At 38.3% G+C, this 246,707-nt stretch overlaps 7 protein-coding genes and 1 pseudogene across 12 annotated transcripts; 5 read left to right on the top strand and 3 right to left on the bottom strand.

Moving 5' to 3' along the window:
- Positions 1 to 23,450: 23,450 nt before the first annotated feature.
- On the bottom strand, positions 23,451 to 34,122 carry LOC122726645 (olfactory receptor 10R2-like). The gene is given in 3 exon segments (XM_043964487.1): positions 23,451 to 24,422; positions 34,046 to 34,078; positions 34,081 to 34,122. Coding segments are annotated over 3 exon segments (1,023 nt in total). The 5' UTR covers positions 34,099 to 34,122.
- Positions 34,123 to 64,227: 30,105 nt separating this feature from the next.
- On the bottom strand, positions 64,228 to 77,298 carry CD5L (CD5 molecule like). The gene is made up of 6 exons (XM_044004898.1): positions 77,184 to 77,298; positions 76,367 to 76,393; positions 73,627 to 73,941; positions 71,093 to 71,419; positions 66,200 to 66,520; positions 64,228 to 64,635 (listed from the first exon to the last, which is right to left on the bottom strand). Exons 1-6 carry the CDS (start codon positions 77,206 to 77,208, stop codon positions 64,628 to 64,630), a joined length of 1,023 nt encoding a protein of 340 aa, XP_043860833.1. The 5' UTR covers positions 77,209 to 77,298; the 3' UTR covers positions 64,228 to 64,627.
- Positions 77,299 to 89,885: 12,587 nt separating this feature from the next.
- LOC122754742 (bax inhibitor 1-like) lies at positions 89,886 to 90,825 on the top strand. Its single transcript, XM_044003211.1, is given in 2 exon segments — positions 89,886 to 90,449; positions 90,451 to 90,825. Coding segments are annotated over 2 exon segments (930 nt in total). The 5' UTR covers positions 89,886 to 89,894.
- A 41-nt stretch (positions 90,826 to 90,866) lies between these two features.
- Positions 90,867 to 92,480, top strand: LOC122754743 (annotated as a pseudogene).
- Positions 92,481 to 96,069: 3,589 nt separating this feature from the next.
- Positions 96,070 to 133,960, top strand: FCRL2 (Fc receptor like 2). Its single transcript, XM_044004628.1, has 13 exons — positions 96,070 to 96,159; positions 97,180 to 97,200; positions 113,569 to 113,808; positions 114,555 to 114,809; positions 115,005 to 115,289; positions 116,311 to 116,598; positions 118,106 to 118,384; positions 118,562 to 118,672; positions 126,880 to 126,907; positions 127,672 to 127,754; positions 129,322 to 129,390; positions 133,237 to 133,268; positions 133,353 to 133,960. The coding sequence occupies exons 1-13, from the start codon at positions 96,129 to 96,131 to the stop codon at positions 133,476 to 133,478; spliced, it is 1,848 nt and encodes a 615-aa protein (XP_043860563.1). The 5' UTR covers positions 96,070 to 96,128; the 3' UTR covers positions 133,479 to 133,960.
- A 4,016-nt stretch (positions 133,961 to 137,976) lies between these two features.
- LOC122755791 (Fc receptor-like protein 2) lies at positions 137,977 to 178,392 on the top strand. Of its 6 annotated transcripts, XM_044004625.1 has the most exons (13): positions 137,977 to 138,296; positions 150,723 to 150,743; positions 152,109 to 152,354; positions 152,857 to 153,117; positions 153,371 to 153,655; positions 155,915 to 156,202; positions 166,384 to 166,662; positions 167,017 to 167,130; positions 171,719 to 171,746; positions 172,851 to 172,933; positions 174,531 to 174,593; positions 177,666 to 177,697; positions 177,780 to 178,392. In XM_044004625.1, the coding sequence occupies exons 1-13, from the start codon at positions 138,266 to 138,268 to the stop codon at positions 177,903 to 177,905; spliced, it is 1,857 nt and encodes a 618-aa protein (XP_043860560.1). In that variant the 5' UTR covers positions 137,977 to 138,265; the 3' UTR covers positions 177,906 to 178,392. The 6 variants fall into 6 exon arrangements, 4 of the variants coding, with proteins under 4 accessions (XP_043860560.1, XP_043860559.1, XP_043860561.1 ...); XM_044004624.1 differs by lacking the exons at positions 137,977 to 138,296; positions 150,723 to 150,743 and having other exon boundaries at positions 151,760 to 152,354; XM_044004626.1 differs by lacking the exons at positions 137,977 to 138,296; positions 150,723 to 150,743 and having other exon boundaries at positions 151,760 to 152,354; positions 172,851 to 172,927.
- Positions 178,393 to 192,934: 14,542 nt separating this feature from the next.
- Positions 192,935 to 194,095, top strand: LOC122754744 (G/T mismatch-specific thymine DNA glycosylase-like). Its single transcript, XM_044003212.1, has one exon. The coding sequence runs from the start codon at positions 192,950 to 192,952 to the stop codon at positions 194,093 to 194,095; it is 1,146 nt and encodes a 381-aa protein (XP_043859147.1). The 5' UTR covers positions 192,935 to 192,949.
- Positions 194,096 to 209,804: 15,709 nt separating this feature from the next.
- Positions 209,805 to 242,018, bottom strand: LOC122754745 (Fc receptor-like protein 4). Its single transcript, XM_044003213.1, has 12 exons — positions 241,991 to 242,018; positions 232,007 to 232,027; positions 227,331 to 227,576; positions 225,459 to 225,713; positions 224,895 to 225,179; positions 223,584 to 223,871; positions 222,405 to 222,515; positions 212,633 to 212,660; positions 211,628 to 211,716; positions 210,887 to 210,955; positions 210,498 to 210,529; positions 209,805 to 210,415 (listed from the first exon to the last, which is right to left on the bottom strand). Exons 1-12 carry the CDS (start codon positions 242,016 to 242,018, stop codon positions 210,287 to 210,289), a joined length of 1,581 nt encoding a protein of 526 aa, XP_043859148.1. The 3' UTR covers positions 209,805 to 210,286.
- Between the last annotated feature and the right edge of the window lie 4,689 nt (positions 242,019 to 246,707).

A 246,707-nucleotide genomic window follows, 5' to 3' on the forward strand; every position in this document is an offset into this window, starting at 1 on the left:
TGGTCATGGCTCCCCCCTTCCCCAGATTCTACAGGTAACTCAAGCAAGGTAAAAAAAAAAAAATCACTGGACTAAGATATGCTGGGGCCAGCTTGTCCCGGCTCAAAAGAGACAATTGTTAAATTTTCAATGTGATCATTTCAACCTTGGAAATCTGCAAATACTACAAAGCAGGGGTTTATTTATTGTTTTTTTAATTATCTACACTAAAGAAATTGATGGAGAAATGCTTAATAATTCAGATTAAAATTAAAAGTGTATCTTGCAAACACCCCTACTTCCAAAGCTATTTGGTATACATTTACAAGCATACCCACAGAACCAAGAGATATGGATTCTAGTCCTGGTTCTGTTGTGAGCCAGCTGTGTGACTTTCAAGTCTCTTCATCTCTTTAGCATTGTTTCCTCATTTGTTAATTGGGCTCATTGCTTTTCTTCTTGTTTTTACCTTTCTTTATCTCCCCTGAACTTAGCATAGTACCTGACATATACTAGGTAGTTAATAAATGCTAGCTGATCGACTGACTTCCAGCTCTAGTATTGTGTGACTATGATTCCAGGTACTGGGAGGGCTACCCAGCTCTGTTCAGCTCTGTGAGGTTGGGTCAAATGGATTCTTTGACTCACAGTAGCAGCTGCTAGGGATCAGGGTTGAACTCAGTGCCTCCATCTTATTTTTCCCTTCTTTCTGTTCAATTTCAGTCTAGTTCACAGAATCATAGGTCACATTACCTCACAGTTAGTAGGGGCTTCCGAGATTATCTAGTCACATCCATCTCTGAGCAAGAATTCTTCCTATGATTGACAACCTCTTTCCTTGAGGATATCTAGTGCAGGGGAATCTACCATATCCTCAGCCATCACATTCTGCTTTGGCAAGGCTCTGATTGTTAAGAAATTCTATCTTATATTGATTTGAAATCTGTCTCTCTCTGTGACTCTACTTCATGACTGAAGACTCTTTGGTCTCAAGTGGATCAAAAAATAATTTCCAAATGTCAGCACCCTGAATGCTCCTTGATGTGTTGAAACCTCTCATGGTATCCATTTCTTATAAAAAGATGGTAATACAGATCACACCATACCAAACATTTCCTCTTTGTGATTCTACTATTTGTTATTGTCCTCTTATTACAACAGAGGGGAGAGGAAGTGACAGCGAATGATGGAGAAATTTGGTCAGAGTTCTTTGGCCTTGACCCTCATGTTCCTTATTGTAATTTATGTATAGAGTCCACTAGGCTTTCTGGGGTGTCTGCCCCTTGAAAAGGTCACCATGGTCCCAGGGTTTGGTTCTTGGGTCTAGATCATTTTACCTATTCTCTCAAGGAAAATTAGGCTCTAAGAGTTATGTTACTATTTACCAAACTCATAAGAATAACAACATTTAAAATGACCATAGTTTTATAAAGAAATATCCTAGGCTAAATATGGGGATAGCCCTCAAAGCTGAATCCTGGAGCTACCTGGTGTTTCCTGTATTTATTAATAGGCTCACACCCTAGAATTTTTGGAGAGACAGGCCCTTTCTCTCTACTACTGGAACCAGTCCCACCATTGCCTCTTCAATAGCCTAATTTCTCCAGCTCTCCAGGCCTATATGCGATCTTTGCTGATAAGATAGAGATATGTTGACTAGCCCACATAGGTAGGTGGATTTATAAATGACTGAGTAAGCCAAAGAGCCATAACTAATGTATTAGCACCAACTTGGAGGGAGGACTCTAATGGTATGTCCTTGGAATCTGTCTCTCTCTCTCTTTAAATTCATTATATAAAAAACCCCATATATTATATATAATAATTTAATAAAATATGTATTATATTAGAAACAATATTGGATTAAAACTAAAAATAGATCAATGGAATGGGTTAGACAGTAGAGCACTAGAACCGCAGTGGTGTAATGTTCAACAACAACAAAAAAAGATCACTTGGGCAGCTAGGTGGTGCAGTGGATAAAGCACTGGACCTGGATTCGGCAGGACCTGAGTTCAAATCTGGACTCAAACACATGACACTTACTAGTTTTGTGACCCTGGGAAAGTCACTTAACCCTCATTGCCCTGGAAAAAAAAGATCAGAAGATACTAGAGAAATTATTTCTTCTTTGATAACTATTGCTATTTTGAATATAGATTACAATTTGGTGAAATTGTAAATAGACCAACATTTCACTCCATGAATAATAATAAATTTCAAATGTGTCAACATGCTAATTATAAAAACAAACAAATAAAAAGACATGGATTTTCTGCATCTCACAATTTTGAAGAAGGGATAAATTGTTCAGTTGTAACTGGGAAATTAATTTCTTTTTTCTTTTTTTAGAGAAAGGGGGAAGGGAACAAGCATCATTTTTAATGTTGTCTACAGTTATTTTATTTTTTCTCAATAGTATTTTATTTTTTTCCAAATTGCATGCAAAGATAGTTTTCAACATTCATTTTGTGAATTCTAAATTTTTATCCCTCCCTCCCTTCACACCCCTCTCCCCTAGAAAGCAAGCAATCCAATATAGGTTATACATGTACAATCATGTTAAATATATTTCCACATTAGTCATGTTGTGAAAGAAGAATCAGAAAAAAAGGGGAAATTCAAAAGATAGAAAAAAATAACAAAAATGAAAATAGTATGCCTCAATCTGCATTGAGATTCCACAGTTCTTTCTTTAGATGTGGAGAACATTTTCCATCATGAGTCTTTTGGTATTGGATCATTGTATTGCTGAGAAGAGCTAAGTCTATCATAGTTGATCATTGTACAATTTTGCTGTTGCTATATATGTTCTCCTGGTTCTGTTCACTTCACTTAGTATCAGTTCGTGTAAGTCTTTCCAGGTTTTTCTGAAATCTGCCTGCTCATCATTTCTTACAGTACAATATAATACTCCATTACATTCATATGCCATAACTTAGTCAGTCATCACGCAATTGATGGGGCATCTCTCAATTTCCAATTCTTTGCCACTACAAAGAGAGTTGCTATAAATATTTTTGTATATGTGGATCCTTCTCTTTTTATGATTCTTTTGGGATAACTGGGAAATTTCTTCAAGGTAAAATAGATTTATTTGTTTTAAATTTAGGATTGTTTTCCCATTTAAAAAAATCAATGCAACATAAGAATTCATCTGGAATAAGAAGGATAAAAACAAACTGGGAGGATTTTTTTTTGCATCAGACACCTCCAGTAAAAATTTGATATCCAATATATATTAATATAAAAGTATATGAATTAAAGCCAGTTCCATAATAAATAGTCAAAAGATATGATCAGTTCTCCAAAGAAGAAATATAAATTATTAACTTACTTTAATGCTTTGAAAAGATCTGTAATTTGAGGTTTCATAAAAATACCTACTACCCTCTGCTGATATATATATAAAACCCTTTCATGCTAAAGTGCTAGCATATGCTTAATAACCTGCTCACTGAAAAAAAATGTTCTTATTAAATATATTTTAATTTAATTTGCATTATTAACACATTCTCCATTACTTAAGTACATTCAATCAACAAAATAATAAAGTTTCCTGATTGGTACTATTTGCTGATTTCCAAAGTATACATGTTCACACAAAAATTTTACAATTGACTCTTACCAGTCACTGTAAACTGGCTTCAATATGCCTCTGCTTCATGTTCTCTCATTATGTGAGACCCTTGTTTACGTCCTCTTACGTATGCCTCATGGTGGATCCACTCAATATATTGCAGGCTTTTTCTACTATCTTGACATGGTGTGCATATCGATGGTGCATATGGCTTTATTCCTTGCTCTGAATTCATTGCCATCCTATATTGTTTTTCCAGACAACATTTTTGTGACAACTTTTCCATTTCTTCTCTTGCACAATTCTTGTCTAAGACATCTTCAGTGCCATTGCACTTGAAAAATCTAAAAAGGATCAGAGGCCTGACAGCTAGACAGAGTTTAGAGGCTATCAAATGGAGTATTTTGTGGTTCTCAGTAGTTTGGAGACCAATGGAATGTTACACTACTCTAAGCACTGACATTGAGAATTTGTCATTGAAGACTGAGAAGGGTAGAGGTTTGGAACTTGCTGGGAACCCTAACTAGGACACTTATGTTAATAGCACTGGGTTGAGTGACAGACAAATTATCTTATATCAAATGAGATAGTAATAGTGTAATGATTGGAATAACGCCACCTGCTGGAGACTTACTGTAGAAGAGTTCCACCCATGAAGTGAAGGTCTTTGAGGGCAAGACCAGGAGTCTTTTCTTTGGTGTCAGGAAGTGACGCGGGCTAGTGGGAGGAGGAAGGAAGAGACTGGCGCTCGCTCTCAGGCTCTTGCCTTTGGACTCTGGTGGAGAGCGGGGCTAGAAATGCGCTCTCCCTTTAATAGATAGGAATCTAGGCCTTTCTCTCTCTCTTTACCAAATTCTTATTCTCCTTAATAAATGCTTAAAAGTCTAACTCTTGCTAAAGCTTATAATTTATTGGCGACCACTCATTAGATATTTTAGACAGACTAGCTAGAATTTTAGCCCTTAACAGATGGCTGACCACAAAGAGGAAAGCTAAACCTCAGTCTTCTGATCTTCTGGTTGGGTAAGAAATTTCCCCTACCCTCTCCCTTTAACTGCTAAATACTGGCGTACTGGCTGCGTTTTCCCTTTAAATTTTTTCAAATGGACCTTTTAAACTCCCTAATTACCCTATTTTAAATTTTAGTCTGTTTAACCAGACAAATGGGAGATAAGATCATGTTAATGCTTTGTTTTTGTGGATTTTCTATTTTTCTTTTTATTTTTGTTAAAAGAGCCAGCAACTTACTCACACAAGGAAATATCTCTCCCTCTCCCAGCCATGCTTTTACAGAGAACCCTTGCACTCCTGTATTTTTTTCAAATTCTAATGCTGAGAGATTCTCTAATTTTGCATGCCTAGAGGCAATGACCCAACCTCTGGAAGTTTTTTATCCGGTAGGAGTGGGGGTAGGGCCTGAGTTCAAAATCAAGTCTGATTCAAATTGCACTGGTCCCTTCCCTCCTCTCCAGACCCCACCCTCTACTCCTCCCATGGCCAAGCCCATTGCTTCCCCTGCCTGGGAAGTCCAGAGATCTGATGCACATGCTCAACTTTCTCTAACTACATTTGCAGCTTCAGGCTCAGCCCTTCCCTAGCCTGGCTGTGCTTCTGAGACAACCTTAGAAAACCCTTTAAATTCCAGATATGCATGTTTTGTTCATAATTTTGCTAACCTGCTTTTGTCTTTAATTAGTAATCTTATAAAGCATTTGTATGGTGAAAAGACTGACAGACAATATAGAGGGGTTAAAGAAGAAAAACTTAAGCTGAATAAGAATGACAATCATCAACATAGTTCAGGACTCCACTTCTTTTGCCATGGAAGTGTATATATTGTACAGAAATGTAGAAGTAAGCAGCAAGGTATTGATATGAGTATTGGGGATTTTAGATATTGGAATCAAAAGTGTTCTGAATTTACTCAGAGTATTAATGTCAGTTCAGAGGTTACATAGGATTTCTATGCTATCATATATACATTTTGAAATTAATGGTATGGGTTTATTTTCATAGAGATTTTCATGCTTTTGAGATTGTATCTTATACTTAGTTTCTAAAACAAGGAGAATATTTGTAAAAGCTTTTTATAGTCATGTGATCAAGTTTATATTTTATAAGACTCTTATTAATATTAAGTTCATATTCATTTAGATTTCCCTAGTTTGAATTTCATTGTCTTTTATTATTCCACGTGTATTTTCTTCTATTCATTCATCTAATTTTGAAACATGGTTTTGATTTCATAATACAATGTTAATTCTAGGAGTATTGTGCTCCCATTTTCTGAGTTGTTTGTTTTTGTTATTTTTTCTCAACTGATTATTTGATCAAATTCTTTAAAGCATTTCCCTGGCAAATTGGTTGCCATGACAAGTGTAAATTGATTCCAGAAGTATTATTTTTGATAAGCATATTCCAAAAAAAAAAAGAGGGGAACGTTTGTAAAAGTTTTCTTTGAGATTCTGTTGTGCTTTAACTTGTATTTAAATATGTTCTGATTTTTCACAAAAGTAATTGTATACTAAGTTAGAAAAAGGGGTATTATTTGAAATTGTTGCATAATTATATATTATATTCTGAGTCAAGATGTATTCACATTTTTTGCAATCATTTATTATCCTCAATTTTAAATCCATATGAGACTTGGATTATGGGAACTTATCATTTAAGACATTAATTGCCTTTATTTTGAGTTATCAGATGCCAGTTGGCCAAGATGCCATCCAATCACAAGAGGAATACATGCAAGAGCAGACACTGAACTGTCACATGAGGGGAGACATGCATGAAGTCAAGGTATGGCCGAGGGAACGGCTTTTGACAAATGTTGAGGTTGGATTCTCTTGGTTTAATATTTTATTCTCTTTTTCCCCACAATATTGTACAGATGGCTGGAAGTATTCATCCCACCCATCTCACTTCTACACCTGGCTTCTATGCTCCCTCCTATATGCCTGATGCCATGGACATCTCAATCCCATGCATCTGATTAAGTCTGACTCAGTTTCCTCCAATATGTTCGGTGGCATGGACATATATTCCATCCACCTATTTTAAGCCTGGCATACTGCATGGGCAGTACATATTGCTCAAGTGTGGGAATGCTCATATCCCATCATTTCTCTGTTCTTTTATGGTAACCCCCATAATTATCTCAGGTGTCATGATAAATACAGTGTTGAATTTGGCCTTGACACCTGTTACCAATTATATTAGATTTTTTAATTTCTCATAATGGCATGAGGATAATTAGGCAGATGATGCAAAAAGTGATGAAACAAAGATAAAAATTATTTTTAAAAATTAATATCGCAGCAATTGTCTTCTCAATTACCCTCCATAAGACTATAGTAATATTATAATTTTAAAGAATGTTTCCATTTTTGTTTTATTATATGTTTCATGTGTAACAACCAAGATTCTGAATTCCCTTAGACATGTTTTTGAGAACTTTCATTGTTTGATTTGATTATTGACAAAGCTATTTTAAAGTTGTGTTAAGCTCAATTTTGTAGGAAGTTTTCCTGGCTGATTACCAGTATCTACACATCAACCCCTGAAAAGATTTCCATTCCATGACTACACCTAGAGGACATCTAAGAAAAGACTTTCAGAGACTTTAAATGAACAGTTTGGTTTTTTGTTGTTGTTGTTGTTGTTTTCTTTTTGTCTTTCTGTTATAATATACACCATCTGTAACATGTACTCTCTGCAGAGGCCCTCCCTTTGCAAGACCAATGTCAAAGCGTCGGTTCATGAGGACAAAAAATCGCCCCTCTGGACAAAACTTTCCTCTCTCCCTTTTCTATATTGTTATTAACCTATTGTTAGTTAGCACAGGTTATTATATTCTGTTATTTTTGACTGTTTCATCAAGGAAACGTACTGTTTCTTGAGGAAACAAAGCAGGGACTGTAACGATTGGAATAATGCCACCTGCTGGAGACTTACTGTAGAAGAGTTCCACCCATGAAGTGAAGGTCTTTGAGGGCAAGACCAGGAGTCTTTTTTTTGGTGTCAGGAAGTGACGCGGGCTAGTGGGAGGAGGAAGGAAGAGACTGGCGCTCGCTCTCAGGCTCTTGCCTTTGGACTCTGGTGGAGAGCGGGGCTAGAAATGCGCTCTCCCTTTAATAGATAGGAATCTAGGCCTTTCTCTCTCTCTTTACCAAATTCTTATTCTCCTTAATAAATGCTTAAAAGTCTAACTCTTGCTAAAGCTTATAATTTATTGGCGACCACTCATTAGATATTTTAGACAGACTAGCTAGAATTTTAGCCCTTAACAATAGTAAAGTGCTTAGCACAGAGCCTACCACATAGCACTATATACATGGTAATAATGAGAATAATTATCACTACAATAACAATTATGGCCATCCACCAACTTTTGGCTAAACAAACACTAAAACAAAACAAGTGAAAAATAAACCAGTGTTGAAAATTAAATATAGTTTTTATTTGCCTATCTCCTACAAAAATTAATAAACAGATCAGAGTTTTTAATTTCTCCTATAATTTGTTTCCATACCTGTCTGCCTACTAAAAAAAAAACAAATCAGAGAAGATGTCTAAAAATCAGATCAGAGACAGACAGAAAAAAACAAACCATAGTACCATCTTATTTGTCCCAAGAAGAAAGAAACATGATCAGTGGAGACCTCCTCCTAAGAAGGGAGCTCAGAGACTCCCCCTTTTTGAGGGTATATAAGGTTTTTTTCATTCACTGGTTAGAGGGTGTTGTCAGTTTCTTTAACATGATACAAATCAACCCAAAAGCAAATACTTTAACAAGAATGGATGTAATGCAAAGCAATTTTAACAATTTCAGTTATAACAACTATGGAGGAAATATAGAAGCACCATGATAAGATTACAGGATTCCAAAAAGGAGTTTGGCAAGGATGAGGACACCTAAATGGCCCCATAAGATAGGGACTTACTATCCTGAGGAAAGAAGTCACCAGGTAGGAACTTTTATATTATAGCTATCTGGGTTCAGTTTGGAGTTCAGTTGAAGGACATTTTGCTCCTATTAACCCATGGTTTCATAAAAAATACTTTTGGATAATAAGGCATTTCCATCAATCCAGGGGATCCATATATTCATATTAACACCAGAGACATGGAATGCAGAAGAGACATTTCAGTGAATGCTAAAGTCAATATGCTGTTATAATATAAAACCTCATAGGTCTATTGGTAAGACTAACTTTAGTGAGGGTTGGGAGGGTGAATCTCTCTAAATCACTCCTCCTTTTTATCTGGCATAATTTATTTCATGTATTTTTTAACTTGTTTCAACTGAGAATAAAACAAGGAGAGAGAACAACTTTACAAGCTGTATATTTTTAGACAATTAAAATAGACAATTATATAGCATATTAGTTCTTTTTTTTTTTTTTGGTGAGGCAATTGGGGTTAAGTGACTTGCCCAGGATCACACAGCTAGTCTCAAGAGTCTGAGGCTGGATTTGAACTCAGGTACTCCTGAATGTAGGGCCGGTGCCCTATGCATTGTACCACCTAGCTGCCCCAGCATATTAGTTCTTAAAAGAAAATCTATTTGACTTACAGGGAGAAAGAGGCAACAAGACAATAATTATCAAAGACTTCAATCTATGCCTTTCAGAACTAGATAAATCTGACAGAAGGATAATCAAGAAATAAGCTAAGGACTTAAATAAAATTATTAGAAAGTTGAATATCCTTATTTCATGCAATAGTATTGACAATCTGCCTCTCTCTCTTCACTGCCCTCAATAAGCAATACAGAAACACTTAAGTAAAGGGGAAGGTGGAGTGACATAATTAGCTGATGAAAAGGTTGTCAAAACAGGGAATATAGAAAGGTTTCTACAAGGTGAGTTGAGGAGCCCCAGGAATTCCAATCTTCTGAATGCTCATATCTGAGTCACCTTCTGGTAATTATTAAATGGGAGTCATAAGAAGTATACATATTTCTCTCCTTTAAATGATACTTTTACAAAAATTAACCTTTTAGGGTATAAAAATCTCATAAATAACTGCAGAAAAGCAATTTGAAACAATATTTTTTATTTTTTTTATATAACCTTTATTTCCTGTTATATTCCTCCCTTACCAAGAGAGCCATGCCTTATAAAAAGAAAAAAAATGTATTTCTTTCAAACTAACCAGCATATTGAAATTATAACATTATATTCAGGGTTTTATACCTGTAGTCCCCTACCTCTGCAAAGAAGGGAAGATGTGATTTTTGTACCTTTTCTCTGGGGCCAATTTTAGTCATCACAATTTTCAGCATTCTGTTTTGATTATTTATTGTTCTTTTGACTTATTTTGTTGTAATAATTTGCTATTGTTTTCCTGATTCTTGTTACTTCATTTTTAATCATCTATATATCTTCCCAGGCTTCTCCATATTCATAATTTATTATAGCATAGTGATATTTTATTACATATAGTCACCATGACCTGTTTAGCCATTCCCTAGTCACTGGGGAGCTAGATGCCACAGTGAACAGAATGCCAGGCTTGGAGTCAGGAAGACTCATCCCTCTGAGTTCAAATCTAACTTCAGACACTTACTAGCTGTGTGACCCTAAGCAAGTCAGTTTGCCTTAATTTTCTCCCCTGTAAAATGAGATGGAGATGGAAATGGCAAACCACTCCAGTATCTTTGCCAAGAGAACCCTAAATGGGGTCACAAAGTGTCAACTGAATAACTGAACAACAACAAAAATCGCTAGTATCCACCTCATTTCCAGTTCTTTGCTACTAAAAAAAAGTAATACTGCAAATATACTGAAATATATGAAGACCTTTCTCATTGATCATTGACTTCCTTTGATACTGTGTTGCTAGTCCTTGGTCTATATTCCCAAAAGGTCAAAGACAGGACGAAAAGACATACATAAAATATATTTACAGCAGAATATTTTGTTGATGTTGTAACAAAGAGTACTTGTCAGTTGGATAGCAGCTGAACACATTGTGGCACATGAATGTAATAGAATATTATTGTCCCATAAGAAATGAGACATGAAAAAGTCAGAGAAACCTGGGAATACGTTTATGATAATACAGAGTGAAATGAACATAATAATCAGGAAAACAATTTATTTAATAACTACCATTATATAAGAGAAATTAACTTTGATAGGCTAAAGAATTCTGATATACTGGTGCTAAACATTATTTCAGAGTGCTGAGGATGCAGGATATCACTCAGTTATTAGCTAAGAGGTGATGGACTAGAGATATCTAACTGAGCACACATTTTTAGATATGGCCATTGTATAGAATGTTTTGTTTGACTATACTTATATTTTACAATGGAAGAATTCCGGAGGTAGGGAAGCTTAAGAGATAGGGTGAGAAAATCAAAAGAAAGGAACATCAGTAAAACTTTAAAAATAAGTACACAAAATGAAGAAAAGTTCATAAGGAAGCACAAACAGGGAAGTTTTGTTCTAATTATATTAAATAGAATATACTTAAAAACTGTACATAACAGAAGTTCCCAGTTTCATTTTAAATCCTTTTTGTTCTTTTTATAATGACACATTCATGTTTATTGATGATTACATGCATAATTTTCTTAAAAACTGAAAAGGGGAAAAGTTGTTGCTAGAAGGCCTACTGCTTCATCATAAAAGTCAAACTAGGTCTTAAAGGTTCCTTCTAGATTCCCCCAGTAACTTTGGGAACATCCTTAATTTCATGCAATAGTATTGACAATCTGCCTCTCTTTCTTCACTGCCCTCAATAACCAATACAGAAACACTTAGGTAAAGGGGAAGGTGGAATGACATAATTAGCTGATGAAAAAGTTGTCAAAAAAGGGAAAATAGATTGGTTTCTGCAGGGTGAGTTGAGAAGCCCCAGGAATCCCAATCTTCTGAATGTTCACATCTGAGTCTCCTAGATCCCATAGTCTAGTAACCATATAAACTCAAGGAGACTTCTCTTCTTGTTGATGGTGCAACCGCAGCAAACTATGGTTCTCATTTTGTGGTTTTACAAAGTCACCTAGTAGAAGTGAAAGCAAAAAAATTATTATGTAAACCTTGTTCTCCAAAGCAGTAACTGCAGGTTTCTCAGGAAAGGTAGTTCTTTAACATTTATACAAGACTACATTATCTTCATATTCCTTCACTTGAGGCCCTGAACCAGTGCAAAGGCAAATGATCATAAGAGATCTAGGTCAATGTGTATATTGGATGGGAAAGGAAGAGAATGAGAAAAGAGATTTTAAAAAAGAAAAATGGGGGCAGCTAGGTGGCACAATGTATAGAGCACCAGCCCTGGATTGAGGAGGACCTGAGTTCAAATATGGACTCAGACATTTAACACTTATTAGCTGTGTGACCCTGAGCAAGTCACTTAACCTTAAGTGACCTGCCCCCAAAAAATTAGAAAAAGAAGGGAAAATTTTATTACTCATACACATAGTAAGCATTGAGTTGAATAATACACAATTTAATTCTGCATAGAAAGAATCAAGTAGAAAGGAAAACATTAATTTGTCCATTTCCTTTTTGGAAAAAAAAATACCTTGTTGTATGCCAGTTGAGGAGGTCATGAAATCAATCAATCAATCCAAAAGCATTGTAAATTTTGCACTATGTGTTAGGTACTTACTACTGTGGTAGAAACTTAGGGTACAAAAATGAAAAAGAAACAACTGTTCTTGCTATCAGGAAACTTAAAATCTGCTTGGAAAATGACATACACAAATAAGGGAAAAACAAAATGATGGGGGTGTGTATGTGTGTGTGTGGGGGGAACTAAGAGCACCTGGGGTGGATGAAGAAAGGCTTGGTGTTGGAGGTAACATTTGATTTGAGCTTTGAAGGAAGTTAGTGATTCTAAGATGGGGAAGAATTCATTTTGGGCATAGATGTCGCCTTGTGAAAAGACCAACAAAGGCAGGATGATAGAATTTTGTGTGGGAAATAGCAAGCAAGTCAATTTGTCTAGAGTCTAGCTTTTGTCTAGAGTCTGTGAATGAGAGTAACGAGAGTGATGTTAGTGAGTTCAGTATAGGATGTCATGCATTTGAGATACCTAAGGGAATGGGGCTTGACAGAAATGGGAGCTGGATATGTAGATTGAGGAGTAAGCTGCATAGACATGCTATCTGAATCTTGGGAGTTGATGAGATCACCTAAAAGAGACAATGTAGAGAAGAAGACCCAGACAGAGCCATAAGATACACTCAGATCCATCTGGATATAAATAATGAGTCAACAAAGGAGAAGAAGTGGTTGCTTGACAGGTAGAAGGAAAAGCAAGAGACATCAATGTAATGACAAAAACTCATAGAGGAGAGATTATTCAGGAAGAAAGGTTGGTCAACATTGCAATGCTATTCAAGGACAATGTCATTAGATTTGACAATTAAGTGAGGTCTTAACTTTTAGAGAAGTTTTAGTTAAGTGATGAGATCAGAAGCTAAATTACAAGAAGTAGAGAAGTATAGCAATGCAATTTCTTCTCTGCCTCCCACCCACCCACCCAACACAGGAGTTTTGACTTATAAATAGGATTAGTAAATATAGAAGTCTTCTGCTGAGAGGCCATGAGAAGTGGTGGTGTAGAAGAACAACAGAGTTGTAAGTTAGCACCTTTTCCTGTTCTTTGTGCAGCATCAGGTCTCTAAGTTCTGAATGGAAGAATTTTTTTTGCACTAATTTACAACAGCAGGTGCAAGTTCAGGGCCTAAGCTGGAACACTGCATGTAACATTCTCCTGGTTAAAGTTCATCCCCAGGTTTCATGTACTGTCTATCTATACAGAACTGAACTGGGGGAAATGATTCATTATGATTTCCCTTGGATTTCGCAATCAGAACTGATTCTGGTGCCTTTTCTAAGCCTAACTGCTTCCTCCTACTTGATGTTTTAAAATTCAGTTATTTCAAAATTATTTTTAATTTACCCATTTTCCAGATTACTTGTTTTTTTAAAAAAATATCAGATATCTGATCCAATAAACATTTAATAAGGACTTACTATGTGCCAGGCACCGTGTTAGGTACTGGTGATACAATTTATAAAAAGAGAGACAGACAAGGAGCTTACAAAATAAAGGGGGAGATAGCACACAAAAGGACACAGGAAAGCAGGAGTGACACTAGAGGCTACCTGTTGCAGGGACATCTTGTTCTTTGGAGCTGAAACCAAACTGAGCAGAATATGAGAAGCAGGGTGAGCTGAGAGTCCAATTTCTGTCCTCTTTAAAAGAAAGCATTGAGCAAAGTTTGGTACTCAGAGCTCCATCCCACCAATCAGAAGGGAGAGCTGCCTAAGGGAGGTGGTATCTATCAAGGCTTTAGTTAGCAGCTTGATAGTGAGTTTAGAACTGATGAGGTTATTCTGGGAGGGGCTTCTTGTTCCATGGAGTTGAAACCAGGCAGGGCAGCAAATACAAAGTGGTCCTCTCTTAAATTTTCTTCTCTTTTTTTCAGTCTTTTGAATCTTGGCAGCTGAATGGATCAATGGATAGATCATTTGACCTAGAATCAGAACAGAAAGAATTCCCTGGTCACCCCCAGGAAGAGAGGAACAAGATGAGAGCTCCCAGGACCACTAGATCCAAAATCCAGAGCTTTCAGATCAGTGAAAAAATAAAACAAGCACCTGAGAAGTAATTTAATATCAAGGAACCATAATAAGAATTACTGTAGATTTAACAGTTGTTATTTAGAATAAAAGGAGGTGGGGGCAGATAGGTGGCACAGTGGGTAAAGCACTGTCCCTGGATTCAGGAGGACCTGAGTTCAAAACCGGGCTCAGACACTTGACACTTACTAGCTGTGTGACCCTGAGCAAGTCACTTAACCCTCATTGCCCTGCAAAACAAAACAAAACAAAATAGAATAAAAGGAGGAGTATTGAGGAATACAATATTCTCAAAGATAAGAGATGATGTTTTAGAAGCAAGGAGAAGTTCTTTGGCAAAACATTTCTATCTCTAAATACTTTCACTGACAGCTAGAAAAGAAGAATAAAAGAATTAGGAATTACATTTACAAGAGAAATTTCAACAAGATCAAATGACAAATCCTCAACTAAGTAATAGAGGAAAACTAATGAAAATTAGGAGAGATTAAAATTTTGAAAGCAAAGGACTACCAAATTAACAAACCTATAAGATTAAAAAACCTGATCAAATAGTTAGGTAATCTAATAAGAAAACCAAAATGTCTGTAAAAAACCAAAAACAAAAACAAAACAAGAACTCACTACAATTGAAAAGGAAATAAAGTAAATTGTCACAAAACATTTTACCCAAATTATATATTAACCAAACTAATAATATAGAAAAAATAGATGAATACATACAAAAATAAAATATCCAGATTAACAAAAAAATAGACTATTAAAATAACCAAGTATCAGAAAAGTAAATTGAACAAATTATAAATAGCCTTCTAAAGAATAAAAACTTTAGTACCAAACACATTAACAAGTGAATTATATAAAACATCCAAGTAACAGTTAATTTAAATACTACATAAACTATTTTTAATAATATAAAAAGAAGGTATCCTTCCAGTCTCTTTCTATGATACAAATCTGGCCTTGATAACTAAACCAAAGAGGCAAAGTCAAGAAAGAAAATTGCAGATCAATATTCCCAGAGAACAGTGATGTAAAAAACAAATTTAAATAAAATTTAAGCCAGTAGGTTACAATAAAATACTAAAAGGATTATACACTGTGATCAGATTCGGTTTATACAAGGAATGCAGAGTTGGTTCAATAAAAGGAAGACTATAATATAATGTATTATGTTAATATGTGATTATAACAAATAAGACCAATATAATTATATCAATAAGTGCTGAAAATATTGTTGACAAAACCTAATACTTGTTTCTATTAAAAACTCAAAAAATCATAGGAATAAATATAATTTTCACTAATATAGTAAATATTTTCTATCTAAATCTAAGAGAAAACATTTTATGTAAAGGAGAAAAGGTTGAAGCCCTTCTTAATAAGATCAAGGGTGAATAAGAGATGTTCATTATTATCACTGTTATTTAATATAGTGTTAAAATGCTAACTATGGCAATAAAGCAAGAAAAGAAATTAAGGAAATACACATAGAAAAAAAAGAAACAAAATTATTGCTTTTAGCAAATGATATAATGGTATACTTAGAAAACCATAGATAATCAACCAGAAAATAACTGAAACAATTAATAACTTCAAAGCAAAAAATAAAACAAATCCATATACATCATCCACATGCCTGTATGTTAATAATATTTTTTTTTGTCTTTTTTGGGGGGCGGGGGGCAGGGCAATGAGGGTTAAGTGACTTGCCCAGGATCACACAGCTAGTGTCAAGTGTCTGAGGCTGGATTTGAACTCAGGTCCTCCTGAATCCAAGGCCAGTGTTTTATCCACTGCGCCACCTAACTGCCCCTGTATGTTAATAATAAAACCCATCAAGAAGAATTAAGAAGAGAAATTCCATTTAAAACAATTACAAAAGTTATTACATATTTTTGGAGTTTATCTATGAAGATTCTCCTAGGAAATATGTGATTCCAAATATTAAACACTCTTTACAGAAATACAAACAAATAATTGGAGAATAACTATTTGCTCATGGGTAAAGCAAGCCAATGTCATGAAAATGACAAAGCCACCTAAAATAATAAGCTTTGTTTAATACTGTACCAATAAAACTACCAAAGTAATATTTTATGGATTTAGAAAAAAATAACAAAATTCATCTGGAGAAATGAAAGGTCAAGAATCTTAGGGATGATAATAAAAAAGTGGAAAGGAAGGGGGTCTTTCAGTACCAGGTTTTAAACTATACTACAAAGCAGTTATCATTAAAATTATTTGGTACTGCTTAAAAAAAGGAGAGATCAATCAGTAGAACAGATTACATGCCCGACATATAAAAGCAAACAAACGCAGTATCTAATAAATCCAAAGACCACAACTATTTGGGCAAGCACTTACTATCTGACACAAGCTTTTTGGAAAACCTGGAAAAAGTCTGGCATAAACTAGGTTTAGGCCAAAATACTGTATTATATTCAATATTATATACAATATGTCCATTTGGATAAAGGATCTACATATAAAAAGTCACATTATAAACAAATTCTAGAAGCAAGAGAAATTTACCTTTTGAATCTAATAGAAGTGTCCATCACTAAATATGCTTTAGAAAAGTCAGATAAATTAAAATTAATATTTTGAAATATATAATTTTTTAAAGTTTTTGCACAAATTGAATATAATTAAAATGGGAAGGAAAACAGTTGATTGGGGAAAAACCTTTGCAGCAAGTTTCTATGATAAAGTTCTCAGCTATATAAGGAACCAATTCAAATTTATAAGAACAAGAGCCATCCCCAATAGAAAAATGGTCAAAGGATATGACCAAGCAGTTTTTAAAGGAAGAAGTACAACTTAACAACAATGATATAAAAATGCTCCAAATCATTTATAATTAGAGAAATATCCATTAAAGCATACCTCACACTCTCAGACAGGCAAAGATGACAAGAAAGAAAAATGACAAATACTAGAGGGGCTAGAGAAAATGTATACCAATGGTGGGGTTGGGAATTGTTCTAAGCCATTTTCAAAAGCAATTTTGAGCAATGTTTCAAAAGTTACTAAACTGTGCATGCTCTTTGACCCAGCATGCTCTTTGATCCACTACTAGGCCTATCCCTACAAGAAATCAAAGAAAGAGGGAAAGGACATATATGTATAAAAAATTTAAAGCAGCTCTTTTCTTGGTTACTGGAAGCTATGGAGGTATCTTTCTATTGGGGAATGGCTAGACAAATTGTGGTATATGAATGTAATGGAATATTATTGTGCCATAGTAAGTTATGAAATGGATAATTTCAGATAGAACTAGGATGAAGTGATACAGAGGTGTGTGAGCAGAAAAAGGAGTAATGTATACAATGAAAATCACATTATAAAGAAAAACATCAGAACTATAACATCTCAATTAAAAAATCATGAGTTTAAAAGAATGAAGATGAAGCATATCACTTACCTACTGTCAGAGAGGCAACGAACTCAAAATGCAGAAAGAAAAGTAAGTTTTTAGACATGGTAAAGGATTTGTTTTTGCTCTAGAAAACATAGCACATAAAACATAAGAATAAATGAACCTTTTTGTAATATAGTAATATCTGTCTAAGGGTCAGCTAAGTAGCACAGTGGATAGCATGTTGGACCTGAAATCAGGAAGAGTCATCTTCCCGAGTTCAAATTTGGCTTCATACACTTACTAGCTGTGTGACACTGGGCAAATCACTTAACCCTGTTTGCCTCAGTTCCTCATTTGCAAAATGAACTGGAGAAGGAAATGGCCAACCACTCAGTATCTTTGCCAAGAAAATCCTAAATGGGGTCATAAAGAGTCAGGCACAACTGAACAGGTAAAACAACATCTGTCTAAAACCAAAAGACATCCAGGATTTCATTGTCATCAATATTATCTGACATAATGTTAGAAACGCTAGCTCTAACAATAAGAAAAGAAAATGGAGGAATTTGCATAGGCAAAGAGGAATGATAGTTACCATTTTTTTTTTTTTTGCAGGGCAATGGGGGTTAAGTGAGTTGCCCAGGGTCACACAGCTAGTAAGTGTTAAGTGTCTGAGGCTAGATTTGAACTCAGGTACTCCTGAATCCAGGGCCGGTGCTTTATCCACTGCGCTACCTAGCCGCCCCCTGATAGTTATCACTTTTTGCAGATGATATAATGGTTTACCTATAGAATCCTGGTCACCTAGAATTAGTTGAAATATCAAATAATTTTAGCAAAGTGTCAGCATATAAAATACATCTACACAGTTCATTGGAATTTCTATTTCCAACAAAACCTACCAAGAAAAAATAGAAAGATAAATTCCATTTAAAGTCACTACAGAATGTATATAGTACTTGGTAGTCTCCCTCCTCCAAAACCACAAAGGACTATAGGGATACAGTAATAGAATATCATTTAACAAAGTAAAGATAAGCTCAATTTGGAGAAATATTAAGTACCCATGAGTACTTTGAGCCAACATACAAAAATTGTAGTACTACCTAAATTAACTTCTTAACTGTGAAAACTACCGAAGAATTATTTTAAAGTCATAAATAATAATATTGAATTTCTTTTGGAGGAATAAAAAGTCAATTATTCTCAAGGGAAATAATGTAACAAAAAATGGAAAGGGGCCCAGCAGTCCCACTTCTCAAAAATATGGTACAAAGAACAATAATCATAGAATTGATATGGCATTCGTTAGAGAGTTCTATATGTGGAACATGGGCAGCTAGTTGGCACAGTGGCTAGTGCCAGGTCTGAAGTCAGGAAGACTCATCTTCTTGAGTTCAAATCTGGCCTTAGTTTCTTCCTAACTGTATGACTTTGTCACTTAACCCTGTTTGCCTCAGTTTCCTCATCTGTCAAATGAGCCAGAGAAGGAGATGGCAAACCACTCCAGGATCTTTGCCAATAAAACACCAAATGGGGTCACGAAAAGTCAGACATGACTGAAAAGGCTGAACAACATTTTCTATGGAAAATATTAGGTACCTTATATACAGAAGCAAACAAATCTAGTGACCCTTTTTTGATAAACATAGACACCCCTCTCCCATGCCCTAGCTACTGGTATAAGCACCCTTTAATCCACAAACATTTTAAGGAAAACTAGAAATCTGTGTAAGAAAAATTAGTTTTATTTTTGTGTTGAATATAGGCATGTATATATATGTTTGTACACATATATGTAATGTATGTATATGGTTCTTGTAAAAATTAATATGTATTTAAATTTTTTATTATAATTAATGTGACATATTATGTTTATAGTATCTCTAATATTGAACTAGTTTTGTATTCCTAGAAAAAAATCCAACCTGGCTATAGTATATAAGCTTTGTGATGGTTTGCTATAGTCTCTTTAAAAATATTTTATTTAAGATATTTGTGTCCACACTCATTAATGACAGTCCATATTTTTATTTCTCTGTTTTGACATTCACTGGCCTAAATATTAATATCATATTATTATTACAGATGGAATTTCTTAAGATCACTTTTCCCCATTTTTGCAAAGACTTTATATAATATTGGAATTAATTATTCTTTCAATTTTTGATATAATTTGCTTATAAATACAATTGATCCCAAAGGTTTTTTTTTCCTCTTCCCAACCCCACCCCTCCTATTTGGTAACTCATTTGTGAGTTGTTTAATTTCCTTTTCAGAGACTTGGTTATTTAAATTCCCTCTCTATTCTATTAATCTGTGCAGTATATATTTTTGTAAATATTCATTCATTTCATCTAAGTTGTTAGTTTTATTGACATGGAAGGGCAAAATAATTTCTAATATTTTCCTTGTTTCTTCATTACTTGCTAATTTTTTATGTCTATGATGCTAGCAATTTGGGTTTTGTTCGTTTAATCTGGATCTAGTCATATTTGTTAATTCAAGAAGGTATTTTTTGCTTTTACTTTTATTAGTATCTCTGATTTTTAGAATTTACGTTTGGCTTTTTAAATTTCTTAATTTTCTCATTTTTGTTCATTTTATAATTTGCCTAAAGATTTTGGTTGCATATCAAAAATATTAGAATGTTCTCATTGTTGTCATCTCTAAAAAAATTGCATCTTGTTTCCATTATTTATTGTTTGATTTACCAGTTCTTTAGAATTTAGTTATTTAATCTCTGGTAATTTTAATTATTTCTTCCATGGATCTTTATTGAATATAATTGTTTTGCATTGCCATCAGTAAAAGATGTTTAAAATTTTTGTTTTTCTGCCTTAACACATAACAACTTTTTGTAAAAGTGTCATTAATAGTTAATAAGTATATATATTCTTTTATTTCCATTCACTAATCACTATGGATCTACTAAATCTAATGTTTTTATAAATCTATTTCCTTATTGTGTTGAAATTATTTCTGCATCAAATTCTGTGTATGTGCGTCTCTGTGTGTGTGTGTGTGTGTGAGATATATCTTTGCTTTCCCAACCCCTTCCACTTGTGCATCCTAATAAGTTCCCCCACCCTTTATTTACTTTTCTTCCTTAGTTTATACTTTTTTTCTGCCTCTCTTTTACTTCTTTTCCTAAGATCATCAAAACATATCAAAACCACTCCTAGGTTCTCTGTCTTATTTAACTGCATCTATAATAACTAATAATATTATGGTTTGGGGCACACTTGTATCATTTCTCTCATTAGGACATAAACACTTTATGTTTATTTAGTCCAAAGGGGCAGGTAAGTGACACAGTGAATATTGTTGTTTATTCTTCCTTCTTGAAGAGGACCATGTCATCAGGATGATGTCATGACTTTCACTGAATTGGATGTTAAGTGAGGAAGGGCTATGTAAGGTCACCAACCTCACTTTCTCCTCCAGAGCCATCTGTGACCTGTGGCAAGATATGCATCAGGATGATTAGAGATGGCCCCAGATGTTTTAAGGAATTTGGAGTTTAAGCAACTCATTCAGGGTCACACAGCTAGTAAGTTTCTGAGGTGAAATTTGAGGTCCTCCTGACTCCAGTGCTTTATCTACTGCACCATCTAGCTGCCCCCACAGTGAATAGAGCATTCATTCTAGAGGTATGAAGACCTGAATTCAAATCCAGTCTCAGACACTATGTGATCCTGGGCAAACCACTTTGCCTCTTTCTACTTCAGTTTCCTTAATTGTAACATGGGGATAATAATAGCACTTACCTCCTGTGATTGTTAGGAGAATCAAATGAGATATTTGTAAAGTGCTTATCACAGTTCTTGGCACATAGTAGATGATTAATAAATTCTTGTTTCCTTCCTTCCTTCCTTCCTTCCTTCCTTCCTTCCTTCCTTCCTTCCTTCCTTCCTTCCTTCCTTCCTTCCTTCCTTCCTTCCTTCCTTCCTTCCTTCCTCCCTCCCTTTTCCTATATTTTTCTCTAGGTGTTTTCAAGGATCCAAGTACCATTTCAACTGCATGGTGCTTATGGACAACAAGCTGTCTTCTTGAACTTTCTGGGATCCACACCCAGATTTGGTGAAACAACTGAACATTTGCCTTCTGAGTCAAGACATAGTAGACAGTAGTTAATCCTGACCCTTGGAAACTAGGTAGAAGGATCTGAAAATTAAAAGTGAGGTCAGTTCTGGTCTGAGCCTGGAGATAAAAATCTGAGAACTCAAGAAGCCAGTCTGGGATAAGAGTTACAAAACAGTTGGCCTAACTTTGTTCTGATGCCAGGGTTTGAATACCTGCTTCCAATGTATGATTAGAAGTACTGGGGGCAGCTAGATGGTACAGTGGATAAAGCACTGGCCCTGGAGTCAGGAGTACCTGAGTTCAAATCCGGCCTTAGACACTTAACACTTACTAGCTGTGTGACCCTGGGCAAGTCACTTAACCCCAATTGCCTCACTAAAAAAAAAAAAAAAAAAAAAAAGTACTGGTCCACACTTGTTTCACAATTCTAATGAATAAATAACTTCTTCATTTCTAGTTCTTTGCTATTACATAAAGGTAGATAGATATTGGACTTCCAATCTTTAACTGTGGCTAATATGCCTAGTAGTGGGATCTCTGGGTCAAAATGTGTGGATACTTAAGTAACTTTTTTTAACTGCAATTCTAAATTGTCTTCCAGAATAGTTGGATCAATTCTCAACTTTACTAACAATCCTTTGTTGTGCCTACCTTTTCACAGCTCTTCTAGCACTGCTTGCATCTTTTGTTGTCTTTGCCAATTTACTGGGTATGAGATCAACCTTCCAAATTATTTTTCTTTTCAGATATTTAAACATTTTTAGTTATTTAAAATGAAATTTTCTTTCCTTTTCTATTTGATATACAGAGATACTGTTCATTTTTGTGGGCTTATATTTAGTCTTGCTATTTTCCTGAAATTTCTTCAATGATTATTTAAAGCTTTCTTAGTAATCCATCTGTCTTTCATCTTAGGTTAATGCCTTTAATCTCTATTCTAGTCTTATCACTGATTCCTCTAGCTGTTAATTCTCTTTCCCTTCTCTTCAAGTATCTTACACATATGCGTCTGTTTACATGTATAATCCTAAGAAAATTTAAGCTCTGCAAAGATCGAATCTATGTGTTTTGCTTGTTTGTTAGTTTTGTCTTTGAATATCCAGTGCCTAGCATAATGTTTTATTGCCACTTAATAAATGTGATAACTTGAATTTGATTATATTGACTGGCAGGGGAAAACTGGAAGAGTGTATGTTTGTGTGTCTATGTGTGTTTGTGAGAGGAAATATCCACTCCTAGGGTGTCTGGTGTCTTATAGCAGTAGTTGGTAAAATTCCTAAATATGTAGGGTCAGTTTTCTAGTAAGGGTTAAGCCTATGATGAGAATGGCTTTTAAAGATATTTCCAGCTATATTTCTAAAAAAAGTCTGCCTTGAGCCTGCACTTCACTGAAATAAGGATATGTTACATGGAAGAGCTAAAATATATCAGTTCTTAAAGGACCATGCTAGGGGGTACCTAGGTGGTGCAGTGGATAAAGCAGTGGCCCTGGATTCAGGAGGACCTGAGTTCAAATCCGACCTCACACACTTGACCCTTACTACCTGTGTGACCCTGGGCAAGTTACTTAACCCTCATTGCCCTGAAAAAATAAAAGACCATGCTAAATCTCTCTGAACCTAGGAGAGGATTAAATGGTTGAACACAATTCTTTCCATAGTAGTTCTGATAGTTTGTGGTGAACTTTTCCCTACTACTTGATCCTCACTGCCATAGGTAGTCAGGAAAAAAATTTCTACACAAGTTTGAGAAGCATCAAGACCAGATAATAACACATGACATAGCTATGACTATACCTGAAGCTTTTGAATGTTTGTATGTGTTTCTATAATATCTAAATTATAGGTTTTTTAGGACAAAATTCTCCCCAGCTGATCACCTTCCTAATGGCCATCTGGACATCCTTGTTCCTGAGACTATAAACCAAAGGATTCAATAAGGGAGTTATAATGGTGTAAGTCACTGTTACCAACCGATCCTTGCTAGATGTGTACCTGGATGAGGGCCTTAAGTAGACAAAAGATGCACATCCATAGTGGACTATAACCACTGTGAGGTGGGAGGCACAGGTAGAAAAGGCCTTCTTTTTTCCTTCAGTTGATGGGATCCTCAGGATAGTTCTGACAATGAAGCCATAGGTAATACAGATGAATGTCAAGGGGACCATGAGTATTACAACTCCACCAATAAATATGATCACCTCATTAATATAGGGATCCCCGCAGGCTAGGTGAATGACAGGTGCAATGTCACAGAAGTAGTGATTGACCCTGTTGGAGTTGCAGAAGGGTAGGCTGAAGACCAAAAATGTACCCACCATTGAAATCAGAAAGCCACTCACTCCGCAAGTGGTTGCCATCAATTTGCATAACCACCAGCTCATGAGAACTGGGTAGCGCAGAGGGTAACAGATGGCAGTGAAGCGGTCATAACCCATCACACCCAACAACAGGCAGTTTGTGATTGCAAAGCCAAGAAAGAAGAACATTTGGGTGGCACAACTGATGAATGATATAGTCCTGAGCACAGACAGGAGGTTGAGGAGCATCTTGGGTAGTATGACAAAGGTGTAGCAGGTCTCAGAGACAGAAAGGATACCCAAAAAGAAGTACATAGGGGTGTGGAGGCTGTGAGCCAGGCAGACTGTGGTGATAATGGTGATGTTTCCACCCAGGATGACCAGATAGAGGCAGAGAATGACAGCAAAGAGCACAAACTGCATTTCTTGAAGTTCAGAAAAACCCAGCAAAAGGAATTCAGTGACCATGGTGAGGTTCTCTAAAGGAAGCTGATTCCAGGGAATGACCTAGAGTAAAAAAGGAGGGGGGGGGAGTCTCAATTCTGTGTACCGAGGAAGCTGGGGTTCATTCCTTCATCCTGAATGCCCTAGGTAATTATTTCCACCCTAGATTTCTTCAATAAATATTTTGTTAGAAGATGAAAAAGGAGGGAGGATTAAAGGAGAGTTGCTCGGAGGTAAGGGTAACAAGGACTATATTTATAATAGAAATTATGTTGGATTACTTGAGTCAGAAGGATGCTGCTAAACTTGTGGAGCTTATTCAGAAGAAATTGGCCACCATCCTGAGAAAGCTTGATTCATGCCACAAGAACATCAATTGAAGCAACCAAGGATGTTTTATCATGAAAAGAGGATACTTATTTATTATCTAGCATTTGAGGAGCAAGTATATGTCTGGAGTCTTAGAGAATGACTAGTCTATGCTCTTACAACCCACAGGAATATGTTCTCTAGTATTTCTAACAGACAGCTATCTAATCTTTTAACATTTCCAGGGATCATCAGCATTTCCCTATCTCCTCTAACCCACAAGGTAGCTCATTTAATTTTTATGCAGCTCTAAGTTTTAGGAAATTCATTCTTAACTATTCCAAAAAATCTTCCCATAACTTCCAACTATCGGTAATAGCTATCTCTGTGTGTGTTCTGTTGATTTTTCTACCTTTTTTACTTTTGTCAAATGCTTTGGCATCTGATGTCCAAATCAAGCCCTTAAATCTCCTTCATATAAGCACATCTGCCATTTTCCTTGGCACACCATAGACTTAGGAAGATATTCTCATCTATTGCCTGCACGTTAGTATTCCAGAGCATAGGAAAACAGAGCCAACTGCAACTTGGAGATTTCAGTACATTTTCCTTCCTCCAATCACTGATGGAAATATTCATTTCCAACCATCCCAGCATGAATCCTTGGGGAACCTCACTTAACTACTGTTTACTATTTTCAGTTAAGCTAGCTCCCCATCCTCAACTAAACACTCCTCCCATTTCCTTTGGAGTTACTTGTTATTATCTTTGACATAGAATTTTGTCTCAAAAGTTCAAATAAATAATATTCATGAGCTCTCCCTAGAAATATGCTTACAAACTTCTAAGAACAATAATAGATTTTTAAGGTTTTTTTTCGGCTAGGTGGTACTTCACCTGGAATCAGAAGTCCTGAGGAAAAATTTAGCCTCAGACTCTAAATAGCTGTGTGACCCTGGGTATGTCACTTCAATTCTGTTTGCCTCAGTTTCCTCGACAAAAAATGGAAACCATGATAGCATCTATCCACATGATTGTAGTGAACATCAAATGAGATATTTTTAGAGCACTTAACACAGTGCCTGACATGTAGTAAGTGTTTAATAAGTGCTTGCTCCCTTTTCTTTACACGTAGCAACCATGTTGACTTCCCCCAACAAATTATGCCTCAGTATACAATGATCATATGTTTATCAATTCCTATTTCCCAAGATCTCCACTGAATTTTTATCGTGGATGAGGGCAAGGAGAATTCATAGAAGGATTGGTAGCAGCAGGTTACTTCTTTTAGCCAGTGCTTTCTGTTTTACCCCTACTTCATATTGCTACCATCTTGTCCAGGGTATTTCTCTGCATCTACCCTATAGTTGAGGTCTGGGATATTCTGTTGACTGCTCTGATTTCAAAAGGAATTTAGGAATTCTAAGAAGACAACAAAATTAAAGAACTCAAATGAATTAGGCTCTGCATAATCAGAGCTAAAATAAAAACAAAACCAAGAAAAATTACAAAAAGAAAGAAAATTGTGCTCAATGTCACACAGGTAGTAAGTGGCACAACTGGAATCAAACCCTATGACCTCTGACTCCAAATCCAGCAACCTTTCCACTTTATCATGCCAGCATCAAATTATTGAGGTTCAGGAAAATGTAAAATAGAAAAGAATTGAATTATTATCTTTCAATTATTTAGGAAGATTTCTCAGAATGTTGTAAAAATGAAACAACAATTATGCATCTTTCACTTAACTGCCAAAACTATTTTTCTTAAAGTATAGGCATGCCCATGTCAATTTACTTAGAATAAAATCCACAGTTCTCTATTGCCTCCAAGGTTAAACACAATAACCTCAACTTGGCATTTAAAGCCCTCCACAACCTGGCCCCTTCCTACCATTCCAGTGTCAGGTATTATTCCCCTTCATGCATCTATGACCAGCTACAGTGGCCTCTTTGTTGTTCTTTATTTTATTTAATTTTTTTTCTGCTGGGCAATGAGGGTTAAGTGACTTGGCCAGGGTCACACAGCTAGTAAGTGTCAAGTGTCTGAGTTCAGATTTAAACTCAGGTCTTCCTGAATCCAGAGCCGGTGCTTTATCCACTGTGCCACCTAGCTGCCCCCTTTGTTGTTCTTTAGACAAAACACTGCCTCTAGCTCTCTAGCAAGGTTAGAATACTCTCCTTCCTCATGGTTCGAATGTACTCCTTCCTTACCTGTGCCTAATTTTTCCTGACTTTCTTTTTCCCCCTTGACTTTCTTAGAGTCAGCTCAAACCCCTCCTTCTGCAGGTGGCCTCCTGTCTGCTAGTGCCTTCCCCTTTGAGAATCCCTTTCATCTACCACATATATATCTTGTTTTGCATGCTGTCTGCACCATTAGAATGTAAGCTCCTTGAAGGCAAGGACTACTTTGTTTTGTTTTCCTTTTACCTTCTTTGCATCCCCAGCACTTAGCATTGAGACTGATACATAGTAAACACTTAATAAGTGCTTGTTGACTGAAAAACAAATACAACCCACAAAACTCTAATCACTGAACTTCAAAGAAACTTAAAATTCAATTCACTGCAGTACATCACCAAACTTCAGAACTACAACAAAATATAATGAGAAAGAAAATCCTTGAAGCCACCAGAAATAATATGTATACATATATATACACATGCAGTGTGTATACATAAATGCATACATCTTATATAATATTCATAACTTATATATATTATTTATCTATACTATATATCTAATCTATCCATCTATAGATTAGATATAATATATAGATTTTATTTATGTACTACATATATGCACATAGACATATACACAAAGTATCTTATATATAAACTGTATTATATAAAAGTTATCAAATGTCTATATTATATATCTAATATATCTCTATATCTCTACATAGATTCTAGAAATATAGAGAGAAATCTTATTTAATTATGAGAGAAAGCTCAAATTTCAATAGTTTTTTTTCTGAAAAATAGAAATAACTAATGATGGTATAATGTGAAATATATAAAAATTTAAAATGTGGGTCCCCTAAGCCCCCCTATCTCTTAACCTTCCCCATTTCTGTCAAGGCCACCAAACTTCTAATTATTCAGGTTTGCAACCATGGATCTATTGCTCTTCTACACTCTTCATTCTCTCTCATTCCACATAGCCAACCATTTGCCAAGTTTTGTTAGTTGTACTCCACAGCATCTCTCCTAGTCTTCCTTTTCTCTACACTCACAGTCATCAGTGTAGTTTAGACCATCATCATATCTCATCTGGACCATTATTTTAATAACCTCTTAATTGGTCTTCCTTCCTCAAGTATTTCCATGGCCTATCTATTTTTTCCATAGTTTTCCAATTGATAATCTCTGAGCATGTGCTCCTTTGCTCACAAAGCCTCAGTTTTCCATTGCTTCAATAATAAAATACATACTCCTGTTTGGCAGTTAAAGCCCTTCACAATCTATTTCAAGCATATCTTCTTAGATTGATATCACATTATTCCCCCTTATGAATTGTACACACCAAATGTATGTAGGAAATTAGTATTTGATTAAACAAAGATTATAAAAATTTCAGAGAAAATAATAAAAATGCTTTTAAAATCTACACAAACATTTTACCAAAAAAGGGTTTAGAGCCACAACTCATAATATATGCTATAATAAATTCTAATTACATTAACAATATGATTATAAACTAAATTACTAAAATGGAATAAAATAATAGTTTTATCTTAATTATAGGGACTTTGAAAAGATTTTATCTATTAAGTATAGCAAAAAAGTTTAGTGGAAAAATAAATGGATTTAATATGTGTAAAAAAAGATATACAGCAAAATAAATATAACCAATTATAAAGAAACATATTAGATAATTATTATAATAAAGCTTTCTGATAAAAATTGACAGCTTGAATCTATATAAAAGTGATAGAGTTTTTAAAAGTAATTTCTCATAGGATAAATGGTCAAAAAATATGAACATGTAATTTTTAAAAGTGGGAAGACAAATTTCAGTCATTTTAAATTGTTTAAATTGTCTTAAAATCATAAATGTGAATTAAAGCAACTTTGAAACACTATCTTAAACACATCAAATTTGCCAAACAAAATTTTAAAATGGCACACATGAAAGTTGGTGGGGCTATGGGGAAAAAGGAAGTTTATCATATCACATATCATAACATTAGAGAGATGAGTATGAATCCATGATTCTATTGGTGTAGGGAAGAGTTCAGTAAAGAAATCTCCCTCTAGCAATGCAGGCTAGAATGTTCTCTTCAATTCATAATATTAGGAAGTACTCTAAAATACTGAGAGACTAAATTATTTGTCTGTGGTCATGCAACCAGTTATGTGTCAAAGACAGGACTTGAACCAGGTTTTTGTGACTTCAGGACACTCAATCCCTGTAGCACAATAGGATTGTAAAAAAAGGTAATTCTTTGGTGGACAATACAACTGTATGATAAGTTATAAAATTTATCAACCCCCTGCATCCAATGATCCTATTAATAGGATTATATCCTAAGGATGTTAGTTAATAATAAGATCTGGGTTTGCTATTGCTGTTGTTTTTGATGGTGGTGGAAATGGTGCTCCTGCTGGTGTTAATGGTGGTATATGAACACTCCCTTTCCTCTTGCAGATCAAAATTCCCCTCTAGTTTAGAAAGTAATTTCAAAAGTTGCTATAGTTAAAATATCTTCATTCTATGGGCAGCCTTTTGTTTAGAAAGGTTAGTCCTCAGATAATAAACATACAATTCATCACTTAACTTGTACTTGAAACAGCTCTAACCACAGACTTTCCCAGAGATTGTGAAACTTCCAAAAATACAGGGTCACCTCCTGGCTACAATGAGGTAAAAGAAGCATATTTCATTTGAAGTGGTTAGGAAAGGAGGTTTTTAATAGAGGTAGAAAATTCTAATCCGTCCAAATATAAATAGATAGATAGATAGATAGATGCTTTATTTTAATAATTATAAACTATCAATAGTTGGCATATTAAATGACTGGACAATAGTTGAAAAATTGGCATATCAATGTAATAGACTATTATAGTACCATTAAAATGACAAACGTTTTAGGTCAATATGTTAAGATTTATGTACCTGAACTATTGCAATAGCCTGCTGCATCTGTTTGCCTCAGATTTTTCCCAACTCCAATCTATCTTCTATTCAACCTAAAGAAATTATTTTCCTAAAGTGCAAATCCAACCATCTCATTCCTCCTATTTAATAAATTCCAGTGACTCCCTATTGACTCCAGGAACAAATACAAAACACTCTGTTTGGCCTTCAAAATTCTTCCTAACCTGGCCCTCTCCTACCTTTTCAGTCTACTTATACACCCCCCCCCTCCAAATACTCTTTGATAACGATGCCTCTAGACTCTTGGCTGTATCACAGATAAGACACTCTTTTTGCTCTGGGCACTTTCTCTGACTGTCTCCCATGCTTTGAATGCATCCTCTCCTCAACTCCTCCTACCAAGTTCCCTGGCTTCTTTTAAGTCTCAACTAAAATCTCATCGTTTACAGTAAATCTTTTCAAACCCTTCTTAATTCTCGTGCTTTCCTTCTATTGTTTCCGATTTATCCTCTATATAGTTTGCGCGCTCTCTCTCTCTCTATTTGTTTGCATGTTGTCTCTTCTATTAGTAGCAAGCTTCTTGAAGGCAGAGGGTGTCTTTTGCCTCTTTTCACATAGTTTCTGACACATAATAACTGTGTACTGATCAATTGATTCTCTAATAGCTTATTTATTGTTGGCTTTCAGTTCCCTTAAAAGTTGTTTTAAAAACAAAAGTCCTTTCTGCTCTCTAAGTTTTTCCTGCTGTTCTGGGTCAACTTTCAGCAAAGTTTTAGAGCAGCAATCTTTATTTTTGGTCCCCACATCATCTTTTGATGCCCTTATTCTCTTATACTCTATAGTACCATCTTACCATTGTTCAGTAGTGGATTTCCAGGAGTTTTCTGAAATCCTACAATGTTAGAATTGAATGAGATCTTAGAGGCAATTCTAGACCAATCCTTGCCTAAACCATACATTTCTTCTATTGCATTCCCAGAATGCAAACTCTATATGCACACTTTCTTTTTCTTTTTCTTTTTTTTTAGTGAGGCAATTGGGGTTAAGTGACTTGCCCAGGGTCACACAGCTAGTAAGTGTTAAGTGTCTGAGGTCGGATTTGAACTCAGGTACTCCTGACTCCAGGGCCAGTGCTCTATCCACTGCACCACCTAGCTGCCCCTATATGCACACTTTCAGTGACAAGAAGCTCAGTAACTCATAAAGCAGAACAATCCATGTTTAGATAGTTCTCATTGTTAGGAAATTCTTCCTTATATTGAGTTAAATTACATCTACAACTTCTACCCCTTAGTTTAAATTGTACCTTTTAGGATCAAGCTGTGAGAGTGTAAATTCTCTTCCCTATAACAGCCCTTAAAATATTTAAATACATTTATAAACCACTCAAACCTACCCCCAACACTCTTCTCTAGGATACATATCCTCAGTTCCTTTCATTCAATGCATAGAATAAAAGAGTCTCATAACTGGGTTGGACCAGAAACTGACCAAGAATCCCCACGATAACATACTGCAAATCTAAATAACCTACTTGTACTTAAAGGCTTCCAGTGAGGGGGCAACTCATTACCTCTGAGGAAGCTTATGATACAATCCTAATTGTTGGGAAAGTGCATTTTAAATTACATCAAGACTAAATCTGCCACTTTACAACTTTCATCATTTCTCCTAGTTTTATCTTCTAGAACCAATCAAGGCAATAACCTGTCTTCTACCTTATAGCTTTGCTAATTCTTGCAAAATATTATTTTAGCATGTTGGATTTAACTCATTATGCATCTTAATCTGTTGTCTCCATAATGCTGCCCTTTAATGTCTGACAATTTTTCTCTTTGTGGAATATGCTCTTTCCTTATATCTACCCTTATGAAAATGCCACTGTTTTTCAAGACCCAATTCTATTGCTTCCTCTTACACAAGGCCATTGTTCAACTCCATATCAGAGAGGGCATGATCTCTTCCTCCTCCAAACTCCTAAAATATTTTGTTTGCACCTTTTTTATAGCATTTACTGCTTAGTGCTTCATATTGCATATAATCTCTCACACTAGATTTTAAGTAGTGTTTATGTCTTCTCTATTTCTGTAGCTCCAATGGATAGCACTCAGCAATATTGTTGAATGAATGAATGGATGTTTGTATTTTGAAAAGAAGATCCCTGAACAGGTCAATACCTTGGCAAAAGTATAGAATGAAATGTTATAATTTCAGGCATAATGGCATCTGGGCTTATGGTATTTAGGGGGAGTAGGGTCCTTTCTAGGACTACTCAAAACACAGTCTCTAATTTATATATTTTCTGGACTTCCTGTTCTCCATTGAGTTATCTTCTTTTTCCACCTTTTCTCAGCAATATTTTTTTTCATATTTTGTCAATTGCACACACAGGGCTTTTCCCTCTTAATCTGGTCTTCTGGTGCTTAACACAAAGAATAGGACTAAACTCTTGTAGAGTATTCCATTTTCCCAGAGTTATGGTTTTATTAGCATGAGAAATTTCCAGTTAGAAAAGTCCCTCTACCAACATAGATCAACAGCTGTTTTGCCATTTCTTGTGTTGGGGAGTTGCCTGGCAGCACTGAGAAGTTAATTGACTTGTCCCTAGTCAAATATCCAGTTTGTATCAGTGATGAGACTTGAATTCATATCTTCCTGACTCAGAGGCTAGTCCTCTATGCATTTTGCAATGCTGCCTCAGTTGATCTGAATAAATAATGCCATTCTCTTTTAATTGACATCTATATTTTTCCAAGTTCTCCTCTTGGACTTATTGAGAGACAATCTGATATAGTAGAATAGGAACTGGAGTAAATAGATTTGGGTTTGAGTACCCACCCTGCCATTATTAACTGTGGAACCAGTTTCCTCATATGTAAAATATGAGTGATGATGTTCACAATATTGTACCAAATTGTATTAAACAAAGGGATAGGGACTGAAGCTATGATTTCATTGAAACACAGATGTCCTAAATGAAAAAGCTGTAATATGGATCAGCACCTTTTCTGTAACATATATTTTTGAAAAGTTGCCTAGAGTGTTGAGAGATTAAGTGACTTGGCCAAAGGTGCCCAGACAGGTAGTGTCAGGGGCAAGACTTCATCCCAAGCCTTCCAGAGACAGAGTTCATCTCTTCATCCACTATGCTATGAATTACTCTCAATAAAAGAAACATTCTAGAAATAAAACATTATTATTCTAGGTTTTTCCTTTTCTTACCAACACACAAAACAGTCCCACTGGGATGATTACTATAAGTTGGCCCACAAGAATGAATTCCTTTACCAGATTCTATTCATTTATCAGGACTAAGAGTAGCATGTTTCTTTTCCTTGTGGGACCCAGAACTGATTATTTTAAGCAACAGTCAGCTATTAAATGAAGATGTAGTTGAAAGAAAGCTGAATCTGGAGCAATCAGACAAATTTGAATCCTAAGTCCAATTCTTATGAGCTGTGTGACTTTGAACAAATCTCTTAACCATTCTCTACCTCAGTTTCCCCATTTACAATATAAGTAGGTTACACTAGGTGATCTCTACGGCATCCTCCATCTTTCCACTTTATCTACTCCTTACCATGTTTGGTATGCAGGGTGATGATGCCAATTTAAATGGAGAGAACCTAAGACCCTCTCTCCTTGTCTTTCTAAGTTATAAAGCACTTTGTATATAGCATGGCACATAGTAAGTGCTTAAAATTGCTTGTTTCTTTGCTTCCTTCCTTTATTTCTTCTTCCTTCCATCCTTTTTTCTTTCCTTTTATGACCAATTCCATGCATAGGAGATATCTTTTCAAGTAGATTGTAAACTGTCTAGGAATAGGGAAGAGGTCTTCCATTTCTTTTGTTTCTCTCACCATTACCCCCAATACTGGATAATAAGAACGCCCCACACAGATATAGTACTTGACAAATTTTTCAAAGCACTTTCAAATCCATTAACTGGTTGGATTCTTGTAACAGCCCTACTGCATTTACAGCACTAGTGTTATTTCTCCCAATGTATAGGTGAGGAAATTGAAGTCCTAAAAGTCTCTTGTCTAAGTCATTACCCAAGCTTCAGCAGAACCAGTTTCCCAGTTCTATGCTCTTTCCACTTCCATCCCAACATGGGACCAGAGCTATTAATTGAGTAAGCATGGACCCACTATGTTCTGTGCCCAAAGAGGGTAAATCCATGCTGCTGCTGGCTGAATGACCAAATGACTGACTGAGAGGCAGGTTGGTGCAATCCAGTACTACCATGATTTTTCTCAGCCCACTGGGCTGCCTTACCTCATCAGTGATCTGGTTCTTCATCTCTGACATTGAGTCTGTGGTAGATTCATTCCCAGACTTAGACAGGAAAGTGGGATCCAAGAACAACAAAGCTTTCTAGATTGAAACAGTCATGTTATAAATTCATTTCACTATTATTTTCCTGGACTTTGTGCTTTTTTCAATTACACATTAGACCTCTGAGGCCACTTTCCTTTGGCATTAAGGAGTGGCAATGGGTAGAGAATTACAGGGGAAAATGCATTTCACAGAAGAAGCTTAAATAAGCCATTGCTATTCACACCAACCTGGGGAGTGTTACTAAAAGAGGAATGTTTTGAAAAGATGTTTGAAAGATTGGGGAGGTAGCATGGCATAGGAAATAGAGGACTTGCTATGGAATTATGAATGCCAAGTACCAACTAGCCAGTATGAATGTCAACTAGGTGAACAAGTTGCTTCATCTCTGTGACCCAAGGGAATTGTCTAATATTTGAACTTACAGATTGTTGTCATTTTGCTTCAATAGAGAAGGTTTCCACACTGAGATTTCCCCAAACTCATGTCAGCAACACAGTCAGATTTAAGATTTGAAGAATAGGGAGAGATAATCTTTGACTTGAGGGCAATGCTAGTGTGTGAAGGGTTTGGGGGGAAAGTTTCTGGAGAGAGGAGATTGAGTAAGAAGAGGATAATGAGGCATTTTGTATGAGAGGTAGATGGGACAGGTAAGGTAGAGAGATAAAGTTCTCTTCAATAGAAACAATTTCAAGGGACTCATAAAGCTAGGGGTAATTAAAGCTGGATTGGAAGCTATTCCTATTGGCCATAAAAACCTCCCTGTGACTAGTTCAGCATCATCAGTTCTGTTCTCCTTTCAAGCTGCTTCCTTATTGTCCCTCTCACTAAACCTTGTCCCCATTATCTTTCTTTCCATAAGCCTCCCACTTTCCATTAGCAGCTTGGTTCTCTCTCTTCAAAACCTCTCCCCACCATCTATTTAACTTATTGCCATCCTTCAGGCACTGGCTCGGGGAAGAGTTGGGCCACCCATGAAATGAATAAAACACCTTTAAGTCATGAAACTAATTTTTCTATTTATTAATGATTGGCAAGTCCCAGTGTGAGTTGGGACTCAAAGCAAGTTGAGTCTCTCATATCCTTAACAAACCAACACCTTCAACTTCATTCTCAGAGAAAGAACTCCAAGACTTCTAGGTCAGCATGTCTCAGGACCCCACAAATGTGAATACTTGGTTGCAATGACTCTTGGGTATGTCTCCCTTTCTGCTCCAGATCACACTCAGATGAGACTCTCCAGACTATCCCCATTCTCCAGCTCTACCCTCATGTCATATTCAGAAATCCTATAGCTGAAGGAAAGAGTCCCAGCTTTTTCTAGCTATTACCTTGTTCTACTGTTCTCACCTCACTCCCTTGCATAATGTTGCTCCCCAACCAGCCTCCTCTCCAAGGACATTCCTCAAAACAGTGTCCCAAGGAGCATCATCAATGTTGTCTTCTTTTGTCTTTTTTGTCAACAGTGATTCCCACACCCTGATCAGTAATTGTGTCACCATAACTCTGGGGAGCCATTACTACCCAAGTCCTCCCTTTCCTTAATTAGTGACCAGGATTCAGTGGGGACAACTAAGGGTAGAGTAAGAAATGCCAAAGCTCTGTGGTCAAATTGGGAAAAGAAGACAATTAGTTGGAGAATTTCTTGGCTTCCTCTCATCAGTTTCTTTTGTTCTCACAAGGGAACTGGCTATTACTGAGTACCATGGGTAAAGACAAGTCTGTGTCAATTCCCTCTATGAGATTTTCCTTTCTCCTGGTTCTTACTTTTTCAAATTATGAGATCCTGACCTACCTGAGTAGTCCTCATCTCCATTTCTATACTTCCCCTTAGAGTGGTAGCTGAGCATAGTTAGGGCACTAAAATTGGAATCAGAATGACCTAGGATCTCATCCCACCTCCAGCACTAATTAGCTGGGTGACCCTCAGCAAGTCATTTAACCTCTCTGTGCCTTCATTTCCTTATCTGTAAAATTAGGAGGCTGGATTCTTCCTCCTCCAAATATATGTCCTACTATTTTGTTTTCTTTTTTTTGGGTTGTTTTTTGGGAGGTGAGGCAATTGGGGTTAAGTGACTTGCCCAGGGTCACACAGATAGTGTGTATCAAGTGTCTGAGGCTGGATTTGAACTCAGGTCTTCCTGACTCCAGGGCTGGTGCTCTATCCACTGCGCCACCTAGCTACCCCTGTCCTATTATTTTCAGAATTGGCTAGAACCAGCAGAATAGAGCCTGCAGAGATAACAATAATGAATAAATGAGCAGCAGAGAGAAGTGGGGCATGTCTAAGATCAGTTTGCAAAGTGATACCAAAAATTGTCATTCAGGTTTTTTTTTTTTCCAGTTTCAGGGAGTTAACATATCTCTATGTTGAAGGTGGGGAAGGGAGGGAGAAATCTATAGGAAATTAGTTAGATAGGTGGCAGCAGGCAGATTTCCAAAGGGGGCTCAGACATCTCTCCCAACTAATTGGTCTCCACAATCTCAACCTCAGCTCATTTCAGAAAAGCTGCAGTGATGGGCAGGACAGGTAGGGGTGCTACATAAAGGAGGCCATTTGAGGCCCAAAGATACATTCATGAAAGAAAGCTTGAATGACCTTCAAGGGAAGACTCTCTTCAGGAAGGGAGAGGGTAAGTATTGTGGGCCCTAATGATTTGGGCTAGAAAGGTACAGGTTCACTAACTCTGCACAAGTAGAACCAGGTGGTCTGTGCAGTCAGTCAGGGCACCAAAGTGTAAGGGAATATTACTAGCTTTGCAGTCAGAAAGCCTCAGACTCCAAAAAAAGCCTCAGAGTCCAAACTTTGACACTAACTAGCTTGCTTGATCCTAGGTTAGTCACTTGAACTTCCCTTGGCCTCCAATTTCTCATCCAAAAAATGGTGATAACGATACACAATCTCTTAAGGTTGTTGTGGTGAGAGCAATGGAGGTATATTTTGTCTTATCATTGCACAAATGTGACTTATTATGAGCATTATTCTTTTTTAAATTATAAAGTATTTTATTATTTTCCAGTTACATGTAAAGATAGTTTTCCACATTTGTTTTTATAAGATTTCTAATTTCAAATTTTTCTCCCTCCTTCCTTCCCCTCTCTCCCTCCCTCCCCAAGACAGCAAGTAATCTGATATAGGTTATATATGTACAATAACATTAAACATATTTCTGCATTAGTCATGTTATAAGAGAAGAATCAGAGCAAAAAGGAAAAACCTCAAAAAAGAAAAACAGCACCAAAAGCAAAAGAAATAGTATGGTTCAATCTGCATCCAGATTCCACAGTTCTTTTTTTTCTGGATTTGGAGAGCATTTTCCATCATGAGTCCTTTGGAACTATCTTGGACCATTGTATTGCTGAGAAGAATCAAGTCTATCACAGTTGATCAACACATAATGTTGATGATACTGTGTACAATGTTCTCCTGGTTCTGCTCATCTCACTCATCATCAGTTCAAGCAAGTCCTTCCAGGTTTCTCTGAAACCCACATGCTCATCATTTCTTACAGCATAATAGAATTCCATTACATTCATATACCACAACTTGTTCAGCCATTTCCCAATTGATGGGCAGCCCCTCAATTTCCAATTCCTTGCCACCACAAAAAGAGCAACTATAAATATTTGTGTACATGTGGGTCCTTTTCCCTTTTTTATGATCTCTTTGGGAAAAAGACCCAATAGTGGTATTGCTGGGTCAAAGGGTATGCACAGCTTTATAGCCCTTTGGGCATAATTCCAAATTGCTCTCCAGAATGGTTGTATCAATTCACAGCTATGAGCGTTATTCTTATCAACAGTGACATTTTTTTCTGTATTGGTATCCTGGGTTTTTACTTCCTATATCCCTGATAGGAAACCAAGGTATCAAATCCCCATGCAGGTTCTGTCATGTGGTGTGTTCGTGGTTTACTTTTATTGTCAGATCCCAGGACAATATCCAGGTGCCTTGTGGCAACCCTGATGCCACAGCCAAGCCCTCCTCCCCAAGTGACCACTGATTCACCTTCTTCACCTAGAATCTCAGAGTTGGAAGGTACTTTATAAGCCAAATAATCCAACCAATGCCTTAACAAGAGTTCTCTCTATAACATGCCTGAAATACATTCATCTAACATGTACTCACAAAGACCTATGGGGTATGGAGGAGGAGAGGGAGAAGAACCACTACCTCCCAAGATAAAAATCCATTCTACTTTTTGGCAACTCTGTTAGGAAGACTTGGCTACTCCTCCCCACTCCCTTAAGGCAACTGTTTTTTATCTTTGTAGTATGATACCTCAAATTTGGGCAGCTAGGTGGCATAGTGGATAGAACACTGGGCCTGGAGTCAGGAATATTCACCTTCATCTTCCTAAGTTCAAATCTGGCTTCAGATACTTACTAGCTATGGGACCCTGGGAAAATCATATAACTCTGTTTGCCTCAGTTTCCTCATCTGTAAAATGAGCTGAAGAAGGAAATGGCAAACCACTCCAGTATCTTTGCTGAGAAAACCCCAAATGGGGTCACAAAAAGTCAGACACATCCTCAGTTTCTCCAACCAGTGTTGATATGACATGATTTCAAAGCCTTCTGTCATTCAGGTTGCTCTTTCAATGTCCTTCCTAAAATATGGTATCCAGAACTGAACACATCTGCTGTAGTCTAATTGGGTAAAGATAAATGCCCAGCCTAGTGCTGGGCAATATGTCTTTCTTAATATGTCCAGATAGTACATGAGATGTTTTTGGGCTGCTGCATAATATGATTGACTCATGCGGAAGTTATAGGCAAGTAAAATGCATATATGTGCATGTATATATAAACATTCACATATGCACACATGTGTAATAGATAGGATATATTGTATAGATACACACATGTATATATTGTATCTGTATATGTATGCCATAGAAATATACACATATAATCTATGCATATTTTTATATGTGATACATATTGAACTTTGTGACATGTGGATTTATTTAGTACATGTGTTTTTATGTATACTGTGTTTAATAATTTTTCTAGACTAACTACTATCTAGCTACTTTCCTCACATCTTAGATTTCTGAAGATTTTTTTTATACTAAGTAGAAAATTTTTTATGTATATAAAGTTTCAAAGTCTTTAATTCAGTTCATCAATGCAACATGTAAAAATTTTTCTGGCTTATTGTATTTACACTTCCTCGGCTTTGTGTAAGCTGTAAATTTGATGAATATGCCATATATCTATCAAAATCACTGATAAAGGGGCAGCTAGGTGGCACAGTGGATAGAGCATTGGCCCTGGATTCATGAGGACCTGATTTCAAATCCAGCCTCAGACACTTGACACTAGCTGTGTGACCCTGGGCAAGTCACTTAACCCTCATTGCCCTGCCCCCCAAAAAAATCACTGATAAAAATGTTAAAAGCACCAAGGAAAATATTCTAGGGGAATTCTCTAGAGTCCTTCCAAGTTATCATCAATGCATTAGCAACTACTCTTCGGGTACAATCATTTGATAAATTTCTAGTTCTGTATTATTATCCAGCCCACATCTTTTCATCTTCTTCACAAACATAACATGACACTTTGTCAAATGATTTCTTAAACTATGTTAATTTAGCTCTGATATATTGTAGCCCATGAGTCTAATAATTTTTACAAAATTTAGTTCTGGCATAAATTCAAACATCTTGAATTTTAAGCATAAATATACAATGTGCTTCTAGGGGGAAATCAATATATTTCGGTAGCTTATTTGATAATATATATATATATTTTTAATTTTGCGGGGCAATGAGGGTTAAATGACTTGCCCAGGGTCACACAACTAGTAAGTGTCAAGTGTCTGAGGCCATATTTTTTCCATGACTTTGATAACTTTCCCTCCAACAGATGCTTTTAAAATAAACTGATCCCTCAATACCTTTATAATTATGTCACATCAACATAGATCTCCTATATGGTGTATGTGTGTGTATATATACACACACATCATATATAATATATTGTATATATTATGAAGCATATTATAGTATGATATCATAACAGCATAATATATGTATATCTCTGTGTATTATATATGTGTGTATATATATACACACATATATATGTATATATATATATACACACACATATATATATGTATATATATGTATATATACACACACATATATATGTATATCTCTGTGTATTATATATGTGTGTGTATATATATATATACACACACACACACACACACACACACAATCCAGTCAAAATGTCTTTCTTATCTATATTCTCTTTAATGTTATTTATGTCTTCTTTAAGAACATTTGGGGCTATAATGCTAGAGTACAAGTGTAGTAGCTCTAAAATCCTTGATGGTGAAAAGACCTAAAATAAATCTCTTTTTAGGGCTAATCTACATTATTATAATTTTCACACCACCTTCTTAGGTCCCAATACCTAAGAAAACAACAAATACAGCCCTTATTTGTAGTGTTTCTTAACTTATGAGGTGTAAATTCTTGCACTGAATATTTAACAGTTGGTATTCAGGGGCCAGTTGGAGCTGATTCCAGCACACTCCTGCTGTAAGCCATATAATATCACCAGACAATTATTGGTGTTAAATAAATGGACCATTATTTCAAGCAGAAATTCAGTCATCCTTAAAAGAACTTTGTAATTTTCCAATGGCAATACAATCTGCTGTCCTGGTCCTAGTCAATTTGGGCTCCAGTTAATTGAATATCTAGTTTCTATACTAGAGAAATATACTGATGGAGAAGTACTATGAGTAGTTCAACTAACTACATTCCATCATTGGGAAAATAAGCCCACTTTATTCACTTGTTTTATCTTGTGTAGATGATTATTGCAAATTATTTTGAATGGTTGTGTATCTCATTTAGGAGGCTCTTCAGTGTTCCAAGGTCCATGCAACCAGCATGCTGTGAGCCACAAATGGGAACACTTGGAGTACCTCATCAGTTATAGGGAAACCTTCAACTTGGTCTCAGCTGTTTCCCCTTGAAGGCAGTGATCAACATATTTTAGTTAGCACACATTGTTTTGTTTTATATCCCCCCTTGATGTTAAGGAATCATTGAATCAAGAAATCATTGAATCAAGGAATCGTTGAATAAGTCAATCTTTATAGTTATAGCTTTCAAAGGAATGTTATCATTTTGATGTGTATGACAGAAACCTTATTGGTAGAAAGGCTTTCTTTCTCTTGACATTTTACTCTACTAAATCAAAAGTCTTTTAATAACCCAACACTTTAAGTACAATGATATGTTGCACTCTATAGTTTTCAGTCAATTGTGTGATAGTAAAAATAGAGTCTACTATGGAATATTGCTTATAAAATCTCTTTTCCCTATTAATATAATTATGAAGTATGATCATACATTTTTAATACATGAAAAAGTAGGCACATGGGTGAGTGGTTATTGATATGCATTTATATGTATTTTTCTAACTAATATACATAAGTATATTTATGCATATGTATCATATATGGGCATATGTAGTCTGCATTTGAAGTGACAAAATAATTTTATTTGGGGCAGATACTGTTAAAATTAAACATTAAATTAAAATAGTATTCAGTTTTTAAAATATTAAATTAACAAGCCTATGTTAAGAGCCTATTTTAGGGGACAGCTAGGTGGCACAGTGGATAAAGCACCAGGCCTGGATTCAGGAGGGCCTGAGTTCAAATCTGGCCTCAGACACTTGACAGTTACTAGCTGTGTAACCCTGAGCAAGTCACTTAACCCCAATTGCCTTGCCCAGAAAAGAAAAAAAGAGCCTATTTTATGCCAGGTATTGTGCTAAGCACCTTACAAATATTTTTTTTTTTTTGGTGAGGCAATTGGGGTTAAGTGACTTGCCCAAGGTCACACAGCTAGTAAGTGTTAAGTGTCTGAGGCCGGATTTGAACTCCGGTACTCCTGACTCCAGGGCCGGTGCTTTATCCACTGCACCACCTAGCTGCCCCTGCACCTTACAAATATTATCTCATTTTATCCTCAAAACAACCCTGGGAACTAGGTGCTGCTATTGTCATCATCTTATGGATAAGAAAATGGAAGCAAAGGTTAACTGACTTTCCAAGAGTCACACAACTGGTAAAAGCCCAAGACCAGATTTGAACTCAAGTCTTCCTGACTCCAGGTCCAGTATTGTGTCCACTGTACCATCTAGCTGTCTCTAGTTATCTTAGTTAATAAAAATTCAGCATCCTTAATTTGATATTAATGTAACACATTTTCTTGTTTTCCTCTGTCTTTTCCAATCCCCTTATGACTGATAAAATGAGTATCCCAGTAAATAACTTGATGATTCTTACTTATATTCTTATTTTAGACAAAATTTTTCACATTTTAAAAAATGTTGGTATTGCTCTTTATCAATGTCATCTAAGTATGAATCTGCCTCCTCTTCTAAGTAACTTTCATTTTTCTCGTAGTCAGGTTGAAAATACTCTGTGTAAAGTCACTCCTGATACTTCTTTTTCATAATCTAGATTAGCTATAGTTAAAGGAATACCATTATATGCATGAAATATTGGTTTGGTTTATTCGTTAAAATAGTTGCGATCATTTTCAGATGTTGTTTCTCTACAAGTTGAGGTCATATAAAATCTATCCCAGTTACTTGATTGAAGTTCTAATAGTTTTTAGAAAGTATCTTTCAATTGCAGTCTGCATCTGGCATAATTATTAATTCCTGAATCAGTTCTTTAGCATTGTGATGAGCAGAAACAGGCACGATGGGGAACACTTGAAGGATTGTTCCTCCTCCACCACAGCTCGAATTGCCCTTTCCCCATCTGATGTTGAGTGTCCCTAAACCTCTGGATGCCAACCCTCCTTCCACTCTTTTCTATTTCCCAAATAACCACCAGTCATATTCTGCTAAGACCCTTGGGCCCACTAATACCTTTGCAATAGTCAACAGTCATGGACAAAACCTCTCTCTCTGCTTCAATGAACAGGAAACTACCAACTATAATCCTTACAATAAGGTAATAGACATCTAGGCCTTACCATCTACCCTGCTGATTTTCCTTTTTGATCCACCTCCAAGTTTTTCCATTTGCCCTGCATCTAAAACCTCCTATATTTGAACTCCTTGAAGCTGAATCCTAGAGAACATGTATTGTTTTGCTGTTCTATTTGTATCCCTTACCATGAGATCAGTGTTAGACATATAACAAGTGCTAAATTTGTCTTTCCATCTCACCGCTGTTTTTTCTTTTTCTTTCTGAACATCTTCCAAAACTGAACTTGTCAACTTCAATAATCTTCCCACCCTTTCCTTGACATCTTTGGAGATTTTGTAGCACCGATCAAAGTTTTCTGTTTAATTATGGGAAAATTATGTGCATATGTGTGTGTGGGAGGGATGGAATTCAATTATTTCTCAGAGACTAAAGAATCTCTCCTTTTGTTTTATATGTGAAGAGGAGGGTAAAGAATGGGAAAGGGATGATAAATTGAAATAATAGGTATTGATAAAGGGTCAGGGGGCAGCTAGGTGGTACAGTGGATTTCAGGAGGACCTGAGTTCAAATCCAGCCTCAGGTACCTGACACTTATTAGCTGTGTGACCCTGGACAAGTCACTTAACCTTTATTGCCCTGCAAAAAAAAAAAAGATAAAGGGTCAGAAGGTTATAGTAAGAGCTATGACTGTACTCAATTTGAATGAAATAGTGAAAAAGAAAAAAAAGATATGAGACAGTAGTTAGAGAAAGTAATTACTAAGTTCTGTATCTGAAAAGTGGTACAATCCTGAGAGATGGTAAGGTATAAAATATTACCATGCTGGTGTGGAGTAGAAGTGGGGTGGGGAAGGAAGTCACCAACATTAAGGAAGTTTAGGAATTTTATAGATTGGATGTCAGAGAACTTGTCATCTGAACACAAGTCATGATGATAGTGTCAAGGGATGAGTTGAAAAATAAAATAAGATAGGTACTTAAGTCAATGAAAAAGTTGGGAGAATTTCTTGTAAGCTGGTAGATCATATTACAAACAATAGCTACACGTGATACAAGAGGATTGCAGTGATCTTTAAAGAGGAAAGGTTATTGGGTAATGGTGGTAGAATAATGGTAAGTGGTGCTTGGGAACAAGGAGTAAGTTCACCTTTCTCTGTAGTCCAGTGAGCTGGCTGTAGTGAGAGGACTAGCAACACTGATGATGCTTGCAAGGTGTGTTATGTCTTTGGGGAAGGAAAAAGGTACAAATTCTAAAGTTCTTTGAAAAGATTGAGGATGTAAGTGAATTTGTTGATAATAGAATAGGAGTTTCAGGGGCAGCTAGGTGGTGCAGTGGATAGAGCACCAGCCCTGGAGTCAGGAGGACCTGAGTTCAAATCAGTCTTCCTTGACACTTACTAGCTGTGTGACCCTGGGCAAGTCGCTTAACTCCAATTGCCTCACCAAAAAAAAAAAAAAAAAAAAAAAAAAAAGAATAGGAGTTTCAAAGAGTTATTATGTTATTGACTAGGTAATGGGTGAACCTTGTTGAAGTCAGAATGAGGAAATATAGGCATCATTAGAATATGAGTCAGGGTTTGGAATTAGGGAATATGGGAATATAACCTGCTATTAAGAATATAAAATGCAAACCCAGAAAGCATCCTATCTGGTATGTCATGTGGTGATTCTGGGTGTCTAAGAGATAAAATCAGATTTCCTGGTGAGATTATTAATTATGCAAATTCAATTACTAAAGCATCTGAAGGAGTCTATCTTATCATTACAAAACAAAGACAAATAAGAAATTTTTAAAAATTCAATAGGTGGGGGCAGCTAGGTGGCACAGTGGATAAAGTACTGGCCCTGGATTCAGGAGGACCTGAGTTCAAATCCAGCCTCAGACACTTGACACTTACTAGCTGTGTGACCCTGGGCAAGTCACTTAACCCTCAGAGCCCTTCCCCACAAAAATTCAATAGGCAAGTACAGGATTTGAAATCCCTAGCTGTTAGTTGAGCCCATGTCTGTTATCTTTTTGTTGTTGTTGTTTAGTTGTTTCCAGTTGAGTCCAATTTTTCATGACCCCTTTTAGGGTTTTCTTGGCAAAGACACTGGAGCAGCTTGTCATTTATTTCTATAGTTTATTTTTATAGATAACAAAACTGAAGCAAACACAGTTAAGTGACTTGCCCAGGGTCACACAGCAAGTTAAGTGTCTGAGGCCAGATCTGAACTCAGGTCTTCCTGATTCCAGGTCTAGCACTCTATCCATTGTGCTACCTAGCTGCTTGTTTGGTATCTTAAAGAAGAATATTCCACTTTTTTCACAGTGTAGGAGTGGGAGAGTTAATTGTAGGCCTAACTTCCTGGAGATGGATCCAGTTTGTCTTAAACACTTTTCCACATTGCTTCAGTTCTTTGGACACCTTTCCAACTCTGCCAGAGAGCTCCATCCAGAAGTTGTGTTCTGACTAACTGAAGACTTTCTATTCTATCCAGATGCCCTAACTAGGTTCTACTCAAATTTCAGGTTGCTAATGTGCTAATAGAAGGAGTTATGTTATCCCAGGTCCTCAAACTTCAGTGAAGTAGGAATCAAAGAAGAATAGAATGTAAATCTGAAAGGGATGTTATAACATTTTTTAAAATGATGAGAGGAACTTAGGAATATTTGATTCCAATCCTTTTACCTTATAAACAAAATAACTGTGGCCCAGGAAGGTGTTGTTCATTCTTTGTTCTGTGGGGACCAATTCTTAATTGGGGAGTGTTAGCTAAGTGGCTCGCCGCAATATTGGGGCAAGGAAGGAGACAGACAGCCTCCCTCAAAACAGAGCAGGATTTATTTAATGAGAACGAACTTAAAAAAACAAAACAAAACACAAATAGGATCAGTAGGATCAAGGGAAAGGAAATAAAATGGGGAAAGGGAAATTATACAACCTGAACACCACCACCACCCAGGAATCAGCTGAGAACACACAGAAGCATCCGGTCGCCTTCCAGCTTCAAGCTAGAATGGCAAAAAAGCCTCCCTTCTTCCCAGCAGAATCCAGGCTGACCACACACAGTCTCCAGCCAATTGGCTGGCTTCTCTGACAGTCATATGACTGCCCTCACTGGGCTTCCAATCATTATAATTTTGCCAGGCCCATGTAGACGTTGGCAAGTGGTGATGACGTGAGGTGCCAGCCCCATGGTGACAGCTACAACCAGTGGGTGGAGCACCATGCTGTTTGCAGAGCCCCAGAGGCCAGTGCACACACCAAGGTTATTTTTTAAATTCTAGCCAAAAGATAGGGTCATAAAAACCTCAAATAACAATTAATTCTTTATAGTTCTCAAAAAAGACCAATGACATCATGAGGGTGATGTGTTGACTTGCAAGTTACATTTAAATCAGATAGAGCTCTGCAAAGTCATCAGCCTCACTCTCCCCTCCAGAGTCATCTGAGTCCAGTGGCAAGATATACAGGATTGACAATGACCCCAGATACATTGGGAGACCTTGGCTTTTTTAAACTAAGGTCTTTCCCAGGTCCCAGTTTGTCTGAGGCAACACCCATTTTGTAGATAAAGGCTAGGTAAAGATTGAGGCAAACGATGGTCTAGTTTGCTTTACAAAAGAATCAATCTGGGAGGGGAAGACCCTCAGAGAGGTAAATGACTTACATAGGGTTACAAGGCTAGGAAGTGACAGGGTACTCTCCCCATTGCACCATGATGCCTTTCAGTGAGAGTCAAGTCAAATACACAAATACAAATTAACAAATGCTTATTGAGTACCTAATATACATCTAGCATATTCTCCTCTAGAATAGGTGGATTGACAATTGAATCCATTTCACTTCAAATTTCCCCCAGGGCATTTAGAAATGAGTAGTTGAGGAAAACTGAATTTTCCCAGCCCTTAGGTTGATTACAACTCCAAGTCTATTGTGATTTTGGAAATCAGGATCCAAGAAGACAAGTGTGATGGCATTAATATCACCCAGTATGGTAGCATGTATGAAGTGTTTTGGGTCAGTCTTGATCCAGGCACAGGAAGGGCACATAACCTTAACAGTCTTCAAGATCCCCTGTTTGGGAAAAACAACATTAAGAACAAGATCAGTCACTGGCAAAGACTGGAGTCAAATCGAAGTGTTCATCACTGTACAATTAAAGATAGGAATAAGGTAAAACATCAGGCATCAGACCGATGTGCTAGCACTGAACACAGGAACATATGCTGTTTGGCAACTCCATTGCCTATATCTATTTCTGGGTCTTAGTTCATTGGTGGAGAGGAGGAATGAGGAAGTAGAAGCCCTGAGAGGCAGTATCACTTCCAGTCCCAAGGACGCTGAGGAACAATATTGTTTCTGGTCCCAAATTATGAGACACCATATGGAGCAGTACCAATTACAATCTCAAGGGATCAGGGGCTCTTACTAAGTAAGGACCAGAGTGCAAATCAAGACAGCAGTGTCCACCCCTCTTCTCTAATAACCACCCTGAAAGTATGAAAAACTCACAATTCCCCAGAACTAGCTCTCTGAAAACAGCAGTGAAAAAAAGTCTGAACCTTGAGACAATGTCCCTCCCCACCATGCCAGAAACAGAGTCCAATATCAACATAAAGTTCCAAATCAAGAAATAGGGTAGAAAAATGGGCAAACAACAAAGAAGAACCTGACCATAAAAACCCACTACGATGACAGAAAGGTCAAGACACAAACTCAGAGGAAAACAATGAAGTCAAAACAGCTTCTAGAAAAGTCTTAAAGAAAAGATAGGAATCGGCCCAATAAAAATTCCTAGTAGAACTAAAAAGTTATCTTAAAAAGAGAAGTAGAGGGAAAATTAGGTAAAGAAATTAAAGCAAAGGAAGAAAATTATGAAAAGACAATTAACAGCCTGGTGAAAGAGGCACAAAAGTACTGAAGAAAAGAACACCTTAAAAAAAAACACAATTGGCCAAATGGAAAAGGAAGTACAAAAATTCACTGATAAAAATAACTTCTTAAAAAACAAAATTGGTTAAATAGGAAAACAGGTACAAAAGCTCAATGAAGAATTAGACAAATGGAAGTTAATGACTCCATGAGATATTAAGAAATAATAATACAAAATTTAAAAAGAAAAAAGAAGAAAATGTGAAATATCTCATAGAAATAACAACTCACCTGGAAAATATATCAAGTAAAGATAATTTAAGAATTTTTGGATTATCTGAAAGCCATTATCAAAGAAAGAGCCTAGACATCATATTTCAAGAAATTATCAAGGAAAACTGCCCTGATATGCTACAACCAGAGGGTAAAATAGAAATTGAAAAAATTCACCAATCACAACCTGAAACAGAGCCCCAAATGAAAAATCCAAGGAATATTATAGCCAAATTCCAGAGTTCCCTGGTCAAAGAGAAAATACTTCCAGCAGCTATTAAAAAAAAACATTCAAATACCATAGAGCCATAGTCAGGATCACATAAAAGCTAGCAGCTGCCATATTAAAGGAGAGACCTTGGAATATGATATTCTGGAAGGTAAAAGAGCTGATTACAACCAAGAATACCCAGGAAAACTGAGAATAATACCTCAAGGGGGAAGATGGATATTTAATGAAATAGAGAACTTTCAAGCATTCCCTATGAAAAGACCAGAGCTAAATAGAAAATTTGATGTTCAAATATGATACTCAAGAGGATAAAAAAGTTAAACATGAAAGACAAATAATAAGGGACTGAATAAGGTTGAACTGTTTACTTTTCTATATGGGAAGATGATACATGTATCTTCAAAGAACTTTACCATTTGGGGAGCATTTAGAAGAATTATACATAAAAAGAAGATGTGAGAGTGAGTTGCTTGTGTTAGGATGGTTTTTAAAAATGGATAAGTAAAAAAAGAGAATGCCCTGGGAAAAGGGGGAAAGGAGAGGAAGAATGGGGAAAATTATCTTACATAAAAGAGTCATGTGAGGAAGAGCTTTTATAGTGGGAGGGAAAATGGTAATGGGGTGGACAACACTCGAACATATATACATCCATATGTGTGTACATACATACATACATACATACATACATACACACATACACAATTGATAATAGAACTCTAACTTACTGAATAGAGAAGTAGGAGGGGAAGGAGATAAGAGAAAAGGGGGGTATAAAAGGGAGGGCAAATAAAATGACAGGGGAGAGAAACAAAATAGACTTTAGAGGAGGGAGAGGATAAAAAGAGAAAGAGAAGGACAAACAGAAGAAAACAGGATGGAGGGAAATATATAGTAATTGTAACTGAGAATGTGAATGGGATGAAATCACCCATAAAATGAAAGTACATAACAGAATAGATTAGAAACCAGAATCCATCAGGAGTACCTGAATTAAAATCCGGCCTCAGACACTTGACACTTACTTGCTGTGTGACCCTGGGCAAGTCACTTAACCCTCATCCCTCCCCCCCCAAAAAAAACCCCTCAGATTCCAAGAGATACACTTGAAACAGAGAAACATACACAGAGTTAAAATAAAGAGCTGGAGCAGAATCTATCATGCTTCATACAAAGTTAAAAAAAAGTCAGGGGTTGCAATTATGATCTCAGACAAAACAAAAGTAAAAATCAATTAAAAGGGATAAGCAGAGAAACTACATCTTGCTAAAAACCATAGACAACAAAGTAATATCAATACTATGTACATACATACATACACATATGCACCAAATGACATAGTGTATTGTTAAGAATAATGTTAGGATTTGCTCCTACAAAATGATACTCCAACACCAGGTAAAGAAAATTAGATTTAATGAACATTATAGTACAGGAAAAGAGATATTAGTTTTTCAGCAGTAATAAAGTAAGCAGCCTAACAAGGTAACTATTAAAGCAAAAGCGACCAATATGTAAATATTTAGAGGGAAATACATCACCAAACTGGGGAAGCACCAACTCCTGGGTCGATTGACTGGGGGTCCCAGTGCAGCCTCCCAGAGTCCCAATTAGGAATATCCCAGGCAGAGTGTCCTCTCCATGGGTGAGACTCCAAAGAGGTGGGGGCTTTACTTTGACTTATATAGGACTTTAAACAAAAGTGGCTTGAAGCCACCAATAGCAACTTGTATGATGAGCTAATTTTATGACTGACACCAAGTGAGTTTGTGAAGGATCACTGCTGGAGAAGGTGGAATAAACTTTAGTTGCTCAGGACATACTCCTAGGGGGGAGCCAACCCCCCAGGACTACCCTTGGAATTGTTTATAGTCCCTAGGAATGGCTAGTTCCTGGGAACCTTAGGCAGTTAATCAGTGAGATATGCCTAGAAGGGACCTGGCCAAGATCCCAGCAGGGTATCCTCCTTCACGTTTCCACTCTTGGTCAAAACAGGGGCAACTTTCCATGTTAAGCTATAGCTAGAGTTCACAGAAAACATCTGGGAGTTCATAGAGGGGACAAACACAGGCTTGTGAGCTAGGCCTATGCCTGGATGATCTTCTAATATTCATTTACCTTTTACATAGTATCAGGAAATGAGCAGTAAAACTATTAGTGAAAGACTTCAAATTTCCCCTCAGAACAAGATAAATCTATCCATAAAATAAATAAGAAAGAAGTCAATGAGATAGAGTCTCAGAAAAGTTAGATATGATGGCCCTCTGGAGGAAAACTAAATGGGAATAAAAGGGAGTATATCTTTTTCTCTGCTGTATATGGCACCTTCACAAGAATTGACCATGTATTACAACATAAAAACCTCACAACCAAATGCAGAAAAACAGAAATATTAAATGCACTTTTTCAGATTATAATGCAATAAAAATTACAAGTTAATTTGAAACTAAATAATCTACTCCTAAAGAATGAGTGAGACAAAGAACAAATATTATAAACAATAAATAATTTCATTAAAAATAGGGAGTCAACACTCTGAAATTTGTGGGATGCAACCAAAGTGGTATTTTATATTTCCAAAATATACATCAGTAAAAGAGAGAAAGAACAGATCAATGAATTGGATATGCAACTAAAAAAGCAATTTTAAAATCCCATTAAACACCAACCAACATGAAAATTCTGAAAATCAAAGGAGAAATTAATAAATTGAAAGTAACAAAAGTGAACTAATAAATAAAACTAGCAACTGGTTTTATAAAAAAAAACAAAAAAAAGAAGTCATTGATTAATTTATTTTTTAAAAAAGAAAGAAAACAAAATTACTAGTGTCAAAAATGAAAAAGGTGAAAGTTCCAACAATGAAGATGAAATTAATGAAATTTTAGGAGTCATTTTGCCCACTTATGTACCAATAAAATTTACAATCAAAGTGAAATGAATGAATATTTACAAAAATATAAAATTTCCAGGTTAATAGGAGAGGAACTAAAATACTTAAATAACTCTATCTTAAAAAAGAAATTGAACAAGCCATCAATGAACTCTCTAAGAAAGAATCCCCAGGACCAGATAGATTTGCAAGTAAATTCTACCAAACATTTAAGGAACAATTAATTCCAATACTACACAAACTGTTTGAAAAAAGCAGGAAAAAAAGGAGTCCTATTAAATTGCTCTTATTACATAAATATGGTTTTGACACCTAAACCAGGAGAACAAAAAGAAAGGAAATCATAGCCCAATTTCTCTGATGTATATCAATACAAAAAAACCCCAACAAAATATTAGAAAGAAGATTATAGCAGCATATCACAAAGATCACATACTATAATGAGGCAGGATTTGTATCACAAATGAAGGGCTGGTTCAGTATTAGGAAAACTATCAGCATAATTGATATCAATAACAAAAACAACAAAACTCATATGATGATTATATCAATAAGTGAAGAAAAAGCTTTTTGACAAAATACAATATGTAATAAAAACACTTAAAAAGCATAGGGATCAATGGAACCTTTCTTTAAATGATAAATAGTATCCATCTAAGACCAAGAGCAAGCATTATCTATAACAGGAATAAACTTGAAGGCTTCCCAGTAAAATCAAGAGTGAATAAAAGGGATCCATTATCACCATTATTCTTCAATATTGTACTAGAAATGCAAACTATAGCAATAAGAAAAAAATAACTTGAAAGAATAAAACTAAACAATGAGGAAGAAAAACTACCACTCTTTGTAGATCATATGATGGTATACTTAAAGAACTCTAGAGAATCAACTAAAGAACTAGTGGGACCAATTAGTAATTTCAGTAAAGTTGCAGGACATAAAATTAACCCACATAAATCATCAGCATTTCCATATGCTATTAACAAAAGCAAGCAGGAATAGATTTAAACATTTAAAACATTTAAACATTTAAAACAACTGCAAGCAATATAAAATACAGTGAAGTCTACTTTCTAAGGCAAACCCAGGGATTTTATGAATATAGTTACAAAACACTTTTCACACAAATAAAGACACATCTAAACAAATGAAGAAATATTAATTGTTCATGGGTAGGCTGAGCCAATATAATAAAAATAACAATTCTATTTAATTTATTTATTCATTGTCATAGCAATTAAACAACCAAAGAATTATTTTATAGAGCTAGAAAAAGAGTTACAAAGGCCAAAGTTACAAAGAACAAAAAGTCAAGAATCTCAACAGAATATATATATACATATCATTAAGGAAAGCAACCTAGCAATTTCAGATTTCAAACTATATTCCAAAGAGGTAATCATCAAAATAATTTGATACTGGCTAAGAAATGGAATGGTTGGAGGGAAGCTAGGTGGTACAATGGATAAAGCACTGGGCTTGGATTCAGGAGGACCTGAGTCCAAATCCAGCCTCAGACATTTGACACTAGCTATGTGACCCTGGGCAAGTCACTTAACCCTCATTGCCCTGCAAAAAAAGAAAGAAAGAAAGAAATAGAGTAGCGTATCAGTGGAATAGATTATGTACACAATAAACAGTAGTGTATTTGGACTGTACCAGGGTGTTCAGGGAGAACTAGAACCTCTGGAACTGAGGTTTGCTGAGTCGTTTTCAGGGCTGTTCATTCTCCTTTGTGCCCTCCTTTTACCCAACTGTGACTCCAAGAAGCTGTTACATATACAGTGACCACACCCCAGGAAAACTGTCTCAGTGGACAGGTTGAACTTGTTTGACCCATAACTGACAAACCTGTCTGTGAGTTAAGGGAATGTCTACCACAAGCACATGAAAACTTTTGTTTTTGTTCCAATGGCCATGAAGGTGGCTAAAGAAGGCATTGTGGAGTGCTTAGAGATTGGTTAGACATCAAAGATGCCAAGGTTATCCACTGTATCCTGAGCCATTGCCATTCATTTTGATTTTTTTTTTTTTTGCCACTGGACTTTGAGGACTCTGTAAGAGAGAGTAAGGCTGATGACTTTGTGCAACTCTGCCTCACTTAAATTCAATTCACATGCAAATCAACACATCATTCTCTTTTAAAACAAAGAATGAAAAACAGCATGTAAATGACCATAGTAATGTAGCATTTAATAAACCCCAAAGATCCAACATTTGAAAAAAAATTCTGGGAAAACTGGAAAGTAGCTTGGCAGAAACAAAGCACAGATCAACATCTCACACCATAAACCAGGATGTGGTCAAAATAGATAAATGATTTATGGATAAAGGGCGATATCTTAAGTAAATTAGGGGCACATGGAAAAATTTAACTGTCAGATCTGTTGTTGGGGGGGGTTGTCCTTCATTCTCAAAGAGGACCATGATATCAGGGTGATGTTATAACTTGCAGTGAATTGGATTTAAGTTAGGGAGGGCTGTGCAAAGTCACTAACCTCACTCTTTTCTCCAGAGCCATCTGGGTTCAGTGGCAAGATATATATCAGGATGACTGGAGATGGTCCTCAGATGTTTAAGGCAATGGTGGTTACGTGACTTGCCCAGGGTCATACAGCTAGTAAGTGTCTGAGGCAAGATTCGAACAGCATGGCTAATATAGAAATATGCTTTGCATGGCTTCATATATATAATCAATACCAAATTGTTTGACTTCTAAATGGGGTAGGAACAGAAAGGAGGGAGAGAATTTGGAACTCAAAAATTTTAAAATTTATATGTGATTGGAAAGTATTTAATAAAATAAATAAAAATAATTTTAGAAAAATTTTGTTAGAATAAGAAAAGGGGAAGCCCCCAAATCCTGCTAAAGCTGTGAAAAGTCCCCCCTCCCTTGAAAATGCTGAGAAAACGAGTTGTTCTTTGTAGAACTAATCAAGCATATCTCCTGCACAACTCCACAGATTTGAAGGCTTAGAACATGTGTCTGGCTGAGTCAGTACACTTGGCCCATGCTCTATGTCCATATATAACTCCTTATATAACTTGTCTATTCAAATAAATTCACTCATTTATTCAGTGGAACTTGCAGTCCATAATCAAGTGAAGTGTTTCACTTCTGTTTTCTAGGTTTCTGTTTTCTATGAGAGAGGCTTATGCAAATGAAGGAACAGAAAGAAGATGAGTTCTAGAAAAGAAGAGAAACAAAAGGAATTATGAAGGTAATTTAGAATCATGAAGGTGATTTAGAATCATGAGGGTTTTGTAATTATGAAAAGGGCCAATTAACAACTTGGGTAAAAATTCAATGGGAAAATGAAAAATAGAAGGACTCAAGCAGAAGGAGAAGGATTCAGTTATTATGGAAAACAGAGCAAATGTTGCAGTGACTTGTAATGAGTGTGTGACATTTGTCTTTCTGACACATCTAACAATGGCTATCTAAGTTCCAAGTATAAGCTTATTTCTTTCCTAGAGGAGGGTTGAGAAAAACAACTCTCCATACTCTAGTTTACCAAGGACAATGAAGTATGTTCCTTACTGCCCCCTTCAAATAAATGGAAGGATTTCAATGGAAAACCAAAAACAGATCTAAAGTGTCAGAAGGTAAATTTGACCCTTGTTAGGAGGTTTGAGAATAGAAGAAGGTAGTACAGGTAAGGCTGGGTAGGAAAAAAAGGATGAATATAGATGTGGAGCTAAACAATGAATTGGACTTATTTCCTAAAGAGGAGAAATGTCATGCTCTGGGAATCAGGCAACTGCTTGTCCTCTAAGGAATGATTAAGTGGAGCTACAGAAGCTACTTGGTGGGAGATCATCCAGTAAGGGTCAGAGGAAGAACCATAGGGTAGGACTAGTTAGTAACCTCACTCACTACTTAGGGGGACCAAAACAACTATTCATCCAGCTGAAGTAGCAGGGGTGACCCTCAGGTTAACTTGCTAAGAGTACTTCCCATGGAGCTGAGCATGAACCAGATCTCTTGTTGAAGCACACAATCTTACTGGTAAATAACAGGGAACTCCTGATTAGTCCCCATTGATTGGGACTTGATCAAAGATAATTAGTGACAGAGTCAAGGGAGACTAATTCTTGTTGACCCCACTCTGTGTTCTATAAGAATGATGAAGAGTGAGTCTACCTTACTCTTTAGGTGAGGAGGTGGAAGTTCTTCACCCTTCCTCATTCTTTCTTGAACTTCTGGGTGGGGTAGGGAATTTTCTCCATGGATTACAAAGTTTTGAGTAAGAAATGGATGACCATAGAACAGTATATTAGGTTCCCTCACTGTTATTTGCTGAAGATAAAGGGAAAAGATGGTAGTGGAAAACTAAATAGCTAAGAAGCTTTGGATTCTGATAATGGAATTTGGAATTCAGGACCTATTCATAAAATACAGGGAAGCCAGATGGCTGACCAGACATGGAGTGAAGGCAAGAAATGATGGTAAGGACATGTTTTCTGAGTGTTTTACAAATCTTATCAAAAGTTTTAAAGAAGGGAGGAAGAGGAGAGAAAAGACCCACCTAGGTATACCCACAACACTAAATATCATTGAGAATAGCTACAATGAAGAAAGAAAATGCCATGTGAGTATAGGTTAGAAGAACTGGGCATATGTGTGTGTGTGTATGTGTATATATATATATATATATATATATATACACACACATACATACACATACATATACACATGCATACATACATACATACATACATGGGAGAAGGGAAAACTCAGACTTTGGTTTGCTATTGCTTTTCTATCAGTTTGTATCATTGTAGTCATGGTTTTGCTAACTTTATCAGTTTATATATTTTCCCATATTTCTCTAAATTGTTCAAGTAATAAGTTTCTTATGACATAGTAATAGTCCATTTCATTAATGTATCACAATTATCCCAGTTGATGAGCATCATCATTGTTTCTAGATATTTGATATTACAAAAAGTGTGCTATAAATATTTTGTATAAGTGGGACCACCCCTAGCTTTGACTCCCTTGGAGTATATGCCTGGGTGTGGGATTTGTAGGTCAGATATTGACATTTATCTCCCTTTCTTAGAATAATTCAAAAATCCTTTCCAGAATAATTTGTTGTTTCCCCATAGCATATTAGTGTTCCTATCTTTCTGTTGTTGTTCAGTCATGACTGACTCTTCATGACTTCATGGAATATATTGTACATGGGGGTTTCTTGGCAAAGATACTGGAATGGTTTGCCATTTCTTTCTCCAGTGGATTAAGGCAAATAGATTTTAAGTGGTTTGCCCAAGGTCACACCACTATTAAGTGTCTGAGGCCAGATTTGAACTCAGGTCTTCCTGACTCTCAGCCCAGTGCTCTATCCACTGAGCCATCAGCTGCCTCATATCTTCCTGCAATCCCTCAAACATTGGCTACTCTCATTATAGCATCCTCTCTGGAATTACTTCAATAACTCATACTTCCATTGGTATACCAGGGATCCAAAAAGCAGCTGATTACCTTAGAAATCTAGTGGTAACCACAAGGGCCTGAGATTTCTAGTACTGATGGTAAACTCCCCATGAATTATGAATTAGTCAGCCTTAATTAGAGTTTAGAATAAGGATATTTACTAAGGTGGTATAGCAATTAGTACTAAGAATAATCCCTTAGACCTTGGGACTGAGCCTCCCACTGGATAATTCTAGGGCAATTTAGGGCTATCAGCTTCTAGCAGGGGGCTTCCAGAGTGGCCAGGACATTCCCTTTATATGTGTATGTACATATATACAAATGTATATATAGTTAGACAGAGAAAAGTTGGACATTAAAAAGCCAGTTGTATCTGGAAAAAAAAGAATAATACCTTAAAAGTCTGGAACATACTCTCCAACAAATATACAAAGGGCACATAGGGAAAGAAGGTTTAATTTTAGTGAATACATGTATCAAACCATACCTCCTGTTTTTTTTCTCCCTTCATGTAGTTCTCATGAAGTTCCCTTTCATTGTAGCACTCTACTAGACTCCCATTTAATTGTAGCTCTCTACCAGACTGCCCTTTCTCAGCTGTTTAATTTATTTTCAGTGTGCCTCACAGGTTCTGATACAAGGTATAAGGAGGTTTAAATTCTAGCTATACCATCTAAAATCTAATGAGTGGTCACCAATAAATTATAAGCTTTAGCAAGAATATTTAACTATTTAAGTATTTATTAAAGAGCATTAGGATCAGAGAGAAAGGTAAAAATCTAACTATTTCTAAGAGACTCCATCATCTGACCCACCATGGCAAGGTCAGGAACCAAAAGAGACAGAACCCCTCTGCCAGCATCCGCTTCCTACTTCGTGTCCCCCTCCCAGAAATGGGAGGCTCCTCAAGTTGATTGGCTGGTAGCCTTTATGGACAATACCCGTGAGCAAATGTCACTTCCTGACGCCAAGGACCTTGACTTCATGGCTTGCCCTCAGAGGCCTTCTCCTCATGGCAGAGGTTTTCTACAGTAAGTCTCTTGCAGGTGGCATCATTCCAATCGTTACAAAGGGATACAGAAATTACTGTCAGCCACTAATGCTCCAGAGGCACTGCTTTCATTGTGGATGAGAAGTCCAAATCTTCTAATCTTTCAAAGTTCACAAATCATCCTCTGGTCAATAGAGAATAAAGGAATAAGTACTTATATATTATATACCATGTACTAGGTACTGTGCTAAATGCTTTAAAAATATATTATCTAATTCCCCAATTGGGAAATGGTCAAAGGATATGAACAGGTACTTTTCAGACAAAGAAATCAAAACCTTGTATAGTCATATAAAAAACATTCTAAATCATTATTGATCAGAAAAATGTAAATTATAACAACTCTGAAGTATCACCTCACACCTATCAGAGTGGCTACTGTGTAAAAAAAGTAAAATGTTGGATGTTGGAGGGGATATGGGAAAACAGGATGCTAATCCACTGTTGGTGGAGTTGTGAACTGATCCAGTTTGGAGGGCAATTTAGAATTATATCCAAAGGGCTATAAAATTGTCCATACCCTTTGATCTGTCAATAACACTGCTAGGTTTATATCCCAAAATATTCCCCCAAAAGAGAAAAGGACCTATTTGTACAAAAATATTTCTAGCAGCAATTTTTGTGATGGCTAAGAATTAGAAATCAAAGGGATGCCCATGAATTAGGGAATGGCTAAACAAGATATATGATTGCAATGGAATATTATTGTGCTATAAGAAATGACAAGAAGGATGATTTCAGAAAAACCTGGAAAGACTTACATCAACTGACATATAGTGAAGTGAACAGAACCAGGAGAATGTGGTACACAGCAACAGCAATATTGTTTGATGAAGAACTATGAATGACTTAGCTATTCTCAGCAATACAGTGATCCAAGAGAATCCCAAAAGAATGATAAAGTGTTCTATCTGCCTCCAGAGAAAGAACTGATATTGACTGAACACACACTGAAGCATCCTGTTTTTTACTTTCCTTCTTTCCTTTTATTAAAGTCTTCTTATACAAAATGACAAATATTTAAATATTTTACATAACTGCACATGTATAACCTATATCTGATTGTTTACTGCCTCAGGGAGAGAAGGGGGGATAGAATTTAAAACTCAAAATTTTAAATAAAAATATTAATTTAGAAAAATTAAAATATATTATCTCATTTGAGTCTCCTTCCCCAAAGGCAATTCCTTTAACCTACCTGGCTTCTGGAATATCCTGTTGCAATTTTCATTTCTGAATCTTCAATCCTGTCTTATTAGAATATGCTTCTTTTAATGAATATAAATGTTTCTTGTATATTATCATCTGATTTTATCTGATAATCAAAATATCCCATGTATTCAAAATTGATTAAAGAATTGTTCATACTGAGTTTATACTTTTGATTGGTTTATTCATTAGAGAAGTTTGGGCCTTTTGAGTTTAATTGGGGTAGAGTGAAGCAATTAGATTATCTTTTGTCATTTTTTTGTCAATGAAGTGAAACATCAGAGTGTATATATATATATATATGTATATGTGTCAGTGTCTGTGTATGTGTGTGTATGTGTATATGCATATATGCATTTTTCTTAATAGTGCTTTGGAGCTATCATTCATATAACTTCAGAGTTTGAAATTTTTTTTGGACTGTTTATTCATATCACTTGATCCTTTAATCATTAAGGAATGGCTCTTGGTCTTACTTTTATGAGTTTTTTTCTATATCTTGAGAATGAGATCCTTTTCAGATACATTTTCCCCCCAAGTGTTTCTCTTCTTATCCTATTTACAACAATTTGGTTTGTGCAACAGCTTTTCAATTCCATGTAATCATAATTATCATATCATCTATCCCTTGTTTGGTCAAGACTTCTCTGTTAACCACAGCTGTGAAAGGCACCTGATCTGATTCTTTTCTATTTTATTTTTTTCTGTATCTAAAGGTGCAACCTTTAGTATTAAGTTGCCAGACCTATTTTGAGCTTATTGTGGTACATGGTGTAAAACATTGGTCTAAACCTTAATCTTGCCATATTGCTTGCAAATTTTCCTGTCAATTCTTGTCATATAAGGAGTTCTTTTCCAAGTGATGTTGTTATTTCATTATTGATTTTTTTTAGTTTTGTTTATCAGTTCTATGTTTTTGTTTTCTAATTTCTCCTCTAATTTTTAAGATTTTTTTTCTTTTTTGTGGATTTTCTAATTTTTTATTGGCATGTTCTTTTCACTAATCTTCCTTTTTCTATTTTATTGATATATATTCTTAGTGATAGTGTTTACTTTTTGGCTTAATATAAAATGTAAGAGAAATCAACCTAAAAGCTTGTCTTCTTAGAAACTGGTAAAGTTTTAAAAAAAAATAGGTTTCTAGGGGGCAGCTAGGTGGTGCAGTGGATAAAGCACTAGCCCGGGATTCAGGAGAACCTGAGTTCAAATCCAACCTCAGACACTTGGCACTTACTAGCTGTGTGACCCTGGGAAAGTCACTTAACCCCCATTGTCCCACCAAAAAAAAATAGGTTTCTTATGAAGTCTTGTATTAATAGAAATTTACATTCTTCTTATGAAATGTTTCAAAGCTAGGATATATTTTGCATTAAATAAAGTACTTCCCCTTCAGGATGTGAACAAAAGTAAAAGAGAACAAACACAGGCAGAATCTTTGAGAGAGAAGCCCTCAGAGAGAAGTACTTGGGAAGAAACAGATTTCTCTGTGGACCTGAGAAGACACAGTACCTCAGATAAAAGCACTGCGAAGACCCAAGAGAAAGCAGTTCCCCAGAGTGAAAAGTACTTACTAAAGTCAAAGATAGTTGAAGTGTCTTGTTTCCCAAAAGCTAACTTACATGTGACTATTATGAAGTTGAAAACTGGGAAATCCTGACAACTAGAGCCTTCCAATCACATATAAATATATGTATAAAATATATACATATATAATATTGAAGTGGGGTATAGGGTGTTCAGAGAAGACTAATACTCTGGTGTGATGGCAGCTTTCCAACTTTGGTGTTCACCTGATTCACCCAACTCTGACCTGTGGTTCCAAGAAGTTGTAGCATGCACAGAAGTCATACCCTGGTAAGCTATTTTGGCTGATGGGCTAAACCAGGTTGTGGGTAAATGAAGAGTCTTCAACCTGTCAGTAAATAAGGGGGGATCTCTATCCCAAGCAAGTGAAGACTTCCCCTGGTGGAATGGGAGGATGGGAACAATTTGTTCCAACAGTCATAAAGGTTTTGCAAGCAGATTCTGTGGAGTGGTTAGCACTTGGTCAGACATCAAAGATGCCATGGTTATCCACTGTATCCTGAGCCATCACCAGTCATCTTGACTTTTGTCTTGCCACTGGACTTCAATGATACTGGAAGAGAGAGTGAGACCTATGACTTTAAGCAACTCTGCTTCATTTAACTCTAATTTACACATTATTTTAAAAAATCACCTATGCCATTTTGCCATCAAGATTAAAATGAAGGGAGAGTTGGTGCATGACTTTTTATTTGAGGACAGTTGTGCACTCAGTGAAGATTCTGAGACCAAGATGCAACAAAGTATGGATCAATTCTCTGCCACTTATGCTAATTTTAACCTGAAAACACCACGAAAAGAGAGGTTCACCAGCCAGCACCACACCATCCATATGTGGAACCTTCAATTACAACAAAAAGAGAAATTTTGAATACTATGAATTAGTTCACTTACCTTGGCAGTATTTTTTCCAGGGATGTACAAATAGGTGATGAGTTTGATGCACACATTGCCAGAGCTAGCTCAGTGTTTGTGAGTCTTTGAAGGAAGGTGTGGAAGAGAAGAGGTATTAGATTGCCAAGCAAACTGAAGGTCTACAGAATATTTGTACTGACATCATTGTTGTATGCCTGTGAAACGTAGACAGTATGCCAATGCCATGCCAGGAAACTCAATCACTTCCATTTGAATTGTCTTAGGAAGATTCTAAAGATCATCTGGCAAGATAAGGCAATGGACAGTGAAGTCCTTTCTCAAGCTGAACTGCAAAGTATTAAAATTCTACTTAAGAGAGAACAACTCCAAAGGGCTGAGCATATTATTCAAATGTCAAATGTTTATCTAAAAGACTATTTTACACAGAACTCACACAAGTCAAGCACTCACACAGAGGTTAGGAGAAGTGATACACGGACACTCTCTTAAGGTCTCTCTGAAGAACTTTGGAATTATTATGAGACATGAAAGACCCTGGCATAGGATCATTCAGCATGGAGTACCCACATTAAAGAAGGCTTTGTGCACTATGAGCAATACAGCATTGCAATAGCTTAAAAGAAATGTGAGATGTAAGACATCTCCACTCTAAATGTTCATATGGATTATTTGTGCCCAACTTGCAGTAGAGCCTTTAGACCTTAATTGACCTGATCAGCCATAGTCAGACACTACACCTTGACCCCAACATAGTAATCTCGTTTTTGTCCTCTTCAAGAAAGACAACTAACCATTGAGGTGGTATTTCCTTATGTCCTACTTCTATTAAGATGTTTCATTAACTTTTTGGTTGATTTTTTTTTTGGCCTTACATTACTAAAATCCAAGGAATTCCTAGAATTACAAGCAATTCCACTAGAGTTACAAGTCCATAGAGAGAGAAGCCATCTAAAAGGTTTTCCCTACTGCACTGGGACAATCAATGTACATTTAAGGTATCTCCTCAAATATCTCAAAATGTAGATATAGAAATGGGGTAACAGATGAAACCCTCTCTCTCCACTTTTGAAAGTGCTATAAAGTTCAAAGTGAGGTTGAGAAGTGAGGAAGACCATTAGTAATATCACAGCCCACATGATAAGATAAGATTTTCCCTAATGTATAAAAGAGTTCAGGAGATCTTTGGGCTTCTACTTTATCTGTGAACTTTCATGCCAGTTACACATATACACAAAGACTTTTTTTTTCTTTTCCAGAGAGATAGCTCTTAAACATTTACTAGCACTCCATTGTTTGCAGGCATCAGAGGACAGAAAGTGTATTAATTTCTAGGCATTCTCTGGAATTTGGCATTGGTTTGTGGACATATATCATTTCTTGAACCTGCCACAAAGTCTTGTCGTGCAGGACAACAAAACTTCTTAGATGCCTGCCTAAGAGCCTTGGTCACCACAGTCAAATAAGGATGTTCATAAAGAGCTCTGTAGACCTTAAGCACTGAATAAACAAGAGTTATTATCATTACATCATTATATTACCCTGTGGCACCAACCCAGTAAGCCTTAGGATGTGGTCAATAAAGGCTATTTGTGGGATTCAGGTGTGGTTGTTTAAACTAACCTCTTCTAACATGACTCTAATCCGGGTATCCCCAAAGACATTCTTTACTGACCCACTCTATACTGGGCCCTGTTGTCAGCTTCTTTCTCAGACAATAGCATCTACCTCCCAGGGGTTTTGAGAAGATAAAAAGAGATAATATTTGTAAAGTGGTTTTTAAACATGAAAGAGTTATATAAATACTAGCAATGTTTGTTATTCTTTAAAAGGGAAGAGCTATCCATAGTTCAAGGCCTCACATCCTCTGGTTTCTCTCTGTTCCTCTTCTTACTTATCTCTCCAATTGTCCAATGTATTTTTTCAGAGTGGATGTATTTATTTCGAATCCATCTCATCCACCTCTACACCAGGGGTTATCACCTTTGTTGTGTGTCATGGACCCCTCTGGCAATCTCTGGAAATCTATGGATTTCTCAGGATACCTTTAAATGCATAAAATAAAATGTATAGGTTACAAAGGAAACCAATTTCATTGAAATGCAATTATCAAACTATATTTTTTAAGTTTGCAGAGGGGGGCAGCTAGGTGGTGCAGTGGATAGAGCACTGGTCCTGGAGTCAGGAGTACCTGAGTTCAAATCTGGCCTCAGACACTTAATACTTACTAGCTGTGTGACCCTGGGCAAGTCACTTAACCCCAAATGCCTCACTAAAAAAGAAAAAAAAAGTTTGCAGAGGGGGCAGCTAGGTGGCGCAGTGGATAAAGCACTGGCCCTGGATTCAGGAGTACCTGAGTTCAAATGTGGCCTCAGACACTTGACACTTACTAGCTGTGTGACCCTGGGCAAGTCACTTAATCCTCATTGCTCTGTGCAAAAAAAAAGGGGGGGGGGTTCAAAAGTTACATAGAAATTGGGGGATGATCTTTCATTATAGCTGTGACACCATTTTTCTGGGTGAATGAGCCAGTCCTGGAGCTCAGGAGATGATGTGTACCCTCAGCAAATATTCCACACCAATCCAGGGCCTTGCTTTCTACCTAAGAGCCCAGGGGAAGCAACAGGCCCTAATGTGAGGAGTTCTGAAGTTCTGAGTTGAGCCAAACATTTTTAAAATGCTTCTAAGGAAATATTGTCTATAATCTACGTGAAAGAGATGAAGACCCAGTTTCCTTTGATTCTTTTATTAATTCACATGCAAGGTCTTGTTCTGACAACTCAGTAGGGAAATATACCAGTGAGGCAGAACTGGGGGATCCCAGGTGGGCTGAAAAGAGAGAAGGAAAGTTAGAGAGGTCTTCAGTGAGAGGAGGAGACTAGAAACATCGGGAACAGCTCCCAGGCAGGTTTGTCCTTCCTCTGACCTGGTACATTATATGAGACTGGAGGAAGGAATGAAAGGGTTGATCCTGGAGTAGCCAATTCTAAGGCCCAGGCTGAAAGACTCCTTGGTAGGAGAAGCAGATAAAGCCTTCTGGTCCATCAGAAGCCATGGGAGCGATGGAATCCACGAGGTACGGCAGGAGACATTTCAGGGATTGTGTCAGTCTCTAGGCTCCAAAGAAGGGTCCTGCTATTTTTCTGTAAAGAAGACAAGACAATGAGGGAGGGAGCTGTGAGGAAAGGGAGTGGGGGAAAGTCAGTTTGATGTGGTGAAAAGAGCACTACATTAGGAGGCAGAGGGCATGGGTTCCAGTCTCATATGACCTAATCTTTCTGAGACTTTCTCATCCATAAAAATGGAGGGAAGTATGTGTTGGGGGAGAGGGAAACTAGTTGAATTCTAAGTTCCATTTTAGCTCAAAATCCAATGAATCCGGGAGCAGCTAGGTGGAGCAGTGGATAAAGCACCGGCCCTGGATTCAGGAGGACCTGAGTTCAAATCCGAGCTCAGACACTTGACACTTATTGGCTGTGTGACCCTGGGCAAATCACTAAATCCTCATTGCTCCGCAAAAAAAAAAAAAAAAAAAAAAAAAAAAAAAAATCCAATGAATCCTTAGCAATTGCTCTCTGGTAGTCTAAAAAGGACCAGGTCATAGTAGTATAGGAAAAAGGAAGCAACCCCAAAGTCACTATTCACTGTTCTCACTATGTCTACACCATATCAAATACAGGTAGTATAGAGCCTGGAGGATCCACTTACTTGTTCCTGAAATGATTATATGACTTGGACTTTTACAACTTGTACAACTGGGACAGTTCACTTATTCTTTCTGAGCCTCAATTTTCTCGTTTGTAATATGAAGGTAATAACACTGTCACCATTCACCTCACAGCTAAGTGCGAGGAAAGCAATTTGTAGAGCTTTAAAGGACTATAGATCTAGAAATGATTATTATTGATATCCTAGCATTGGCATTTCTGGCTCCCAGAATTGGGTATATGATTCAGAGGTCCTGAGCACCTACCAGTCCCCTGACCTGGTCCTCAGAATAAGGACTATCAGGGGGCAGAGAGTGTTTCCTGATTGCCTCTTTCCCACCCTTATACCTTCTAACCCCTCTGCTTGCAATTCTAGAGAGGCAGGGGATTGGGACAGCTGGATGTTCTCACACAGAGCCTTTCTTCAAACCATCCAGTAACCAGTGGAGGCTTTGGAGGTTGTGGTTTGGGGGGGGGGGAGTTTCTATTTCATTGCCCAGGGAATTTCCATTCTACAGAAATGGGAACTAGGTTTTTTCTAATATGATCCAAGCAGCTTCCCCAGATGTAGCCCATGAAACTCCAGGGAGTGGGAGTGGCGTTGTAGCCCAGTCTCAAGATCTCGGTTGGGATTTATTAGGAAAAGAAAGCAAAGGGCAGTAGAAAAAATAGTACTAGACAAAGAAAGAGGTAGATGGGTTCTAGTCTTAGCTCTGTAATTCCTCTCTCTGTGCCTCAGTTTTTCAACTGTAAAAAGAAGGGAGTGTACCAGACAGACTGTGTTGATTTTGTGACTGTCCTTTCCACCCCCCTCTCCAACCCCAGACACTATCGGGGTTCAATTACAACTACCAGTCTGATAACAAAAGGATGATGTGTTCAAGGAGTTGAGCATTCTGGGGGTGAGGTCAAACTGAGCTTAAGAGGATGATATTGACTCCTACTGTTAGTTAGAATCACCCCTATACCCCACCCTAGGACCCTTTGTCCTCAAGCATACCAAAACAGACCACAGACACATCCTCCTTGTGGGTGCAGTCGTGGTAGCCCCAGAAGCGGTGTTGACATTGTTCCAAGGATATCTCCTTCCCCTTACAGCGGACATCATCCAACCAGATGGGGCCTTTCCCATGGCCGAAACTCTTCCTGGCTTGTGGCTTCTGGGAGAGGGCCTTACCACAGTTCATCTCCTGGCAAACCACCTGATCTTCCTTTTCCCCCCAGCCATCGTTGCAAACAGATCCCCAAATGCCTTTGTGGCGCACCTCCAGGTGACCTGAACAATTGCTTTCTCCATTCACCAATCTCAAGGCAAAGGGTTCTGGGGGAGAAGAGAGACACGAACAAGCAGTGGGTGCTGTAATCCGAAGGGCCTGGAGACATATCTGTGCCCATTTTTCTTTCCCCTACTAAATTCTACTTTTCCTTAATACCATTAGGCTTCAATAAAAATAGGATTCTAGGACTTACAATGGAAAGTGACCTCAGACACCATCCAGGCCATGAAAATATCTGATATTTGTGGGTGAATTCCTATTCATGACCTCATTTGGTCCTCACAGTCCTGTGGAGCAGCCACAAGTCAGAGACAGAATTGATAGCTGGAAGGAATAGAAGCAATCATCTTGTTTTTACTCCCACATTTTATGGGTGAGGAAACTGAGGCCCCAGAAGTTTAAGATATGTGCCCCAAATGACTCAGATAGTAATAGAACCAAGATTCAAAATCTGGTCCTCTGTGGCCAAACAAGGAGCTGTTTGTTCTTTAAGACACACAGTCTTTCAAGTAATTCCTATCCCTATTTTATGGAGTCTCAAAGAGAAAAAATAAGAGGATACTGTTGTGGGTAAACAATTGGCTTTATAGTTGAATCTAGGATCTGCTCCTTGCATATGATCTTGGACAAGTAACAACCCCTCTGGGGGCAACTAGGAAACAAGACCTCTTAGGGAAACTAGGTAACATACTGGATAGAACACAGTCTACAGTCAAGAATATCTGAGTTCAAATCTGACCTTAGGCCCTTACTAGCTACATGTAAATGACTAAATCTCTGTCTGCCTCAGTTTTCTCACCTGTGAAATGGGAATAATAATAGAATCTATCTTCAGAATTGTGGTAAGAATTAAATGACATATCTTTAAAGCACTTAGCACAGTGCCTGGCACATAGTAGGTGCTTAGTAAATTTTTCTTCCCTTCTTCATTCCCTCCCAGTGTCACAAAGCTAGTTGGTTTTTGAAACTATGCTCGATGTACTATACCACAGCTAGCTGGTTGCTGTGAGGATCAGATTTGTAAAACACTTGGCACCAAGTAGGTGCTTGATAAATTTTCCTTCTTTCCCTCTAGACATAAGCTTCCTAATGAATTAAATGAAAAAATTGACTAAAATCAGAGTTTCTCAAAGTGTGTACCGGAGACCACACAACCCCTTTCAGAGGGTCTACAAGGTCAACTAAGATGCTTTAATTTCTATTGTGATAATTATCAATAGACATAAGCCCTATTTTTAAAAATGAGATTAGGGGAGGAGAGTGTCCTTAATAATTATTAAGAGTATAAAGGCATCCTCAGACCAAAAAGACTAAGAACCGCTGGCCCAGATTGCCTCTTCCAGTCTGAATTTATTGAAACTCTGATGAAGTAGTTAGCCAGAGAATGTTGACATCTCACACTAAAGGAAACTTAACCCTGGGGAAATATAATGATTTGCCCAAGGTCCTAAGGAATAAGTGAAAGAAAGCCAAGTAGACCAACCAAATTGTTCTGGTACCTACCAGAATGTTCTTTCTATAGCACTAGTCTTCCTCTCATTCCCCAAAGTCCCACAAACAGATTCTTGACTCACCCATACTCAGTTTAGTTCAAGGCACTGGAAAGATATTCAAAGGAGAATCACTGAGTGCTTAACTGGTGTGGGGAACTTCTTTTCTATCTAACTCATAGAATATTCCCAGAACTCAGGAAGGGGCTAGGTAGGGAATGGAGAATTCACACTTCTACTGTGACTGAACTCTAGGTATCCTTTTCTATTCACTCTCCATTGTGTTTCTTTCCCATTCCACCTTCTCTCCAGACTTCCCCCACACTGACACGCACAAACTCCAATTTGGTATAATAAGATATTTCTGTCTAAGATAAAAGTTTTCCCATGATGCCTCACTTAGAGGGAAAGTTTAATTAGTAATGAAAACAATCATGTTTTTGTTGTTGTTGTTCAGTCCTGTCTGACTCTTCATGAATCCATTCGGGGTTTTCTTCACAAAGATACTAGAGTGGTTTGCCATTTTCTTCTCCAGTTTATTTTATATATAAGGAAACTGAGGAAAACAGGGTTAAGTGACTTGCCCAGGGCCACACAGCTAGTAAGTGTCTGAGGCCAAATTTGAACTTAGGGAGATGTGTCTTCTTGACTTTAGGCCCAGCACTCTAATTCACCTTGCTTCCAAATAGAATGAGCTGACCTCATCACTGAAGTTCTCCAAGGAGAGGTAAGGGGTCATCTTGCTGAAGATGTTGAAGATGGGATTTCTGTTTCAGTAGGGTTTAGACTAGATGACCTCTGAAATCCTTCTCAGTTCTAGAATTCTGATTCTTGACTCCAGGGCCAGCACTCTATCCATTGCTCTACCTAGCTGCCCACTCAAATTTTAGCTCTCATGAAATTCTGGGCTAAAGTCCTACACTGTGGTGCTGTCATAGAGATTATCTTAAACCAGCAGATCATCTGAAGGCATTTGATATCTGTCCTTGGGAAACACCAGATAGTAGATGTAATGCCCTACTTCTGTTTTTTGTTGTTCTTCAGTCATTTCAGTTGTATCTGACTCTTCATGACTCCATTTGGGATTTTCTTGCAAAGATAATAGAGTAGTTTGCCATTTCCTTCCCCAGTTCATTTTACAGATGAGGAAACTGATGCAAACAGGGTTAAGAAGTTTGCTCAGTGTCACACAGATAGTATCTGAGGCCAGATTTGAACTCATAAAGATACGTTTTTCTGATCCCCAGAGTAGGGCTCTATCCACTGCACCACTTAGCTACCCCCTAAGTTCTGTTTTACCAAGGTTAATATGAAAAAGTCTCATTATACAGCCCCTGGCTAGATCAGGGAGTCAACCCATCTAGGGGTAAATTGTGCACCACAAGGTGATAAACAGTAATGGATAGCAGACCACCTGACTGCATGAATCTAGGGATGTATGGCCTGAAGAAAAGAAGACTCAGTGGGGACAGGATAGCAGTCTTTAATCATTTTAAAGACTGTCATATGAAAGAAGAATCAGACTTGTTTTTCTTGGTCCCTATGGGCAGAACTAGCAAGGGCTAGAAGTTACAAAGAGGCAATTTTAGGCTTAATGTAAGGAAATTTTTCCTAATAATTAGAGCTGTCCCAGAGCATGATGGACTGTCTGAAGAGGAAATGGTTTCCAACTTATGGGAAGTATTCAAGCAGAGATGGAATGATCACGTGTTGGCTTTTTGGGCATCTTGTATGTTGTTGAAGTGTGGAGTCAACAGGATGGGTGCCATGAGATCTTTAAAAAGATTTTGGTTATTCTGTCACCTAGTCTCTTTTCCTTGCCAACTCTACTAGAATACCATCCTCCAATTTATATGCTCTAGAAAACCATCTCTAATTCAGCTATAGTCAGGTCTTGATTATTGCAAATAATGAGTCCTCTGAAGTGGTCACATGTATTTGAATTAATGCCATTTGAAGTTATAATTATGTAAAATATGATGGTTGGTCCTAGCCCAGTGGAGATGTACAGTGGGTATTTCTATAATGCAACTACTTCAGAGGATTCATTATTTTTACTAATTGGGGCCAGACTGTAGCTAGAAATTATATCCCCCCCCCACTTCAGATTTTACCCAGCACTTTCTACTGCTCTTAGGTGATTATTATTCATTATGTTTTATTTCAATTATAGGTATGTGTCTTATTTCCCCAAATTGATTGCAATCTCATAAACCCCATGTCTGATTTCTCCTTAGCCAACCATAGAGCTTTGAAGACAGGAAACTTTGATAACGGTTCATTACATTGAATTGAACTCTTATTCTCTTTCCTGACACAAGCCTCATCATGGCTTTATATGGTTTAAACAAATGGTTCCCTTCCTTGAATAAATAAAAAAGAGCTAACATTTATATAGTGATTTAAGTTTTGTGACCCTCATAATAACCTTGTGAAGTAATAATAATGACAATATAATTGCTAGCATTTTATAGCACCTTAAGGCATACTCTAGGGGTATGGGAACCATTAAAAAGAAAATAATGAAAACCTCAGAGTCAAGTGACTCTCTTCAGAATTCAACAAAGACAGGTTCTTCATTTTTTGTGTGTCATAGACTCCTTTGATATTCTGGGGAAATCTAGCAACCCTTTCTCTGAATAATGATTTTAAATGTATAAACTAAAATACATAAGGATAACAAAAAATCACCTCAAAATATAATTATCAAAACAGTAAACAAACAAACATAAGACAAGTTCACAGATTCCATCTTAAGAACTCCTGGGCTGGGAGAAAAGGCCCCCTGACTCCTTGCAAATATTTCCTTAAAAAGACTAAAGAAACTTTCTGACTAGCTGGGAAAAATTGGTCTCTTATGAATGATTTGTTACAAAGATACTTAAACTTGATGTCTCAAACAGATAATTCAGTTGACTATAGGTAAATATGTAACAAGTTTGGACTTTCATGCCATTAAGAAGCTATTATGAACTGATACCCCTTCTCACTTGTTCCTTCTAAGGGCAAACTGTTCCATTCTTGATAAAGGAGAATCAAGTGTCCATCCTCCTAAGTTTTCCAATACATACTGGATTAACTGAATTAGCTCTAAACAGAGTTAGACCCTAGGATCCCAAGCAATACCTTCACATTGGACCCAGGTGTCATCCTTATGGGTACAGTTGTTCTTCTGTACTGGTGCAACTGGACAGTCCTTCAAGGATGCTTCTGACCCTTGGCATTCCATTCGACCTGGCCAGATGTCCCCTGTGCCCTGTTGATTCTTGTTACAAGAACCCTTGGTCAGAATGGCTCTTCCACAGCCCAGCTCCCGACACAGCACCTTAGCATCCCGGAGGGTCCAGCCTTCATTGCATACAGTACCCCACTTGTCAGCATATTTCACCTCCACTCGGCCAATGCAGTGATGAGGGCCATCAACCAGTCGGAAATCCTCTAAATTTATAGGTTCTTAAAAAAATAAGAGAGTGAAAATAACCTAAGATATCAGGTTTACAATCTTGGGTCTGCTTTTTAGCAACAATTTACATATTTGTTTTGACTTTTCACAATATTTTTATATCTATTATTTCACTAGCTTCTCCCAACAGTCCTATAAGGTAGGTCTAGGTAATATTACCCTCATTTTGCAGATGGGAAAAATGAAGTGAAGGGTTGTCAGGTCCTGAACACTGTTGACCGTCTAAGGATTTAAAAACAGTGGGTTTAAATGATAAAAACAAAAGTGGTAGAATCACTTGGCTACATCATTGGATGAAGAACTTAAAGTGATCATAGAATTCATTTAGTCCAGTCTCTTCATTTTACAGAAGGGAAGATTAAGGACAAGAGACTATAAGTGAATGATCTGTGGTCACAAAGATCATAGGATCATAGTTTTTAAGGCTGGATTGGACTTTAGATATCTGGTCCGACCCCACTACTTTATAGCTAAGGATTTTTCACTAGAGAATTCAAGTGACTGGTCCAAGGTTACACAGAGAGAAACTAGTAGAAAGCATTTAAATCCAAGACCTCTAGCTCCAAAAAACATTCTTCCCACTACACTATGATCCTGAGGCTTTTTTGCACTCAAACAGACTAACCTCTCAACTTTGCACAAGATGCTCACTTTATAACGGCCTCATCTGTGAGAGATTCACCTCTGTCGAGCCATATGGTACTAGCCTGAATTTCCTTCTCTTTATTCCCAGCCTCTGTTGAATTTGTACTCAGTTTGCATGCCTACTTCTTCATCTCCTGACTTCGTCCCCCTTCTTCAGTTGAATGCCTTCTATCTTGAATTTGAGGGTCTGCAATTTTCATATTCTGCATGTATTCTCTTAGCTTGAAGCTGCTTTATGTGGAAAGGAGGCAGCATGGGCTGCTCCAAGGCGAGCCATAGTCATCTTCTGTCACCCTCTGAAACTCAGAGATAACCTAGTCCATTTCTCTCACTTAGGGAATGAGCCCAAGAGAGGGGAAATAACTTGTCTGAAATCTCATAGGTAGTAAGTGGCAGCCTTGGAATTGGTGGGACTTAAAAATGCCTATTTGTCTACACACACACACACACACACACACACACACACACACAATCTTGGGCTGAGTGGGTGGTTTAATTAACGAAAGCTTCCTCTGGATGGTGGGTATTGAATGGGGTATTATGGGTGTGGGGACAGCTAGGTGGCACAGTGGACAGAGTGTCTAGCTTGGAGTAAAGAAGACTCATCTTCCTGAGTTCAAATCTGGCCACAGTCACTTACTAGCTGTGTGGTCTTGGGCAAGTCACTTAATCCTGTTTGCTTCAGTTTCCTTATCTATAAAATGAGCTGGAGAAAAAAAATGCAAAGCCATTGCCAATATCTTTGCAAGAAAACTCCCAAAATAAGATTACAAAGAGTCAGACAGGACTGAAATGACTGAACAAAAATGGCTGTAGGAGAGTCATAGGTTGGGTTGTAAGAATGGGAAGAGTGGAGAGAATGAGCTGGATTAAAGTTCAGAGGGTGATTCTTCTGTGGGGCATTTTATAGGATTCTAGGATGGAGATCTAGAAGGGAACTCAGTCATCATCACAACCCAATTATTTTTCCAACAAGGAAAAAGTCTCAGTCACACAGTGTACTTTGGAAAAAGTAGAAAATGGATAACAAAAACATAAGAAAACATAAAAGGGGTCAAACCTGGACAGATTGCATGTTTTAAAAAGTCAGGAGTCAGGGTAGCTAGGTGGCTCAGTGGATCGAGCACCGGCCCTGGAGTCAGTAGTAGCTAAGTTCAAATCTGGCCTCAGACACTTAACACTTACTAGCTGTGTGACCCTGGGTAAGTCACTTAACCCCAATTGTCTCACTAAAAAAAAAAAAAAAGTCAGGAGTCAGGAGACTTACTTTCACATTGCAACTCTGATACTCATAAGTTGTATGCTCCTGGACAAGTCTTTTATTCTGTCTGAGACTCTCTTTCCTCAGCTGTAAACTGAAGGTAATAACTTGTACTACTATTTTATAGGACTGATCTGAGGAAAGCACTTTGTAAATCTTAAAGGCACCATTAAAATTATAATAATTTTAACAATAACAACAACTGTTGTTATTATTATTGTTATTATTATTATTATATACTTATTCAGCCCAGGGTCATCCCAAGCCCTCAGCTGACCATTAATAACTCACCTTCACAGATTGCCCCTGCATCTTCATCATGATCATCACATTCTACAATATCTTCTTCACATTCTGCCAGAGTATCTTCGGTCCCTTTGCACATCAGATTCCAGATGAGCTGGTCTTTCTGGGCTTTTGGTGAATAAAGTCTGCCTGCACGTGCTTCCACAGCTGGTCCACATTGCAGCTCCTGGCACACTAGATCCACTGTTTTTATCTCCCAATGGTCATCACACACTGTGCCCCATCGCTCATTCTTCCATAACTCCACCCGGCCATTACAACGGCCATTGCCTCCTACTAGGCGCACACCCTGAGGGAGGTCTACAAATAACCAGATCATTAGGGGAGAATGAAAGACCTTGAAAATGATCCCACAGGGAAGATTTGGGGAGGTACTCAGCCAGAACCATAGCTAGGAATTTTATCCCTGGGTCAAGCTGACAAACAATGGCACAATTGGTATAAAAGACCCCTTTCATTTGAGGGAGAAATAGAAAACCACTCTGCAGGGGGAGGGGAAAAAAAAAAACTCAAGACAAATCAAAGCCAGTGTTTGGGAGACTTCCTACCCATAAGGAAACAGGCCTTTGGTGGCTTCTTCTTTAAACTAATCATTTTTGACAACCAGGTGCTACGGTCAGTTATGTTTTCATACTTAGCACCCAAGTGACTGATTATTTCTGGGGTGGAGTTTTAAGCTTCATAACAAATAAATATATGCCAACCCCCATCTCCTCATAATTGTCACATTGGTGATAAAAGGGACCTTAGAGATCATTTAGAGTAACTCTTTCAGAGTTAACAAAGCAGAAAACTGAAACCCCTGAGCAAGAAGTCACAGAGGAAGGGTTATCTAACTCCTACTGAAATTGAGGTTGACCTGAGGTCAGCACCAAACAGTTAGACTTGCAGACTTTAAGAGGGGGGGGTGGGGCAGCTAGGTGGCGCAGTGGATAAGTCACCACCCCTGGATTCAGGAGGACCTGAGTTCAAATCCAGCCTCAGACACTTGATACTTACTAGCTGTGTGACCCTGGGCAAGTCACTTAACCCTAATTGCCTCACCAAAAAAAAAAAGAGGATTAAGGAGACTATCTTGTCCAGTGCCCTCACTGTCAAGGGAGGGAACAGAGGAATGGAGTTAGTGTTAGAGCTAGGTGGCCTAGTTATTGAAATTTGACCTCCCTTGGAGAATCTATCTCTTTCCTTCTCTGGCTCTCATTCCCTGAGGCTCCAGTTCTTCCAGAAGAGAGGCACCGGCTCCCATAACTCAGAAAGAGCAGCTGAGCCAGAAAGGGTTCCCCTTGGTTTTGAGGTTCCTGGGATGGGGGGAGGCAGATGCACACCCAGGAAGCCACAACTCTCCAGCAGAGGTTGAAGGACTAGTGCCCTCCTCTGCCTTTCCCTTTGTGATGTGTCTTTCTTCCAGGACAGACATCACTGAGGGTCTCAGCCCAGAACTCTTCAACCTGGAGAAACATCTCCCTTTCCCTGAAACAGCACAGTCTCTGTCTCTCACACTCCTAAACTGCCTTCTCACTCCACGGAATGATGCACCTTACTTTCAACCCAGGTTTCTTGCTCAATCCCTGCAGGAATATCTGAGAATATAGGGAAGGAAAAACTTGGAAAGAAAAGTCAGTAAACTCGGGGAGGCAGGAAGAATTGACCTTCCAGCAAGGGCTGAAATGCTGTCTCCCTTCATCTATCTTTCCACACCTGAAATTCCACCCAATCCTAAGTGAGGGTGGGGAAGTTTCCTAGTGTGCCTAAGGCAGTGTCTGAATACCTGCTCCCATCATTGTGGGATGGAGCAGCTTTGCTTATCAGATCTATTTCCTTCTATATTCACTTGCCTCTGTAGCCAAATTGGGCTCCAAGATTCTCTGGTTAACCCCTCATATTCCCTTCTCCCCCTCTCCTTTTGAGAAGGAGAGAAGAGGTGGAGTGACTTTTAATTACCAGAACTAAAGCCCAGATCTCTCTTACCTCCTAGACTTTCCACTACCTCAGCTACGTCCTCAGTGCTCCTTGGGAATCTTTTTTCTTCATTTGTAGGAGGTTGCCCATCATTTTACCCACACGGACTATCTCAATCCTTTTATTTCACTCTCCTCAAGCCCCACAATCCACTCATAATTGCTGTGGCCTGGGGCTGACCTAGGATTCTAGGAAGGAAGGACTGAGTGACCCAGGGACTTGGGGTACAGAAGTGTGCTGGCTGGCAAAAGGATGTAATCTGGGTTAAGAGTCAGAGTCTCAGAGAAGTCCCAGGGCTGGAGCAGGGTTGAGAAATCACCTAATTCAATCCTCTCATTTTACTGAAATGAAAACTGAGACCTAGAGAGAAGGAGGAAGTCATTTGCCAAATATCACCCAGTGAGCTAGTAGAAAAGTCTCATATGAGGGCTAAAATGCATCAGTGATAAGTAATGAGGGCCAGAGAATACATAACCTAACCTGAATCTAGGAATTCATCAGTTTCAGGTGAAAGAATCCTGGAAAGAAGCAAAAGGGGAAGAGCTGTGTTTGGTGGAAGGACTATTAGGAGAAATCACTCTCTCCCTTCCTTCTTCTTGGGGATAAAAATAGAAAATTATTGGGCAGAGATTCTCTTCTCTGGGGGTTGTCCTTGGGCTGTGATATCTCAAATGTCTCTCCAGAGCTTAGGAAACTTCAAAACTTCTTCTCCTCTAGTTGGGGGATCAATTTTTCAGTGGTTCCAAGGTTAAATAAAAACTCTTACCTGAGAAGCCAAGTACGGGGCCTATGGCTGGGGAAGGAAAGAAAGGAAAAAGATGAGTCAATCAAGAAGCATTCATGAACCATACTATAGAGCCCACACTAACCTATGTATGCTGAGGAGATCCAAAGAACCCAAGACAGGAGCCCTTGCCCTCCAGTCACTTATAGACCTGTTAGGGGGCAAGGTGTGTGCACAAAAACTAATGTCTGATGTAAATGAGTGATAGTGGACAAGCTATTTTATAGCTCCTCAGAGTGCTTAGGGAAAGCTTCATAGAAGAGTTGCATCTATTCTATGTCTTGAAGGATTCAGATAGACCAAAAGGAATGAGGTGGGAAAGGGAATTACAGGAAGCAAAGACAAAACCATGAAAAAGGAAATTAGCTAAGGTGATAAAAAGAAGGTGCACATTTTTGATTTCTTTGTTCTCCTTCTTCCTGTATCTCAATCAATCACCCAATAAACATTTATTAAGTGCATACTATGTTCCAGGCATTTTGTTAAGTGCTTCAGACCACATCTTTGTGCTATGAATAGAGAAGAGTCATGGGTAAATTCCTTTAGGATAAAAAAAATGGCACAAACACAAGTTAGGCAAGACTCTTAAACAAGATAGGAAAAGGTCTGGTGGTCATATTACATATTCATATTCAAGGTAAATATGAGCCAGGAGGTTAAAAAGGTTAAGAGGAGAGAAGTTTAGAGCTTTCTATATGAGCAGTCTCCCATCTATACAATGTGGCCAAGAGCGAACACCCTTAAACGTTGTCTGTGAGAACCTTGGAGCCAAAGGCAGGAAGGAACAAAGAGCACTCACCTAGTATCAAGAAGAGTAGAGCCATGGTTTAGGTGGTGTGAGTAAGACCTAGGGTCAGAATAAGGGCAGAAGGAGACCTGGAGGCAAGCTGCTTGTAGTCAGCTTTGGCTGAGAGTGGGCAATAAAGTACTGTAACCCGGTCCTGGGCTGAACTATATCAGATGATCAGGGGATCAATGGGTGGAGCTGCATGGAGCCAAGGCTTGCTGAGTCCAGCATATATCAGGAGGAAGGAAAAACATGGGGGCTGGTGCACAGAATACAAATGAGAATAGCTTGCCACTTGGACTTCTTTCCTTTCATCTTTCTATTTAGATTCTTCCCCTGAAAAGCAGTGTTGCAACACTTCACAGGATCTCTGCTAGAATCTAGGAGGATATTCCCATGAAGGATACAAATCATAGCCCATCCATGCTTTTGCATCATGCATGATTATTGGCCATTCCCTCCCATCAATTTACCACAAGGATTTCTCAACATGGTGGGAGTCTTCTCTTGATGTATCAAAGATACTAATGGAGCACACAGGTTCTCCCTGAGTCATCTCCATCTTCCTCTTGCTATGTTACCTACCCGTCTTCTTTTGCACCCACATATCTCTTCAATGACAATGTTTATAGAATTTCTTCCACTTAATTCCTTGTTTGTAATGAGTTACCTAACATTTGTCCACGTCCACTCTACACCAGTCCAATATCTTTCAGATGGAACTCAACTTCAATTTTTCAAACGATGCAGTGTTGCATGACTTAAAGACATAAAGCATCATCAGAAGAACATTGATATTTTTTTAAATGGGCCTTTGGTTTAGACCATTAAAATAGTTTTGCATTTTTCCAAAAGCAATTAGCCTGCTCTCTTTCTCTTTAGTTCCAGGTCCAACTTACTGTCCAGTTGCAGTGTCTAACCAAGATAAAAATAGAGATTGACAATCTCTCAACATTGTCCATCTAACTGAATAACATGGTTTGGACAGAGGTTAGTTTTTACTTACTTGTTTTATTTTCCTGGGTGGATAACTTTTTGCAATGATTATGGATCTCAACCAGGATGGTTTTCTAAGCTCTGGGGCTTGAGGCAACCAGCACAATATCATCTATGAAGAGGAACATTTACAGACTTCACCACTGAAGGGATCCTTTCCCTTCAAATGCAGACTTTCCACTGGATCTCCTCCATGATAATGGCAAATACCTTAGGCAGTTATTTTGTTTTATCTTTCAGGGACCCATAGAATTTTAATATACTAATGGAGATATTTTGTTGAATGAGAACCTTTAAGGTGACATTTTACTGTACAGAAATTCAATGATTTGTCCAGGATCACTCAAATAGTAAGTTTATGAAACTCACATTTTCCTGACTCTGAACCCAGTGTTCTACCCAGACTCCTTTTTATGGAAACTGAAGTACATCAGTGAAACTTTTGTAAAAAAAAAAAACTGTGATAATTGACACTGATATAATTTCCTTCATCTATTTCCCCTTTGGGGGCATTAATAAGTCATTTAATTAGGCTGCTTTAGTTACATGCCATATATTACAATTTTATTCTTTCAGCATTATGTTCATTTTTATCTTAGCTTTAACAAATCAGTGGTCTGACTATGTATCCAGACAACTGATTCAGGATTATTTCCCACATCAGTAATGAATTTTGTCCTATACTTTAAAATAGCATCAGCACGATTTTTACAATTGTTTGGTTCTTTCCAGGTTTACTAGCTTCTGATACTTTTTGCAAAAGAAAGTTTTCATGGTATATTGGTATAAGATGCTTCTTGATGTTTAAAAGAATGTTGCCTCTTTTATTTCCTGCCCTTGAGTAATATTTTGCTGGGACCACCTTTTCATGGAAGCCATCACATGTTGATTTCATTTGGAGGATTTTATGGATTTTTGTTTTAGAATTTCTCCAACCTCTTTATATAACAGAGATTTTTTTTTGCAAATGCCTAATATGAACACTGTTATATTAAACAATCCCTTCCTTTAGTCAAATCTTTGAAGTTTGATAAGATTTTCCAGAACTTAATCTATCATAGCCACTGGCATAACTTTGGGGACCTCAAGGTCACTGGCATGCTAAGAGGTAGAATGTAGGGCTTCAGGAGAGGAAGTATAGAGTAGCTGCTTGCTGATCATTGTTAAATGAAGGGATGACTGAATCAGTGAATAAATTAAAAACATGAAAACCAATTGAGGTGGCAGCTAGGTGGTGCAATGGATAAAGTACCAGCCCTGGATTCAGGAGAACCTGAGTTCAAATGTGACCCTGGGCAAGTCACTTAAACCTCATTGCCCTACCAAAAAAAAAATGAGTATCATTTTTATTAGAAGAAGGAATACAAAGATTTGTACACTAACTAGCAAGACTTCATGGAGCTTATTGTTTATCAAGGGAGATGGACACATACTGAAAAACTTACAGTAATTTTCATTCTAGGCATAAATTTATAGGGAAAGGAGGCCAGTAAGAGTACAAAGGATAGAACTTGTGGCTGAAAGAATCATAAATGGAAGACTTCATGGATGAAGTAACTATCATAGTAAATAAGGACTTCAATAAAGATGAAATATTTACATTCTAATAGGGGGGTATGATACTAGTATTTCATCAGAATTCTAATATTAGGGATCATAAAGTGAGTCTAATGAGATATGTGGTGTTTAAAATTACATGGGGTTGCCCTATAATTGTCCCAAATTTGGGGCAAAATTGGCTTGTGTTCTAATATATTGCTACTTAGAAATTAGAGGCTACTGCACCAGTTTGGGGGCATTAAACATTTATTAAAGCATATTAAATATTGGTAAAGATAGAGAATGTGGTTCAGAAAGTTAAGAAGGATACATAGTAGGGAGTGAGGGTGGACTGCATCTGCTTCCTCCAAGTTCCAAAACCAAGAGAGCATGTGAGATCCCATAAGCTTCCTGCAGTCAGGAGGAAAGGTGGCCCTTAGACACTACTTAAAGCTAATTGTCTAGCATCATTCAAATCTATTGGTTCACTGGACTTGAGGGTGGTCCATGAGCAGTACTCACTGATGTCAGAGCCCAGAGGACAAATCCTCTGGCAGGAAAAGCTTTCAGGTAGGTGTGGTTTTGAATAAAGTAACTCCATAGGTAGTTAGCAAGGGCATTCTACATTTCCCTTGTAATGCTCTTGACTCTGGGCTGGCCTTAAGAAAGGTCAGGTAAGGCTCTCTGGGTTAGGCCCTCAAGCAGGGGCCTTTGGGAGTCCCAAAACCTCATTATTTTCTCAGAGATAGAAGGCTTGAAAATGAGTTTTAATGTTTTGATGATCTGAAGATAAGAAAGGAAAGATAGAGGAAAAGGAATACACTAGGAAGGGGAGAGAGAGAAGGGTGAGAGTAATCATCTCACATAATTGGGGAACTGTTGGGTATGGTATGCTGCCAACTATGCCTATTGTTGGGTATGGGCAGGGGCAAAGATGTATACCTTCCCCATGCCCCCAAGATAATAACTCAATACCAAAGAAAGCCATTGGCAGCTCCAGGGTTCAAAAGATGGAATTTATTTAAAAGAGACTTACTTGCAGGGGGTCAGTATCCTGAATAGTCAGTGGACAATATGTGAATCCCCATCTAGCTCTCTCCCCCCAACCTTTGCTGATATTTATACATGTAGTTTTATATATACATATACTTGGCAGAAAGCCTTCTTTGTCTGTGCAAGCATGAATCAGAGGAATAGAGGGGTGTGTGCCTGAAATTGGTTGGCCAAAATGTTGTATGATTTCCCCATACTTGGCTAGGATACACTGAATGGTTTTTTGAGGTGGGGGGGGGGCGGGGTTGGTGAGGGAATTGGGGTTAAGTGACTTGCCCAGTGTCACACAGCTAATAAGTGTCAAGTGTCTGAGGCCGGCTTTGAACTCAGGTCCTCCTGAATCCAGGGCCGGTGCTCTATCCACTGAGCCACCTAGCTGCCCCTACACAGAATGGTTTTGCATGGGAAAAGAAGCAAACAAGCTTGTGTTGTGCTCACAGATTAGGGGGTTAAGTAATGGTCACCTATCCAAGTATTTTAGGCTTGCCATCCCACACTCCACCTATACTTCCCATATTAATAAGAAACTCTCCAAAATTGTCAAGGACAGGCTAATGATCTGGTAGTGTACCTAAAAGATGTGTATGCACATATACTTACCCTTATGTAACAGGATGAATGGGAGGCTAGATTTTTCCTTGTGAGACCTGACTATACAGCTAAAGCCATGGTACCCTACAGGGACTCATGTAGACATTATTCAAACAAGGATGAAAAGGTTTGAGGAATGACAAACCTCATTTTAATCAAGTCAAAGGAAGAATATGAACATGTTTGGGTACAAAATATTGACAGACAGATAGATAAATAGATAGATGTAGATAGACAGGAAGATGGATCTAGGAATCATTAATAAGGACATTATAACTGAACCAAGTCTTCACTGTCCTAACCAAGCCCCTTTATGCTGACCTAAACCTACACCATGCACTGTGGAAATATAGGCAAAAATGTTGGCCACTACCTAGTGAAAGTGGGAGCTCTGGGAAAAATCAGGCTCACATCCCCAGTGATGTGCTTAGAAAGAACAGCCGTCTTGTGGGGATGAGGATTGAGACGATTTATTGGGAAAGGGATAGAGAAAATAATAATAATTGATGAAAATGATAAAAATTAAACTTTATTAATAAAATTAAACTTTTAAAAATATGTCACACATGCATTTTGGGAGAGCCACCAGCACAACCCAGAATGAATGCCAAAGAATTTGGGTAGATAAGTGCAATTTTCATACAGAGGAAGATTTCTATTCTATAGAGTGTGAACTTGATTTTGACTCCTACCAAAATTCTAAGTGGATTTGAAACTCATTTTCCTTTTTTGTCATATTAGTCAATCCTTCAACATTTATTTAACAAGTCATTATTAAGCCTTATTTAGGCAGAGAACTGTTCTGGGTACAAAACTATAAAAAAAATAAGATTATCTCCAAAGAAGAAATATGAAAATACATCTCCCCCCAGCTCCTTGGCAGAGTTCAGGGTCTCTGGGTATGGAACATTCTTTTTACCATCAGATTTTTTTTTCTGTGTGTTGATCAGTTTTGCAGAATATGTTTTCCTCCTCCTCACTTTTCTCCTTCTTCTTCATCTTTACAATCATCATCATCTTCTTCTTCTTGTTACAAGATATGGTTTTTGGGAAGACATAGGGGGAATGCAGAAGGAAAATGGAAGCAAGGTAAAAGATATCACTTAAAATCTATTTTTAAGAGAAAAGGTAAATTGTGGTCAGTATAATGTTTACAAAAACAAGGTGGTATACAATATATTTTGCAATATATTCAGTTTTGATTCTTTTGTGGTTGCTATTCTTTCAATTTACATTATTGTAGGCATTGTGTATATTGTTTTCCTGTATCTGCTTACTTCATTTTGCATCATTTCATGTAAGTGAAATGCTTCTCTGTATTCCTCATGTTCATCATTTCTAAAGGCACAGTAATATTCCATTGCATTCATCTATCACAGTGTGTTTAGCCATTCCCCAATAGATGTACATCTATTTTGTTTCTAGTTTTTTATTAACAGAAGAAGTGTTGCTATAAATATTTTGGTATATATATATATATATATATATATATATATATATATGTTTCCTTTCTTTGTGTCAGTGACCTCCTTGGGGTATATGCCTAGCAGTGGAATATCCAGGTCAAAGGCTATGGACATCTGAGTAATTTTATTTGCATAATAGCAAGATTCCTTCTAGAGTGGTTGTACAATTTCTCACCTCTACTGATAATGTGTTGTTTTACCTTTTTTTTCTACACATCTTCTAACACTGGCTAATCCCATATTTTGTGATCTTTGCCAATTTTCTGTGAAATCTCACAGTTATTTGGATATGTATTTCTCAAATTATTAGTGCTTTATTAGCATTCTTTCACATGGTTGTTAATAGTTTGCCAATCTTTTGAGAAATATTTATTCATACCCTTTGCTTCCCTATTAGAGGATGGCAATTTAACCTTTAATTACTTAAGGCCAGCACTATAAACATTATTATTCCACATTCCCAGGAATCTTCCTCTTTTCTGAAGTACTGTGGTATTTAATATCCAGTACCACTCATTTAGCACATATCAGATGTTATGTGTTTATACGTAGACACCCTTTCCCCTTAATTAGTCTATATATGCCTATAGGGTAAGACCCCTGTCTTGAAATTCTTTGATTATCCTCATTGTACATAGCATAGTGTGAACTTTGTAGTATTGCTCAGCAAATGCTTCTTGACTGATTTATCTGTTTCCATCCTTTCTTTACCCACACATATGAACTGGACTTGGCCTCTCCAGTAAGAGTTTTATTGAGCCCTGCAGCCCCTGAGAAAGTGAGCTCACTAAGTCTAGGCAAGAGGGAATTTTGAAGTTTCCTGAGCTATGGAGAGATATTTGAGGTATCACAGCCCAATGACAGTGCCCAGAGAGGAGAATCTTTGCCCAATTATTTTCCATTTCTACCTCAGGAGAAAGAGGAAGGAGACACTGATTTCTCCTAATAATCTTCCATAGACCACATCTCTTCCCCTTTCACTTTTCCCTAGGACTCTCTCAGTAGAAATTGATGACTTGGCTGCTTGAATTTAGAATTACTTGTGGATTTAGAGATTCCCAGATTCTCATTACTGAATAATGCAATTTAGCCTCATAATTAAATATCCCATATTCCTAAGGAGTTTAAGTTATACTAGGAAGATACACTACATAAATAAAGAAAGAAATACAACATGTATATAGAGTAACCCAAAGTAATTTTAAGTGGAAAAGAGTGCTCTTGTTGTAGTTTGTCCTTCATTCTCAAAGAGGACCATGGCATCAAGGTGATATCATGACTTGTAGTGAATTGGACTTAAGTGAGGAAGGACTATGCAGGGTCACCACCCTCATTCTATCCTCCAGGGTCATTTGGGTTCAGTGGCAATATATATGTGTGTGCGTGCGCGTGTGTATAAATATTGCCACTCTAACCAAATATACACACACACTCACACACACATATATGCCCTTCCCCCTCCCCCAGTGCATTCCCCTCACCTCTCAATTTAACCCTGAAGATGTCATCATGGGGCAGCTAGGTGACACCATGGACAAAGCATCTACCCTGGACCCAGGGAGATCCCAGCCAAAACCTGTCCTCAGGCACATGACAGTTACCCACTGCATGACCCCAGGTATGTCCCCCAACTCCAATTTTTTATGGTTATTTAGAGTCTTGTGTTTGAAAGTCAAATATGCCATTCAGTTAAGGCCTTTTCATCATGAATACCTGAAAGTCCTCTTTTTCATTAAAGTCCCATTTTTTTCCTCTGAAAGATTTGGTCAGTTTTGCTGGGTAGGTGATTCATGGTTGTAATCCCAATTCCTTTGCCCTCTGGAAGATCATATTCCATGACCTCTGGCTATTTAATGTAGAAGCTGCTAGATCCCATGTTGTCCTGACTGGGGCTCCACAATACTTGAATTCCTTCTTTTTGGCAGCTTGCAATATTTTCTCTTTGACCTGAGAGCTCTGGAATTTGGCTATAATGTTCCTAAGAGTTTGCCTTTTGGGATCTCTTTCTGGAGGTGATCAGTGGATTCTTTCAATTTCTATTTTAGCTTCTGCCTCTAGAATTTCAGGGCAATTTTCCCTGAGAATATATTGGAAGATGATGTCTAAGCTCTTTCCTTGATTGTGGTTTTTAGGTAGACCAAAAATTTTCAAATTATCTCTCCTGGACCTATTTCCCAGGACAGCAGTTTTTCCCAGAAGATATTTCACAATTACCTCTATTTTTTATTCATTTTTATTTGCTTTATTGTGTCTTGGTTTCCCATAAAATCACTGGCTTCCATTTGTTCAATCCTAATACTTAGGCAATTATTTTCACCAGAGAGCTTTTCCATTTGGCTTTTCAAGCTGTTGACTTTTTTCTTATGTCTTTCCTGTATCACCCTCATTTCTCTTTCCACTTTTTCCTCTACCTCTCTAACTTTATCTTCAAAGTCCTTTCTGAGAGCCTCTATGACCTGAGACCAATTCATATTTTTCTTGGAAGCTTTAGATATAGAGGGTGTGCCTTTATCTTCCTTGTCACTAAAGATACTTTCTATGGTCCTCACCTTTCTCTGTCTGCTCATCTTGCCTTTCATTTACTTGACTTTTAGCTCCTTAAAGTGGGGCACTGTTTCCAGGCTGCAGTATCCCAAGCTTCATAAGTCCCAGGTGGTATGATTTAAGGAGGATCACTTCCTCGGCCTATTCCCTGGTCTGTAGATGACCCCAGACCAACTTGCTAATCAACCAGCTTTGTGTGTTGTGATTGTAAGCTCTGATGAGCCTGTGCCCCTTCCTCACCTGGGCCACTGCTATTCAAGCCTACCTCCTTGTTCCCAGCAAAGGTGAAAAACCCAAGTTCTCCCTCAGCACCAGACTAGACCCCTATAGTCTCCCTCCTGCCCAGGGCTCAGTCTTCTCACCAGACTGTGAGTTTAGTTCCAGATGACACTGGTGCTTCAGCTGAATCAGAGGCTCTAGGGGTCTCCTTCTCTGGTGAGGCCTTCCTGGGACTGGATCTGTGTCAGGGTGAATGTGGGGTTGGGCTCCACTCCTGTATCAGCACAGCAGCTCCCTCCTTCTGACCTTCCAAGCCATTCTTGGTTAGAAGATGATTTCAGCACATTCTTCTGTGGGTTTTGCTGCTCCGGGCATTTTCCTATGGTGTTATTTGGATGTTTTTTTGGAGTGATCATGTTATGAGTTCAAGAGCTCACTCTAAATCACTTAATTTTCTAGGAATATGTTCCCATCTTTCTTGCCCTAGATGAAACAAATCATAGTGGTGGTTAAGAGAGACTTCAAGAGTCTTGGTTCCTAACAGCACTGAGAGAGTATCTTAATCCACCACTATCCACAAATCCCTGGGTTTATTCAAGTCCCTGTGGTATAATCCAATGATACTTCCTTTCTCAATGCCTCTGTCATTTGCAAAGCTTCTTGCTAGTGTGGTAGAAAACATTTGCAAAGAAGAGATATGGAAATCCAGGCTCTGGAGAATTATATGATGACTTTGGAACCAGAAAGAGATGGCCATAGTATGCAAGGAATTGAAATGGTAATCATCTGAAGGGCATCCACTGATAGATATCATTGGTCCAGGTGAACCACCATATCCTGGACATCACTTGTCAAGTAACAAAACAGGTATTGGCTGATTATCAGTGGGATGAATTCCACATCTGCATTTATTGGAGGGAATTCAGGGGCATGTCATGAGTGTGTATGATGGTACCTTAAATTTTGGGGGGATCATTATCATCATCATTACTTTAATAATCACTCATTTCTATTACAAGTTAAGGTTTATAAAGTGATTTCCTTAGAACACTCATGCAAGTTGTGTACTATAAATTATTATATTTACTTTAAAGATGAAGAAACATTTATGACACAAATATGGTGGTGATACCAAAACCAGGCAAAGCAAAAACAGAGAAAGAAAATTATAGACCAATTTCCCTAATGAATATTGATGCTAAAATCTTAAATAAGATATTAGCAAGGAGATTACAGCAAGTGATCACCAGGATAATACACTATGACCAGGTGGGATTTATACCAGGAATGCAGGGCTGGTTCAACATTAGAAAAACTATTAACGTAATCAACCACATCAATAAGAAAACCAACCAAAATCATATGATTATCTCAATAGATGCAGAGAAAGCTTTTGACAAAATAAAACACCCATTCCTAATAAAAACACTGGAGAGTTTAGGAATAGGGGGAGCTTTCCTTAAAATAATAAACAGTATCTACCTAAAGCCATCAGCAAGTATTATATGCAATGGAGATAAATTAGAGGCCTTCCCAATAAGATCAGGGGTGAAACAGTGATGTTCATTATCACCCCTATTATTTAATATTGTCCTAGAAATGTTAGCTTTAGCAATCAGAGAAGAGAAAGGAATTAAAAGAATTAGAATAGACAAGGAGGAAACAAAACTATCACTCTTTGCAGATGATATGATGGTATACTTAAGGAATCCTCGAGAATCAACTCAAAAATTACATGAAACAATTAACAACTTTATCAAAGTAGCAGGATATAAAATAAATCCACATAAATCATCAGCATTTCTATACATGACCAACAAAGTCCAGCAGCAAGAGATAGAAAGAGAAATTCCATTTAAAGTAACAGTAGATAATATAAAATACTTGGGAGTCTACTTGCCAAGACAAACCCAGGAACTCTATAAACACAACTACCAAACACTCTTCACACAAATCAAATCAGATCTAAATAATTGGAAAGATATCAATTGTTCATGGATAGGCAGAGCTAATATAGTAAAAATGACAATGCTGCCTAAATTAATTTACTTATTCAGTGCCATACCAATCAGACTACCTAAAAATTATTTTATAGAACTAGAAAGAATAATAACAAAATTCATTTGGAAAAACAAAAAATCAAGAATATCCAGGGAAATAATGAAAAAAAATTCACAGGAAGTTGGGTTAGCGGTACCAAACCTGGAGCTTTACTATAAAGTGGCAGTCACCAAAACTATCTGGTACTGGCTAAAAAATAGAGTGGTAGATCAATGGAATAGGCTAGGCTCAGGAAATGCAGTAGTAAATGACACTAGTAATGTAGTGTTTGATAAACCCAAAGACTCCAGCTTCTGGGATAGGAACTCAGTATTTGACAAAAACTGCTGGGAAAACTGGAAGATAGTATGGCAGAAATTAGGCATAGACCAACATCTGACACCTTATACTAAAATAAGGTCAAATTGGATATATGATTTAGACATAAGAGGCGATAGCATAGGTAAATTAGGAGAGAAAGGAATAGTCTACCTATCAGATCTTTGGAAAAGAAAACAGTTTATGACCAAACAAGAGATAGAGTATATTATAAAATGCAAAATGGATTATTTTGATTACATTAAATTAAAAAATTTTGTACAAACAGAAGCAATGCATCCAAAATTAGAAGGGAGGCAGAAATCTGGGAAACAATTTTTGAGGCCAGTACTTCTGATAAAGGCCTCATCTCTAAAATATATAGGGAACTAAATCAAATTTATAAGAACCCAAGTCATTCCCCAATTGAGAAATGGTCAAAGGATATGAACAGGCAGTTTTCTGATGAAGAAACCAAAGCTATCTATTCCCATATGAAAAAATGCTCTAAATCTCTAATGATTAGAGAGATGCAAATTAAAACAACTCTGAGGTACCACCTGACACCTATCAGATTGGCTAAAATGACAAAAAAGGAAGATAATAAATGTTGGAGAAGCTGTGGGAAAATTGGAACACTAATTCATTATTGGTGGAGCTGTGAACTGATCCAACCATTCTGGAGAGCAATTTGGAATTATGCCCAAAGGGCGATAAAGCTGTGCATACCCTTTGACCCAGCAATACCACTTTTGGGTCTTTTTCCCAAAGAAATCATGGAAAGGGGAAAGGGACCCACATGTACAAAAATATTTACAGCTGCTCTTTATGTGGTGGCAAGGAATTGGAAGTTGAGGGGGTGCCCAGCAATTGGGGAATGGCTGGACAAGTTGTGATATATGAATACAATGGAATACTATTGTGCTGTAAGAAATGATGAGCAGGAGGAGTTCAGAGAAACCTAGAGGGTCTTGCGTGAGGTGATGATGAGTGAGATGAGCAGAACCAGAAGAACATTGTACACAGTATCATCAACATTGAGTGTTGATCTACTGTGATGGACTATATTCTTCTCACCAATGCACAGAAGAGTTCCAGGGAACTCGTGATAGAAGAGGATCTCCAAATCCAAGAAAAAAAAAAAAGAACTGCGGAGTATAGATGCTGAATGAACCATACTATTTCTTTTGTTTTTGATGCTGTTGTTTTTTTTCTATTTTGAGGTTTTCCATCATTGCTCTGATTTTTTCTCTTATAACATGACTAATGCAGAAATAGGATTAATGTTATTATGTGTGTGTATATATATATACATATATATATATATATATATATATATATATATATATATATATAAAACCTATATCAGATTACCTGCTGTCTAGGGGAGGGGGGAGGGAGGGGGGGGAGGGAGAAAAATCTGAAATTGTAAAGCTTGTATAAACAAAAGTTAAGAACTATCTTTACATGTAATGGAAAAAAATAAAATACTTTATTAATTATAAAAAACAAAGATGAAGAAACAGAGACTCAGAGATTATGACTAATCTATGATTCCATGGATGATAAATAGCATGACTGAAATGCAAACCCAGGTCTCCTGATTCCAAGCAAACTATAGTACCATTCAAGGTTCCACCCATTATGTTCATTTTCATTTTTACTTCCTCAGTGGTTTTTCTACTCTAACCAATGCTTTATATAGTTGGTGGGTTTTCTTTTTTTTTTAATCTAGTCATTGTGTGAACTCTGCAAAATCACTTAACCTCTCTGGGCTTCACTTTCCTTCCCTATAAAATCAGAGGATGAAGCTAGAAGTGTTCTGAGGTCACTTTCTGTTTTAAATTCTTTGAAGTGGAGTGACACATCTGGTGCTGTGATACATCTTGCACTGAAAGGAGTAGGTGGTTTGAGTGGCAGAGTAGAGTGAAGGCTGTGTCCTACAAACTCCAGCACCATGAACATGTTTAATCAGAAGATCAACTTTGATGCACTCTTGAAATTTTCCCACACCACACCTTCTACACAGCAGTACCTGAAGGTCTTTGCCAGTTTTGCCCTATGCATGTTTGTGGCAGCCACAGGCATCTATGTCCACGTGGTTACGCATTTCATTCAGGCTGGCTTGCTCTCAGCTTTGGGTTCTTTGGGATTGATGATATGTATAATGGCAACACCGCATAGTCATGAAACTGAGCAGAAGAGATTGGGCCTTCTGGTTGGATTTGCTTTCCTTACAGGAGTTGGTTTAGCCCCTGCCCTGGACTTATGCATTGCCATCAACTGCAGCATCATTCCCACCTCCTTCCTTGGCACAGCAATGATTTTTAGCTGCTTCACCTTGAGTGCACTCTATGCTAGGCATTGCAGCTACCTCTTCCTAGGAGGTATCTTGATGTTGGCCATGAGCCTGATGCTGTTTTTCTCCCTTGGGAACCTCTTCTTTGGATCTTTTTGGCTCTTCCAGTCTAATCTGTATGTGGAACTGGTGGTCATGTATGTCTGTGTCCTTTTTTGATACTCAACTTATAATTTAAAAAGCCGAGAATATAGATAAGGATTACATATGGCACTGTGTTGACCTCTTCCTGGATTTTGTAACCCTCTTCTGGAAACTTATGATGATCCTAGCAATGAAGGAAAAGGACAAGAAGAAAGAGAAGAAGACAACTGTTCAGCCTTCCCCTCTTTGGCTCCCTTCCCTCATCCTCTCATTTCCTCTTTGCACACATTACAGGTGGTGTGTTCTGGAGCACCCTTCCAACTCTTGTCATTCAAAGTACATCTCCCTCTTTCTTTCAAACTTAATTAAACACCTTTTAGGAATATTTTTTCCATTTAAACATCCACTCAAACACTTCATTATTCAATTAATATTTATTGAATGACTGCTTTATGGTTCAGGATAGCCACTATTACAATAGGCACTATGCATGTGGTGAATGGTATGTAGGGCCCAATTTTTAATTGAGGAGTTTTAGCTAGGTGGCTCACCGCAATATTGGGGCAAGAAAGGTGACTGACAGTCTCCCTCAAAACAGAGCAGGATTTATTTAACAAAAACAAACTTAAAAAAACATAAACAGAATCAGTAGGATTAAGGGAAAGGAAATAAAATGGGGAAAGGGAAATTATGCAACCTGAACACCACCACCCAGGAATCAGCTAAGAACATGAAGCAGCATCCTGTTGCCTTCCAGCTAGAATGGCAAAAACACTCCTGTCTTCTCAGCAGACCCCAGGCTAACCACACACAGCTCCCAGCCAATTGGCTGGCCACTCTGACAGTCACATGACTGCCCTCACTGGGCTTCCAATCATTACAATTTTGCCAGGCCCATGTAGGTGTCAGCGAGTAGTGATGACATGAGATGCCAGTGCCATGGCAATGGCTACAACCAGTGGGTGGAGCACCGTGCTGTTTGTGGAGCCCCAGGCGAGCACACACCGAGGTTTTTTTTGTTGTTGTTGTTGTTGTTTAATTCTAGCCAAAAGATGGGATCATAATAACCTCAAATAACAATTAATTTTTTACAGGTACAAGGATATATGAAAGAGTGCCTGTCCTCCAGAAACTCCTATTAATAAGATGGGGAACAAAGAGAGGAGGAAAATAAAATAATGGGAAGAAGGTAACTGCAATTAATTATCATATTTGTGAAAATTAATTGGATAAATTTGTCCATAAAATTGAAGAGGAGAGCAAAATGAATTGGAAAGGAGACTGCAATGCTATGTTTTTTACAAGAATATTTTAAAATAAAGATTTTTATAAGCATCTCCAAATAAAGATTTACAGAGAATCAAAATAAAGGGCTAGAGTAAAATTTGTTATGCTTCAGTTTAAATAAAACAAACAATAGCAATTTTCCTGCTTTTGGATGAGCTCCTGCAGAAAGGTTATGGTCTTGGTTCTGGTATTTCTCTCTTCATTGCTACCAACATTTATGAGACCATTTTGTGGAAAGCATTCAGTCCCACCACTGTTAACACTGGCCAAGGCATGGAATTTGAAGGTGCCATCATTGCATTGTTCCATCTGATGGCGACACGAACAGATAAAGTTCGGGCCCATCGAGAAGCTTTCTACTGCCAAACCCACCCCCAAAATCATGAATCTGATCACCACCATCTTTGTGTTTGCAGTTGTTTTCTATTTTCAGGGCTTCAAAGTTGACCTGTCTATCAAATCAGCATATTACCATGGTCAGTACAACACCTATCCCATCAAACTTTTCTACACTTCCAACATTCCCATCATACTTCAGTCTGTTCTAGTATCTAATCTGTATGTCATTTCCCAAATGTTGTCTGCTTGATTCAGTAGCAACTTATGGGTTAGCCTATTGGGTACCTGGTCTGATACTTCTTCTGGGGATCCAGCTCATGCTTATCCAGTTGGTGGCCTTTGCTATTACCTATCACCCCCAGAATCCTTTGGTTTGATGTTAGAAGACTCTGTACATGTAGTTACATACATAGTATTTTCATGCTGGGTTCATGCTCATTCTTTTCCAAAACATGGATTGAAGTGTCAGGCTAAAAGAACAGCAGATGGTGGTGAGGGGGTCACAGGGAAACTTCCATGGTCCATGAACTAAATAGATACATTCCCACAGCTGCTGCTCTTGGTGGACTATGAATTGGGGCCCTCTCAGTCTTGGCAGATTTCCTCAGAGTTATTGGATCTGGAACGGGAATCCTCCTGGCTGTCACCATCATTTGCCAGTTCTTTGAAATCTTTGTCCAGTAACAGAGTGAAATTGGCAGCATGGAGGCTCTCTTGTTTTAAATTATGTCTTCATGGGCCTAGACGAGGGAGTTGATTCTTGAATTGTCCAAGAGGAGCAAAGAAATAACCCAAATCTTGTTACAGGAGCCCTTATTGAAGGAGAGTCATGTATGTTATGGTATAAGAACTTTTGCTTGATATTCTTTCATTCCAACTTTTTTGTATATGTGCACTTTTTTAAATAAATAAAATTATTTTATTATTTTGCAGTTACATATAAGGATAGTTTTCAACATTTGTTTTTATAGGATGTTTAGTCACTCATTTTTCTCCCACCCTCCCTTCCCTTCCTCCTCCCCAAGATGGAAAGCAATCTGATATAGGTTATATATGTGCAATCACATTAAACATATTTCTGCATTAGTCATCTTGTGAAAGAAGAATCAGAGCACAAGGGGAAAACCTCAGAAAAGAGGGGGAAAAAACAATACAAAAGTAGAAACAGTATGGTTCAATCTGCATTCATAATCCACAGTTCTTTTTTTCTGGATGTTAAGAAAATTTTCTTTTTTTTTCTTGTTTTTTTTTTTGTTGTTGTTTGTTTGTTTGGTCTTTTTTTGCAGGGCAGTGGGGGTTAAGTGACTTGCCCAGGGTCACACAGCTAGTAAGTGTCAAGTGTCTGAGGCTGGATTTGAACTCAGGTACTCCTGAATCCAGGGCCGGTGCTTTATCCATGAGAACATTTTCTACCATGAGTTTTTTGAAATTGTTTTGGATCATTGCACTGCTGAGAAGAGCCAACTTTATCCCCATTGTTCATCACACAATGTTGCTATTTCTGTGTCATATGTGTGCTTTTTAAAGTGCTAGAAAATGTCAAAAATCTTGTTTTTAATCATGGCATTTTCTTAATTTGACATTTGTCCCCTGAGTTTAATTGATGTAAATGATTACTAGTTTTCCAAAGTATTATCACTTTTTAAAAGAATTTTCTTTTAAAAAAAGGAAATAATAGATCTTAGATGTACATGTCACCTTTACAAAAAAATTGACCATGTATTAGGGCATAAAAACCTCTTAAACAAATGCAGAAAAGCAGGAATTTTAATCACACTCTTGCTAATAACAATGAAATAAAATTATATTCAATAAAGGCCACTGAAAAAAGTTTAAAAGTTAAATGGAGACTTAAATAACTTAATTTTAAAGAATGGATGAGTCCAAAAACAAGTTATAGAAATAATATATCATCATCATAAAAAATGACAATAATGAAACAAAATTACAAAGGTTTTAGAGGTAAGTTAAGCAGTGCTTAGAAAACACTTTCTCCGACAAAAAGAGAAAAGGAACATAACAACAAATTTTCAAATAACAAACCTAGAAAACCAATAGATTTTAAAATCCAATTAAACACCAAAATAGAAATCCTTAAAATTAAGGAAAAAATTAATAAGAATTAAAGAAAAACACATTGAATTAATAAATGAAACTAAGAACTTTGTGCGTGGTGGGGGGATAGATAAATCATTAGGAGAGTATAGGAGAGGAAATAATATCCAATGCATCTGGAAAAAAAGAAGATTCACCTTCCTGAGTTCTAATCTGGCCTTAGATATTTACTAGCTATGGGACCCTAGGCAAGCCACTTAATCCTATTTGTTGCAGTTTCTTCCTCTGTGAAATGAGCTGGAGAAGGAAATGACAAACCACTCCAATCTCTTTGTCAAGAAAACCCCAATTAGAATCATGGAGAGTCAGACATGACTTAAACAACAACAGAGGTAGTGAAAGCCTAAGACTGAGATGGTAGCTGTGTTAATGGAGAGAGGAGGTCAGATGTGACAGATGTTGTGAAAGTATACACAGCAAGATTTTGCAACTGATTATGTGTCTGGGGCAGGGGAGAGTGAGAAGTACAGAAAATGTCAAATTTATGAATCTAAGAGATTAGAAGAATGGTGATGCCTTCAAAAGAAAGAGGAAATGTTAGAAGAGGATATTGTTTTAGGGCAAAAGAAGATAAAAAAGAAAGCCAGAAAGAGACACAGAGAAGCAGAAGAGATTTGAGAACAACAGGTTAAATTTATTGTATACTTTAAAATTTTTAAGTAACCCAAGGTGATACAACTTGCTCTTGGAAGATTCAGGACTCAAACTCATTCCTTCTGGAAGGGTTTTGTTTTGGTTGGGGTTGGGGGGGGGCGGGGAGAGACATCCTGAATTAAGCACTAAACAAATCTGGTCTCTAAGCAATAAATCTAGTCTCTCAGCCATGCAGGACTTGATTCAAACAATACATTGACATTTTACCACAACATCAACATGAAAGCACAAAGGAGAAGCCATAGTTTAGAATGACTCAGGCTTCTCATTCACTCAGCAAACAATTGACAGTTTTGAAGGATGCAAGGCAGTGTGGGGGAAATGCAAAAAATATTTTATAAGTTCGTTTCTTAGTTTGTTCTCCTTCTTATTCTAAGTATCTATGTTGGGAACATTCTCTGGCATGTTGGGAACATTCTCTGGCCTGTTGAGCCATTTCCTTCTGTTCATCCATACGGCTCCTGAAATCTTGCCTCCTTTAGGAAGTCCCCTTGTATAACTCAGAGAAAAGCTCCCAGATCACTCTGCTTTGTCTGACCATAGAATTCCCTGCATGTGCCCCTTCTGTGTCCCCATCCAAATATACCCTTACCCTAACATGTGTGTGAAATTAATACCATGTATTATCTATTTCTATATACTTAAATGTTTCTAGGGGGTCCCTACCCATATCTCCTTTCCATGTGTATCATTGTCAATGAAAGACAATGTTTCCAGTGGAGGACTAAATCTGTCTGAATCTTCTCGTATAACAGTCATTTGGCACAAAATATTAGAACTTAAATAAGTTTTTGGATGAAAAATAACTGTGGCAGTGATGATACAGATGACTGACCAATCTTTGGACTGCATTTAGACTTAGATGTTCACTAGATTATGGCACACATGATTGATAGTGTTTGGATGGGTTATCTATAAATATGACTGCATGGTCAACTGAAAGTGAGCCTTGAAGTAGTGAAAGGGATGCCCCTTGAAAGATGTGAAGCAGATGACAGGAACCTGAGAATTCTCTGAAGTCAGAGACAGTTTCCTCTGCGAAGCAGGTAGTAGAGAGAACTATTCTGTTGAAGTGTGAAAGCTGAGAGCTCAGAATCATCACAGGTCAAAATGGTGGGATGTGCTTAAGCAATTCTGTAAGGAACTGTTTTGAGTTTCTCAATGTTTGCAGAACAGGAAAGGCTGGTTTGTGATTAAAAAGTGCTATTTCTCACTTCCCTTTTGCTCATTCTACCAGCTTTATTTTGAAAAGTCACTTGGTACCACTATGGTTTCATTCTGTTTCTGAGATCTGGGCTGATCTATTGCTGAGGGAAGGTCTCTTCCCATTCATTTACCTTGAATCTGATCCTCATGCTTCTTTGGACATCACTATTGATTCTTGGTGAGTATGGTGCATCATGGGTGGAGCAGCCCAGAGGTTCTCTGATAGCACGTCTTTCTGAAAGACCTGGGCAGCCTGGGACAAGCAGAGAGTCTCCTTAGGGAGATTAGATGCTACACCTTTCTACTATTCAGCTTTACCAGGGCACAGCAAGGTAGGAAGCACAGAGACTGAGCATACTCAGGGTACCTGGAAAACAAGTAGAAATAAGCAACTTCAATGTTTCAAAAGAAACTGGAGTCAGTGCCTTTTGTTTGGTATGCATGCATGTCTCCTTTTGAATTTAATAGCAAACTCTATAAGCCCAACAAAAGGGGTTTTTCTTATTTAACCATCAAGTAGCACTGACAGTTACTTACTTATTTATTTTTATTGAGGAAGTCTCCTGCCTCAAGTGTTCAACCAGGTGATCTTAACATATTGCTTAGGCAGAAATGCTGAATCAGTGCTGTGCTGGTTATTGTTACCCTCTGAAAACCATTGGTATTTTAACCCTGAATTAAAAAAAAAAATAAATGATGGTGCCACTGGTTGTCTAAAGGAAGGGGAACAAGCATTTACATAGCATCTGTTATGTGCCAGGCATTACGCTAAGAAAAATTTTTACAAGTGTTATCTCATTTGATTCTCACAACAACCATAAGAGATAGGTGTTGGTATCACCCCCATTTTATAATCAAGGAAACTGAGGCAAAAAGATTTTTGGGCACCTTCTTCAGTGTCACACAGCCAGTAAGTCTGAGGCCATATTTGAAGTCAGGTCTTCCTGACTCTAGGCCTAGCGCTCTATCCACTGTGAGCTTGGAATATACTTCAATCAAAGAGTTTACTCAATCAAAATTATCTATGAGCCCCCACTGACTTACTGACCTTTCTTTAACCATACTCAATGTGAGTGAGTGCTAGACCTGTGACCCTAATATGAGATATTTATCCCAGCAAGGATATTCTTAGAAGGCTAAACACTAAAAAACAAGAGAATCTTTACTTTGTAAAACTTTTTTTTTCTCCCTTTTACAGTATCTGTCAATGGACAAACACGTGAGTTTCCCTTTTCTTTGTTCTTCTTGGTCTCTGGGCAACATGAACATTCTGACCCTCACAAGATCCTCATGAAGACTTATCTGAAAGGTTCTTGTTTCTCCCAGTCCTTACTGGCTGAGGATTGTAGGGATGTGAGAGTGTTACCAGTTTTCTCATTGATTCCCTGGGCCAAGATGGGGCTACTGTGTGCTTACAATCACCTGTTCTCTGTTCATGTTATGCTAATTGAAAAGACATTGTCTTGAGCTTTTCAAAATCTGTGTATTGGTCCCTTTAAGGGGAAGTCTGATGGCAAGGAAAGTGATAATTCTAATTGGTATAAAGTGTTTTAGAAACTTCAAAACACTATACAAATACTATTTGTTGTTGCTATTGCTGCTGGTTTTAAAAAAAATACATTTTTTATTAATACTTTCTGTTTCTTACATTATCATAGGATACCATGTATCCATATCCATATGACAAATGGTATTTTTTAGAAGGGGGGAAATGTCAGCATAACTGATCAATAAATTTGGAAAGTCCAAAAACCTGTGCAATGCTTAACACATGTGGACCTCCCACCTCTACCAAGAGGGAAGGTTGGGGGTGTCTTCTCATATTTCTTCAGTTGAGTCTCACTTGATCTTTATAATTTTCTTACGTTTACTTTTGATTTTTCATGTGTCATTATTCTTTCCCTTTACATTTCTGTAGTTACTGCACATGTCTTACTCTTTGTGACCCCATTTGGAGTTTTCTTGACAAAGGTACTGGAGTAGTTTGCCATTTCCTTCTCCAGCTCATTTTACAGACAAGAAAACTAAGTCAAACAACAGGTGTTAGTGATAGTCACAAAGCTAGTAAGTATCTGAGGCTAGATTTTGAGTCTTCCTCACTCCAGGACCAGCACTCTATCCACTGTACCACCTAGTTGCCCCAGGTTTTGCTTCTTAATATAAATAAATATGTTGATTGTTTTCCTAATGTTGAATCATCCTTGCATTGGTGGTATAAATCCCACTTGATTATATGAATGATTTCTTACATAAATTGCTATAATGTTTGATAGGATTTTATTTTAAATTTTTGAGTCACTGTTCACCAATGATATTGAACTATAGTTTTCATTCCATGTTTTATCTTTTCCTGGTTTAGGTATTAGTACTCTATTTGTCTCACAAAAGGATTCTAATAAGCTTTTTTCCATTTTTGAGAATAGTTTATGGAGTATGCGTAATAACTGTTACATAGAAGTTTGATCATTTTTTTCTGTGAATGCATCAGGTCCAGGAGTTTATTTTTCTCTTTGGTAGTTCCTTTACAACCAGATGTATTTCTATTTCTGAGATTAAATTATTAAAAATATCTATCTGGTGTTCTGATAATTTGGGTATTTTATATTTTGAAGCTATTCCTCTTTTGGTTTCTCAGTTCTGTTAGCATATAACTGCATAATATATTCTGCTTATTCCCTTTATTTCTTCAAGTTTTGCTTTGACTTCACCTTATTCATTTGTTCTTTAATTGATTTGATTTTCTGCTTTCTTTTTCATCAGATTAGCTGAATTGATCAATTTTCTTAGTCTTTTCTAAAAAACAACTTTTAGTTTCATAATTTCTGAGTTTTGTTTCCAATTTATCTATTTTCCATTTAATTGTGATGTCTCCTCTTTTATGCTGTTTAGTTTTGCTTGTTGGTTTTCTAAGTTTTAAAAATATATAGTTAGTTCATTAATCTTCTCTTTTTCTATTTTGTTAATATATGATTGTAAGAATTCCATCCCCTCCCCTGACTTGCTTTAGCTGCATCCCAGAAATTTCATATGTTGTTTCCTAATTATACTTTTATGTCATTATTGTTTCTATGACTTGTTCTTTAACCCACTTATTACTTAGGATTACATTGTTAACTCTCCATTTGTATTTTGTTTGTGATCTCTTAACTAATTTTTATTGTTATTGAATTTGCTCTGGAAAGAATGTATTGACAGTTTCTGTTTTTATATTCCTTTGCTATATCTTTTTGTCCTAGTGCATGGTCAATTTTTATCAAAGTTCCATGTGCTACAGAAAAAAGTGCCTGTGTGTGTTTGTGTGTATGTGTGTGCATTCTTTTCCTGTTCATTTAGAATACTTTAGGAGTTCTTTAACTCTAATTTCTCAAGAAAATCATTCAGTTCCATTGTTTCTTTTTTGCTCCCTTTCTGTTACAGTTATTAAAAACCAATAGAAGGATATTAGATTCTCCTATCACTATCATGTTACTGTCTATGTCTTCCTAAAGCACATACAGTGATTTCTTTATGAATTTGGATGCTAAAGCATTTGGAGTGCATAAATTTATAACTGATATTGGTTTCATATGGTTTAATCAGGTTAATATAGTTTCTGTATTTGTCCCTTTTAATTTTTAATGTTTGTTTTTGCTTTTTCTGATAGCAAGGTCCTGCATTTTTGGGATTCAGTTAATGCAAAATATTTTTTTCTATCCCATCAGTTTTATTTTGTGTATGTCTTTGTTTTTCTTAAATGTGTTTCTTATAAGCAACAAATTGCAGGATTATCTTTTTAAATTTAATCTGTCACTTTTTCATTTTATTGGATTTTCAATCCATCTACATTTAGCTATGAGTTAAATTTATATTTTCCTTCATCTATTTCTAAAGTGTTTTTTCAAGTTATAATTTCTATCTCTTCTGCTATAAACATAATATTGTATTCCTTAAATTACTTTATTTTTTTTGTTTGGTTTTTTGGGTTTTTTTGGTGAGGCAGTTGGGGTTAAGTGACTTGCCCAGGGTCACCCAGCTAGTTAGTGTCAAGTGTCTGAGGCTGGATTTGAACTAAGGTCCTCCTGAATCCAGGGCCAGTGCTCTATCCACTGCACCACCTAGCTGCCCCACTTTACTCTATTTTTTAAGGTGGTCTTGTTCCCATTGGTTCTCTTTCTTTTATCCTGTTTCTTCTCATTTGTTACCCCTTTCCTTTAGGTTTTTATTTATTAGTTAATCTCTCCTGCTTTTATTGAATTATAGATTTCTTCCCCTTCATTTTTCTTCTCAGTCAGATAGATTTCCCCTTCCTCTCCTCTTCAGCTTGTCCTGTTCATTAGTGGCTTTATATTTCATTTTTTGTATCTTTTCCCAAAAAAGATTTCTTTCACTCTCTTCATTATGCATCTTATCTTTCTGTTATTCTATACCCTCATTTTCTCATTCATGACCCCTGTAATCACCTGGAATCTCTCTTTTCTCTGTGTTCTTCATATAATCAAAACTTCCAAGGTATCCATTATAGATATTGTCCTCTAGGCACTTTCTGCCACATCGTTATAGGGCTTACTCCCATGGATTCCCCTTTTTCATTGCACCCCACTTTCAGAGCAATGCCTATTATTATTGCAGGTGTCAGTGTATTGCTGCTACTCAGTCGTTTCAGTGGTGGTTAACTCTTCATGGCCCCATTTGTGGTTTTCTTGGTAAAGATAATGAAGTGGTTTGCCATTTCTTTGTCCAACTCATTTTACAGATGAGGAAACTGAGGCAAACAGAGTTAATGGACTTGTCCAGGGTCACACAGCTAGTATTTAAGGCCAGATTTGAACTCAGGTCTTCCTGACTCCAGACCCAGCATTCTTTCCACAATGCCATAAGGACACTTTTCCACTGTGGGAAATTGTTCCCCCCAACACATGATATGACCAAAGCATATCTGTATACTTTCTTGTCACATTTTCCCCTATATTTGCCTGGAAATCTCTTCCCTGTGTCCATGCTTTCCCACTCCTCCAGGCTCTAATTATCCTCTGGGTGTTTCAATTCCCCTTACTGCTCTTCACACACACCCCCACCCCCACTGCTTTTTCTCATGACAAGTAGATTTTTCAGGCACCAAATCTCCCAGGCCTTATTCAGTGTAAAATTCTCATTTCACCTCACCCAGAGAAGCATTCATCAGTGGAACTCCCTCTCACTTCCAAAGTAAGGCTCTGGAGCAGGTAGGTGGTGCAGTGGATAAAGCACCAGCCCTGGATTCAGGAGGACCTGAGTTCAAATCTGGCCTCAGACAGTTGACACTTACTAGCTGTGTGACCCTGGGAAAGTCACTTTTTTCCTCATGGCCCTGCCAAGGGGAAAAAAAAGAACTGGTGGGTAAAATGGCTAACCTACCATCATTTCTCAAAGTAAGGCTTCCTTTCTTTCCTCCCCTTTTCAATCTTACCCCTTTCCTCCTTGCCCACTTTACTGTAATCTTTCTCTTTCTGAAACCACAAAGGCTACCTTCTTCTCATCATTGCTAGCCCTTGATTTTACCCTAGCACATCATTCACTCCTCTCCATCCTCATGCTCTGTTTCCCCCTCTCATGTTGTAATGGGAGAAACATTCACAAAAGAAACATTCACCTGTAGGCAGAATGCCACTAGGTTCTGCCCATGATCTCCCATCTGCCTTTTCACTGTTACTTCTTATACCTTATGGTGTTCAGGTGTTTTGTCTTGTGATATTCTCCAGAGAACGCCATGATCTTTAGGTTGCCTATACCAATCCTGTCTTTGAGATCAGTATGTTTTGCTTCCACATTGAGTATATTTTCTTTTCATGTTTTATTTGTTTTTATTCCTCTTCTTCTATATTATTTTTCATTTCTATATATTTGCATTTCCAATCTATTGTTCTTTTGTTTCTTTGGTGAGGATTTCCATTGTAGATTCCAGCATATTTTTTCTACTCTGCCCATTATGTTTCCTACTTATGCCATAAATTCTGTTCTTATAATTCTTTTATCTTTTTGGACACCCAGGAACAATGTGTTTTAGTTCCATGTTCTCACATTCCACAGGGTCCTCTGTCTCATCAAATGTCAGATCATTTTCCTTCATTCTGAAATATCTATTTATTCGGAACTCACTTATGTGATCTGGAGGCCATATTTGTTTCTGTTGTTAATGTTCTCCCTGTTGATTTAATTTGCTTATCTTCTAGGTCTTTGAGTCTTCTTTTCCTTGAGATGTTTGGTAATTTCAGTCTTTTCTCCTTATAAAGCAAAAGCTTTATTGCTCACTTACTGACTTTCTCCCCTTTGATAGTCACTTCCTTGAGGACTGAATCTCAAAGTATCCCAGCCCCCTCGCACTCTGGGAAATCCATGGTTCATCAGCCTTGGTCTCTAACACAAATGCCTTTTGGGTCAATAGAACTGGGTCCAGATAGATACTGAGCTGTTTCCCTCAGATTTAGTGAAGTGCTACACAACCTTCCCCCACCTACCCCCACCTACCCACCCATACACATAGTGTTCAGTTCAGTGCCCCACCCCCTTCCTTCTGTTTCTCAGCTCTCCAACCCAGCACTAGAAGATTACACACTTTTATTGAAGGTGCTATGGTGTGGCAGTCAACCATGGCACTGGTTGACTGCCACAGCCCCCAGCAGGTTTGTGCTCTCTAAGAATTGCCACGGTAGCCTGGAACTAGCATCTCCACAGCATTGAAAAGAGGGAGAAGTGCCTGGAATGTGTGGGTGGGTTTCTTGTGTCTGGGGTCTTTACGGTAAATAGTGTAGCCTCCCTACCAGTTTCATGGGAAATGAGAGAGAAGTAAGCTTAGGTAGGAATCAGTTCACAATGTTTTGTTTTGTTTTTTGGTGGGGCAATGAGGGTTAAGTGATTTGCCCAGGGTCACATACCTAGTAAGTGTCAAATGTCTGAGGTTGGATATGAACTCAGGTCCTCCTGAATCCAGGGCCGGTGCTTTATCTACTGTGCCACCTAGCTGTCCCCCACAATATTTTTTTAACCTTCTTTTGTATTCTGGGACATACTAGACCATGGGGACAGCTGAAGTAGCTTAATATTTGGCACATACCTTCTATTTTGGAGAGGTTTATGAAGTCGTGGGGACCAGAGAAAATGTCTAGTCCAACATCTTATTACTCACATGACCCAGTTTTGAAGAGTCACACAAAGGGAATATGAATGCATATGAATGGAAGGGTAACTCATGGTTCCAACTAACAGACCATCTCAGGTCGTTGCACTCTTATTTCTGAACGTACTCCCACCAGTCTCTTGTAGCATGCAATCAGGTGTGTAGTCTGGGCAGGACAACAATAGTGTCTCCTATGGATATCTAGAGTGAATGGGGAAGTTTACTGCTGATTCTTTCTATTGCTTAGTACGGTAGTGTATCTATAACCCTTGAAGTTGTCAAACATTTTCTGTAAAGGGCCAAATAGTAAATCTTTTACGTTTTGCATCAAAGGGTCAAAATTGAACATATAACATAGGTACTTATATAATGAGAGAAAACAAATTTTCACAAAATTTTTATTGATGAAAATCAAATATAATAACATTTAGGATTTTTTCTAATATAAATATGCTAATGAGAAGAATAGAACTATTTTGGGTGGATAATATTTCTCAATTGCAATTCAAAACTATTACTCTCTATTATAAAAGTTGATTGCAAATTGTCCTGTGTTAAAAATGATCTATAATGAGATTTTATGTATTTCATCTCTGAAAAGTCTTTTCAAAAATATAAGTATTTGGGAGTCTTCCTGCCAAGACAAACTCAGGAACTATATGACCACAACTATAAAATACTTTTCATACAAATAAAGTGGGATTGGGGGCAGCTAGGTGGCGCAGTGGATAAGGCACTGGCCCTGGATTCAGGAGGACCCGAGTTCAAATCTGGTCTCAGACACGTAATACTTACTAGCTGTGTGACCCTGGGCAAGTCATTTAACCCTCATTGCCTCCCCCCCAAAAAAGAAGACAAATAAAGTGAGATCTAAACAACTGGGAAAATATCAATTGCTTATGGGCAGGCCGAGTCAATATAATCAAAATGACAATCCTACCTGGTTTTTTTTTTAATCGATTTAGTGCTATACCAATCAAACTATCAAAAATATTTTACATATCTAGAAAAAATAATAACAAAATTAATCTGGAAGAACAAAAGATTAAGGATATCAAAGGAATCAATGAAAAAAATGTGAAAGAAGGTGGTCTAGCACTACCAGATCTCAAATTGCAGCATAAAGCAGTAATTATCTAACCAGTCTGGTACTAGCTAAGAAATAGAGAGGTAGATCAGTGGAATAGGATAAGTACAAATTGCACTATAGTAAATGACTATAGTAATCTAGTTTAAGAAAATGCAAGCTTTTGGAACAACTCACTATTTGACAAAAACTGCTGGGAAAACTGGAAAACACTATGGCAGAAACTAGGTATAGACCAATATCTCATCCCATATCCTAAAATAAGGTCCAAATGGGTACATGAGTTACACATAAAGGATGAGACCATAAGAAAATTAAAAGAGCATGGAATAGTTTATCTGTCAGAATTATGGACAGAGGAAGAATTTAGGACAAAAGAAGATAGAGCAATACAAAATGCAAAATAGATCATTTTGATTATATAAAATTAAAAACTTCTTGCACAAACAAAACTAATGTAACTAAAATTATAAGGGAAGCAGAAAACTGGGAATTTTTTCCTTGAATAGAATTTTATTTTCCAAAATATATATAAAAACAAATTTTAACATCAATTTTTAAAAACTTTGTGTTCCAACTTCTCTTCCTCCCTCCCTTCCCACCCCCCACCCACAAGAACTCAAGCAATTCAAAATAAGATATACATGACTAGTCATGGAAAACATTCCCACATTAGCTAGGTTGTAAGAGAAAACAGTCAAAAAAAAAACCCAAAACTTCAGATTAAGGAATTGTCAAAGAGGAAAAAAATGTGTTTCCGTCTGTTTTCAGATACTGTCAGTTCTTTCTCTGTAGATGGGTTGCAATTTTCACAAGTCTTTCAGGCTTATATTGGATCATTGCCTTGCTGAAAATAACCACATGCTTTCCAGCAGATCATCTTACACTATTGCTGTTATTTTGTATACAGTACATTTCACTCTGCTTCAGTTCATGGAGGTCTTTCCAGGTTTTTCTGATAGTATCCTGTTCATCATAACCTGTATATAGTACCTTAAACTTGACAGAGAATATTCTTCATAATAGCCCAGAAAAGTAGGTTCCATATGTTTTGCCATTATAATCAATCATCATAACTATTTCCCTCCATCCTATTCCCTTCCCATGATATTTATTCTATTTTCTCTCTTCTTCTTCTTTTTTTTTTTTTTTAGTGAGGCAATTGGGGTTAAGTGACTTGCCCAGGGTCACACAACTAGTAAGTGTTAAGTGTCTGAGGCCGGATTTGAACTCAGGTACTCCTGACTCCAGGGCCGGTGCTCTATCCACTGCGCCACCTAGCTGCCCCTATTTTCTATCTTTTAACCTATTCCTCCTCAAAAGTGTGTTACTTCTGACTGACCCTTCCCCCACTCTGCACTCCCTTTTTCACCCTTCCTTCCTTATCCTCTTCTCCTCCTACTTTCCTGTAGGGTTAAATAGATTGCTCCTCCCAATTGGATGTGAATGTTATTCCTTCCTTGAGCCCACTCTGATGTGATTAAGGTCTATGAGCTAATTCTGTGTTCTAAATGTTTCTTCCTCCATCCCTCTTCAACCCTCCCTATGAAATCAAGCAATTCAATATGTCATACTTGTGCAGTAATGCAGAACATCTTCACCTTCCTCAAAAGTGTTTTGGGGCAGCTAGGTGGTGCAGGGGCAGCTAGGTGGCGCAGTGGATAGAGCACCGGCCCTGGAGTCAGGAGTACCTGAGTTCAAATCCGGCCTCAGACACTTAACACTTACTAGCTGTGTGACCCTGGGCAAGTAACTTAACCCCAATTGCCTCACTAAAAAAAAAAAAAAGTGTTTTGTCTTTTACTGCTCTCTCTCCCAATCTGCCCTTCCCTCCTTCCCCTCTCCCCTCATTATCTCCTTCTCCCCCTCAGGGCAAAAATATAATACTATACCTACTTGAGTATGTATGTTAGTCCTTCTTTGAGCCAATTCTGATGATATTAAGGTTCATTCACTCCCCAACTCCTTCCCCCTCTTCCCCTCCCCTCCATAAGCTTTTTTCTTGTTTCCTTCATGTGAACTACCTCTCTCCAGAACATCTCTCCCCTTTCCCCTCCCTCAGTCTATTCCTCCTACACCTCAACCCTATTTTAAATATGTCATCATGGGTTAGTTAGGTCGCACAGTGGACAAAGCACCAGCCCTGGACCCTGGAGGTCCCAAGCCCAAATCCGGCCCCTGACATAAGACACCCCACCCTGTCTGCCCCACAAAGAACAAAACATAAATGCTTTACAGATATCATCCCTTCATATTCAGTTCAGACCTGTGTCTTCTGTGAATTCCTTAGTGAGATAGTTCCAAGTATTATCTTCCCATGTAGGAATGTACACAGTTTGATCTTTTAATATCCCTCATGAAGTCTTTTTTCCTGTTTACCTTTTTATGTTTCTCCAGGGTCTTGTATTTGAAAGTCAAATTTTCTATTCAGTTCAGGTCTTTTCATCACAAATGATGGAAAGTCCTCTTTTTAATTAAAATTCAATTTTTCCTCTGAAAGATTGTGCTTAGTTTTTCTGGGTAAAACTGGGACTTTTTGAAACAAGAATATCTGACAAAGGCCTCATTTCTCAAAATATAGAGAACTGAATCAAATATGTAAAAATACAAGTTATTACATACACAGAGAACATTTTAACACAAATAGGATTCTATAATTGATGTGGGATGGATTTAGGGTCAAATTGATAGTGAGTCATCCCAAAAGAATTACAAGACTCAATGACTCAATTTCCCAAGTTCTATTGAAATAATGTGAGTGACCACAGGAAGAGCACCATGGAGGTATCTCTTGAATAGGGAAAGAAAAGACAGTTATAGTTATAGTATGGATAAAGTGATTATCAGTCTCATTATAATAATCTCCACCTTAGGGAGGTACATGGGAGGTCCTATCCTAATTTGGAGCTCCTGAGGCTTAACCCAACCCCCAAGGTGGGTACCTTTTTCTGTGGAGGTGTGTTTTGGGGGTTTACACATCATAAGGTGAATCTGGGGACAAATTTGGCCTTTTCTGCACATGTCACCTTTTCATTCCCATGCCTAGTTTCAAAATATTTTCATTTATCAGTTAGAATTTCTATGTCCTGTCTGTGTATCATTGTAAAAGTTAAGGTCTCTATGACCTGCCTCTTTATGTTCTTGCTATGAGTGCTGATTAATGTAGGTAATGAGAACCTAGGCCTTGGCTTGTATTAATGAAGACTCAAATCTTAAGTTAGCCATTAACTGGGGTCTGAAGCCCTTTTAGAGCTCAGATCTAAATTAGAGCTTGGGTCTTAGGTTTTTCTGTTAATCCTTTTTGGATATCTTATAGTTGTTTGTTTGCTTGCCGTTTGCAGCTGCTTATTGTCTCGGGGAGTATATTTAAGGTGCACTGCCACTGTGAGTGCTCACCTGCAATTTCAAGGTCTGTGAAAAATACTGTTAAAGTTTTAAAGTTACTTTTAAATTGCTGTATGTGTGTTAAAATTAGAGGAAACAAAGCAATTGATGGTTTTAACAAAAATAGTTACATTTGTTTTTTTCCTCTAAGACATAGAGGAAATGGTTAAATTAAATTAATTGAGTATCTTTTTGGTTTAGAAGAAAGTGAAACCTCTCCCCATTCTGATGAGAGGGAGGATGGTAACCAGGAAACATAGTTATGCATTTCAGGTTTTGCCATAAATCTGCCCAGTCAGATCTCTGTTATGTACTGCCAAGGGCACCAAGCTATCAACTCCATAGTACAAGGGAATCACAGGGCAGACTTTGCTGCTAGATTAGTTGCCAGGTCCATTCGCCTGTTCACCCTAGCCCTGGTTCCCTTGCACCCTACTGTGCCCCAAGATATCTCCCCTTCCTATACCAAAGAGGAGATTATAAATCCTTAGTGTTACCATTTGCTTAAACCCATAAGTTGCCTTGGGCTATTTGGATTCCAGAGTAAGAATGCTACTCCCTCTTCTCATACTAGAGTCAGAAGAGGAATCTGGGATAATTTTCTTAGGGGGGGTCTGGAAAACTGCTGCCCTCACTATTCCTTTTGTTGGGTAACTTGAACATGAAGTTATGCTTACAAATTTAACATTGGTAATAGAATAAGTTTCTAATTCCATTGCTTTAGGGTTACAAGAATTGGAAGAATTCTCAAACTCTCTGGCAAATGTAGTCTTGGACTGAGGCGGAGTCTATATGATTCAGAACACCTCATGAGGGTTGAGCTCTTCATACAGAGATTACCTGAATGGCTGAAACTGTTCACAACTGTTTGCTTCATCCAGTTTTTTATGGAACTCTTAGATTTATTATATATTAGGGTCCCTGTTGTCAGTTGGTCTGTTTGCTAATCATTTGTGTTTTGTGTTGTGGTTCTTGCATTTGTAACTCTAGCTCCTAAATCTTCCTCAGCTCACAGACCCCATGTGGGCCCCTACTTTGCCCCCATTCAGCAGGAAGGAGATACAGAAGAAATGATCATCATCCCTTTTCCAGGGGTATATGAAAAGGGGAGAATGATGTAGGAGGCAAAAAAGGGGTTAACAGAAAAACCTAAGACCTGAGTTCTAATTTAGATCTGATCTCCAAGAGGGGCTATAACTTACAGACCCCAGCTCTGAAAGGGATTAATGGATAACTTAAAACTTGAGGAAAAAGTCAGGGCCTAGGTTCTTGTTACCCACTTTAATCACCACTCATAACAAAAACATAAAGAGGCAGGTCATAGAGACCTTAACTATAACAAAAACTTAGAGGCAACTTATAGAAATTTTAATTGATAACCCAGAAACTAGGCCTTGGAATGAAACACAGGGACACCCTGACCTTGGCAAGTTGAGGTAACATGAGCAGAAAACATTAAAAAATAATACTAAAGATTCTAAAGATAATTTAGCATGTAGAAATTAAGTCCTCTATATCCTCAAAGACCAATTAATTTAAGCCAGATCAATTGCTCTCTCTCTCTATCTATCTATCTCTCTCTATCTCTCTCTCTCTCTCTCTCAAATTAGAGACCTTTTTCTGAGGGACAAAAATCCTAATCTCCTCTTTTATTTTTCCTGGAAGGGAGGAGGGTTCAGATTCAGATGCTCGGCTTAGTTGATTCAAAAAGGAACAAAAAAGTCACATTCAGGGCATTTCATTTTGGGGCTGGCAGAATCAAGAGTAAACTCAAAAAAAAAAAAAAAAAAGGAGACCCCACTATGGCAATCACTGTTGTGGTTCATGCTTGAATTCTGCTAATTTTACAAGTACTTACAATCATGTAGTACATGATTTGAAAACAGAATCCAGCAGCTGTCCTTTCGGAACCTGTTGGAGTGGCCACATATGGTCCATAAAAGCAAACTGCAGTCATCCCCTTTTGGCAGGGGGGGAGGCTGTCAGAACGGACCTGTTACAAAGTCATCCATGGGCATAACCAGACCCCCAATCAAACAGCTTTTAGGAAATCAAGCAAAAAGGACTCAAGTTCTGAATTTGAGAGACCCTCCAATTTTGAGTCTATACTGGAAAACAAAATATTCCTGCTGGCGCCAAGCAACCAGAGGTCAAAAATGGTGGCTGGCTGGATACTGAATCTTCAAATCGCAGATAAGATATAGGGATATGTTAACCTGAAAATTAATGAAACAATCAATATAGGAGAAATAAGGTCTTTAATCAGGGCAGAGGAGCTTGAATTTCATATAATTTTCAAATGTCACAAGCTATTATTCTTCCTTTTATTTTTTTCCCAACCATTTAAAAATTGAAAAAATTTTCCAAACTCACTAGCTATACAAAAACAAGTAGCAGGCCACATATGGCCTGCTGTCCATAGTTTGTTGACCCCTGTCTTAGTATTTTCCTTTTCCTCTCCCTTTTCTTTCTTGTGAAAAAATCTAAATGCATAGAATAAAACCATACCTAAGTCCTATGTTTGTCTTAACTCCTTTGATGACCCCTGAAGACAGATTCTTTTCTTTTCTCCCAGTTAGAAAGTAAACACTTCATGCTCAAATGTACTTAATTTTCTCAGATTCTCTTTTTTGTTTGTTTGTTTTGTTTTTTGTTTTTTTTAGGCAATGGGAGTTAAGTGACTTGCCCAGGGTCACACAGCTAGTAAGTGTCAAGTGTCTGAGGCTGGATTTGAACTCAGGTACTCCTGAATCCAGGGCCGGTGCTTTAACCACTGCGCCATCTAGCCGCCCCCTTCTCAGATTCTCTTAACTTCTATGTTTGCATTTCAAAAGTCCTACTCAATTCTTGTTTGCCTTTTAAAGTTTCTTTTCAGTTGTGTTTCATGCCTCCCCCCTCCTCACCCGCTTGAAAGTCTTCTATTTTACTTAAAGGTACATTTTCCTTATAGTATAAGATAATTTTTTTCAAGGTAAGTTGTATTTGATTGAAAGTTTTTATCTTTTGCTTTCAATCCAGCATATTCTAAGATTTCCTCTCTTTTAGAGAAAATGCAGCATAACTGGGTGCAATCTTTTTTTTACCTTCCTATTTTGAGAATTTGATTTTTTTGTTATATTTTACATTCCAAACTGTCTCCCTCCCTCCTTCCCCACCCCACACTAGAAAAGGCTACTTTCATGTATATATGTGTGTGTATGCATATGTGTGTGTATATATATGCATGAATGTATTGTATATGTATATAGGTATATATGTGTGTGTGTATACATGTAAAACCAAACTGTGCATACTTCTATTTATCAGTTCTTTCTTTGAAGATGGATAGCATCTTCCTTCTGTTAAGGGCTAAAATTCTAGCTAAACTGTCTAAAATATCTAATGAGTGGTCGCCAATAAATTATAAGCTTTAGCAAGAGTTAGACTTTTAAGCATTTATTAAGGAGAATAAGAATTTGGTAAAGAGAGAGAAAAAGGCCTAGATTCCTATCTATTAAAGGGAGAGCGCATTTCTAGCTCCCTTCTCCGCCAGAGTCCAGAGGAAAGAAACCCGAGACTCCGCGCCAGTCTCTTCCTTCCTCCTCCCACTAGTCCGCGTCACTTCCTGATACCAAAGACAAGACTCCTGGTCTTGCCCTCAAAGACCTTCGCTTCATGGGCAGAACTCTTCTACAGTTAGTATCCAGCAGGTGGCGTTATTCCAATCGTTACACTTCATAGTAGTACTTTGCAGTTGATTTGAGTATTTATAATACTTAGAATAGTTTAGTTATTCACAGTTATTCTTCTAACAATATTGCTATTACTATATACAATGTTCTCTTGGTTCTTCATAATTTCATGAAAGTCTTTCCTTTTTTTCCTAAAATTAACCTGCTCACCATTCTTACAGCACAGTAGCAGTCTATATACTACAATTATATACTATATTATATAGTAATCATATACTACAAATTGTTTATCCATTTCCCAATTCATGGGCATCCCCTCAATTTCCAAGCTTTTTTGTCACCACAGAGAGAGCTTCTATAAATATTTTAGAACTTGTAGGTCCCTGTCCTGATCACTTTAGGAAACAAACCTAACAGTATTATTGCTGGGTCAAAGGGTATATACAATTTTATAACTCATTGGGCATAATTTCAGATTGCTCTCCAAAATGGTTAGATAAGTTGACAGTTCCACCAACATTGTATTGATGTCTCAATTCTTCCACATCCCCACCAATATTTGTTATTTCCCCTTCCATCACTTTAGCCAATCTGACAGGTGTGGGATGATATCTCAAAGTTGTGTGCAATCTTAAATGTGGCTCCTTCATATGTGAACTTTCTAGCTGTTCTACAGTAGTTGGTGTTTTTTTCTTTCACATGGAAGCACTTCATTTTGGTTATTACATTCTGGGTATTTTTTGATTGATGAATTCTATTTTCACATTTCTCTCTGATTCTAAAAGATCTAGAATTTTACTTTTATGATTAACTGAAATATAGTGTCCAAGATTTTTTGTTTGTTTGCTCATGGTTTTCAGGGAGTCTGGTGATTTTTAAATGATCTCTCCTAAACTAGTTTTCCAGGTCAGTTGTTTTTGTTGGTTGATAATTTATATTTTCTTCTTTTTTCCTCAATCTTTTGACTATTCAATATTTCTTGTTGTACCATGAAATTACTGACTTCTCTTCTCTCCATTCTATTTTTTAAGAAATATACTTTTTTTTTGGAGGGGATGGGGCAATGAGAGTTAAGTGACTTGCCCAAGGTCACACAGCTAGCAAATATCAAGTATCTGAGGCCAGATTTGAACTCAGGTCCTCCTTAATCCAGGGATGGTGATTTATCCACTATGCCACCTAGCTGCCCCCAAGAAATATACTCTTGAGGAAAGATTCTGACTTCTCTTCTAATGTATTTATTGTCCTTCCAACTTTTTCCTCTCGAGCTCTAATTTAATTTATTATTTCAATTTGCATCTCTTAATTTCCCCCCAGATATTATAATATTCCTTCTGGACAAGGAATTTTTCCCCCTTTGGAACTCAACTTACAGTTATGGACTTACTCTTGTCTTCTGGTTTTACCTTTTAGACTTTTCTTAATATATTATATTTTTTCTTCATTTTCAATGTTTTCAGTATAATTTCTTGGCTTGGGACTTTGGTTTTGGATTTCTTTTGATTTGGTTGGGTAGACCTTGTTTATTTCTGCCCCTGGATGCCACTATCATTACTGTTCTTCATGAAGTCGATGGTACTAGGTTTCACCATCTGGCTCAATCACTTCTTTCTGTTTCACTTTCTTCAAGGCCAGCTGAGAACACTGGCCTCAGCCAGTTCATCCCCTTTTCTTTTGTCAGTGCTCAATTTGAAATTGGTTCCATCCTCTGCAATGTCCCACTCAGGCCCATGTCAGATGTTGGAGATTAGAGTAGACTCTCTCCTACCCAGGTCCCTGGTATGACACCTAGGCATAGAGTTGTCCTCTCTTCTGCTGTGGTTCTCAGTGCTTCGAGGAGTACAAACCTGGCCCCCCTCTTCCTATATGATACTCGAATGAACTGGTTCTTTCCTGAACTTCTTTTCTGACAAGCCAAGGCTCAGATCAGTGCCTGACACATAGGTCTTTAATATCCACAACAACAATAATAGTGTTTATATGGTGTTTTAAGATTTGTAAAGTGCTGTACATATGTGATCTCATTTGGTCTTCACAATTACCCTGTGCGGAAGATTTGCTGATTGATTGATCTGACATTAGATGGTCCCTGATTTCTATAATCACACAGGTGTGAAAAGAGGAGGAAGGGTGAAAGGGGAATAGAGGGAGAGAAGACTAATTACAACCATAATTGAACCACAAGATACTAGATTCCAGCTCAAAACTGGATTGGATCAACATTTCTATTTCTTCCCTATCACACATTTAAAGAATGGGGCTTCAGAGACTAAAATCTTTGTCCCTCTTTCTTTCTTTATCTTCTCTGTACAGCTGCTTTAAAGAAAGTTGTGGTGATACCAAATCCTCCATGGACCCCTATTTTCAAGGGGGAGAAGGTGACTCTGACCTGCAGTGGATTCCATTTTCAAGATCCAGGGAAATTGTGGTGGTTCCTTGAGCATCAATGGCAAAAAAAGTCAAACCCTCTTGAGGTTGAAAAGGCTGGAGAATACAGATGCCATTTGGAGGGCCTCTCCCCTAGTGATCCTGTGTACCTGGTCCTTTCTACTGGTGGGTAAATGGTGGAATCAAGCTTCAGAAATCATATCTTTGGGAAAGAACTTTGGAGTGCAACTTCCTACAGGGAGGGAGAAATGAAACAGGTGGAGACGGCCCTGGGGATGTTAACACTCTACACACTATGACACTAAGGGAGGACTCAGGGCCAGAGATTCATCAGAGCTGGGGAGCCACTCTATGCTGCTCGCCTCAGGCCATATATGTAGCTAATAGATTTCCTCAGAGACCAGGCAGATAAAGGTTAGTCTTTATCATAGATAGGAGAATAATAGTGATAACAATAATAGGTAGCATTTATATAGCACTTTAAGGCCATAAGTGCTTTAGAAATATTAATTCATTTGATCCTCACAACAACCCTGGGAGGAAGGTGTTATTACTATCCCCATTTTGTAGATGAGGAAACTGAGGCAGGTAGAGGTAAGTGATTTGCCCAGGACCACACAGGCAGTAAGTGTCTGAGGTTGGATTTGAACTCAGGTCAATGAAATTTCCTTTCTAGACACAGAGATGAGTAAGGGAATTTATCAGGTCAGATATCATCTGGAAAAAAAAACCTTGTTCCAGAGTGAGAGAAATTGGTTATATAGATGGGTCAAGTGAGGAAACAAAGAGGGCAAAACCAGGATCCCTCAAAATATGGCAGGCTTCTCTCTATGTGCCTCTCTCTTTTAGAGACTGTCAGAAGGAAGAAGGAGCAGTAAGAGGTAAACTGAGTCCTCTACTCTCTCTTATAGATACACTGATTCTTCAAACTCCATACTCTGTTTTTGAAGGAGACACATTGCTCCTGAGATGCCATGGGAAGGCTAAATCACTTAAAGACATTTCATACTATAAAGACAAAAAGTCCTTTTCTTATGTCAGTGAAAATTCAGTGCTCTCAATCCCTCATGCAAATTCAAATCATAGTGGTCAATACTATTGCAAGGCCAAGTTGGGGAATAGATTGTATCCAGACACTTCAAAAGAGGTAAAGGTCCAAGTCCAAGGTAAGAGCTTTAATCTTGGGAGAGAGAGGGAAAGGGAAAACCTTAGGGAAGCTCATGGATGAAGCACAGAAGGGAAATGAGATGGAATCATCTGTGTGTCCCATCATCTTTTCAGCTGAGAACACAAGATGTGTAACCCCCCCGGGAGTTCAGACACTCACTGTCCTGGACACTGTGTTTGCCTCCTCTCTCTAGAGCTGTTTCCACCCCCTGAGCTGAAAACCACAACCCCTGAGCCCACTGAGGGAACCTCAGTGACCCTGAGCTGTGAAACCCAGCTCCCTCCACAGAGGTCAGACACAGAGCTGCACTTCTCCTTCTTCAGAGATGACAGGATCCTCATGTCAGGCTGGAATAAATCCCATGTGCTCCAGATCCCAGTCATCTGGAAGGAAGACTCTGGGTCATATTGGTGTAAGGCAAAATCAGTGACTCAGATTATCAGGAAACAAAGCAACCCTGTGAAGATCAGTGTGAAAAGTGAGTGTCACAAAGCAGGGCTGGGATGGAAAGGAGGAGGGAAGGGCAGTATCACCAATTCAGGTTTGGGGGCCTTTGCTAATGTCCTTTCCTTGTCTATGAGAATGGGAGTCATCTTAGGGAGAGCCAACCAGAGTTCCTAGGATTCTACATTCTCTCCAATGGGGCATCAGCAAGTAAAAACTCAAATTTCAGGGTTGACAACATTTCTACTTCTATGAAACTACTTTTCTTTTCAAAACATCAAAACAATAACCCTATGGGAAGGAAAGAAGCATTTACTAAGTATCTCCTATGTGCCAGGCACTGTGCTAAGCACTTTACAAATATTGTCTTATTTAAGACAACAATACTGTGAGATCTGTGCTATTATGATCCACATTTCACAGCTGGGCAATGTGAAACAAAACAGAGGTTAAACAACTTACCTAAGGTTATAGAACTAGTGTCTGAGTTCAGATATGAACTCAGGTCTTCCTGTTTCTAATCCTAGCTCTCTATCCACTACACTACCTAGTTACCTCTAAATGTTTACATTTATCAAGTACCTAGCACTATGTTGTGTTCTGGGGGAAACACAAAAGATACAGACATATCCCCTGCCTAAAAGGATCTGAGAGATATGGGCCCCACCCAGGCAACAATCCCACAATTTAATCCTGAAATGCATGATCCTGACTCTGATGAAGAAGGGATGAGGGTGAGGGGTGGGGGGTGGGGGGTGGGGGGAGACAGAGGCAGTGACTGAGAAAAATCAATTTGGAGGAGTCAGTGAAGTCTTTGTAGAGTGGTTGGAGCTTGAATAAGGGAATTAATTTGGGATCCTATTGCCTTCTTCCCAAGAATATGTTCAGAATTTTTCCCCTTCTCCAGTTCTAATCTACAGTGATCCCCCCGCCCATCTTCACTGTTGCATTGAGTCCACATGTTCTGGTCCCATGTAAGGTGTTTCTAGTTTCCCTTGCTATCTCCAACATCTCCTACATCTCAGATCTTCATGTGTCACCTTGTGTTCACCCAGGAATCCCCGTCTCTGGCATCCTCCTGGAGACCCAGCCCCCAAGGACACAACTGATTGAAGGACAGAAGCTGGTCCTCATCTGCTCAGTAGCCAAGGGAACAGGAAATATTACATTCTGCTTGTACAAAGATGTCACCAATGATTGTCTAAGAAAGAAGACACAGTACTCATTGAGGGAAGAGTTTGTGTTCTCTGCTGTGAACAAGAGTGATGAAGGGAGATATTATTGTGTGGCGGACAATAACAACAACACCATCAACAGCAGCATAGTGGCTGTCACTGTGATAAGTGAGTTCTGTTGCCGTATATCTCATCCAGCCAGTGTCCATGTAAGAAAGTCTTCATGGGGTCTTAAGGAGGTTCCAAGGCAAGGGTAGGAGAAGTCATCAGGAGAAAAGTCTTTGTTGTTGTTGTTGTTGTCGTTCTTCAATCATTTCAGTTGTGACTGACTTTCTGACCACACTTGGGGTTTCCTTGGCAAAGCTATTGGAGGGATTTGCCATTTCCTCCTCCAGCTCTTTTACAGATGAGAAACTGAATCAAGAGGGTTAAATGACTTGTCCAGGGTCACACAACTAGTATCTGAGGCCAGATTTTAACTCATGAAGATGAATTTTCCTGATCACAAGCCCAGTGCTCTATCCACTATGCCACGTAGCTCCTGCTTGTGCCAGGGTAGACATCCAGAAAAAACATTAGCTAGAAATCAGAGAATCACAAAATCATAGAATCTCAGGATTTGAAAGGACCCCAGATAAATTCTACTCCAACCAATATCTAAACAAGAAAAGCAGCTGTAACATTATTAGTTCTTTCAGACTGTGCTTGGAGGTCTTCAATGAAAAAGATCCACTTAAGATAGCCCATTACACTTTCAGATGACATTCATTTGAATATTGTTCCTTACATCGAGTGTAAATTTGCTGTGTTGCAACTTCCCCTTCCCTCCACCAATGTTTCTAGGTCTACCTTCTGGAGGCAAGCAAAAAAAATGAATGCAATTAATGTCTCTTTCAGAGATAGTCCTTTAAAAACTTGAACTGTTATCTTGTCAAGCTAAGCCTTGTCTTCTCCAGCTTAAGCATCCCTAGTTCTTTCAATTGTTACACATATAAGATCATCTTGAGGTCCATCACCATCCTTCCTCTGGACTCTTTTCAGATTATCAATGTCCTGTATTACATGTCATGCCCAGAAATGAATACAGTATTCCAGATATGGACTAATCATAGCAGAGAACAGTTGTACTAACATTTCTCTAGCTTTATACACTATACTTAGTGCTGTCTAATATCAAATGAGCTCTCTTCCATGCTACATCAAACTATTGATTCATACGGAGCCTGTGGTCCACTAAAATCCTGGGATTCTTTTCAGATGAAATGCTCCCTCACCATACTACCTCTGTCTTCTATTTCTGAAGCTGATTTTTAAAACCTAAGTGTGAAATTAAAATTCATCCCTATTGAGTTTCATTCCATTCATCCTAACATTCAAAGTTAGTGAAAACTCTTGGATTCTGACACAATCATTTGGATTAGTTAGCTCTCCTAGCTTTCAGTCACCTGAAGTTTTGATTAACATATCATTGATTCTTTTATTTGAGTCATTAATTTTTAAAAATATTATCAAGATAACATTCTAGATGTTCCAAGTAAGATCTGGAATTGGGGAAGTATGGGAATCAGAAATTTCTATAGAGAAATATTTGTGATTGACAACCTTCAGATATGGGGTTCATGGGTATATTTCAAGACTAGAACCAGCTTCTGATATGTTTCATTATCTCTGTCAGTTCCAGTGTCTCATCCTCTTCTCACCCTCAGTGCAGTTGAGATGCAGGCTGCTGAGGGGGAAGTGGTGGAGTTTCGATGTGAAGTCCTCAAAGGTTCTGCTCCAATCTTTTATCAGTTTTATCATAAGGATTTAATCTTGAAGACCATATCGGCCCCATTTGGAGGAGCAGTATCCTTTAACCTCTCTGTGACAACTGAGAATAATGGGAATTACTTCTGTATGGCCAGCAACAGCTTCAATGGCCAGCGCAGTGATATTCTGGCACTTTCCATCTCAGGTAAGTTAGAAGTCCTGGGATCCATTCCAGAATCTCCAAGAGGCTGTAAAAAACAAAAAGACCCCCTCTCATGTTGGCCCACAAGTCAATGTTTTCTGGATACTTAATAGTATTTGGAAGAAGTTTATGTCCTTACACTTTAGAACTCTTGTTCAAATTGTTCTCTTTCTTCCCTAGAGCCTGCAGAAAGGGTCCTACTCATCATGGGAGTTACTGTGTCTTTGCTTGGCATTCTGGGACTTGGTGCTATTTCCCTTTTGGTTTACTTCAAGCTCAAGATGAAATCAGGTTTGTAGGTCCTATGATGACTCTCTGTTAAGACAATGAAAACAATTTGATTTCAAGGCCTATCCTAGAACAGTGGTCTTTAAAGTAGAAGCTCAGATCCACTGGAAGAATGGGCTTTGATCCCAAGGAGAAGCCAAGGGTTATTTGAGCAACTAATTAGAGGCTGGGAAGATGGTTTGGATCCTACCTTTTCTGCCATAGCTAATTGTGGGGCTTGTCCCCAATGTTACTACGCTTATGCTCACTCTCCAACATTTTTTCATTCTATTATATCTTTCCCTATATAAGTTAACTGCCTCTTCTTCTGAACCAAGTATGTGTTCCACAGATAGAAAGAAAGGCAGAGAGACAGGATAGACAAGATAGAGAGAGAGAGAAAGAGAGAGAGAGAGAGAGAGAGAGAGAGAGAGAGAGAGAGAGAGAATATCAGGGTGCCACCCCCTGCTGAAAAAGACATTGTGAGAACCAGGGTGATGCCCTCCTGATGAGAAAGTATGTGACTAGCATGCAAAAGCTGCCTGGCGTCTGGAAGTTACCTCTATTCATAGACAACCTGTAAGTCATGTCAATCAATTGACCATCCAATTAGCTTGTAGCTGTGTGTGGGGACTGCCCAGCTTCCTGTTCCACAGGGGTCTTCTGGCAGAAGCGACTAGGACTCGCTCTCTTTGGAAGCATGAGCTGCTGGGTGAAGGCGGGTTTTCTCTCTGTTGCCATGTATACAGCAGAACACAGGAGAGGATCCAATATGAAACAATCAATTTCCATTTCAAGAAAACCCATATAATAAATACTGCACACTTTTTCAAATCTGCCCCATTTTCTATGCATCCTTGTTGATTTTCTTTTGTTCTCTGCTGTGTACTATTTACTATTTTCCCCTCCCTCCCCCACCTCCACCATAAAGAATGCTGCAATTAAGTGTGGATATATACACATATACATAGATATCTATAGACATACACATATATACACATAGACACTCATACACATATATGTAAGACCATACTATGCTTATTTCCACTCATCATCTGTTTCTCTGAAGGTGGCTAGCATCTTCCTTCATAAGTCCAGGTCTTTCTATACCTTTCCAAGTCAACCAGCTCATCATCTCCTATACCACAGCAATATTTCAATCCAATCACATCCTATCTGAGAGATTGTTCACGAAAATTTTTCCTCAATTTTCTGCATTCCTTCTATTCTTGGCTACATGGTTTTATTTATACAAGAAAAATTGAATTTAAAATAGTTGAAATTCTCCATTTTATATTTCAACAATGCTCTCACCTTATAATGTAGCTTAAGGTCTGATATGGCTAAAACTATTAGCTTTACATTTTTTTCCTGGTTTCTTTGAAGTTCTTGACCTTTTATTCTTCCAAATGAGCTTTGTTATTTTTTAACTTGGTATAATAATTTTTTAATAATTTAATTTTGATGACAATGGGTTCATAGATTAGTTAGGTAAAATTGTCATTTTTAAAATTACATTGACTTTACCTACCCATGAACAATTAACATTACTTCAGTTATTTGGAGCTAAATTTATTTGTATAAAAAGTGTTTCATGTTTATCTTCAAATAGTTCCTGTGTCTCTTTTGGTAGGTAGCTCAGATATTTTATGCTGTCTAGTTATTTTAAATGGTCTAAAACAATATTGAGTACTATTGCTGAAACATAATGTAGTCTCTTTTTCTCTTTTGATTAAATTTATTTAATTTTAACTTTGTCTGAGATCATGATTACTATCCCTGCTTTTTTACATAATAAATGTTATTCCAGCTCTTAATTTTATCTTTGAATGTATCTCTCATTTTTTATGCTTCTTAAATGCACCATATTGTTGAATTCAAATATTTATTTTGCTACCCACTTCCAATTTATGGGTAAATTCATCTCAGTCACATTCTAAGTTACAATTACTTGTTGTGTATTTTTCTCCTTCCTATTTTTCCTCACTATCCTTCCTCACTCCTTTGCTTTACTATACTTCTACCCACTACCTTGCCCTCCTATTCTTTACACTACTCACCCTTCTAAGAGTCCCTCCTTTATCCTCTGCTCACTCTGCATCCCCTTTTACCCCTGATGAATATTAGGTTCCATCACTACCTGTCCTCCCTCCTACTAGCTTCTTCTGCATTAATTTTTCCTTTTGCACCTCATTTGCATGAGATAATTGCTCCTTTTTATCTTTCCCTACAGAGTATTTTTTTGTAGAATCATCCCACCATGAGCATGTCAGCCAAAGCTTTTCTATCAAACTGCCCAAATAATAATGACAGTCATAAAAGTACTGCTAATATTTTCACATATAAGAAGTAAACACTTTGTTTTTATTGAGTCCCTTGTGATTTGTCTTTAACATTTACCTTATATTTCTCCTGAAAGTTATATTTTAAATTTTCTCTTAAGTTCTGGAATTTTTGTCACAAAAACCTGAACGTCTTTCAATTAATTGAATGGCCTTATTTTTCATTCATGATTATACTTAACTTTGCTAGGTAAGTTACCCTTGCTCATAACCCCAGTTCTTTTGCTCTAAGAAATATAGTATTAGAAGACCTAAAGTCATTCCATATAGTAGCTATTAGGTCTTGTGTAATTCTTATTGTAGCTACATAATATTTAAATTGTTTATTTTTCTTGTTGATTATCATATTTTTTCCTTAACCTGGAAGTTTTAAAAATTGGCTATGATATTCCTGTAGGTTTTCCTCCTGGGATCTCTTTCAGGTGGTGATTGGTGGATTTTTTCTATTTCTGTTTTGCCTTCTTATTCTAGAATTTTGACAAAATTTTACTTGATAATTTCTTATAATATTATATAAAGATTCTTTTTTATCATAATTTTCAGGTAGCCTGCTTATTCTTATATTATTTCTCCTCACTCCATTCTCCAGATGAGATGTTTCACTTCCTCTTCTATTTTTTTTCATTCTTTTAGTTTTGTTTTATGATTTCTTATTGTCTTAGAATGTTATTATCTTCCCCTTGCTGAATTCCAGTTTTCAAGGAATTATTTTCTTGCTTAAGTTTTTGGTTCTGTAGGGACAAATTTTTAATTGGGGAGTGTTGGTTAGGCAGCTCACCACAATATTGGGTCAAGGAAGGAGACCAACAGCTTCCCTCAAAACAGAGCAGGATTTATTTAACAAGAAGAAACTTAAAAAACACAAACAGGATCAGTAGGATTAAGGGAAAGGAAATAAAATGGGGAAAGGGAAATAACACAACCTGAATAACACCACTGCCCAGGAATCAGCTGAGAACACACAGCAGCAGCCTGTCACCAACCAGCTTCAAGCTAGAATGGCAGAAAAACCTCCCTTCTTCCCAGCAGACCCCAGGCTGACCACACACAGCCCCAAGCCAATTGGCTGCCAGCTCTGACTGACAGTCAAATGACTGCCCTCAATGGGCTTCCAGTCATTATAATTTTGCCAGGCCCATGTAGGCATTGGCAAGTGGTGATGATGTGAGGTGCCAGTGCCATGGTGATGGCTACAACCAGTGGGTGGAGCATTGTGCCATTTGTGTTTGTGGAGGTGGCCTGAGCCCCAGGCCAGTGCATGAGGGTTTTTTTAATTCTAGCCAAAAGATGGGGTCATAAAATCCTCAAACAACAATTAATTCCATACAGTTCTCTATTTCAAGTTGGTTGACTTTCTTTTCATGATCTTCTTGATTTTTCTTCGGTTGCTCTTATTTTTTTTTCTAATTTTTCCTCCATTTCTCTTATTTGGTTTTTAAAGTCCTTTTTAAGTTCTTCCAAGAAGTCTTTTTGTGCTTGCAACCATTTGACATTTCTCATTGAAAATGGAGTGGCTTTTTAAAGTTCCATTATCTTCCTCTAAACATGAACCCAAATTTTCTCTATTCCCATTGTAACTATCTATGGTTGGGTTCTTTCTCCTTTGCTTGCTCATTTTCATTTATTTATTTTGTTTGTAGCATTTATTTTCTGAGGTCTTTATCTAGACTCAATCTTGAGCTCTCCTCTTCACTCCTAAGCCATGGCTAGGAAGCCCCCCAGCCACACTGTCCTTCAAGTGATCTTGCTCCCTATGATCGCTCTGGTGGCTGCTAACTACAGCTGTCCTCTCTGCCCTGGAAATGTAAAAAAGATTCTAATCTCCTGCAGGTACTCATAGGTCAAAGAGTTCCTGCCCCTCACTACTGTACTCACTCCCTGTGTGCTAGCTCCTTCTGCCACCACCCCCCAACTCACACCCTGGGATGCATCTTGTCAGCACAGCTGTGCTTGGCATCCCTCTACAGTGAAAGGTCGTTCAATCTTCTCCTACTCAGCCATTAGTCCCACGCATTGTGAAATGAGTCTCTAAGGCTGAGACTGCCTCTCAACCCAGCTTCCTCCAGACTTGTTGTTTGTTGATTCTGCAGAATCAGCCTTCACTAAGGACAAACTTCTACTCCCGGAGGTTGGGTCTTTTCTGGGGTCTTCTCAAATTGTCTTAGAAGGACATCTTCATTACCCCCTGTTTATTTCTGCTGCTTGGAGATAATGTTCTGTCTTTTTTGTGGAGGAAATTTAGAGCCAAAAGTTTTCTGACCTACTCTGCCATCTTTCTTTTAAATTTTAATAAGAATGAGTGCCTTGGGGCAGCTAGGTGGCACAGTGGATAAAGCACTGGCCCTGGATTCAGGGGGACCTAAGTTCAAATCTGGCCTTAGACACTTGACACTTACCAGCTGTGTGATCCTGGGCAATTCACTTAACCCTCATTGCCCTGCAAAAACAAAACAAAACAACAACAACAAAAAGAATGAGTGCCTTACACTGGATGAGTAGGCATAGATCAGTTAAGTGACTTTCCCAAGATCCCATAAATACTAAGTAGCAGAGTTAGATTTCAAATTTAGTTCCTCTGACTCCAAATTCATCATTCTTTCCACTTGCACTATTAACATTTCAATACCATCTTAGACACTACAAAACAAAATCAATCACAGACTCAGTTTCCTAAAACTTGCAACATGCTCATAACAATGCCTATAGTATTAATCTCAGAGGGCTTGGATAAAGATCAAAATATATAATGTATGGTGCAAAGTACTTCCCACATCTTAAATCTCTTTGTAAATATCAATTATTTTTATGATTATAAATATCACAATAAGTAGTTAGTATTTTAAAAATAGAATATCTGAGAACCATAGGATGATGTAGTTAAAATAGAACTAAGCAACCAGGAGAACTGGGTCATTGTCCTAGAACTATGTGTTAATAATTTGATGTTATTAATTAATGTCAATAATTTGTATGATGTTGAACAATTTATTTAATTGTTTAATCTCTTCGAGTCTCTGTTTCTTTTCTTTCTTGTTAAATGGGAAAGTAATACCCACTCTGTCACATCAGCCTCACAGGTTTGGTTTGGTTTGGTTTTTGTTTGGGAGTAGCAAAAAATGGAGATTTTAAAAAAAATATTTCTTAACTTATTCTACCATCAGGGAATAAGGCTGGCAACTTTTCCCTAAAATATTTTCTATCCTACTCTGAAACCGAAGATATGGTGAGGAAGGCTAATGGATCAAGATCATTAGCTAGGCCTATAATCCCCAGGCTCAGCCTTAGCCTATGAGGAAATCTTCTGAGTGTCAAAGCAGGCTTGTGAGTGTAGCACTAATAGTACAAAATCACGTAATTTCAGAGTTAGAAGTGGCCTGAGTATCCATCTGTTCCAACTCATACTTGATTTTTTTTAAAAAATCCCTATTACAACAAATGACTGTGCAACCTTTGCTTGGAAAATCAGCTACCTCCTGAGGCAGCCCAAAGCACTTTTGGATAGCTCAATTTATAAGGAATTTTTTTTCTGACTTGAGCCTAAATCTGCTCTTCCACATCGCTACTGTTTCTTCCCCATAGAGCCCAACAAAACAAAGCTATTCCCTCTTCCAGGTAGCAGCTGTTCAATATTTGAAGGTGGCTATAACAACCTCCCCAAGTTAAACATCTCTAATTCCATCAACTGATCTTCCTTTGGCATGGACTTCAGTTGCTTTGCCATTCTGGATGCTATTCTCTGGACTATCTCTAGCTTATTGATGTTATTCCTAAACTGTGGTGCCCCAAACTGGGCCAGGGCTAACCCATGGCAGAAGACAGAGATAGTGTCATCTCCTTTTTCCTAAAAGTTATGTTTCATTTAATTTACCCCAAGATCACATTCACATTTTAGCTTCCCTTTAACACTGTTGCCTAAGAATGAGATTGAAATCCACTAATACCCCCAAATATTTCTCAGACAAACTGCTTTCAAAGTATACCTACTACAGCTTGTATTTGTGAATTTCTTTTTTATTTTTATTTTTCTGACAAACTTAAACATTCTAATAAGCAAAAACAAAAACAAAAGCAAACAGATTATATTTTATCCTAGAGGCAATAAGAAACTATTGAAGCTTTTTTGTGGTACTGGAAAAGGCTTCAGTACTTTACTGAAAGAAAACAATACTTAACACTGATTAAAAATGGATCAAAAGAAGACTATACATACTTTGTTGTATAATTTAAAAGTTCACAAAAGAGAAATAGAAAAGCAACAGTAACAACAAGTTATATAAGTATATTAAAAGCAGAAATGAATAGAAAAAGACATGATATGTACATAGATTTGTATATACACATACACACACATAGTTATGGAATAAATAATGCACCATGATTTACATTGGTTTCTTGCTGGCTTTTTAATATGCTAAAAAAAAGTATTTTTTTAATAGCATATTAAAAAGCCAGCATCCTCTACAGTTTAAAATGTAATAGATTTACTATTAAAATCTCAAAAATGTGTCCAGATGTATATTTTAAACAAGTTAACCAACAAGTGCTGAAACATTACTGACATGAGAACAGTTAGTAGGCCTCCACCAGTCACAGACGACTATGGATCAGCGCCTTGAAGAGCCACAGGCCACAGTGTGGCTGTGCAGTCTGATACAGGAGCCGAAGCTCCTGAGTGACTTATAACTGGTAACTGCGCATCCCGTGTTCTATCTACCCCATGAGGAGTAGCTGGAGTGTCCTCTCCAGGGTGCTGGCCTGGGCAGATCAATATGGAAAACAAGTTGTTACCCATGCATCAGGTTTTCCCTCTCCCCAACACCGGTCGATCCAAAGTGCTGCTGCAGGAGTTGCCAGAGGGATGTGATGTCCAACATTCAACTGCCTAAGGGACTCTGACTCCTGATTTTTCCTCGGGGTTAACTCCCGAAGCCTTTCCCATATATGGGCATAGCCTCAAGGCAGCAGAGGTTTAAAATCAGGGTTTCCTTCCCCTAGGCGGGTTGCCTTCCAAGGCTAAGGAGCCCCACAAATAATTTTTAAAAGATTTATATCCTTAGCCATTGACACAATTTTCATCTATCTCTATCTATACATACACACATGTATGTATATATGAAAGTATATGTACATATATGCATATGTGTATGGATGCACCTATGTGTTTTATATGTGTTATATATACATTTATGTAAATAGAGATAGTTTATCAATGTTTTTCAATTAAAGTATTATGAATGGATTTTGAATTCAACAAGTATGTACTAAATGAGTCAATGCTACGTGGCATTACGAAGGGTCTAGAATTTTTAAAAATAGAACTTTAGAGTTAGAAGTGTTTTCTTTGTTTTTCCAGAAATCATCTAGTTTTACCTAATTTATTTTTCAGGTAAAAGAACTGAGATGCAGAGAAGGGAAATAATGACTAAGAGAATACATAGCTAGTGACAGAGCCAGGAGTAGCCTTCAGATTGTGGGAAAAATAATAGTCAGTCTCTGCCCACTTGGAATTTACAGCATTATTAGAAAGACAGGATTTAAGCCTATGAAACAATAAAAAGCTCTCATTCTAAACGTAAGCTATTCATTTACACTTCCTCTTTGTCAAAGCACACGTGAGCCAATGACAGGACCCATTAGTGGCTGACTGCACATTCATGGATTCTTAGAAGTGCAGGGAGGGAGGAAAGGAAGGGAAGAGGGAGGGAGGAAGATAAAGAGTAAGGAAGAGAGAGAGGGAGGAAGGGAGCAAGGGGTTGAAGGAGGGAGGAGGGGAGGAAAAGAGGGAGAAAGGGAGAAATGAAGGGAGGGAGAAAGGAAAGGAGGGAGGGAAGGAGGAAACTGCTTTTCCATTCCTCTTCTAATATGCTATTCCTCTACTCTGCTTTTCAGGAGGAAGCCCTGTCCCTGAGCCTTCCAGGTGAGGTCTCTGCCTCTTCTGTTTTTCTCATTTTTTCTGGGCATCCACACTACAAAAACATGGAACTGGGTCTAGTCTCTGTCATTTGTGCCTTGGGCTGGATCTGAACAGTTTCTGTTTTACATGCATTGGGATAAACAAAAACAACCCTGACTCACTACCTTGGCTATCCAGTTACTGCTCTGCTTAGACCTACCATTAATATCATGCTTGTTTAAATATTTAATTTACAGACTTGTTTGATGATATACATTTGTCTATGTTTTCTCTAATTCTGTTCATGAGAGAGTCTTAGGTTAAGATTATTTGTAAGCCCTAAGGTAAATTTCACTGAGTTTATCTAACTCGTTCTACATATGAGCCAGTCCTAGAACAAGAACATAGAAAAGCGTTTAATCAGTGCCTTTTCCACAGGATAATTATAAGGATAAGGATAGCTGATTGAGCCACCCAAGCAACCAGAGTGGCCAACACATTAGTGGGATATTGTTTTCCAGGTCTCTACTCTCTGAGACCTGTCTCCAGGCTGTCATACCTCATCTTCTAGTTAAGACTACCCTTTGGGCTATTTAATGTCTGTTTTTTCTCATGTAAGGTCCCACATAAGCTACCTCATAAACTGTCCAGAGCTCCTGGCTTCTAGTTTTCTATAACTTGTTCCTATCAACCTATCCTCTTTTCTCCCAGGGTTCTCTTCCTGACAGTTACTCACATGCAGTGTTGTCATTGTCCCAAGGTATATCATATATTTCTGTGTCTCACAGGGACCTATCCATCACAGACCCCCAAGAATCTGGCCATTCAAAGTCAATCACCCCGGTGGAGCAGCAGCCAATATATGCCAATGGTAAAGTATTTTCCCATTGGAATAGGGTTCTAGGGTAGGTACATGAAGTGAGGAAGGGGAAGGAAAAACATATCTAGATCTACATCTACATCTACATCTGCATCTATATCATCCATATCTATTTGCCAAATACCATTCTAAAGGCTTCTTAGAAATATCATCTGTTTTGATTCTCACAACAACCATGGAAGGTAGGGGCTGTTATCCCCATTTTACAGTTGAGGAAACTAGAACAAGCAGAGATTAAGTGACTTCCCCATGGTCACACAGATAGTACATATTATCAAAAGGAAATCACACCTTCACAACACTTACATGAAAACCAGGTTTATTACAAGAGGAATGAACATGCACATGGAGCCCAAAGCTGGAGCAAAGAATTCAGAGTTCTTACAGAAGTTTACATTTTTATAATAGCAGGACAGAGGGAGGAGGGGATAACAGAAAGGGGCCTGACATAGGTGCAGCAAAAATGGGGAAAAAGACAAGACCACTCCCCATGGGGAGGAGAAGATGATAGCAAAAGCCTTGTTCTTTTCCCTTGGGAACTGATGAACCAAAGATTCTTAAATTCTGGGTTGCGACTTCATATGGGGTCATGTAACTGAATGTGGTGTTGTGAAAAATTTAGCAACAGTAAGAGGTTCCTGTATACCCACTTTATATACCAATATGCTACTCACAACCTACACAAGCCTGGGTATATAGGTATATAAAATAGGTATACATAACCTTTTACTGTTGCCAAATTTTTCATGACCCCTGCATTGTTAAGTGACCCCATATGGGATCATAGCCCACAGTTTAAGAAGATAGACACTAGATTATGAAGATAGAAGCATCTGTTTCATCTGATAAGGACCCCAGCTGTACAAGCAGTATCTCAGTCTGGCACAGATGGCTGGAACCTATCTTGCCTCCCAAGTACACACAGGGAGTCCAGTTTGGAGTGCAACAAGAAATGATGTCAGCTCAGGGGGAGCTTCATCCTTGACACATTCGGGCCCTTTTGTGTGACCTGGATCCAATATTTCTAGAAAACATGACAACCCAAAAAGACAAGTTCAGATGACCCCTTAATAGTATCTAAGTCTGGATTTCAACTCAGGTCTTTCTAACTATAGGTTCAGCACTCTATCCACTGAGCCACCTAGCTGCCTTCTAAGGAGAGAGGGGAAGACAGAGATAGAGACACCGAGAAAGAGAAGGAAGAGAGAGAGAGAGAGAGAGAGAGAGAGAGAGAGAGAGAGAGAGAGAGAGAGAAGGGGGTATGGAGGGGAGAACACACACACACAGAGAAACAGGGGGATACCTGGATTCAAATCTTGTTCCTGCTATTTTCTGCCTATACCAGCATCACAGTCTCCTTGAAATTGGGTTTGCTAAAGTGTAAAATGAGGAAGTTGGTTTAACTGGCTTCTGAGTTTCTTCTGGCTGTTTGATCTATGATCTTATGACTTCTCTAGAATGATGCTGGGAAATATTGGATAGGAGATGGATGGGAAGAAGATTCAGTGGTTTGAAACCATGGCCAGGACCTCCTATGAAACCTTCTCTTCTCTTCCAGTGACTCCATTCACAAAGGATGTGGTCTATTCTGAAGTATGGAATATGAATCAGAAAAAAAGAAATACAGGTAAGATGTTGGTCAGTGTGGTTACAATTCAGAATCTCATCTTTGCTAGGGTTTAGGGGATGTATCAATGGATTGAAATATCTCAAAATGGACTGATCTTCTTTGTAAGGCAATAAATTCCCATTACCAGAGATATTTCAGCAGAGACTGGATGACCATTTATGGGTTGTGGTGGCAAAAGGAATTTATGGATAAGAAAGTGGGTTGGATGAGATGACCTCTTAGCTGCCTTCCATTATTCTAAGAGACTATGGAGTGAACCTTTGATCAGGTTCTCCTGGCAAAGTTTGTATTCTCTGGTGTTTCCTATCCTTAGAGATAGATAGATTCCACAGTGTTGTCCATAGTGCAGAGAAATAAAAGTTCTATTCAACACTTATTTATTGAGTTCTGTCTTGGGCAGCTAGGTGGCACTCATCTCTAAATTTAAATCTGGCCTCAGACACTATGTGGTCTGTTCTCAGCAATCCAGTGATACAGCACTAAGAATTGCCCTTGTGTGGTATAGCAAACCCTGAGCAGTCCTTTAATCATTCCCTGCCACATGACAATGGCAAGGGGGTGAGGAGTCATGTCAGTTAAAAGAAAAGAAAATTTCCAACTCTCCCATGTGGCAAGTAATGAACCTTTTCTTTGGATTCTTGCCATCCCCATGGGAAACATGAACTGAACTAGGCAAGCTGCACCTGGGTTCCTGGCACCCTTTTCTGCTTTCTTTTTCCTTTCCTGAGTTGATAATCAAGCACCATTCTCAAGGTGAACATGTCTAGATTTGGATGTGACATTGTGAGTTGGAGAGGTCCGGAGGTCCTAGGTCCAATGAATAGAGCATCCTGGTGGCAGAGAAAGGATAGCCATGGACAAGAAGATGGGGCCAACCTTGACTATTTTTTTGTGGGGCAATGAGGGTTAAGTGACTTGCTCAAGGTCACATGGGTAGTGTCAAGTGTCTGAGGCCAGATTTGAACTCAGGTCCTCCTGAATCCAGGGCCAGTGCCTTATCCACTGTGCTACCTAGCTGCCCCCAACCTTGACTATTTTATCAGCATGTATGTACTAAGAATTGTTTAGATCAGTGCTTCTTAAACTTTTCCCACTCATAATCCCTTTTTGCCTTGAGAAATTTTTACATGACCCTCAGGCCACCATCTTAAGAATGTATTATCAGGGCAGCTAGGTGGCATAGTGAATAAAGCACTGGCCCTGGATTCAGGAGTACCTGAGTTCAAATCCAGCTTCTGACACTTGACACTTAACTAGCTGTGTGACCCTGGGCAAGTCACTTAACTCTCATTGCCCTGCCCCCAAAATAAAAAAAAAATTAAAAATAAAAGAATGTATTATCATGGGGTAGCTAGGTGGAGCTAGTGGATAGAGCACTGGCTCTGAATTCAGGAGGACCTGAGTTCAAATTCAGCCTCAGACACTTGACAGTGGCTGTGTGACCCTGGGCAAGTCACTTAACCCTCATTGCCCCCCCAAAAAAACCTTAAGAATGTATTATCAGCCAAAATTAACCATGCTTTTTCTCCACCCATCAATCAGTTCCTCCTCTCTCATCATTTCCCCAAACATCACTCCTCAAGAGAGCTTTCTCTGAACAGGAATGGGGAGAGTGGAATAGGAGAAAGTGAGGCTGCATGCCTCAACAACACAATTTTGTCCCAGATGATAAAATGGTGCCCTAACTAATTTCTTAGCAGAGAGCAAAGAAAGGAGAACCTTAGGCACAGTTTAGTTCTGCCTTTTGTAAAGTTTTTTTTTTAAGTTACTAAGAGATAAGAATAACAAGATTCTCTCTTAATTGGCCTCAGCCCTCAACCTGAAGAAAGCATGGGAGTTTTGATGGAACTCAGAAATTAAGTCAGATTGACACATCCCATAAAAGAAATTAAAATTATTTATACAGATAATATAACTTTAAAGGACGGAATATACATTTGAACCAGCTTCTGCCCTACTGGGACAGAAAGGAAACAGTCCTTCACTGTCTGGTACCTATTCTCCCAAATAGAAAGTCAACAACCATTACTCCCATTCTGGTCACTCAAACCAGAAACAGATGGAGTCACATTGTGAGAGCTCAGGCAGTGAACCTATAGGCTATTGCACCTCATTGCTCAGCTCCTCAGGTTTATCTCCTGTTCCAGATTCTATTGTATCCCTTATTTATTTGAATTAAGTCAACAAGTATTTATTTACTTACTTATTCATTCATTCATTCAATTATTTATTTGTTTGTTTGTTTGTTTATTTATTTATTTATTTGGGTGGGGGGAGGCAACTGGGGTTAAGTGATTTGCCCAGAGTCACACAGCTAGTAACTATTAAGTGTCTGAGGCCAGATTTGAACTCAGGTACTCCTGAATCCAGGGCGGGTCCTCTATCCACTGCACCACCTAGCTGCCCCAACAAGTATTTATTAAGTCTACATTGTTTCAGATACTATGTTAATCCCTAGGAATACAAAGAAATACAAACAAAATACAAACAAGATACAAACAAGATATATTGGAGACTGCTACCCCTTCTGCTGATGCAGCTACCCACAAACCCTTCAGCTATTGCCACAATCTACTGCTCAGCAGCAATGAGAACATCCTTCATCATTCAAAACACCAGTCCTTTTATCACTAAATTACCACATATGCAGATGAAAGCCACAAAACTCTCACATGCCTAAGCAGAACCAAGAAGGGTGACTCTGAGCACGGTCTATTGGATGGCCCTGGTTACACAAGTCCCAAAGAGGGTCAGTCCCTATCTTCAAGGAGTTTTCATTTAGAGAAAGTGGTGGAGGAGTGTGGGGGCCAGGGAAAGGCAATGTTACAGGGATGATAAGCAGTCATAGAGTGACCAAATGATGTGCCCTTTCCATAAGCAATGATAGTCTTGATTTCATTACTGTTCCCAGCATGAGAGGTAGAAAATGGGGAAAATGAAGTGGAGAACAATTGCTGCTAATGGAGCAAAAAGATGCTATTATGGAATGGCTGGAGTCTTCTAGAGGTAGTGAGCTCTCACTAATTAGCACAACCCGAAGCCAAGGGCTAGAGGTTCAATTGGAAGAGTGAGTCTACAATAGTGTCTCTAGGTGGCACGGCAGAAAGATAGTATTCTCATGTGGCTAGTGACTAGCTACTTTCCAGGTTCATACTATTGGACACATTATGAAAGGGAATAGTAGTGGGAGATTATTAGCCTAACCTTCTCCCTCCCTCCTCACCTCCACTGGAGTCTTTTGTGAGGATATAGATATATTTCTAATAACTTCTCTTCCTGATTCTGTCTTTGGAAAACTACAGTCACTTGAGATCCGGCTACTTCTCTTGAGTATCCAGTTTCTAATGTGCATAGTGAGAACACACTTGTTCCTTCCTTTCATTAAGGAACTAATGGAGAAGATAAAGAACCACAAATCTTGTAGGCATCTGCTATACAAAGGTGCTAACCATTAGAGATGATTACATTAAGAGAACAATAACAGACATTCTTGGCAACCAGAAGAAGCCCCTATCAGGTTCTTGCAATCATAGAAACAAAAGCAGCCACTCTTCAGACATTCCTTAGGTGAAGGCTGGGGGAAGAGATGGGAAAAGTGTGATGTTTAAAGGAAGACTTCATGGATTCATGGGGTTTTAGATTTAGCAGAAGGCAAGAGTTAAATAACAGATGAAACAGGAAGCTGTCTTGGTTATAACAAAGAGAGATAGGGAAGAAAGGAAAAGCAATGTAGAGGGAAACATGAGGGCAAAGGAGCTCTGGCACTAAGACATGGAATGTGAGCTATGGGCTTTAGGTAGGAAGGTCATTATATTCAACTAAATGTTTCCTTTCCCTTCACAGCAGACACCTCAGAGAACCCTACAGAGGATGAGGTGAGTCATGTCTCCTGCTTTTTCTATCCTATGCTCCTTCTCTTTCTTCTCCATGTCCTCATCTCTTTTATTTTTCCTTTCTAGGACTCCTCAGTCATGTATTCTGAGGTGAAGACATATAGCCCCAGTGAATCAACAGGGAACGATAGGGCCATGGATGGGAGCCATGAAGATGTTACAGAAAATTATGAAAATGTCCTGCTTTCCTGACCTTATGATCCTAGACCCTAAACCCATCGAATTCTTTAAGGATCTTCAGTTTATATAACTGACTTTCTTTTCTGGTACTCTTTCTTAAATTACTCTGAGGTGAGGCTAGTTCATACTTTATTCAGTGAGTGAACTTAGCAAGAAGGACCAGGAGCCCACATAAAATATGGTTGTAGAAAAATAAAGATAAAGAAAAGGTCAAACTAAAGTCAGTCTCCTCTAAAGCCATCTGAAGAACAGTGAGAAACTGTGCCAAATCAAACAACAAATTATCACAAAAATAGATGGACAAAAAAAATCTATATTAGTATACTTTTGTTGTTAAGTCAGTTAGTCATGTCCAATTCATGACTCTATTTGGAGTTCTTTTGGCAAACAGTAAAAATAAGCATCATTAAAAAAGAAACCACATTATGCTTAAGGTCACCATAGACAACAAAATAAAATCAGTGATAAATACATATGCACTTAAAAATATATATCATCTAAGTACTAAAAGGAAAAATCAACTGAATTACTGGAAAGACTAGAAAGAAAAACAATAAGTGCTGGCAACTTTAATGTGCCCTCTTCAGATATAGATAAATACAACAGAAAACTAAATAAGAACAATATTTACCATATGAACAGAATATTTGAAAACTTAGATGTGATACAACTTGGGTGGTTACTAAATAAGAATTGTAACACAATTTAAGGACAGAAAAGAGGTTTAAGGGTGGTGTTGAAAATTCCAAATAATGGAGTAGGCAATGATCCCTCAGCTTGTTTTCACATAGATGGTACAGTCAATAAAGTGGGGAGCCTAAAGTCAGGAAAACATCTTTTTGAGTTCAAATCTAGCCTCAGAAACTAACTAGCTGTATGACCCTGGGTAGGTCACTTAACCTCGACTGGCTCAAAAAAAAAAGTTAACCTGAATTGATGTGAATTCTGCTGTGAATGGATAATGCAACATCTGATTAAATGAATCACTGTCTAGGATGAGCTATACAGTGCAGAGACAACTAGCAGCATTTTGGTTTAAAGGGAACTGGTATTTACATTGAAAGGTAACATTTTCTAATGACTTTTTGAAGGATGATTGTAAATTGAAAGAATTTGTAAATGCTATGTTCAAATATAGAAAAGAAGAGAATTTTCCCAGCTGAAGAATGGTGAGGACTAATTGGCAATCAATAAAGAAAGGGCTAAGTGACTTGCCCAGGGTCACACAGCTAGTAAGTGTCAAGTGCCTGAGGCCAAATTTGAACTCAGGTCCTCCTGAATCCAAGGCCAGTGCTTTATCCCCTGCACCACCTAGCTGCCCTCCCCACCCCCCACCTCCCCAGGTTCAAATCTGACCTCAGACACTTACTGGCTGTGTGATCCTGGGCAAGTCACTTAACACCAATTGCCTTAAAATATCAGGGGCCATCTCCAGTTGTCCTGAAATATATCTTGCTACTGGGCCCAGATGGCCCTGGAGGAGAGTGAGATTGGTGACCTTGCACAGCCTTCCCTCACTTAAACCTAATTCACTGCAAATCATGGGCACCTTTATGTCATGGTCCTCTTCAAGAACAAAGGACAAACAACAACAGCCATCAAAGCCAGTATATAGTTAAGGATAATGTTCAGATCCGCTCTTACAAAAATGACACTCCAACACCAGGTGAAGAAAATTAAATTTCATGAGTATTATAGTACAGGAAAAGAGATATTAGTTTTGCAATACCAATAAAGTAAGTAGCCTAACAATGTAACTATTAAAGCAAAAGCAATCACTATGTAGAGATTTAAAGAGAAATAACATCACCAAATAGGGGAAGCACCAACTTCTGGGTCCATTTGCCTGGGGGTCCCAGTGCAGCCTCCCAGAGTCCCAATTGGGAACATCCCTGGCAGAGCATCCTCTCCACGGGTGAGACTCCAAAGAGGTGGGACCTTACTTTGACTTATATAGTACCTTAAACAAAAGTGGCTTGAAGCCACCAATAGTGGCTTGTATGATGAGCTAATTTTATGATTGATACCAAGTGAATTCGCACAGGATCACTGCAAGAGAAGTTGGAATAAACTTTTAGTTTCTCAGGACATACTCCTGAGGGGGAGCCAATCCCCCAGGCCTACTCCTGGAATTGTTTATAGTCCCCAGGAATGGCTAGTTCCGGGGAACCTTGGGCAGTTAATCAGTGAGATATGCCTAGAAGGGACCTGGCCAAGATCCCAGCAGGGTATCCTCCTTCACGTTCCCACTCTCAGTCAAAACAGGGGCAATTTTCCAAGTGAAGCTATAGCTAGAGTTCACAGAAAATATCTGGGAGTTCATAGAGGGAGCAAACACAGGCTTGTGAGCTAGGCCTATACCTGGATAATCTTCTAATATTCATTTACCTTCCAGCCAGCTGTCCAGAATTGTGAGTTTCTCCAGAACAGGGGTTTTCTCCGTCCTTTGTTCCCTACCATATTACTGTACTTCCTCACCCTACTGCAAAGATATTGAGTGCACTGGTGAGAGAGTGTGATACAAGTTTTTTAGTGACTTGTGATATTTTTAAGACTTTTGTACTTTAATAGGAGTACATGTGTGATATTAATATTTTTCTTGCCTTTGTTGTTGTTTGATTATTCAGTCACAATTAACTCTTTTTGACCCTATTAATCATACTACTGTAATGATTGGAATGACGCCGCCTGCTGGAGACTTACTGTAGAAAAGCTCCGCCATAAAGGGAAGGTCTTTGAGGGCAAGACCAGGAGTCTTTTCTTCTAGCTAGTCTGTCTAAAATATCTAATGAGTGGTCGCCAATAAATTATAAGCTTTAGCAAGAGTTAAACTATTAAGCATTTATTAAGGAGAATAAGAATTTGGTAAAGAGAGAGAGAAAGGCCTACATTCATTTATCTATTAAAGGGAGAGCACATTTCTAGCTCTGCTCTCTGGCAGAGTCCCCAGGAAAGAGCACCAGGCTCCCCCCTTTTTCCTCCCACCAGCAAACGTTATTCCCTGACGCCAAAGAAAAGACTTCCAATTCCAATCGTTACACTACCTATGGGGTTTTCTTCACAAAGATCCTGGAGTGGTTTGCCATTTCCTTCTCCAGTGAATTAAACAAACAGGGGTTAAGTGACTTGCCCAGTGTCACACAGCTAGTAAAGGTATGAGACTAGATTTGAATTCAGGTCTTCCTGACTCCAGGCCCAGAGCTCTATCCATTGAGACACCTAGCTGCCTCAATACTTTTAATTTCTTGCTTTAATACTTAGTAAATTGTTATTTTAATATATAAAAGTATCATTATTGAGTGGCTAACTTGTGTAAATACCGTGCATCTATGGGGATGCATTACAAACATGTAAATAGGCAGGCACTGATGAGGACATAAGAGCTAGGATGGTTGAATAGATGGAACATAATAGGATCAGCACTAAGACTCTAAGAAAGTTTGAGTGTAATTGGGAATGGATGGCAGCTTATAGAGTGCTGGGCCTCAGTCATTTAACCTTGCTTGCCTCAGTTTCCCCATCTGCAAAATGAGCTGGATAAAAAAAAATGGCAAACCACTCTTATTGCAAAGAAAACCCCAAATGGGGTTGTGAAGAGTTGGACATGAGTGCAAACAACTCAACAAAAACAATTCTGTCATTGGGAATCTAGACCTAGCAGGGTGAGGGAAAATTGGAATAAATGAGCCAACCTAGAAAAGTGAGTTGGTGTACACCTGACCCTTCAGGTCATACCACAAAGGCATACCACTGCCTTTGGGGGTGGGATACAGGGGACAAAATATGCTTCCCTCTTCATATCTTGTTTTCCTCCCTATCCTAAGCATGCTTATAATCTATACTACATACATAAAACACATTCCTTAGTCTGGTAAGCCATTTCTGTCTTAACTCTCAGAGCTCTTGAAATCCTACCTTCTTCAAGAAGCCTTCTTGGATTGATCAGGAAAAAGTTCAAATTCTCCTGACTTGTCTGGTCATGGAGCTCCATTGTCTCTTTCCTATCTCTTCACCCCAAATATATATCTTTGAAGTATGCCACTTAAATACTTTTATTTTGTTTGTTTACATATTAGTTAAATGTTTTCTTTTCCTTTGGTCTTAGACATATCTACTTAATAGTGTACCTTTCTTAGGTTTCCCATGAACAGGGATTGTATCTCTTCACCAGTGGCATAGCACCAAATAGAGTTAGATGACTAACTGGGGTGTTAGAGGAGGAGGATAAAAAAGATAAAGATGAAAACTCATTGGCTTGAAATCAGAATGAGGGACCCATCAGACTGTGGCCCTTAAGTGAGTGATCATATTTTCACTGGGGTGACTAGAAATGAGGAAAAAACTCAATATATCTCAAAGTAGTGCAAGAACATGCCCCTTGAAAGATGCAAACCAGATATAGATGGGATTAAAAAAGGAGCCCAGTCCAACATTTTCTCTGAAATCAGAGAGAGTACATTGAGGCAATTTCTCTTGCAAAACTGGACCTGAAGAAACCTATTCTGTTAGAGTGTAGCAGATGAAGAAGTTAAGGATCATCACAGGCCAAGAGGGGGTGGATGGAGAATGAATGTGTACTTGAACTGTGATAGCAAAGAGAATGTCTTGTATTTTCTCAGTGTCCACAAGAGAGGAAATGTGAGTTAGCAGTTGAGGGAGTTCCCTTTGACTTCCGTTTTTCTAATTTTACCAGCTATCTTTTAAAGAGCAGGTTGGAAGATCTCTGATTCTGATCTTTGAGTTAACACTTTCTACTGCTTAGAGAACCTCCCCTCCCTGTATCCCTGGATCTACCCTTCATGTGGCTGTGGTTATTGCTCTTGGTCCCTGGTGAGTATAGCAACTGAGGAGGGGGAGGACCTGGGAGTGGATCCAGATAGACTCTTTGGTTTTCTGAGAAGATATTTTACCTACAATAAAAGGCCCTGCCCTGAGGAAGCTGGAATAGACAGAGAATCTATCTCTTCAAGGAAATGGGAATCTCAGTCTTTTCCTTAAGCTCAGAGCTGCAAGACCAGGGCAAAAGCTGGAGAGAGGGAGGACTAAGCAAAACTGGGTTGCTAAAAAAAAATAGGAAAATGACAAGCTCCATATTGCAGAAAATGCAAACATCAAATTATAGGTCTCTATTATGTTTGTTTTTAATTTTATAAACTCACAAAAAATGACTAGACACAGATTTTTTAAATGGATTAATGTGAGTTTCTTAGCAAAGGAACCAATTCAACTCGAAAATCCTTTATCCAAAGCAAGGCACTGAACAAGGGAGCTGGGGATTCAAAAGCAAAAATGAAATAAGGTCTATCTTCAAGTTACACAGATAACTAAATTCAAAACATATTCACAGTAATAGAGAGTACTTTCAAGAGGGTGAGTGGGTAGAGGACTAGTCTAAGGAAAGACAGGAGACAAACTGGAGGTGTGTCTTTAAGAAATCTAGAGATTTCAAGAGGAAGAGTCAATAAAGGGACCCATTATAGCTGGGGAGGACTATTTGTGCCAAGGCACTGAGGCAGGAGATATATAAATGGTTTATATCCTCTACAAATGACATGCATTTCTGTTTGCATTTGTCCTGGTGCAACAACTACCACATCAGTTTGATTGAAATGGAAAGTATACCAAGGCAAGCAATAGGAAAATAGAATGATAAGTGTGAGGCAAACTGGTAAGAGACTTAAATGCTAGGAGGAATTTTTTAAAAATTTTATCCTAGAGGGAATAAGGAGTGATTAAGAAGTTTTGAGTTGGAGGGTGATATGGTCTCATTTATGTTTGAGGAAAATAACTTGGTGTTATAGAATAGATGGATTGGGGAAGAGAGAGATTGAAAAAAAGAAGCCAATTAGGAAAGTATTGCAGTGGTCTGTGCAAGAAGTAATTAGGGCCTGGAGTAGAGTAATCAGTCAGTCATTAAACAGGTATTGTCTACTATGTGCCAGGTACTGTACTAAGTACTGGGGATACAAAGAAAAGCAAAAGACAGTCCCTGCTCTCAAGGAGCTCACAGTCCAATAGGGGAGATAACATGCAAATGTCTGTACAAACAAGATTGGCAAAGCAATAGCATTAAGGGGGATCAGAACAGGCTTCCTGTAAAAGGTAGGGTTTTAATTGGGACTTGAAGAAAACCATGGAAGCCAGGAGGTGGTGATGAAGAAGGAGAGAACTCTAGGTATGGGAGACAATGAAAGTGCCCAGAGTCACGAGATGGCGTCTCTTGCATAAGAAACAGCAAGGAGGCCAGTGACATAAAATCACAGAGTGTATTTGGGAGGAGGGGCATGTAAGGGGTGGGAAAAATGAAAATCTGAGGGGTCAATTGATGAAGGATTTTGAAGGTATGAAAATTTATATTTGATCCTGGAAGTAATAGGGAGCCACTAGAGTTTACTGAGTGGGAGTATGATATGGTCAGTTCTGTGCTTTTAGGAAGATCATTTTGACAGCTGACTGGATGATGGATTGGACTGGGGAGAAACTTGTGGCAGGAGACCAACCAGCAGGTTATTGAAATAGTCCAAGTGTGAAGAAATGAGGGCCTGCACCACAGTGGTGGCAGTGTCAGAAGAGAGAAAGGAATATACATGACAGATGTTATGAAGGTAAAACTAATGGCCTTGGCAGCAGATTGGATATGGAAGATGAGATTTAGTAAGGAATTGAGAATGATATCTAGGTTGTAAGCTTGGGTGACTGAGAGGATGTAAAGTATCCTCAATAGCAGTAGAAAAAGTTAGGAAGAGGAAAAGGATTGGGTTGAAAGATAATGCATTCAGTTTTGAACATGTTGACTTTGAGATGTCTCTGGGATAATTACTTTGAAATATGTAAGGGGCAGTTGGAAATGCAAGACATGAGATCAGGAGAGATCTTAGGGCTGGACAATGAGATTTTAAAGTCATCTGCATAAAGGAGACAATTGAATACATGAAAATTGATGAAATCACCAAGCAAAATAATATAAAGGGAGAAGAGAAGAGGGCCAAGGACAGAGCTCTGTGGTACACCCAGGGTTAGTAGGTACAACCTGAAAGAAGATCCAGCAAAGGAGACTGAGGAATAGTCATATAGATAGGAGTGGTCAGAGAGTAGAAGGAAAACCAGAACAGAGTAGTGTCACTAGGACCTAGACAGAAGAGAGTATCAAGGAGATGGAAGGTGACTGACAATGCAAATGGCTACAGAGAGGTCAAGAAGGATGAGAATTGAGAAAATTCCAATAAATTTAGTAATTAAAGAAGTCCTTACTAACTTTAGGGAGAGAACAGTTTCACTGAAAGATAAGATCTGAAGTCAGACTGTGGAGATTTAAGAAGAAAGTGGGAGGAAAGGAAGTGGAGGCACCAACTGAAGAGAAGCTTCATGTGACCATGAAGAGCAGGAGAGATATAGGGCAAGAGGTAGTTGGGATGGATGGACCAATTGAGGGTTTTTTGAGGAGGGGAGAGAGATGGACATGTTTGTAAACAGTAGGAAAGCAGCCAATAGACAGGGAGAGGTCAAAGATTAGTGAGAGTGGGGATGATAGAGGAAACAATCTGCTGGAGAAGATGGGAAGGAATGGGACCACCTGTGCACGTTAAAAGGGGCTTGCTTTGACAAGGAGAAGAGCCACTTCTTCATGTCAGATAGAGGTGAAGGAAGAGATGATAGCAGAAGGCATTTGAGTAATTTGACATAAGGAGGAGAGAAGGAATTCTCAGTAAATGGACTCAACTTTTAAATGAGGCAAAATTCTCAACTGAGAGGAGAAGAAGAGGTTTGAGGAAAGATGAAAAGGTTTGAAAAAGCTATCATAAAAAAAAAAGTTAGCATGGTGAATAGGATAGTGGATAACTTAGGGAGGTGACCATTACCAAATAATTTTTCTTATTATTTATTTATTGTATAATTTGAAGTCTGCAAGTAGTATTTCCCATCATGATTACTTCTATTCATTATCTTCCTTAAGAGTAGATATTTTGTTCCTCTGAATGAATTGTCTTACTATTTTGCCTATAGAATATTCCCTTGATAGTTTAACTGCTATAGCAAAAAGATCGTACATTCATTTAGGTAGTATCACCATTTTTTATGATATTGACACTGTCATTTCAGAGCACTAAATATGTTTCCAGTTAACTTAAATTATTATGGGGGTAGCTGGGTGGTGTGGTAGATAAAGCACCGGCTCTGGATTCAGGAGGACCTGAGTTCAGATCAGGTCTCAGACAGTTGAACAGTTACTAGCTGTGTGACCCTGGAAAAGTCACTTAACCTTCATTGCCCCACAAAAACAAAAAAGAAAACAAAACAAAAAGAAAAAGAAAAAACCTTAAATTGTTCTTTATTCCTTTAAGTATTTTGTTATTGTATAAATATAGATCTTGAGTGTGCCTTGGCAGATTTACTACCAGATACTTGGAGCTTTTTAAATTAAAATTTTAAACTAAAACATCAAAAAAGAACATTTCCATTTACATAGCAGAATACAAGACTATTTTGTATGAAATAATGAATCTGTCATTTATATTGCCTGCATTTCAAGTATACATATAATAAAATTTTACATGTTGCTCACCTGTGCTTCCTTCTGTATTTCATTTTCTCTTCTTTGCATTTAAAAAAAGTTTCAATGGCCATCTTGTTTTCTATCATCATTATTTCTAATCCCATCTGCCCAAATCCATCCCCAATTAAAACCTGAAATAAAGATGTGGGAGGAAGGGAACCTCTAACAAAGCATAGTCAAACAAAATGAATCCACACAATGGGCAGTTCAAAAATGCATTTCTCCCTCTACACTTTGTCTTTCATCTCTGTCAGGAAGTGAGTAGCATATTTCATCATTTCCTTTGGAGTTATAGTTGGTGATTACATTTATCAGAGTTATGTCTCTCAAAGTTGTTTTTCTTCACAGTATTTTTGTACTTGCATAAATTGTACCCTGGTTTTGCTCATTCCACTTTGTTTTAGTCCATGGTTGTTGTTGTTGTTGTTGTTGAAAGCCCTTCCTAATCTGGCACTTGCTCAAATGCACACAAATACACACATACACACACACACACACACTTCCAGTCTTCTTAACTTTTATATGCTATTCCAACTCTGAGCTGTATCCCACTTGCTCTTCAATCCAGTAACTTTGGCCTTCTTGCTGTTCCTCCCACAAGACATTCTATCTTCCAACTCTAGGCATTTTCCCTAGCCATGCCCATTATGTGGCATCCTCTCCTTCCTCACCTGTGTCTCCTGTGCTTCTTTCCTTCTCTGGCTTCCTGGCTACCTAAAATCTGATGTCATCAATCTTTTTCCAGAAGAAGGACAAAGAACAAAAGCAACAACCTAAAATCTCACCTTCCACAGGAATCTTGTCCTGATCTTTCTTAATTCGAGTGTCTTCCCTCTGCTGATTGTTTCCTATTAATGTTGTCTGTAGCTTTTCAGGATGCAATTATTTGCCTGTTGTCTTCTCCATGAGATGTTTTTTCCTTGTGGCCAGGAACCATAATTTTCCTTTTCCTTTACAAATGCAGGAATTTCATAAAATTTTATTGACTGAAACAGGTATAAACCATTTACATTTAAAGTATGTAAAGATGATATATGTTTTTCTTCAAAATTCTTTCATCAGAGGAGGATGTTTTTAATTAGACAGAGGGCCTTATGTTTTGAGCATCTTAAAATAAGAATGGAAAGGAATGGGAAGAAGAGGGGAAAGGAGAAGAAACCATTGTGTGGATTCATTTTGTTTAACTATGCTTTGTTAGAGGTTCCCTTCCCCCCCACACCTTTATTTCAGGTTTTAATTGGGAATGGATTTGGGCAGATGGGATTAGAAATAATGATGACAGAAAACAAGATGGCCATTGAAACTTTTTTTAAATGCAAAGAAGAGAAAATGAAATACAGAAGGAAGCACAGGTGAGCAACATGTAAAATTGTATTATATGTATACTTGAAAATCACATAAATGTGATTTGTCTATTCAACAAGGAGGATGGAAGTGGAGGGCAGCATCTCAACCTCACTCTCAGCTATACTGGTCAAAGGAGGGAAGAATTTCTCTATACACACACAGTTGGGTATAGAAATACAGTTTACCTAATAGGGAAATAGAAGGGAAATGGGTTATAGGAAAGGAAAGAATAAGAGACAGGGTTAATTAAGAGAGGAATTAGTCAGAAGCAAAACCAATCCTTAAAAATGGGGCAGAGGGGCAACTAGGTGGTGCAGTGGATAGAGCACAGGCCCTGGATTCAGGAGGACCTGAGTTCAAATCCAGCCTCAGACACTTGACACTTATTAGCTGTGTGACCCTGGGCAAGTCACTTAACCCCAATTGCCTCACCCCAAAATAATGGGGCAGAAAATAAAGAGAAGGGAAAGTATAAACAGGATAGAGGGAAATCCATAATTAACAAATTAAATATGAATAAATATGTAAATATTAATAGGATGAACTCATCCATAAAACAGAAGAGCATAACAGAATGGATTGGAAACCAGAATCTAACAATATGTTGTTTACAAGAATCACACATGAAATAGGAAGATAGACAGAAAGTTAGAATAAAGGGTTATAGTATACTCCATTGTGTTTCATCTGAAGTAAAAAAAAGGTAGGGGTAGCAAATGCAATCCCAGATGAAGCAATAGTAAATATAGAATTAATTCAATATGAGTGAGATGAGCAGAACTAGAAGAACATTGTACACAGTAACATCAACATTGAGTGTTGATTTACTGTGATGGACTATATTCTTCTCACCAATGCAATGGCATAGAAGAGTTCCAGGGAACTTGTGATGGAAGAGGATCTCCAAATCCAGGGGGAAAAAAAAAAGAACTGCGGAGTATAGATGCTAAATGAACCATACTATTTCTTTTGTTTTTGATGCTGTTGTTTTTTTTCTATTTTGAGGTTTTCCATCATTGCTCTGATTTTTTTCTCTTATAACATGACTAATGCATAAATAGGATTAATGTTATTATGTGTAGATAGATAGATAGATAGATATAACCTATATCAGATTACCTGCTGTCTAGGGGAGGGGGAGGGAGGGGAGGGAGGGAGAAAAATCTGAAATTGTAAAGCTTGTGTAAACAAAGGTTGAGAACTATCTTTACATGTATTGGGAAAAAAAACTTTATTAATTAAAAAAAGAATTAATTCAATAGAAATAAACAGGAAAACTATATTTTACTAATAGGCATCATACACTTTGAGTTAATACCAATACCATATATATGTATATATGTATATGTGCATGGATGTATATGTATTATGTATATGTATATATACACACATACATCAAATAGCATAGTATCTAAATTCTTAAAGAAAAAGTTAAATAAGTTATAGGTGGAAATAGAGGGGGAAAATAGTGAAAGACCTTAATTGACCTCTCTCAGACCTAGATAAATCTAAACAAAAAATACATACATTTTAAAATTTATGCACAAATAAAACCAATGCTGCCAAATTTGGAAGAGAAGATTGGAAAAATTATTTGTAGCAAGATTCTCTGATAAAGATTTCATTTCTAAGATATATAGTGAACTATTTCAAATTTATAAGAAAAAAAGCTATTGCCCAGTCAATAAATGTTCAAAGGGATACAAATAGTTTTCAGAAGAAAAAATTCAAACAATTAATAGACATATGAATAACTACTCTAAATGACTAATAATTAGAGAAATTCAAATTAAAATAAGTGTACCACCTCACACCCATTAGAGTGGAAATGTTGACCAAAAAAAAAAAAAAAGGAAATGACAAATGTTGGAGGGACTGTGGAAAATAGGTACATTAATGCTCTGTAGGTAGAACTTCAAACTGGTCTGAACGCTTTGAAAAACAAAATGGAGCATACTTTTGGACTCAACAATACTGTCACTAATTCTATACCACCCATAGAGATTGAAGAAAGAAAAAAGGAATCCCTATCAACAAAAATATTTATAGCAACCCTTTTTTGTGTTCCCAAAGAATTGGAAACTGAGGAAGTATCCATAAATTGGAGAAAGACTGAATAAGTTATAACATCTGCATGTGATAGAATACTACTTCACTGTAAGAACTGGTGAAAAAAAATTGTTGCAAAGAAACCTTGAATAGCTTATCTTAACTGGTGTGAAATTAAGTGAGCAGGGCTATGAGAATAATTTATATAATAAAAATATTATGCAGGTAAACAATTTTGAAGGACATAGAAACTCTGATCAATGTAATGACCAACCACAATTTGAGAGAACTCATAATAAAATGTGATACCCACCTCTAGATAAAAAGGTGATGACTTAACTATGTAGATTTAAGTATATATGCATGTGTGTGAGAGGGTTTGTATAGGAAATCTTTTGTTTTTATTTTAGGTTTGTTGATTTCTTGATTCCTAATTTTTTATTTACATAGTCAATTCATTAATGCTTTCTTTTTCATAAAATATATATCCTTAGGATTGTAATTTTTCCCCTAAGGATTGCTTTAGGTATATTTCCAATGTTTTTTACATGTTTTCTCAGTCTTATCATTGTCTTTCACATATTTTTCAATCATTTTTAATTGACTCACATTCATAATGCTATTTTAAAGTTTCCATTTAGGTCCTGATCTTTTACTTATGCCCCTTGTATTGGTTGCCATTTTTATCACATTATGATCTAAAAAAGCAGGGTTTTGTATTTCTGCTTTTTAATACTTATTTACTATTTATGTCTTTTTCTTTTTCTTTTTTTTAAGTGGGGCAATGAGAGTTAAGTGACTTGCCCAGGGTCACACAGCTAGTAAGTGTGAAGTGTCTAAGGCTGGCTTTGAGCTCAGGTTCTCCTGAATCCAGGGCTGGTGCTTTATCCACTGCACCACCTAGCTGCCCCTGTTTACTATTTATGTCCTGGTATGTGGTCTGTTTTTATAAAAGCAACAGATAGTACTGAGATTTTTTAAATGTCATCAGTTTTTCGGCTCTAAATTTTCCAACAGTTTTTTCAGCTCTGTATGTTCCCTATTGTTTATCTTTCTGTTGGATTTGTCCAGCTCTAAAAAAGAAGTATGAAAGTCTCTTATGAGATAGGTATGTTGCATATGTCTTTTGGGAATTCAGCTTATTTTCCATTTATGTATTTAGATGCTATGCCATTTGATGCATATATGTTTAGTACTGACATTAATTCATTGTCTATGGTTCCTTTAAGCATAATATAGTTTTATTACTCGTCTCTATTGATATTGTGAATTCTATTTTGCTGAGCACCACAGTTTAGGGAATTTGATCACCTGGAGAATGTCCAGTGGAGAACAGCCAGAATGCAGAATGATCCATATCATATGAGGATTGATTAGAGGAACTAAAGATGTTTTACCTAGAGAAGAAAAAACTCAGGGAGCAATGATATCTATCTTCAAATATCCAAAGGGAAATGATTTGGAAGATGGATTAGACTTATTGTCTTTAATCTTAGAGGACAGAAAAGGGTACAACAGAACTTGAAAAGAACCAAGTTTATCTTTAGTATCAGGAAAAATGTCCTAATAATCTGAGCTGACAGTGAACTGACCTGACTCAAGAATTAATGGGTTTCCCCCCATTGCAAGTTCCTTAGGGAAAGACTAGATGACCACATATCAGGTATTTTTAGAGAAAAGCCCTTTTCATATAAGGACCAGAATGTAGAAGCATGACAATTATGTGGGACAAATAAGAATTAAGATATGGTTTCATTCTGTGACAGTAGTGGTCATGTATATGCTTCTACTGATGCTAAGCTGACTCAGACTCACCTGAACTTGACTAGATAAAACCACACTGACAATGTGTCCCAGACTCAGTCAGTTCTCTGACAGCTGAGTGTTGGATTTCATGTCATACAAATGTCTTACAAGAGCCAAATGTCTGTTGTTATGTTTTTGTTGTTTTTAATTTTGTGATTTTTAAGAATAGATATTACTCCAAGGAAATATACAGAAGTTTGAGTTTTGTAAATCACACTCCACTTACCATTAGAGTTATTGTAAGGCTGTTGATGTGGAGAAGGCAATTATTTCAAGTATCACTCAAACCTACCAATGAATCAGGATTAGCCCCACAAAGGAAAAATCAAGTCAAAAAGGCAAAACAATACTAAGACAAATTATTGATACAGCATGACAAAATATTGATGCAAAAGGGTTTAATTAATCTCTGGGAAACAAGCAAAGACCTTCATAGGAACCTGGTAGCTATCTATGCTCTTATTGATCTTTCTTCTTGAAGTTGCAAGAAGCCAAAAGAGTTGGGGGAAAGGGGGGTGGGAAGAATAGCTGTAAAGCTTTGTTCTGATGAAGGAAAATACAATACTTCTTGTGTGCAATAAAATACAAAGCATAAAGTACTGAAAACATTAAAAAAATGTTTTTTTCTTATTGAAGAAACTCAATTTTTCAAAGATATACCACAACTGCTGAGAAGAATCCAAAGGAGCCTGTAATATTATAAGATCTTTATCATACTGTAAAACATTCCAAAAAATGTTTGGGGGATTTTTCAAAGTTCCACTGAGCCTAAAGTTTTGTTCCTACTGACATAATGGTGGACACTGAAATGTATTGATAGAATGAAAAGCAGAATTGCTCTGGAATTACATAAATTACCAAATGAAATGGAATCCTTCAACATACTTCAAGTCACAACATTAAGATATTTATTGGGGGAAAAAATTAAAAAGAAAAAAGATATTTATTGGGGCAGTTTGGTGGCACAGTGAATAAAGCACTGGCCCTCAATTCAGGAGGACCTAAGCTCAAATCTGGCCTCAGACACTTGACACTTACTAGCTGTGTGACCCTGGGCTAATCACTTAACCCTCATTGCCCCGCCAAAAAAATTCCAAGAAAAAGAAATCAAAATGCTTCAAAGGACTAAGAACTTGCCTAATTTAAACCCCATTAAAATCCTAGGCTTTTAAAAATGGGCTATTCACCGCAGGTTTGCCTAATCCAATATGGTCTGATTTTGTGATGAAGAACTAAAGAATATGTCACAATTTTGTGAACTAGATGCCAAATCATATAAAATAAGTGACTGAATCAAAAAGAATAAATATTGCACATTAAGTTTTTTAAAGATATAACTAGTCATAAATTTATTTTACTTTGACCAAATAATTTGCATATACCTATAGATGGTTAATGAGTTCCCTTTCAACTCAAAGTTCTGAGATTTTGTGATCTGTGATTCTATGATCTCTTTTTTTTGTTGTTGTTTGTTTGGTTGGTTTTTTTGTTTGTTTGTTTTTTGGTGAGGCAATTGGGGTTAAGTGACTTGCCTAGGGTCACACAGCTAGTAAGTGTAAAGTGTCTGAGGCCGGATTTGAACTCAGATCCTCCTGAATCCAGGGCCGGTGCTGTATCTACTGTGCCACCTAGCTGCCCCATGATCTCTCTCTTTTTTTTTTTTTTTTTTTGCGGGGCAATTGGGGTTAAGTGACTTGCCCAGGGTCACACAGCTAGTAAGTGTTAAGTGTCTGAGGCCAGATTTGAACTCAGGTACTCCTGAATCCAGGGCCGGTGCTCTATCCACTGTGCCACCCAGCTGCCCCACTATGATCTCTTTCAAGACATGAGTCAGTAAGTATCTCTTGAACGTAAAAATTATAAGAAACCTCAAAAAGCTTTCTACTTCAGCCTTTTGATTTTAAAGAGAAGAAAATTGAGGACCTCATAGGTTGTGAATTGAACAAGTCACTTAACTAGCAAAAAATCAGAGCTAGAACCCAGGTCTCTTGACTCTTTTAGGGAAGTTACTTCCACTCTACTCCATTGCCTTTAGGTCAGGACTCCCATGTGTATAGGAGGAAATTATTTATCTACTGCCCTTCTGTGACTTTATTGTGTTTGATACCATAGCTTTCCAGACTTGATAGTCCAAGAATTTAAAGGCATCATTAGATTATAAGCTCCTTGAAAGCAGGAACTATCTTTTACCCTTTTTTGTATCCCCAGAACTTAGTACAGTGACTGGCACATAGTAGGCACTTAATAAATGTTTATTGAATTGAATCATAACAAGTTGGAATTCTGAGTTCCAAACATCTATCTGTTTAGTGTTTATAGATGAATAAATTGACCAATCAACAAATATCTATTAAAGCTTTACCATGTGCCAGGCACTGAGCTAGTTTCTGGGAGATACAAATACAAAGAATATAATAATGTCTACTCTCTTGCATGCTATCAGTGGAGATAAATGACACAGACATAGGTGTAAATAGAAAAAATACAAATTATTAAATTCAGGGTAGTTTAGGAGGCAGGGCACTGATATTTGAGGGATCAGGAAAAGCTTCATGCTGAGGTGGGTACTTGAGGTGTATCCTTAGGAAAAGAGGGGTTTCATGAATGGATGTGAAGAGGACATGCATTCCAGTCATGGGTGAGAGACCGTGCAAAGGAAAGAGTCCAAAAATGAAGTGTCATGGAGAAAAAACAGACAGGCCACAGTAGCAGGTTCACAAAGCCCATGAAACAGTATAACATAAGGTGAGGCTGGAAAGAGAGTTTGGGGCCAGGTTGTGAAGGACTTTTTGGGGCAGCTAGGTGGCACAATGGATAAAACACTGGCCCTGGATTCAGGAGGACCTGAGTTCAAAACTAGCCTCAGACACTTGACACTTACTAGTTGTGTGACCCTGGGCAAGTCACTTAACCCTCATTTCCCCACTAAATAAATAAGTAAATAAATAGATAGAAAATTTTAAAAAGTTTTAAAAATAAATAAATAAAATTTTTTAAAAAGGAAAAGAGTTATGATCCTTATGATGAAAAATGCTATCCATGTCCAGTGAAAGAACTGATGGAGTCTCAATGCAGTGCCTAACACACAGTTTTCAGTTTCCTTATTTTTTTCATGTATTTTTTCTCTTGGTCTGTTTCTTCTTTCATATCATGACTAAAATGAATACATATTTTACATGATTGTACATATATAACCTATATCAGATTTCTTACTTTCTCAGGGAAGAGGGAGAGGAAGGAGGGAGAGAGAAAATTTGGAACTCAATTTTTTTTAAATGAATGTTAAAAATCGTCTTTACACATAATCACAAAAAATATTATACTATTTTAAAAAGTCATGATCTAGGAGGTTTCTTTTATACCAAGTGTTGCTAGGTGATTGATCAAAAAAAGTAAATAAAATCACAGAGTGATCTGAAGAATTCCTAAGAAGTTGGAAAAGTTGAAAAGTTTCAGAAATCTCCACTCGCTTTAACATCTGGCTCTTATCTCTTCCACAGGTTTGGTCAGCAGACAAGTTTGTAAGTTACTCTTTTCCTTGCTCTACAGGGTCTCTGGGTAATTCGGTCTCCTTCAGAACCACAGGATGCCCACAGAGGCCTGTCTGGGGTGGCCCTGCCTGCCCTACACCTCTTGGCTGAGGTCTGCAGTGCCACAATTCTCTTCCCTGACTGATCCCATGGGTCAGGCTCAAGCTACCCTAAGTCCCTTGATAATTTTTGCTCAGAATTCTTCTGCCCACCAGACATGAATATTGATACAGTTTTCTGTTATTTTGAGGATTTACAGGGTGTCCCTGGGGCAACCTGATCCAAATAGCACCATCTTTTGAACTCTTACATTTTAGCTCTGGGAAAGACCTTACAAATGATCTATTTTTATCTTCTCATTTTACAGAAAAGGGAACTGAGGCCCAATTAGGTGATATCATGTGTCTGGGATCACACAGCTTGAAATTAGAATTCAAACTTGGGTCCTCCAACAACAATGAAGTGGAAAGAGTATTAGACTTGGAATCAAAAGACTCTGAAACTACCTGCCAGTGTGACCTTAGACAAGTCATTTAAACTCCAAGTCAAACCTTCTCATCTGTAAAATGGTGATAATAACAATCACACTGCCTCTTTCACATGGGTGAAAGATGGAATGTGATAACATGTATCAACAGCATTAGAAAGTAGGAAAGGGAGGCAGGTAGGTGGTGCAGTGGATAAAGCACTGGCCCTGGATTCAGGAGGACCTGAGTTCAAATGTGGCCTCAGACACTTTACACTTACTAGCTGTGTGACCCTGGGCAAGTCACTTAACCCCCATTGCCCCGCAGCAAAAAAAAAGAAAGAAAGAAAGAAAGAAAGAAAGAAAGAAAGAAAGAAAGAAAGAAAGAAAGAAAGAAAGAAAGAAAGAAAGAAAGAAAGAAAGAAAGAAAGAGGGAAAGAGACCACATCTTGAATGTCTAATTGGATTGGATGTCAGTTTCCAAGGAGGCTTCAGAACCAAGCCAGTCTCCTGGGGACCTGGCCTATCATTAAAACAGCATAAGTCCTGATCTCCTAGGTTCATTTTGGCACTTTTAATTCCCTCCCCCCACCAATCTTTATTCAATCTCTTACCTCCCCTGTGAGTTTGGACTGGAATCAGATGGAGGCTCAGCATTTTAGGAAGCCAGGGTGCTATTCTCTGATTTTGATTAGATTTCTGGTTGGTAAATGGACTGTGTATGTGTTGGAGGCCAGGACAGGAGACCTAAGCCTAGAACTCCAAGCTTCAGGGTCCCATCCCAGGGGAGTGTGGGGCCAAAACTTCCCTGCTCCTGTCCTTCCTCTCCCATATGCCAGGGAATTATGTGCAGGCACCTTCAACTTATGCTGTCCTTTTTTCCCATCAAGCAATTGCAAAGAAGGCTGTGGTCCACCTCAGCCCTCCATGGACTACTATCTTCAATGGGGAGAAAGTGACTCTGACGTGCCATGGATTCAACTCCTCCAAATCAGCGATAACTCAGTGGTACAAAAACCAACAATTGCAAGCATTTTGGTCTACAAACAGCATTGAGACTAATCAGACTGGACAGTACCGATGCCAGACCCAGGGTTCAGCCCTCAGTGATCCTGTGAACCTGGTAGTTTCTTCTGGTGAGGACAGAGAGAAGTCAAGCCTCAGGGCAGAGTTTCTAAGTGCAGCCTCCCATAGGGAGGGAGGAAGGGAAAAGAGGAGAGAGGAACTGGAGGCTCTAGAATGCCATATGATATCACTGGGGCAGCAGCAGAACTGAAGGTGCCACCCTCCATGACTCTCCTTTAGTCATTCAGAAATCAGCTGGATACTCTGAGATCCCCTGGCAGCGAGGGGCTAACCCTGACCACTGAGAGTAATACAGTGAAGGATGGGACTCCCTTCCCAAAGCAGATAGGTTGGGATTTATCTGAGAGAACATCATCTAGGAAAGCTCCTTGTTCCAGGAGAGGGAGCTGGTGAGATATCTGGGTCAAGTGGGAAACACAGGGGGAACCTGGTTCCCCCACCATACACCAGATAATCTCCAGGTTGGTGCATATCTCTTTAAAGAAAATTGGAAGGAGGATGGGACAGAAATGTGGAATTTGAATGTCCAATGTCTCCTGGGTTCTCTTCCAGATTCACCGATCCTGCAGACCCCATATTCTGTGTTTGAAGGAGACACATTGGTCCTGAGATGCCGAGAATGGAATAATAGGTCAAGTAAAGATGTGACATATTATAAAGATGGAAAGGAATTGCCTGATTACCCTAAAGACTCCGATCTCTCCATCTCCATCCCACAAGTTGACTTAAGTTACAGTGGCAAGTTTCACTGCACAGTTTTCCAATATATTCCTTGGAGAAAACATTCAAGAAAAGTACAGCTCCAAGTCCAAGGTATGAGCTTCAATTCTGGGGGGGTGGGGGTGCAGAAGGAAAAAGGGAAAGGGATCTTCTGGGCCTGGGTCAGTGTATGGAAGGGTGAATGGTCACATAACAGGAGGGAGAGCTCATGGCTGGAGCATAGAAGGGAAATAAGATGGAGTCATCTGGGTGTCTCTTCATCTGTTCAGCTGAGAACACAAGACATGTCACCCCAGGAGCTCAGACACTCACTGTCCTGGGCACTGTGTTTGCCTCCCCTCTCTAGAACTGTTTTCACCCCCTGAGCTGAAAACCACAACCTCCAAGCCCACTGAGGGAACCCCAGTGACCCTGAGCTGTGAGACCCAGTGCCATCCACAGAGGTCAGGCACAGAGCTGCACTTCTCCTTCATCAGAGATGGCACGGTCATCACATCAGGCTGGAATAAGTCCCAGGTGCTCCACATCCCAAACATCTGGAAGGAAGACTCAGGATCATACTGGTGTAAGGCAAAAGCAGTGGCTCAAAATATCAGGAAACAGAGCAACCCTGTGAAGATCAGTGTGAAAAGTGAGTGTCAGTGATGCAGGGCTGGGATTGAGAAGTGGAGGGAAGGGCACTGGCATCAGGTTAGACCTTGGGATACTTTCTAATGTGTTTTTCCTCTTCCTCTGGGAATGGGAGTGGTGTTAGAAACAGTCAATTAGCTTTCCTGTGGGTCTTCTCTTGTATTCAGGCATCAATAGAGTTATGAGCAAATGACTTGCTGGGAGCCAACAACAGAAATTTTCTCTAAGCAAGCAGTGTAAATTTCATCCTGAGAAAGCACCCTCAAATCAATTTTAATGTTAATTTTAAAAATTTTTCGATTTCTAAATTCTCTCCCTCTCTTCTTCCAGCCATGTTCACCACTCACTGAGAAGGCAAATAAAATGATATCAAATGTGAAATCATGCAACACATTTCCATATGAGCCTTGTTGCTCCCCCTCACCCCCCCAAAAAGGAAAAGTTTTTTTTAAAAAATGCTTCAAGCCGTACTCAGAGTTTATTAGTTCTCTCTCTGAAGGTGGATAGCATTTTCCATTATAAGTCCTTTGCAATTGTGTGAATCATTGTATTGATCAGAGTAGCTAAGTCTTTCACAGGTGATCATCATTCCAATATTACAATCTTCTCCTGGTTCTGCTTACATTTGTATCAGTACATATAAGTCTTTCCAGGTTTTCTGAACCCATCCCTCTCATCATTTCTTATAGTACAATAGTATTCCATCATAACCATATACCATGAATTGTTTAGCCATTCCCCAAGTAATGGGATTCCCCCCTGAATTTCCAATTCTTTGCCATCACAAAAAAGAGCTGCTATAATTGTGGTAACATTTAGATATGTGTATGTATATGTATATGTATATATGTCCTTTCCCTTTTTCTTTTATATCTTTTTATACAGATGTAATAAATAAATTGCCAGATAAAATAGTATGCATAGTTTTATAGCCCTTTGCACATAGTTCCAAATTGTTCTCTAGAATGGTTACATCAGTTCACAATTCCACCAATAGAATTTTAGTGTCCTTATTTTTCCACATCCCCTCTAGCATGTCATTTTCCTTTTCTGTCATGTTAGCCAATCTGATAGGTCTTAGACAGTATCTCTAAGTTGTTTTAATTTGCATTTCCCCAATTCTTAATGATTTAGAGCATTTTTTTATGTGACTATTAATAGTTTCTTTTAAAATTTCTTCCACTGAAAACTGCCTATGCATATCCTTTGATCATTTATCAAGTGAGGAATGACTCTTATTTTCTATAAATTTGACACAGCCCCCCTCAAATAAATTTTTAAATATTTCAATGCAACGATATTGCAAAAAAATAAATGAGGTAAATTCATTAGAGGTTGAGGGAGGAGGGAAATTTCTTAATACAGTGTCTTCTATGCTGCTGAAAAAATACATTGTTATGTTTCAAGCTATTTAACTTTTGGTGACCTGAAGCAAAGCTCCAGTTGCACCAGTCAAATTAGAGCTGTGTTCATGAAGACTAAAATGAATGAAGGAATCCCAGAATTGCAGGATTAGTTAATGATATTTTTACAACCCTATACCCATTGTTCTTCATGCCGGTCTAGCCACTTCCAAAAAAGTATTTGTTGAGCATTAGTTTCATGCCCAAAATCATTCTCATTTCTTGGGGATCAGGGTAAAATGATAAAATACAAAGACACTTCAGGCTTGGCTGCTGAATGCAAGGAACTGACAATGGCATTAGGACATGCAAGCCATTCCCAGGAAACAATCAGAGAACAGATTAGTGTTCATCAACTGACTCTAGAAGAGGAGGTGATAAAAGAGATATAATTGTGGACTAGAGGAATAAAAGAAAGCTTTTATCTGCATCTTGAAGGCAAATATAGTGGAAATATCTTGAATGATGCCACTTTAGGGTAGAGCTGACACTTCTCAGTAGCCTCTCTATCCTATCTGATAAAAAATGTCTACCCAGTGAGGCATCACTCGAATGTCTCAATTCCTCTCTAGGTCCTGTAACCTTGTAACGGCCCAAAGCCAAAGTTGTGGTTCAGAATCCTACGGGTGGAGAATCAACACTGCCTTAAAAGATAACCCTTCCCTATTAATATATTCAGGATTATTTCCCCATGTCCCATCTTAATATACCAGTGACCCATTTCCTCCTTCCTTACTATATGTTTCCCTAAATTCCCATTGTACAGACATGTACAAGTTGGGTGCAGCTTCCCCTGCCACCTTTGATATCCCCCAAAGTCAGGGAAGGACCTCATGTGTCACTTTGTGTTCACCCAGGAATCCCCATCTCTGGCATCCTCATGGAAACCCAGCCCTCTGAGGGGCAGGTGATTGAAGGAGAGAAGCTGGTTCTCACCTGCTCAGTATCTCAGGGCACAGGAAACATCACATTCTCCTGGCACAGAGAGGGCATTAATGCAAGTCTGGGAAGGAAGACTCAATGTTCTCTGGAGGAGAAGTTGGTGCTCTCTGCTGTCAATGAGAGTGATGCAGGGAAGTATTACTGTACTGCTGACAACAAAATCAGTGCCATGAGCAGCTTGAGAGTGAATGTCACAGTGAAAAGTAAGTTCAACCCCCATTCATCTCAGTTAGCCTTGGTTCATCTGAGATGAAGATTTTTTCTTTAGTATTTTGTTGATGCTTCTGTTATTTTCATGTCACTGTTATTTCCCACAAATTCCCTCCACAAGCATTGCCCCATCCAGAACTTTGCATTGTACCAAAAACTTGTGGTTAGCATTCCAGGTACACGGGGCTCCCACAGCTCTACGCTTTTCTCCTTCTCCTCAGCTTCACGGCGTGTTATTTCCTTCCCAGGGAAGCTCAGGAAAGAGCATTTGAGTGACTTGCCAAAATGGCAAACACAAAAGGAAAAGGGAGAGGGACATGTTACATGTTTTCTAGGCCCTTTAGAAAACATGGTGTTTTCTCTTTGGTGTTGTCTCAAATAGTAGGTATTTAATATGTGCTTGTTGATTGTCTGATTGGTTATTTAACTCTTCCCTTGAGGGGCATATACTTTGTTTACAAGAAAAACAAAGTGCTACTATAATTATTGGTGTACATATATATGAGACCTTGGACCTTATTAGGGTATATGCCTAGTATTGGGTCAATAAGCATGAACAATTCAGTGACCTTTTTTTTGGCATAACTCCAAATTGTTTTCCAGAATAGTTAGACCAATCCGTAGTTCCAGCAACATTGCATTAGTGGACTGGTCTTATTATAGCCCCTTCATCATTCATCTTTTTCATCTTTTATTAGGAGCAATTTCATATGTGTAGCAGAACATAAAAAGAGTATGGCACATAAAAAATATATATCTATGATGTCAACATGCTTTTCTTTTAAAGTAAATAATAAATTCAACAGGGATCGTTGAAAGATATTCTGCTTACTTATGATTCTTTCTGGTCTTCCTCTTCTGGATGTTTATTAAAAATGTTTCAGTGGGTGGGGTGGAGCCAAGATGGTGGAGGAAAGACATTAAATGCACAGGGGTCCTGATACAGCCACCCCAAAAATAGCAATAAAAGAACCCTTGGGGCAGAAAAACACACAAAAATTTGGGCTGAAAGTTTTCTACAGCTATAGATAGATTTCAGGGGGCCATGCTGGGCCATGAATAAAGCCTAACCCCGCAATTGGGCCAACACACCAGACACTCACCAGAGGAATTTGCCCCAGTGCCTCTGAATTGGCTGCAGCACCTGCATCTTCTGGAACCAAGCGCACAATCGGGCTGAACTTCTGGTCAGGGTGGGGGAGTAAGTGCAGGGATACCAGTGGACTGGGGTGAAGGATTTGGATATCCCACCCCAGTGGGCAACCAGGAAGAAATCCTGAGTGGCAGAAGGCCCAGGTGGGGGAGGGGAGCAGGCAGGCTCATTGGAAGCTAAAAATCACACCACAGAAAGCTTTGCTGGTTGGTTGCTTAGTAAGTAGACCTGAGGTTATCTCTAGACCTGAGAACAGGCTAGGTGACATTAAAACCTGCCCCCCCCCCCAAACCAAAACACCTGGGACCCTCTGAAGCTGGAAACAGGAATGGAGCCAAGAAGCAACCCCACCCCCACCCCCCTACCCCAGTGTAGAGTTTAAAATCAAATGAATGTGAGGCCAGGCAAGCTGAGAAGAAGCCCAACTATCCCCTGGGCCATGCTGTAGCTTGAACAGTGTGTCCTGGAAGCAGCACCACACTTTAAGAAGGAGTTAAAAGCCAAGAAATAGTAAGCCAGAATGAGTAGGCAGAGAAAGCAGAAGACCATCAAAAACTTCTGTGGGAGTAAGGTAGACCACAATACAACCTCAGAAGAAGAAGATAATAACAGGGCCAAAGCTCCAACATCCACATCTTCCAAGAAAAATATGAACTGGTCTCAAGCCATGGAAGCTCTCAAAAGGGACTTTGAAGAGAAAGTAGGAGAAATAGAAAGAAGATGTAGAGAAAAGGAGGAAAGAATAGAAAGGGAAATGAGAGCGATGCAGGAGAGTCATGAGAAAAAGTCAACAGTTTGAAAAGTCAAATGGAAAAGGATATTAAAAAACTGTCTGATAAAAATAACTACCTAAGAATTAGGACTGAACAAATAGAAGCTTGTGACCTTATGAGAAACTAAGACACAGTAAAGCAAATCCAATTGAATGAAAAAATAGAGGAAAGTGTGAAATATCTCCTTGGAAAAACAGCTGACCTAGAAAATAAATCTAGGAGAGATCATTTGAAAATCATTGGACTACCTGAAAACCATGACCAAAACAAAAGCTTAGACACCATCCTCCAAGAGATTGTGAGGGAAAATTGCCCTGATATTCTAGAAGCAGAAGCTAAAATAGAAATTGAAAGAATCGACCAATCACCTTCTGAAAGAGATCCCAAAAGGAAAACCTCCAGGAATATTATAGCCAAATTCCAAAACTCCCAGGTCAAGGAGAAAATACTGCAAGCAGCTAGAAAAAAGGAATTCAAATACTGTGGAGCTCCAATAAGGATAAAGCAAGATCCAGCAGCTTCTACATTAAAGGACCGAAGGGCATGGAATATGATATTCCAGAGGGCAAAGGAACTGGGACTTCAGCCAAAAATCACGTACCCAGCAAAACTGAGTATAATCTTTCAAAGGCAAAAATGGGATTTCAATGAGAAAGAGGTCTTTCAAGCATCTGTGATGAAAAGACCTGAACTGAATAGAAAATTTGACCTTCAAATACAAGACCCTGTAGTAGCATAAAAAGGTAAACAGGAAAAAGACTTAATGAGGGATATTAAAAGATCAAACCATTTACATTCCTACATGGGAAGATAATACTTTGAAATCATAAGAACTATCTCAGTAAGAAACTCACAGAAGACACAGGTCTGAACTGAATATGAAGGGATGATATCTGTAAAACATTTATGTTTTGTTCTTTGTGGGGCAGACAGGGTAGGGTGTCTTATATCTGGGGCTAGATTTGGACCTGGGACCTCCTGGGTCCAGGGCTAGTGCTTTGTCCACTGTGCCACCTAACTAATTCATGATGATATCATTAAAATAGGATTGAGGAGTAGGAGGAATAAACTGGGGGAGGGAGAAAATAAGAGATAATCTGGGGCGAGGTAGTTCACATGAAGGAAACAAGAAAAAAGCTTATGGAGGAGAGTAGAAGAGGGGGAAGGAGTTGGGGAGTGAGTGAACCTTAATATCGTCAGAATTGGCTCAAAGAAGGACTAACATACATACTCAAGTAGGTATAGTAATATATTTTTGCCCTGAGGGGGGAGGGAGAAAAGGGGAGTGGGAAAGAAGGGAAGGAGGAAAGGGCAGATTGGGGGAGAGAGCAGTAAAAAGCAAAACACTTTCAAGGAAGATGATGATGTTCTGCATTACTGCACCAGTATGACATATTGAATTCCTTGATCTCATAGAGAGGGTTGAGGAGGGAGGGAGGAAGAAAAATTTAGAACACAGAATTAGCTCAGGGACCCTGATCTCATTGGAATGGGCTCATAGAGGGAATAGATTTCATAGCCAATTGGGAGGAGTAATCTATTTAACCTGCAGGAAAGTAGGTGGGGAGGAGAATAAGGAAGGAAGGGTGAAAAGGAGGTGCAGAGCGAGGGAGAGGATAGTCAGAAATAAAACACCTCTGAGGAGGAATAGGTAAAAAGAAGATAGAGTAAATGTCATGGGAAGGGAGTGGGATGGAAGGAAATGGTTATAATGATTGATTATAATGGCAAAACGTATGGTACCTACTTTGCTGGGCTTTTATGAAGAAAATTCTGTCAAGCTTATGGTGCTATATACGGGTTATAATGAAGAGGATACTATCAGAAAAACCTGGAAAGACCTACATGAACTGAAGCAGAGTACAGTATACAAAATAACAGCAACAGTGGAGGAAGGTCTGCTGGGAAGCATGTGGTTATTTTCAGCAAGGAATGATCTAATATAACCCTGAAGGACTTATGAAGATTGCAGCCCATCTGCAGAGAAAGAATTGATAGTATCTGAAAACAGATGGAAACACATTTTTAAATTTTTTCTTTCTTTTCCTCTTTGACAATTCCTTAATCTGAAGTTTTGTGTTTTTTTACTGTTTTCTCTCACAACTAGCTAATATGGGAATTTTTCCATGACTACTCATGTATAACTTATTTTTAATTGCTTGAGTTCTTGTGGGGGGTGGAAATGGAGGGGAAAGAGAAATTGGAACACAAAGTTTTTTTTTTAATTGATGTTTAAATTTTGTTTTTACATATATTTTGGAAAATAAAATTCTATCAAAACTTTTTTTAAAAAATGCTTCAGTGATCCTCTTTTCTTTTTCTTTTTCTTTTTGTTGGTGGTGGCAACCCTAGTCTGCACTCCATGTAATGTGTCCTGAACCCACTAAAAAGAAAAAAGAAAAAACCCTTGATATTAATATGCTTAGTCAAGTAAAACAAATTCTCACATTGGTCATGTCTGAAAATATATATTTTATTCTGCCTCTTGAATCCATCCATCTCTGGCAGTGCAGGTGGGTAGCATCCTTCATCATTGATCCCTTGGAATCATGGTTGATTATTGCATTGATTATAGAATTCTTAAATCTTTCAAATTTGTTTTCTGCATAGTGTTATTGTATATATTGTTCTATTGATTCTGCTCATTTCATTTTGTATCAGTTTATGCAAATCTTCAAAGATTTCTTTGAGAATATTTCTTTTGTCATTTTATGATGTAATAATTACACAATATTTATATACCATAATTTGTTCAGACCTTCCCTTGATGGGTACATAAACCCCTTAATTTCTATATAAAATGCAGAGCATTTTTTCATGTGGTTGTTATTTGCTTGTATTTCTTTTTTTTTAAACTCTATCCTCAACAAAGTTGTTACTTCCATAAGATAACTTTTGTACACAAATAAAATCAAATTTAAATAAGTGGAGAAATATAAATCATTCGTGCATAGGCATGGCCAATATAATAAAAATGGCAATTTTACCAAAATTAATCTACATATTTGGTCATCCCAATTAAATTACCAAAAAATTTTACTGAGCTAGAAAAAATCATAACAAAATTCATTTGGAAGAACAAAGGGTCAAGAATATCAAAGGAACTAATGGAAAAAAATGTAAAGGAAGGAGATTTAGCAGTATCAGATCTTAAACAATAAAGCAGTAATTGTCAGAACTAGCTGGCAGTGGCTAAGAAACAGAAACAGATCAGTGGAACAAAGTATACATACAATCTACAGTAGCAAATGAAGATAGTAATCTTGTGTCTGACAAGGGTAAAGAAGAGTTTGGGGGATAAGAATTCATAGTTTAATAAACATTTTGGGGAAAGCTGGAAAGAAGTCAGGCAGAAAGTGGACTTAGGGGCAGCTAGGTGGTGCAGTGGATAGAGCACCAGCCCTGGAGTCAGGAGTACTTGAGTTCAAATCTGGCCTCAGACACTTAACACTTACTAGCTGTGTGACCCTAGGCAAGTCACTTAACCTCAATTGCCTCACCAAATAAATAAATAAATAACAAAAACAAAAAAAGAAAGTGGACTTAGATCATTATCTTATACCATTCACCAAGATACAATGGGAGACATTACAAGGAAATTTGAAGAACATGGAACATATTGCTATCAGATTTATGGATAAATGAACAATGTATAAACAAACAAGAGAGAGCATTATGAGATATAACATGGATAACTTTGATTATATTAAATTAAAAGGTGTTTATACAAATAAAACAAATGTAAGCCAAGATCAGAAGGAAAGCAGAAAACTGGGGGAAATTTTCATAGTTCCTCAGATAAAGGTCTCATCTCAAATATACAAAGAATTATGTTAAATCTATAAGAATCTGAGTCATTCCCCAATTGATATACAGTCAAAGGATATGAACAGGTAGTTTTCCAATGAAGAAATCAAAACAATCTATAGCCATATGAAAAAAATGCTCTAAATCATTACTGATTAGATAAATGCAAATTAAAACAACATTGAGTTATCATTTTACACCTATCAGATTGGCTAAAATGATAGAAGAGGAAGTGACAAAATTTGGAGGGATAAAATGGGAGCTTAATGCATTGTTAGTGGAATTGTGAGGTGATCCAATCATTTTGGAGAAAGATATGGTATTATGCCCAAAGAGTTATTAAATTGTTTATACCCTTCAACCTAGAAATACCACTCACTGGATTATTTCCCAAGATGATTAGGGAAAAAGGAAAAGAACCTACATGTTCTAAAATAGTTATAGTCACTCTCTTTGTGGTGCAAAAAACTGGAAATCACAGGGATGTCCATCAATTGTGGAATGGCTAAACAAAATTTGGTATATGTTCATGATGGATTATTACTCTGCTATAAGAAATTATGAGCTCAATGATTTTATAAAAGCATGGAGATACCTACATGGAATAATGGCAAGCAAAATGAGTAGAACCAAGAGAACATTCTATACAGTAACAGGAATATTGTTTTAAGAACAACTTAGAGCAACCAAGTTATTCTATTAAAAATACCCAAAATTACCACAAAGATTTTATGAAAGAAAAAGCTGCTCAAATGCAGAAAAAGAGAATTGAAATATGTGTGTACAAACACACACACACATACAGATTTATTTCTAGTGGTAGCTATCTAGAAGTTTGTGGGGAAAGGAAGGGAGAAAAAAAGAAAGTTGCATAATAACTGGGTGGTATATTTGAAAGGAATAGCAGTTGTACATAGTGGATTGGCAATCTCAGGAGAATCCTCTGTTTTTCTAACCCACTTTATTATGCAAATGCCTGTTTTATTTCTTAAGTTCAGACTAAAATAAATATATCTATTAAAAACAAAGAAACAAAAAACAAAGTAGTTCCTTATCTATTGAGAACTGGCTGGAAAAAAATTACAGTATGTGAATGTAGTCAAGCAATCAATGAACACTTATTAAGGGCCTACTATGTGCAAGACAGTATTAAGCTCTAAAGGTAAAAGATCATCCTTGCTCTCAAGGATCTCACAGTCTAATAGGGAAGAAAACATGCAAACAATTATTTTCAAATAAGCTATCTATAAGATAAATTGGAAATAATGAACAGAGGGAAGGCACCAGAATGAAGGGGTTTGGGGTAGACTTTCTGTAGAGGATGGGATCTGAGCTGGGACTTGGCAGAAGCTAGGAAAGCCAGGAGGCATAAATGAAGGAGAGAACTCCAAATATGGGGAACAGCCAGTGAAAATGACTGGAGGCAGGAGATAGAGCATCTTGTTTGAGAAACAACAAGGAGACTGAATCAGAATACATGTTAGTGTATAAGTAAGTCATGAGAAGACTGGAAAGGTAGAAAGGAAAATAGAGAGATATAGGTTATGAGAGGCTTTGAATGCCAAACAGAGGATTTTATATTTGATCCTATATAGGATAGGGAACCAATGGAGTTTACTGAATAGGAGTGGGGGAAATAAATAAATGAGGGAGAGGAGTGGTGACATGGTTAGGCCCAAACTTTAGGAGGACCACTCTGACAGCTAATTGGAGGATAGTCTAGAGTAAGGAGAGACTTGTGGTAGGGAGACTAACCAGTAGGCTCTTTCAATAGTCCCAATATGAAGTGATAAAGCCTGCAACAGGGTGGTGGCAGTGTCAGGAAAAGGAAATATGTCTTAGAGATGTTAAGAAAGTAAAATTGGAAGACCTTGGCAAAAGACTCGATATGGAAGGTGAGAAGGAGTGAGAAGGTTTTGAGACTGGGTGACTGGGAGGATGATGGTACCTCAAAAGTAATAGGAAAATTTGGAAGGGGAGAAAGTTTAGGGGGAAAAGATAATGTGTTCAGTCTGGGATATGTGAAGATTAAGATGTCTATAGGACAATGAATTTGAGATGTCTATTAGGCAATTAGAGATTCCAGATTGGAGGTCAGCACCAAAGTTAAGGTGGCATAAGGAGGTATGAAAATCATCAGCATAAGGATGATAACTAAATCCATGGGAGATGATAAGTTCACCAAGTAAAACAGTATATTGGGGCAGCTAGGTAGCACAGTGGATAGAGCACTGGCCCTGGAGTCAGGAGTACCTGAGTTCAAATCCAGCCTCAGACACTTGACACTTACTAGCTGTGTGACCCTGGGCTAGTCACTTAGCCCCAATTGCCTCACCAAAGATAATAATAATAATAATTTTTTTAAAACAGTATATTACTTTCCCCTAAGAAATGATGATAGGTTTCTTGCCTTCTCAGTGGATAGAGAAGGGGAAAGAGGCAGGGGAAAAATTCAAAACTGAAAATAATTTTTTATAAAAGAAATTATTAAAGGGATGGATTCAGAGAAAACTGGGAGTGCTTGTATGAAATGACTCATAGTGAAATAAGCAGAGCCAACAGGAAAAAAATTATGCAATGGTTATATCATAAAGGAAAACAACTGTCAACAATCTAGGATCTAGTATTAACTCAATAACCAATCAAAACTAGATTCACCTCTTGGCAGAGAGACAATGAGTTAAAGATTCAAAATGAGACATGTATTTTCAGGCACTGCCAAAGTGTGTGGATTTGGTTTTTTTTGTTTTGTTTTGTTTTGTTTTGTTTTGTTTTGTTTTGTTTTTGTTTTGTTTTTAGTGAGGCAATTGGGGTTAAGTGACTTGCCTAGGGTCACACAGCTAGTAAGTGTTAAGTGTCTGAGGCCGGATTTGAACTCAGGTACTCCTGACTCCAGGGCCGGTGCTCTATCCACTGTGCCATCTAGCTGCCCCGATTTGTTTTTAATTACTATACTTATTTGTTACAATTGAGGACTTCTGTTTTGGTGAGGAGAGAGGGAAGAAAAGGGAGGAGATTGGGGTTTAGTGATATTGATACCAATTTTTTTTTTAAAGTGAGAAAACTTCCTCCTCACCTTGGTCACAGAAAATTCCCAGCACCATTCAATGTTTAGTTCAAATGTCTCTATCTGTAGAAGACTGATTCTCATCCCTCCATTTACTAGAACTTACCCCCTCAAATTTTCTTTCCATATTTTGCATTTAATTTTCTATGCACAGATGGTTTTGCTCAATACAATTTAAGCTCCTTGAAGGTAGTAACTATTTCATTTTAGTCTTTGTATCTGAAAGATATAGCACAGTGCATGATATAAAGTAAGTGCTTAACAAATGCTTATTGAATTAATGATTGAATAAATTGCTTATTCATATCCTCTGGCTACTTATCTATTGGGGAATGGTGCTTCTTCTGCTACTATTTTTCACCAATTCCCTATATAAACATGGAAATAAGATCATTATGACAGATAGTGCTGCAAACATATTCCCCAATTAACTGCTTCTTTCTAATTCTGGCTGCCTTGAGAGAACAGAAGGGAAGGGAAGGGAATAACCATTTATTATGTACTAAGTAATTTTTTTTTGCGGGGCAATTGTGGTTAAGTGACTTGCCCAGGGTCACACAGCTAGTAAGTGTTAAGTGTCTGAGGCCAGATTTGAATTCAGGTCCTCCTGAATCCAGGGCCAGTGCTCTATCCACTGTCCCACCTAGCTGCCCTGCTGCACTAAGTACTTTTACAAATATTTTCATAAGCATTTTTACAAATATTATCTCATTTGATTCTCACAACAACCTTGTGACGTAGGTGCTATTATCATCTCCATCTTAGAGTTGAGGAAACTTTGATATTGTTCTTATTAAAGATTTCCAATTTTATGTGAGTGAAACTGTCCATTCTGACTTCTGTGATCACTTCTATCCCTTATTTATTTGAGAATTTGACTAAACATTAAAGAGTTCTCCTTCTAGTCAATTTTGTACAAGATAGCTCCTTTCAGTTTCCTTAATATTTTGTAATTTTATACTTAAAGTGTTTATCCATTTGAAGCTTATTGTGGCATATGGTGTAAATGTTAGTCTAAACATAATTTCTACCAGATTGTTTTGCAATATTTTGAAAATTGTCAAATAAACAGTTATTTCCCCAGCAGTTGATATCCTTAAATTCCTTGAAGATGAGACTTAGATGTCTGATTAATTCTGGTCTTGCTTACCTAATCTTAGAAATTATAACTGCAGAGGACAGCTCTGCTGGGGGAAAATACTGCAAAATCTAGAAAGTATCTTAAGAAATAACTCATTACTAAATATGGAATGTATGGACTATGGAGCCTGGAAAGACCTGAGACATTTTCCGGTTTCTCACATCTTAGATAAAGAATTCTGATCTCTTGCAAGGAGAGAATCTTTGTCTGATATGTTTTATTTTCTCTGTCAGTTCCAGTGTCTCAGCCTCTCTTCAGTGTCAGTGCACTGGGGGCACACTCCACTGTGGGGGATGTGGTGGAGTTTCAGTGCAAAGTCCTCAGAGGTTCTTTTCCAATTCAGTATCAATTGTATCATGGGAAGGCAATCCTTGAGAACAAGATAACTCCTTCTGGAGGTGCAGCTTTCTTCAACCTCACCATGACAACTGGGCATTCTGGGGAGTACTTCTGTAAGGCCAACAACAGTTTCAGTTGGAAACTCAGTGAAATTCTGACACTCTCAATCTCAGGTAGGTAAAATGCTCTGGGATTGATGTTGCTTGACAAAAATTATGGGGAAATTTTGATGATGGTGGATTATAGGGGAATATTCTCTGAAACTGGTTTACTCAATATTCTAACTGTGTCTTGAGTCATAAAGGGGTGGGATGAGGTGAAGCCACAGCTCCAAAGCCACTTATAATAATTCTCCCCATATTGGTGTGTATTTGGCAAATTATAATTCAAGGTACTAGGTAAATACAGCTGAGATCACCCAACTCCATCCACATACCACTGTTTTCCACCCATGTTCCAATATCTGGAGATGCTTTGGGTCCCAGATATGTCTCCTCCAAGTCTCATCGATAGCTATTTCCTCACAGTGCCTAGAAGTCAGAAGAACATGGCCTTCGTGGGAATCATTGTTGCCCTGCTCAGCATTCTTATTCTCACCACCATCACTTTCATGTTTTACTTCAAACTCCTGAGAAATTCAGGTTTGTAGCTCACCTTGGTTACCCCTTGTGAAGCCTATATATTCATGAAATCAATTTGATATGCTAGATTTGTGTTTAGGTAGTGGTGTCCATGGTAGAATCAAGACTACAGCCCCAACCTCTTGACTTCCATACCAAGCTGCCAAGTGAGTTCTATATGGTTTTTATGTTCTAGTTAAACACTGAATCACCAAAATGTTTTACTTGCACCAAACACTCCATTTGCCATCTTTATGCATTTGCACTGGTTGGTCGACCTATGCCTGGAAGACCCTCTCTCTGTGCCTCCACCTGCTATTTTCCCTGACTTCCTTCAAGTCTCTAGTCAAATCCTCTTTTCTGCAGGAAGCCTTGCCACATCCCCTGAGCTGCTTTTCCTTTTAGATTTCCTTCCCTCTGTTCTGTGTAGATTGTGAATGTCCCTAGTTATTCCCATGATGTCTCCCTCACTAGAATGGGAACTCCTTGAGGGCAAGGATGGTTTGTAACCTCTGTTTGGATCCTCAGCACTTAGGACTGTGCCTAGGACATAGTAAGTGTTAAAGAATTACTTGTTGGCTGTAATGTCCATACTATATATTAGAATTTCCCTTCTTCACAGGGGAACAGGTGTGAAAATAGATATTTTTATTTGCTTGAGAGCCCCCCCCCCATTTATCCAGTTATCCAGAGCAACTGTATGAGGACTGGCTTCCTTGGCTAACACACCAACAAGAATTGCTTGTTGATTTATTGATTCATTGCATTTTTGAAAAAGTCCTTGTCTTTACCAGATGAAGACAAGTTCTAGCTTGATACTGTCTCCTTCCCAATTTGCAGAAAATCCCTTAGACAAGGTAACCCCTTGATAAGGTGTTAATTCCTTGCCTTATTGTCCCCATTGACATCATAATTGATTTGAGTAAGGGATTCATAGCCAGTTCAGAAACCTCATCTACCATGCCTCAACTTGGAAATCTGTAGAGAGAAGAAAAGGAAATCTGAGGGTTCCGACAGAGAGATAAAAGCCAGTAGACACACACGATGGTGAGAAACCATACAACCAACCAGTTAGCCCATCCAACTAACCATGGGTGTGTACTCCTCAGGTTGGCAGTGAAGACTTTCTACCTTGTAGAGGCATTTCATGCCTCATTAAGAAAACTGCAGGGGCAGCTAGGTGGTGCAGTGGATAGAGCACTGGCCCTGGAGTCAGGAGTACCTGAGTTCAAATCCAGCCTCAGACACTTAACACTTACTAGCTGTGTGACCCTGGGCAAGTCACTTAACCCCAGTTGCCTCACTAAAACAAACAAACAAGCAAAAAAAAAAAAAAGCAAAAAAAAAAAAAAAAACCCTGCATCAATGCCAGAACAAAAAGCTATACCCCTAGGACAAGAATAAATCCAGGACAATATCTTGGCACACCTATTTCACATGCTTTGCCTCATAACCCAGCATTTTGTCTGTGAAGTTTTCCACCAATGAGAATAAAAACCTTGGCCTCTTAGATTCCACTGAGGCTCAATTAAGCACTTATTAAGCACCTATTATGGGCCAGGCACTATACATAGTGCTTAGAATACAAAAACAAAAACAAAATATCTTTTCCCTCAATCTGTTTATATTATAGGAGATAAAATGTCTATAAATAAATAGGTGCAAAACATTTTTTAAATGCAATGTAAAATGGGGAAAGGGGAGAGAAGTATAATGATAATGGCTAACATTGATATAGTTCTTACTATGTAGCAGGCACTGTGCTAAGCACTTTGCCATTATTATGTCATTTGATCCTCACAAGAACCTTTGGAAGTAGGTGCTATTAATCCCATTTTATAGATGAGAAAACTGAGTTAAACAGAGATAAGTGACTTTGCCAGGGTCACGCAGCTAGTAAATATCTAGGGCTAGATTTGAACTCAGGACTTCCTGGCTCCAGGCCTGGAAGATATACAAATTTTTAATATTGCAAGCAATTTCTACACATCTATAATTTCTGTTTTATGACTTGGTTCTGCTGGATGGATTCCTAACATAGATTTTTATTTATTTTTTCATTTTATTAATAACTTTTGTTAGAGAGACATCCCTCTGAACAAAAAGGAGGAGGAGGAAGAAGAAAAGTAGAGGGGGAAGAAGGTCTTTCAGCAAAATTATGCAACCTATCAATGTAAATTGACATTATATGCAGTATTCCATACCCTCTTGTCTTCCCACCTCTCAAATCAAGTTGAGTGAAGTTGAGAGTGGTACAATTTTTCATCCTTTGTTCAGGATCAAGTTTGGTGATTAAAGTATAATTAAATGGAGTTCAGGTTTTGGTTTTTTTAACCTGTTAACAGGTCTGTTTTCTAAGGGTCTAAACCTTTTTATTTTCCTTTTGTATACTCTATAACATATTTTGAATGTGCAGAACAAGACACTTCTAAAGCATAGTTATAGTGGTGATTTCTTGCAGCAACTAAGGAATTTCCAGTCTATCATACCCTTAACCCTGACTAGTGTTTGGGAAGCTAGTGCCTTATGATCTCTCTCTCTCTCTCTCTCTCCCTCTCTCTCCTCTTTGCCCTGAGGAAGATTTATCCTCCTATGGGAAAGCCTCATAAATAGTGACTGACCCAACTGTACTTCAACTTTATGAGAACAAAGATCATAGAATTTAAAGCTGAAAAGAATCTTGGAAATTCAAACCCTTCTTTTTTACACAGAACAAAACTGAGGCACTAAGAGATTTTTCTAATTTCACACAGTCAGTAGGAGAGTCAGAACTCAAACTCGGCCTCTTATTGGGAAAACAGTTTTTTGCCACTGTACTACATAATGACATTGGCTATTGCTTAATATTGAGAGAAATTACATCAAAGAATGAGGCACAATCCTTGATTCTAGTTTCAAATCATTGAGGTTAATCCCCATATGAAATTATACCCAACTCCAAGATGACTATTCAGCCTTCTCTTAGAGATTTCACAGATTTGGAATTAGAAGGGACATGAGAAGCCATCTAGTCTAACCCACTCATTTTACAGATGGGAAAACTAAGGTTCAAAAAAATTAAGTAACTAACTTGCCCATGGTCACACAGGTAGTAAATGAGAGAAGAAGGATTTCAACTGACATTTTCTAAATCAATTGATTGTTCTACTGGATCATTCCATTGCCTTTCAAAGGCCTTTCCTGACTGGGGATTGAACCATGGCTGTGGTGGTAGGAGGGCTGAATTTGAATTTGAATTCTAAATCTGCTTTGCATTGGATTCTATTCAAGAAAGGCATTTTTGGTGGTCTTTGCCTTGTGCTTATGTTCTTAACTCAGTGAAACATGGACAAGCAGAAGACAAATGCAGGTGGGCATGTAGAGTCTTTGTAACAGTATTTTATTTTTCCTCCAATTATGTCAAGAAAATTTTCAGCATTCATTTTTATAAGATTTTGAGTTCCAAGTTGTTCTCCCTCCCTCCCCTCTTCCTAAAATGGTAGGTAATTTTATGTGGGGTTATGGATTTCAATAAGTCTATGTGAAATGAGGGCATACAAATTTTTTTTTATAATTCACTGATTGATGGGGGAAGAACAAAACCTCTTCCAGGCCTATAATTTTTTATTCTCTTCTTTAAAATTCCCTCTTGTCAGTTTCTTAATCCAGTTCAAGCAAATTAGATTATTAACTGTGCTATTCCCCAAATAGCTTTAAGGTTTGCAAAGCCCTTTACAAATATTATCTCATTTAGTCCTCACACCAATCTTATAAGGTAGTTGCTACTACCTGACCCCAGCCACCTTTTACAGATGAAGAAACTGAGGCAGAGAATAGTTATGTAACTTGCCCAGGGTCACACAGCTAGTGAGTGCCTGAGGCCAACTTTGAACTCAGGTCTTTTGCACTCCAAGTCCAACAACCTCTCCAAAGCCCCATCTAGCTTTCTCTGCCCTCAAAGAATCCATTCTACAGGAAAGACACTCTCCTTATCTCCAGACAAAGTATTCTAGGTAAGTTAGCAGGTGGCTAATATCATAGAATCACAGAAACTTCGAGTTGGGAGAGATTTCAGATACCAGGTAGCCCAACCCATATCTCAATAAGCATAGTCTTGTTGTGAGGTAGAAATCAGATGTAAAGAGCTTTGCAAACATTAAAGTGATACAGAAATATCAGTTTATATCATATCTCACAAGTGATTATCTGCCTTTGATATTCTCATGGTCAGGCAATCAACAAGATTTTGTTAAGTGTCCTTCTGTGCCATGCCCTGTGCTATGCTACACTCTGGGGACACAAAGAAAGGCAAAAAGATGCTCTTTGCCCAAAAAGAAACTGAAAAGAGGGAGTCGTGTGTGTGTGTGTGTGTGTGTCTGTGTGTGTGTGTGTGTGTAAGAAAGAGACAGAGAAGTTAAGAGAGAGAAAAAGAGAAACAGAGGGCAAGAAAGACAGAAAGAGAGATCAAGGAAGAAAGACAAGAAGGGATGAAGGGAGTCAATAAAAGGAGAAAAAAGGAAGGGAGGGAGGGAAGGAAGGCAGGCATCCAGGAAGCCAGGCAGGAAGGAAGGAAGGAAGAAAAAAGGGAAGATCTGCTCCTCTTCCAACACCCTGTTCTTGTGCTTTTTAGGAGGACACTCTGCCCCCAGTCAACACAGGTGAGACCTCTGCTTCTACTGCTCTTCATATTTTCTGCCCTCCCCTCCCCCACCACACTGCCCCACCCACCGCAGCAGAAACCTTTTGTCTCTGGGGAAGGAGCTGTCATCACACCTTTAAGAATGTGTAGGGGATGGGGGCGGCTAGGTGGCACAGTGGATAAAGCACCAGCCCTGGATTCAGGAGTACCTGAGTTCAAATCCGGCCTCAGACATTTGTCACTTACTAGCTGTGTGACCCTGGGCAAGTCACTTAACCCCCATTGCCCTGAAAAAAAAAAAAAAAAGAATGTGTAGGGGGGCAGCTAGATGTTGAAGTGGATAAAGCACTAGCCCTGGATTCAGGAGGACCTGAGTTCAAATCCAACCCTCAGACACTTGACACTTACTAGCTGTGTGACCCTGGGCAAGTCACTTAACCCCAATTGCCCAGCAAAAAAATTTTAATTTTTTTTTTAAATGTGCAGAGGATTTCACAAGACAGTGTCCCTCATCACTCTCCCCAAAGCATCCCCTTCACCATTCAATTAGTGATCTACTTATGCCTAATATGAATATGGTTATTTACCTCACAGACTCAACTAATGCCTTTCATTTCAATTTTCTCTAACCTTTTTTGTGTCAGGAATTCAGTCCTAGGTCATGAGATCCCAAGCAGCATGGGCTGTGTTTTTCTAACCAATTCTATGTATCACCTAACCCAGACCAAAGACAAATAAAGGTGGTGAATTAATTCCTTTTGAGAATTATTATGATAATGAAAAGGACAGATATTTTAGCCATTCATCAGTGAGATTCTTATCTATAGACTGGCCTTGTTGCAAAGTCATCCCAACTTAGACTATTCCCTCTTTGACTACCCCATGACATTGTTTCTTCTCTTCAAAGAACCCACATAAGATGACTCTAATTGATGCCTATGCTCCTAAGGAATAACTATCACCTCGTAGAATACCCAGAACTCTCTGTGATCCTTTGGCTCCTGATTTCCCTAAAATTCAATACCATCTCCATTCTTTTTGCTTCCAGAGCTCTGCCCATGACTTACTTACATTCATTTGTGTTTCTGTTCCAAGGCATAGCTTGTGTCTCTGTTTCCCACAGGGCCTCTCCCATCTCAAATTTTCAAGAACCTGTCTACTTAAATTCATCCCCCCAAATGGAACTGGTGCCAATATATGGTAATGGTAAGGACCTCACCTTTGGGCAAGGGTTGAAGAACTGGGCCATGGGAGTAGAGTGAGGCAGAGGAAAGGGAACATGAGGGAAGCAGGATCAAGTCTTTGTATATACTCAGGGCTTTGCTCAAGCCCAGTCACCTAAAATTGATGAATGGCATACCTAGAATAATAACTGAATGAAAGAATGAAAAAGTGTTTATTAAATATTTTATATAAGCAAAGCACTGTCCTAAGTGCTGGGGATATAAATCAAAAAGTAAGACAGTCCCAGCTCTCAGGAAACTCACATTCTAATGAGGAAGACAGCACATAAAGGTTTTAGTTGCAAGTCAGATGGAAAAGTCCCATGGTACAGTTGACAAACAGGTGCAAATGAATTTTTAAAGTCATTGCCAGTTGTAAAAAAAAAAAAACATTTTAACTTAACTGGCCTAATCTGTGGACTTTTGGCTGGCTATCTGACTGCTTTTAATTTAGTATAGGCCGTTTAAAAATTCCCACAACTGCTTCTCCCAAATTGATAAGCAAACACCTCTTTTTTAAAAATAATCAAAGCTGGGTTTATTTATATGAAACAAACTTAGAATTAAATGTAGAAACAAGCAAGGAATACTACCTGACAGCGTTTTAAACTTTCTCTCCTGCCCTGCGAGTCTCTCTCACCTTAGAGTATGCTGGCCACTGCCACTGCATCCTGCAGCCATGCCTTACTTGAGACAGGTTCACCTTGTCCCTTAGAATTACTTCCTAGGATGGTAACTCTGGGAATGAGGTTGGAAGTAGAAAGGAAAGTCTGGGAGTGCTGTCCTATATGTCCCAGGACTCTTGGGTTTACCTGACCTGACCATCAATGGCAGTTGGTCAGCAATTGATGTCAGTATTTGGAGAAAAAAAAATGGATCCTACACATTATTCAGTTCAAATCCTCCATCATGATTGTTCCCATCAATATTAGCTGTGGGGTCCAGATTGGAAACAGGGTCAGTGAGATATTCTTTTTCCCAAGAGTCTTGGATTCAGGGTCTTAGCTTGTGTTTCTCTGGATAATGATTGAGACAGGGCAGTGGTTTGACTTGCTTGGCACATACCACTTCCCATCTCTCCCTCAGGATGGTTTACAGCTGCAGTCTGGCTGACTTGCTTATCTCATCATCAAGTAAGGAGTATTCTAAGGAAGATGGTTATGAAGAGCTAGTAGTCCAAGCTCTCACCCAAGACCCCTTGGTCAATTTTTTCTTCTCTTGCAGTGAATCCTTAAAGACGTAGTCTATTCTGAGCCCTGGAGTACCCAGCAGGGAAAATCAAGTAAAGATGAGTTAACAGGAAGTGATTGTATTTTAAATATATCTTACTGGATCTTAGGGTATTGCTCTATAACAGTGAATATCAGAGTCTAAAAATGAAATATGCTTCACTACAAATAGTAAGTTCCCCAACACTAGAGGTATTCCAAAAAAGGCTTGATGATCACCTAAGTGGGATGGTTGTAGAAAGGATTCATGCATTGGGAAGGAGCTTGGATTAGATGACCTCTGAAACCTTTCCAGTCTATGGTGTTAACATTTGGCCAATATCTTTTGGAAAACTTTGTCTTCTCTTTCAGTAAATCCTGTAGTTGGAGATGTGGTTTATTCTGAGGCCTTTTACAAAGAACATGGAAAGGAAGGTAAGATTCACTCAGTGCTTTAACCCATCATGTTTATCAAGTGACTCCTGTTTATAAGATCTGTGCTTGATGGTGCAGAAGGTTGCAAAAAGAATTCAACATCGATCCTGCCCTCCCCAAATCACAAAATCCAGTAAGGAGGTAAGGCAAGAATATTACTAACTATAATACAAACCAGATTAGAAGTGCTGTAAGAGAATTAAAAAGTGTTATAGGGGCAGCTAGGTGGTGCAGTGGATAAAGCACTGGCCTTGGATTCAGGAGGACCTGAGTTCAAATCCAGCCTCAGACACTTGACACTTAACTAGCTGTGTGACCCTGGGCAAGTCACTTAACCCTCATTGCCCTGCAAAAAAAAAAAGAAAGTGTTATAGAGAAGGAAATGATCACATTCAGTTAGAGAGGCTCCTGAAAGGCTTCATGATGTAGGTGATATTTGAGATGGGCCTAGAATGATGTGTGAGATTTCAATGCAGACTAGATATATAGATATAGGAAAGGAAATGTTTTCAGACAAAGAAAAAAATACCATGTCCAGTATAATAATAGCTAATAATAATTAGGTGGCACAGTGGATAGAGTTCCAGACCTAGAGTCAGGAAGACTCATCCTCCTGAGTTCAACTCTGACCTCAGACACTTGCTAGCTATGTTAACCTGGGCAAGTCACTTAACCCTATTTGCCTCAGTCTCCTTATTTGTAAAATAAACTGGAGAAGGAAATAGCTGACCACACTACTATCTTTGCCAAGAAAACCTCAAACAAGGCCACAAAGAGTCTAAAAAATGATTAAATAAAGTCATGAAAGTGTTTCAATTAACAAGGGAGAAGGTATAGGGACAAAAAGAATTAGGACTAAGGTTTTGCCTCTCACTTAGTTCAATTCAATCCATTATAATGTAATTAAGCAAACATTTATTCAGTGCTTTACTATATTGATCCCAGAGGAAAGAGAAAAATTAGATAAGATGCAGTCCCTATCCTCATGGAGCTTTCAATCTAATAAGTTAATAAGATGCATATGCAAATCACTATAATATAAACTCTCATAGGATAAGTGCATTAAAGGGACATATTGTTCATTCTTGGAGAAATCTAAAACTTAGTAAGATTGTTGGATTTGTAGCCAGAGGATTCTCTTACTTACTACCTATGTCACCATAGGCAGGTCATTGTCCATCTCTGTGCATCATCTTTAAAAAGAGAGGGCAAGACTAGGTGATATTTCAGGTTTCTTTTAACTCTCTGTCTTCTGTGTGTGTGTGTGTGTGTGTGAGAGAGAGAGAGAGAGAGAGAGAGAGAGAGAAGTGGGGGGATTATATCAGTGACGGGTGAACAGACATTTGCAAAAGCATATTCCTGGGATTTAATTCTTTTTTTCATGTGAGGGTTAATTTCTAGATTGACAATCACTTTTGATGGTGAATAGATAGGAGAAAAGAACAAGAATTTATTAAGCACCTGCTCTGTGCCAGGGACGATACTAATTATTTTATGGGTATTATGTCATTTGATCCTTCTCAACCTGTAAAGGAGGTGCTGGTATGATGTCCATTTTATAGTTGAGGAAACTGAGGCAGGCAGAGGTTACATGACTTGTCTAGAGTAATATAGCTAGTAAGTGTCTGATGCTGAATTTGAACTCAGATATACTTGACTCAAGGCCCAGTGTATGACCTAGCTTCTTAAGTGGGGAAAGAGAGAGAGAGAGAGAGAGAGAGAGAGAGAGAGAGAGAGAGAGAGAGAGAGAGGGAGAGAGAGAATAAATGTTGAAGCAAGGAAAGAAGGAGGGAGGGAGGGGAAGGCAAGGGAAGGAAGGAAGGAAGGAAGGAAGGAAGGAAGGAAGGAAGGAAGGAAGGAAGGAAGGAAGGAAGGAAGGAAGGAAGGAAGGAAGGAAGGAAGGAAGGAAGGAGGGAGGGAGGGAGGGAGGGAAGGAAGGAAAGAAGGAAGACATGGGGCCTTTCCCAAAATAGTGGCTCTGGGAAAGGATTCCCCAATTGGGAGATAGGGCCTCAGTTGTTGCACGGGGGCAGGTAAGGAGAAGGAAGAAGAATCTGGGGAAAGGATCAAGGAGTGAGTGGGATCCTGTTGTTTTGAGTGACTCAGGCTTCTCTGGCCCTCCCTCTGGGATGTCTTTCCTAAACATTCGCAGGCTTTCAGGGAAACCCCCATAGACTTTTCTCTGCCCAGTCCACATGAGGCAGCTCTCTCCAGAGCATTTACATGCTTCCTTGTTTATATTTTATTCTCCTGCTTCCACTACACATGGTCTACCCAATAAAAGAGTACAATCTAGGGCTTAGTCATCACTGTATCCTCAGTGAACTGAAAGCATTCTAGGCCCCAATTGCTAGAGACTTGGAGTACTGGAGTAGGGATGGGAAGGTGAACTTAACTACCCCAGATGCCCCTGGGAAAAGGGAAACATTGAGACATCTCTGACTCCTTTTCCCCATCTGTCTCTGTAAGAAGTTTTTGTCTGACTTAGGGCCCATCTTCTCTCTTCTTATAATTCAAATGTTCATGTGTATAGTGAAAGGAATCACGCTTGGCCCCTCCTTCTCACTGCAGATTCCCCTGCAGGACACTGGGAAAGGAAGGACAGGTGGCAGAAGACTGAGAGTTGTCTCAGAGAAATGAATGGAAGAATAAAAATGAATGAACAAGCATTTGTTAAACATTTCCTATTTGCCAAGCACTGCACTAAGTTCTCAGTATTCAAATCCAGAAGCAAAGACAGTCCCTGCCTTCAAGGAATAATCAGAGGTGGCTTTTGTCAGGAAATTGCTGTGATCACAGAAACTAGAAACTGCAACCTGTAAGCATCTATGTCATTCTGACATTGGGGAAGACTACAGATCAATGGGACTCTTGAGAAACTTAGCAAAAGGCAGAGTTAAGGGATGGAAAGAGCATAAAGGTGAGTCCAATAGACCAGCATGGGAGAGAGGAACAGTGCTGTAGAGAAAGAGACAAGAGTGACCAAAGGGAAGACCTCAGCTAAAGAGCAAACCATGGGCTCTAAGTGGGAAGGTCATTACCTACAACTCAAAATTTCCCTTTCTTCCACAGCAAACCACACAGAGAACCCTCCAGAGGACAAGGTGAGTTGTATTCCCTGGCTTTTCTCTCCCTTGCCCCTTCTCTCCCTCCCTCACTTCCTCACTCCAGTCTTTTCCCTTCCAGGACTCCTCAGTTATCTATGCTGAGGTAAAGAAGAAACATCGACCTAGAGATTCAGAGAAGGCCAAGTCTGCAGAGATAAGTCAAGAAGATGTTGCTGAAGTTTATGAAAACATAAAGCTCTTCTGACCCCTCAGTGACAAGTTGACTCACACCCAACTTTTTCTTTTATAAAGGTCCATAAGGCAGTTCTTTCCTTAAGTTCAAAACTGCACCCTGAGCATAGGCAAAATTAAAGCCATCTGACTGACTCATTTGGGTTTTCATTATGAAAGGAAGCTTAGTCACCTACACTAGGCCTTTCCTTTCTGACCTAGCACATCCACCCAGGAAACCAAATTACAAAACAAAAGCTTGTTTAGTAAATGCAAAGATAAAGCAGAGCATTTCAATATGTTTAATAACTATCTTTAACAAGGTTTGGTAATCTCGCAAAGCATCCTTCTCCATTCAAGGAATATTGCTATTATAAACAACCAAAACCAAAACCCAGGATCCTGCACCTATAGTAAAAGCACCTAAAAAGCACTGGAAATATATTAAGAAGTTCTGTTCATCCCTTTCTCTTTTTCCAATATTCTTTACAGGCTATGTCCTAGTTTCCTCATCTCTAAAATGAACTAGATGGATTAAATGATCATTAAAATCATTCCAGTCCTAAATATTATGTGTAGTTATTGACTGTGTTCCTATACTGAGAGATGTCTTGATTCAAGGGAGAGAGCACTAGATTTTTTTCCATCCCAGAAATTCTGAGTTCAAGTCCTGGCACTTCTACCTACTCTCTATGCAGCAGTATGCTTGAAAATATTTAACAACTGGCTTTCTAGGATGGAAAAAGTGAACATAGGACACACCTTTAAGTTTAATCTGCATTATTAATATTTTATTCATCACTTTCTTAAGTCTAGATAATCAACAAATCAATGAATCAAGTCTTTTTTTCCAATTTCCAAGGTACAAATAGTGCTCATGCTGAAAATTTAACAATCAGTTCTCCAGAACTGGTTCAAGCTGGCTCAAGCACCTATAAAAAAGTCATCTCATGTCCCTCAGTCTTTGTTTCCTCATCTATAAATATGAAAGGGCTAAACCCTCTAAGGTCCAATGATCCTATTGGAGATTTCTATATGTTCTTGTCATCACAGTATTTCCCTTCTTCCTCAACACACTTTCACAACACACTAAAAGTACCCCTTTAATGCTTGTCTTACATGGATTACATTTCAGAGTGACTGTGTTCTTGTGGCACCTTGCTGTCCTAGTAATGTGCCTGACAATTACCCTTCAGGATCACTCACTTTGGAGAATATTCGTCTCAACTGGGCCATTCCTTTCTTTACCATTGCTCATAATGAAGGTGGGAAAGATAAAAGTCATTGATGACCCTCCCCATAGCTTCAAGCATGGTTTAATGGAAGAGCTGGTTTATAATGAACAGAAATAGGGTAGTCAGGAGGAAGAGCTGGGGGAGGGGGTTGAACTCTATTTAGCCATATTGAATAGGAGACAAAGCAAGGACAGACAGGTGGAGATGTATGGGAGAAATATGGGAATGCATCCATCTCTAATGACTATCTTGGGGTAGGGTTGACTTTGGGGCTTCTAGTCCCCTGGTAGAGCCCTCAGTCTCCTGCACATACCATGATTTTTCTACCTTTGTATTCTTATGGGCTAGCACAGGGCATTTTATACACAAAGTATTTAACAAAGATCTGTTTAGGTTCATTAAAACCAGAGCCATAAATCCCATTTTTCACACCTGGGGAAAATCTCACAAAACATAAGTACTGAAAGATTCACAAAACCTACCAAAGGCAAATAATAATAATAATAATATCTTCAAATAAACTTTTAAAAGACAAATCATGTCAGGGCAGGGGCAGGGGAGATGTTAGGATGAGGGGAGGCTTGAGAACAGGCAGATGACAAATTGATAAACAAGACCATGAGGGGATGGGGAAAGGAAAGGAGAATAAGCATTTATTAAGTACCCACAATGTGCCAAACAGCTATGGGGGAAGCTAGGTGGTGAAGTGCATAGAGCACTAGGCCTGGAGTCAGGAAGACTCATCTTCCTGAATTCAAATCCAACCTCAGACACTTACTAGCTGTATGATCCTGGGCAAGTCACTTAACCCCATTTGCCTAGGTTTCTTCATCTGTAAAATTAGCTAGAGAAGAAAATGGCAAACACTCTAGTGTCTTTGCTAAGAAAAATCCAAATGGGGTCATGAAAAGTTGGATATGACTGAACAACAAAAATTCATGACTCTGAGATTATTTCATTCAGCCTCCCATGTCAGTGACTAGTTTTATTGTGATGATGACTTAACACTGCCATTAAGAAAGGCAGGGAGGTGTAGTGCACTGATTGCTGGACTCTGAGGAAGGAAGACCTGAGTTTGAATCTAGTTTAAATACTTACTGCACATATAAATTATCTCTCTGGGCTTCAGTTTTCTCATTTAGTAAAATGTGGGAGGTGAAAGGTCCCTTCTAAATATAAACTGAGAACTTCTGATCACTTTCCTGACTAATTACTGCGTCAGGAAACAAATTTTACATGAATTCACTTTAATCAGAAGGGGAATTAGGGTGAAGTAACCAGGATGTGCCCAGATATGGGTTCAAGTCCTATCTCTGACAACAGATTGACTATGTAAACTTGGGCAAGTCATTTAACCTCTCAAGGACTCAGATAGTTTCCTAAGGCTATAAGAAGCCATTGCTAGGCTCCATCTGTTATGGGAGTTTTCTCAACAAGAGTTCCCTTCAGTGATGATACCTGAACAACAACAATAAAAAAAGATAAGCAATCACAGAACACTTCATATTACCTCCTTTGAGAGGTGAGGGAGCTGACTTGGTTGCTGGGGCACAAGATGGATTTGTAAGCTGAAATATTAGTGGGGATTTTTTTTCTGCCTACATGTAGCCAACACAAGAATCATTCCCTGTCATCTTCATGGGGCTGTCTCTACTCATGCCTCAACCTGCCCAGAAGGCCAAATTGCAAGGGCAGGAGGCTCCATGGTGAACTCAAAATCACAAAATCTGAGAGTTGGAACACATTAAGGCATCCATCTAGTCCAATCCACATACAAAAAAGACTCTACTATAACATACCTGATGAGTGGTCATCCACACTATTCTGCTTGTTGTTTGTCCTTCATTCTCAAAAAGGACCAATGGCATCTGGGAAGTGATGTCTTGACTTGCAAGTGAATTGGACTTGTGAGGCAGAGCTGTGCAAAGTCACCAACTTCATTCTCCTCTCCAGAGTCATCTGAGTCTAGTGGCAAGATATAGATCAGGATAACTGGAGTTGGCTCCCATGCAGTGGGAGACCCTGACCTTTTTCTTTCTTTTTTTATTTTTTTTATTTTTTTTATGGGGCAATGGGGTTAAGTGACTTGCCCAGGGTCACACAGCCAGTAAGTGTCAAGTGTCTGAGGCCAGATTTGAACTCAGGAACTCCTGAATCCAGGGCCGGTGCTTTATCCACTGTGCCACCCAGCCGCCCCGACCCTGACCTTTTTAAGTAAGGTCTTTCCCAGGTCTCAGTTTATCTGAGGCAACACCCATTCAGTGATTTAAGGGTAGGTAAGAAATGAAGCAAAAAATGGTTTGGTTTGCCTATTCCCCTCCCCTCAAAAAAAAAAATAAGAGAAGGGAAGACCCTCAGGATTTCTGTGCAGAACAAAAACAATTGCTATTTACATTCACCCTGAGCCATCAAAACCCAAACAAAGACCAAGAGAGGCTTATGCTAGGACCTATTATTGACCAATCACTGAGAGAGTGATTTGGGTTTGTCATGGTCAATTAGCTCCATTTGAATCCCAAAGGGTTTTGTCAAAGCCTGGTTTCCAGAGCTAGATTTCAAGGAATCATAAATGATACTAGATGGGACAAAAGAGTTAATTGTCCCAGTTCTTTTAAATTATATAATAAATAAGTAGGGAAGAGAAGAAAAATCAAATCAAATCAAAATCTTACCCCCCAAATGCCAATATATCTTGCCAGGCTTCAAGGATCAAAATGTATATTCCTTTATATTCCTTTAGACAGAGCACCCACATGTAAAGGTATGATTCCCCATGTGTACAGAGAGGGTGGAGGGAAGTAAGAAGGGAAAGGGAAGGCAGGAAGGCAGGTAGGAAGAAGCAACACTGTCCAACTGTAACTGGCCAGTTGGGTCCCCAGTGGGGCAGGTACTTGCTTGCCCTTTGTTCTTAGAGGACCAGTAACATCAGGAAGGTGATGTTTTGGCTTGAACATGAATTGGATTTAAGTGAGACATGGCTATGCAAAGTCCCCAGCCTCAAGCTGTGAGCCCACTACCATGAGGGGTCTTTGGTCTAAGAGAGACAGCCAAATGACCATACTTTTATTAATAAACATACTGGTCTTATTAATAAAATGATGAAGTTACCCAGAAACTATGTCTCTTGAACTTTCAAATGCCACAGTTTCACTCTGTGGCTGTTTCTAGATAAAGAATTGCTATCTGTCATCTCAAATCAGAGTAGCCTCTCCTCGTACAAGAAAGTCTCATGATTTAGTACATAGAACACTGGACTTGGAATCAGGAAGCCCTGCCTTTGCACCTCTCCTCAGATACTTACTAGCTGTCTGTTCATGATAAATAACTTAACCTCTTTGGACCTCAGTTTTCTCATCTATTAAAAGAAGGGGTTGTCCTCTTTTTGATGGGGGGGGGAGCTAAGATGGTGGAAAGAAACCAGTAAGCTGCGAGAGCTCTCCCAAATTTCCCTTAAAAACATCATTAAATAAAGCCTCTAAACAGATTCTGAAGCTACAGAACCTACAAAAAAAAAAAAAAAAGAAGATCACAATCTTCCAAACAGAGATAATTTAAAAGATTTCAAGAAAAGTCAGTCTCACTCGGGCAGGGGAGCAGCACTGAGGTTGGTGCAGCATGGAGGGGGTCGGGGAAAGTCAGCAGGAAGCAACTGAGGCCTCTTGATCCTGGTTCAGCAGGGTAGTGGTACAGTGGGCCAGTGGTGAGATCCACCAGCACCAGCTGAGAGGGCAGGCTACCAGTTAGGGGCCACCCACAGGACAGGTTCGACCAGGGCTGTCTATCCCAGTGCATGGACACAGGAGGCAGGGAGAAATCTGCAAGCCACAGAGGCCTCAGAGCAGAAAGCCAGAGAAACAGCCCCTATCTCCCAACACAAGAGGCCTGAAACAGTGACCCTGGTGCCCAAGGACTGGACCTCAACCTTAAAAAATAATAATATAATAATAAGTTGCAATATGATCAAGAAACAAAAAAGAGCTCTCACCATTGAGAGCTTCTGTATCAACAGGGAAGAGACAAACACAAACTCAGATGAGGACAATATTCTCAAATTGCCTACATGTGAAGCCTCAAGAGGGAAGATGAATTGGTCTCAAAAACAAAAAGCCTTCTTGGAAGAGCTCAAAAAGGATTTTAAAAATCATTTGAGAGAAGTAGAAGAAAAAACGAAAGCAATGCAAGAAAATGATGAAAAATGAATCAGCAGCTTGGAAAAGGAAGAACAAAAAAACAGCAGCTTAGAAAAGGAAGCACAAAGAATCAGCAGTCTGGAAAATGAAGCACAAAGATTGACTGAAGAAAATTCCTTAAAAAATTCATTTGGCCAAATGAAAAAGGAGGTGCATAATCTGACTGAAGAAAACAATGCCTTAAAAATTTGAATTGGACAGTTGGAAGCTAAGGATTCCATGAGACACCAGGAATCGGTCAAACAAAATCAAAAGAATGAAAAAATAGAAGAAAATGTGAAAATACCTCATTAGAAAGACAACTGACCTGGAAAACAGATCCAGGAGAGACAACTTAAGAATCACTGGACTTCCTGAAAGCCATGATCAGAAAAAGAGTCTAGACACCATATTCCAGGAAAATATTAAGGAGAACTGCCCTGATCTAGAATCAGAGGATAAAATCATCATTGAAAGAATCCACTGATCACCTCCTGAAAGAGACCCCAAAAGGAAAACTCCAAGGAATATTGTACCCAAATTCCAAAATTACCAGGTGAAGGAGAAAATACTCCAAGCAGCCAGAAGTAAGCAATTTAAATATCATGGAGCCACAGTCAGGATTGCTCAGCACCTGGCAGCTTCAACATTGAAGGATCACAAAGCATGGAATATGATATTCTGGAAGGCAAAGGAGCTTGGATTGTAGCCAAGAATCTATTACCCAGCAAAACTGATCATTCTCTTTCAGGGGAAAAGATGGACATTCACTTAAATAGGGGATTTTCAAGGTTTCCTGATGAAAAGACCAGAACTGAATAGAAAATTTGATCTTAACATACAAGACTCAAGAGATGTTTAAAAAGGTAAAAAGGGGGGGAAGTTATTCAATAAGGTTGAACTATTTACATTCCTACATGGGAAAATAATATCTATAACTCTTGACTACTCTGTGTGTGTATGTGTGTGTGTGTGTGTATAGAGATATATAGAGATATATAGATATAGATACAAATGTAGATATATTTGGGCAGACAGAGGGTAGAAAATATAAATTATCTTTGATGTGATAATATAAAGAAAATTAAGTGCTTAAAAAGTAGTTTATGGGTAGAAGAGGAAAGGGGAGATGGAATGGGGTGAATATGAAGAGGTGCAAAAATGCTATTATAATAGAGGGAAATAAGAGAGGAGGGAACATTGCTTCAACCTTACTCTCACTAGATTTGATTCAAAGAGGGAATATCATATGTTCATTTGGATAAAGAAACTGAGCATATTCCTGAGGGAAGTAAAAGGGAAAGGGGGAAAGGGGAACTAATAGAAGGGAGGGCAGAAGCATCAGAGAAAAGGGTAAAGAAAAGGGAGGGCACATTGGGGGAGGCAGAGGTAAAAAGTGAGGAGGAGTAAGGTGAAAGATGGGGGGTAAAGTACAAGGGGGATAAATAGAATGGAGGGAAATAGACAGCTAGTAATAATAACTGTGAATGTAAATGGGATGAAATCTGCCATAAAACAGAAGCGAATAGCAGAGTGGATTAAAAACCAGAATCCTACAATATGTTGTTTACAAGAAACACATTTGAAGCAGGGAGATACATACAGAGTAAAGGTAAAAGGTTGGAGCAGAATATATTATGCTTCAGCTGAAGTAAAAAAAAAAAAAAAGGAGGGGTTGCAATCCTTATTTCAGACAAAGCAAAGGCAAAAAATAGATCTACTTAAAAGAGATAAGGAAGGAAATTACATCTTGCTAAAAGGTACTATAGAAAATGAAGAAATATCAATACTAAACATGTATGCGCCAAGTGGTATAGCATCCAAATTCTTAGAGGAGAAATTAAATGAGTTACAAGAGGAAATAGACAGCAAAACTATACTAGTGGGGGATATGAATCTTCTCCTCTCAGAATTAGATAAATCTAGCTGAAAAAGAAATAAGAAAGAAGTTAAAGAGGTGAATAGAATGTTAGAAAAGTTAGATGTGATAGATGTCTGGAGAAAACTGAATGGGGATAGAAAGGAATATACCTTTTTCTCAGCAGTACAAGGCACATATTCAAAAATTGACCATGTATTAGGGCACAAAAACCTCATAGTTAAATGTAGAAAGGCAGAAATAGTAAATGCATCCTTTTCAGATCATGATGCAATAAAAATTACATGTAATAAAGAGCTATGGAAAGGTAGACTGAAAATTAATTGGAAACCAAATAATTTCATTCTAAAGAATGAGTGGGTCAAACACCAAATCATAGAAACAATCAATAACTTTATCCAAGAGGATGACAATAATGAGAAAACATACCAAAATCTATGGGATGCAGACAAAACAGTGCTTAGGGGAAATCTTACATCTCTAACTGCTTACATGAATAAAAAAAGAGAAAGAGGAGATAAATGAATTGGGCATGCAACTTAAAAAGCTAGAAAAAGAACAAATTAAAACTCCCCAATTAAATACTGAATTAGAAATCCTGAAAATTAAAGGAGAAATTAATAAAATTGAAAGCAAGAAAACTATAGAATTAATCAATAAAACTAAGAGCTGGTTTTATTAAAAAAAAAACAACAATGAAATAGATAAACCATTGGTTACTTTGATTTAAAAAAAAGAAAGAAGAAAACCAAATTACCAGTATCAAAAGTGAACGGGGTGATATCACCACCAATGAAGTAGAAATTAAAACAATAATCAGGAACTATTTTTCCCAACTGTATGCCAATAAATTTGACAATCTAAATGAAATGGATAAATATTTACAAAAATACAAACTGCCCCGGTTAACTGAAGAGGAAATAAAATCCTTAAATAAGCCCATATAATAAAAAGAAATTGAACATGCCATTAATGAACTCCCTAAGAAAAAATCTCCAGGGCCAGATGGGTTTTCAAGTGAATTCTACCAAACATTTAAAGAAAAATTAATTCCAATGTTATACAAATTATTTGGAAAAAATAGGTGAGGAAGGAGTTCTACCAAGTTCCTTTTATGACACAAATATTGTGTTGATACCAAAACCAGGCAGAGAAAAAACAGAGAAAGAAAATTATAGACCAATTTCCCTAATGAATATAGTTGCAAAAATCTTAAATAAGATATTAGCAAGGACTACAGCAATTGATCACCAGGATAATACACTATGACCAGGTGGGATTTATACCAGGAATGCAGGGCTGGTTCAACATTAGGAAAACTATTAACATAATCAACCACATCAATAAGAAAACTAAATAAAATCATATGATTATCTCAATATATGCAGGAAAAGCTTTTGACAAAATACAGCACCCATTCCTAATAAAAACACTAGATAGTTTAGGAATAGGTGGAGCTTTCCTTAAAATAATAAGCAGTATCAACCTAAAACCATCAGCAAGCATTTTATGTAATGGAGATAACTTAGAGGCCTTCCCAATAAGATCAGGGATGAGACAGGGATGTCCATTATCACCTCTATTATTTAATATTGTATTAGGAATGTTAGCTTTAGCAATCAGAGAAGAAAAAGGAATTGAAGGAATAAGAATAGGCAAGGAGGAAACAAAACTATCACTCTTTGCAGACGATATGATGGTATACTTAGTGAATCCTAGAAAATCAACTCAAAAATTACTTGAAACAATTAACAACTTTAGCAAAGTAACAGGATATAAAATAAATCCACATAAATTTTCAACATTTATATACATGACCAAAAAATCCAGCAGCAAGAGATAGAAACTCCATTTAAAACAATGGTAGACAATATAAAATACATGGGAATCTACTTGCCAAGACAATCCCAGGAACTCTATGAACACAATTACAAAACACTTTTCACACAAATCAAATCAGATCTAAATAACTGGAAAAAATATCAATTGCTCATGGATAGACTGAGCTAATATAATAAAAATAACAATTCTACCTAAATTAATTTATTTTTTCAGTGCCATCCCAATCAGACTACCTAAAAATTATTTTATAGAGCTAGAAAAAATAATAACAAAACTCATCTGGAAAAACAAAAGGTCAAGAATATCAAGGGAAATAATGGAAAAAATGTACAGGAAGGTGGGTTAGCTGTATCAAATCTGAAGCTTTACTATAAAGCAGCAGTCATCAAAACTATTTGGTACTGGCTAAGAAATAGAGTGGAAGATCAATGGAATACGTTAAGCACAGAAGACACAGTAGTAAATGACTTCAGTAATGGACTGTTTGATAAACCCAAAGACTCCAGATTCTGGGATAGGAACTCAGTATTTGACAAAAACTTCTGGGAAAACTGGAAGATAGTATGGCAGAAACTAGGCATAGACCAACATCTTACACCTTATACTAAAATAAGGTCCAAATGGGTACATGATTTAGACATAAGAGGTGATACCATAGGTAAATTAGGAGAGGAAGGAATAGTTTACCTTTCAGATCTTTGGAAAGGACAACAGTTTATGGCCAAAGAAGAGATAGAGAATATCATGAAAAGCAAAATGGATGATTTTGATTACATTAAATTAAAAAGGTTTTGTACAAACAGAAGCAATGCATCCAAAATTAGAAGGGAGGCAGAAAACTGGGATATAATTTTTATAGCCAGTACTTCTGATAAAGGCCTCATTTCTAAAATACATTGGGAACTAAATCAAATTTATAAGAACCCTAGTCATTCCCCAATTGAGAAATGGTCAAAGGATATGAACAGGCAGTTTTCCGATGAAGAAATCAAAGCTATCTATTACCATATGAAAAAATGCTCTAAATCACTATTGATTAGAGAAATGCAAATTTAAACTACTCTGAGGTACCACCTGACACCTATAAGATTGGCTAATATGACAAAAAAGGAAAATAATAAATGTTGGAGAAGCTGTGGAGAAATTGTAACACTAATGCTTTATTGGTGGAGCTGTGAATTGATCCAGTCATTCTGGAGAGCAATTTGGAATTATGCCCAAAGGGCTATAAAGTTATGCGTACCCTTTGACCCAGCAATACCACTTTGGGGTCTTTTTCCCAAAGAAATCATAAAAAAGGGGAAAGGACCCACATGTACAAAAATATTCAAAGCTGCTCTTTTTGTGGTGGCAAGGAATTGGAAATTGAGGGGCTGCCCATCAATTGGGTAATGGTTGAACAAGTTGTGGTGTATGAATGTAATGGAATTCTACTGTGCTGCAAGAAATGATGAGCAGGAGGAGTTCAGAGAAACCTGGAAGGACTTGCATGAACTGATCATGAGTGAGATGAGCAGAACCAGAACATTGTACCCAGTATCATCAACATTATGTGTTGATCAACTGTGATAGACTTGATTCTTCTCAGCAATACAAAGGTACAAGATAGTTCCAAAGGACTCAGTATGGAAAAGGCTCTCCAAATCCGGAAAAAAAGAACTATGGAATATAGATCCAGATTGAACCATAGTATTTCTTTTGTTTTTGGTGCTGTTTTTATTCTTTGAGGTTATTTCTTTTTGCTCTAATTCTTCTCTTATAACATGACTAATGCAGAAATATGTTTAATGTGATATATAACCTATATCAGATTACTTGCTGTCTCAGGGAGGTGGGGGACTGGAGGGAGGGAAAAAATTGAAACTAGGAATCTTATAAAAACAAATGTTGAAAATTATCTCTACATGTAACTGGAAACTAATAAAATACTTTCATACTTTAAAAAAAGAAAAGAAAAGAAAGAAGGGGTTGGCCTCAAAAAGATCACAGGTGCCTTCCAGCTCAAAATCTATGATCCAGAGTTTAATCTAAACAAATTCTTCATCTTTAGCTCTAGTTATAAAACTCTGTCATTGTAACACTTCCTTTCTCATAAAATTTCTGTTATTACAGCTCAGCTTGCATTAATTTCATCTTGGGGTTCCCTTCCCCTTTTGTGTGAGTGTGTGTTTTCTCCTTGAGTTTCATGTGCAAATTCTTCTGGCGAACCAGTGTCTTGTGCATTTTCTTATCAAAGTAACACCAAACTCCTCAGTCACCCAAGTTCAAACCTTAGACTTTACTGTGGCCTATTCCCTCTTCCATTTGCTTTCCTCTCCCTCTTCCAAAGCAATTTGTTTCCAAGTGCAATGAAGAATTTTCTTTTTGTTGAGTTGTGACATATTGAGTCATGACACCGTTTGGGGTTTTCCTGGCAAGGATATTAAAGTGTGACCCTGGCAAGCCTCTTCACCCCGTTTGCCTCAGATTCCTCATCTGTAAAATGAGCTAGAGAAGGAAATGACAAACCACTCCAGTTGCTTTTCCAAGAAAACCCCAAATGGGGTCAGCAAGCGTCAGACATGACAAAACAACAACTGAACAACAAAAGCATGACATCAATGCCAGCCAGCACCCGGGTAGTGCTTGTATCAGACGAGAGAAGGTGATGCTTGGGAGAAATATTGTGAAGGTGGAAATGGGAAAGATCCCAGCACCCAAATGGCCTCAGGTTTGTCCCCCTAGAAGTCAATTAGAATAGAGACTGAGGCTGTTGAAATGTCAGCATGCAAGTATGCCCATAGCCCCAAGGAAAACCACAATTAAAGGGGAAGGATTCAGAAAATAAGCAATAGAGGAAAATTAGGAGAAAAGATTGGAATGATCAACAATTTCAGGAAGAAGAAAATACATGTAAAGATCTTGGCCATGAGCAAATGAGACAACAAATAAAATATTAATAACAGGGGCAGCTAGATGGCGCAGTGGTTAAAACGCTGGCCCTGGATTCAGGAGTACCTCAGTTCAAATCCGGCCTCAGACACTTGACACTTACTAGCTGTGTGACCTTGGGCAAGTCACTTAACCCCCATTGCCCCGCAAAAATATATATATATATATAAAACAGAATTTTATATGCCCTTCAGATCATCATCAGCTAAAGGAGTGCAGGCATCTAGAAATAAGTATTGTAAGATGAAGGAAAATGAATCGAGGCCTAATGAGGCAAAGGAAACTGTAGAGTAACCAAGAGAGCATGGGACTGCAGCAGGATGTTTCTTAACAGTTTAAAAGAAAATAAGAAATGTGAAAACAGAATTTATGGTTTCCATGGCAAAAATAATGAGCAAAATTTTTTAAAAAGCAAAATAAAACTGGAATCCATGGTTGCAAGCCTCACCAAAGAAACAAAAGAGAAAATAACTTATTAGGAACATAAAAATAGGCAGGTGAAGGATAATCTCTGTGAGGAACAGTGCTAAAAGAAAACATGATTGGAGGCCTAGGTTATAATCAGGTGCCTGGCCCTTCCCCGCTCCCCAAACCGGGGAATCTGGCTGCTTACCCCCTACATCCCCACCCTTGCTCCTCTTTTCTCCTTTTGGTCATTAGCCAGCTTTTGTTAAAGCTCCTACTAGGTGTCGACCTCTGTTAGGGACAGCAGGATGCAGAAATGGAGTAAAACTGGTGCAAGAAGCCTTTCCCAATCACCCTGTTGATTAATTATCTGCAATTTCCAGGGTGTCTAGCAAGTGTCTAATATGCGCATGTTGCCTCTCCCATTAGACTTTGAGCTCTTTGAGGACAGGGAGGAGTTTGCATTTCATGGTTTCTCCAGCTCTTAGCAAAGTGCCCAGTAGGTACTTTTTTTAAAAAATTAAATTTACCAGGAAAGATTGAAAGTGAGATGCAAATTAAAACAACTCTGAGGTACCACCTGACACCTATCAGATTGGCTAAAATGACAAAAAAGGAAGATAATAAATGTTGGAGAGGCTGTGGGAAAATTGGAACACTAATGCATTGTTGGTGGAGCTGTGAGCTGATCCAACCATTCTGGAGAGCAATTTGGAATTATGCCCAAAGGGCGATAAAGCTGTGCATACCCTTTGACCCAGCAATCCCACTTTTAGGTCTTTTGCCCAAAGAAATCATGGAAGGGGGAAAGGGACCCACATGTACAAAAATATTTATAGCTGCTCTTTTTGTGGTAGCAAGGAATTGGAAGTTGAGGGGGTGCCCATCAATTGGGGAATGGCTGGACAAGTTGTGGTATGTGAATACAATGGAATACTATTGTGCTGTAAGAAATGATGAGCAGGAAGAGTTCAGAGAAACCTGGAGGGTCTTACGTGAGCTGATGATGAGTGAGATGAGCAGAACCAGAAGAACATTGTACACAGTATCATCAACATTGAGTGTTGACCTACTGTGATGGACTATATTCTTCCCACCAATGCAATGGTACAGAAGAGTTCCAGGGAACTCATGATAGAAGAGGATCTCCAAATCCAAGAAAAAAAAAAGAAAGAAAGAACTGTGGAGTATAGATGCTGATTGAACCATATTATTTCTTTTGTTTTGGGTGCTGTTGTTTTTTTTTTTCTATTTTGAGGTTTTGCATCACTGCTCTGATTCTTTCTCTTGTAACAGGATTAATGCAGAAATAGGATTAATGTTATTATGTGTATATATATATATGTGTGTGTATATATCTATATTTATATGTATATGTATAGAGATATATGGACATAACCTATATCAGATTACCTGCTGTCTAGGGGAGGGGGGAGGGAGGGAGAAAAATCTGAAATTGTAAAGCATGTATAAACAAAAGTTGAGAACTATCTTTACATGTAACGGAAAAAATAAAATATCTCATAGACTTGGGAAAAAATTAAATTTAAGCTTCAAAATTAATTAAGCTTTTAAATTCAATTTAACATAAAATTTAAATTTAATATAGATTAAGCATTTAAATTTAATTATACCTCTTAAATTTAACTTTTACAATCAGTTTAACTTAAGCTTTTAAAATTTGATCCAAGCACCTAAATTTAACTTAACTAAGCCTTTAAATATTTAAATTTTGATTGGAGGCAGCTAGGTGCCTCAGTGGGCCTGGAGTTAGTTAGGAAGACCCAAGTTCAAATGGAGCCTCAGACACTAGCAGAGTGATCCTGGATAAGTCACTTAACCTCTGTTTGCCTGAGTACACTGGAGAAGGAAGTGGCAAACCATTGCAGTACCTTAGCCAAGAAAACTCCAGGGACATCATAGTGATCAGGATCATGAAGAATCAGACAAGAATAAACAACAAGCCTTTAAATTTTATTTAAGCTTTTAAAAATGTGTATTGACCTAAAACAGTCATTACCTTCAAGGTACTTACCTCTCTCAGATTCAGTTTCTGGATTTTTTTTTTCCAAATGGGAATAATAATAGCACCTATTCTACTGGGTGTTGTGAGGATCTTGTAAGTGATCAAATATTGGTGGTTCTAAAGGCCTTGGTGCTGCTTTAAGCTTTGATTGTTTAAGGTATAGATAGCTTAAAGGTGTATTAAGAATTCACACCTTCTGCAAAAAAAAAAAGAAAAGAAAAGAAAAAGAATTCACACCTTTAAGAAAAGAATTCTCACCTTATGTGTGAAGCACTTTGCAGACTTTAAGCCTAGATAATTGATAGCCATTGACTGGTAGAGATTAGGAGGGGCCTGTGATTTTGTTATTGGTGGGTTAGCAAATTCCTTTCACCAAAGGCTCCTCAGCGACTATTTAAGAAGGAAGCACTTGGTAGTGAAATCACTCACCCAGGACTCTCCTTCAGAGACAGAGTTTGAACCCTGCTCTGACTTGAGGCTACAACTTTCACTACAAGCCTGTTGAATTCTGGTTAAATTGTTGCTGATGTATCCACGTAAAGAGATACTCTTTTGAGCAAATTCAAGGATTTGACCAGTTTCCATGCAGTGATGTCTGCAGCTCCCAACATGGAACTTACGAATGAGCAACCAGCTCTGCCAGAAATTCCAGCCCCAGTCTTTGACCGTGAACCTGTTCAAGAAGAAAAGGGAAGGAAAAGAACCAGATCATCGGAGGCAAAAAAGCCAGAGCCAAAAAAAACCGCTAGAACCCCCAGAGCAGCCAAGGCAGCAAAATCCAGAGGGAAACAAGAAAAAATTACAGACACTTTCAAAGCGAAAAGGAAAGTGGATCGTTTTAATGGGGTCTCAGAAGCTGAACTTCTGACTAAGACCCTGCCTGATATTTTGACCTTCGACCTGGACATGGTCATTATTGGCATAAACCCAGGACTGATGGCAGCTTACAAAGGGCATCATTACCCGGGACCTGGAAACCATTTTTGGAAGTGTCTCTTCATGTCTGGGCTGAGTGAAGTCCAGTTAAATCATATGGATGACCATACTTTGCCAGTAAAGTATGGGATCGGCTTTACAAATATGGTTGAAAGGACCACCCCAGGAAGCAAGGATCTTTCCAGTAAAGAGTTTCGAGAAGGAGGGCGCATTTTGTTGCAGAAATTACAGAAGTACCAACCTCGAATAGCGGTTTTCAATGGAAAATGTATTTATGAAATTTTTAGTAAAGAAGTCTTTGGAGTAAAAGTTAAGAAGTTGGAATTTGGGCTTCAGCCCCATAAGGTCCCAGGCACAGAAACCCTCTGCTTTGTCATGCCGTCATCCAGCGCAAGATGTGCTCAGTTCCCGCGGGCACAAGATAAAGTGCACTATTACATCAAACTAAGGTATTTGAGAGATCAGCTGAAGGGCGTGGTACCAAACTCGGACGTGCAGGAGGTGCAATACTCATTTGATTTGCAGCTCGCCCAAGAGGATGCAAAGCAGATAGCTGTTAAGGAAGAAAAATATGATCCGGGCTACGAGGCAGCGTATGGAGGCCCTTACTGTGGAAGGGCGTGTGACGCTGAGCAGCCGTGTGCCTTCTCTTTGGACGTGAGAGGAAGAAATAACGCCGCCTTAGGTGGAGAACCAACTTTCGGCGACATTTCAAGCGATCAGTGGATGACACAGTTATTCACAGATCGGATTTTGCCTTCCATCAGTCCCTTTGGGACCCTAGAGCAAGATGGCGTGTGAGGACAGCCTCTAGAAGTTCTTCCTAAGTTCAGCAATTCTAAAGATGCCATCAAGAAGGGTGCCTCAGTTCACGACTGAAGCGTTTTTAGGATTTTACTCCTCTCGTTCTTTTCTGGTAGCCGTTTGTGCGTTAGGATTAACTTTATGAACTAGATAGTTGGAAAATAAATGTAGATCCTTATGTATGTGAGTTCTGTATTTAACGTGTGCCATTGTTTACGGTTTTTGACAAACTGTAGTGTCACTTGAATAAATGATTTCTCTTGGCAGTTGCTTGTACTCTGTATTTTTTTTTAACAGCCTGTATATTTGCACTCCTTTCTTAAATCTGCATATGGCAGGAAATTCCAGGGTCCTTCTCATGCCTGAAAAGCGCATTCTGTGCATCGTGATTGTCACAGGTACAAACACACAAATGTGTAGCAGTTTTCGTGTGGACATGGGACTCCTCACCCGATGTCCGTCGTGGAGCATGGGCTTCGGGACTTTCCAGTTGGGCTGATGAAGGAATCCTAAATCATTTCTTTCCCCAAAACGGCCCTTTCCCCATGTGCTGGCAACTGGCATTTCTTGGTAAGGAATTTGCCTGGGTTCTGGCCTCGGGCCGCATCCAGCAGCCCTCCCTCCGCAGCTGGGCACCCCCAGGATTGGGCATGCACACAGTCAGCGCTGGGGATTGCGGGCAAGCCATGGAAAATCGTGTTTTCATTGGCTCATTTGTCACTTGGCTGATTTTTACTTGTGAGGAAGAGCACAGGTAAGTAGTTGGGAGTCAATGGCCTTTCTGTCTAGGTGCCTGCCTCTGCTTTCCTCGTGGTGAGTGAAGGAGCGAAGTGTTACTCAAAACGTTGTTTTGAGGAGCTTCCTATTTGTGCTTTTCATACTTGAAACACTCATAAAATGTTGTGTCTAATAGAATATCACTTCCCCTGCCGGTCCTATCTATTAAGCCAGCAGTTTTCATTCCCTTTCTCCACCATAACCCATCTCTCTGGCAAGCATGTCCGTTGGTGAGGTTCAAAGAAAAGGCTATTTTGATTCTGGCTTGGGGTTTTCTAGCTCACCCTCTGCCCGGATGACCCATAATTCCTTCGTATTGTGGTTGTCACCCCCATTCTTCGATGCCACTTTTATTATTTTATTATGTTCTGACCTGGTCAGAATACTAAATCATGGAAAGTGAGAGCTGGAAGAGGCCTTGGAAATGTCCGCTAGTTCAGCTTCCTAATTTTGTTATTGGGGAAACTGAGACCCTTCGAGGGTAAGTGTTAATGGCAGAAGTGAGAACCTAGATGTTCTGCCCCTGTCTAGTGCTCTTACCATGCTTTTATATTCAAATAGTATGTGGCTTTTTAAATATGAAATATTGATGATGCTTTATAGGGGGTCATGTGGCTTAAACTCTTTCTTTGTAATATTTGGTTAAAAGTCTATATTGTGAATCAGATCCTGCTTTTTTTTTTTTTTTTGCTGTGGGCTGTGGTGAAAACTTTCTTCTTTGTTCCCTTAAGTTTAGGTCAAACTGTGTGAAAAATCTTTGTTCTTTGCTATTTAAAATGATGTACTGTATGACTGTTTATGTGGACATTCTCAGGCAGGTGCTCACAAGTGCCTTACATCAGGGAATAGTACAAATCAATTCTATTTTCAGAATAACTATGTAAAGCATGTGATTAAGTACCACTATAGTATGTAACTATTGTAGCTTTGCAATAGTTGTGTTTTTAATTTAAATGGGGAGGGAAATTCAGTCTGGATTTTGTCATACACCTGCTATAGAAGTGAATATTGGGCATATACATAACAAACAGGAAATCAGTAGTGGCTATTAAATTGTCTTATCTATGGTGGTCTGGAGATTTTTCATTAAATAGTAATAGAAGAGGGGGCAGCTAGGTGGCTCAGTGGATAAAGCACCAGCCCTGGATTCAGGAAGACCTGAGTTCAAATCCAGCCTCAGACACTTGACATTTACTAGCTGTGTGACCCTGGGCAAATCACTTAACCCCCATTGCCTCGCAAATAAATAAATAATGGAAGAGATTTTAAATTCTTTCAAAAATATGCCAATTTTGACAATAAAAATATAGGAATTCTAAAAAAGAAAAGAAAACAAACAAACAAAAAAAGAAAACATGATTTCCATTAAAGCAAAACCTCCTGATCTTGATCACAGGTTATATAAGGAGAACTTAAGGATTGTAGGCTTCTCAGAAGAACATGACAAGTCAAAAAACCTGAAACCATAATGCAAGAAATAATAGAAGAAAAGTGCCCAGCTTGTCTGAACACAGAAAACAAGACACCAATAAATTCTTTCTAGGGAAAATTAAAAAAAAAAAACTTTGCTATAACACTAAGACACATAATCTGAGGTGTATTGGTAAATATTTAGCAACCATCTCAATTTTTAAAAAAAATGTACAGAGCAGGGGCAGCTAGGTGGCACAGTAGATAAAGCACCAACCCTGGATTCAGGAAGACCTGAGTTCAAATCCAGCCTCAGACACTTGACACTTACTACCTGTGTGACCCTGGGCAAGTCACTTAACCCTCTTTGCCCCACCAAAAAAAAAATGTACAGGGCATAATCAAAATTATTAATACTTTTAAAGACAACCCCCCCCAAACAAGCCGTGCTTTGTAGCATTTGCCATTTCCAAGGTATAAGTAATCACCCTGAAAAAATTAATAATCAACTCTCTAGAGTCAGTTTTTATTATTTGGCACACAGAGACATGGTCAGGAGAAGAATTCTAGACTTCAACTCCTGAGGAGGTACAGGTTTATGGCATGTTCCTTAATCAGACAGCCCATATGTGTATCGCTGGGAGAAGTTTAACTTCAACTCCTGGGGAGGTTTAATCAGACAGCCCTAGAAGTATGGCTGGGAAGAGAAGTATAACTTCAACTCCCTGAACAAAAGAGAAGATGACAATTTTATTAGAAGAAGAAGGGGGTGGGGGGAGTGACCTAAGGCTGAAAAGTTACAGTAGCCTGGAAAATGATGATTTTAACTATTTGGATATATGAATAATAAAAATTCCACATTTCTAACTTGAGATTGTTGTCATTACCGGGTCCTAATCACATAGCAAACATGACTGGCTCCAAACTAAACTCATGTTGTAAATTCAAGGAGCCCAGCTTTCTGGGTGGCTGCTTTATTATCTGTTTGACCAACTACAACCTGGTTAATCAACTACTTTATTTCTCCAAGGAAAGAGTAATCTCTAACTGACCCCAGCAAGCTGATTAACCACATTTCTCCATAGTCATAGTGTCCCTAATTGTACCCAGGCCCATCAGGCTGCTACTACAGTGACTTTGGAGAGAGCAGTTTCAATTGAATAATAAGATCAGAAACCAGGTTTCAGAGAGTTTAGAATTAAGTAAGAGGAGAGGAAGTGGAGGCCCCTAGGGATGACCACTCATTCACCTCAGGGATTATTGCAGTGGCCTTCTAGTTGCTCTCCCTGCCTCTAGTGTCTCCTTGCTCTAATCCTTACTCCACTGATTATCCCTCATTGTTGGAGTGCTCTTCTTCCTCACCTGGCCTCTTAGTTTCCCTGTCTTTCCCTAAAAGTCATTCCCTTAAAGACTCAAACTGAAATTGTAGGAAACTTTTCTTGGTTCTCAGCTGCTAGTGTCTTCCCTCAAAGATTATCTTCCATTTCCTATATACAGAATATAGGTTTCCCAGGATAAGAACTCCTTACATTCAGGCACTGGTTTTGTTTCTTTAATTTTTCTTGTATCACTAGCACTTGGCACAATGCCTTGCATGTAGTAAACTCTTAATAAATGCTTGTTAATTAACTCATTCCTAATTTGTCTCCCTGCCTTTACTCTGTCTGTCCTCCAATTAATTTTTTTCTTTTTTAAAGTGAAATAGCTTTTATTTATCTTGTTTTTGATTAATTTTTCAATTAATGAGCAATTTTCTCTCTCCTATCTTCCATCCCTCATACTAGAAAAAGAAAAGAAAAAGAAAACCCTATACTATAATAACATTTTTAAATGAACAACTCTGAAAGGTTATTTGAAAAATCCTAATAGGGAAAATAGTCCATCATGATTCCAAATGATTCATGATGAAACATGATACCCACCTCCTGACAACGAAAAGACTTGATATGTAGAATATGAAGCACGTTTCTGGAAATGACAATGAAGGAATTTACCTGATTTTGCATCTTGAGTTTACATCTCTCTGTCAGGAAGTGAGCAACATGATTCATTGTTGGTCCTCTAGAATCAGAGTTGGCATTGCATTAATCAGAGGTCTTGGGTCTTTCAGAATTGTCCAGTTTGACAATGTTATTGCAGTACAAATTGTTCCCCTGGTTCTGCTTCCTCTCTGTTCACACCAGGCTTCCCAGGTTTTTCTGAAACTGTCAGTTACACCATGTTAATTTCTTACAGTACAATAGGATTCCTTCCTATTCCTTCTCCAATCCATTCTTCACACAATAGCCAATAAAATCTCTCTAAGGCACAACTATGACCATGTGACTCTCCTAACTCAAGAACCAACTCAGAGGCTCCCTATTATTTTTAGGACAAAATACAACCTCCTCAGTCTTTCATTTAGCATCCCCCACCATCTGGCTACTTCCTACCTTTGCAGATTTCTTTGTTATTCCACTCCATGAATTCTAACCTCAAGCCAAAACAATATATTAAGTGACCCAATTAGAGTTGAAAGGCAGTGTGCTAGCCAGACTCCATTACTGCATCATACTGACAAACAAGGTTCCCAGTTTTATCTGTCTGGGACATTTTACACTTTGGTAACCTGAAGAGGTCCCATGATGTAGGAAAAAGAATGCTAGGTCTGGAGTTAGATTACCTTGGAACTTACCCTACCTCTGCTATTTTAGTTAGCTATGTGACCTTAAGCAAATCACTTCCCCTTTGGAGGTATCAGTTTCTTTATTTTGACACTGTGGTGGGGTGGGGTGAAACAGGGGAAATGGTGCTAATTATCTACCTCACAGAGTCACTGTGAGGAAAGTGCTTTACTGAATTAATGGGATCTAATTTTTTTAAAAAGACTGAAAACCAACCTAGCTAATTTAGGAGATGATCATCATCATAAATTTACCCATTTTATCATAAAAATACCCAGGTTAGGGCATGTTTTGCAACCATGGAAATTTATAAAATTGGTCTACATGGCAAAAGAGGATGAAATCTGATCAAGTGGAGGAATCATCCCCAGGGACAAAATCATGTAACTTTGAAATCCTAAAGGACTGATCTCTTCAGATTATCAGTTAAGGGCATTTTTTGGTTCCATGGCTTATCCCAGAACACAGTCTCTACTTCTGATTACATAAATGGGCTTCAGAAGAGCTTTTCTCCTCCCTCTTGAACTAGACAAAAACTTGCACTTTGTTCAAACTCTTGACTAATTCAATCTTTCCAATATGTCTTCCCTTCTACCATTCAAGTGCCTGGGAAGGCAGGAAGGCAGTCTGCTGTAATGTGCAAGAGTACCATACTAAGAATGGGGAGGCAAGTAAATTGCCTATTATAGAATCATAGAAACTTAAAGCTAAAGAGACTTTACAAGTCATCTAATCCAACTTTCACTGAATTCTACCTACTACGAGTCTCACAAGGACAACATATAAAATAGATAATAAATAAAAGATGTTTCTAGAAACTTAGTCAAGTGCAGTTATCAGGACATATATTTGCAGGGACTCAATGTGACTAAATTGGCATTCAGAAGGACATCCATGAAGTATTGGGTTGCTTGGAGTACCATGTCAAGGTATTATGGAACCTATTTTTACTCAGTCCTTTCATCTCTCTATCTTTGTAAAGGAGGCTCTCATTTTGGGGATTCTTCCTGGTCCAGATGTTACAAAAACAGCTCCTTAGTAAATTTCCATTGGCATCTTCCTTCTGCTGCTGCCAGATTCTGTTCCCAGTACCACATGCTCTCCAGCAAAATCCTGTTCCACTGTGTGCTATGGAAGTGACCATGGGATTTTGAAGACCATGTCAATAGAGTTCTCACACATCTTACACATCGGGAAGTAAAAAGAGGAAGTAAAAAAGTATACTTAGTTAATGAACAGCTAGATGAACGGGAAAGCCCAATAATGTCCCCAGGCTGTCTTATGAAAGACACATGAGAGGAAATAATAATTTAAAGAATTTTGTCAGGGTAACTGGGGCTATTTCTCCGGATACCAAAATATAGTGTGGAAATAATTAAGCACAGCACTTTGTTAATAAGAATAATTAGTTAAGATAGAAAGCTACCATATATACCCATCTGGGATCACTATAGTAACTAATTACCTTTCTCCCTCAACTGCATTTGTCTTAATTACATATATTATTTTTACCTCATGAATTGTAAAGGTGATTTGAAGTCACATGCCTTACTGTTTGACCCAATATGAAAACTGCTAATTATGTCTAGTGATGAACAATGTATCTGGTACCACTCAAAAAACCAACCTAAATGCAAAGCCTCATACCAGAAGGTTATCTATTAAGAGATGAGTATCTTTTGGCCACAACAGCTCATTATGTTATCTCCTAAAATTGATTTTTTAATCTCTGAAAATAATAATACCTGACAAATGTGTGGTGCTTTAAAGTTTGCAAAGTGCTTTACACACATTGTTACATTTGATCCTCATACTGACACTGAAAGACACCTTTTACAAATGAAGAAACCCCAGTCCAGCTTGTGACTTGACAGTGAGCACACAGACAGTGTCAGAGCTAGGACTCAAAGCTAGAAGAATGTCCTGACTCCAACTCCAACATTCTTCTCCCTTCTATCTCACTTCACCTTTAAGCACACTGTCTCTACTCTTGATTAGAAAAATGAGCTTCAGAATGAAATTCTCTCTACTCTCCATGAGGTCAGACAGAAACTTAGACTTTGCTCAAACTGTGACTAATTTGATATTCCCGATTGGATTCCTCCAACAATTTTAGTGTTTCAGAAGACAGGAAGACAGCCTGATGCAGTTCATGGAGTACTGGACTGAGGAGCAGGATAACTGGATCTGAGGCTTGGCTTTGTCATTAGTCACACAAGTGCTATGTGATTGTAGACAAATTCACTTGCTATGGCTGGGCCATGTTTACCTCTTCTGTAAAATGAGGAACTCAACTAGATCATTTCTGTGACCCCCTTCTATTTCTGACAATGTAAGTATATTGTCTAATGATCAAGGATTCTGTTTTCTAAGTTTCTTCTTTCTAAGCTTTCTGAGAAATCCCCTGAGCAAAATTCTGTTGTGGGGAACCCAGGGGAATATCCAGATCACCAATGTGACTAAAGCCCTTTGTTTGTCTTTGGGCTCTGAAAAGTCCAAGTGCAGGCTACTCCAAGCCCCAGATTACCTGGTACCCTGCCATCCTCTACTTAAATTATTTTCTAATTTCAAAAAATATTAGAGCTTGAGAGGATCTTAAAGTTCATGTGATCCAAACTTCTTTTTTTTTTAGATGAAATACTGAAGACAAGAGAAACCAAGTGATTTTCCCAAAGTTCCTGAGCTAGTTAAATAGAAAAGTTAGGAACAGTGGTATACTGATAAATGTTTAACATCCAGGTCTATGGGAAGAAAAATGCACACACACACACAGCCCACATTTTTAAGTTTGACCTACATTATTAATGTTTTCTCAATCATTTTCTTAAGTGAAGACAATCAACATACAATAAGTCAATCCCTAATGTGTATCATTTGCTGATTTCTGAGGTGTACATGCTAGCATTGAAAATTTAACAGTAAGCTTTTCTAAGCATGTTTGAGCTGGTTCTAACACACCCCTGACCAGGACTTGAACTCAAACCCCCTTGCTTCAAGTCCATTATTCTTTCCAGTGCTCCACATTCTCTACCCTGGAGAGACCCAGGCCACAGAACTGAAAGTGTCAGTGAGGAGGGAAAAGTACAGTTATCCATTTCACATGATGGAGTTTAGGGGCCCCATGATCTGGAAAATCTGCATAAAATCTGCATTAAAACTGTTGGCCTTCTCTTCATACCAATGAAGTCTGAATTATGATGGCATTAAAAGATAAATTATGTTGATTTCATACAGTACTTTACATATATTTTATGCATTTCTGAGTTTCTAAACTTTTTTCTGTGTCATCTGCTGACCTTTGCATGTCATCTATAGCTTCTGCAAAACTCCCCCAAAATTCCCATTTAATTTCTTATGCCAAACCACAATATATGGAAACCATTACAGAAAAAGTCATGATGTGGAAGGGATAACAGTATTCCAAGTTTCCTAGCAGGACCAGTGATTCAGGGTATATGGGAGAAGGTGTAACCAGTATTAGCAAGGATAGCCAAGTATGAATTGTCATTGGGGGAAAACAAGTCTCAGTAAGTTCCAGAAGATAAAAGGAACCTAAGAGGAAAAGATCTAAATTGGAAAGATGTTTGTCAATATAGAAAAGGAGTCCTATGGAAACAGTGAGCCAGTATGGAATGGGACATTGGGAATGAGGGCAAGTTTGATGTGAGTGCTGATGGGAGAAGAAACAACAGGGTTTGGGAGGGAGGGGTTGTACTTTGGCATTTGGACATTTAGTATCACTAGGCTGGAGAGAGAGAAAAAGAAGACAAGGATGTGCCAGCCATTAGACAATGAGTCCAGGCAGAGCATCTGTGGATAGAAGGGGCTCTGATGATAAAGGCAAGGGATAAGCAAGTTGAAAATTACTCCATGGGGGGCAGCTAGGTGGTGCAGTGGATAGAGCACTGGCCCTGAATTCAGGAGGACCTGAGTTCAAATCCAGTCTCAGACACTTGACACTTACTAGCTGTGTGACCCTGGGCAAGTCACTTAACCCCAATTGCCTTACCAAAAAAAAAAGAAAGAAAGAAAATTACTCCATGGGCTTCAAGGTCTTGCTGAGATCTTGCAAGGATTCTTGTTATTGTGAAGGTGGCAAAGTACAAACAGGTCTGGCAATACACATGCACATACTTGTGAACACACACACACACATATGCGCACATACACATGAACTAAGGTGCCATTAGGACTCTTTATGGTCTAAATACATGACTTAATTCTTACCTCTCCTGAGTCAACATGTAAACATTAAAGTATGCTGCATAGGTACAATAAGCAGGTTAACATTCTGTCCAAGGTTTTGTTCAGAATTTTGCCTAATAGGATGCTTTGTTTCTATGATTTGTATCAACTGTAACTCCTGGGGGTTTTCAAAAGGTTACCATTCCATCAATAAAATCAGCTCAATATTGGAGGTCATCAAAATCTGCTCTTAAGATAAGAATGATGTAGATAGTGACTACTCAACCAAACTTCTTAAAATCCCTCTCTCCTTTCATGAGCTTCTCATGTATCAGCCAAAAGATATTAAAGGTCCTCCTGATTTCTTCATTCATTCACTTGGCTCTCTTCTTTACCCTTGTTCCCAAGCATTCTTCCCAAATTACCCCATGCTTAGAAAGCGCACCTGGTCCCACCAAACTCTGTGTGCTCATCAGTCCACTTCTCCCAGAAAACTTTCCAGATTCACTAGCATGAGACCTCCCCTTACTGCACTTCAGTTATTCATTATTTCAGTAAGTCATTATCAATAAACATTTTCAAAGCTCATACTGCTGCTGGAGGAAAAAAAAAGGTTTATATCAGCTAGGATCAGTCCCCCAAGTAGCTTAGTGGGTGACAAAACACCAGCACAAGAAGCTATAATACAATATTATGAGATAAATACATTCAAGTACATTCCATTATGGTAAGATCTTATATGGAATACACCTGCACTTGTCACCTCACATGACTTTAACTGAGAGAAATGTCTATTTCTCTCTTGTATTTAATAGCTAATTATTGAATTAGGACCAAAGTTTTTTCTTTCCTACTTCCTCAATCAAAAATCAACCAGTGTGGGAAATTTTGGGCAAACTTACCCAGGCTAAGATCTAATCAAAGACGGTAAAAGAAATTCTACCTTTAGGCAAATGTGTACATTCCTGCTCATTGTGTTTACTTGGACACATCTGGTAAAATGTGGATTTCCCCTTTTGTCAGACAGGTGATATGAATATTGAAATATCTTTGACCAAGACTTAGATGATCCAAATCACATGCCCTAAGACCCTCATTGGAATAAAGCCCAGCCCCTAATTATAATATTCATTCTCTTATTAATTGTTAAGCAATCAGAGTTGATTATCACCCTCAGGGACACCCACTCTTCCAAGGACATATAAACTGACCCCATTGCCATGATGGGTCTCTGGCATTTGAGAATGCCAATGACCTCTTTTATTAATAAAATGCTTGCATTATTAATAAAATGATTGATTACCTCAAAACTATGTCTCTTAAACTTTTTAAACATCACATTGACCTACATATGCTTTAAATTTTTTGCTATAATTCTGGTTTGTGATTAATATTTTAGCTGTGCAATCTTTTTACCTTGAAATAATATCTTACATTTGCTATGGGGACATTTAGTACAGTGGATAGAGTTCTGGGCTTGGAGTTAGGAAGACTCATCTTCCTAAGTTCAAATCTGGCTTGTAAAGGGGCTAAAATTCTAGCTATACTGTCTAAAATATCTGATGAGTGGTTGCCAATAAATTATAAGCTTTAGCAAGAGTTAGACTTTTAAGCATTTATTAAGGAGAATAAGAATTTGGTAAAGAGAGAGAGAAAGGCCTAGATTCTTCTATCTATTAAAGGGAGAGCGCATTTCTAGCTCCTTTCTCCACCCGAGTCCTGAGGAAAGAGAGCGAGAGCACCCACTTCGCCCCCTCTTCCACCCACAAGCAAACGTCACTTCCTGACTCCAAAGAGCAGGATATCTTGCCCTCAGATGCCTTCTACTCATGGTGGAGCTTTGCTACAGTAAGTCTCCAGCAGGTAGCATCATTCCAATTGTTACAGGCCTAAGACACCTACTAGCTATGTGAACCTGGGCAAGTCATTTAACCCCATTTGCCTCAATTTCCTCATCTATAAAATGAGTTGGAGAAGGAAATGACAAACCACTCCAGTATCTTTGCCAAGAAAACCCCAAATGAATAGGACACGACTGAAATGACCAAACAACAACAACATTTGCTACTATACTATTTTACCATTTTTTTCAAAATGTTTTCCCATCCATGATCTCATTTGACCCTCATAATAACTGTGAGGGAAATTGAGACAGAATAGATAATATTAAGAATATTTCTTGTTATAATTCTTCATTTGCTTTTTCACAAAAACATAGGTGGCAGTAACTGCTTTGAAATTCTCCCCATGGTGATCACAAATAAACTTTAAATTTGAGTCACTCTACATTCATGTGTGTCTATATAGGCATTTGTGTACATATGGATGTATATCTATATCTATATATATTGTGTGTATGCATCTATATATGTGTGTATACACACATACATATTTATGCATTTTTAGTTGTCAGCAGCTAACAATACTTATTTGATTTAGAGAGTGATTTAAAGTTTTTGAAATGCTTTAGTGTTATGCTTTTGTTTGATAATATTATCTAATGAATTCTGGAGGTAAGAAAATCTGGGTTCAGGTTCTAGCTGCAACATATGTGGGACAGTAGATTCTGGGTCAGAAGGTCTGGGTTTGCATTTCTCTTACCTGCTTTATAAAACTGAACCTAAAAGCAGCTCATAATCTAGTCCAGCTATGGGCAGCAAATGAATGAATGAACATTTTATGAAACTATTCTGGATCATTGATATACTCAAATACCTCATAATCCAGCTTTGTAGGTAGGTTAATATCTTAGTGGCATCCCAGGGCAAATTTAGTTCTAAAGTCAAATGCTCTTTAAATTACAGCTTTGGAGTATCTTAAAGTGTTTATAAAATGGTCTTTTATATACCTAAAAGAATTTCATTGCATTCTATCCTACTAATTTGTTCATGTATGAACCCAGGAAGTCCAGGATTAAAAGTGTTAACACATACACAAAATTTAAACTGATAAAAGATAAGACCCACCCACTGCATTTGAAGCTGGCTTAGCTTGCAGGCAGACAGTATGAACAGTGATTGCCTATTTCATTCCTTCAACATGATATTGACATGCATATTTTGGAATATGAATGTAATGGAATATTACTGGATACATAATAAATATTCTATGTTAAGAATTCAGAGAAATTTGAGATCTATATGAAATACAAAGCAAGGAAAACAAGACCAAGATATTCAAAATGATCATAATAATGTAAGCAATGATAGCACTAAAAGGAAGCTAAACACTAATGAATTGAAACTAACAATTGTAGATCCTGAGAAATAATAATGAAACAACCAATATTTTCAGTAGAAAGGTGAGGGACTATGCCTGTGGAATGTTACCCACTGTCAGTCACAGTCCATGTTTGGCTGATTTGACAAAAACAGCTTTTTTTGTCGCAAGGAAAGATTCATGGGTTTAAGGGGAAATTATCTGGGGGCAAAATAAAAGATAAAAATAATTTTTAAAGCATCATATTACTAATCTTCAATGGCTGTCTTGGGAATGCTGATCAATGCAATGAATGATTACCATTTCTTAGGAGTCGTGATGAAACTTGCTATCAACTCCTGACAGAGAGGTGATAGATACTTTTGGAAGGGTCACTGCCAATGAGGGAATTTGTTTTCCTTTACTATGCATATTTGTGACAAGAGTTTTGGTTTTCTTTCTTTTATAAGGGGAGACAAGTGGAAAGGTAGAAGGGGGAAAAGGTAGATTTTTGTTCATTGAAAAAAAAATTAGCTAGATTTTTTTTAAATGCTAGAACAAAGGATGCCTTGACAGTTAGCAATTCTTTTTTGTGTGTGTGTGTGAGGCAATTGGAGTTAAGTGACTTGCCCAGGGTCACACAGCTAGTAAGTGTTAAGTGTCTGAGGCCGGATTTGAACTCAGGTACTCCTGACTCCAGGGCCGGTGCTCTATCCCCTGTTCCACCTAGCTGCCCGACAGTTAGCAATTCTTGTACCCAAGTGGAATAATTGATATCTCACCCTAATATTTTCCTGTATAGTTGGAAAAAGGTCACAACAAGCTGGCTCAAGCTACTTCTATAAAATATTGCTGTTGTTACTATTTCTGGGGCATTGTTTCAAACCACAAGAGGATATTGGGGTAGTAGGAAGTAGTGATTAGGGATGGGGGAAGAGGGGGATTTATAACAGTCAACTTCCTTTTTAGCTCCTGGAATGCATCTTCAGCAAATTCTCTCTCTCTCTCTCTCTCTCTCTCTCTCTCTCTCTCTCTCTCACACACACACACACACACACACACACACACACACACACACACACACACACATACACATCTTCACTTTCCTCCTCTGTAAATTGGGTGTAATAATATTCACAATCTTACCTCAAAAGGGGTATTGTAAGAAAAGCACTTTGTAAATTTTGAGGCCTTTGGAAATGTGATTTATTGTTATTTGGACACTGGAAATGTCTTGGTGGTCACAGGATCTTGGAAGGACACTTCCAGGCCATCTTGTCCAACCCTCTCACTTCATAGATGAGAAAATGAGGCCTGAAGAGAAGTAACTACCCCAAGATCACATACTAACAGAGCTGTGATACAACTAGCTCCCTATCAGTGATATTTCCATTGAATCATGCTGCCTCTAATGAAGGATGTTATCATGCATTGAGCTGGTCTTCATTGCCAGCCCAGTTTCTTTCATGACACCTGTCCTAGATTTAGAAAGCTAATTCCATGAATAACATCAGGTTCTCCCTCCTATCACCCAACAATTAGTAACAAATGCTCTCTAAATGGGTAATTATGCGATGACCATTACTTCCATGGCACTAAAAGGTAAAAGCAAAACCCAGCACACAACTCACACATGTTCCAATGGAGTTGATTGAATGATAGGAAATATCACAGGAAATAAGTTATGGTTGACTTGATCTCAGGCATCTAAGGGACACAGTGGGTAGAGTGCTGGTCCTGTAGTCAGGAAGATGAGTTCAAATCATGCCTCAAACACTTACTAACTGTGTGACCCTGGGCAAGTCACATAACCCTATTTGGCTCAGTTTCCTCATCTGTAAAATGAACTGGAGAAAGAAATGGCAAACCATTCCCCTATCTTTTCCAAGAAAGCCTCAAAGGGGGTCATAAAGAGTCAGACATGATTGAAAAACTACTAAACAAAAACAACAAAGGCTTGGTCTTGGATGAACAGCAAATGCAGGAAGCATAAATACTGCAGGCTCCTCTCAGGGACTGCTTCCAAATGAAGAACACAGTCTTTTTGAGCTTCTCTAAAGTTTCTATTCCTCTACCAGATATCTCTAGACCAAATATATGCGAAAGTATCCATGGGAGGGTAAAAGGACCAGTCTTTGACAACAATGCAACTTGAGGCTGGATTGCTCTTGTTTATATAATGAAAATGTTCCATTTCTGAAGTTGTTTACTTTTTATTTGTGAGGAACTTGACTTTCAAGTGTTCTAAAAGATTTACAAATACTAATTGGCCATGGAACACAAGTCTGAGCTCATGGCCATTCTTTTTGAAGTGTTAATTGCCCAGGGCAGTTACAGACTCAAGGATAGTTGTTTTTTTTCCTTCCCACACTCCTAATGGGTCTTTGAGGCAACTCAGTCTTGACATATATTCATGATCCTCAGTGGCCTCAGATGCAGCAACTTGTTTTCTCCTTGGAAAACCTAGAGATCTGCTTCCTATAATTAACCTATAAATGATATGCAGTCAGTGACACTGGGGGGTAATGATAATCTCAGGACTGTCGGATCTACTCTGCTCCGCACTAATCAAACCTTGAGAACAACCTTGACAAGAACTGCTGTTGACTTAAGGGTGGGGGCGTAGCAGGAACCTTTACATAAATCATGAGAAAAGAGCAAAACATCAAAACACTTTCAGAAAACAATTTTATGGGGCTACAAGCAGCTGTACTTCAAAGAAAACTATTAGCTCAACATGCCAGAAAAACAAAACAAAAAACACACACAAAAAAGATTATTATAAACCATGCTTAATAAAATTATGTCTTCTGCTTTAAAAGGTGTTACACTTTCAGTTTCAGTACACAATAAGTAATCATGATCATATAAAGGCAATGATAATGATGACAAGGACAATGATACAGGCTTGATCATTGTTTATACAGGCGGTAGCCAGGTGGCACAATGGATAGAGTACTGGCCCTGGAGTCAGGAGGACCTGAGTTCAAATATGACCTCAGACACTTACTAACTGTGTGACCCTGGTCAAGTCATTTAACTCCAATTGCCCCCCCCAAAAAAAATCACATATCAGTAGTACTATAAGGTGGGTCACCAAAGTAAAAAACAATAACAAAAGCAACATAGTGGCTGATGGGAAAAAAAGTTACCCAGAACACCAATATGCTTCAGGTAAAATCTGAAAGTGATTTCTATATTTATGTATAGATAAAAATCTGCATATATATGCAGAAAAGAGCTAATTTATATTGGTATAATTTCCTCATTTGAGAATTCCCTATATCAATGAAATCTCAGATATAGACTCTGTACTAACCTATAGTATTTATTACATGCTTATTACACACACATATATAAAATGTGTTATTATGTGTGTGCTTCTTATTATTATACATATATACAAATTTTTTGTTGTTTATTTGTTTCAGTTGTGTCTGACTTTTCGTGACACCATTTGGCATTTTCTTGGCAAAGGTACTGGAGTGGTTTGCCATTTCCTCCTCCAATATACACATAAACACACGCATATAAATAGATGTGTGTATATATGTGTGTGTCATTGTATTTGTTTTCCCAATGTGAAAATGGAGAAAAGCATTTCTTCCTCGATGTCTTCAGTCCTTCAGGAACTCAATGGGATAGTCATAAAGGCATGACAATTCAAAAGCCATGGGTTTCTAGTTTCCCAATGGAATGGTTGTTTTGTTTGTTTTTTGTGGGGCAATGAGGGTTAAGTGACTTGCCCAGGGTCACACAGCTAGTGTCAAGTGTCTGAGGCCAGCTTTGAACTCAGGTCCTCCTGAATCCAGGGCCAATGCTTTATTCACTCTGACACCTAGCTGCCCACTCCCCAATGGAATAATTGAAGGAATGCTGAAAGGATGGGTAAAGTAAAAGACCTCTAAGATCCTTAAAGAATGTGCCAAATGTGAGCCCATGGCTCATAAATGGGTCAGAAGGGCAGGACATTTTCAAAGCCATCTGTAGTATTTCCTTTGCACTCATCCACAGTCCCAGAATTCCCAGTTGACTCTCCTTGAGCTTCTGCCTTCTTCACTAAAAAGTAGATGACTGGATAGTCCTGTAAAAGAAAATATAAATGTAAACCCCTTGAGAAGGGAGAGAAAGATAATGGGATTGGAAAGCCAGGGAATATGACTCACCTTGTCATCTGGAGGTTTTCCTGGGGCATCTGCTAAGGAAGGAAAAGGGAAATTAAATGATGGGTAATAGTGTTCCATCTTAGAGCTTACATTCTATCCTCCAACAGCCCAGGATACACTGTGACCTTCCCGTTGGTCATTGTCACTTATCTTTAAAAGGCTATTCTTTTCTTCTACTTCTATTCCTAGGAAGCACAAGAGGCAGGAAAAAGGGGAGGGGTGAGGCTATTTGGGTAGGTAGATAAGTAGTCCCTCCCACAGCAGACCAGTCACAGGTACACACCAGTCACATCTAATCAACTGAAGGATGTCAACGTCTACTGAGACAATCCCATACTCTAAGTGCCAAGAAAAATACCCTGTAGTTATAGTTACTCCCAGCATCTCACCTGCACCTTCTTTTCCCTGCTGTGTACTCTGAACCTCTGAATAGACCACATCTCCAACAAAAGGTGTCTCTGGAATAGAAGAAGAGTTGTCTAGGAGGCTACTGATTTTTTCTAGCCAACTCCCTGATGATTCAAACTTGAGGTAGTTAGAAAGACCTTACCAGACTTATCTCACATTCATGGACTTTTAGGGTTGGACATCAAAGATGTCACCTTGTCTAACCCCTTACCTGAATGAAATATACAAAACAATGCTAGAATATTGTCCAAAAGAGGAAATTTAATGAGGAAGGAGGATAGTGGGTTTCCCTCAGTGGAGTTCTGAAAACAAAGTCTGATGATCATTTATTGAGTGTGTTGCAGAGTGATTTCTAGTTCAGGTATGTATTAGAGTAGTTGTCCTCCGATAGCCCTCCCAAGTCTGAGATTTTGTGATGACCTCCAATAATAGGGACCTCACTACTTCTCAAGGCAATACATTTTATTTGCTTTATACCTCCCTAATTAACAGGAGGTTTTCCTTTATGTTGACTAAAAACCAATCATAGCATTTCTGCCCATTGTTCCTGGTTCTTTACTCTGAGACCAGTGTATAATTGATCAATCCCATATGAAAGTCTTTTAGAGGATAATGTTCATTTATCCTTTCCCCTCCACTTCTCAACAAGGCTCCTCAGTTTCCCTTTCCTTCTCCCTTCCTTCTACTCTCTGAGCCCACCTTGCTGATTGCATGAACCTTACCATTACCATCACTGTGTATTTCTTGAAGCTCCAACTGAACGGATACGTATGATTCCATGGCTTCTTGGGAGATTTGAATGGGAGGGCTCCTGTGAGACACAGATAGACATGTTATTTTGGGAGACAATGACAGAACTAAATGTAAATCATATGGTCAGGAGGAAAATCCTGAGAGAAAGAATTGTAGTGATGCAGGGCTTTAGGGAAACAAGCAGCCAAGAGGGCATGGAGAATTCTGGGTGATTTATGGGGTGATAACACCAAACAGATTTTTTTTCCCTTTCAGGTTCCCACTTAAAGATAGAACTGGTTAGAGTAGGTCAAGGACCTTGGGATCAGGGGCTAGACAATGAGGTCACACTGCAGTTGCTAGTCCCCTTAGGGTGGGGATGGGGCTAAAGTAGATGACATTATTTCAAAAGACATTAACTCAGGGGGCAGCTAGGTGGCAAAGTGGATAAAGCACTGGCCCTGGATTCAGGAGGACCTGAGTTCAAATCCAGCTTCAGACACTTGACACTTACTAGCTGTGTGACCCTGGGCAAGTCACTTAACCCCCATTGCCCCACCAAAAAAAAAAAAAGACATTAACTCAGCATATGCCTGGACTTGGTCTGGGGCTGTGCTGTGCTTAGAGAGTCAGATAAATTCAGATCATGCCATGAGTGGTGAGGAGTAATCTAAACCTGAATCACTGACTTGGACAGAAGATATTTAGAGAAATGGATAGCATTGCACAATCCAGTGAGTCAAAGAAATAAATCCTATATTAACACCAAGCACAAGCAGAGTTCAGAAAATATGTTCCCCAGGGGCTGAATGGGAGTGGAGGTGGGTTGGGAAGGGGATAGTATCTAGGGAATGGGTTTTACACATCCAGGGGAGTGTTAATGCAGGAATAAAACATATGTAATCACCGAGATAAACAGCAGTAACTAGACTACATGCCATATTTCTGCATTGTGGACACAAAAAAAAAGGAGCAGAAAAAGGCAGAGGCCTCACCTGCGTAGGTCTGTGGAAGAATTTTCCCCTGGAAAGCAAAGTAGAAGAATTGTCAGTAGAGGTGCCTCTCTCTAGCAGAGCTGCAACTACTTCAGAATAATGGGGGCTTTCCTTCTAGGAATCAAAATTTAGCAGGCACTGGAAAAACTGAAATTCCTTTAGAAACAACTGAATTTAGCATCTAGTCAGCAAGAATAATTGGTTGGGGAGTGGGTTACAGAAAACAAACATTTATAAAGTGTCTATGATGTGCCAGGCACTTTATAATATTATTGCTTTGTAGTGACATGTGCATATGCATATGTATATACATATACACATACATGATACATATATACATGTATATATACATATATGTAATTTATTAATTAAAATGGGAAACTGCCAGATTGTACACCCTCTCCACAACACAGAACCTTGTATCTTGAGGTTTAATAACAGCTAGCATTTATATAACTTTGTGGTTTGCAAAGTATTTTACAAATGTTATCTCATTTGATCCACACAACCCTGGGAGATAAGTGCTTTATAATCCCCATTTTGCCAATGAAGAAACTGAGGCAGACAGGGATTAAATTACTTGCCTGGGATCACACAGTTAGTTAGAGTCTGTAGCTTGATTTGAATTCAATTCTTCCTGACTCCAGGCCCGCTCTATCCAACATCTACAATTAACTTCCAGTCATAATAATAACTAGCTTTTATATAGCACTTTAATGTTTACAAAGTACTTTATATGTACTATTTCTCTCATTCTAGTCCCCTAAACCAAACCAACTGAATTTGTAAAAAGGTGATTTAAGGGTGAGTTGCATGCTGATTCCTCAAGAAATATTTTGTGAAGGTTGTGCTGCATGCTAAAATGCCTATACGTCTGTCTACATAAATATATGTGTATGTGTATACATGTGTATACGCATATATGTATGTATGTATGTATAAAACATCACTGGGAGGCTCAGGAACTTGCAATCAGCTGCTTTGTTAGGTCATTGGGTCCTGAGAAGATTACAAGCTAAATGAAATTCTTACACTATAAATTATTATATTGTCTTCTAATTGTTTCATAAATCTGAATCTTATCTCCTCAATAAGACTCTAAACTCCCAAAGGCCATAGGATGTTTGCTATATGTACCAACAATCTAGACATTTATGAAGGGTCTACTATATACAGGGCCCTGCCCTAGGCTCTAAGGAAGGTGCCAAATTTAGAAAAGTCACACCCCTGTCCTCATGAAGTGTGCAAACTATTAGGTTGATATGACACATACATAGAATACAAAATAATACCTATTGGTTACATCAGAAAGATGCACAGTACTATATGAGATCCAAATATTGAAAAGACAAATAAAGGGAAATATGTGAACATTTCTGGATGATGTACCATTTAAATTAGATTTTGAAGGATAAGTAAGAATTCAACAGCCAAGAAGATGGTATCCCCAGCATAAGTAGTAGCATAAGCAAAGGTACAGAGATAAGAAAGTAAAAGGAGTGGTTTGAAATGGTAAGCAATCCAGCTTGACTGTGTTGAATTCATGGAGTGAATTACTGTAAACTAATGTCCAAGTTTGTGGCCTTCCTAATCCAGCTAAATCAGGAGGTAGCATTGAGGACCCTGCCTTTAATTGTACCACCATTTCAAAATCCAGTGGAGGCAAGAAAATTACACAGATGACATGAAAGGGCCAAAGCTTTGAGGAGACAGGTCAAGTATCACTATCAGATCCCTACATTCTAGCCTCCAGGATAACATTAACTAACCTCTTCCTGAATCTCCACTTCCCCTATTGGTTTCTCAACCCCTTGGATTTTGGTGCCCTGAAGAAACCCTACTGCCAACATTTCATGACCTTTTAATTTGCATTTACTTATACCCTGATTTAGATGCTTCCCTTCTTAACCCCAGAAGAGATTTCCCTTTCTTAATCCTAGAGATAGACTCTTAGAGGAGCGGGTAGAATAAGGAATAGAATGGTAAGAGGAAAAGATAATATAACAGGGATAGAAAAAAACTTTTTAATATAACAGGGATGGAGTAAAAGGAAAGGCTAAGAGGGACAATAGTGAGTAAAAATAAGATGGAGGGAAATTCACAAATAGTAAATATAACTTTGATGTGAATGAGAAATGAGAAATAGAAATGGATTACAGAATGGATTAAAAATCAGAATCCAACAATTGTTTAAAAGTGTTAAGGGTTAAAATTCTAGCTAAACTGTCTAAAATATCTAATGAGTGGTCGCCAATAAATTATAAGCTTTAGCAAGAGTTAGACTTTTAAGCATTTATTAAGGAGAATAAGAATTTGGTAAAGAGAGAGAGAAAGGCCTAGATTCCTATCTATTAAAGGGAGAGCACATTTCTAGCTCCCTTCTCCACCAGAGTCCAGAGGAAAAGAGACCCGAGACCCCGCGCCAGTCTCTTCCTTCCTCCTCCCACTAGTCCGCGTCACTTCCTGATACCAAAGACAAGACTCCTGGTCTTGCCCTCAAAGACCTTCGCTTCATGGGCAGAACTCTTCTACAGTTAGTATCCAGCAGGTGGCGTTATTCCAATCGTTACAAAAGAAACATATTTAAGAATGAGAGATATACACAGAGTTAAAATGGAGGGTTGGAGTATAATTTATTATGCTTCAGTAGATGCAAAAATGGCAAGAGTAGCAATTATAATCTCAGTCAAAATTACAACTAAAATAGATTTAATTAAAAAAATAAACAGGATAAACAAAAATAGAAAGACAGATCAATGGAACAGAGTAGACATACAATTTACAGCAGCAAATAAATATAGTAACCTTGTATTTGAAAAATGTGAAGACAAGATTTTTGAATAAGAATTAATTATTTGGTAAAAATTGTTGGGAAAACTAGAAAGCAGTATGGTGTAAATTGGGCAAAGACCAATATCTTACACCATTTGCCAAGATGTCAAAATGGATACATGACCTATATACAAAAAGGGATATTACCAAAAAATTTGAAGACCATGGAATATATACTTGTCAGACATGACTAAGGAAATAATTTATAAATAAATCAGAGACAGAAAGCAGAGTGAGTTGTACACTGGGTAATTTTGATTACATTAAAAGTGTTTTTTTATAAATAAAACAAATGTAATCAAGATCAGAAAGAAAGCAGAAAATTTGGGGAAATTTTATAGACAGTTTCTCAGATAAAGGCCTCATATCTCAAATATATAAAGAACTTTTTCAAATGCATAAGAATATGAGTCATTTCCCAAATGATAAATGATCAAAGGATATGAATGGGCAGTTTTCTGATGAAGAAATCAAAACAATTTATAATCATATGAAAAAATGCTCTAAATCATTATTGATTATTTAAATGTGAATTAAAACAATATTGATGTATTTCATACCTATCAGATTGGCTAAAATGATTGAAGGGAAAAGTGATAAATGTTGGAGATGATATTAAAAATTTGGGACACTAATTCATTGTTGGTAGGATTGTGAACTGATCTAACCACTTTGAAGAGCAAATTGGAATAATGCCCAAAGAATTATTAGACTGACCCAGCAATACCCTTTGACCCAACAATATATCTACTACATCTATTTCCAAAGATGACTAGGGAAAAAGGAAAAGAACCTACATGTCCTAAAATACTTATAGCAGCTCTCTTTGTTTTGGCAAGGAGCTAGAAATTACAAGGATACCTACCAATTGGGAAATGGGAAATGACTAAACAAGTTGTATTATATGATTGTTATGGAATACCACTGTGCTATAAGAAATGATGAGTTTGACAATCTTAGAAAAACGTGGATAGACTTGCATGAAATAACAAAGAGCAAAATTAATGGAACAAAAAAAACATTCTATACAATGACAGCAGGGTTGTTTTTAAAATGACTTTGAGTGACAAAGTCATTTTGACTATAATAAATACTCAAATTAACTACAAAGGATATGTGAAGGAAGACACTATCTGAATCCAGAGGGAAAAAACTGATAAATAGAAGTTTGCATGGAATGATTTCACATACATACACATATTTGTGTCTAATGGTACCCATCCCCAGGGTCAGGGAATGAATTGAAAAAATAAATGTACATTATAATTTTATTATATATTTTAAAAGAATATGAAGTTGTATATAATAGCTTTGCAGTTTCATGTGTAATCATCTCTTTTTTATTATACTATGTTATGGAAATGCTTATTTTGTTTTGTAAATTAAAAATAAAATAAATTTTAAAATTTTAAATGAAAAAAGGAGGAAAGCAAACCAGCAACAGACTATGAAGCAATTCCCTGAATTAGTTTTGTTTGTTTGTTTTTTTAATTCTGATGATGGATAGAAAGTTAGAATGGGACCAGATTGAGTATGACCCTGAACATCAGCTAAAAAGCATTTGAACTTTACCTAAGAAGGACCTATTGAAAAATTTCAAGCTGAAAGTTTTGAGTTTGGTTTGTTGTTGTTTTTTCAAACTTAATCTTCCTATCTTACCAAGGCAAGAAGCACAGCACCCACTCACAAGCCAGTTCTACTATTAATAAGCATGTAAGCTTTAACTTCTCTTTTTTTTCTGACTTGGGCTAGTTTGTTCTCCTTAGGCAGCCTCAAGGCCCTCTGTTTCTGAAGGCTCACCATATTCACAGTTTCATGTGTAATCATCTCTTTTTTTTATTATACTATGTTATGTAAATGCTAGACAGTGTAGCCCCCAATTGGGTGTTAGGCCTCCTGTAGCTCAGAATTCCTGAATTCAAGTAATACCCCTCCCCCTTAGCTTCCTTAGTAGCAAGCATCTAGATTTATATGTATGAAAGATTACTGGAACCATGATATAAAGGATGAGAAAGATTGAGGAGAAAATGGAGGTGGCCAGATCCTTTGGTGCCTATTGGAATAGTCAAGGCTGGTAAGTGATCATTAAGGTTGTGACCGTGGTTTTAAAAGTATTTTTGGGGGGCAACTAGGTGGCGCAGTGGATAGAGCACCGACCCTGGAGTCAGGAGGACCTGAGTTCAAATCTGACCTCAGACACTTGACACTTATTAGCTGTGTGACCTTGGGCAAGTCACTTAACCCCAATTGCCTCACCAAAAAAAATAAAAATTTTTAAAAAAAAAAAGTATTTTTCACATATTGTGTCATCTGATCCTCACTAAAATACTGAGAGCTTGATAATGGAAAAGTGATTATGCCCATTGTACTGTTTAAAAAAAAAAAAAAAAGCTTGGGTTTAATGAGTTTACATGATTTGCCTGAGGCCTCAAAGTTGGTAAATAATAGACAAGTAAATGGTAGAGCTTGAACTCAAACCCAAATCTTTGTACCCAAATGTATCTGTGTATAGACTTAAAAATGAGAAGCTGTCAATTTCACCATTTGCAAATTTGTAGGCAAAGGGACTGGACCCTATGATTTGGGGGGCGGAGTCAAGATGTCAGAGGAAAGGCAGTGAGCTCTCAGACCTTGTGATTTCACTAGTTCAGTGGTGTCAAATGCAAATACAAACAAATTCTTGCTTGCCACATATTTAGTTACAACTGAACATTATTTATGTTGTTTTGTTTTAACTTATGTTGTTAAACATTTCCCAGTTACATTTAATTCTGATTGGGCCTGCTCTTGGGAGTTGTGTGGGCTTCCTAGGGTTTGATATCCCCATAGCACTGAAAGGTTAAGTGATTTGTCATAGGTCACATAGCCAATATGTGTCAGGTGCCATTTTGTCCTGGTTTAGGCTCATCCTCTGTCCCTGGCCTCAGTGTTCCTGACCTATTCTAAGCAACTGGTGTCTCCTCTTGAGCTAGTTCCACTACTAGGTGGGAAACTGAAGGGAAAAAAATCTACTTGGTGTTATCACTACATAAATCATCCAGAACTCTCTGTGCCCTCTTGGCTACTGGTGCCCTAAATCCCTATGTTACTACAATCCTCCTTTCTTCTAGGGTTTTTTCCCCTGACCACGTCACTCACATTTAGATCTCTCATTGTCCCCTAAAATTTTCTGTCTCAAAGAACCCTTTCATGCAAAGCCCCCAAGAATCCATGGAATAAAACATTCTCACTTAGTTGGAGTTGCAAAAATATATGGTGATCGTAAGGCTTACACCACCAGCAAGGTCTTCCCACATCAGGATCAGAGAGTAAAGGGAAGGGACAAGGAAAGGGAAAGTGAGGAGCCTTGTTGAGGAGTGGCAAGGAGGAAGAAATGAATATCTTTTGAAAAACTTATATGTGTTTTTCACTGACCAATTTTCCACTGGTGTTACAGTTTAGAAGCAGTGACAATGAGCAGAAATCACACTGCAGACAATTTTTTATTCAACATAAGGAAAAAATATCTTGTCTGTTAGACAAGTATAAAAAGAGGGGATGTGGTACCTTTAAGAGTAGTGAGTTCCTCATCATTGGAGGTCATCACAATCTCAGAGTCAGAAGGGATAGCAGAAAGCAGCTAATCTAATGAATGTCTGAACTAGAAATCTTTCTACTTTAGGCTTGGTTTGAGATGGTAGTCTACTTGAAAACCCAGCTCTCTTTCAGCTGAACTGTTGCTCTAGCTATGCCAACTTCATCCTGCATTTGTAAAGGGTTTCACACTTATCACCACTAAATTCCACCTACTTGAACCTGTTCCATCATGTAGCCTATCATGAGCTCTATCCTCCAATTTGTTAGGTACCCCACCTTCCCATCTTGCCATCTGTAATTTGACAAGCATGCCATCTATGACTTCACTGAGTCATGAAAATGTCAATGGCAGATGACCAAGGACAAATCTTCTCCATTACATGATCATAACTTGTCTCACAGTTTGCAGTTTCCTCCTTTATCACAAAAGTCCATTAAATTGCCTCTATTGCTCATTTGACTTTAATTTCCAAACTTGACCCTAATTTCTCAGAAGTGCTTGGAAAATATACTTTTTTTTTAATTTTGTTTTTATTTATTTTTTTTTTTAGTGAGGCAATTGGGGTTAAGTGACTTGCCCAGGGTCACACAGCTAGTAAGTGTTAAGTGTCCGAGGCCAGATTTGAACTCAGGTACTCCTGACTCCAGGGCCAGTGCTCTATCCACGGAAAATATACTTATATTGAGGAAGTGAAAGTAAACCCTGAAGAGTAAACAGAAGTTACCACGGAAATAACTGAGTAATTTTAGTACTATCTTTTAAGATGCAAAGATATTGCACCCTGAGGCAGAGGTCACCATACTCCTGAGCTATCAAGGCATCTTCTGCACCTCTGATAACTGCTCCTGGGCTGAGGCTTAGAATAACAAGTATTTTTTTTTTTGTGGGACAATAGGGGTTAAGTGACTTGCCCAGGGTCACACAGCTAGTAAGTGTCAAGTGTCTGAGGCTGGATTTGAACTCAGGTCTTCCTGAATCCAGGGCTGCTGCTTTATCCACTGTGCCACCTAGCCGCCCCCTAGAATAACCAGTATTAATCCTCTTCCCTTTGAGGAAGCTCTTGCTGGTTAACAGACCACTGCATAATGAAATTGATTCTTTATTATATTATCAATATTCAAAGATAACAAGTAATGCCCTAGTTAAATTAGTATTTTTTCATAATTTCATTTTAAATTTATCAAAAATTTCTCCCTTAGAAAAGTGTGTTATTTAGCTTATAATCTTGAAATCTATATGGAGATTTTTTTTGAAGCACAGAGTAACAGAAATGGAACTGCCGGGCTTTGAGTCAGAAGACCCAGCTTCAGTATTGACTCCAGCCTTGGGCAAATAACTTTTCTGGGTTTCAGTTTCCTTGATTGTCAAATAAAGGAGGAGGGTCTTGGACCAGGTACCTTCCAGTGCTACTATTCTTTTAAATGCCCACATTACAAGAAAGGGAGCATTCAAGTCAAGTTTGGTTAGTTACTGAGGGGAAGTGAGGGTGAGGTTTTCAAAGAGGAACGTAAGGCAATTACCACAAAAGCCCCAAAGGGCTAAGAGGCAGCTAGGTACACAATGGATAGAGTGCCTGGTCTAGAGTCAGAAAGACCTGAGTTCAAATCAAACCTCAGACATTTACTAGGGGTGTGACCCTGGGCAAGGGATTTAACTACTTTCCTTGACTTCTTCAACTGCAAAATGGAGACAATAAGAGCACCTACCTTTCAGAGTTATTGTGAGGATCAAATGAGATAATATTTATAAAGCACTTACCGTTGTGGTCGGCAAATAGTAGGGACTAGATAAATCCTTCCTCTTCTTCCCTTCCTTTCTGCTCAGGGTCAAAAAGAACCCTAAACTAAACCATCCCATCCTCTAAGGAAACACCTCATGTGGAGGGGGAACAAAGAACTCAGGATTGAAACTCAGAATATCCTCCTCGAGGTTTTTATTATCCCTCCACATATTGTCTCTCTGCTCTTCAATAGCTTCCCCTTACCTACCAAATAAAGCATAATCTTCATATCCTGGCATGAAAGGCTCCATGTCATCAGGCTCCAGCCTGCTCTTCTAGGTTTGCATCACATTGTTCCCTTCATGTACCCTACATTCCAACCAAACTACTTCCTATTCCCATTACTTGTTTTTTTGTTTGTTTGTTTGTTTGTTTGTTTGTTTGGTTTGGTTTTGGGTTTGGTAAGGCAATTGGGGTAAAGTGACTCACCCAGGGTCACACAGCTAGTAAGTGTTAAGTGTCTAAGGCCATATTTGAACTCAGGTCTTCCTGACTCCAAACCCAGAAATCTAACTGCTGTACCACCAACTGCTTCCAGAAGTGATCATTTGTTAGATGGTAAGCACATCATGAACAGGGACTACATTGTATTTTGGTTTGGTTTTGTTATTTGGTTTTTTGGGGGTTTTTGTAGTGCAATGAGGGTTAAGTGACTTGTACAGGGTCACACAGCTAGTAAGTGTCAAGTGTCTGAGGCTGGATTTGAACTCAGGTGCTCCTGAATTCAGGGCTGGTGCTTTATCTACTGTGACACCTAGCTGTCCCAGGGACTACATTGTAGGGAGTTGGTATAGTATAGTGTAAAGGGTGAAGGATTTGGAGTCAGGATACTTCTCTGTGCCTCTCTCCCTTCATCAATAGGCTGTGGTAAAAATTATTTGTGGTAAAGATATATATCAGAAGTTTTAGCTGAATCATTTGAGAGATTGCGCATGCTACTGAAGCGGCTTTTGAAGGACCTCCCTTTTGGGGAGGGAATGCGAGGAATTTCCCGGACACTGACTTAAAAGTGAGGGCAGGAAGGAAGTTCTCTCTCTCTGGCTGTGAATTTAGCAGTGATGGAGCGGGATTGAAAGGAGTGCACATGGTTTGGTGTTCAGTCTTTTCAGGGATTCACGGTCTGGCGGGCAGTTTGGGATTCGGTGAGTTTCATAAAGGAATAGACTCAGTTTAGGTCTAAGATTATTCATTTGTATTTCTCCTTCCTTATTTCCCTAATTGGCTTCAACTCTTGTTGTCTAATTAATTCCCAAGCAATAAAATAAAAAACTGATCCATCATAGATTAAAGCTCAGTGGCTCCTTTTTCTTCTTGGTCTGTGATATATATATATATATATATATATATATATATATATACATATATATATATATATATATAGTAAAGTTAAAGGGTGAGATTAATGCTCCGTATATCCAATTTGGCTCTCACAAGGCTAAAGGCTGATCTGATGCATTCATTGGTATGGGGAACTTGTGAGTGTGAGAGCTAGGCCTTAAACCCAGGGCTACTGACTTCTAGTCTAGTATATACCCATACTTTCTCTGGCTATAACAAAGGGAAAATAACAGAGGATGACAAACCTGATTTCCTTTGGTGCTTGAAGTAAACCAGAGGAGCAACAGCAATAATAAGACCAAGAATACCACCCAAGGGCATGGTGATTCCTGCAATAAGTGGTCCCCTTCCATTACCTGTAGGCACAGAAGAGAGCATAAACCCAAGAGAAGAGAAACCCAGGGTCTACAATTTCCTGGGGTAAAGGACATATTGCCTCATGTGGACTGGTGGAATAAAAAGTGAAACAGCAAGTCTAAGAGGCAGGGCATATTGAGGGTCTCCTGAACTGTTTAAGTATCAAATAGACCCAGCAGAAGACATTGAAGAAAGGATGAGATCTTTGTTGTCCCTCTTGTCCTGATTGCCATTGGAACCTTCCCAAAGATGTTTTCAATGAGTCTTCAGAAGGTGAGGTGTCAGCTTGAGGATTTCATCAAATCAGAAATCTGAGGGCAACCCAGGCAATCCAGGGAGTCAGAGGATTATTAGAGAAAGTTCATTTTTCTGCCACCCCCACTTCTCATCAGAGGGTTCAAAAAATCTATTTTTCCCCTTAGGAGTTCACTAAAAGTGAACACTGAGTCTTCCTTCCTAGGCTAACTCCAGTGCTCTCTCTATGACTGAAGTATGTGATACTCTCTCAATGATTTGTGATTCTATCCTCCCCTTGCCTAGTCCTTAAGGTACTAGGTTTCTATATGGAATCTAGAGATGGTGAATCTTGGAAAAACATCCAATCTGTTTCTCTTTTCTTGGAATCTCTTCTTTTTCAGTTTATCCCTGGGAACAAAGAAATTTATAAAATTGGAGAAACAACTCAATCTGGACTGAAAGAGGAATGGGGACATAGAAAAGAGAAGATGAACAGCAAAGCTCAGTGGGAACTCATCTTGGGCTGGGAGTAAAAGCAGGGAGGACCTAGAATAGAATGGAAACTTTTTGAGTAGCCAAGAAAGCATCTGGGCCAAGAATGGGCTTGAGTAGCGGGACTGATTGCTAAGCAACCTTTCTCTCCCATAAGCTGGGTTTTTTTTTTTTGTAGTTATTTTCTGTATCCATAATTACCAGGAATAAGGGGGCCACCAAGATGGAAGGAAGGAGAGAAGGAGGGAAGGGAAGGGAAGGGAAGGGAAGGGGAGGGGAGGGGAGGGGAGGGGAGGGAAGGAAAGGAGAAAAGAGGAGAGGAATGGAGGTAAACTCACTTGTCACAGTGATGTTCACAGAACTGCTGGGAATAAGGCTACTGTTGTTGTCAGCTGTGCAATAGTATTTCCCAGCATCACTCTCCCTCACAGCAGAAAACACAAATTCTGCTACCAATGAGCGCTGTATTTTCTTCCCCAGAATGGCTTCTGTGCCCTCTCTGTGCCAGGAGAATATAATGGTCCCTGAGCCTTCAGCTACTGAACAAAGAAGAACCAGCTTCTGCCCTTCCATCACATGCCCTTCATGAGGTTGCATCTCCATGTGAACTCCAGAGATGGGAATTCCTAGGTGAACACATAATAACATGTGAGGCCCTCTGCTATGGCGGGGTTGGGGGTCAGGGAAGAGGCTGAAAGAAAATGGTCAGGGTAGAGGAAATAGGAAATGTTGCCGGGTCACATGTTGAGGGATGAGGGTAGAGAGCAATTCCAAATTCACTCCTGGAGAGGAAACAGTATTCTTACTCCTCTTAACCTAAGTCTTATGAACTTTCTAACCCTAGCTAACTTTCTAATCCCATGCCAATGGTAGGGACTTTTAGGAAAGGGGCATCCATTATGAGAATAACCACTTTGAGGACCTACATATGTGACATATCATGATAGGAACTGGGGATACTAAGAGGAATAAAGAATGTAATTTCCTTTCCCTCAAGGTATCTACATTATAGTTGGGGAATTACAAAAAGAGAAAAGAAGGAGTGTATGCCAAGGGCCAAGACAGTATGGAAATGAGTGGGTTCAACTTTCAACAAACCTTTATTAAATCTCTCTCTCTCTATCAAGATATCACTTGGAGGTGGAGCTAGAAGTGGGCCAGAGGAGAAACTTGGCTCAATATCCCTATCCTTCAAAAACAGTAGAGAAAAATCTGTTGAGGGAGCTAGTCCCATTGGCCTACCATCCTGTAATTTTGCTCATCTGAGTCATCAGGAGCAATCTAAGTTTAGAGTACATCTATCTGCATCTCAATACATGCATGCACACACACACACACACACACACACACACACACACACACACGAATGCTGGGGAAGAGTTTATCTCCAAGACATTGCAAATGTTGGGGACCTGGAGCCAAAAGCAAAATTCAGTCTGTATCTCTGGTCTTGGATTTTTGTGGTTCTCAATTCATTCCTATTACTCCACTTAAACAGAGGATCCCTATCTCTCTAGTAAGACTCCCATTCCTATACTAGGGACAAAAAAAGTCACAAAGAATAGGACTTAATGTCAGAGATGATACCATTTACCCAACCTCTTCCTTCTTAATTCCAAACCTATTAAATTTCTCTCCCTCACACTTACTCCTTGCACTCATAATTATTGGGCGACTCTGTTTGCAGACTCGAGGAAACACAGCTTCTACTTCACACCAGTAAGGCCCTGAATCTTCACTCCAGAAATTCAGGATCTGGAGCTCTTGGGTTCTGGCCTGGCCCAATAGGATGGCCCCAGGATCTCTGAAGAAGGAGAAGAGAAGTTGGATGTTCAACTTCTCCGGATGTCTCCAGATCTCACATGTCAGATTAACTGGACTCCCTTCTGTGGGCTGAGAGTCTGTTGTTTTAAGCACTGGACGTGAAAACAGCTCTGAGGGAGGAGTGCAACAAAGAGTGAGTCTGAGTTTTTCAACACCTAAAGTTGCTGAGCCAGACAGAGAAACACAGATCCACAACCCACTCCCCAATCATGTCTGCTCCCCTGGTTCCTTTAACTCCTGCTTTCCCAGCTCCCTAAAAGAGGAATATTACTGGCTCAGTCGGAGGTCAATCCATAAGATGTCCCTATGGTATGTCCCTCTCACTCTACCCAACCAGTGATTCTACACTGACAGTTGTTATCCCTTCCCTGTAAAAATGGCAGTCATACCGTGGATGTAGAGATTCTCTTTCTGTGATTTAGTCTTCCATGACATGTGTATGAATGCAGTACAGAAATATTGACCCTTGTTACTTAAACTTGCTTGTGGGATAAAGACATCTGAGCTTTGGTTAAAAGCAGAGAAGAGTTTTCTATTCTTGTAGTATGTCACACCAGTCAAAGTCTTGTTATGTTTTTCCTGGCATCGAAGAATCAGACTGTCTCCTTCAAATACAGCATATGGAACCCTCAGGACCAAAGGAACTGTAAGACACACCCACATTCATGAGTTACCTAATTTCCAGTCCTTTTGAGACTTAATATATTCTTTCATTTGTAACAAAAGCATCCTGTGGATCCTACATTGGGATGGGCTTCCCTACACATTCAATAGGCCATTATGAAATGCCTGCTGTGTGCAATGGAGAGGGAAGCAAGACAAAGGAGCCCTTGGACTGAAACTTCATCAGGATGCTCAGGACTTTCCCGTGCCCTCTGTTTAACAGTAGACTTAGTGTCCTTATCCAAATTTCCCTCTCTCCAAAGGGAGATGATATTTTAGGGAAGGAGAAAAAGCAGAGAGGTCTAGTGAATGTGTCAGTGAACTTGGAGTTATGAAGAACAGGATTCAATTTCTGCTCCAGACACTAGCCATGTGACTCTGGGTAATTCATTTAACTTCTCTGAGCCTCAGTTTCCTTATCTGTAAGATAAAGAGGATAACAACACCCATTTCACTGGGTTTATATGAGGATCAAATGAAATAATATGTAGAAGAACCGAGATAGGGATTGGACCTTTGATTTTCATTGGTATAAGAATGCCCAGGTGAGGAAATTTCCTCTACCAAAGGTCAGTACTTTCTCTAAAGTTATCATCTTAAAGAGTTGCCTAAGAATTGAAAGGTTACATGATTTACCCACGGTCACAGAGCCAATATTTATCCAGGGGAAAACTTGAAACCAGTTCCTCCTGGCTTGGAGGCCAACTCTAAAAAACTACATCAATGGGAGCTGCCACCATTATCATCACCATCATCATCAATATCACTGTTATCTCATAATTCTTATTTTTTAAAAATTTAGTTCAAATAAAAATTATCTGGTTATATCTGATATTTAATAATACACAGGCTACAGGTATATTGGTTCCAGACCACTGCAATAAATTGAATATGGCAATAAAATGAGTCGCAAATTTTTTGGTTTCCCAATGCATAAAAAGTTATGTTGGGGTGGCTAGGTGGCACAGTGGATAAAGCACCGGCCCTGGATTCAGGAGTACCTGAGTTCAAATCCGGCCTCAGACACTTAACACATACTAGCAGTGTGACCCTGGGCAAGTCACTTAACCCCAATTGCCTCACTAAAAAAAAAAAAAAAGTTATGTTTATACTAAACTGTAATCTATTAAGTATTACTCTCCCCTCCCCCAAGTCTGAAAGAGATATACCTAAGACTCTCTAAACAAGGGGTTGCCCCTTCGCCTAGTCAGACTGTCTGTCCCCTGAACCATCATTTCCAAACTCCCTACACCCCTATTTTTTCCCTGGGTGAAAAAATTCAGCTCATGCTCAACATGTTCAAAATAGAATTAATTATCTTTCCCCCAAAGCACTCCCCTCTTCTCAACTTCCCTTTTATTGTCAAAGGTGACACTGTCTTCACAGTCACTCAGGCCATTAGCCCACTTACATTTCCGGTCCCTAGTCTAAGACAATTTGAGGCAGTGGAGTGAAAGTTGGAACTGGAGGTAACAGAGCCTTGACTCCTAGACCTGGAGGAGAATTGAGTTATGGGATCTGAGTCCTGTGATTCCCAGGGAAAGAAAGATGAACAAGAACCATTTTTAATGTTTTAACTAATTCACCTCTTTTCTTACCTCTAGAAAAGGTCAAAGTTACAGCATCACTGAGGTGTGAATTATTGGTCTTGCATTTATATATCCCAGTATCGTTAACTCTTATGTTGTTTCCAAGAGTTTCTTGGAGCATTTTCCCCTTGTGGTACCATTGAGTTTTCCCTGGTGCATAGATCTCTAATCCACTGCATGTCAGAAGCACTTTTTCCCCTTTGAAGAAAGTGGTCCAAGGAGGATCGATGTAAATCACTGGTTTTGGTGGAAAAGCTAAGTAGAAGATGGGAATAGAAATAAATGAAAGATATATGCAGTCCCTAAATTGGAAATTAATATATGAATGATAGGAAAGGGATTGCTTCACATGATCTAGAAACAGCTTCTTTCAAACATAGTTCAGTTGCCACCTCCTACAGGAAGTTTATTCTGGTCACACACACACACACACACACACACACACACACACACACAACTGTTGTTAGTGCCCTCCCCTAAGATTTAGTTTGCCTACATTTTATATTTAATTTTCTATGTACATGTTGTTTAGAACAACCTAAAGGCGGACACTTTTTCAGTTTTGTCTTTGTGCCTCCAGCACCTAGTACAGGGGTTGGCATATGCCGTTGTTCAGCTGTGTCCAACTCTATGTGACCCCATGGACATTGTCCATGGGGTTTTCTTGGCAAAAATACTGTAGTGGTTTGTCATTTCCTTTTCCTGTGTGTCCTAATTTTACAGGTGAGGAACTGAGGCAAGTAGAAGTTAAATGACTTGCCCAGAGTCACACAGTTAGCAAGTATCTGAGACTGGATTGCTCTCAGATCTTTCTGACACCAGGTCCAGTGCTCTATCTATTGTACCACCTAGATGCCTGCCTATAAAAAACTAGTTAATTTGATTTAAATTGACCTAAATAGTTGGGATATCAGAAAAGAGTAGGGGAACAAGGAATAGAGATTGCTCTCAACCCACCATAAACCCCTTTTTCACTTGGAAGTATGGGTAGGGCTCCGGGTAAGTCTAGGGCTAGCACCAATTAAAAATTGCATGGAAGATGAAGTTGTCTTTAGTCCCCCTTAACTCTCCCTTTCTTCAGTAAGTACTTCCTTCCATGGGCATTCCTCCTTCCTGTCTTTGCATATGTTCTCTTTGCAGTCACTGAAGCCATCCCCTATTCTCAATCAGTGCTTATCAAAATCCTACTGGCCCTCCAAGAACCAAAAAATACTACTTCTGTCATATAGTCTTTTTTCATCATTTCAATTGAAAGTACTGTCTACCTCCTCTAAGGTGCCATGGTCTGTGCTACAGAGTTTCCAATGTTGCCTTGCATCAGGGTTACTGTATTCTCATACCTAGAGGTAGAGGCTACATGTTATTCTTTGTATTCTCCCTCAGTAATTAGCATAGTATCTTTTATGATGCACAGAAAATTAATAAATAGATAGGTCTAGTGTCTTTATGCTCTCTCACTCCTTACCACCAACTCAGCTCCAATATTAGAAGAAATGGGATAAATTAATGAGCAACAAAAGAAATTACTGAACTGTCCATACACTTTGACCCAAGCAATATCACTTATTAGACCTATACCTAAAAGAGATTATAGAGGAAGAGAACGCAAACATACAGAAATGTTTATAGCAGCTCTTTTGTAGTAGCAAAAACACTACAAACTGAGAAGATAATGACCTATTGGGGAATGACCAAACAGTTACGATATATGGATGCAATAGAATGTAACTTTGCCATAAGTAGGGTGGAAATGGAGACAGAGAGACAGAGAGACAATGGCAGAGAGACACAGAAATGAAGTCAAAGAGTACCCAATGTGTCAGGACCAAAATGTATTGGGGTGGCTGGGAGGGGTTTCTCATAGAGAAACCTTTTTATTTGGAATCCTAAGTCACTTTAGAACTTTAGTTAGCTAGCTAGCTACATATTACATATTTTAGGTACATATACATATATTTCTTTGGGACTAATGGTCATTAGGTTCAAAAGCCTCTGTTTTGTTGTCCTCCTTGTATCATTTTATTGTTATAAGTTTTACTGATGATTTATTTAAAATAAAAAAAATACTAAATTGCTCAACAAAGTAAGCAAAATTAGCCATTACAGCAACCTCCCCCAATAATGTATTCCATATCCTGCACCTGTAGTCTCATGTCTCTCTACTGAGAAGAATTAAGGCCATTGTTATCTTCTGTTCTCTGAAGAAAACCAAGAGGCCCTAAGAGTGGTTATTAAAAGGACCTAGAGTTCAGTTACCTTTTAGTGTTATTTTTATTTCCATTATTATAGTCCTTGTGTCTATTGTTCCCTTGGTTCAGTTTCGGTTACTTTGTATGCAGAATGCTGCAGTGGGAAGCATCCATTGCATTTGCAGTCAGAGGACCTACACTTCTGCCACTTACTAGCTATATGAAAATGAGAAGTTACTTCTCTCTCTGGGCTTCAGTTTCCTAACATACTAAATGGAAGAGTTGGAACAGCTGATCTCTAAGGTACCTTCCAGCTCTAAATCCACAGTCCTATGATATTTGATTGTCCTCCTGGTTCTGATTAGTTTAGTTTAGTAGAGGCAGTGAGGAGGTTCAGTTGGATAGAGTGCTCAACCTTGGATCAGGAAAGACCCGAGTTCAAATCTGGATTAGATACTTATTAGCTGTATGACTTTTGGCAAGGCATTTAAACCTCTATTTGCCTCAATTTTCTCAATTGTAAAATGAAGATAATAATAGCACCAACCTCTTTGGGTTGTGAGGATCAAATGAGATAATGCTTGTTAAGTACTTAACAAAAGGTCTGACACATTTTAGGTTCTATATAAATGTTAGCTAACATTATTTATTGGTTTGAATCAGTTCAAATAAGCCTTCCAGTGCTTCTCTGAATTCTGAATACTGTTTGCTTCTCATATAACAATAATATTCTGTTACATGTGGTTTGAAGAATCTAACCATCCAGAGGAACAGAATGCAACATCTGGCAGAGAATATGTATTTGGCTGAGACTCCACATCCAGTGGAGACTACTTATCTAGTAGAGACTAGCATGAAGTAGGCCTGGTGAGAGAGAATAAATATGATAGCATCACTGGAAGACAGCAAATAGGTAGTACAGTGGATAGAGCACCAGCCCTGGAGTCAGGAAAACTCATTTACCTGAGTTCAAATCTGGCCTCAGACACTTGTTAGCTGTGTGACCTTGGGCACCTAATTACCTCAGTTTCCTCACCTATAAAATGAACTGGAAAAGGAAATAGTAAACCACTCCAGGATCTTTGCCAAGAAACCCCCAAATGTGGTCACAAAGAATCATGTGACTGAAAAATGATTGAACAAACAAAACAGAGATGTGAGTTTTTTCTCCACTTGTGTTCCCTGGCTACATGTTCCCTATGTGTCCCAATGATGATATATTTTTGAGAAAGTACACCCCAAAATTTTGAGAGAAGTATTTTATTACTTGTCTTTTCACCATGCCATTTTATTAAATGCCTTTGCTCTGAACTAAATGTGTCTTCTGTCTGAGTAATAAAGGTAAACACATTGTTGGGGGCTCATAAACCATGATTTTAGCAGATGAAGATTCATAGAATCCCTTGAACCTAGAGTAGTCTTTTCTAGAGGACCTTTCCTGAAAATTTGGGGTTGGGGGAATACTAAGCTGTCCTGAAGCTCTTAGTAGGTCAGAGGGTCAGAAAAGAATTTGGGAGGAAGAAAAGGAAGGTTGATTGTTGTTTTTTAATACCCTTGAAATCATTCAGGAGGAATAGTCCTCAAACTAAGATAAGTAACAGAAACATGGCTGGAAAGAACCTTGGGAATCATCTAGATGAATTCCTTCATTTTAAAATTAAAAACAGAAACAAAATGGGGTCCCAGAGAATTTAAGTGACTTTCTCAAGGTCACACAAGTAGTAAGAGACAGAACTCTGATTTGACCCCAGGTCTTCCTAATCCAGGCCCTGAATTCTCTGTACCATAATGTATTCCATTTGCCTGCTCTGTGTGTGTGTCTGTGGGTGTGAGTGTCTGTGTGTGTGAATGCTAGCTGTTTGAAGAAAGGGACTGGGTTATTTTTGGTCTTTGTATACTCAGCACCTACACAGTGCATGGTACACAGTAAGCACTTACTAAATCTTTGTTGTCCAAACAATCCAAAGTAAATAGTTGTCTATGTGCTATAGGGTCCTGCTTATTCCACCAGAGGCATTTGCTATGAGGTCCTAAAGAGGCCACAGATGGCAAGACAGGGTGGAGCTGTCACTGTCAACACCCTGAAAATTGCATATATCCCTTAGTTTTTAAATACTACTAGTATATTACTCCTTTGAGAAAATCTTCCGCCCACCCCCACCCCCTACCAAGTCCTGAGCATCTTTGACAGAATTCGGAGGTTTCTCTCTTTCCATTATGGGACCACTCTGTAATGGGTGCCAAGAGCAATGCATGGGGACCATGAAAGGTTTTGCACAACAGCTGGCCAGAAACAAAGGGTATGACCACAAAGCTGCTCTGACTTTTTGGCACTAGCGTCATTATGAGCAGATGCCATTTTCACATCCCTTGAGCTCTCACCAAAAGGGGCTGAGGTAGATAAAGCTTCTTCCTACAAGACATAACAGATCTCCTGTGGTTGCAGAAATGACAGTTACCCAGAGACCCTGAAGAGCAAAGGAAAGAGGAACTCACCAGATAGTCCACTGACCAGAACTGCAAGAGAGAGTCAAAACCATAGGTTAGTTAGGGCAGGATTTATTTCAATATTTTAAAGAATCTATAGATATTCTCTCAAAGTAGCTAACAACCCCTCCACACCTTAAAGAAAGAAAGGAGGGAAGATACAAGCATTTATTAAGTACCTACTATATGCCACACACTGTACAAATATTATCTCAGTTGATCCTTCTAACCCTGAGAAGTAGGCACTGTTATTAACCCCATTTTACAGAAACTGTAGGTTTATGTAATTTGCCCAGGGCCACACAGTTAGTTACTAAGTATCTGAGGTTGGATTTGAATTCTGGTGTTCCTGACTCCATACCCAGCCAGCACTCTGCCACAGCACCATCTAGCTGCCTCAGCTGACAGCACAAGTTCTTTGTGAGTTGGATCATGCAATCATAAATTTAGGGGCCTTCCAGTTCATCTGGACTGAAAAAAAAAAAACCCTCATTTTACAGATGAGGAAACTGAGGCTCACTGAAGCTAAATGGGTAAGTACCAGAGATGGAGTTTAAACAGGTATCCTCTGTTTCCAAATCTAGTGCTGTTTATATTTTACCCCACTGTTAGCAGGCTTAGGAGTTTGCTCCTGGTAATGACCATTTTGTATGTCTCTTGATACATACACCCCCACACACACATATACTTGCTATGAAAAGTAAGGAGGGAGGAACAAGAGCAGATGCCCATTTGTCTTCTCCTAGATGAGGGCAGTCCCCTCAGCATTCACCAGACGGTTCTATCCACAATAGGAAGTCCTTAGTCAGGGAACAACCTCCACCCCAGGCTATCAGCTCATGCCTTTGCCTGCAATGTCTCCACCTCCTTTATATGTGAGCTCTGACTTTCCATGTCTGGATTCACACAATTTCTGAGTTGGAAGGAACCACAGAAGCCACCTGGCCCTGTCTTTGCCCAACCATGAATTTCTGCACAATCCATCCCAGTGGTCATCTAGCTCATGCCCATGTAGTTAGAAAAAACAAAAGACTCCTCCCCTGGGGATCAGCCTTCTGGTCCCTAACCTCTCTGAACTAAGGTAGGCAAGTGCTGGTATGCCAGGTTTGTGGTTAAAGCCTTTCCAGTTTGGGAACAACTGTCATAACTTGGATTCCAATGACATGTCTTTCAAAACTCAGAGTCATAGAATGATGAGACATCAAATCAGCAAGAAAGAGTTCCTTAGAGGTAGCAGAAGGCAAAGAAATGGAGAGGGAGTGGAGAAAAGATGTTTAGGCAAGTGATTCCATCTGTGTAAAGAACTCCCAATGAGGAAATTCTCTCTACCTATGGATATCAACAACTGTTCTTCAACTTAATGTCTTAGAGTTACCTGGGCACTCTGAGCTTAAATGCCTTGGCCAGAGTTGCATACTCAATAAGTGTCTGAGATGGGACTTTGTGACTTCCTAACTTAGACCAGCTCTCTATATCTGCTATGACAGGATAGCTAGGTTGCTCCTTGGCCCATGTGAACTCAGGTCCCTGTTTCCATCAGAAAGAAAAAGAGATGGAAGCTTTTCTGTTTGTTGCCAACATGATATGGTCATTCCTGTCCCCCAGTGTTCCTACAACAGTGTTCCTATATTCCACCCATCGAAATCCTTCAAGGCCCTCTTCACGATGCCAGCCTGGGCCACCTTAGCTCACAATAAGCTCTCTCTCCCTTTTAAGTCTTATTGTCTCTCCCACTTATTTGGTACTGTCACGGATGCCATTATAATCAATGACACTCTTTGGTTGGCTTGCACTCTCATATGTAAAATGGAATCTGACCAGGCTTCCTCATCATATCCCTGAATACTGATACCTCTCTGTGAGAAAGATCCTCCACCCAATCCCTCTTGCTTCGAGGTTCAATGCAAAACCAGGCCACCCAAACCTCTGCATTTGCCTTGTCTATAAATACACACACACACAGAGGTCTGTGTGTCTGTGTACATACATGCATGTGCATACACATACATACATATATACATAACACATTTATTATCCTTCTCACTGATTCTGCCCCCAAATGAACCATAAAAGGAAACCCCTCAAAACAAACATGAATAGTCCAGCAAAACAAATCCTCACATGAGCCATATTCAAAAATATGTCTCATTCTATGTAGTCAGTCTCAAACTTAATCTTCAAAATTCTAGGCTCCTGTCATCAATGTACCTGGCAATCAACTCCTCTCTACTCTACACACAGTCAATACCCCTCAACATCCCCAAAAGTTGCTCTCTATAACATAGTTCTATTCATATTTATATGAATAAATTCATATTTATATAGAGAACTTGTTTAGTCCTCAGTTGATGGTCATTAACTTGGTCTCCACTTCTTTGCTTCTTAAAAAAAAGTGCTACTACAAATATTTTGGTGCACACAAGGACTTTCTATCATGACCTCCTTAGAGTATATACTTCATGGTGGAGTGTCTTAATCAAAGGGCCTGGACATTTTGATCACTTTCTTTTTTTATTTCAAATTGTTTCCAAGAATTTTTGGACCAATTTCCAGCTCTGATGAAAATGAATTAGTAAGCCTGTCTTTCTGCTACCCTTCCAACATTGGTTATGCCCATCTTTTGTCATTTTTGTCAATTTGCTGGGTATGAAAGTGAAACTTCAGAGTTCCTTTGATTTATATTTTTCATATTATTAGTGATTTGGAACATTCTTTTATATTGTTGCTGACAGTTTACAATTCTTCTTTTGAGAAGTTCATTCCCATCCTTTGACCATTTCTCTATTGGGGAATGGCTTTTGATCTTACGTAGTCTATAAATTGCCTATTTATTTTGGATATCTGACCCTTATCAGAAATATTTAGTACAAATATTTTTCTATCATACGTTCCCATCTTACCTAACAGTATTAATTTTGTTCATGCTAAAGATTTTAAATTTCACATAATTGAAATCTCTTATTTCATATTTGGTTGAGAACTAACCTCCTGTGGTAAGAAAATAGGAACACTAGTGCATTGTTGATAGAGTTGTGAATTAGTACAATCATTGTGGGAAGCAAATAGGAATTTGACAGTGACCTAGAAATTTCACCACCAGGCATATATTATAAAAAAGATCATTGATAAAAAGACAGTGTCCACATATACCAAAATATTTATAGCAGAATTTTGTGATAGCAAAGGACTGGAAATAAAGCAGTTGCTCATCAACTGGGGAGTGGCTAAACAAATTGTGGCACATGAATGAAATGAAATACTATTGTACTAAAGGAAATGAAGAATATGAGGCATGTAGAGAAGCATTAAAAGACTTACATGAATTGATGCTGAGTGAAGTAAACAGAGCCAAGAAAATAATTTATATGACTACAACAATGAAAATGGACAGAACAATGACCACAAAATGTGTTGAAAGGGAATGTTACCGAATCACCAAAAAATGTATAGTCCAAAAGAAGAGCTATGAGAAGACCCCCTCCTCCCACTCCTTTGCACGGGGTGATGGGGGAAAGAATCCACAGGTATAGAATATGACACATATTTTCAGATTTCATCAATGCCATGTTTGGTTTTTTGTTTTTTCTCTTCCTCTTCTTTTTTTTTCACTTTAAAAACAACCTTTGATATGTGGAATGGCTCTCTGGAAGAGGGAGGGAGATGGAAGAGTGATACAGGGATAAATTTGGTTGACATAAAAAATGATACCCCCCCCCAAAATGATAGCAATAAACCAATTAGGTTTGATCAATGTATAATGACCCACCTTTATCTAAAGAGGATAACAATTGGAAGATGCCATGAGCTCTGTCTCTTGGCATTTATGTGCTTTTGGCTTGGTCTTCCCTCTTAGGACAGTATAGGCCTGATGACCTGAGACCCTGAGAAGTTAGGGAGACACTCAGTTAATCCCTTTACTGGTGTGTGTGTGTGTGTGTGTGTATGTGTATGTGTGTGTATATATATATGTGTGTGTGTGTGTGTGTGTATATGTATGTGTGTATATGTATAAATAAACATTCACATATACATACATATATGTGTATATATTAATAAAAATGCTTATTGTCAAAACTGGAAAATGATAGCAATAAAATTATTTTTAAAAAGAATTAGCTTCACAATCATAACTTTAAAAGATACCTAATCTCATTCTCTACCAGGATGACCTCTATTAGTATGACCTATTCAATTCATGTAGCCATTTCAAACATTGTAGTATGTGATGAAATAATGGGATTTAGCAGATACTCAAAGACCCACCTGGAGATTAATCTATACTGATTGAATCAAGTGAGAGTGTTTGACTGCTGATTAAGCCTACTTCACGTTAATTGGATTGTAATCACACCTGGCTATCCCTTAAGAAGGTATTGTTCTCAGAAACTAGACTGTGAACTCAACTTGAGAACACCTTCAAAGACAATGGATTTGGATGACGCCAACCAATCACCTTGAAGCAGTGTGTAAGGACCGCCTCTGTTCCAGATCTATAAAAAAGCTTCCACAAACAGCTTGCGAAGGTGTTCCTGATTAAAGCAGGCTTGTGGAGGAGGACTTCAGGAAGAACCCAACCAGGCTGGAACTCTAGACTAGACTGGAGCTGAAGCTTCTGATTTAAGGCGACCACAATTTAGATTTTAAACATCACAAGTAGAAGGTGTAAAATGTTGGTTTAAGTCCTAATGTCTATCAGACTGCTTTCTAGTTTTCCTAGTAATTCTTGTGAAATAAAGTTCTTGTGTAAGTAATTGATGTTTTTGTATTTGTCTAACACTAGGTTATTGAGTTTGATATTTCTGATTCTTCCTTTTCTGGTTTGTTTTAGTTTTTTAAGCTGTACTAGGTAGTTTTAAGATAGCTGCATTATAATATAATTTGAGATCTCAAAGTGCTCTTCTCCATTCATTACTATTTTTTCATTGTTTCCCTGATAGCCTAGATCTTTTATTCCTCCAAATAAATATTATTTTGTCTACCTCTGTAAAGTACCATTCCCTTATCAGTCTTATTGATATATCACTAAATCTGCAAACTGATAGGTGCAATTATCATTTTTATATTATTATGGTCAAATCATGATCACTCAATGGTCCTCTCATAATTTGTCATTGTTTATTTCTTTAAAGAGCCTGGTATTTATATTTGTCATGTACCCATGGTTCTGTCCTGGGCCCTCTTCTCTTCTCTCTATCCTCTCTCACTGATGATGGGGGGGGGGGGCGGGGGCGGCACCAAAGGCTCCATTATCATCTCTATGAAGATGACTTCCAAAACCATATTTCCAGCCTGAATCTCTCTCCTAAATCACAATCCCACATAACCAAATATATCCTGGTAATGTAACATCAATGCATTATCTTCCTCCCTAAAATGCTCTCCTCCATTTTTTCCTGTTTCTGTTGAAGGTACCACTATCCTTCAGGTTACCCAAGTTTATAAGCTAGGAGTCATCCTCCACCCTTCACTCTTTTACCAGCAATATACAATCTTTTGCCAATTCTCATTGGTTCTAACTCCACGACATAGCTCACATCAGTCCCCTTATCTCTACTACCCCAGTTCAGGTTCTCATTACTTAGACTCTTGCAATAAACTTTAAATTGTTCTCCCTGATTCCAGTCTCTTCCTTCTCCAACCCATCTTCCATATATTCACCAAAAGAATTTTCTTAAAGCACAGATCTGACTATATCACTCCTGAAATGCACTAGAATCTCCAGTGACTCCATATTGCCTTCTGGATAAAATATAAGTCCCCCAGTTTGTTCTTTAATGTTCTTCACAATTTGGTTCTACTCTACCTTTCTGATTTTGTTACACATTATTTCCCATCCAAAAACTCTACTTTCCAGCTAAACTGGACAATTTGCAGTTCCTCAAACTCAGAAGTTCATGTCCTGCCCCATGCCTTTTGCACACACACTATATTGTAGATCTGGAGTGCATTTCTCTTTCACCTCTTTCTCCAGACACTGGGCAGGGGCAGGGTGGGGAGGGGGCACCTTTCCTGGTTTCCCACTGGTTAGTGATCTCTCTGTCTTTAAATTATGTTGCATTGACTTATATAAGCAAATACTATATTCCAAGGAAGACAGAAAAATTAAGAGATATATGTAAGGAAGGGAAGTATACCAGGCTTGATGGGAGTCAGGCAAGGATCAGCAAATAGAGAAGTGTGCCTGGATCCTAGAGCAGTACAGAAGGAGTCAAGTATGACAGGACTGGTCCTTGAATGTCAAACATGCAAACCATAGTGGAGCTTATACACCAAGCCTTTCCATCTGGGTAGGGTCCTGTCATAGTTTGTACCCCCCTTGACATGACCTTTAATAAAAGTTTCCTCTGTATCATGAGGAGACAGGAGTTGAAGGCTTGACATTGAATTTCAAATATGGACAAATCACTTAACCTCTTCTGTGCTTCAGTTTCTTCAACTGTTAAATGGGAATAATAATAAGCACCTGTGCCTCAGTTTCCTTAGCTGTTATATAGGATTTTTTTTTTAGAAAAAAGCACCTACCTTCCAGGATTGTTGTGAGGATCAAATGAAATAATTTAAAATAATTTGCAAGCCTTCAAGTGCTATATAAATACTAGTTATTATTACCATCATTGTTATTGTTATTATGTGCTTATTATATGCTAGGAACAGTGCTAGGTAGTAGAGATGCAAATGGATAGATGGATGGAGGGATGGATGGAATAAGCACACATACACACACATATATACATACATACATACTACATAGCCTACCACAGACCACGCACTGTGCTAAGTACTTTACAAATACAATAATTGAATCAGTCAGTACTCAGAGGGGTTTATAGTTGCTTGTTTATGATTTCTGATGAATCAGAAGGAGAAAATCATGGAATCTCAGAATCTAAGCATATCCTTCAAGACCACCTACTCCAACCCATACATGAACAAGAATCTGCTCTACTAGAACAATAGTTAACAACTTCTACCTCTGAATAAGTGACTGAGTGTAGGGGATGGAACAGCAAGCCTATGGTGTTGCTGCCAGGATTGAAAGAAAAAGGTATACTGGGACCACTACTGCTTTCAGAGAAGTTAGGAGCATTAGAAGGAAATAAGTCCCAAGACAATGCCTTTGGGACAATCCATATTTCCTGCCCTAGGACAAAGACCCAATCTCCCCACCCTAGTGGAGGAACTCTTCTAAGGGGCTAGTGTAGGCCCCTACTACATGACAAACTAGTGGTCATCTAGCCATTCCCTGAATCTCTTCAGTGAAGAGGCACCCTTCACCTCCCTTTACCTTCTGCTTTGAACAGCTCTGACTGTTGGTAAAATATTTTTTCTGGCAGCAAAATTTAACCCTTTGTAATGACCACCCAAGGCTCTTATTTCTGCCCTATGAAACAAAGTAAAATAAATCTAATTATCCTTCAAATGACATGCCCCTTTGAATACTTACAATCAGCTATCATGCTACCCTATATCGTCATCATCATAATCATCATACCCACTACTATTTAAGTACTTTAATATATGAAGTCTTACAAAGTATATCACATATGTTAACTCACTTGATCCTTACAACAAACCTGAAAGGTCGATGCTATCATTGCCCCCACTTTTTAGATGGGAAAACTGAGTCACAGAAAGGTTAAGTGGCTAGCTAGAGTCTGAGGTAGGATTTGAACTCAGATCTTCCTTACTCAAGATCCTACACTCTACCCATTTTACCACCTTAATGCCTCTTTCCTCATGCAAGATAAACACCTTCAGCTGATTCTCATGGCACATTCTTGAAATCTTTCACCATTCTAATTGTCCTTCTACAGATAGGCTCTAACTTATCAATGTTATTCCTAAAATGTGGCATCTAAAACCAATCAGAATACTCCAGGGGTGGTCTGATTGAAGTTGAATACACAGGTATTATTACCTCTATGGGCCTGGACACCATACCTCTAAGAGAAATACTATGATGTATACACATTAACTTACTTGGCTACCATATTTCACTATCAGTTGGTCAAAAATCATTTAGTAAGGGGCCAGCTAGGTGGTACAGTGGATAAAGCACCAGCCCTGGATTCAGGAGGACCTGAGTTCAAATCTGGCCTCAGACGCTTGGCACTTACTAGCTGTGTGACCCTGGGCAAGTCACTTAACCCTCATTGCCCCGCGGGGAAAAAAAAAGGATTTAGTAAGAGCTCGTATATGCCAGGCACCATGCTATGGGCTGACTATGGTTTTAAAAAAAAAGTTAAAACAGTCTCTACCCACAGGGAGCTTACATTCTAATGGGGGAGTCAACATGTCAATAAAAGTTACTCATAATGAGCTTACAATTTCCTGAAACATTCAGATCTTTCTTTTATGTGAAGTGATATCTAGTCATGCATTTCTCCACCTTGTATTTGGAAGCTGATTTTTGAGCCCATTTAAGACTTTAAATTTATCCCCTCTGTTACCCCTAATTAGGGCTATCTCTAACATCCCTATTTCCTAAAGGAGATCCTGTGTGGGGAGACAAAGAACAAAGTATGGCGAGTTCAAACCATTCTTAGGTTGGGGGAATTCACAAAGGGCATGGGCTTAGCCCTTGGACTGGAGTTTGCCAGGCCTCACGGATACCACGATAGATATGAGGCCTTGGATTTAGTAAGACTCTAACATTCATGTCGTGACACATATCTGCTTTTTGGGCAAGTTACCAAACCTTTCAGTGCCTCAGGCAACTCTCTGAAACTATAAATTGCAGATGGAGAGGAATTTCCACACCAGGAGTTCATTCACAGAGCCAATTCCATCTCCTCCCTGCCCCTCCCCACCTTCATCTTATTTAATTTAGGCCAATGTTCTAAACTTTTGAGCTGGTTTAGAATCCCAGTTTAATCACCCAGTAGATTATCCCACCCTGCTTTGTGGCATAGACAAATTTGGTCAACATTCCATATATGTCTTTATGTAATTCACTGATGAAAATGTTAAACGGCTCAAGATCTAGCACTAATCTCTGAGGCACTCCACTAGACATCTCAATCCAAGCTGATATTGAACCATTAATGATTATTCTTTGAGAATCAGTATCTAACCAGTTCTGAATCCACCTAAATAAATTATCAGCTAGCCCACATATCCCAAACTTTTCTACATGAATAGCACAGTGTTGGGGCAGCTAAGTGGTGCAGTGGATAAAACACTGGCCCTGGATTCAGGAGGACCTGAGTTCAAATCCGACCTCAGACACTTGACACTTACTAGCTGTGTGACCCTGGGCAAGTCACTTAACCCTCATTGCCCTGCCCCCCTGCAAAAAAAAAAAAAAAAGAATAGCATAGTGTTGCAGTGGCTAGAGGGCTAGATCAGAAATCAGGAAGACCTGAGTTCAAAACTAGCCTCAGATCCTTACTAGCTGTATGGCCCTAGGCAAGTCATTTAACTATTGTGTACCTCAGTTTGCTCATCTATAAAATGGGGATAATAATAGCAGCTATCTCCCAGGGTTTGCTGTGCAGATGAAATGTGATAGTATTTATAAAGTGTTCTGTAAACCTCAAAGTGCTATATAAATGTCCATTAATATTATTTTTTCAAATGCTTTGCTAAAAATCTAGGCAAATAATATCTTCAACACCCCCTGGTTACCCTGTCAAAAAAAAAAAAAACCCAACAGCAAATAAGCTTAGACTGGCAACACCAGCTCTTAATGAAATCACACTACCTTTTTGTGATCCCTTTGATAATACCATCTAGAATTTTGTCAGAAAGAAGTCAAGTTCTATTATCTGGTCTATATTGCAGATTCTGTCCTCTTTCCTTCTTTTTGAGATCATAATATTTGTCCTCCTCAAGTCCTATTGTATCTCTCCTGATCACCACGATCTTTCAAAAATGAAAATCACAAATAAGATATATTTCACACAGCCCATCTGGGGTCCTCACTTCTGGGAAACCTGCAAGGCTTCATCAGCACTTTATCCCCGAGGGCTTGTGTTAAGCCACCCTACTCACCAAGGGCCAGCACGAAGAGTGAATCCATGGGGACCAAGAGAAGAGATCAGAGAAATTCAAAGTAGGGGCTGTCCACACCAGCACCAGAAAGCAAGTATGCAAGGTACCTGCTTCCTCACACAAAGTGAATTAGAAAAAGAGAAGTAGAGGAGTAGTGCTTTCTCTACTAAGCATGTTAATGATCCTGATGATCAGCACTTCCTCAGGGTTAGGGACTGACTTTCTTTTCTTAACTCAATCTTTTTTTTTTTTAAGTGAGGCAATTGGGGTTAAGTGACTTGCCCAGGGTCACACAGCTAGTAAGTGTTAAATGTGTGAGGCCGGATTTGAACTCAGGTACTCCTGACTCCAGGGCCGGTGCTCTATCCACTGTGCCACCTAGCTGCCCCCTCAATCTTTTCATAAAATATCTGTTTAAGTAGATCTAGTCTGCGTGATCCCTAAAGACCTTAGAACCATATCCAAACTGTCCTGGTTCCTTTGACTTCTCTCTCCAAGAAATTGTCCCAGCCCACTATTTCTGAGTCCAGGCACAGGATCAGCCTAGGGTCCATATAGGTTTCACATCATCAGTCCTGCACCATTCAATTAGAATCCCAGGGTCTTAGAGATGGAAGAAACTCTAGATACCATTTAGTCCAATGTTCTATTCCACATCAGAATTCCTTTTATAGAATCCCTGAAAAGTGGCCCCCTGACTTCTGCTTAAACCCTTTCAATTCTCTTCCATGTAAATTCTTTTGGTGGTAGCAAAGAACCGAAAACTAAGGGAACACTCATCGCCTGAGAAAAGACTGAATAAATGATGATATAAAAAATAACAAAATACCCTAGTGCTGCAAGGAATGATGAGAGGTATGGTTTCAGAGAAACCTGGGAATACATGCATGGCCTGATGCAGAGTGAAGTGAGCACAATTTATACAATAGCAACAACTTTGAAAGAGTTAAAGACCCTAATCAGCACAATGGCCAAATATGATGTCATAGGACTGATAATAAGGAATGCTACCAACCTCCCAATAGTGAGGTGATGAACTTGGGGTACAGAATGAGAGAGAGATGCAGATCATTACAGAGAGAGATGGAGGGGGAGCGAGAGGGAGAAGGAGGGAAATTGTGAGAGAATGTTTTCTGGCATAAAGGAGTCCCACCTGGGAGGATGTAGAGTTCCCCTATTGACTCTTACTTTCTACAATGGACCCATAGTGTCATACTTCTCCAGGGTATGTATGTCTTTTTAAGTCCTTGTTCTGGTATCCAGTTTAGGTCTATGGAAAGGCCCATGGGCCAGCCAGAGATGTTGGGGAAAACAACCCCCTAATGAGTTCAGGTGTGAAGAATAACATGTAGAAGAAGGAGTATCAGTTCAATGCAAAGTTTTATTGCGAGCCCTAGGGAAGAGGGGGGAAAGAGAGAGAGAAGAAAAGGGGACCCACATACAACACAGGCAAACACTAACATAGAGTGTAACTCACTCAAGGGCAGTGCTGTGTTAGGGAGTACAGAGAAATTCAGCAGCAAGGGGGTGCTCCAACAGGGAGATGTGCTCCTGCTGGAGGGGAAGGAGTGCTCTCAGCAGAGGGGAGGGTGTGCTTCAAAGTGCCCTTCCAAGTGTGGGATTCTCATACTCTGATTTTGAGAGCTCCTCTATAGCTGGTCAAAATGCTGGCAAAATAGTATGTTGGGGAGGTTGTCAGGGGAAAAACAAACTGATGAGAAATAATATATTATTTGGGTGGCACAGCTGGATTGCCTATTCACTGAGAAGGAGTTAAAGCCTGAGCTATATCCTTGTATCCTAGACACCAAACCTAGTACCTTGCACATAGTAGGTATTTGAGAAATAATTGTGGATATAAAAATATAATGACCAAACTTAGCCCCAAAGGAGAACTATAAGACAGCACCTCTCTCTAAGCTTGTTCCTTTAGAGAGATAGGGGGTTTATGTGTATGGAACACTGGATATAAGATCAGATTTTTTTAGTATGTTGATTGGTCTTGCTAAATTTTTTTTCTTCTTTCTCTCTCCTTTTATTATTCTCAGTATTGTCCCAGGAATATGTTCAATAAGTTTATAGCTTTCCTTAAGGGGAGACTGTCATGATGGTCTCAAAACCATCAGGGCTTATATCAAGACACCAGGCCTAATCCTATAGCATATAAACACAGAGAGAGACAGAGAGATCTAGATATAGGTGTACATATAGGTATAGGTATAGGTATAGGTATAGGTATAGGTATAGGTATAGGTATAGGTATAGGTATAGGTATAGGTATAGGTATAGATTTGGGGGCATGTCCAATGCAAGAATTTGTTTTGCCAGACTATGTGTGTTAAAAGCACTTGGCTTGGGGCAGCTAGATGGCGCAGGAGCAGCTAGATGACGCAGTGGGTAGAGCACTGGCCCTGGAGTCAGGAGGTCCTGAGTTCAAATCCGGCCTCAGACACTTAACACTTACTAGCTGTGTGACCCTGGGCAAGTCACTTAACCCCAATTGCCTCACCAAAAAAAAAAAAAAAGTACTTGGCTTGGGGCAGTTAGGTGGCACAGTGGATAAAGCACCAGCCCTGAATTCAGAAGGACCTGAGTTCAAATTCGGCCTCAGATACTTGACACTAGTTGTGTGACCTTGAGCAAGTCACTTGACCCTCACTGCCCCCCAAAAAAGTACTTGGCTTTTTTTAAATATATTTTTATAAAGGATGACTCTCATCAGGACAAAAAAAGAGAGGGCTACAAAGGAAAATGTAGTCGATATAAAGATATCAATAAAAAAATACCTAAAGGAAACAAACAAACAAAGAATTACAGAAATTCAATTTCCTTCAGCAAGCCTTGCACCTGGACTAACATACAGAAAAACACATTTGCTCATCTGTCCCAGAAGCATGTCTGATACTGTCAATTAACAAGTGTCAGTTTTGCAGAACCTCTGTTAAATACATAGGTCACACAGTATCTTAGCAATGCATGAGCACTAAACCAAACAAGATCATGCCCATCAATTGGCCACATCCAAAGGCTTACACAAAATCACCTATGAGATTTAAGAAATTTTCTAGAATTGTTAAGCTGATGAATGATCTCACTCATGAACATATGATTGAAAAAGATCAAAAGCAGAAAGGTAAAACCAATCAAATTGTTCTTTAAACCCCGTGATGACATTCAAAGATGGTTGGACAGAAGTTTTTTTTTAATAATGTTATTCTTCCCCAATTACATATAAAAATAATTTTTATCATTCATTTTTTAAAATCTTGAGTTCTAAATTCTCTCCTCCCTTCCCCCGACAACAAGCAATTTGATATAGGTTATACACGAGCAATCATGCAAAACATGTTTTCATATTAGTCATGTTGTGAAAGTAGACACAGACAAAAGAAAAAAAACTTGAAAAAAGTGGAAAACACTGTGCTTCGATTTGCATTCAGACTCCATCAGTTCTTTCTCTGGAGATGGATAGCATTTTTTATCATGAGTCCTTTGGAATTGTCTTAGATCATAGTATTCCTGGGAATAGCTATGTCATTCATGGTGTATGATTGTACGAAATTGCTGTTTCTTGGACAGAAGTTTCTAAAACTTTAATCTGTTACCTCTTATATGCACTAATGCTGTCCTATAAAGGTCCAAAAAATAGACCTTTTCATACTGCACACTACACTGAAGGCCTTGGAAGCACTTTTATAGAAAAAGAGTTATGGCCACCTGAAATTACTTCCATTAGCCAACAGAGGATTTAGTGAGAGAGAGAGACATTATTCCATATGCAAACTGGACTTCTTAGCTTTGAAGTGGGCTGTCACTAAAAAGTTCAAAGATTAAGTATATGGAACTAAATGTTAAGTGTGGATTTACAATGCTTCACTGTCACATTTTGGCCAGTACCAAGTTCAAAACTGCTTGCCAGAGATGGGTAGCATCACTAGCAAACTATGAATTCACATATAGAGACAGCCAAGGAAACCTAATGTGAATGCAAATACTCTATCCCAAGAGCAGAAGTTATAGATGATATCAAATGAGATGGGCCACAATAAATGGGAGTGAAGATTAGAGTTTGGGTCTTCTACTGGATAGGATGCTAGCAGTGCATATGAAACTTGTTTCAACGAACCAATCAGCTCTCTTTGTTTCAGGTGTCCATGAATGACTGGAAGTGAGAGCAGATGGCTGATAAAGGACTACGGGAAGCAATACAAGCATAAATAATGAAACTAATGGACTCAAATTCTATCCCCAGATGGCACTTTACTTTTTTGACAATGGTATAAATTGGAGTTATGTGATATACTAACTGATTCATACATGGGACCTGAAAACAGTTGTTGCTACCCACTGCCTATTGTTCTATAGACATAAAATCACTATATTGTGACTTTATACACTTGGATCAAGAAAGAACTATAGCACTAGTAAGAAATATGTTGAAATGGCTCGATATGGCAGATGTCATTAAGAAGCATGAAACTTGAGTTTAGTATGTTCAAAGAAGAGTACTACCAACTCATGACACACATTTGAAGACTGTAAGCACTAGCAAGCCTTGGGAACTTTTTGTTGTTGACATTATGTTGGGAAAAATACAGTGAAATATAGTGCCTCCCAATTATGTGTCATCTTCAAATTAGATGAGCATGCCATCTATCCAAGTCATTGACAAAAAATGTTAGACAGAAAAAGGGCAATCATAGATTCCTGGGGAACT

This window comes from Dromiciops gliroides, chromosome 4 (assembly GCF_019393635.1).
Source record: "Dromiciops gliroides isolate mDroGli1 chromosome 4, mDroGli1.pri, whole genome shotgun sequence".
Lineage (NCBI taxonomy): Eukaryota > Metazoa > Chordata > Mammalia > Microbiotheria > Microbiotheriidae > Dromiciops > Dromiciops gliroides.

Coding starts and splice junctions, on each gene's coding strand:
- CD5L (XM_044004898.1), bottom strand. CDS start 77,208: ATGGCTCTACTCTTCTTGATACTAG. Junction 73,942..76,366: donor CCCCGTACTTGGCTTCTCAG/GTAAGAGTTTTT, acceptor GGTTATTTGTAG/ACCTCCCTCAGGGTGTGCGC. Junction 66,521..71,092: donor CACCTGGGTCCAATGTGAAG/GTATTGCTTGGG, acceptor CTTCTCCCCCAG/AACCCTTTGCCTTGAGATTG.
- LOC122755791 (XM_044004624.1), top strand. CDS start 152,051: ATGCCAGGGAATTATGTGCAGGCACCTTCAACTTATGCTGTCCTTTTT. Junction 167,131..171,718: donor CAAACTCCTGAGAAATTCAG/GTTTGTAGCTCA, acceptor TGTGCTTTTTAG/GAGGACACTCTGCCCCCAGT. Junction 174,594..177,665: donor CAAAGAACATGGAAAGGAAG/GTAAGATTCACT, acceptor TTTCTTCCACAG/CAAACCACACAGAGAACCCT.
- FCRL2 (XM_044004628.1), top strand. CDS start 96,129: ATGCTTCTTTGGACATCACTATTGATTCTTG. Junction 114,810..115,004: donor GGTAAAGGTCCAAGTCCAAG/GTAAGAGCTTTA, acceptor TCCTCTCTCTAG/AGCTGTTTCCACCCCCTGAG. Junction 126,908..127,671: donor CCTGTCCCTGAGCCTTCCAG/GTGAGGTCTCTG, acceptor TGTGTCTCACAG/GGACCTATCCATCACAGACC.
- LOC122754744 (XM_044003212.1), top strand. CDS start 192,950: ATGTCTGCAGCTCCCAACATGGAACTTACGAATGAGCAACCAGCTCTG.
- LOC122754745 (XM_044003213.1), bottom strand. CDS start 242,018: ATGGATTCACTCTTCGTGCTGGCCCTTG. Junction 227,577..232,006: donor TCTGGTCAGTGGACTATCTG/GTGAGTTCCTCT, acceptor TCTTCTACTTAG/CTTTTCCACCAAAACCAGTG. Junction 210,530..210,886: donor GCAGGGAAAAGAAGGTGCAG/GTGAGATGCTGG, acceptor TTCCTTCCTTAG/CAGATGCCCCAGGAAAACCT.